The sequence below is a fragment of the Callospermophilus lateralis genome, assembly GCF_048772815.1.
Source record: "Callospermophilus lateralis isolate mCalLat2 chromosome 6 unlocalized genomic scaffold, mCalLat2.hap1 SUPER_6_unloc_1, whole genome shotgun sequence".
Classification (NCBI taxonomy): Eukaryota; Metazoa; Chordata; class Mammalia; order Rodentia; family Sciuridae; genus Callospermophilus; species Callospermophilus lateralis.
This window is the reverse complement of record NW_027510149.1, coordinates 20,604-261,053: the sequence shown is the minus strand read 5'-3', so window position 1 is coordinate 261,053 and position 240,450 is coordinate 20,604. Positions and strand designations below refer to the sequence as shown.

The following is a 240,450-nucleotide window of genomic DNA, read 5'->3' as shown; positions in this document are numbered from 1 at the left end:
GTTCTACACACCATGGAGTCACCAGGGCAGGCACAGCCTGAGGACTGCTGTTCCATTCACCATGGAGTCACCAGGGCAGGCACAGCCTGAGGACTGCTGTTCCATTCACCATGGAGTCACTTGGGGTAAGTCTTTCCTGGAACACAGAAGCGGGTGTGAGACTGGGAAATGAATGGTGGGGAGATCTCACGATGGCCACGTTTCTTAGAGCAAGACGTCAACATGGCCGGCGAGCAGCAACGCAGGTCACGGTACCCGTTCAGGGACGGGGGCTTGAGCGTTGGTTTTCTTGCTCCCCACATGTCAGCAGAAGTGGGCGCCACACATGAAACTGGGGGGGTGAGGGGGCCAGGTGTGTTGGAGGCTTGCCAGGAGGGTACTGTGCCACAATCCCAGCCCTGAACTTCCCCCTCACTCCCCAGCCCTGCCGGGCAGCTAGAGAGGGCCGCGGAACACGCCAGAATGGAGACGGGCCTGCACGTGTGTATGCCACACACACACACACGCACACACACACATACACACATACACACACAGACACACACACACACACACATACACACGCACACACACATACACACATACACACACGGACACACACATACACACACACGCACACACACACGCACGTGCACACACACATACACACATACACACACGGACACACACATACACACACACGCACACACATGCACACACACACGCACGCACACACATGCACACACACATACACACACGCACATACACACACGCACACACATACACACACACATACACACACACAGACATACACACACGCACACACATACACGCACACACACGCACACACACACATACACACACACGCGCACACACACACACACATACACACACACCCCTTGGTGTTCATTCGTTGCTGGTGGGTTTGCAGGATCACAGAGTCTAGGTAACAGACCCCTCGTGATGCTCAAAGAGAAATGATTCCCTCCCAGCTATCGAAAGAGGTTAGTCATGAGAAAGAACTTTCCAAAGCAAAATCCATAAAAGGTGCTGGAAGGACAGTCATTTAGAAAATTTTCAAAGATGAATTGACTCCTTGTCTCAGCAAATGATTTCACAGAATCTCACAGAATGTCAACTGCCCGGGGAACCGGAAGCTCGCAGATGCAGGCGTCTGTGCTTCCACTACCAGCAACGAGCAATTGCCGCATCCCAGCGAGTGCAGGCTCAGGGCAGCGCTGAGGTCCCAGGCGCCTGGCTGCCCACCCTGGATCACACCCTCCCTGGCCTGCGGTCCTGCCGAGCAGCCCTCCAGGCTCCCCAGACCTGCAGACGGAGTGGGTTTCAAGAGAAGAGCAGGGACCGCCTCTAACTCTCACAGAGCTGCCCTGGAGGCACTCGGATGTGAACTGATGTTACGGAACAGGCCTTTCCATGGGCCATGAAGAGTCTCAAGCTCCCCAGAGACTGTACAGCAGTCAATGACACACAGTAGGCTCTCGGTGAAGACCTGATGCGTCAACAAGTCCAGATGTCAGACCCACAAAATGAAAGTCAGCCTGAATGCAGGGGAAGGTTATTTGGAAACGACTTTAAAATGCCTTGCAGGATGGGGAGGGCCGCCTAAGGGGAGGAGTGCAGTGGGAAGGCTGGAGTGTCCACCTGCCCGCTGGGCCCTTGCTGCCCTTCTGTTTCACACAGCAGAGCTCAGTCTGCCCGGTCGAGGGGTCAGAAGCTCTTGGGCCTCAACACCATCTCAGCAACTGAACACAGTGGGCAGGAGGAACACGGGTCTGGGGATTGCACCCCAGCCACGCCCCCAGGCTGAGTGCTCGGTGCAGGTGGGCCCATGAGGTGCTGCCCAGCTCAGTGGGCGAGAACACCTGGGCCTGGCTACGCGGCTCTGGCCCTGTCTTGGCGAGCACAGCCTGGGCTGGCGTAACCCAGGACGAAGGCAAACACCACCCCCCTCACCTCCCGAGCACAGGACTCCCTTCCTCCTGGGAGTCACACTCCTGCCGGTTCTCAGGCACCGGTCAGCCTGATCTTCTCCACAGCTGACGGCCCCTTCCCTGGCCAGTGTGTGGGAAGGTCAGGTGTCGGGTTGCCTGTTCCTAAGAAGGGCAGCTGGTAGCAGCCTGGAAGCCCTGCAGGCTCAGGTTGAGGGCAGGGCCACAGCTTGCTCTTGTCACAGGCCACCAGTGTCTAGGGCACAGAGTTCCGGTCCTGTGCACCCCTGGTCTGCCCAGGTCTCTGCTGGGGCTTGTCCAGGGTCCCAGGACCTTCTTTCCAGCTTCTCAGAAACAGACCAGGTCAAACAGAGTTGCCCATCCAGAGGGGAAGCTGGCCTGAGCCCCAGTGAGTACTGACCAGTGTCGCGGCTGCAGAACCCCCTGCCCCAAAGGCACGGCTAACAAGGCCTGCGAGGGGGAGAGCGGGGTTGGGGGCCACCCACCCAGAGCACAGGCCAGTGCCCAAGCTGCAGGGCTGCTCTTCCCATTCCCATTTGCTGAGAAAGCCCAGGCAGAATCAGGGTAACCAGAAGTAAGTCGGTGTTTTTCTTTGAGTTTTAGAGTTCTACGTAAGAGAATTTCTTTATAAAAGTTTCTTCTCAATTTTTGTTTCTTCTTAAGATTAGATGTTCTTCTTAGACGTGTAGAAATCACATACAGGTGTAACAAATACAAAGTACACATGCCCCTTTCCTGTCGTCCCGAGGAGGGCCTGCTGTGAGTCCACTGAGAGTCATGTGTGTAGGTGTCCACCCATTGTGTGCTCACTCACGTCCTCCCATGCACACTGTCTACAATTAGTGCATCACGTGTGTGCACGTATCGAATTACAGCATATCCCTTTACATTATGCATATGATTCTTCATGAAAGTGGGCAGGTCCTACATTTTATTTAATAGAAGCCTTTCTAAAACTTCTGCCTAGGTTAGTTACATGAAGCCCTTTCCCAGACTACCTCTCTGCAACCTGCCCCAATCCCTCCCCAGGGAGAGTTCTGGGCTTCCAGTCCAAGGGCACCCCACAGAGCTGCACTCAACAAACAGGCCTGGCCGCTTGCTGACACAAGCAGGTCTCCGGCACAGTGTGGGAAGAGCCGGTCATTCCAGTAGTGCATCAGGCTCAAGCCTAGAAGACACCTCGCTGTCCTGCTCCAAGACTCAAGAGCTGAGCACCCCAAGAGTGACCCTGAGGAAGGAAGGCGGCAACTCAGCCAGGTAAGTAACACAGGGCACACCACCCCGTGTGCGGACAGAGCGCAAGGCCAATGGTATTTGGCTTTCCTCCTGCAAAGCACAAGATCATCTCTGGAGCTTTGACAACACCACTTAACCTCACTGCAGCTTGATGGGAAGCACCTGGAAGACTCCCTCCTGTGCCCTGTCCAGGCAGATCAGAAAGGTAGCAGCCCTTGGCTGAGCCTCAGCTCCAGCTTCTTGCTGGTGGACTGCACCTTATTCAAAACAGAGCCTCCCCTCCTGTTAGCAGCATGAGCTCTGCTGGTGCAGAACAGGCTTTCAGTTCCCGTTGGTGGAAAAGCAGTCCTCCTGCGTCCACCCTGGACAAGCTCTGCGTGGCAGAGTTGCTCTCCGTGGCTGGGTGGTGGTCTGCCCACTGTGTGGATGGAGAAGTGTCCATTGTGCCCACTGTGTGGATGGGGAGTGTCCATTGTGCCCACTGTGTGGATGGGCGTGTGCACCCTGGTGGTGTTGCCTGTTTTGTTCTTGGTCTAGCACTTGCCGTCTTCTCAGTTTGTGTGGCTTCTGTTGCTCATTTGTTTACAGCCTGTTCTCTCCCCTAGAATTCAGCCACGTGAGACGGGGGCCCTGGCCATCCTGTGGGTGGGTCCACTACCATAGGTGGGCAGCAGTACCCGGCCCAGGCAGGCCCTGTGAATACGGCGGGCACTGCAGGAGTCAGTTCCACATCTAAGGCAGTGGGGGGCTCATTGGAAAGGGGAAAGGAGCCATGCACTGGGAGAGCAGAGTGTGTGTGTGTGTATGAGTGTGTGCGTGTGTATGAGTCTGTGTGTATGAGTGTGTGTGTATGAGTATGTGTATGAGTGTGTGCGTGTTTGTGTGTGCGTGTGCATGTGTTTGTGTGTGCGTGCGCGCGCGCGTGTGTGTGTGTGTGAGTGTGTGTGTGGGTATGAGTGTGTGTGTGAATGAGTGTCCCAATCCAGGGCCCTCCGTCACCCCTGGAGTGAGAGTGAAGCAGTCACGGTTTCCTGAACTGTGGCTGCTGCGCTGGGGGAGAGGAGGCAGGGTTCAGACGCCCCCCACTCTGGAACCCAGAGGTGCCTCAGCAGGTGGGATGCTGTGCCGGGGGCTGGGCAGCCTGGCTGGTGGTTAGTGGGGACTCAAATGTCCCCAGAGGAGGTGTGTGCTAAGGACCCGTCAGAGAAAGGAAGCTCAAGAATCCCAGGACAAGAGAGCTCTGAGGCTGTGGGCCGGGAGCTGCCCCTAAGAGTGGAGAGGGTCAGCAGCTTCTGCTCTGTCCTGAGCGGTCCCTGCCCTCTGCGGGATGTGGAATTAGGGGCTTCAGAGAGCAACACAGCCTTCCTGTCCCAAACCCCTTCCCCAGTTGGAGGCTTTGCCTCACTGAGGACAAACGCTGGTCCCGTGAACCCTCCACCCACTCAGGAGGTATCTGTCCAGCCGGGTGCCAGCTGTCACGGCCACACATGCCCATGGGGGTCCAGTCTGGCACCGACCTGTCCTGGGATCATGGGTGCTTTGGAATAACAGCTAAGAGAAAACCCTTCTGCTCACCATGGCTGTGCTAGTACCAGTGGCTCTTCCCCAAGGTTGCCCAGGCCCTGAGTGCAGCCCTCTCCCAGTGCGACAGCTGCTCAGGACACAGCCATCGCCCCTCCCTGTGCTTGCAAGTGCCATCCTCTGCAGGTCAGAGTCAGATGAGGGCTAGGGGACTTCAGAGGTACATGTCAGGAACACTGAGGCTGATCGGCTTCTGCGCGCGCTCTCCTGGGCAGAGCTGGCCACTCAGGGCACTTCCCTGAAATTCAGAGCTCTCCCCAGCTTCTTGGCAGGAAGCCTGCTGAGTTAAGCAGAGATCTCTACCACTGGACTCCTGGGAGCAGCCGGCTACCAGTGGTGGCAAACAGTGGCACCTAGCCGTGAAGTTGGTACCAGTCTTGGAAACTGGGGTGGGTCCTCATTCCCCCCAGTGTTGAAGATAGACCCCCAAGAATCACAGGGGCGAGCATGGAAAGCCAGTTTTATTTAAGAAACAGACAAACCAGAGATAGAGAGCAGGAGAGAAGTGAGGGCCCAGCTGGCTGCCCCTGAGAGGAGTCTGACTTGCCCCTTTGTGGGTCCCAGATTTCCTGTCCACCCTCCTCCTCTTTCTGTCTGCCTGTGTGCCCAAGACAGGGGAAGAAGAGCCAGGGGGAATCATCAGCCACTCCTTGTGCTGGGAGGTGCGGCTGGATCTCCAGGGGGTCAGCAGCTGTTGGGGTGGGGGAGTGGATCCCCAGGTTAGTGGTTAGCAAACCATTTCCTCTCTTTGGGATGAGCTACCTGTCCTTTGATCTGTTATCCAACATTCAAGGCCTCGGAAGTCCTTTCTGTTCCATCCCAGGTACTGGAACTCCCCTGGATGCCAGTTTCCAGGAGTGGGGTGATTGTGGGTACCTTGGGTCATCTGTGTCAATCTCTTCGGTCTTGTGTAGGGTAGCCCTGGTGCAGGGTCCCAGCTCCTGGGCACACTCTGCCCATAATGCTGGAGTGGCATGGAAGCCAAGACAGCTTCTAGGTGCCCAGGTCTGCCATTCCCTTCCCTGTTCAAGCACATGTCTGTGGGGCTGCTGCTGCAGATGAGGGCCGTTGTCAGGGTCTGGGAAGACACGAGGAAGCGAGTGGGTGACCATGTCTAAACCTGCCTCAGGGATCTGGGGTGCTGGAGGCTTCTGTGGTAAGGAGCCTCCCAGAAGGTAAAGACACTGCGCACTCTTAAAATCCCCCCAAACCGAAAACACAGCCTCTTCAACAAATGGTGCTGGGATCAGTGGAAATCCATCTGCAACAAAACAAAATTAAACCCCTATCTCTCAGCATGCACAGAACTCAACTCAAAATGGATCAGGGACCTAGGAAAAAAACCAGAGACTCTTCGTCTATTAAAAGAAAAAGTAGTACTCATGTGGCATTAGGCCCCAACTTCCTTAATACGACTCCTTTGGCACAAGAATTAAAAATCAAGAGGCAATAAATGGGATGGACTCAAACTAAAAAGTTTCTTCTCAGCAAAAGAAACAATCTGTGAGGTGAATACAGAGCCTACATCTTGGGAGAAAAATCTTTACCCCTCACACATCAGATAGACCACTAAACTCTAGGGTATATAAAGAACTCAAAAAGCTAAACATCAAAAAAACAAATAACCCAATCAATAAATGGGCCAAGGACCTGAACAGACACTTCTTAGAAGACGATGTATAATCAAGCAATAAACATATGAAAAAATGTTTAACATCTCTAGCAATTAGAGAAATGCAAATCAAAACCACTCTAAGATACCATCTCCAGTCAGAATGGCAGCTATTATGAAGACAAACAACAATAAGTGTTGGCAAGGATGTGGGGAAAAGGCACACTCATACACTGCTGGTGGAACTGCAAATTGGTGCAGCCAATATGGACAGCAGTATGGAGGAGATTCCTTGGAAAACTGGGATTGGAACCACCATTTGACCCAGCTATCCCTCTCCTCAGTCTATACCCAAAGGACTTAAAAACAGCATACTACAGGGACACAGCCACATCAATGTTTATAGCAGCACAATTCACAATAGCTAAACTGTGGAACCAACCTAGATGCCCTTCAGTAGATGAATGGATAAAAAGTGACGTATATACACAATGGAATGTTACTCAGCAATAAAAGAGAATAAAATCATGGCATTTGCAGGTAAATGGATGGAGTTAGAGAAGATAATGCTAAATGGAGTTAGCCAATCCCCAAAAAACCAAACGCCGAATGCTTTCTCTGATATAAGGAGGCTGATGAATAGTGAGGTAGGAGAGGGAGCATGAGAGGAATAGACGAACTATAGATAGGGCAGAGGGTGGGAGGGGAAGGGCCGGAGCATAGAGTTAGAAATGATGGTGGAATGAGATGGACATTATTATCCAAAGTACATGTATAAAGACATGAATTGGTGTGAATATACGTTGTATACAACCTGAGATATGAAAAATTGTGCTCTATATGTGCAGTAAGAATTGCAATGCACTCTGCTGTTACATATGAATAAAAAATAATCTTAAAAGTCTCTCCAAACCTCCATGAAGCAGGGCCTGGGGTGAGGTGGTGAAGAGGCTCATGTGACCAAAGTAGTGATGTCGGAAGTGAGTTCCCAGCTAGGGGACAGGACAGGGAGGGGGAAGCTTGCAAAGACCGAAACAGGAGGCCAAGGGGATTCTGCATGGCGTAAAACGCGTCAGGAGTCCCAGGTCCTCTGTGGGGAGCTGGGAAGCAGCTGCTGAAGATGCTCCCAGGGCTGGTGGCCCATCCAGAAGATGGTCGGGGTCAACCTGAGCAGCCAGGCCAGAGAGCAGCAGTAGCAGAAGACAAGGTCAGAAGTCGTCCAGTACCAAGGACAAGTGCCCTGTGCATAAGATACACAGGCCAGAGTCGAAGCCACTGAGGTGGCTTGCAAAACTGAAAAGAAGGTCAAAGTTCATTAACTGATTACAAGGCTGAGGTGGAAAGTCCATGTGATGCTGAGTATTGTTACTTTTTCCAGAACTAGGGCCTGAACCAAAGGTGCCTTACCACTGAGCCACATCCCAGCTCTTTTTAATGTTTTTCTCTTTGAGACAAGTTCTCACTAATGGCTGAGGGCCTCGCTAAGTTGCTGAGTCTGGCTTGGACCTGGTGATCCTCCTGCCTCCGCTTCCCGAGCCGCTGGGATTGCAGGTGTGCCACGGCGCCCAGCTGCTGCGGGGACTTTCTGAATTTTTGCAGCCTCCCTTTCCAAGGGAGGTCGAGGTGCAGAGAGGATATGGCCACCTGAGAACACCCACCAGGGGGAACGGTTGAGCCTTTCCAGGGTCAGGCCCTGTGCACCATGCTGCTCTCAGTTCTGCACGAGCAGCGTCACCCACATGTGCTCCACATACTTATTATCTCATCAGACTTTCATTGTCATCAGACTAAGCTTCCAGCACCTCATCCCCTTGACTGAGGGTCATAGTTTTCAGATGGTGGCTTCCCTCAACAGTTGCCACCACATGTCCCTGACCAACGCTGGAAGGCTCACTTCATAGATCCACACTAGGTAGAGGTGACCAGGGTCACAGAGCTTTGGGAACAGTCCGCAAGCATCTAGCTTTACTAACAAATGAGTAGCAAAGGGATTTTTCCAGCTTCGGCTCTGAGGTTTGGGGCAGACTTGCCCTATCCAATTCAGTAACTGCTGTTTGAATTTTAATTAACTAAATAAAATGCAGCTCTGAGTTCCGTGTCACAGCTCCACCTGCTGCAGGTCAGGAGCTCAGCTGTTGCATGTGGCCAGTGACTGCTGACCCGACCAGCACTGCTCGAGAAGGGACATGTCCAACCCCTTGGCTGAAGCTGTGTCCTGTGTGTAACAGGTCTCAGATTTCTTAGATAGTTAGAAGAGTGCTGTGTGGATGAAATGGGCCCATTGGGGTGCTCTGCATGTTGTAAAGAGTCCTACTCATGGAATCTTCTTAAATGGCCTCAACAGTGTAAGATCATCGGGTCTTTGCAATGCCAAGGCTGGGCCTGGGGTGTCCTCATATTAGCACCTTTTCAGAAGTTGAACTCGGTGCCTTGGGGTTGACATTTATGCTTTGCTTTTTAGGACAGAAGAACCTTCCACATTCAGCACTGTTGACAACTTCTTTCCAGGTAGAAGGTAGGTAACATGCACATGTAGAATAGGAAGTGTATCACTTTGCCATGAGATCACACCTATCCAAAGTAATGTGAAGTGCCACCGTGTACCGGCAGAGAAGAGCCACCCGCACTGCCTCAGAGGAAGGGGTCGAGGTGAGATGCAGGAAGGTAAATGAGTAACACACCCTGGTGCTCCGGGGCCCAGTGTGACCAAGTTCATTAACTAGTAGCAGCCTTGACGGCTAGCACACTGTGACTCAGAGGGAGGACGGCACCCTGGCTCAGGTGGCTTCCCTGTGCCGACTTGCTTCTTGCAGGGAGCTCCACCTCTATGTGCCCACTGCCAGTGGACCCTGAGCTGGCACCATGGAGAGAAGCCTGAGGAACGTCCTAGTGGTCTCCTTTGGATTCCTCCTCCTCTTCACAGCCTACGGAGGTCTGCAGAACCTGCAGGTAGGTGTGGGCCTTGGAACATGACCTTGACCTCTAAGCTTGTCCTGCCTCCAGAACCACAGGCAACAGATAGTGCAAGGCCATTTCTTTTGTCAATGCACCCTAGACTCTCTTCGCCCCGTGCCTCTGAATTCTCCAGAACAGACTGTGTTTTAATACAAACCTGACAGCGTCAGTCCTACTTACATTTCCACGGGCTGTACACTGTGTGACCCTTGGACAAGCAGAGCCAGTGTCTCAAGAGAGTGCTTTAGAGGACGATTTGCCTTTGGTGGTCAGAAGGAGACACAAGAAAAATCCTGAATTCCATGGCTCCCTGCCCCCTGGCTTTGTGATCTGTGCAGAAATAACAATCTATCAAACCTTGCTAGACCTCATCGATCCCATGCTGCCTTTAAGCAAAAGTGTGAACCTGGGCAGAACAGTCTTCCTTCTGAACTACTGATGGACTGCTTCCTCCTGAGTCCGAGTCGTACAAAACCCCATGGTTTCCAGAAGGCTCTGGTGCTGGTGCCATGGACCTGGGTTGAGTCGACATGACTTCAAGTCTGATCTTTCACTGGCAGTTAGACCTTCAGAGAGTTCCATGGACTGGCAGGAGGCAGGCCATCGCTGTCCCTGAGAGCAGTTTGCTCAGTGTTGCACCTTGTGGCCAGGGCTGTCATACAATGACACCGTTTTGGAACTTCTGGTGATGACCACAGTCTCCCATGGTTTGTCAACCAGGTCAAGAAGTGGCCTCCTACTGCATGCCCAGTATTGAACCAGAGTTCAGTACTGCTCCAGCACTGCAGGAGGATCGGGAGAAGGGCCCTCTGCTTCCACGCAGAGGGAGGCCTTCCAGCAGCTTCTCTTGGTCCTCCTCCCAGGTGCTGAGGCCGGCGGGTGTCCCCACCTCCACACTTACAGGGAGCAGGGTGCCCGTCCCTGCTGTTGACAGGCTGCTGGCCTTACGCCACTTACCTGCAGTGTCCTTAGCACAAGAGGGCCTGTTGCTAGGTTGGGGACCTGAGGTGGCCTTGAGCCCACAGGTCCTCGCACCCACACCACTCCCCTGCCTATTCCTCCCCCTCCTTGACAGGCCGGTCTTGTTTCCACAGAGCAGCCTCTACAGCGAGGACGGCATGGGGGTGGCGACGCTCGGCACGCTCTACGGCGCTGTCCTACTGTCCTCCATGTTCCTTCCACCCATTCTCATCAAGAGATGTGGCTGCAAGTGGACCATTGTTGGCTCCATGTGCTGCTACGTGGCCTTCTCCCTGGGCAACTTCTACGCCAGCTGGTACCCACCCTCCCGCCCCCCCACCTCCTGGTTTGCAGGACTCTGGTGGCACCTGACTGCGCTCCTCTGTGCTGGTCCCTTCAGGTTCTGCGGGAGGCTGACTGGCAGCCCCCTCCCCACTTTCCCACCAGGACTTCCCTGCCTTCCCAATGGCTCCCTCTCTTCCTCCTGACCTCCAGTGCTGACCTCTTCCTGGGATCTGTCCACGGCCCTCAGCTTCCCTTGCACCCCATGGGCTCCATGGCCCCAGTAATGGCAGGAAGAACCTAATTCAGTTGAGGAGGGTGAGTCTGGGAGGCGTGGCCAGGATCAAGGGCAGGGATGCAGGGGCCACCCATTGCCCTTTCTGCAGGTTCACCTTGATCCCCACCTTCATCTTGCTGGGGCTGGGAGCGGCCCCCCTGTGGTCTGCTCAGTGCACCTACCTCAAGGTCCTGGGGAACACGCATGCACAGGAAGTGGGCGAGCTCGGCGAGGACGTGGTGAACCAGTACTTCGGCATCTTCTTACTCATCTTCCAGTCCTCTGGGGTGTGGGGCAACTTGATCTCCTCTCTGGTGTTTGGGCAGACTCCCACTCAAGTTAAGGGAAGAACAGGGTGTCCCTGGTGACCTCCAAGAGGGCGGACAGCACGTAGGCACTTGCCCTTGTTCCCAGAGGAGGCCCTCAGCTGGCCCCAGCTGCAGAGTCACATGCGGACCCTGCTCCTCCAAGGACAGTCAGGGTCTGAAGATCCATCTCCACACATTGCCCCCTCCCAGGGAGCAAGGGTCCATGGAGTCATGGCTTCCTTGGGGGCAAAGAACAGGTTTGCCTGACTATTTCCTATGGAATTAATCCATGGGCAGCTTTTTAAAGTTCTGTGGCCAGTCCTTCCTGTAACAAGAGGTGCACTCATGGCGGAGCCCTGCGTCACCTGCCTTAAGTGTCCCTTGCCCAGCTGTGATGTGGAACGTGACTTGCACACCACCGTGTGGAGGATCTCAGTCTGGCCAGAGGAGTTGGGCAGGAGCCGGCCCTGGGGGAAAGGCTCTGGCCTCTTGCTGCTGTCGGGTTGACCCTGTCCTGCAGCCTGGCCCAGCTCCTGCTCTCCCAGGTAGAGCCCAGCTTTGGGAAGCTGTAGCCAAACCTCCTGCTCTTTCCAGAGCACCATCATCACTGGCTACTGGCATCCCCACAGGGAAACCACAGGGGCTTGGTTCTTGCTGTCCCCCAGCAGGGAGGGCTACGTCTGGGCCCTGGCGAGTGCAGCAGCAGGCTCACTGGACATTCAGGCCTGGGAGCTGAGGGCAGGAACCCAGGGCACACATCCTCAGGGCCAGCGGGGTTTCCGCACCCACCGCCTGGTGCCCTCAGCTCTCACGGCCTTCCGTCCCTGTGCTGCACGTCTCGCCAGACAGTGCTGCGAGGTCACTGTCACGAGGCTGTGCCATGCAGACCCTGGACACCGACTGCGGTGCGTTAGGAGAGGGCACGAAGTAGCCAGGCCCACGCTGCGTGTGCTCTTCCCTGTCTCGGCAGAAAGCGGATTTGACCCTCTCCCTCCCTGATGAGGGGTCTTGAGATCAGGGTGTGCCTAAGGGTGAACGTGCCCTGGTCCTTGTCAAACAGCTGGGTCCTTCCACGTCCTGCCTCAGAGGCTCCACCACCCTGCGCCCTGTTCCCATTCCGACGCCCAGGACTCTCCATCACCAGGACTCTCATAGGCTGTTTGCTCCTTGCCGCAGTCCGGCTGCAGCAGAATAAGCGGGGGGGTGACGAATGACTTGTGTACGTTGATGCAGCAGGAATAGGAGCCGTTTATTGTAGGACAACCGAGGTATTTATACATTCTACACAGCTTATCTTAATTAGCATAAATTAGATACAGCAGTCAACCAATCAGGAATCTCCACACTTAATGGCTCGCTCTTGTTACTTCACAAAACACTCCCTCTGGCATTTGGCCAGGTGCCATCCAGACTTGTTACAGACTTTAACATTTCTCTGGCAAAATAACAGGTGCCAATCTGACTTGTTTACAGACCTTAACACTCCTGACCCCACAGAGGCCACCCCAGAGGAGCACCCCGAGTCTTGTGGGGCCAACGACTGCCTGATGGCCACAGCACCCACCAATAGCACCCACCGCCCCTCCCAGGAGCTGATCTACACACTGCTGGGCATCTACACCGGTACGTGTCCTGAGCCCAAGAGAGTCCCACGAAGGCCAAGCCCAGCCTCTTCCTGGGTTGAAGAGCACCTTCCCAGCTCCTAAGTGGTCCGTCTCCGTTCAGCACCCCTGCCCTGTGTGGTCTGGAGGTCTTCAGGGGCTTCTCTTTGGAAAGCAGGCCTGTGGGCCAGCGCTACCCTGCAGGGTGCCCGTGACATTTAAATCTCTTCTCATCCCCAGAGCCCCATGCATTGGCCATCAGCCACATTCCAACCAATTAAATCCCACAGTCTGTTTCTAAGGCTCCCTAGCCACACTTGGCCAGCTCACTGGCCACAGCTAGCTCACTAGGCGAGCAGCTACCACAGACCCCATCCAGGGGACCAAGGCATTGAGGACCAACTCCATCCATGTGACCCTGAAAGGCCAGGAAGGGTTGATGGAGGTGCGACTGGGGGGACACTGTGGGCTGTCTGAGACAGGTGGTCAGACTGGTCAAGGCTACTGTGAAAGACCCAAGGACAAGGGCAGATCTGTTTCCTGGGCAGATTTTCATATCCACCTGATGTGGGGATGCAGGAAAGCTGGGTGGTGACCAGCCAGCAGGGAGCCACAACCCAGAGGAGCAGCGAGGGGCACAGGCAGCATCTGGACAGTGAGGACAAGACCAGTGGGTGTGTGTGCAGACACAGGGAGAAGTGGCTGAGGCCAACCAGCCTGCAGGCATTTGGCTTGATGGGGCAGGTGACCCTTCAGAGTGTACAGGGGACCAGATACAGGAGAGGGTCTGGGGGCATCTAGGGGCCAAGTTTGAGATCTCAGGAGGAGATGAGTTTTTAGGGAGGAAGAAGCAGGAAGGGCTTCAGGGAGGACGGTCCATAGCCTGGGCGACTCAGTGCTCACAGGCTGGCCAGGGCATGGGAGCCCTGCAGAAGACGGAAGAGCAAACGGGGAGTCAGAGCACACAAGAGAGCAGAAGCAGCAGGGAGTGGGTGTGAGAGGGTCAGAGGGACCGAGAGCCTGGAGGTTCAGGAGCATGGCTGGACAGCAGAGACTGGTGACCCTCCAAGGTGTCTGAGGCCGGATGAGTGGCTGGGAAGGAGAGTGGAGGGTGTGGAGGGAGTCGGTGAGGAGCGGGCTGTGGCCTGTGCTTTCCCGTGGGTTCCCAGGTTCTGTGGGTCTGGTGCTGGGGACAGGGGTAGAGGTCAGCCAGGCCTGAGCTTTCCGCTTTCCCTGCATTTCCTTCCCTGTCCCCCACGGGAGCAGGTAGGCCCAGCTCACGGCAGTGTCCAGGCTGAGCTGAGATCACGTCCCTCCTCTGCACTCTCTAGTTGGACAACCAAGAGCAGAGACCATGGCTCCAGGACTCCAGACCTGGGGTGACCACCCTGAGAGATGGATCTGGGAGTGGACATTAGGCTCCTGGCATCCCCTGGTCTCAAGAAACTGCTCGTTCTGTCTTCACCCGGGGAAGGCCAGAGATGTGGGTCAGTCAACGGTAACGGCAGCAGGTGGTAGCAGGATGTGGCCACAGGCCGAGTGCTGACCCAGATCTAGAGGAGTGGCACAGACCACAGGAGAGCCCCTCAGCGCGTCCGTGGCTCGCGGGCCCTCCTTCCCTCCTGCCCTGCACGGGTGGCACCCTCAGGCCACCTTCAAGTCCTCCTTTGCCTTAGCCCCAGGTGCTGCTCATTAGATACTTGGCACCTGCAGAGCACGGTGACTTAGTGACCTCAGGCTCCCTGACCTTGTACTCATGAAGAAGTTTCTGGCAGCCAGTTTCTTTAGGGCGAGAGCGTTACCTGCACAACATCCCCAACCACCTTGAGGGAACTGGGTCACATGGTGTCTGCACACACCTGGCTCCTAGCAAAGGTGTGTGGCTTCTGCATGCTGACCTGCCTCTCCCAAGCTCCCGTCTCCGCAGAGGAGAGGAAACCATGATTTCCCCCTGATTCACACGCAGCCAGACTCCAGGCTTCCTCTGGAGGGGCCTGTTCAGCTGGGGATGCCAGGGAGCTCCTGTGCCCCACACCCAGCTGTCGGTTGGGCGAGTGGTGAAGGCCCTGACGTGGCTGGTGAGGGCTGGTCAGCTGCAGAGCTCGGTGAGCCTCCCCAGTGCCCCTTGGTCATGAAAGGGGAGGGGTGGCGAGGTCAGAGAGACGGAGACGAATCCTTCACACCAACTTCAAGGAGGGCAGGTCTGAGATACTCGCCCTGGGAAGGAGTCCTTGCAAAGTGTTCAGAGGGCCAGCGGTGCCAGGAGGAAGGGAAAGACCAGACTCCCTCCGTCTAGCCTGTGCCACCCACACGGGGTCATCCCTGTTGCCAGAAAGCCGAGAACCGGCTGGGAGTGAAAGGGACTCTGTGGAGAGACACCACCTGCAGCAGCTTGGCCCCACCCAGAGCAGGGCTGAGGCACAGGAGGGCGGGCCAGGGGCAGGCGGGGAGGAGGGGACTCACTGGCTCCTGAGGCCTGGCACCTGGGGGTCCAGGATGCTCCCTCGGAGCGGATCCCATCACTGTTAGAAACAGCAGTTTACACAGCAGCCCGCTGACGTGGTTCAGATAAAAGGCTGTGCAGCCCCTCAGCACTGTCCCTCCGCCCCAGTCTGCTTCTCTCCAGTCCTTCAGGGCACATAGGGACTAAATCCCCATGTCCCCCTTGCTGAGCACGGGTGGCGCATGGTCAGCACCTGGCTCAGCACTTGCTTTGTCTCTTCTTTACTGATCTTGGTGGCCTCTTCCACCTGGGTAATAGAGTTCTGTCCTTATCCCCTGCAGCGAACGTGACCCACTGTGATGGCATCCACTCCATTTAACCAGTTCCCACCAAAGTATTTTAGGCAAAAGATTCAAAATAAACACGAGAGTAGCACATGGTACACTGATGGGACTTGTTTTCCTAAAAAGTCTGCTGTCGGTAGACATTGCTGCAGGAATTCAGACAGACGGTGGCCTGGGGTCTCTCCAGCTGTTGTGTCTCCTGTGCCCGTGAAGACAGTGCGGGTCCATGGCAGGTTCCCCGTGGAAGCCTGGAGGCCCCACGTTGACCACGAGCAACATGTGTGTCTGTGTGGCTAGGCACGTGGGGTCCCAGGCTTGGCTGAGGTCTGGTGTGTCTGACGGCACCTGCGTCTGGACTGGGAGAACCTGTGGGAAGGGAAGAAGCGGCTGGGTGAGTCCTGTCCACACTGAAGCTCCCTGCCCCTCTGCCCCTTTCAGCAATTGGCGTCCTGGCCATCCTGCTGACAGCCGTGTTTCTGGAAGCCACAGAGGACAGTGAATCCCAGAACGAGGCCGAGACGAAGCCATCACGCCTTGGGTCCACCTTACTGTCAACCTTCAAGCTCTTCAGGGACAAGCGCCTGTGCCTCCTGACCCTGCTGCCGATGTACAGTGGACTGAAGCAGGGGTTCCTCTCTGGAGAGTACACCAGGGTAGGCCCTGCAGCAGCTCATGCAGTCACCGCCCGACTGGTGCCCCTGCCCCGTCTGCACCTGAAGGGACACAGGGTCCCAGGGCCACCTACCCAGGTCCAGGGTGGGAACAGCCCACAGAGGTCCTGGCCCTGGCAGGGCTGAGTGTGTGACTCAGCCCCAAGTACCTTCAGACCCACAGGCCCTCTCAGGTCCTGGGTGGGAGTTGACATCCCTGTCCCCACCACACTCTGGGCATTATGTAACCTTGAGAGGGCCACAATCAAGGCTGGACTGGCTAGTCTGGGTCACCTAGGCCTGCCCTCCAGGGCTTGGTCCTCCTGCCTCATTCCCACCACCCCGCCTCCCTGGCCGAGCTGCCTACCAGCACCATTGGGGCAGCTGCCCATTCAGACTGAATTTCAGATCAAGGACAAGCATCCTTGAGGGACGATTGTGCCCCAGAACTGTCTGGTGTGGTGAATTGCGTGTGTCAGTGCTATACGGAGGGCAGTCTCCAGTGTGGAGGGAGGGTCTCGAAGGTTCCAAAGAGGCAAACAGGACAACCCAAAGTCCACTTGGCCTTTGGACACCCCAAAGCCATCAGGGCTGTCCGTGCCCCAGCCCAGGTGAGCAGTCTCCATGTGGGCTGCCGTCAGCCCAGCCCTTCTCCTGGGTGTCTGCCTTGGTCCTGCCCAGGATGGCAGTGTGTGCTGAGGGTGCCCAGGGACTTCCTGTGACTGGCAGGGCAGCATCTCAGCTCCTGGCCTCTCCTGCTAGACCCCAATTTTCAAACCATCTTCTTCTGTCTTTAGGGCCAGTAGGAAGTGATGGGGTTGGTGGACGATTGTCCCTCCCAGTGCCGTGGGTCGATGCCTAGACGGTGACACCGGGCACAGAACGGGGAGGACTCCACGTAGAAGTCTGTCCACTCGCTCTCTTTTCAGCTGTGACCCTGGGGGGATGTCCCTACGGTCACGAGTGTCGTCCCCTGTGCTGGGCCTGCAGACAGGAGTGTGCCTGCTGTCCCAGGGCCAGTGGTTCTCAGCAGCACAGGGAGTTCGGGCTGGAGCCACAGAGGAGCGTGGGCCCTGCTGACGGCCCCCTGTGCTTCCTGCAGTCCTTCGTCACCTGCGTCCTGGGCATCCAGTTTGTGGGCTACGTGATGATCTGCTTCTCTGCGTCACTGCGCTCTGCTCTCTGTTGTTTGGGAGGCTCTCCCACTACACGGGCAGGAGAGCCATCTACGTGCTGGGTAGGTGGCCCCCTCCCAGTTCGGCAGTGGAAGGGGGGGACTGCTCAGACAGGGGGTGGGGACTGATGGCACAGGTGCCACCCAGTAGCTCGGAGGCCCAGGAGCTCCGTAGAAACATTTGACCAGGGCCCTAGGCTCACCCTCATGAGAAGCCCCTCTGCAGTCACTGAGTCTAAGTCCCCTCAGCTTAGGAGCCACCTGAGGTCCAGAGAAGACAGCCTATAACCCCCCAGGCTGAGGCAGCTAAAGTCCACGGGACAGGTTCTCTGAGGCAGGTTTGGAGCCCAGAGGTCCACCCGGATCAGGTGGCACAATGCCCCAGCTTGCTCAAGAGACCTGCGGTCCCCTCACACTGTGGTGACGGCTAAGCAGGGGGCAGAGGAGGAAATGTGGCTCCTCTGCTGGGGTCTAAGCACTGCGTGTCCTGGCCCCTCCCTCTGTCCCAGGTGCAGCCACCCACCTCTCCTGCATCGTGGCCCTCCTGCTGTGGCGTCCACGCTCCTCCCAGATGGCAGTGTTCTTCCTGCTCCCCGGCCTCTGGGGCATGGGGGACGTTGTCTGCCCGACGCAGAACAATGGTGAGTGAGCAGAGCCCAGCCCCTTGGCCCCCTTGCTCAGTCACTGGGCAGATGGCAGGGGAGTGGACAGCCGCTGGTGTGGCCGCCAGACCCCAGCCAGCCCAAGGCTCCGTCAGAGGCCAGGTGCTTGCGTGGGGGAAGGGAGAGGGAGCCCGGACTGTGAGGGCTTCTCACCGAGCTCTGGGTCTGCAGTATGTCTCTGAGTGTCTGTTCAGCTCCAGCTGTGCAGGGTGAGCCACCTGCATGGCCTGGTGGTCCCTGGGTGACCAGAAGCTGAGCAGAGGGGGAGGAGGAGAGAGGCCTGCAGGGTTCAGAGAGTGGGCCAGATACAGGCACCAGATCACAGGATGGGTGACCTTGACGCCAGGCCATGGGAAATGGTGAGGCAGACACTGGTGGTCCCGCCCCCCACCCCGGCACAGATGTGGGACAGGACCAGAATGCCAAGGAGAGGTGACAGGGTCCAGGTGCAGCCCCACAGAACTGTCCCCAGGGACCCCTGATGTACTTGGGGGACTGGTGACTGGGAGAAAGTAGAACACCCATGATGATGGCAGGAGTCACAGGCCTAAGTCCTCATCCAGTTCGGTGGCAGGACTGGGGTCGGGGGAAGCAGCGTGGAGAGTGGAAATTTAACTCGGTCCCCACCCCCATGGTTATGGAGAGAGCCCTGACCCAGACAGTGGTGTCCTGACCCAGACAGTGGAGCCCTGACCCAGACAGTGGTGTCCTGACCCAGACAGTGGAGCCCTGACCCAGACAGTGGTGTGCTGACCCAGACAGTGGAGCCCTGACCCAGACAGTGGAGCCCTGACCCAGACAGTGGTGTGCTGACCCAGACAGTGGAGCCCTGACCCAGACAGTGGTGTCCTGACCCAGACAGTGGTGTCCTGACCCAGACAGTGGAGCCCTGACCCAGACAGTGGAGCCCTGACCCAGACAGTGGTGTCCTGACCCAGACAGTGGTGTCCTGACCCAGACAGTGGTGTGCTGACCCAGACAGTGGTGTGCTGACCCAGGCAGTGGTGTCCTGACCCAGACAGTGGTGTGCTGACCCAGACAGTGGTGTGCTGACCCAGACAGTGGAGCCCTGACCCAGACAGTGGTGTCCTGACCCAGACAGTGGAGCCCTGACCCAGACAGTGGTGTCCTGACCCAGACAGTGGTGTGCTGACCCAGACAGTGGAGCCCTGACCCAGACAGTGGTGTGCTGACCCAGACAGTGGTGTGCTGACCCAGGCAGTGGTGTCCTGACCCAGACAGTGGTGTGCTGACCCAGACAGTGGTGTGCTGACCCAGACAGTGGAGCCCTGACCCAGACAGTGGTGTCCTGACCCAGACAGTGGAGCCCTGACCCAGACAGTGGTGTCCTGACCCAGACAGTGGTGTGCTGACCCAGACAGTGGAGCCCTGACCCAGACAGTGGTGTGCTGACCCAGACAGTGGTGCGCTGACCCAGACAGTGGAGCCCTGACCCAGACAGTGGTGTGCTGACCCAGACAGTGGAGCCCTGACCCAGACAGTGGAGCCCTGACCCAGACAGTGGTGTCCTGACCCAGACAGTGGAGCCCTGACCCAGACAGTGGTGTCCTGACCCAGACAGTGGTGTCCTGACCCAGACAGTGGTGTGCTGACCCAGACAGTGGTGTCCTGACCCAGGCAGTAGTGCTGGCGAGGCTCCCGGGAAGTGGCAGCTGAGGTCAGGGGTGTGGGCCTCTGTGCAGTTGGATGACTCTGCTTCCTGCAGAGAGAGTGAGCAGGTTTGCAGGGAGGGCACTCGGGAGAGCAGGAAGCAGATGTTCTTGGGCGATGGGGGTGGGAGCAGGGGTGTATGTCTGGCTGGTGGTTGAAAAGGGCAGGGAGCCCTCTGGCCTGCATTTCCACCTCAGGGAAGGAGGGTGCCCCAAGCAGACAGCACTGTGTCTGGCAGATCTTGCAGTGACGGGATCACAGGGCCCCTTGGAGGGACATGGCTCAGAAAAGCCCTGTCAAGGGAAGACCTTGAGACGGCACTGTTCCACCCTTACCCAGGAGACACTGGGGGATTAGAAATTCAATAAAGAAAATCTGCAAACCAGCTACACCCCAGTGTGCCAGGTAGGGGACGGCTTTCCCCTGACACTTGGTATAAAAGTACACAGTCCCCTCAGATCCTGGACTGGACCCCAGGACAGGTCCTTTCCCATGACCCGAATGTTCTTCCTGTTCACGGAGCAGCTTCAATGCCAGCCCTGGGCTTCGGAGCTGGTCTCCTGACCCTCCCTACGACCACAGTGGAGGCAGTGACTTTGGTGAAACCTGCACCACAGAGACAAATGTGATTTACTGAGTGACATAATCATGTCACATCTAAATTTTTAAATTTTTACTTTGAGACAGGGTCTCAGTAGGTTGCTCACAGCCTCTCTAAGTGGCCGAGGCTGCTGTGAACCTCCAATCCCCCTGTTTCAGCCTCCTGAGCCACTGGGATTACAGGCATGTGCCGCCACACCTGGCAGGAGCATCCTCTAAAATACTTCTGCACTCCAAGTCAAGAAGGAACTGGCTAAACAGCTCCACAGCTTCCATACTGTCACTCTCTAGATGTTTAACAGGATTGTAGTGAGAATGTTTGCATTTTTTCCTCCCTGAGGCACACAAACAATTGTGTTAATTCCTTTCTTTATATTGACATAGAACATACTCTCAGGCAAAAAAAAAAAAAAAAAAAAAGTCAAAATTGGGCAAAGTTACTAAGAGCCCAGGCATAACAAATGCTGACATCCAGTGAATGACTAGAACAAGGGACCCTTGGATAAGGGGTAGTTTCAGGTGGAATGACTTCTGTATTTTGTAGTAGGGTACATTGTTTTCTTTTCCAAACACGTAACTCCTAGGGGAGAACAGTTATTCTCATGTACTTGGTGATGTCTCCCGGAGTGTGTTTGCAGGTAGCCGTCGTGGCCAGGAGAGGCATTTTAACTCTGGGTCTCTGCTGCTGGCTCCCCTGAGCTCCCCTGAGCTCCCCAGACCTTGCCCTGCTCTAGAAGGCACAGCCCCCCATCCAAGGTGGTGCATAGCTATATTCCCAGCATCTCAGGAGGCTGAGGCAGGAGGATCACCAGCTCAAGGCAGCCTCAGCATCTCAGCAACACCCTGTCACAGGGCTTGGGAAGACCCAACTTCTCCATGCGGGTGGGGACTCCCCTCTGCGTGGGAATATCAGGAGAGGGGGAGGAGCAGGGGGAGGGGGAGGGCTGGCAGAGAGACTAGAATGTGTCTAGGCAGGAGGGGGAGGGAGGTGTCGAGGCTGTCAGGATGGCCTCGTGCATACTGGGAAGGCTCTGTGGCAGCTCAGGGGCTAAGGGTGGTCTTTGTGAAGAGGGTGGGAGAAGCAGCAGGCTGGGCGGAGCTGGACAGTGACCTGGAGACACTGGGGCAGGTCCTCATGTCATCTTATAAGCTGGCCTCCCAGAGGCACCTGCTCCTCTGTCCTGTCCAGAGATGGGATTCTAGCAGACCTCATGTAGGTGTGTCCAAAATCACACCCAGAGGGACAGGAAGCTGAGTGGCTGACTTTCATCTGCAAGCTTTTATCAGACTGCGTGAGTTTGCAGCAGCTGCCAGTCCCACCGTAGCCAGGGGACTTGATAGCACTCACGTTTGTGGGGGCCTGAGTTGGACAGCCAGTGTGGTCAGGGCTGCTGCCCGCTGAGGCCCATCTCTGAGCTTGCAGATGGCCTCCCTCCCCATGTCCTCAAAGTGATACTTCTGGGAGTCTGTGGCCTGATTTCCTCTGCTGGAAGGACACTGCCCATATCTGATTAGGGCCACCTAGGTGGTCTCATTGAACTTAGTAATCTCTGCCAAGACCCTGTCTCCAAATAGGAGCACACTCTGAGCTACTTGGGTTAGGACTTCAAAATAAGGATCCTGGGAGAGGTTAAGTGGTCCCAGCCCTGGGAAGACAACGTAGTCTCCATCCACCTAGTCAGGCCCTTCTGATCTATACCAGCCCCGTGGGGCCCTTAATCAGCACCGGTCCTGTGAGGCCACTTTAATGAGGCTTTCCTGGATTCGTATTGATCAATCTACCCCCATCCTACCAGGACACCGTGACCTATCCCCATCCAGGGAGCCACGTTACCCCATCCCGATCCTCGGCAGCCTTTCTCATCAGCACCGTCCTGTGAGGACCTCCTATCCACACGAGCTCCTTCACCAGGCCAGGGGCCTTCCACCCCGGATCTGTTGGTGGAATTCTTCTGCTCTAAGTCCTCAGGATAACCCCCAAACATGTCTACTTCTGTGTGACCATTAAGAATGAGATCATGCCAGGCGGGGTGGCGCACCTCTGTGATCCCAGTGGCTTGAGAGGCTGAGGCAGGAGGATCGCAAGTTCAAAGCCAGCCTCAGCAGAAGTGAGGTGTTTAGCAACTCAGTGAGACCCTGTCTCTAAATAAGATCAAAATAGGGCTGGGAAGTGGCTCAGGGGTTGAGTGTCCGAGAGTTCAATCCCTGGTTACCTCCCTCCAAAAAAATAAAATAAAACTTTCATAGAATAAATAAAAAAAACACTTAAGATGTTAAGAAAAAGAGTGACTTAAAGGGAAAAATCCTCCAAGGATTGGAATGAAAATCCCAGATGTAGGAGTCGCCTTACTGCTGCCCTCTGAAAACTCAGCGCTTCGGTCCTGGCTTGGCCAGCTCCTCAGCAGCTTCCCAGAAGGTCCCTGAGTGAAGCAGCCAGGCTGGGCCCGGCCTCGCTGGCTCCTGGCCGGGGAGGGTGCTGTCCCTGGCCAGGCCTGGCTGTGCAGCCCCCTCTGTCGGCTGGGGTTCCTGGTCTGTAGGGAGGGCTGGTCGGAAAGTCCAGTTCTGAGGGGACTGGGCAGCGGCAGAGCGCTCTGTCGCCGACGTCCTCCTGGCGCTGGGTCGGCGCAGGTTTTCACGCCGCCTCCCCTTGCAGCTCTCTTTGGCACCCTGTTCCAGAGGAACAAGGAAGCGGCTTTCGCCAGTTATCGCATTTGGGAGGCCCTGGGCTTCCTCGCCGCCTTCGGCTACAGCTCCTTTCTCTGTGTCAGTGTCAAGCTCTACATCCTGCTGGGCGTCCTGGCAGTGGCCATGGTCTCCTACGGGACTGTTGAGTACCTGGAATCCAGGAGCCCGGTCAAGACCCTCACGGCCACACAGACCAGCCAAGCAGTGGAGGAAGAGACGGGGACAGCGATGTGACAGCAGTGGGCCATGGTGAGGGACTTCCACCACCCGAGTTCCAAAGGGGTGCGGCGAGCCAGCTGAACGCAGGGAGGCAGCCTCCTGAGCCCACAGAGGGTCTCCACACTCACATGGCAGATTCAGCACTTGCTTCCTGTCCGATGCTTATCTCCCAGAGGCTCGCACACCATCAGGAACCGGGCCGCCCTGAACAGGGCCATGCACACACCTGGACCTCCTGGGTAAAGAGGTGCTGGACTGCATTGCACCTGCAGTGCAAGGGGTTTTGACCTCCGCCTGGATAGAAAGGTGCAGCTCTGGGGGTGGGCGTCACCCGATGGGGTTGAATCACACCCCCTGTGGGTTGTCAGCCTATCCTTTGCCCTTTTGTGGATAGAATGTTCCATGGGTTAGCCCCCCCATTAATAAAACCCGGGTTTGAGGCAGGCTCCCCCTCTGTCTTGCCTGTCTTGCCTCCTTGGTGGGAACTGGGTCAGAGAGGCCATCGCTGAACCCAAAGAAAGAGATTTCTCTGTCATTGCGTCGTGCCAGCCCAGTTCACCTGCAGGACCCTGAATGTTTAGTCGTGTGTTGTGACAATCGGGGAAGTGACTGGGCGTGCTGCAGACCAGCGGAATCATCCAGAATGCCTCCAACTGGGCAGGGACAGAGGACCTTGCCATGCCTGAGCTGGGCACACAGGTGTCTGTCACTCCTTCCTGGGTGCACTGTCCCTTACGTGTCTCCTCCTTGCCGCGGGCAATGCTGTCCACACTCTCTCCACACCGTCCTTCTTGGTCCCAGTGGTCCTGTGTCCTTTCACCTTTGCCCAGGCCCCACCCCCTGCCCCCTTGAATTTGTGCCCGGGCTCCAGGTGCCCTCTGTGCAGACGGCTCACCACGCCATCACACACGGTTGGCAGGAGCGTCTCCGGTGGAACTCGGCGTCCCAGCGTGTAGTGTGCCCTCCAGCAGCTGCCACGCCATGGCAAGTGGAGAGAAGGCCATCCCAAGAGCCCTGATGCGTTCCAGCCACGGGCTCCCTGCATCCATGGTCCCCTCCCCAGTGCTCCCTGAGCCCCGTGACAGACGGTGGCCTCTGTCTGCAGATGAAACAAGGGCAGATGCTGGGGTGGACCTTCCTTCTCCAGCCAGCACTGGCCAAGAGGGCACAGGCAAATAAATACATCCTGCACTGCCACACGGGGCGTTCATGGCCCCTGGAGTGTCACTTTGCCCCAAGCTGAGCTTGGCACCCCCCCTGCAGAATTCCCCGAGTCCCTCGTGTCCGGGAGGCAGAGCTCTTCCTGCTGTCTCCAGGCTCAGCCTGGCTGTGCCACCTGCCGTGAGCTGTGGTTCCCTATCCTCCGGCCCGTGGGGTGGCCTCGGGCTCCCTGCTCCCTGCAGGGCCCCTCTGCTCACTTCCTGCCCGCCTGCCCTCTCACTGGTCTTACACCTACCATTTTCCCTGCAACCTGGGCTACTAAACAAGAGGATCCTGCTACAGCCCAAGCCCACGGAGGGCTCTCCTGTCCACCGCTCACCGTCTGGACTCCTGCCCAGGAAGCACCAGGTCTGAGTGATCAGATGCCCCCTTAGGCCAAACCCGGCCAAACCTCATCCTCAGAATTTCTCTTAGACGTTTCTTCCTTCCCTCCCAGCACCTCTGCTCTCCCTTTTCAGCCATCCCTTGCAGGCCCCCCCACGCACCCTCATTTGTATGGTCCCTGACTGACCGTGGCTCCTACACGTGGAGCTTGGTCGGGAGGAGCCGAATCTGGCAGCCTGACTTGTCAATCCTCGCCTAAGGGACGCTCGGGGAGCCCACAGACACGTCTGATGCTCTGGGCGGCCTGTCGTGAGCTGAGTGAGCCTCATGGGTGGACGGACATGGCCTGGAGGATGAAGCCGAGAGGGGTCAGTCCTGCTGCTGGAGGCCACCCCCTACTCTCCCTGAGCCTAGGATGGTGCTGGACAGTGCTCCCTCCCACACACTTCACTCAATGACCCAGAGTGGATATTGGAAAATCAGGAGGAGATATGCAGAGAAGCCCAGTCTCCAACAGCAACTTAAAATTATAAATAACATAGCTAACATATATAAATTATATATTAATTATAATTAATATATAATTATATAATATATATAATTATATATTAATTATTTATTTACAATTATAAATAACATAGCTAACATATATAAAATTAACATCGTAGCTCCTCTTGCCTTAGCCTCCCACATTGCTGGGATTACAGGCAAGCACCACCATGCCCAGAGAGGTAAGCAGCTTTTCTTTGCCATGTGTACCCCACCATGAAGTGCAGCCTCAGCACAGGTACAAAAGCAATTGAGCCAATCTTTACTCTGTATAAAGTTATTACCTCAGGTATTTAAATAACGACTGAGAACTAACATTACTGGCAATCAAAGTATGCGCTAACAGGATGAATGGCAGGAATAAAACAAAAATAAACAGACTTAGAGGTCATTTCTAGGTTTCTTTCCTGGAAAGTCCAAAGGTATAGAAACAAACTATGAAGGGAGAGAAGAAGAAAAACCAAAAAGTGAAAAATGATAATACTGTCATTTTGAACTATTTGAATGCTTCAATTTTGCATATATCGTAATCTACGGTAAGAGCATTTGTATCTTCTTTTTTAAAAATATTCTTTATATGCTTCAATGGTTTTCTTAGTGATAGGTAACTATGAGGCACACAATATTTGGTGAATAAATGAGCAATGTCAATTTTTCACTGACTTATCATTTTATTATTTAAAAATGTCTATAAATCTTGACACTTATAATATAACCTAACTCAATTAGCAAAAGTTGAGAAGACTAACAATATCAAATATTGGAGAGGAGAAGGATCAACTGCAATGCATACATGACAGAAAGAGTAAATCAAAATGACCACTTTGGAAAAGAGTATGGTCAACTGCAATGATAAGTTTTTGATGTGCATTATGTGGTATATGTTTTATATCTTAAATATATGTTACACCTAGTCTTATGTAGCAATTATTATTTTTAGTGATTTATAAAGCAAAAATGTTCAAAAAAATTTGTAGGCTGATTCTTAAGTGTGTTACAGCATGGGATTCAGATTTTTGCTTTTTATCCTATTATACATCCTACAAATAACTTTTTAAGGGGAAAAAACACTGAGTTATACATAGACAAAATTTGTAGGTCCTACCCTAGAGAAATGGCAATGTTAATAACAACTAATAGCATCATATGACAGTGGGACATTCAAGATTATAACGACTTTGCTGGATTCATTTCTTGTTTTTACTTCATTAACTTTTTTTCCTCATCAAAGTACTCTGAACAATGACTTAGTTTGTCCAGCATATGGGAAGAATTAGACAAAAAATCTTTTATTTCACATTGTCATGCCCCAAACAATCTTTTTGTTTAGCCAGAATACTGGCTTTGTCCTCAAATTTACCAGGACAAGCAGAGGGGGTGGTTTGTGACAAATATCAATTCAAGTGTTTTTGTTTAGTTTTTCTATGTAATTTTGCAGCATTTTTTCTTTCTCTTTTTTTAGCAATTTCATTACAAAGAACTTTTCTAGAACTTTATGTGGTCTGCTTGTGACACAAAACATTTGCTCTTTGACTCAGTGTGATCAGCCGAAACTATTGACCTAGATATTGAGCCAATTATTTCTCATCTCCTTTTAAGAGGTTTTGTCACTAAGCTATAAGGTCCATCTAATTCACCTTCCTGGAGTGTCCTAGCCCATGAGCCATTATACCTGCCAAGCTTTCTTTGTATATCCATCTGTCTCCCTTAGGAAATCACTCAATGATAACATTTCACTATCATATCACATGAAAAGCAAAGCTGTTTTTAACAATGTAACACTTTTAGTGGCAATGATTGTCACATCCATGAACTTTAAATATCCATTTTTCTCTTATAAATGTAAGTTTTGTGTCCTCACATTCTTTGGGTGATATCTGAAGATTTTTATGTTCCTAAAATCAGTGAATAGCTGAGAAAAACATTTTCCAACAATACAAATCTGCCATAGTTACTTAGGAATTAAAAGAAATTCAGAGAAATTTCTACTTTATTAACATATCAAAAAAAATTTTTATTCACTGTAGGAAAGAAATCAATACAAGAATTGCAAAGAAATCTAGCAAGTAGAAGTTTACCTAGAAATGTAAATATTCTAAATGTCTTAGAGAGTCCTGTTTCTTATAATTTCTATGCCCTGCTCCCACCATCATCTCTCGCTTTGTCTCATTCAAATGACAGAAGTAAAGTGAAGATATTAATTCTACAAGTTAACAAATGAAAAGTCAATAAATGTTTCCTGAATAATATAGTAGGATAAAAAAAACCCAAAAATCTGAATCCCATGAAGGAACATGCTTAAGAATCATAATTTTCTTTAAGAAATCCTGCCATGAAGATTCCTATCTCTAGCATCTCTGTAACCAATGATCATTTAGCCTCCAAAAATAGAAAATGCATCACCACCAAGGGAGGCCTATTCCATCATTAGCCAGCTCTACTGGTTAGAAAATTATGTTAGAATTCAATTTACTACTTTGTAGCTTTCCTACATTTGCTCTGTGTCTATTAGAACAACAAGCCCATCCTTAGATTTACTTAAGGATTTTTAATGCCTGTTTAAAATATCCCCTTAGGGGATGGGGATACAGTTCAGTGGTAAAGCATTTGCTTAACATGTGCTAGGCCCTGAATACCATCTCCAGCACTGCAAAAAATTAAAATATCCCCTTTTACTTTTTTACTTCACTAAAACATTTCCCAGAAGATAATTTTCAGTTTTTTTTCTCCAAAGAGGTTTCCAAGTTTTCCTACAGCATAGCATTTTGTCAGTGTAACACTAAAAATATGGTACTCAGAAGCAGATGTAATATTTTGGATGTTAGCCATTTTATATACCATAGACTTTAAATTTCTATTACTGCAACCAAACACAATTCTAACGCTTGTATAATTCAAGGATTGTTCATTTAGCAAATATTTATCACTGGGCATGGTGGTGCATGCCGGTAATCTCAGAAACTCAGGAGGCTGAGGTAGGAGGATCACAAGTTTGAGGGCAACCTCATCAACTTAGTGAAGCCCAAAGCAACTTAACAAGACTCAATCTCAAAATTAAAAGGGCTGTGGTATAGCTCCATAGTTATAAAACCCCTGGGTTCAATGCACAGTATAAAAAAATGATTCACCAAGTACCTACTAAATGCTAAGCTTTAGCTAGGCCTTGGGAATTTAAAATCAAAGAAGGCTTCCTTCCTTCCCTCCTACAGCTGCATTGCCCTATTAACTCATGAGGGTTTATGATTAGTACTTCTGCATATGTATTTCTGCAAGCTGATCACTACCTCTATCCATTGCTATGCAGAGAAATTTACTCCCAAACTGTGAAGTTCACTGACTTTAATCACAATGTTCCTTTTTTAATGGGAAATTTTTATTCTCCTTTTCCAAACTATATAGTCTGCTTGTTTTCCCTTTCAACTTGTATGAGGATGAGAAAAAAAGTTCTATTTTTTTTTTCTTGAATGGCCTTTGCAAATAGGACATTTGGGACAGACACCTCTCTGCTCTCCTTAAGTCATGGTGGGCACAATGGTTATTACCAGATCAGAACACATCACTGCTGTCACTCACCCAACATAGTATCAGTTGCTTCACAAATCATATCAAGGGCTTCACCAAGCATACCAAGAGCTTTACTCAGGATACACTGTGAGCATATTTTTCTGATTTACCACGTTAAAGATTCCATTATGAATGAATATAAGATTTCTTACGTCTTGTTCTCAGTAAACTCATATTGTGATGTCAAGTTCTCCAAAGTTCTTCTAAATACTCACAAATGTTTTATTACTTCACTCTATAATTTTTCTAGGTATTGAGATTATGTTTTCAGGTCTATTGTTTCCAAGTTCCTTCTTTTTATCTTCTGGAAATTAAGCCATTGATTCACAGATTTCTGTCACTTTTCATCCCCCATCCTTCCCCTTTCTCCCAATTAGCAAGAAAATAATGATTCTTCCTATGGAACTAGGCACTTACTAATGCTAAAAATGAAGACAGGCTCACAGTGAGAACAGAAATGGCTGAAAGGAGATGCTTCTGCATGGTCACACCTGAGGTTTTCAGATTCCTTTCAGTTCCCTTATGATTCTTCAAATGAAAGACTACTTACTAGTACTTAATGGTAGTCCAATGACTGAAGAAGACAAGATTGAAGTGCCTCTGGTTGCATAAAAGGAATACATCACAGCATGGTGGTGAATGTCTGTAATCCCATACGTTTGGGAATCTGAGGCAGGGAGATCACAAGTTCAAAGTCAGCCTCTGCAACTTAATGAAGCCCTAAGCAACCTATCAAGACTTTGTCTCAAAATAAAAATAAAAAGGGCTAGGAATGTGACTCAGTGGGTAAATACACCTGGATTGAAAGAAAGAAAGAAAGAAAGAAAGAAAGAAGGAAGGAAGGAAAGAAGGAAGGAAGGAAGAGATTGATTTTCTACATACTTTTAATATGTGCATGAATCTCACCTGAGGATCCTGTTTAAACTGCAGATCCTAGATCAGTGGGTATGTGATAAGCCCAAGAATCTGCCTTTCTGATGATCTTGTAAGTTGATGCCCAGATTTTTACCCACAGACTACACAATGGAGTAGTTCTGGGATATGGACAGCCTCTCAAAGCTGGAAAACATGAGGACCGAGTATTTATTTATTTATTTATTTATTTTGATACTGGGGATTAAACCCAAAGGTGCTTAACCACTGAACCACATCCACAGCCCTTATTTATATTTTATTTAGAGACAGGGTCTAGCTAAATTGCTAAGCTGGCTTGGAACCTGCAATCTTCCTTCTTCATCCTCCTGAGCTGCTGGGACTACAAGCAGAACCCAGTTTTCTTCCACAGCCTACACAAAGGAATGCAGTCCTACTTATATCTTGATTTTAGCTCAATGAGACTCATTTCATACTTCTACTGAATTGTAAAATAACATATTTGAGTTGTTTTAATCCAATATATGTGGTAATTTGTTATAGAAGCAATAGAAAACTAATAGATTCTCCATATTACATGTTTTTACTGAATAAAGAGCTAACTCAAATTGTCTACATAATATCATGAGTTTCTCTTTTTAAAAATTAGATAAGATTTGAGTGAAACTTTTGTCCTCTGAATTGCTACTTTATTTTCAAGCTTCAAAACTATAAGGAAACTCATTTTATGTAAGAGTCAGTCGTGCATGTGTATGACAATATAATATACTTTATTGCACTAACTGAGCATCTGGAATTTGTTTAAAAAGTACTCAAAATTAGTGGTTTTCATTTTTATTTTAGAGTAAGATTTACTACTTAAACTAATTAAGTAGAGTCGACTTTTAAGTGTGAAATTTTGTTGGTTTTTTATGTGTTCAGAATGTGTCACCATTAGTGCTTTTAAAAAAAACTAATTGAAAACCTATAAAATGATTTTTTTTGTTAAAATTTTTCTCCTTGTGGTATTTAAAGAAAGTTCTGCCACATTTACCACCAAAATAAGTTTAAATGTCAGCATAATAACTTTTTAATAAACTCTAAATTAGTTATAATCTTGGTTGGAAGGAATCAGTACAAATATTGCAATGAAAAACATCAGGAATTGGGCCCCATACATGCACAATCTTTAAACTCTCAGAGAAGGGGGAAGGGATGTCAATAAAAGTATTCTGAAATTTTATGTTTCTAAATAATGGAAGTTTCATTATGCAACAAAGTGAAAATTACCTAAAAATAAGTGCACATAATTTAATGACAAAATCTCTGCATCTCAAGTATGAAGTTGCTAAAGAATATAAAAATATGTTGATATAAAGATAAAGACTTATAAATGAGCTTAATCTATTCAGATATAGTGGCCTCTTCTTTCTACAACATTCAACAACCTCTGTTCTAGAAAGTTGACTCCAGGAAGCAACAGGACTAATTTCCAATGTAAAATGTTCAACAATAAAGAATATCACACTGTTTTCATCTTCCAGTGGGAGAGGAGATCAGAAAAAAAATGTGAGATCAGAATGAGAAGAGCCTCTGTAGATACCTAAATGGAAAGAAAATCAGGGAAGGGTTCCAGTATCACAATAAAACAATAGTTAAAGCAGCATGGAACTTTCATCATCAGAAGGTTTGAAGTTGCAAACAACAGAAACCAACACCGACTTTGCGAAAATGGGTATTATTTGAGAACTTACAATGTTGTTCACAATTCTTTGCATTGGAGAGCAGGAGGAAATGAGGGCAACAAAGCAAGGCCAACTTCCAGAACCAGTCCATAAAAGTCACCACTGCTTCTGTCACTAAAGGTTGGAGACAGGTCTGCCATAGCTTTTGGCACTGAACATCGAAAGCCATAGTAATACTGCTATAGTAATATTGTAGTAAAACCATAGTAACACTGCTAGAAACAGTATTACTGCCACTTCTGCTGACACTATTCATCTCCAAAATGGATTTTCTCCAAATCTTACTCCTTTGAATCAGTAACTTTTTATTCAAAGTCAAAAGAGGTTATCATTCCAACCAGACTGGCAGTCATCAAAAACACAAATAATAATTAATGTTGACAAGGATAGGGGGGGAAATGAACTCTTAAACATAGTTGGTAGGAATACAAATTAGAACAAGTATGGAGGTTCCTCAAAAAACTAAAAATAAAATTACCAGGTGATCCAGTTATACCAATCCAGACATTTACACAAAAGAATCAAAGTTAGCATACTTTACAGATACATGCATACCTATGTTTATAGTGGTACAATTCAGAATAACCATGATATGAAATTAGTCTAGATATCTGTGAAGAAATGAATATATAAAGAAAATATGATGTATATATACATAATGGTGTTTAATTCAACTGTAAAGAAGAATTAAATCCTGCCATTTACAAGAAAATGGATGGATATGAAGACCATCGTGCTAAGCAAAATGTCAGATTCAAAAGTATTATATATTTTCTCCCATATGAGAAATTTAAAGGAAGAGGTGAAGGGGGACATCATGAATGTAAAAGGGAAACTAACTGTAGAGAAAGGGGAGGTATAAGAGAGAGTAAAAGGTGGTAGTAGGAAATTAATCTGAGCAAACTATGTTATAAGCATTATGAATATGCCACAATGAAATGCAATATTCTGAATAATTAATATGAAACATGAAAAAAGTTAGAAGAGGTTCTGTATTTGTCTAGGTTGTAGAATAAAGGTTATGTGCTCACATCATATATCTCTGGGGATACAAATATCAAGTATGAGAATATCTATTATACAAGACAGATTCTATCTGTCACCAACACTATAGTTATCCCCTTGTTATCCACAGAGTTGGCTTCCAGGACACCTCTATACACACAATCCCACCTTCATGCCCCCTGTGGAACCCAAAATTTGTAGATGCTCAAGGCCCTTATATAACATGGCATAATATTTGCATATAACCTATGCACATCCTCCTGGACATTTAAATCATCTTTAGATTATTCATAGTACTTAATGCAATGAAAATGCTATCAAAGTAGCTGTTATTCTGTGTTGTATGGGAAATAATAACAAGGAAGAATGTCATTATATATTTGGTATAGATACAATTTTCCTTTTTCCGAATATTTTCTATGTGTAGTTGATTGAATCCACAGATGTGAAAGGCCTACTGTAAGATATGGAGGGCCTACTGCAATTATGTGTGGAATCCCAGAAATATAAAGGGACTTAAAGTGTTGGTCAACCCTAGCCTCTCAAAAAAGGTATCATCCATTACAAGCAATCTGAATTAAATGAAAAGAAGCATGGGATTCAGTTAGTGTTGCTTTCCTTCAAATTAGCTACAAGTTTTTGGAGTAAGAGATGGTGAAAAGACTCCTTCTACTTTTCCACTGACTCATTCTTACACTCACTACCTGAAGTACAAGAACATCAGATTGTACCTATGTGTCAACCCCCGTGATGATTCTGAGTACAAGATTAATTATAATAACAATTACGGATTTACTGAATATTAGTAGATTTTTTTTATTTTTAAGAGCACAAATAAAAATTTTACTATCTATCTTTATGGTAAAAAATAACAAAAAAAGGGCTGGGGTTGTGGCTCAGTGGTAGAGCACTTGCCTAGCATGTGTGAGGCACTGGGTTCAATCCTCAGCACCACATAAAAATAAACAAATAAAATAAAGGCATTGTGTCCATCTACAACTCAAAAAAATTTTTTTCAAATAACAAAAAATTATAAATTAATTATGACAGTATCTTTAGCATACAATTTTGGTGCATTGTCTTCTCCATTTAATGGTTTATGAAAATATTGAAAAACACTGTTAGTTGCTTATAAAATTCTTTTATTCCATCTTCATAAACAACTTTATGAGGAAAATGGAACAGACTTGTTGCAGTTAGAGACTTGCTGAGGATTACACAAACATAGCAGAATTAAGGCCTCACCCAATTATATCTTAATTTCAAGTTCCAACTCCTAATTCCAACGTTCAGCACTGATTAAAACATGCTATAGGGAAGCCCAGCAAAGTTTATCTTTCCCATTTTGTTTGATTCATTATTCTCTCCTAAGTATTAAAATTAATTATATCAAAACTTTAGGGGGAAAAAAGTCTGAAATTGCAACTGGAAGTACTTACATAATTGTAAACCCCTGTGAGCTTTTTGAGACCTTGGAAAATATTTTTGTAGAATTCCTATCTAAATAATTTGACTTCAAATAAATTATAGAGGGCTGGGGATGTGGTTTAGTTGTCAAGCGCTCCTGGGCTCAGTCTTCAGCATCAAATTAATTAATTAATTAATTGCAGATCTAATAGGTCACTGTAAAATTAGCAAGGTATTGATGAAGATTATAATAATGGGTAGAAAAGAAGTATTTGTGTGTTTATTATCTAGTCATGTGAAGTCTCACATTGTCCAGATGTCACCTCTTACTGTTCAGAGCTATGAACCATCCTCTTATGTTCTTTGTTCTCAACTGTGCTAATTTCACTATCTCCTACTGTGAGACTGTTATTATCCAATGTCATGGCTCATCAGAACCTGTTTGTGTTGAAACAATGCACATCTTACCTATGCAGCTCCCTAATACCATTTGCTGAATGCTGGTTACATCATTACTGATGATTCCGAAATATCCCTCATACTGCCCATGGATATTTTCATCCAGCTGCTGATTTTTCTTCTCAAAGAATAATGATGATTAACAAATATTGTCTTATACAGAGGAGGAAGGAAATCTGGACAATACTTCATTTATGGGCCACATTAAATTAATCTTTCAGAATCTTACAAAATATATGCAGAACAGCACATCGTCTAGTAACGTTGACTGCATGGTGCCCTCCTCATACCACCTCACCAAGAAAGACAAGGAAGGGACCCATGGGTGAAATGAGAAGAATGTTCATATTTAAACAGGAATATGAATCCTATATCCCTCATGGCTTAAGACCAACCCAAGAGAGCATATTCTGGCAGCACTAACATTGCATAAAGATCTCAGGATCCCTGAAGATTGCACAATGCATAGTTATAAGCCTGAAAAGGAGTGGGGTTGGCCACCCTGGGTGCCATTGATGGGGATGGGGAAGTACGGGGAAGGAAGCCTGCAAACCCACCCTACTACTAGTTGTTTACTTTTGTACTTTTTTTGCCTTGTTGCTGCCTCATCTATGTCATTATACCTGACTTAAACTCTAAAGAGAATTTATATGTGTGAGGAGTCCTGAAAGTCACGAATTCTCTGTAAATCCATCTACTCTGGTCTTGGTAAATTTGAGGATATTATGTGACAATTTTTCCTAGTTCTTTTGACCCTCAGTTTAAATATCTGTTCCTCTGGTTGAATCACATCTAAAATTTAGCAACTGGTTAATATCTTGCAATGGTCAATGTTTTGACAAATGCCTGTATGATGCTGCCTCAAAAGCAAATTACTAGTTAAACAAAGTATTCGATAAAATACAAAAATAAAGAAACACAATCTACTAAGTATTTGCTGAGTAATCTTGCGGTAGCCGGGCCTGCCAGCCTAGCTGAGCGCCCCGCGGGGCTGGGTGGGGGGCGGGCCGAGAGCTACTGCGCCTGCGTGGTGGGCGGTCTCGGGAGCAACCGCCGCCTGCACCGCCTGCGCCGGGCACCGCCTCGGACCGGCACCGCCTCCGACCGGCACTGCCTCCGACCCGCACCGCCTCCGACCGGCACCGCCTCCGACCCGCACCGCCTGCGCCCGGCACCGCCTCCAACCGGCACCGCCTCCGACCGGCATCGCCTCCGACCGGCACCGCCTGCACCGGCACCGCCTCCAACCGCCACCGCCTGCACCGGTACCGCCTCCGACCGGCACCGCCTCCGACCCGCAACGCCTCCGACCCGCACCGCCTGCGCCCGGCACCGCCTCCAACCGGCACCGCCTCCGACCTGCACCGCCTGCGCCCGGCACCGCCTCCGACCGGCACCGCCTCCGACCGGCACCGCCTGCTCCGGCACCGCGCTGCGTTCTGCCTCCGGTTAACATGGAGGCAGAGCTGGAACGTGCGGCTTTCCTCAGCCAGCTGTGGAGGAAGCCCACAGCCAGGAGTTCATCACCTGGAGCCAGGTATGGTCGGGGCACCGCGGCCTCTGAACCGCCTCCCCCGCTCCCTCCCCCGGGGTTGTCTCTAGTGGCCTGCGGCGCTCGGCGGCTGTGAGGCACCGCGTGGCCTTGGCGCCACCTCTGGAGGAGCCTGGTGTCGCTCACGAGGGGCCTGGGCCCAGCCGCACTGTGCGCTCAGCGCGGGCCGCGGTGGGGGAGGGGCGGCCCGTAACGGTCCCGCCGGGTCGCGTTCGGAACCGGCCCCGCGCAGCCTAGGCAGAGGAGGTACCTAGGGCGCGGGGGCCACGTTATTGCCCACTCGTCCTCCATGGGCTCGGGGAGGGATGGGAACCGGAGATCCCGCCGGGCTCTGGGCGCGGGGTTGGCTGGGGCAATCTGAACCCTAGGACCTGACCCCGCACACACCCCGCGCTTTGCATCTGGGATCTTTATGAGGAGAGCTGTCAGGGGAGTAGGTAGATGGTCAAACGCAGGCTGTGGCTTATCAATGGCTTTTTCAAACATTAAATAGAAAATGGCAACGTGTTCTTTGGAATCGGGCCATTTGTGTAATGTAGATGGGTATCGAAGTGTGTTTCAGGTTTTTTATTTATTTATTTATTTATTTATTTATTTGCCATGAATAGCAGATAATACATTTAAGAAGGGATGATTCTGGAGTTGTGTTGATAGTTGTCATTCCTGTATTATTGAACCAGCTTTCTGGTCTCATAAAAATACTTATCATACTGAAAACAAACACAGTTAAGTTCTCTAGGTTTGTGTTTTTTAATTCTCTAGTATTCTTAATTAAAGATACTGGGGTTTGGTTTTCTGACTAAATCTTTTTTATTTATTTTATTTTTTTTTAAATTATAGTAGTGAGAATGAGTCCCTTTGGAAGGAGGTGTCTGAATTAAGAGCAAAGCATGCAAAGCAGCAACAAGTTATTTGAAAGGTAAGAAGCTCTTTTCCTTGTGACTATCATTTGCATTTGTTTAATGAGTAATGTGTGTAACACAAAAAAACCTCTGTTGAGTAGTTAGTAATTGATCTTAGTTTTTTATGTATTAAGTACACAAAAGTAAAATTTTGAAGACAACCAAATTAAGCCAAGTGTTATATATCCTTTTTAACAACAGCAGAAACATTTCTCATAGATAATGATGGTTGTTCTATACTCTCATATAATATCTCATTAGCTTTTACCTGGCATAACAATTTTGAGATACTTTATTCTTGGGAGCTTAATTAATACACTAGCCAATTTCTTAGCTCTTTTTATTATTATTATTATAATTATTATTATTATTATTATAAAACAGTCTTACTGTGTTTTGTGGGAGATTTCCCCTTACTTTTTACTATAATATTCATAGTTAATTTTTAAATAATTTGACCCAATTAAGAATTCAAAAGGATTTTTCAGTGGATGCCATTATTAGTTTCTGCATAAAATCGTAATATAATGATTACCATAATAAAATAAAATCATTAACATAATGCTGTAAAATGACTCTTAGATTTTATATTGAACCTAAAATGTGTTCTTCTGATTTAATGTTTGCATATCAACTTTCATTTGTTAATAAGAGATGAAATATAAAAATAATTAAGGCAGCTATTTTTTACTTATGAGTAAATGGACTCTAAGCTGCAGGTTTTTTAATGGGAAGATGGGGGAGAACTTCAGCTTGTTCCTACTTGGAAGGCCCTTGAACTAAAAATAGGTCTGTGACTGACAGGATCTGGGTCTAGTGGAGCAAACTTAGAGCAGAAATAAATAATAATTGCAGCCTTTGGTCTGTAGTCAAAATAGATTCTTCTTCTTTTTTTTTTTTAATCAGTGTGCAAATGAAGGTTGAATATAGGAGAATTCAAATCTAAGTGTTTAGTTTAAATATGTGTTTTAAACATTTTTATTGGGGTCTCTAATGCATACCCCTTTTAAGAATATCTGATATAAAAGAAGACATGTATTTTAATATGTACTTTAATATTTTTCAGAAAACACAATTTTGATTAAATGTTAACTTAAAATACACCTTCATCTGTAGGGTTTTTTTTTTTTTTAAACAAGAATTATTAGTATAATAGTTACATTGAATTTCAGTTTTTCATGAACACTAATATTTTTTCATCAAATTTATATTTAAATATATGTGTATTGGTGAGTGGATTTGCCTAATGACCTCCAGGCGATGAATTTCCCTCTTAAAACTGCTTTCATTGTGTCCCATAGATTCCGATAAGTTGTGTCTGTATTTTCATTTATCTCTAAGAATTTTTTGATTTCCTCCTTTATGTCTTCTGTAACCCCTTGATCATTCAGTAACATATTGTTCATTTTCCATGTGATATAGGATTTTCCCTTCCTTCTTTTATCGTTGATTTCCAGTTTCATTCCATTATGATCAGATAAAATGCATGGTATTATCTCCACCCCTTTATATTTACTGAGGGTTGCCCTATGGCATAATATATGGTCTCTTTTTGAGAAGGATCCATGTGCTGCTGAGAAAAAAGTATATCCACTTGATGATGGTTGATATATTCTATATATGTCAGTTAAGTTTAGGTTATTGATTGTGATATTGAGATCTATAGTTTCTTTATTCAACTTTTGTTTGGAGGATCTGTCCAATGGTGAGAGAGGTGTGTTGAAGTCACCCATAATTATTGTGTTGTGGTCTATTTGATTCTTGAACTTGAGGAGAATTTGTTTTATGAACCTCACAGCACCATTATTTGGTGCATAAATATTGATAATTGTTACATCTTGTTGGTGAATGGTTCCTTTTAACAGTATATAATGTCCTTCCTTATCCCTTTGGATTAACTTAGTCTTGAAGTCGATTTTATTCTATATGAGGATGGTCACCCCTGCTTGCTTGCGAGGACCCTGTGCGTGGTATATTTTTTTCCCAGCCTTTCACCTTCAGCCTGTGTATGTCTTTTCCAGTCAGATGTGTCTCCTGGAGGCAGCATATTGTTGGATTTGTTTTTTTACTCCATGTTACCAGCCTACGTCACTTTATTGGAGAGTTTAAACCATTAATGTTCAGAGTTTCTATTGATATATGGTTTGTACTTCCAGTCATGTTTGATTATTTATCTCTCTCTCTCTCTTTTTTTTTTTTTTAATTTAGTTTGTTTCTCCATGATTAGCTTTCCCCTCTCCGTCTGTCTTTACTGAGGTACTTCCCACTGTTGGCTTTGGTTATTGTTTTTCATTTCTTTCTCGTGTAGTGTTTTGCTCAAGATGCTTTGCAATGCTGGTTTTCTGGCTGCAAATTCTTTTAGCTTTTGTGTATCATGAAAGATTTTTCTTTCGTTGTCATACCTGAAGCTTAATTTTGCTGGATACAGAATACTTGGTTGGCAACCATTGTCTTTCAGTGTTTGAAATACGTTGTTCCAGGATCTTCTCGCTTTCAGCGTCTGTGATGAAGAATCCGTTCTTAACCTTATTGGTTTACCCCTGAATATAATCTGCCTCCTTTCTCTTGTAGCTTTTAATATTTTCTCTTTGTTCTGTATATTGGATATCTTCATAACAATGTGTCTTGGCGTTGGTCTACTGTGATTTTGTATGGTCGGTGTCCTGTATGCATCTACAATTTGTATATCTGTTTCCTTTTTTATTTCTGGAAAGTTTTCTGTAATTATTTCATGTAGCAGGTTACTCATTCCCTTGGTTTGAATTTCTATTCCTTCCTCTATCCCAATGACTCTTAAATTTGGTTTTTTTATGTTATCCCATATCTCTTGGATGTTTCTCTCGTGATTTTTAACCAGCCTATCTGAGTTGGCTAGACTCTTTTCAAGATGATATATTTTGTCTTCATTATCTGATGTTCTGGCTTCTACTTGCTTCACTCTATTAGTGATACTCTCATTTGAGTTTTTAATTTGGTTTATAATTTCCTTCATTTGTAAGATTATTGTTTGATTCTTTTTTATAATCTCTATCTTCTGATAAAGATGCTTAACTTCTTCTTTTATCTGTTTATGTAATTCATTCTCAATGTGTTCTTTCGCTGCTTGAATTTGCTGTCTCGTATCCTCGTTAAGGTTCCATTCCATCTGTCTAGGGTATTCCTTGAGTTCTTTATATGACCATTTTTTTCTGATGACTCTATATCCTCCTGAATATTTAGGCTGTCCTGCATTGTTTGTACTCCTTTTCTTCCTTGCTTTTTCATGCTGCTCATGTTGCTTCTTGTTCTGTTTGACTGCTGAGTTACTGTTTACTCCTATTAATTTATTTGATGTAATTCCCGGCAGGTCTCCTTTCAGCGAAATTTTGCCAGAAGTTTCTCAGCAGGTCACATGTAGGTGTATGAATGGGTTTCTCTGATCCCGTTACTGCGGAGGCATTGAAAGTGCTGCCTCCTTGCCGGCCGCCATGTTGGGTCCTCACATACCAATACTTATTTGTTTCATGTGATATTATGGACATTTTTATATTACTTATTCAATTCTTCTATGTGGACCAATCTCATTTTAATTGTGGTATAGAATTTCAAAATACAGGCAAACACTAATCTATGCTCTTCCTATTAATAGCTTTAAGTTTTTTTGCTACTGAAAATAATGCTACAATGAATGTTTTTATAAACAGAACTTTCTGTATAAATAGTATGGCTTCCTAGAGATATTATTGTTAGATCAAAGAGTCTATGCTTTCATACTTTTTATTAATTATGCCAAATTTTCCTCCAAAGAACTTGTATCAGTTTGTCATCCCACCATCAATTAGTAAGTGCTACTTTCCACATTTGCACTTTCAGTGAATATTATTAGTTTTCTATAAAGTGATACATGAAAACATCACATTCTTTATATATTTTTATAAGTACATTATAGTTATACATACTATTGTGGTTCATTTTTATAATTATACATGCATGGAATATAATTTGCTTCATTTAAGTCCCCAGTGCTTACCCCTCTTTTCTTTGTCCCACTATCCCCTTACTCTACTCCACTGATCTCCCTTCTATTTTTATTGTATTCTTCATATCCACTTTTTTCCCCTTATTTTAACTTCCCCATATGAGAGAAAACATTCAACCCTTGACTTTTTGAGTCTGGTTTATTTCACTTAGTGTGTTGTTCTCCAGTTTTATCTATTTACCAGAGAATGCTACAGTTTCATTATTTTTTATGGCTAAATAGGACTTCATTGTATATAGATGCCACATTTTCTTCATCCATTCATCTGCAGACAGGCACCTGGGCCGGTTTCATAACTTGACTACTGTGAACTGCACTGTTACAAATATTGAAGTTTGGCTTGAAACACTAGAGTATACTGATTTCAGTTCTTTAGAAATATTAAGGAGTAAGATAGCTGGGTCTTGTGGTGGTTCCATTGCTAGTTCTTTGAAAATCTCCATACTTCTTTCCGGAGTAGTTGTAGTTATTTGAAGTCCCACCAACAGTGCATAAGTGTACCTTTTCCCCACATTTTCACCAGCATTTATTATTATTTGTATTTATGATGGCATTCTGACTGGAGTGAGATGAAATCTCAATGAAGTTTTGATTTGTATTTTTCTGATTTCTAGAGATGTTGAACATCTTTTTCATATATTTGTTAGCCATTTGTATTTCTTATTTTGTAAAGTACCTGTTTAGTTCTTTTGCCCATTTGTTAATTGATTGTTTTTTGGTGTTTTTTTTTTTTTTTTTGAGTTCTTCATATATTCAGATTATTAATCCCCTATTAGAGGAGCAGCTGGCAGAGATTTCCCATTCAGCAGGCTCTCTCTTCATGCTCTTAATTGTTTCCTTTGATGTGCAGAAGCTTTAGTTTGTATCTATTTGATTAATAGTTAAGTTGAAGGAGCTATAAAGAATTAATTTAGGAACAGTAAGGGGAAGGGGGCATGGGGCAACAGCAACATTCAGTTTTCAAAGTATAGTAGTTAAGGTAATGTTTAGCTGGAAAAGTCGACCCCCAAATACAAAAGCTTAAATAGTTTGTAAGCTCTCTGTCTCAGCCCCTCCCCCCTCCCTCCTTCAACCCTTCTCCCTCCCCTCCCTTCTTCAACCCCTCTCCTTTTTTTCTCTCCTTCCCTCTGTCCCCCCTCCCCTACTCCCTGCCCCCCCCCACATCTCTATCTCTATTTCTATCTCTTCTTTCATGAAACCTTGACCAGTCTGGACTGGTAGGCCAGCTGTATTCCAGTGGCTATGTAGGGACTCACATAGCATTTGTAACCTCTTGTGTATTACCCTTATCTGCAGGGTGGAAGATGGGTTTCTGCATAGCTATACAAGTTTGTCTGTAGGATAGACCTACCTAAAAGAGAAAATGATAAGTATGATTTCCAGCTAGATGTCTATAAATAGATTTTAGTGATGGAGTTTAGGATACACTACCCCAAAATACAGCTTTTGGCATTTGAGAAAACAGCAGAACCAGGCAAGCCAGTCTGGCTTCCTTCCACCTTTCCTTCTGAAGCAGTTTATAAAAGAATTCTCTGCTCTTCCTCTAAAATAGATCATAAGAACCTCAATCTAGAGTGGTCTTTCCTATGCCTAAAAGAGAGGAAGGTCATAGAAAAAAATCTCAACAAAAGTGCAGGCCTTCGTAAGGTTTCCCCCAAGTTGTCTTACCATTAGATCATACCATTTTTGCTTTCAATCGTATTTCTGTACAATTGTCCATAAAAATCACTTTTCCTTTATCTTTGGGTCTTAATTTCTGAAGGGGCTCATGAAAAATAAAACTATATTAAATAAATATTTAAGTTTTTCTCTTGTTAATCTTTTTTTTTTCCCAGGGGTCTTGGCAAAAAATTTTGCAATGAAAAAGGAAACAAATCTTTTCTCCGTGCATTAACAACTTTCTATAGTGAAAACAATGCTCCAGAAATCTGCTTCTCAAATGGAGATGGTTTCTTGTCCCCAAATTCAATGGCTTCATATAGCATCTCCAGAGACTGAGAACAAAACATTTTGTCATGTTAATAGTTTCTATGCTAGGAAACTGAGGCTATGATAATTTTCACCAGTCAATATATTCCAATATATTTGGAATAGTTGCTACAATTATTGAAAGTTTTGGGTAATTCATAATAATTCTGTAAGATCCATATAAACTTATTACTAGGGGCTGACTTGTATAGTCCTTCTTCAGGAAATTCCTAGGTCTGCAAACTTGAGTGGGAGGCTACAAATTGTGAACTCTCCCTTTGGTGATTCCAGTTATATTTCTGTTAACCTGACATATATTTTTTTCCAATTACACAGACCAAGTAATAGTTGTCAGCTGCCCATCTACTCTTATTCTGTAGAATTGTCATTAAACAACCAGATGTCTGCAGGTCAAAACATTGACTGCCATCCACCTCTATGGCTAATTATGGTAATTGCAACCACCTTTGCTTTGAAGGTTAAGCATTACCACATGGCCTTTCCCACTCCAAAATTATTCCCATTAAAATGAGAGATCCTAATAAAAAGTTAGCATCCCACTTTTATTTTCAATTCACTGAAGAAAGCTAACATAGATAGAGCTTTTCTAGGATAGTGTCTCCTATATTACCCTGAGAGATTGTCTGTTTTCTGGCAATTCCTGATGGACATGTTGTCTATAATAAATCTACCTGGAGGTTCTCAATTCTCTAAGCTACTGGATACCTTCTTTCACATAAGAACAAGGAAGTTTTAGCATCTTCACATCATGAAATATTGGTTTTCTTTGAATCCAGGATTGAGTAACCAACAAAGGAAAACACTAGAGATGCTTAAAACTGTTTTGGATGGTACACTAAATTCAGAATACTGGGTAAGTATATCTCCATGGAAAATTTGGCTCAGTTCTTCAATATGTTTTATCTATTCCAGTTTAACTCTTTTAGAAAACATTCCTACACAATTCATCAGGTTCCTGATGATGCAATTTTGAAAGATTTTTTCAATCCTAATAGGCATACTTTGTTTCCTCTGGAAATAGGCTTAGTAATTTTCCAACTGATGGATGCTGGGATCTAGCTTTCTTGAGAGCTGATGGAGATGGGTCTTCAGAAGATCTGGTATTTCTTTGTGAGTCAGAATACCAAATGAGGTCATTGAAGCATCTTTATGTATATAAAGGTTATTTTTTTATTTTAATTTTTTTTAGTTGTAAATGGATCTTTTATTTTATTTTATTTTATTTTATTTATGTATTTATAATGAGGTGCTGAGGATGGAACCCAGGGCCTCACACCAGGCAAGAGTTGTGGCTCTACCACTGAACCACAACTCCAGCCTCTAAGATTATTTTTCTTATACAGGGAAGAGAGGCTACTTCTTCTGCAAAATGATGTGGGAAATTAAAGTTCACATTTTCAAATCAACCCAGATATCTTCATCACAAGTCTCACAGTGCAACCTCTCAACCAATGCTCTGACTTTATTAAAAGGGCCTTGTTAGTGTTGTGTGTTTACCAAATGTAGCAATTCTACCACTGGCACAATTATATTTTTGGCAAATTCTCAGTCATGTCTGTCCTGTAGTTATTAATATAAATGGATTCTTTTGAGGTCATTATAGGAGTTTTATAGTTTTCTACTAAAGCTTTGGTTTTTAAAGTAAGTTCTTCCACTTATCCTTTTTGTTTTTTACTTCCTCTTTTTTAGGTTAAGTTCTCCAGAATAGTCATAAACAGTCACGCCTACAGTCTTTTTTTTTTAAAGTCAAATTTTTTGTATATTGTTTAAAAGTCAATGGATATTTATTTTATTTATTTATATGTGGTGCTGAGAATTAAAACCAGTACCTCACACATGCTAGGCAAGCATTCTACCCCTGAGCCATAATCCCAACACTACTCCTACAGTCTTTTAAATTCTTATATTGCCATAGAAACCAAATGCAAAATGTATGATATCTGGCCTTCTGTGCCATGTGGACACTGGTAATATCTGAGTAATTCTTACATCATGGCATAGCATTTTCTTTGAAGAAGAGCATGCATTTATCAAATAATTTAACAAACACAGTCTCAGAATACCAAATTGAGGATCTACTTTGTGTGGTTATTTTTGGTATTAAGTCCTTTATCAGTCAGAATCCCTATGGGAAACAGAATTTTACTCAGATGGTTTAAATGAAGAAGCTTTAATAATGGATTACTTATGAATATGTGTATAGGGTGTCAGGATAGTAAGTCATCCATAGACAAAGGTCAGTAGGAATGCATACCACTTACCAAAGAGTGACCTTTTGATCCAGAAGAGCCCAATGAGAACTATAATTATAAAGAGGAGGCTGCCTTGTGGAAGGCTTGGTTTTGAAAGGTTGGAGCTATTACTAATACACCTGCCAAGGCATGTACTCAACAGGGAACAAATACCCTGACCTCTCTCCTCACATATCCCAATCTTTTGTGAGTGATTCCTCAACTAAGCTGAAGTGAATGTTAACCAATAAGGGAAAACAGGAGATGTGCTCCCTGGGGGTCAGCCTTCTGTTGACAGAAAGAGGCAAGAGAAGGGAAAGATGGAGGGACATGGGGTGGGGAGAACTACAGTAAAATAGCTATCAACAAAGGTAGCTATCTCACATGTCATCTCATTTTATCCTTGTATGACTGGTATCAGTTTCCCCACATTTTATACAGAAAATTCATTAGTCAACTTCTTTTACTATAACAAAATACCTGAAACAGCATACAGGATTTATTATGGCTCATGGTTCTGGAGGTTCATATCCAAAATTGATCAGTTCCTAATGTGAAAATTTTTAATTTCTGGAGAAAATGGCACATAATGATGTAAGCATATGCTGAAGTAAGTGTTAATATCTCAAGGTGAGAAGCAGAAGGAAAGATGACAGGTTGAGGTCAGAACAGTGACTCAAATGGCTCCCATGAAACATTACTTCTTGAAGATCCATATCCCCTCCCAACACTATCGCTCTGGAAACCAAGCTTTGACCCCTTGGGGACCTTCATCATCCAAACTATAGCAAAAAGTGAGGGTTAAACTGGCTAAGTTATTTAAGATCACATACCTAGTAAATGGTCAAGTCAAGAAGGAAACCAGATTTGTCTAGTACATAGTTATATATCTTTCTCTGCTTTACCATATCATGACTTCAATATTTGGTTTTGACCATGGCAATTAAGGATAATGGAAATTGATGAAGTTGGAGATAGAAAGGCAAAAACAAAACTTATACTTTTAACATTCTTGAAACAAATAATTTTAAATTTTTCTGTGTGTGTGGTGGTGCTGGGGATTGAACCCAGTACCTCAAGCATACTAGGTTAGCACTCTACTGCTGAGTTATATTCCCAGTCCAACACTTATTTTCTTAATAGAACTTATCACAACCTGAAATTGTTGACAAATTTATCATCTTTTTTCTTCACTAGAATGTAAGGTTCATGAAGGTTTTGTTTTTCTCCATTTTTGCTATAATAAAAAACGCTTGCTAAACTAAAAAGAAAATGAATAAGTAAATGAAAGGGTAAAAACATATGCATCTTTCTTTAGACACGTTAGAGCATAGAATTATATCCTAATATTTTAATTTGCAAATAAGCTTGAAAACCATCCAACTTTTCCTGAGTATTTCCTGGAAAAGAGATATCAAGTATATAGGTATCTATTCCCTTGTTAAACCATCAGTAATAATAGTTATACCTATACAAAAGACAGTTGATTCTGGTTTTGTTCCAACTTTTGGCCTCAATAATAGCAAAGATAATAACCGGACTGCAGTTATCTTTTAAAAACTTACTAAGAAACATCAAATAATCATTATCTCTATTATTTAAGATAGAAACCTTTTATTTTTTTTTTCAATTTTTCTTCATATAAACAAGTTTCCAATTAAGTCATCTTTTTGAATGTCTTTTTTCTGTGTATAGTTCAAATTTTTAATAGTTTTCTTAAATTGTTAAAAGTTGAGGACATAACCTTAATGTAGTACTTCACACTGACTTATCAAGAACAAATTAGGATAATTGTTTCCTTTATTTGAGGAAACAGCTTTCTATTAATAAATTAAAAATAATTATCTATTCATAGTCATATTCTGTTGTTGATTCAAATTGAAAAGAGAACTAAACAGGCCTGTAGGTCTTAAGAGGAATCATAGATTTGGGCTTGCTTTCATGAATTCTTCTAAGCCACCTTGAGAATGTGCTTTGTGTAGCTTCTGGATTTAGGAGTATGTGTATTCATACAGAGTCCACTTGAAACGATATAAGGCTGGGACCAAGCACAGCCCAACTTCAGCTTGCAGCAGTCACCCCAGACAAACCACAGACACAAGGAAGGAAAAGCAAATACTTTGGGCTACAATGCTTTAAACTTCCGTATAGTTTATTCTAGTCACTATAGCTGATTATGGAGTTACCTTGGATTTGGGGAACAAAATACATGCCAAAAGAAGAGATAAGAAAAAACAAAGTTTAGAGTGATGTCAGGATAGATGCACAGGAAAAAACCTCTCTTTTTAAAAGTTGAGGGAGGATGAAAGTCATTAATAGAAACCAGTGTTCCCTTTGCCTTCAGTTCCTGGAAATCTCTCAAACACTGGATTAAATTCATAGTTATCTACCCATACTAAAATTTTAGTGTTTAGGGTGTCCATTAATGTGACTAGGAAATAAAAGCTATCTAGAGGCAGAGGAATAGTTTATTTTTCCTAAAGAACATTTGAGAGATGAAGGGTGGGAATGCATGGGCTGTGATTCAGTCCGCATGAATCACTCCTTCTGGTGAAAGTTTGTGTGCCCCTCAATCAGGTTTCCATGTTAGAGATCCATTTACAGAGTATAGTGTATCTGGTTTTTATATTTCAATCACGTGCCATGGAAAAATAATATAAACTTGGAAAAGAAATAAAAGGAAAAGATCTTGTCTTGGGAAAAAAAAAAGTTTTCTGCACTGTACTGTGAGAAACCTTCACTGTGAGTTATCTATTTGTTCCCATCCTGACAGGAGAAGCTGAATGGAAGATCTAATCCACTATTTTTAAAACTGGGAAATTAGAAAGTTACTGGTCAATGCTTTCATGGATGTATAGCTAAGGAGAAATAAATTCAGTTATATTCTTTAACTCCTGCCTCCCCCCAAGAGTGATGGCTCTAATTTAGTGTGACCTGCTGTCAGCTCAGGAAATTTCCACCTTGAGATTTTCCTAGCAGAGTCAAAATCAGTCACAGTCAGAAAAAGAAAAAGATTGTTTTTATGAGAGTGCCTGAAACTGCATTTAAATTCTGTCTTAAAAAGTTGCAAAGTGCTTGGCTAATGATTTTCCATAGTGTCATTTTTAAACTATTTTGGCATGCTCTATGAATAGTACATACATTTACTGTTCAAAAACTAATAAAAAAGCATTATAATTCTTGGAATAGAGTGTCTTTGAGAAAGCAAAAATCTATCCCAGGATGCAGACATTATCCAGCTTATTAGGGTGACAGATAGGCCTGTATAGACCCTGGCAGGGCAATAGATTAGGAATAAAACAGGAAACAGGCTGGTCTCTCAGGCAAAATAATGATATGGGTTCCAGGTGGAAGGAACACTGGGTGGGTTTTAGAAATGTCTCCACACCTTTCCCCAGCTGAGTTAATAATACATTCTCCAAAGATGTTCTTTCTATACAATTCTGGGGCTAATATAAGAAGAGTCTCAGGATCCATCTATTCTCTTTTTATTTATTCCCCCTGGTTCTGGAAGACTGTCCAAGGAAGCCCTGTAAAGTAGCAAAGACAACCATTTTGGTGAAGGAGTTGTAAAGGAGATATGAATTCATTATTAATTACATGGTGGTATGATTTGGATCTGGCATGTCCCCCAAGGCTCACATGTTAAGGGCTTATTCCCCCACTGCAGCAATATTTGGGGTAGAGATTTGGGAAAGTGACTGGATCATAATGGTTTTGACCTCATCAGTGAATTAATCTAATGCAAGATTCACATTTGATGGCATTATTGGGAGGTGGTAGAAACTGTAGGAGGTAGGACCTAGTTGGAAGATGTAGGTCACTGAGGATATGCCCTGGAATGGTATATCTCTTTTCTGGCCCTTACTCTTTCTCTCTCTCTCAAAATTTTTTTTTAATATATAAAGACAAGAGCTAATGGTCTTTGGTGGTAATGTGTGTGTTTGTGTGTGTGTGTGTGTGTGTGTGTGTGTGTGTGTGTGTGTGTGTGCGCGCATGAGGATCAAGAGTAGTGGTGGTGGAGAGATGTGGAATGTGCATTCAGTAGGTTACTTACTTTTTGAGTCATTATACATAATTAAACTGGCAGTTTATGCAATTTATGCAGCTATATGCAACCTGAAACTCTCTCAATGTTGGGCATGGGCATTAAGATACAGCTCCCAGCTACTTGTATCATCACAAGGGCAAACAACCAATACTCTGTAGTGTATTGTGTTGCTAAGCTTGACTGTTGGTAGATGCATTGTATTAAATACTTTGTCTTATGATGAGAAGATTTTAAACTTATGATGGATTTCTCAGGAAGCGATTTCATTGTAAATCAGGGGGCCTTTGTACATGGAAAATTATATGAGGAATTGGGAAGTGTAAGGGAAGGTACCAAAATGATATATCCTGATGGTACTCTACAGTGTAAAGATTTCAGGAAGGAGCAACTGAAGGAAGGAGATCAACAAGGAATCTGATAAAGAAATTCAGTAAGAAAAAAAATGAGGATTTGAACCAAGTCAGTAGAAATGAACATTAAGATGTTGCCAATGAGATGAGATGACAATGAGATAGGAAGGACTCTTGGGCTTCTTGTTGGAATATCAAGGGAAACACAGAACACAGGAGGAAGAACAGACTGTGAGAATGAGGGTATTGGAGGAGCTCAAGAGATATCTTTGTACAGTGTAGTTTCATGTGTCTATGGCATAGCCAACTGGAATTATTTATAGGAAATGAAATGTATGACATTGGAATTTAGGGAAGTGATAGGATATGGCCCAAAAGAAATGCATGCCTCTTTGAATTGATCATCAGGTAATTAAGAAGGAAATGGCTTGTTAAGGATATTTACCTTCTTAGGAAATATAAAATAACTAATATTAGGGCCCAAGCATCATATATGGAATGAGCTAGTAAAGAGGAGACTGGGGAAAATGTCAGGGAAGGAGAATTTTAAGGTGAAGCCAATTTCAGAGAAGATGGGAAGACATCTGTTTTATATCAGGAAACAGGAGGTTATCCAAAAGATCTGCTAAGAACAATACAATTTTGTTTTTCTTTGATGAGCAAGGAGATCAAGTGTCGGTGTAAGATCTATGTCATGCTTTTATTCACTGAACTTCCCAGACTAGTAGTTATAATTCCAAACTTCCCATTTCAAATCTGTTCATTCCAAGAACATAAAATAAGAAGTGTGTCAAAAAAGAATGTAAGAGACTAGGGAAGCTTGGTGGCGCACACCTGTAATCCCAGCAGCTCAGGAGGCTAAGGCAGGAGGATGGTGAGTTCAAAGCCAGACTCAGCAAAAGTAAAGTGCTAAGCAATTCAGTAAGACCCTCTCTCTAAATAAAATACAAAATAGGGCTGGGAATGTGACTCAGTGTTTGGGGGGGGTATTATTGCCTTAAGATTAAATAAACAGCATTAAAGAGATTCCGTGTGTGTGTGTGTGTGTGTGTGTGTGTGTGTGTGTGTGAAGACAAAGAAAACATTTTATATTAGACAAAGATTATTCACAAATATCCTAAAGAAATTTACTAGCAGCTTGGAAAAAAAATTTTAACTCTTAACCTTATATATTATGTCCACATTAATTTAGATGATTAGAAACCTTAAATTTCTTTTAAAGTATAGAAATTAGAAAAAAGTATAAAGGTAAATAAATGATTGGCAAATTTTAGAATTTATAAGTATATCCAAAGGTCAAAATCAGTGAAAGAAGCCAAATGAAAAAAAATACTTTTAAACAAATAACTTCATGAAATGTATATCAAAAGAGTTAGTTAACATTTTCAAACAAATTTTGAAAAAATAACATATTAGAAAAAAATCTAAGAAATAGTACAAATGGAGTTAAAACGTCATCAATAGAAGAGGATTTGTAGAAGATGGTGGAATAAGACATCTGAATTATATCACCCTCTAAATTCATACACCGAAGCCCTAAGCCTCAGTGTGATACATTGGAGTTATATTTGGATATATAGTTTAGAAGAGATCATTATGAGATTAGTATTCTTATTTACAAAAAAAAAAAAAATAGACACTAGAGAGCTTGCTCTTTTCCTTCATCACATGAGAGAATAATCTGTAAGCCAGAAGGAGTCCTCAAGAGTGCTTGACTGTACTGGCACCCTTATCTCAAACTTCCAGTCTCCCGACTACATGAAAATTTGTTTATTAAGCCACACAGTTTAGGCATTTTAGTATAGCAGACCAAGCAGCTAATACAGAAGAAATTTAAAACAGCCCTCTGTGCTGTATTAGTGAAATCATGAATTTGTTTGTTACTGTGCAACATACGAATACATTTTAAAACAATTTATTGAACACTTTATTTTATATTTTCTTCAAAAAGCAAAGCAGAGTATGTCACCAGGGTATTCTGGAGACCATCCACTCTAAGGAGATTATTTCCATGTTATATTTATAAAGGCTTTAAAAACCACAAATTGTCATTTTGAAAGATTTTCACTCCTCAACTTTCTAAATTGTACCTGATGTGAAGATAAACAATCACTCCCAGGATTGCTTCAAAAAGAAAAATATTGGAAAGTAGTGAAACCAGTCACTATATTGGGGTTTTCTATTTCTTGATCATTTTAGCATGGTATATGTTAAAATAAAAATATTTCATTTATCTATAGAGCATGTTCAGTAGAAGGCCAAACTATTGTAATCTGAGATTCTGTGGTGATAGTCTGACTTGTAGTGTGTCACAAAGAATTACTTTTAAAAATTCTAATAACTATATTACTTACTTATTTTTAGACATGACAAAATAGATACTTCAAAAGAGACTTCATTTGTATGAAAATGTAAAATACATAAGATATTTACCATTAAATAAAGTCAAGCATATTGTGAGGAGGGAAATGAACATTCTTTTTTTTTTTTTTTTAAGTTTGCAAAGTTGATTCAGAAGAAATTTTTGTCCTTCTAAGAGATGTTTTTGGTAAGAAAACTGGGTTATCACCAAACATTGAAATAATATTATGAAAAGGGTTGACAGCTCTGATAATTCAGAAAAAGATAAATTCCTCAAAAATATTCAGCAGTCTGTTGAGATGCTGGTTCTTGTGGATGAGAATCCTAGGTTACTCAAGTGTGGCACCCTAGCCTATCAGTGCTAATTCATCTTTTCAATCAGTATGTATTTTTTGAATGATTAACAGGTGTTTTGGTACTACTAAGACAGAAGAAGTAGGCTGGGAAAAGTAAAAAAGCCCCAGATAGCTTAAAAGAAGGCGTTTAAATTGACAGAGGAGACTAGAATTTTATTCCCTATCCTGGTAGAAAACTATTATCTATTTGGGGACTGTGTGGTTTGAATGATCATTGTGTAATTGAATTCAAGTGTATTAACTGATTTCTTATTTCGAATACTGAAATCAAATAACTGTTTAAGAGATAAATATATGCAAAGTACACTGAAAATGCCATTTGCTGATTTTATTTTTTATTGACATTGTTACCTAAATATTCTGCACTTGGTCTGCTTTATAAAATTTCTCCTCAAAAATTAAGGTAATCTCAGATTTACCTCTGAGTCACCCTACCTTTTACATAAAATTTATCCTAAATTTTGGTAGAAGAGGTCTTGAATTATGCATCCTACCCATAGAAAAAGGATCTCAAAGTCCTCTTTTACTTTTGTATTCTCCCAGATTCTTTTAGTCCAAGCTGGTGTGGTTCTTTTAGAAAACTTCAAAAGTTTTGTATGTCAGTTTGTAATAGAATCCTTTATTTAATTCACCCAGAAAACTCTTTAAAATAAATCCTTGTTTCTTGCAATCTTTGTAAGCCTGCAGAAGGAACATCACCTCTAAGATTCTCAGATATCCTACTGTGTAGTCACAGAGGTAGGATAGACATGACCTTAAGATCCTTACAGGGGCTTTTGCCTCTGAAAGGATCTGTGAGATGTCCTTTTTAGTTTTTTGGGAGTCTTCATATGAACTTCATCTTTTTTTTCTGTTTAATTATTTATTTATTCTAATTTGTTATACATGATAGCAGAATGCAATTCATTTCATATTACACATACAGAGCACAATTTTTCAAGTCATTGATTGTACACAAAGTATTTTCACACCATTCGTGTCTTCATACATGTGCTTCAGGTAATGATGTCTAACTCATTCCACCATCATTCCTACTACCTTCTCCCCTCCATTTCCCTTCCTCCCCTTTGCCTTATGTAAAGTTCCTCCATTTCTCCCATGCTCCCCCCACATCGTCATTATGAGTTTCATATCAAAGAAATCATTAGGTCTTTGGTTTGGGGGATTGGCTTGCTTCACTTTGCATTATATTTTCCAACTTCATCCATTTATTGGCAAATGCCATTATTTTATATTCAATGTTGAGTAATGTTTATTGTGTGTATATAAACCAATGTTTCCTTATCCATTAATCTCCTGAAGGGCATCTAGGTTGATTCCAGAGCTATTGTGACTTGTGCTGCTATAAATATTGATGTGGCTGTGTCCCTGTAGTATTTTGTTTTTAAGTCCTTTGGGTATAAAGCAAGGAGTGAGATAGCTGGGTTGAATGGTGCACATAAACTTAATCTTTAAACTATGTTTTCCTTCACTATCTGAATTTGATCTTTGTCCAAAGCCATTTCTTAATTTTAGAATCATTTGCTCTCAGAGAAAAAAACCTGAAAAAATTAAAAGTTATTAATTTATTTTAAAACTTACAAGACTTGGCATCTTTAGATTAAATGGTTTATTCCTTATCTTCTTTTTTTCTACAACATAATTATTGTAGACAGCAAGAAGTCAGATGATATTTTCGATACTCCTCCTGTTACTATGATATTCTCATTTATAATGTTAAATTGCATAAGCATGATTCATTTTTTATATTGATCTTTTTGAAAGCACAAAATTTTGATGTTGTTGAACAAGCCTACTTTGTTTTGATTTAATAACATTAATAACCATTTTACTTTTAATTTATCTTGAACTATATCTTATTGTCTTTTTTTCTGAGTTATCTCCCTCAGAGCATTTAGTTAAAAAATTTCAGTGGGAAACCATTTTGTCACACTACTTATTTATTTTAATAGTTTATAAATATAATTCTCCAATTTTGAGATTACCAAAAGAAATTTGTAACTTTTAATTTTTATTGCACTGTTGAGAATGTGATATTTATCAAATGTTTCTTACAAAGAAAACTTCTAGGTACATAAAATACATTTAATAAATTGAAAAACTTGCAGATAAATTACACTGTATTATATTCTAGTCCATATCTTTTTTTAAAGCATTCAAATTTGACAGCTCAGCCAATAATGTTTAATTCTCATTTGAACTTTTTAAAATTGATTTTTAATTAATATATAACAGCAGAATGAATTAGAATTTATATTATACATATAGAGCATAAATTTTTCATATCTATGGTTCTATGCAAAGTTTATTCACTCCAATTCATATTTTCATACATGTACTTTGAATAATAATTACCATCACCTTAATTTCCGTAAAAAAATTACTTGTAAAACTTGTAAAAATATTAATAGTATTTCTTAGGTCAACAAATGTTGCATACAATACAGGATAGTAGTGCAAAGAAAAGGGAGGTCTTAGAAACAAACCGTCTAGTTTTGAATCTTAACTAAGTTATTATTCATAACTTGATCTTGGATAGATTTCTTGATTTTCCTAATCTGAAGTTAATTCATCTGTAGAGCTCAGTGTCATTGTAAAAATTAACTATAGTGAATATAAAATGCCTGGCACTTTATAGCTTGTAGCTCTTATGCTTTTTCTAAGTTCTCACAATAGGTACAGCACTTTAAAATCATGTGTTATATTTACCTGGAATTTAAGCCTCTGGTTCTTTTGCTCTCGTAATGTAGACATAGAATGTGCAACTATATAGGGCCAATATTATTACCTTACTCCAAAAGTATACTTTTAACACTGACAACGTTCTTGGTACTATCTTAGCAAAGGACATCGTGAGGAACAAACAGACATAAGTTCTGTCCAATTAGAAAACTAATTTAGAAGAAAGAAAAATAAGTGAATAACTAGATGAATAAGTACATATTATAAAATACACTCTACTCAAAATGTACAATTACTGCAAGGAAGCAGAACTGAAATGCCTGTGTTGCAATAGATTGTCCAAGAAGAGTCTGAGTCAATGAAATATAATCTGTTTCTTGAAGCATAAGTATGCTTAACACGTACATTAGAAATTATATTAGAATTAGAAATTATATTCTATGTCTGTCTTACTGTAAATCAAGTTCAAAGCAAGAAGTGTCACTTTGATATCCGTAAAACAAATTACTTGTAAAACTTGTAAAAATATTAATAGTATTTCTTAGATCAACAGATGTTGCATACAATACAGGATAGTAGTGCAAAGAAAAGGGAGGTCTTAGAAATAAAACGTCTAGTTTTGAATCTTGACTAAGTTATTATTCATAACTTGATCTTGGGTAGATTTCTTGACTTCCCTAATCTGGAGTTAATTCATCTGTAGAGCTCAGTGTCATTGTAAAAATAACTATAGTAAATATAAAATGCCTGGCACTTTATAGCTTGTAGCTCTTATGCTTTTTCTAAGTTCTCACAATAGGTACAGTGCTTTAAAATCATGTGTTATATTTATCTGGAAAATAAGCCTCATAGTGTTCCTTTGCTCTTATAAAGTATACATAGAATGTGCAACTATATAGGGCATCTGCTCTCTTATCTATTATGTAAATGCTTAGTATAGTGACATAAATGTTATCTGTTGTTGTTTAAACAGTATAAAGGATACATAAATTTTGGCTTCTATCTCAGAGCTGAGAGTGTTAATCTGTAATCCAAATAGAAAGGTGGACAAAAGACAGGTGAAGGGTACTTGCAGTTGGTGGCCCAGGTGGCTCCACAGAAAGGTGAATTGGATCATGAGGTCTAACCTCATCAGTGGATCAATCCACTGATGGGTTTATAATTTGACAGGATTATTGGGAGTTGGTAAAAACTGTAGGCAGTAGGGCATACATTTGTTACCAACTCCCAATGGGAGGGTAGGTCATTGGATTTGATTCCCTAGAAGGGGATATCTCATTCCTCAGATCTTTCTTTCCCTCACTTTTTTTTTTTTTTTTTTTTTTTTTTTTTTTATCTCTATGAGGTAAGCAGCTCTGTTTTGAAGCCAGGCTCCCTGGCTTGTTGATGTTCATTTTCTCCTGGTGTCTTTAAATATTCTTTCCCTTATACACATCTATATTCAAATTTCACCTTATAAGATTTCCAATCCTAGCAAATTAGAAGTCATCCTAATAATCTCGTGTTAATTTAATCCTCTCTTTAAAATGTTCTCTCCAAATACAGATACCTTCAGAGGCACTGGGGATTAGAACCCCAACATATTAATTTGGGGCAGGGACACTCTTCAGCTTATCCCAGAAGAATTTTTCTGTTTATCAAATCTCAAATGGGAAATGAAAAAAAAAAAGTACTCTAAAGGTAACTGATAAAACCATTATGTGCAATGTGTGGGGCTGGTTAGTTATTAAGTAACAAAGACATGCAAATACATACATAGAGTACACAATAGATACAACCATTTTCATTAGCCAAAAGCACATCGCCTTATTTAGAGAAAATGATAGAGCAAATGAACAAAATGTCCTGAGTAACTTTTATGTATAGACCATTGCTTTCAACTACTATCTCTCCGTCTTTCTCTTGCTTTCTCTTTTCTAGTCATGAATTTGAATTATCAAGAAAATATTTAAAATAGTTCAGAGAGTTAACCCTTCTGAACCACAGAGATCATTTCTTTTTTTTAAAATTTTTAAGGAAACATTAAGCATTTTACAATTTTGTCTCTGTCTACTCTATTTTAAGTCTCTTAAGAGCATCAAATATATTTTATGTGTCATGGACTCCAAGAGTCTTACACAGTGCTAGCTTAGTAAAGACACATGAGTGCTAGTAAATATTGGTTGGATAAAATGATGAATAATTTCAGATAAGTTAAGTCAGTCATTCAGGAGAATTATCAGGAGATTTCAAAACACAATTTTGATTGCTTTCAGGTGAGCATTTGATTCCCCTACACTGTTTACTTACATTGAATTTTTGAGTCAGTAGTTTTCTTTGTGTTATGAACTAAAAGTGAAAAGGAGAATAAAGAGAAGTCACTTGAACAATTAATCCTATATAAAGACATGTGCTTAGTCATCTTTTCTTACTTTCCAACTATAATTATTATGATATTATTATTATTATTATTATTATTATTATTATTATTATTATTATTATTATTACTGGTGCTGGGCATTGAACCCAGGGCCTTGTGCATGATAGGCAAGCACTGTACCAGCTGAGCTATATCCCCAGCCACTTTCTGATTATTATAACCATATTCATTACATGATATTATTCTATACAGATTTACCCAGAAAAAAAAATTATAATCCTTTCCATTGTATTCTACTACAACTATAATCTTACCTATTATTTTAAAATTTGAAAAATGTTATGTAATTGTCTGTTTCACTTTGTTTGAGAAATTTATATTATTTGTATCTTTGGCAATTTGAAAGTGATTCTTAAATTTTACTCATAATCATTAACTATAGAATGGTATATATGCATTGTAATTTTATTCTATACACTTCCTAGGGTATCTTGCTAAAGGCTCCTCTGTAGGAAAACTAACATTTAATTTAAAAATGCTCTTACTACTTGAAGAAATCACTTGGTGCTTGGCAATAGCACTCGGTACCTATGAATATAGTTAAAATAAGAAGACATATAGTTTTTTTGAAGACGATATAAAGATGACTATAACGATCTGAAAAGATGTTGGAAATCATTAGCATTAGGGAGATGCAATCTGAGACCATCTTGAGGCATCATCACACTTCACAGGTTAAACAAAGAAAACCAAAGTGGTAATACCAGATACAGATGATACAGGACGCAGAGAAACTGGATCTCTCATACCTTGCTGGTGAATACTGAGAATGGTACAGCCACTCTGAAAACAGGTCACTAGTTTCTTAAACAAGTAAACCTACCCTTATCACAGGGCCCAGCTCTGACTCTGGTGGATGTTTATTCCAATAAAAAGGAATGAAATGTTCACCCATGCAGCAACTCAGGTGAATCCCAAGGATATCATGCTGCATGGAAAAAGGCCAATCTCAAAAAGTCATATAGTGCATGATTCCATTCATAAAACATTCTTGAGATGACAAAATTATGGAGAGGGAGAAAAAGTTAGTGGATAGTGATGGGGGTGGTGTTGGCAGTGATGTTGTAAAAGGGTAGCAAGAGGGAGGAGAACTGGAGGACATTATATTAAGCAAAACAAGTCAGGCACAGAAAGACAAATACTGCCTGTTCACACTTACATGTGGAAACTAAAGGTGATCTCAAAGAAGTACAAGAAAGAATAGTGGTAACAGAGCCTGGGAGAGGTGTGTGTGGGTGTGTAGGCAGAGGATGATTAACAGGTGCAGGGGTGCAGATGGATGGAATGACTCCTTATTTTGTGTAACATGTAGGATAACTACGGCTCGCAATAAGTAATATTTCAAAACAGCTAATAATGAGAATTTTGAATGTTCCCCACACAAAGAATTGGCATGTCCTCTGTGAGAGATATGCCCATGACATGATTATTATACATTGTATTTATATATTGAAATGCCACTGTATACATATATTACATGCTATGATTACCATATGTAAACTCTACACATACACACAGACATACACACAACAGAAAATAGAAAGTGGAAAGAGAAATTTTAGTGGTAATGGAATAGTTCTCTATCTGGTTTGTATTGGTCACTACACAGATGATACAATGTCATAGAACTACAACACATTGTTCTAACATTGGTTGGTCTTCCTAGTTTTGATATTGCACTACAGTTGTATAAGAAGAAACCATTGGGGAAACCGAGTGGAAGGTACATACTACTGTTCTATACTTCCTTGAACACTTTCTGTGACTCTATAATTTTTCAAAACAACAAAAATCCCTTCACTTATTTCTTCCCATCTTGAATTGAGTTCTAAAAGAGGCAATACACTATTTTCTCTTTCTTTCCTCAATGCAATTTTCCATTACTTTATGTTACCATTGTTACGTTCTGGTGGGTTTCAAAACTCACTAGATTGAGCTTTCTCAGCAATGTTTTCTGCTTTTGTAACAGTAAATACGATTTTATGAAGAAAAAGTTTTGCAATCTCTGTACTCAAGCATAAGGCTAATTAATACACAGAACATAGTATGTTCATTCAGGAAACAGATATGCTTACATAGAAGGAAAATTTATTTTTAAGATAAACATTCAAAATATTGTATCAAATAGCTGAAGTAGTGATAGCTATCTATTTTTAGAAATATATAAATCCTCGCTTTTGACAAGTTGGTTATACTCAAGACATTACCAAATTGTAACTTGCTTTCATATTCTATATCACATATTTAATGTGAACAGAAAAATAAACAGGAATAAATTTTCAATTTATTCCCCAATCAAATGAAACACTATACAATGAAATGCTTTGCATTTTCATTTGTTGCACAGATGTGTCTGGAAGAAACTTGACTTGAAATCTGGGATATCTAGCCATCAATTATTCTCAGTGTGATACAGAGGATATACTTTTTAACTACTATTTTCACTGCTAAAGGATCCTTGAAAGCACTATTCAGGGATGATTGGGAAAATTTTTGAAATAAACAGTGAGATATTTATCCACTAGAGATACTTGGCTTAGGTCACAAGTTTAGAGAATAAACTATCAACTGTATACCAAGAAATCTAATTAATTTATGATTTTTCCTTATAAAGACTAAGGGATCACCTTATTTGTCAAAATTCTTTCAGTCTCTCACAAAAACTAAAAAATCAACATCCCAAGGAGAATTCTGATAGAACACTTAAATTGTTAAACATTTCTGCATATGAACATATGCTCTAAAAATATTTTTATACTTCTCTCTCTGTATAGATTTGTTAAATGTCTTTATGAGATAAAATATAAAAAGTGTTCCTGCAAGAAACTTTTTAAAACTTATTAAGCCCCCTTTCTATATAATACAGCAACGTTTATATTATTACTTTTATCATCTTCAATTCTTGGCTATTCTTATGTGCAGAAGTATATATTTTAGCAAAACTATTTCAACAAATACTTTTCCTTTTAGCTTCAAGTGTATTATATACTTTACATGGAGCTTAAAGTGCTGTATTGTTCTTGGAGCTGTTTTTCAGTCTTTCTTTTCATGATATTATATGCCCCTTAATAAATTCCATGAGAACAAAGCTCCAGAGTCCATAATCCTGAGGATGAAGTGGCCTGTATGGGGGATATTCAAGATGAAGTTGCTATTAATTCTGTACCCAAACCATCAAATTCCTTTAGAGGCATTAATCCTGAATATGAAAGGAGAAGAAATGTGTTGCCATGTGACAATACTATTCTTGTAGCCAAGGTGAGCTAAGGTCCTAGGCCAAAGACTACTGTGGTTTAGCCTTCCTTAGTGTGGCTCAGCCTTGCTCACTCTAAGTGCCACCTCCAGCTTCATATGCTCCCTGTGCTCAGCACTGGCCTACTCTTGTATAAAAAAATAAAAGCTGCATTTTGCCCTAAGCCTTACATAAAATAGAAAATGTATTTCTTAACTTAGTGACCCAGATTTCCTTTCAATGGGAAGAAGAATATCATCCCTTTCTTACTGGTTAATGGAAATTGCCAGGTAAAGTATGTATAATCACTCAAAAATCCTGAAGTAATTAAACTACTGAATGGACATTCCACATCTCTCCACCACCACTACTCTTAATCCTCATGCACACACACACATTACCGCCAAAGACCATTAGCTCATGTCTTTATGTAACCAGCCCTAGCTAAGAGCTGAGATTGGCACTGTGAAATAGATAGAAATATTGGTTTGAAGTCCTGTTGCTTTGGCATTTTCCAGAACATCTTAAAATGTCAGTGGTGAATATATGTTCAAATATTGTTGTCTGGCAAGTTGCCCAGAGCTCCAAAAATAAGATAGAATAAGTCCACATTTCATTAGTTACTGTGAAAGTTCCATCAAGCTTATCAGTTGGTTCTTAAGTCCCATTAGTTAAAGTCACCTGACTAGTTTTTCAGTTGTCAACTCTATCATTGTCCTTGCCTGAAGACCACAAGGTGTGTGTCAACACAGATGGACCCAAGGATTCAATGAAGCACTCCCTCTGCTTGTCAATGAGAGGAACTCTCTGTGGCTCCCACACACATCCTCAGGTGGATGGGCACTCCAGGATTCCATACCCTCATTTGCTTATTCATCTTGATCTGATTTTGTTCTGTATACAAATAAATGACTTGGAAACTCTCAGCGTGGCTGCTAGAGAAGTAAATCAAAGGGCTTCCTAAGCCTGAATCCAACTTAGGTCTTTAGAAGCAACAATTGAACCTCTTTCTCTTGCTCTACCAGGATAGGAAGGATACAGCACTATTTCCAACCAGTTCCCTAATTAAAATACCTTCAGAGTTGTCATTGTTTTTTAAAGTAGTTACTAAGCTGACTAAATAAGATTACATAGACTCAGCATCTCTAGGAAACCATAACAGGTAGAATATGGAGTTAGAAATGTTATTTTTAGCCCATATATTACAGCAAGAGATTAGCACTTGTGAAATTAGATTGTTGAAAAACTGCCTCATGAGGTTACTGAATTTCTTTATAGACCTGAAGATACATGAATCTCTGCACATACACAGATGAAAGTCCACACATTTTTTGTCAGGACAGTCATTTTGCATAAGATTCATTGGTATCTAAAACTCAAATTCAAATTCATTATGTGTTTGTGCCACTGGTGATTTGAATGACTTTGTGATCAATCTCAATTGCATAGGTTTAAAAAAGATTGTTTACATGATTTTTGTTTGTTTGTTTAGGTATGGGATTAAACCCAGGGATGCTTAACCACTGAGCCACATTCCCAGTTGTATTTATTTTATTTTGTTACAAAGTGTCTGTAAATTGCTGAGGCTGGCTTGGAACCCTTGGAATTAAAGGAATCTGTCACCACACCCTGCTAAGTTTACAAGATTTTTTTTTTTTTTTAATCCATGTCCTCATAAGACTAAGCCTTGATAAACAGGTAAAAAGTCCGATAGATAGGCACAAACTATTTTTAAAATAATTTTCCTAAAGATCAGATTATTTTGAAGTTATAGAAATCATATTATTTTTTTTGTTTCTTTTAGTAACATCATTGTTTGGTGCATTACAATTGTTCAAAATAACGGCCTTTGTTATTACACATTGGTACGTTCACATAACCTAATTTGGGTTATTAGATTTCCCAGTACCTTCTCTTACTCCTCCCTCTCCTCATGTCTGGAAATCACTTATTATCATCCCTGAGAGGGACATGAAAAAAGGAAATAAATTGCTGGATGACAGTTCTTCAGTGCCAAGGATCATTCAAAGTATCACCTACAGTGCATTGCTCCAAAATTGGGGGCAGAGACGAGGAAGCTACTCTGGTTAACTGTTGCAGAGTTTGATCAGTTCAATGGATTTTGGTCTTTGTTATATTTTGCCTGTCCCAAATAAAAGTTTTTCAAATGGACAAGCTAACCAGAAAAGCTGCTCCAGTCCCTTCTGTCCAGTCTAGTCTTTCTTACTCTAAGCAAATCATCCTAATGTTCCTCCCCAGCAACTGAGGAAACAAAGACTTATGATAGACATGAAAGAAAACTCCATTTTTTTATATCATTTGATACTCACTCCATGTCCATAAACTACTAAAGTGTTAGGGTCTGTAAACAAGTCAGGATGGCGCCTGGCATTTTGCCAGAGGGAGTGGTTTGTGAAGGAATGCCAGGGAGCCTTTAAGTGTGGAGATTCCTTATTGGTTGACTGCTGTATCTAGTTTATGTTAATTAAGATAAGCTGTGTTGAATGTATATATACCCCTCCTGTCCTACAATAAACAGCTCCCACTCCTGCTGTATCAATGTACACAAGTTGCTCCTCACACCCCGGTTATTTTGCTGCAGCCGGACTGTGGCACTAAAGGTTTGCAATAAATCATCTCAAATACTATTTCATCTGTGCTCATAAAAAGTAGACACATTTTAATTGTTGGAACCTTTTACCTCTCTTGGGACCGAGGCCATTATTGGTTGGTGGCTGAGGTGGCCTCATGGGTTCTTCCAGAGCATTTCCGTATACATGACCTGGCTGGATTGGTGTTCGCAGGCTTTTAGCCTCTGCATGGGCTTTTGACCTTAGTGCTGCCTAATGGTTAAATCTGAAATCTTCCTAGGCCCCTTAGTGATAGTGACGTACCTGCCCCTTCTTCGTTCTTCCTACTGTCTCTTCCTACTCCCTCCTTCTATCACTATATAAACTTGTCCCTGACAAAATAAAGTTGAGACTGTTGCACCTTCTTGGTTGACTCCTCTCCCGACTCAGTGTGATTGTGGGCCAGGTTGGGTGGCAGGCCAGGTTGAGATACTTACCCTCTAGCTCAGCCCAGGAGAAGCTAGTGTGCTTCACTACCTCTGTCAGAGGGTGGTTCCCACGGCTGGTGCCTTGGAGAGGACAGGCTGATCCTGCCTGCCTCCCGTGTACCCTTTGTCACAGGGAGCGACATTAATGTGAGACCAAATCAAATCCAGGGATAGACATTAATAGAATATCTCAAATAAGTATTTAATAAAAAGGCTAGCAAATTCAGGGTCTTTAATGAAACTTTAATAAAATTTATGAGACAAGGAAACTGAAAGCACAATATTTTCTTAGGAACTTTTCTGTTTGGTGTTATCTTCTTTACAACATAGAAGCTTTTCCTAAGAATGCAGGGAGTATGAAATTTCTAAGGCTCTCTTGCTGTTTTCTCCATTAAACCCCTGTCTTAAAAATCTTGAATCTATATTAATCTTTGTAATTTTCTGGCTACCTATATAACATATTTTGCTCAAGCATGCAGTGAGGTCGCTGTTTCCAAGAGCTCTTCAATTCTGAAATATAAGAAGTGTGTTTCCAGGCATTGAAACCCAAAGGCTCACCTAGACACAATGGAGTGAGCAGAATACATAAAAATCTCTCCTGACAAATCTGAACTCTGCTTTTCCCAACCATGTGAAGTCTATTGGAAGAAGATTCCAAGTAATTTGGCACGTCGAAGCAAAATATATACTTTGATATTCTTCTCAGGAGTAAGCCATGTTATGTTGCAGGAAGGCAGATTTTAGTGCTGAATTTCTGATTGTATCCCCCCAGAAGTTGTTCCAGGCATATCATGCAAGAATGTAACCTCCAGAAAATAAATTATAAAGGGAGAAAATTGGACTTCAGAAGGCTGGATAATATTTGCATGTTCATGCATTTTACCACACATCAGACCTTCTTCCTTCTTCCTTGCTCTGATGTGAAGCATGTGCTTCCATTTTTCATTTTGGCCTAACATGTTATCACTTAATAATAATTCAGTAAATTTACTTAGAACAAGAAAGTCACCTAATGACTCATGTCTGAGGGATGGTTTCAAAAAAAATTAATTGTGCATTTTGTACCATAGAGTATTCCCAGTGTTTCCTAGAATTGTTGCAACTGATGCTGGAAGCTTCGAAATAGAGCAGAAGGCATAAGGTCTGTGGCTTGTGACCCTTCCCAAAGTATGTAAGATCGGTAGACATTGAATGCAAACAAAAAACTATGCATCATTGAATTTTTTCCTGTCACTAAAATGCTAGCAGAGCTCAAGGAATTGTGAGTCCCTTTTTCTATAGTACAGGAAAAATAAGAAATTTCAAGACTTGAGTTACCTACAATTTCTGAGAACGTACCTTGGTACTTAGAAGGTTCTCAACTTAAAAACACAAAAAAAGAAATGTCATCATTTTCCATAGCATTTGGAAACTTTCCATAGGTTGGAAACTTTACTCTCAGAGGTCATCAGTTCTCAGATATTTATATGTTTTGAATACTTAGCCAATCTGACTTTGGGATGCATCTTCCAGTTGTTGTCTCAGTGATTTTGTTCATGCCTAACAACTGATGGCATCTTAATTTTGGTAAAATAATGTAAATGTTAAGGTGAAATTTAGAAATAAGAAAGGAAAAGCTGATATGGGTAGCTACTGGGTGTTTTGTCTCCCTTTTTTTTTATTTTTGTAAAGTGAAACAAAAGATAAACCAAAAGTTTCTATCTTAAGTTAGGTAAAATCAAAGAGGAGAAAAAAGAAGATAATATAGCTAATACTTCACTGCCACCTGTAATTTCTAAAACAACTAAGAGCATTTTTATTAAAATTAACTTTGTTGACATGTATATTAAATTATAGAGTAAATATTAAATAATTCAATCTATATTATATTATTTAAATTTACTTTGTTAAATTGTATTAATTTAAATGAAATTTAATGAATTTTTAAATATAAATCATACTATAATTCAAGTTAATCAACAATATCAGTTAATAAAATAAATGTAAATCAAACAATAGTATTAATAAAAGAAATTTAAACAATACTAATTAATAAAGTAAATTTAAATTCGATTAATTTATATTAAATGATAATATAATTTATATTTTAAAATATATTAAATTTCATTTAAATTAATTTTAATAAAAATGTTCTGAGTGGTTTTAGAGACGACAGGTGTCAGAGAAGTATGTGCTATGCAATCTGCTTTTTCTCTTCTCTGATTTCACCTACTTAAGATAGAAACTTTTGATTCATCTTTTACCTTAATTTATCAAAAGTTTGTAACTACTACTATTTTAAGCTTTTCATCTTTCAAAAACTGTTGTTAGCTTCTTTCTCTCCCCAACTTGTTTTGATCTACTGTTGTATAAAATGTGTTTATAAGAATTATTGTAGAGCCCCCAATAGTATGTAGATAAACAGTCCAGATATTTAATGATGCATTCTTACTAATTAACTTTTGCATTGGCAATGGATCATGTGATCCCACTTTGGGGTTGACTCATAAAAATACTCTTCCTTCTGGACATATTTAACATCTGGAAAACTGGATTAATGTGAAGTGACTTTTCTGTAGAAGTGGAAATAAGCAAAATGGATAGGGGTCATAGAATTGGGATTCAAAGCATCTTAGAATTTATCCACTAAGCTTCATGTTTAGGTCCTCCCCGTTGGAATTTTCCCTTGGCAGTTGTACAATGTTATCTTGGATAAAATAAATATTCTCAACTTTTTGCAACATTATATTTGGTTTTCATGTACTCTAAATCTGAGACCTCCTTCTTATGGGTTGGATTGTTCTTGTTTCCTGTAATTACATGTATCATTTTTATCTTAATGCCATTAAATTTAAGAAATATTATTCTTTTTTTAAAAAAAGAGGTTGGAACTAATGGTTCAAGAATGCTGCTCTGTACAGTTGCTCACAAAATTACATCAGAATTGATGACTGGTGATGATTAACTGCTACATTGGAACAAAATTCTATAAACAAAAAGTGCTACAAAAAACAAAACAAATTTTTAAAAAAGTACTATGGCAAAAAATCACAACAACAAGAACTCAAAAAATAAAATAAAATGCCTAGTACCTATACACTTACATACACCCGCTTTTTTGCTTTCTCTTACTGACACCACCATGATCTTTATGCAACAACTGCTCCATTTTGTCCTTTGGAATGTCCAGAATGCTCCCCATCAACTGCAATACTTCAAGACGTTTGCCTTTTGGTGCCTTGAAATGACCGATCAAAAGGTTTCTCATGAGGACCTTGTCTAGTTTTCCTTCTGTGCTGTTGACCAAAGTGGACAATTTCTGTTGTGCATGGTCCAACATTTCTTTTCGGAGCTCGTTTTGTTTTTTCAGTTCTTCCATCTCTTCTTCCTTGAGATCTAAGTCTTCTCTCAGTTTGGAAGCAGAATCCAACATAGCATTTGCTTCATGCAAACGTTCCTGCAATGATGATAATTCTCCTTCTAGCTTTTCGGCCTTGTTCTTCCATTCAGCTACCAACTGTTTTTCTTTGGCTAGTTCAGCAGAATGCATAGCTTTCTCTTCTTCTTGGGAGTGCTCTAGGTTACTTGATGACAGGGCACACTGCCTTACTCGTTCCTGGCAGAGCGAAAGCTGCAGTGCATTCTCATCCCTCTGTTGAGAGACCAGACTCAACTGTTCCTGCAGGGACTCTATCTGCACCCTGGCTTGATGACTTGCCTTAGAAGATGTAGCTAGCTTCTCCTCCAAGAGTGTGACTTTCTGTCTCAGTTGAATCTCTTTGTCTTCCGCAGCCAATATTTCCTGGGCGTAAGACTCTTCTGATTCCAAGAGCTGGCTGCGTAGCCTTTCTAGCTCCCGGTTTAGGCGTAATTCTTGGTCCTGTAAGTGTTGAACCTCTTTTGTTCTTAGGATTTTTACTTTGGTCTCTTGAAAAATATCAGAATTCAATGTTTGAGCATCTCCTCTTTCTCCAGGCAACTGGGCTTTTATTTTTTCAATAGTTGTCTGCAAGTTCTTAATCTCCTCCTCTTTGTCTAAAAGTAACTGGCTATGCGCAGCATTCATCTGCTCATATTGGTACTTCAATTCATCCATTTCCTCCTTCTGCTCCTGTAAAGACTGAAGTAGTTGCATTTTACGCTGGTTTTGATTTTCAGTTATATTCAGATGGTCTTCAATTTCATCTTCCAGATGATTTTTGACTATATTCAGTTGAGATACCTCCAATTCTAGTTCTGTGATAGCATCAAGAGCTTTAGGCTCAGCCACTGGTACAGCTTGATTTTGCTGTTCCCTAAGTGTTTCCAGTTCGAATTGCAGATAGTTGTTTTCTGCTTTCATGTAGGTAAGATTTCTGTCCTTTCTTTCAATGACTTGCCTTAAAGTTTCATTTTCTCTTAAGGCCTGAGAACACTTATCTAAATCCTTTTGTAGTTCTGAATTTTTTTCTTCGAGTTTTTCAATAAAAACTTCTTTCTCATTTAGGACTTGTTTCAATTGCTCCTCGTCTTCTATATAAGATGCCAAAATTTCCTCCATTTCTTTTTCATCAGCAGTCATTTGCTCAATATTCTTTTTGAGTCCTGCTATTTCAAAGTCCTTCTCTTGATTGAGTTGCACTACACACTCGTGTTTCAGCTGTAAGGCAGAGGTATTCAAATGATGTGCATTGGAGAGTTCCTGAATAGTCTGCCTGTGATTATTTGCTTCTTCCAACAGTCTTTTTTCTGCCTGGTGAAGTTTGGCTTCTATCTCTTCTTTGTCTCTTTTTAGAGTCTCCATGATAGTGTCTTTTTCTTGAGAGATTTGATTGTTAGCAGCAATAGATTCTTCCAACTTACGCCTTACATCTTCACGTGCTAAAATCAACATTTCATTTTCTGTTTTGAGATCAATAGCAACTTTCTTTAAATTTTCATTGAGCTGTTCTACTTCAGAAAGATTTTGCCTTAAGTTGCCAATTTCTGCTTCCCGTTCTTTAAGCATGTCATCCTTACAATGACTGTTAGAGTCTTCATTCAGAGAACTTCGGTACTTACTCTTCAATCCAGACAGCTCATCTTCAATTTGTCTAATGGGATCCTTAAGCCCAAGGTTTTCCTGCTGGATGTTTAAACTATTTTTTTGTGACTGATTTAGCTGATCTACTAAATCTTCTACTTTACCTTCAAGCTTCTGCTTGGTTAAATGCAAATCACTGAGGCTCTGTGCATTCCCAGTCAACTTCTCCTTCTGCACATGCAACTCTTGGGATATGTTCATTTGATCATCCTCAAGTTGATGAACTCTCTTTTTTTCATCATCTAGTTCTTGTTCCAACTTCTTGATGACAAGGTCTCCTTCATTTTGTTGTTTGGATAGCTCATCTTTTATCAAAATCATGTGCTTTGTAGCTTCCTGATTCGGATGATCCAGTTCTTCTAACTCAGCTATCAGCATTTTCTTTTCATTGATAGTCTCATTCAGTTCTTCCTCCTTTGCCTTCAAGTGAACTTGTAAGTCTAGTAATCGTACATTCAAATTCATGTCTGTTGAAGCTCTGTTTTTCATGACTTGATGGTCACAGCTCAATTTTGACAGTGACATCTGAAGTTCCTCTTTTTCTTGACTCAATGATGACTTCTCTTTTTCTAAAGCTTCAACATGCATTTTAAGTTTCAGATTGTCTTCAGCAAGACGGTTATCCTGGTTTAAGCCATTTAGTCTCATGATTTCCTTCTCAGCATCAGCCAGGGCTTGTTTTAGCCTGAACACTTCTTCCACTGCTGAACTCGGAGGAAGGATTTTTCCCTTTTCTGCCACAGTAGAACTCTGCTCCAAAACTGACATTTCATGCTGATGATCATCTATGTCTGGACTTTGGTTTGGTTGAAGAGTCTTGATAGCATTTTGTACTTTGCAGATTTCACTTGTGTCAGAATGATATTTTCCCTGAGCCTCAGCAATCTGCCTCGAGTGACCAACTTCAGGTTCATATCTTGCAACTTTAATTGACAATCTGCTTGTTTCTTGTCGTGATAAAATTATGTCACTAAAATCCATGTCATCATCACGGAAGGCGGAAAAATGACTACTGATCCCGGAACCGAGTGGAGCCAGAGCAGTTGTTGTTGGTACGCCACCAGCTCCTGAAGGTACCCATTGAGCAGCTGCCTGTAGTTGAAACACTTGATTTTGCAGTACAATCTGTCTTGCTTTAAGATGGCGGCTGATCTCTACCTCTTTCTGTTGCAGTTGATATTGGTAACTTACAGACTGATGGTTTATTTGCAGCTCTGATGCTTCATGCTTTTCTTCCAGATCAGTACAATACTTTTTCAGTCTTTCATTCTCACATCTTAGTGTGGAATCAGTAGTTTTCATTTCCTCTTCCCAGCAATGATGTAATGCTGCTTCTGGGTCTCCTAAGTCATCCAGAAGTATTTCCCTGGTGAAGCTGGAGATATGGCCAGTGAGGGAAGCCAAGCTGCTCCCCACCTGACCCAAGAAGTGGCCCAAGCCTGAGACCAGGCCTCCAAACCAGGATGACATCGCCGCCACTTCAGTGATCCATCGGACCAGCTCCAAACACCGCGTCCATCACCGTCCACTTCTCTGCCCCGAACGTCCTCCAGCGTTGCTAGGGTCAATTATGACCCAAGCGCTCAGAATTCCTCACAGCGCGAGGTTCCTGGGGCTCCACCAATACCAACCATCCCTCCCTGCCTCTAAACTCAGAAGCCAGTCCTGGGCTTTGACCGGGGGCTGGCAGCCAGTAGCACACTCACCCCCTGCAGGGCCTCTGCTTCTTCCCTGCACTTGCCTGTCAGCTATTGGCTCACAGGATTGGGCAGGGTTGGCTGGGAGGAGCTAGAGATACAGGAAAGTGTCCTAGTTTGAGTCCAAAGGCACTCCCACGAAGAATCAATGTTGTAGTTGAAATCCAAAGGTACTTCACTGGACAGTTCCCTCTTGTCTGGGAGAGGTGGATTTTTTGTTGCTTTCAGTTGCATTCAGTTGACAAGGTGAGGTCTCGCTCCATTACAGAACGCAATCTATTTAATTAAAAGTCCCCGATTCAAAAGTAAATCTCACCCCAAAACACCAGAGTAATTACCAGAGTAATATTTGGCCAAATATGTGAGCATCATAGCTCAGATGGTTAATTTTATTTAACATATAAAATTAACCATCACAAAGTCTTAATCATTCTCAGAATTCAGATTATAATATGGATTAAATGTCACTAAAGAACCATCTTTACCCTTTCCAAAAATAATTTTTTGCTCTTAATCTATGAATGTTTGAGTTCATTTTAACATTATATGGTCCTTGTAAGTTCTGATTGAAGTTCATTTAAGTGCTCAAAAATTCCACTTCAATTGCACTTAAGAAACTTTGTTTTTGAGCCAAAAAGTTGATGTTCACTTAACCTATTGTTGTTTATCAATGCCAAATATAATCCAGGTTTGAACAGTGCAGAGTGAAATAAAAAGTTGAGAAATTTTCTACTATGGAGGAACAATCCTAAATTTAAATCCCATACCTAAAGTTAAGGATCAGAAGGAGTTAAGATAAGGCCCTGCTTTCCAAGGTGTTTAAATTCCAACAAGTTAATGAAGAGGCAGTTTTGTAGAGTTGGGGACAAAGCAAAGAGATGAAGCACATGGGATGTAACAGGCATACCAATTGGGACCAAAGCAATTTTGGAGCTAAACTGACAGAATGCATTTATAAAACCTCTCTCACTTGCAAGAGTTGAAGAGTAAATGAGAACATAGTGTGTAGTTCTCACCTGATGGCTGGTGCAGAGAAAGTGGCCAACAAATAGAACCTGCTGCCATTTTGTTCATATTTGCTTTTTGTTTTGTTTAGGATCATTTTCCTTATTACCCTTTAGAAGGGGTTTGGGTTTGCTCCCATTACTCACTTCCCAGAGCCCATATTCAGGAGACTCTTTTCCTTGAGCTCTTCTTTCTATATGTGTATTCAGGGAGCAAATACTCAAGGTGGCAGAAATAAAATTTTAAGAAGGAAGAATTTTAGGAAAATTAATGGTTAAATAGATTCTAAGGATTATATTAATCACCTCATAATGTCTCTTGCCTTCAAGATAGAGCAAGTAGACATAATTCCTCAGATTGCTATCAGAAACTAGTGACTGCATTTGTGTCTTGTGCTAGAAAAGGAAATCTTCTTTGTCTTTCTTATTCATCTCCAAATCTGAGAGAGAAATCAGGCCTGTATTAGTCAATCTTTCTTCATAAAAGACTAATATGAAAATTTAAGCCCCTTTCAGCATCTGCTGAAGTTGAGAATCCACGCTATATCCCAGCTGTGTCTACTGTTGAAGAAGCCATCAACAATACCAAGTATCCTTTTCTCCCTTTTGACCATTCCTCCTGTGTGTGCGTGTGTGTGTGGGGGGTTGTGTTTGGGTGTCGGTGTGTGTGTGTGCGTTTTAGAAGGCACTACATAAAAAAAAATAAAGATGTTGTGTCCAATAAAGGCTAAATAATAAATATTTTTTTTAAAAAGAATTTAAAATGTCCATAAGTGTTATACAAACTGTGAAATTAGATGCTTTCGCATCTAGGGACTTTTATAACTAGGACAAAGAATTAAATGTAGTTCTGCTGTGTGTAAAATGATCAAAATAAATCACCAATATCATAAAGAAAGTTAAGTCTTGCCTATGTGGAAGCGATTGTTAAAGTCATGAGGATGGAGGATTTCACTGAGAAAAGAAGGCACATGGAGGAAAAGGAAGCTTCAGTTTTTCAATTGCTTATTATGTTTCAGCATTGGTTTGTTCTTTCCTAGACAGTATTTTATTTATTTAGTATAAAAATTTGGGGGGAATATCTAGTAGAAGAACTGGAAGAAAAAAAAAAGAGGAGAAGGATTTGAAGAAGAAAGAACATGAGAGGAGAAATGGATAAAGAAAAATCATGATATTGTTTGTGATTAAGGCAAAAGGAAAGAGGATGGGGGCAAAGGTTGGTGTACGTGGTCAGATGCTGCATGAGGGGCACATTGAGGATGAAACCTGAGGAAGTTGGTTATTGATGATCTTTGTGGTTCATGGGGAGTGAAAGTGGGATTTCAAGGTAGTCAGGATGAGCTGCTCCAAGGTTCAAGTCAGCATTCAACAAAGATAGTGCCTTTTCCTTCATATCCCCTTCACTCTACAGAACAAGACCTACTTCCCCTCATACTTTATCTCTTGTAACTTTCTCCTTGTGGTCTTCTGTCTCATTTCCTTCCATGTTTCTCTCTCTGAAAAAGAGGACCCTTGGATCCTGGATCCTCATTAAGCACATATTTATAAAATCCATTCATATACTGAATGCTGAAAAGGGAACAATGAAGTATTTTCCTTTCTAGTAGTTCTGAATATTTTCTTTATGTCAGAGACTCTTCCCTTTTATATATGTATAAATTGGTGATTTTGAAAAAAAAATATGTCATTTATATTGAATCTGTGAAAAATCACTAGTTCAAGACAAGTGTTAATTCTTACCTTGAGAGTTTTTGTTGATGTACATTAAGGTAGTCAGTAATTGATATATGGTTGGGTTATCTCCTGTTTTGCATTGATTTCATGGGTTTATCATGGAACTTTTTCTTAGGCAGATATACTTTATACTGATGCATTACATTTTCTTTGATTTTTCATTCCTAATATTTATAATCTAGTGGGTGCTAGGTTTTTATATCATTTCTTTCTTGCTTCTATTGCCAAACTGCTTATTAAAATACAGGCTAAAAAAATAATGTTATAATAAGAGTGGAATGAGTCTATTGTTTTTCTGAAAATCTTTCTAAGTTGTTCTCTTGGTTTCTGTTTCAATTTACAGCTACAGAAACTAAACAAACAACACCCCTCTAGGGAAGACCCGGATGTAACACACACAATGCTTATGGCCCTGTGAGACACATTTAAATTATTAGACAGGTGAAGAAAGGTCTTAAAGGGAAAGGTTGATTTTTTCCCATTTCTGTCTTGCACAGTAAGACAATGACAGCTCTTTGTGTGATTTTATAGTGTACAAATGTTCCAGTAGACTAGTCACCGATTTAATCAATCATCCAGATGTTTAATCAAACATTCAGATATTTTTGTCAACTCTATGTGAAATAATTTAATGCCCCAAAGTGACTTGTTATTATATTGTATAGAAGAATTGAACTATGGAAAGTATTGAATAGAACCCTTCCATACAACCTTAACAAAGAAATAGAAACTAACACACACCCATCAATTCTTATGGTCATGCTTATTTACAGTGATAATTTGAACTCAACAAAATTTGTTTTGTTCACAGAATCTAAGGCTTTAGTATAAGGTGATATTTTGAATATTTCTTCAGTTGTATAAATTGGAAAAATAATGTGAATTAGTAATTATATTTTATGTCTGTCTAACTGTAAATCAAGTTCAAAGCATGAAATGTCACTTTAATTTTTATAAAACAAATTACTTGTAAAACTTGTAAAAATATTAATAGTATTTCTTAGGTCAACAGATGTTGCATACAATACAGGATAGTAGTGCAAAGAATATGGAGGTCTTAGAAACAAACCATCTAGTTTTGAATCTCAACTAAGTTATTATACATAACTTGATCTTGGGTAGATTTCTTGACTTTCCTAATCTGAAGTTAATTCATCTGTAGAGCTCAGTGTCATTGTAAAAATTAACTATAGTGAATATAAAATGCCTGGCACTTTATAGCTTGTAGCTCTTATGCTTTTTCTAAGTTCTCACAATAGGTACAGTGCTTTAAAATCATGTGTTCTATTTATCTGGAAAATAAGCCTCATAGTGTTCCTTTGCTCTCCTAAAGTATACATAGAATGTGCAACTCTATAGGGCCAATATTATTACCTTACTCCAAAAGTATACTTTTAACACCGACAAGGTTCTTGGTACTATCTCAGCAAAGGAATTCGTGAGGAACAAACAGACATAATTTCTGTCCAATTAGAAAACTAATTTAGAAGAAAGAATAAATATGTGAATAACTAGATGAATAAGTACATATTATAAAATACACTCTACTCAAAATGTACAATTACTGCAAGGAAGCAGAACTGAAATGCCTGCTTTGCAATAGATAGTCCAAGAAGAGTCTGAGTCAATGAAATATCATCTGTTTCTTGAAGCATAAGTATGCTTAACACGTACATTAGAAATTATATTATAATTAGAAATTATATTTTATGTCTGTCTTACTGTAAATCAAGTTCAAAGCAAGAAATGTCACTTTAATATCCGTAAAACAAATTACTTGTAAAACTTGTAAAAATATTAATAGTATTTCTTAGATCAACAGATGTTGCATACAATACAGATAGTAGTGCAAAGAAAAGGGAGGTCTTAGAAATAAAACGTCTAGTTTTGAATCTTGACTAAGTTATTATTCATAACTTGATCTTGGGTAGATTTCTTGACTTCCCTAATCTGGAGTTAATTCATCTGTAGAGCTCAGTGTCATTGTAAAAATTAACTATAGTGAATATAAAATGCCTGGCACTTTATAGCTTGTAGCTCTTATGCTTTTTCTAAGTTCTCACAATAGGAACAGTGCTTTAAAATCATGTGTTCTATTTATCTGGAAAATAAGCCTCATAGTGTTCCTTTGCTCTCCTAAAGTGTACATAGAATGTGCAACTATATACGGCCAATATTATTACCTCACTCCAAAAGTATACTTTTAACAGTGACAAGGTTCTTGGTACTATCTCAGCAAAGGAATTCATGAGGAACAAACAGACATAAGTTCTGTCCAATTAGAAAACTAATTTAGAAGAAAGAATAAATAAGTGAATAACTAGATGAATAAGTACATATTTTAAAATATACTCTACTCAAAATGTACAATTATTACAAGAAAGCAGAACTGAAATGCTTGCTTTGCAATAGATTATCCAAAAAGAGTCTGAGTAAATGAAATATCATCTGTTTCTTGCAGCATTAAGTATGCTTAGCAGGTAAATTATGAAGAAATTTACAGTTCTAGGCAAAGAAAACTGATGTGTGAACTGTATCAGGAAAGAGTTTTTTTCTGCATTGACAAACTGAAACAAGACGGGTGGATTGGAACATCAGAATAAGGGGAGGCAGATCTGAGATCCCAGTGGAGGCTGGGGGAGTGGAAAAGACAAGGCATCAAAGGCATTTAGAGTAGCTTAGGTTTAATGTTTTTTTTTTTTTTTCTGGTATATAGGATTGAACCTAGGGCCATTAAACACTGAGTCACATTCGCAACCCTTTTTTAACTTTTTCTTTTGAGACAGGGTCTTTCTAACTTGTATAAAGACTCACAAAATCGCTGGGGCTTTCTTTGAACTCCTGATGATCCTGTCTCTAAATAAAATACCAAACAGTGAGATCCTGTCTCTAAATAAAATACCAAACAGGGCTGGGGATGTGGGTCCAGAGTCCCTGATTCAATCCCTAATAGCCACTCCCCCCCCCAAAAAAAAAGACATCTGCTCTCTTATCTATTATGTAAATGCTTAGTATAGTGACATAAATGTTATCTGTTGTTGTTTAAACAGTATAAAGGATACATAAATTTTGGCTTCTATCTCAGAGCTGAGAGTGTTAATCTGTAATCCAAATAGAAAGGTGGACAAAAGACAGGTGAAGGGTAACTTGCAGTTGGTGGCCCAGGTGGCTCCACAGAAAGGTGAATTGGATCATGAGGTCAAACCTCATCGGTGGATCAATCCACTGATGGGTTTATAATTTGACAGGATTATTGGGAGTTGGTAAAAACTGTAGGCAGTAGGGCATACATTTGTTACCAACTCCCAATGGGAGGGTAGGTCATTGGAGTTGATTCCCTAGAAGGGGACATCTCATTCCTCAGATCTTTCTTTCCCTCACTGGTGTTTTTTTTTTTTTTTTTTTTTTTTTTTTTTTTTTTTATCTCTATGAGATAAGCAGCTCTGTTTTGAAGCCAGGCTCCCTGGCTTGTTGATGTTCATTTTCTCCTGGTGTCTTTAAATATTCTTTCCCTTATACACATCTATATACAAATTTCACCTTATAAGATTTCCAATCCTAGCAAATTAGAAGTCATCCTAATAATCTCGTGTTAATTTAATCCTCTCTTTAAAATGTTCTCTCCAAATACAGATACCTTCAGAGGCACTGGGGATTAGAACCCCAACATATTAATTTGGGGCAGGGACACTCTTCAGCATATCCCAGAAGAATTTTTCTGATTATCAAATCTCAAATGGGAAAGAAAAAAAAAAAGTACTCTAAAGGTAACTGATAAAACCGTTATGTGCAATCTGTGGGGCTGGTTAGTTATTAAGTAACAAAGACATGCAAATACATACATAGAGTACACAATAGATACAACCATTTTCATTAGCCAAAAGCACATCGCCTTATTTAGAGAAAGTGATAGAGCAAATGAACAAAATGTCCTGAGTAACTTTTATGTATAGACCATTGCTTTCAACTACTATCTCTCCGTCTTTCTCTTGCTTTCTCTTTTCTAGTCATGAATTTGAATTATCAAGAAAATATTTAAAATAGTTCAGAGAGTTAACCCTTCTGAACCACAGAGATCATTTCTTTTTTTTTTAAATTTTTAAGGAAACATTAAGCATTTTACAATTTTGTCTCTGTCTACTTTATTTTAAGTCTCTTAAGAGCATCAAATATATTTTATGTGTCATGGACTCCAAGAGTCTTACACAGTGCTAGCTTAGTAAAGACACATGAGTGCTAGTAAATATTGGTTGGATAAAATGATGAATAATTTCAGATAAGTTAAGTGAGTCATTCAGGAGAATTATCAGGAGATTTCAAAACACAATTTTGATTGCTTTCAGGTGAGCATTTGATTCCGCTACACTGTTTACTTACATTGAATTTTTGAGTCAGTAGTTTTCTTTGTGTTATGAACTAAAAGTGAAAAGGAGAATAAAGAGAAGTCACTTGAACAATTAATCCTATATAAAGACAAGTGCTTAGTCATCTTTTCTTACTTTCCGACTCTAATTCTTATGATATTATTATTATTATTATTATTATTATTATTATTATTATTACTGGTGCTGGGCATTGAACCCAGGGCCTTGTGCATGATAGGCAAGCACTGTACCAGCTGAGCTATATCCCCAGCCACTTTCTGATTATTATAACCATATTCATTACATGATATTCTTCTATACAGATTTACCCAGAAAAAAAAAATTATAATCCTTTCCATTGTATTCTACTACAACTATAATCTTACCTATTATTTTAAAATTTGAAAAATGTTATGTAATTGTCTGTTTCACTTTGTTTGAGAAATTTATATTATTTGTATCTTTGGCAATTTGAAAGTGATTCTTAAATTTTACTCATAATCATTAACTATAGAATGGTATATATGCATTGTAATTTTATTCTATACACTTCCTAGGGTATCTTGCTAAAGGGTCCTCTGTAGGAAAACTAACATTTAATTTAAAAATGCTCTTACTACTTGAAGAAATCACTTGGTGCTTGGCAATAGCACTCGGTACCTATGAATATAGTTAAAATAAGAAGACATATAGTTTTTTTGAAGACGATATAAAGATGACTATAACGATCTGAAAAGATGTTGGAAATCATTAGCATTAGGGAGATGCAATCTGAGACCATCTTGAGGCATCATCACACTTCACAGGTTAAACAAAGAAAACCAAAGTGGTAATACCAGATACAGATGATACAGGACGCAGAGAAACTGGATCTCTCATACCTTGCTGGTGAATACTGAGAATGGTACAGCCACTCTGAAAACAGGTCACTAGTTTCTTAAACAAGTAAACCTACCCTTATCACAGGGCCCAGCTCTGACTCTGGTGGATGTTTATTCCAATAAAAAGGAATGAAATGTTCACCCATGCAGCAACTCAAGTGAATCCCAAGGATATCATGCTGCATGGAAAAAGGCCAATCTCAAAAAGTCATATAGTGCATGATTCCATTCATAAAACATTCTTGAGATGACAAAATTATGGAGAGGGAGAAAAAGTTAGTGGATAGTGATGGGGGTGGTGTTGGCAGTGATGTTGTAAAAGGGTAGCAAGAGGGAGGAGAACTGGAGGACATTATATTAAGCAAAACAAGTCAGGCACAGAAAGACAAATACTGCCTGTTCACACTTACATGTGGAAACTAAAGGTGATCTCAAAGAAGTACAAGAAAGAATAGTGGTAACAGAGCCTGGGAGAGGCATGTATGGGTGTGTAGGCAGAGAATGATTAATAGGTGCAGGGGTGCAGATGGATGGAATGACTCCTTATTTTGTGTAACATGTAGGATAACTACGGCTCACAATAAGTAATATTTCAGAACAGCTAATAATGAGAATTTTGAATGTTCCCCACACAAAGAATTGGCATGTCCTCTGTGAGAGATATGCCCATGACATGATTATTATACATTGTATTTATATATTGAAATGCCACTGTATACATATATTACATGCTATGATTACCATATGTAAACTCTACACATACACACAGACATACACACATCAGAAAATAGAAAGTGGAAAGAGAAATTTTTGTGGTAATGGAATAGTTCTCTATCTGGTTTGTATTGGTCACTACACAGATGATACAGTGTCGTAGAACTACAACACATTGTTCTAACATTGGTTGGTCTTCCTAGTTTTGATATTGCACTACAGTTGTATAAGAAGAAACCATTGGGGAAACCGAGTGGAAGGTACATACTACTGTTCTATACTTCCTTGAACACTTTCTGTGACTCTATAATTTTTCAAAACAACAAAATCCCTTCACTTATTTCTTTCCATCTTGAATTGAGTTCTAAAAGAGGCAATACACTATTTTCTCTGTCTTTCCTCAATGCAATTTTCCATTATTTTATGTTACCATTGTTACGTTCTGGTGGGTTTCAAAACTCACTAGATTGAGCTTTCTCAGCAATGTTTTCTGCTTTTGTAACAGTAAATACGATTTTATGAAGAAAAAGTTTTGCAATCTCTGTACTCAAGCATAAAGCTAATTAATACACAGAACATAGTATGTTCATTCAGGAAACAGATATGCTTACATAGAAGGAAAATTTATTTTTAAGATAAACATTCAAAATAATGTATCAAATAGCTGAAGTAGTGATAGCTATCTATTTTTAGAAATATATAAATCCTCGCTTTTGACAAGTTGGTTATACTCAAGACATTACCAAATTGTAACTTGCTTTCATATTCTATATCACATATTTAATGTGAACAGAAAAATAAACAGGAATAAATTTTCAATTTATTCCCCAATCAAATGAAACACTATACAATGTAATGCTTTGCATTTTCATTTGTTGCACAGATGTGTCTGGAAGAAACTTGACTTGAAATCTGGGATATCTAGCCATCAATTATTCTCAGTGTGATACAGAGGATATACTTTTTAACTACTATTTTTACTGCTAAAGAATCCTTGAAAGCACTATTCAGGGATGATTGGGAAAATTTTTGAAATAAACAGTGAGATATTTATCCACTGGAGATACTTGGCTTAGGTCACAAGTTTAGAGAATAAACTATCAACTGTATACCAAGAAATCTAATTAATTTATGATTTTTCCTTATAAAGCCTAAGGGATCACCTTATTTGTCAAAATTCTTTCAGTCTCTCACAAAAACTAAAAAATCAACATCCCAAGGAGAATTCTGATAGAACACTTACATTGTTATACATTTCTGCATATGAACATTTGCTCTAAAAATATTTTTATACTTCTCTCTCTGTATATATTTGTTGAATGTCTTTATGAGATAAAATATAAAAAGTGTTCCTGTAAGAAACTTTTTAAAACTTATTAAGGCCCCTTTCTATATAATAAAGCAACGTTTATATTATTACTTTTATCATCTTCAATTCTTGGCTATTCTTATGTGCAGAAGTATATATTTTAGGAAAACTATTTCAACAAATACTTTTCCTTTTAGCTTCAAGTCTATTATATACTTTACATGGAGCTTAAAGTGCTGTATTGTTCTAGGAGCTGTTTTTCAGTCTTTCTTTTCATGATATGATATGCCCCTTAATAAATTCCATGAGAACAAAGCTCCAGAGTCCATAATCCTGAGGATGAAGTGGCCTGTATGGGGGATATTCAAGATGAAGTTGCTATTACTTCTGTACCCAAACCATCAAATTCCTTTAGAAGCATTAATCCTGAATATGAAAGGAGAAGAAATGTGTTGCCATATGACAATACTGTTCTTGTAGCCAAGGTGAGCTAAGGTCCTAGGCCAAAGACTACTGTGGTTTAGCCTTCCTTAGTGTGGCTCAGCCTTGCTCACTGTAAGTGCCACCTCCAGCTTCATATGCTCCCTGTGCTCAGCACTGGCCTACTCTTGTATAAAAAAATAAAAGCTGCATTTAGCCCTAAGCCTTACATAAAATAGAAAATGTATTTCTTAACTTAGTGACCCAGATTTCCTTTCAATGGGAAGGAGAATATCATCCCTTTCTTACTGGTTAATGGAAATTGCCAGGTAAAGTATGTATAATCACTCAAAACTCCTAAAGTAATTAAACTACTGAATGGACATTCCACATCTCTCCACCACCACTACTCTTAGTCCTCATGCACACACACACATTACCGCCAAAGACCATTAGCTCATGTCTTTATGTAACCAGCCCTAGCTAAGAGCTGAGATTGGCACTGTGAAATAGATAGAAATATTGGTTTGAAGTCCTGTTGCTTTGGCATTTTCCAGAACATCTTAAAATGTCAGTGGTGAATATATGTTCAAATATTGTTGTCTGGCAAGTTGCCCAGAGCTCCAAAAATAAGATAGAATAAGTCCACATTTCATTAGTTACTGTGAAAGTTCCATCAAGCTTATCAGTTGGTTCTTAAGTCCCATTAGTTAAAGTCACCTGACTAGTTTTTCAGTTGTCAACTCTATCATTGTCCTTGCCTGAAGACCACAAGGTGTGTGTCAACACAGATGGACCCAAGGATTCAATGAAGCACTCCCTCTGCTTGTCAATGAGAGGAACTCTCTGTGGCTCCCACACACATCCTCAGGTGCATGGGCACTCCAGGATTCCATACCCTCATTTGCTTATTCATCTTGATCTGATTTTGTTCTGTATACACATAAATGACTTGGAAACTCTCAGCGTGGCTGCTGGAGAAGTAAATCAAAGGGCTTCCTAAGCCTGAATCCAACTTAGGTCTTTAGAAGCAACAATTGAACCTCTTTCTCTTGCTCTACCAGGATAGGAAGGATACAGCACTATTTCCAACCAGTTCCCTAATTAAAATACCTTCAGAGTTGTCATTGTTTTTTAAAGTAGTTACTAAGCTGACTAAATAAGATTACATAGGCTCAGCATCTCTAGGAAACCATAACAGGTAGAATATGGAGTTAGAAATGTTATTTTTAGCCCATATATTACAGCAAGAGATTAGCACTTGTGAAATTAGATTGTTGAAAAACTGCCTCATGAGGTTACTGAATTTCTTTATAGACCTGAAGATACATGAATCTCTGCACATACACAGATGAAAGTCCACACATTTTTTGTCAGGACAGTCATTTTGCATAAGATTCATTGGTATCTAAAACTCAAATTCAAATTCATTATGTGTTTGTGCCACTGGTGATTTGAATGACTTTGTGATCAATCTCAATTGCATAGGTTTAAAAAAAGATTGTTTATATGATTTTTGTTTGTTTGTTTAGGTATGGGATTAAACCCAGGGATGCTTAACCACTGAGCCACATTCCCAGTTGTATTTATTTTATTTTGTTACAGAGTGTCTGTAAATTGCTGAGGCTGGCTTGGAACCCCTGGAATTAAAGGAATCTGTCACCACACCCTGCTAAGTTTACAAGATTTTTTTTTTTTTTAATCCATGTCCTCATAAGACTAAGCCTTGATAAACAGGTAAAAAGTCCGATAGATAAGCACAAACTATTTTTAAAATAGTTTTCCTAAAGATCAGATTATTTTGAAGTTATAGAAATCATATTATTCTTTTTGTTTCTTTTAGTAACATCATTGTTTGGTGCATTACAATTGTTCAAAATAACGGCCTTTGTTATTACACATTGGTACCTTCACATGACCTAATTTGGGTTATTAGATTTCCCAGTACCTTCTCTTTCTCCTCCCTCTCCTCATGTCTGGAAATCACTTATTATCATCCCTGAGAAGGACATGAAAAAAGGAAATAAATTGCTGGATGACAGTTCTTCAGTGCCAAGGATCATTCAAAGTATCACCTACAGTGCATTGCTCCAAAATTGGGGCCAGAGACGAGGAAGCTACTCTGGTTAACTGTTGCAGGGTTTGATCAGTTCAATGGATTTTGGTCTTTGTTATATTTTGCCTGTCCCAGATAAAAGTTTTTCAAATGGACAAGCTAACCAGAAAAGCTGCTCCAGTCCCTTCTGTCCAGTCTAGTCTTTCTTACTCTAAGCAAATCATCCTAATGTTCCTCCCCAGCAACTGAGGAAACAAAGACTTATGATAGACATGAAAGAAAACTCCATTTTTTTATATCATTTGATACTCACTCCATGTCCATAAACTACTAAAGTGTTAGGGTCTGTAAACAAGTCAGGATGGCGCCTGGCATTTTGCCAGAGGGAGTGGTTTGTGAAGGAACGCCAGGGAGCCTTTAAGTGTGGAGATTCCTTATTGGTTGACTGCTGTATCTAGTTTATGTTGATTAAGATAAGCTGTGTGGAATGTATATATACCCCTCCTGTCCTACAATAAACAGCTCCCACTCCTGCTGTATCAATGTACACAAGTTGCTCCTCACACCCCGGTTATTTTGCTGCAGCCGGACTGTGGCACTAAAGGTTTGCAATAAATCATCTCAAATACTATTTCATCTGTGCTCATAAAAAGTAGACACATTTTAATTGTTGGAACCTTTTACCTCTCTTGGGACCGAGGCTATTATTGGTTGGTGGCTGAGGTGGCCTCATGGGTTCTTCCAGAGCATTTCCGTATACATGACCTGGCTGGATTGGTGTTCGCAGGCTTTTAGCCTCTGCATGGGCTTTTGACCTTCGTGCTGCCTAATGGTTGAATCTGAAATCTTCCTAGGCCCCTTAGTGATAGTGACGTACCTGCCCCTTCTTCGTTCTTCCTACTGTCTCTTCCTACTCCCTCCTTCTATCACTATATAAACTTGTCCCTGACAAAATAAAGTTGAGACTGTTGCACCTTCTTGGTTGTCTCCTCTCCCGACTCAGTGTGATTGTGGGCCAGGTTGGGTGGCAGGCCAGGTTGAGATACTTACCCTCTAGCTCAGCCCAGGAGAAGCTAGTGTGCTTCACTACCTCTGTCAGAGGGTGGTTCCCACAGCTGGTGCCTTGGAGAGGACAGGCTGATCCTGCCTGCCTCCCGTGTACCCTTTGTCACAGGGAGCGACATTAATGTGAGACCAAATCAAATCCAGGGATAGACATTAATAGAATATCTCAAATAAGTATTTAATAAAAAGGCTAGCAAATTCAGGGTCTTTAATGAAACTTTAATAAAATTTATGAGACAAGGAAACTGAAAGCACAATATTTTCTTAGGAACTTTTCTGTTTGGTGTTATCTTCTTTACAACATAGAAGCTTTTCCTAAGAATGCAGGGAGTATGAAATTTCTAAGGCTCTCTTGCTGTTTTCTCCATTAAACCCCTGTCTTAAAAATCTTGAATCTATATTAATCTTTGTAATTTTCCGGCTACCTATATAACATGTTTTTCTCAAGCATGCAGTGAGGTCGCTGTTTCCAAGAGCTCTTCAATTCTGAAATATAAGAAGTGTGTTTCCAGGCATTGAAACCCAAAGGCTCACCTAGACACAATGGAGTGAGCAGAATACATAAAAATCTCTCCTGACAAATCTGAACTCTGCTTTTCCCAACCATGTGAAGTCTACTGGAAGAAGATTCCAAGTAATTTGGCACGTCGAAGCAAAATATATACTTTGATATTCTTCTCAGGAGTTAGCCATGTTATGTTGCAGGAAGGCAGATTTTAGTGCTGAATTTCTGATTGTATTCCCCCAAAAGTTGTTCCAGGCATATCATGCAAGAATGTAACCTCCAAAAAATAAATTATAAAGGGAGAAAATTAGACTTCAGAAGGCTGGATAATATTTGCATGTTCATGCATTTTACCACACATCAGACCTTCTTCCTTCTTCCTTGCTCTGATGTGAAGCATGTGCTTTCATTTTTCATTTTGGCTTAACATGTTATCATTTAATAATAATTCAGTAAATATACTTAGAACAAGAAAGTCACCTAATGACTCATGTCTTAGGGATGGTTTCAAAAAAAATTAATTGTGCATTTTGTACCATAGAGTATTCCCAGTGTTTCCTAGAATTGTTGCAACTGATGCTGGAAGCTTCGAAATAGAGCAGAAGGCATAAGGTCTGTGGCTTGTGACCCTTCCCAAAGTATGTAAGATCGGTAGACATTGAATGCAAACAAAAAACTATGCATCATTGAAGTTTTTCCTGTCACTAAAATGCTAGCAGAGCTCAAGGAATTGTGAGTCCCTTTTTCTATAGTACAGGAAAAATAAGAAATTTCAAGACTTGAGTTACCTACAATTTCTGAGAACGTACCTTGGTACTTAGAAAGTTCTCAACTTAAAAAGAAATGTCATCATTTTCCATAGCATTTGGAAACTTTCCATAGGTTGGAAACTTTACTCTCAGAGGTCATCAGTTCTCAGATATTTATATGTTTTGAATACTTAGCCAATCTGACTTTGGGATGCATCTTCCAGTTGTTGTCTCAGTGATTTTGTTCATGCCTAACAACTGATGGCATCTTAATTTTGGTAAAATAATGTAAATGTTAAGGTGAAATTTAGAAATAAGAAAGGAAAAGCTGATATGGGTAGCTACTGGGTGTTTTGTCTTCCTTTTTTTTATTTTTGTAAAGTGAAACAAAAGATAAACCAAAAGTTTCTATCTTAAGTTAGGTAAAATCAAAGAGGAGAAAAAAGAAGATAATATAGCTAATACTTCACTGCCACCTGTAATTTCTAAAACAACTAAGAGCATTTTTATTAAAATTAACTTTGTTGACATGTATATTAAATTATAGAGTAAATATTAAATAATTCAATCTATATTATATTATTTAAATTTACTTTGTTAAATTGTATTAATTTAAATGAAATTTAATGAATTTTTAAATATAAATCATACTATAATTCAAGTTAATCAACAATATCAGTTAATAAAATAAATGTAAATCAAACAATAGTATTAATAAAAGAAATTTAAACAATACTAATTAATAAAGTAAATTTAAATTCGATTAATTTATATTAAATGATAATATAATTTATATTTTAAAATATATTAAATTTAATTTAAATTAATTTTAATAAAAATGTTCTGAGTGGTTTTAGAGACGACAGGTGTCAGAGAAGTATGTGCTATGCAATCTGCTTTTTCTCTTCTCTGATTTCACCTACTTAAGATAGAAACTTTTGATTGATCTTTTACCTTAATTTATCAAAAGTTTGTAACTACTACTATTTTAAGCTTTTCATCTTTCAAAAACTGTTGTTAGCTTATTTCTCTCCCCAACTTGTTTTGATCTACTGTTGTATAAAATGTGTTTATAAGAATTATTGTAGAGCCCCCAATAGTATGTAGATAAACAGTCCAGATATTTAATGATGCATTCTTACTAATTAACTTTTGCATTGGCAATGGATCATGTGATCCCACTTTGGGGTTGACTCATAAAAATACTCTTCCTTCTGGACATATTTAACATCTGGAAAACTGGATTAATGTGAAGTGACTTTTCTGTAGAAGTGGAAATAAGCAAAATGGATAGGGGTCATAGAATTGGGATTCAAAGCATCTTAGAATTTATCCACTAAGCTTCATGTTTAGGTCCTCCCCGTTGGAATTTTCCCTTGGCAGTTGTACAATGTTATCTTGGATAAAATAAATATTCTCAACTTTTTGCAACATTATATTTGGTTTTCATGTACTCTAAATCTGAGACCTCCTTCTTATGGGTTGGATTGTTCTTGTTTCCTGTAATTACATGTATCATTTTTATCTTAATGCCATTAAATTTAAGAAATATTATTCTTTTTTTAAAAAAAGAGGTTGGAACTAATGGTTCAAGAATGCTGCTCTGTACAGTTGCTCACAAAATTACATCAGAATTGATGACTGGTGATGATTAACTGCTACATTGGAACAAAATTCTATAAACAAAAAGTGCTACAAAAAACAAAACAAATTTTTAAAAAAGTACTATGGCAAAAAATCACAACAACAAGAACTCAAAAAATAAAATAAAATGCCTAGTACCTATACACTTACATACACCCGCTTTTTTGCTTTCTCTTACTGACACCACCATGATCTTTATGCAACAACTGCTCCATTTTGTCCTTTGGAATGTCCAGAATGCTCCCCATCAACTGCAATACTTCAAGACGTTTGCCTTTTGGTGCCTTGAAATGACCGATCAAAAGGTTTCTCATGAGGACCTTGTCTAGTTTTCCTTCTGTGCTGTTGACCAAAGTGGACAATTTCTGTTGTGCATGGTCCAACATTTCTTTTCGGAGCTCGTTTTGTTTTTTCAGTTCTTCCATCTCTTCTTCCTTGAGATCTAAGTCTTCTCTCAGTTTGGAAGCAGAATCCAACATAGCATTTGCTTCATGCAAACGTTCCTGCAATGATGATACTTCTCCTTCTAGCTTTTCGGCCTTGTTCTTCCATTCAGCTACCAACTGTTTTTCTTTGGCTAGTTCAGCAGAATGCATAGCTTTCTCTTCTTCTTGGGAGTGCTCTAGGTTACTTGATGACAGGGCACACTGCCTTACTCGTTCCTGGCAGAGCGAAAGCTGCAGTGCATTCTCATCCCTCTGTTGAGAGACCAGACTCAACTGTTCCTGCAGGGACTCTATCTGCACCCTGGCTTGATGACTTGCCTTAGAAGATGTAGCTAGCTTCTCCTCCAAGAGTGTGACTTTCTGTCTCAGTTGAATCTCTTTGTCTTCCGCAGCCAATATTTCCTGGGCGTAAGACTCTTCTGATTCCAAGAGCTGGCTGCGTAGCCTTTCTAGCTCCCGGTTTAGGCGTAATTCTTGGTCCTGTAAGTGTTGAACCTCTTTTGTTCTTAGGATTTTTACTTTGGTCTCTTGAAAAATATCAGAATTCAATGTTTGAGCATCTCCTCTTTCTCCAGGCAACTGGGCTTTTATTTTTTCAATAGTTGTCTGCAAGTTCTTAATCTCCTCCTCTTTGTCTAAAAGTAACTGGCTATGCGCAGCATTCATCTGCTCATATTGGTACTTCAATTCATCCATTTCCTCCTTCTGCTCCTGTAAAGACTGAAGTAGTTGCATTTTACGCTGGTTTTGATTTTCAATTATATTCAGATGGTCTTCAATTTCATCTTCCAGATGATTTTTGACTATATTCAGTTGAGATACCTCCAATTCTAGTTCTGTGATAGCATCAAGAGCTTTAGGCTCAGCCACTGGTACAGCTTGATTTTGCTGTTCCCTAAGTGTTTCCAGTTCGAATTGCAGATAGTTGTTTTCTGCTTTCATGTAGGTAAGATTTCTGTCCTTTCTTTCAATGACTTGCCTTAAAGTTTCATTTTCTCTTAAGGCCTGAGAACACTTATCTAAATCCTTTTGTAGTTCTGAATTTTTTTCTTCGAGTTTTTCAATAAAAACTTCTTTCTCATTTAGGACTTGTTTCAATTGCTCCTCGTCTTCTATATAAGATGCCAAAATTTCCTCCATTTCTTTTTCATCAGCAGTCATTTGCTCAATATTCTTTTTGAGTCCTGCTATTTCAAAGTCCTTCTCTTGATTGAGTTGCACTACACACTCGTGTTTCAGCTGTAAGGCAGAGGTATTCAAATGATGTGCATTGGAGAGTTCCTGAATAGTCTGCCTGTGATTATTTGCTTCTTCCAACAGTCTTTTTTCTGCCTGGTGAAGTTTGGCTTCTATCTCTTCTTTGTCTCTTTTTAGAGTCTCCATGATAGTGTCTTTTTCTTGAGAGATTTGATTGTTAGCAGCAATAGATTCTTCCAACTTACGCCTTACATCTTCACGTGCTAAAATCAACATTTCATTTTCTGTTTTGAGATCAATAGCAACTTTCTTTAAATTTTCATTGAGCTGTTCTACTTCAGAAAGATTTTGCCTTAAGTTGCCAATTTCTGCTTCCCGTTCTTTAAGCATGTCATCCTTACAATGACTGTTAGAGTCTTCATTCAGAGAACTTCGGTACTTACTCTTCAATCCAGACAGCTCATCTTCAATTTGTCTAATGGGATCCTTAAGCCCAAGGTTTTCCTGCTGGATGTTTAAACTATTTTTTTGTGACTGATTTAGCTGATCTACTAAATCTTCTACTTTACCTTCAAGCTTCTGCTTGGTTAAATGCAAATCACTGAGGCTCTGTGCATTCCCAGTCAACTTCTCCTTCTGCACATGCAACTCTTGGGATATGTTCATTTGATCATCCTCAAGTTGATGAACTCTCGTTTTTTCATCATCTAGTTCTTGTTCCAACTTCTTGATGACAAGGTCTCCTTCATTTTGTTGTTTGGATAGCTCATCTTTTATCAAAATCATGTGCTTTGTAGCTTCCTGATTCGGATGATCCAGTTCTTCTAACTCAGCTATCAGCATTTTCTCTTCATTGATAGTCTCATTCAGTTCTTCCTCCTTTGCCTTCAAGTGAACTTGTAAGTCTAGTAATCGTACATTCAAATTCATGTCTGTTGAAGCTCTGTTTTTCATGACTTGATGGTCACAGCTCAATTTTGACAGTGACATCTGAAGTTCCTCTTTTTCTTGACTCAATGATGACTTCTCTTTTTCTAAAGCTTCAACATGCATTTTAAGTTTCAGATTGTCTTCAGCAAGACGGTTATCCTGGTTTAAGCCATTTAGTCTCTTGATTTCCTTCTCAGCATCAGCCAGGGCTTGTTTTAGCCTGAACACTTCTTCCACTGCTGAACTCTGAGGAAGGATTTTTCCCTTTTCTGCCACAGTAGAACTCTGCTCCAAAACTGACATTTCATGCTGATGATCATCTATGTCTGGACTTTGGTTTGGTTGAAGAGTCTTGATAGCATTTTGTACTTTGCAGATTTCACTTGTGTCAGAATGATATTTTCCCTGAGCCTCAGCAATCTGCCTCGAGTGACCAACTTCAGGTTCATATCTTGCAACTTTAATTGACAATCTGCTTGTTTCTTGTCGTGATAAAATTATGTCACTAAAATCCATGTCATCATCACGGAAGGCGGAAAAATGACTACTGATCCCGGAACCGAATGGAGCCAGAGCAGTTGTTGTTGGTACGCCACCAGCTCCTGAAGGTACCCATTGAGCAGCTGCCTGTAGTTGAAACACTTGATTTTGCAGTACAATCTGTCTTGCTTTAAGATGGCGGCTGATCTCTACCTCTTTCTGTTGCAGTTGATATTGGTAACTTACAGACTGATGGTTTATTTGCAGCTCTGATGCTTCATGCTTTTCTTCCAGATCAGTACAATCCTTTTTCAGTCTTTCATTCTCACATCTTAGTGTGGAATCAGTAGTTTCCATTTCCTCTTCCCAGCAATGATGTAATGCTGCTTCTGGGTCTCCTAAGTCATCCAGAAGTATTTCCCTGGTGAAGCTGGAGATATGGCCAGTGAGGGAAGCCAAGCTGCTCCCCACCTGACCCAAGAAGTGGCCCAAGCCTGAGACCAGGCCTCCAAACCAGGACGACATCGCCGCCACTTCAGTGATCCATCGGACCAGCTCCAAACACCGCGTCCATCACCGTCCACTTCTCTGCCCCGAACGTCCTCCAGCGTTGCTAGGGTCAATTATGACCCAAGCGCTCAGAATTCCTCACAGCGCGAGGTTCCTGGGGCTCCACCAATACCAACCATCCCTCCCTGCCTCTAAACTCAGAAGCCGGTCCTGGGCTTTGACCGGGGGCTGGCAGCCAGTAGCACACTCACCCCCTGCAGGGCCTCTGCTTCTTCCCTGCACTTGCCTGTCAGCTATTGGCTCACAGGATTGGGCAGGGTTGGCTGGGAGGAGCTAGAGATACAGGAAAGTGTCCTAGTTTGAGTCCAAAGGAACTCCCAGGAAGAATCAATGTTGTAGTTGAAATCCAAAGGTAGTTCACTGGACCAGTTCCCTCTTGTCTGGGAGAGGTGGATTTTTTGTTGCTTTCAGTTGCATTCAGTTGACAAGGTGAGGTCTCGCTCCATTACAGAACGCAATCTATTAAATTAAAAGTCCCCGATTCAAAAGTAAATCTCACCCCAAAACACCAGAGTAATTACCAGAGTAATATTTGGCCAAATATGTGAGCATCATAGCTCAGATGGTTAATTTTATTTAACATATAAAATTAACCATCACAAAGTCTTAATCATTCTCAGAATTCAGATTATAATATGGATTAAATGTCACTAAAGAACCATCTTTACCCTTTCCAAAAATAATTTTTTGCTCTTAATCTATAAATGTTTGAGTTCATTTTAACATTATATGGTCCTTGTAAGTTCTGATTGAAGTTCATTTAAGTGCTCAAAAATTCCACTTCAATTGCACTTAAGAAACTTTGTTTTTGAGCCAAAAGGTTGATGTTCACTTAACCTATTGTTGTTTATCAATGCCAAATATAATCCAGGTTTGAACAGTGCAGAGTGAAATAAAAAGTTGAGAAATTTTCTACTATGCAGGAACAATCCTAAATTTTAATCCCATACCTAAAGTTAAGGATCAGAAGGAGTTAAGATAAGGCCCTGCTTTCCAAGGTGTTTAAATTCCAACAAGTTAATGAAGAGGCAGTTTTGTAGAGTTGGGGACAAAGCAAAGAGATGAAGCACATGGGATGTAACAGGCATACCAATTGGGACCAAAGCAATTTTGGAGCTAAACTGACAGAATGCATTTATAAAACCTCTCTCACTTGCAAGAGTTGAAGAGTAAATGAGAACATAGTGTGTAGTTCTCACCTGATGGCTGGTGCAGAGAAAGTGGCCAACAAATAGAGCCTGCTGCCATTTTGTTCATATTTGCTTTTTGTTTTGTTTAGGATCATTTTCCTTATTACCCTTTAGAAGGGGTTTGGGTTTGCTCCCATTACTCACTTCCCAGAGCCCATATTCAGGAGACTCTTTTCCTTGAGCTCTTCTTTCTATATGTGTATTCAGGGAGCAAATACTCAAGGTGGCAGAAATAAAATTTTAAGAAGGAAGAATTTTAGGAAAATTAATGGTTAAATAGATTCTAAGGATTATATTAATCACCTCATAATGTCTCTTGCCTTCAAGATAGAGCAAGTAGACATAATTCCTCAGATTGCTATCAGAAACTAGTGACTGCATTTGTGTCTTGTGCTAGAAAAGGAAATCTTCTTTGTCTTTCTTATTCATCTCCAAATCTGAGAGAGAAATCAGGCCTGTATTAGTCAATCTTTCTTCATAAAAGACTAATATAAAAATTTAAGCCCCTTTCAGCATCTGCTGAAGTTGAGAATCCATGCTATATCCAAGCTGTGTCTACTGTTGAAGAAGCCATCAACAATACCAAGTATCCTTTTCTCCCTTTTGACCATTCCTCCTGTGTGTGTGTGTGTGTGGTGGGGGGGGTTGTGTTTGGATGTCGGTGTGAGTGTGTGCGTTTTAGAAGGCACTACATAAAAAAAAAAATAAAGATGTTGTGTCCAATAAAGGCTAAATAATAAATATTTTTTTAAAAAAGAATTTAAAATGTCCATAAATGTTATACAAACTGTGAAATTAGATGCTTTCACATCTAGTGACTTTTATAACTAGGACAAAGAATTAAATGTAGTTCTGCTGTGTATAAAATGATCAAAATAAATCACCAATATCATAAAGAAAGTTAAGTCTTGCCTATGTGGAAGCGATTGTTAAAGTCATGAGGATGGAGGATTTCACTGAGAAAAGAAGGCACATGGAGGAAAAGGAAGCTTCAGTTTTTCAATTGCTTATTATGTTTCAGCATTGGTTTGTTCTTTCCTAGACAGTATTTTATTTATTTAGTATAAAAATTTGGGTTGGAATATCTAGTAGAAGAACTGGAAGAAAAAAAAAAGAGGAGAAGGATTTGAAGAAGAAAGAACATGAGAGGAGAAATGGATAAAGAAAAATCATGATATTGTTTGTGATTAAGGCAAAAGGAAAGATGGTGGGGGCAAAGGTTGGTGTACATGGTCAGATGCTGCATGAGGGGCACATTGAGGATGAAACCTGAGGAAGTTGGTTATTGATGATCTTTGTGGTTCATGGGGAGTGAAAGTGGGATTTCAAGGTAGTCAGGATGAGCTGCTCAAAGGTTCAAGTCAGCATTCAACAAAGATAGTGCCTTTTCCTTCATATCCCCTTCACGCTACAGAACAAGTCCTACTTCCCCTCATACTTTATCTCTTGTAACTTTCTCCTGTGGTCTTCTGTCTCATTTCCTTCCATGTTTCTCTCTCTGAAAAAGAGGACCCTTGGACCCTGATCCTCATTAAGCACATATTTATAAAATCCATTCATATACTGAATGCTGAAAAGGGAACAATGAAGTATTTTCCTTTCTAGTAGTTCTGAATATTTTCTTTATGTCAGAGACTCTTCCCTTTTATATATGTATAAATTGGTGATTTTGAAAAAAAAATGTCATTTAAATTTAATCTGTGAAAAATCACTAGTTCAAGACAAGTGTTAATTCTTACCTTGAGAGTTTTTGTTGATGTACATTAAGGTAGTCAGTAATTGATATATGGTTGGGTTATCTCCTGTTTTGCATTGATTTCATGGGTTTATCATGGAACTTTTTCTTAGGCAGATATACTTTATACTGATGCATTACATTTTCTTTGATTTTTCTTTCCTAATATTTATAATCTAGTGGGTGCTAGGTTTTTATATCATTTCTTTCTTGCTTCTATTGCCAAACTGCTTAATACAGGCTAAATGAAAATAATGTTATAATAAGAGTGGAATGAGTCTATTGTTTTTCTGAAAATCTTTCTAAGTTATTCTCTTGGTTTCTGTTTCAATTTACAGCCACAGAAACTAAACAAACAACACCCCTCTAGGGAAGACAGGAATGTAACACACACAATGCTTATGGCCCTGTGAGACACATTTAGATTATTAGGCAGGTGAAGAAAGGTCTTAAAGGGAAAGGTTGATTTTTTTCCCATTTCTGTCTTGCACAGTAAGACAATGACAGCTCTTTGTGTGATTTTATAGTGTACAAATGTTCCAGTAGAGTAGTCACCGATTTAATCAATCATCCAGATGTTTAATCAAACATTTAGATATTTTTGTCAACTCTATGTGAAATAATTTAATGCCCCAAAGTGACTTGTTATTATAATGTATAGAAGAATTGAACTATGGAAAGTATTGAATAGAACCCTTCCATACAACCTTAACAAAGAAATAGAAACTAACACACACCCATCAATTCTTATGGTCATGCTTATTTACAGTGATAATTTGAACTCAACAAAATTTGTTTTGTTCACAGAATCTAAGGCTTTAGTATAAGGTGATATTTTGAATATTTCTTCAGTTGTATAAATTGGAAAAATAATGTGAATTAGTAATTATATTTTATGTCTGTCTTACTGTAAATCAAGTTCAAAGCATGAAATGTCACTTTAATTTTTATAAAACAAATTACTTGTAAAACTTGTAAAAATATTAATAGTATTTCTTAGGTCAACAGATGTTGCATACAATACAGGATAGTAGTGCAAAGAATATGGAGGTCTTAGAAACAAACCATCTAGTTTTGAATCTCAACTAAGTTATTATTCATAACTTGATCTTGGGTAGATTTCTTGACTTTCCTAATCTGAAGTTAATTCATCTGTAGAGCTCAGTGTCATTGTAAAAATTAACTATAGTGAATATAAAATGCCTGGCACTTTATAGCTTATAGCTCTTATGCTTTTTCTAAGTTCTCACAATAGGTACAGTGCTTTAAAATCATGAGTTCTATTTATCTGGAAAATAAGCCTCATAGTGTTCCTTTGCTCTCCTAAAGTATACATAGAATGTGCAACTCTGTAGGGCCAATATTATTACCTTACTCCAAAAGTATACTTTTAACACCGACAAGGTTCTTGGTACTATCTCAGCAAAGGAATTCGTGAGGAACAAACAGACATAAGTTCTGTCCAATTAGAAAACTAATTTAGAAGAAAGAATAAATAAGTGAATAACTAGATGAATAAGTACATATTATAAAATACACTCTACTCAAAATGTACAATTACTGCAAGGAAGCAGAACTGAAATGCCTGCTTTGCAATAGATAGTCCAAGAAGAGTCTGAGTCAATGAAATATCATCTGTTTCTTGAAGCATAAGTATGCTTAACACGTACATTAGAAATTATATTATAATTAGAAATTATATTTTATGTCTGTCTTACTGTAAATCAAGTTCAAAGCAAGAAATGTCACTTTAATATCCGTAAAACAAATTACTTGTAAAACTTGTAAAAATATTAATAGTATTTCTTAGATCAACAGATGTTGCATACAATACAGGATAGTAGTGCAAAGAAAAGGGAGGTCTTAGAAATAAAACGTCTAGTTTTGAATCTTGACTAAGTTATTATTCATAACTTGATCTTGGGTAGATTTCTTGACTTCCCTAATCTGGAGTTAATTCATCTGTAGAGCTCAGTGTCATTGTAAAAATTAACTATAGTGAATATAAAATGCCTGGCACTTTATAGCTTGTAGCTCTTATGCTTTTTCTAAGTTCTCACAATAGGTACAGTGCTTTAAAATCATGTGTTCTATTTATCTGGAAAATAAGCCTCATAGTGTTCCTTTGCTCTCCTAAAGTATACATAGAATGTGCAACTCTATAGGGCCAATATTATTACCTCACTCCAAAAGTATACTTTTAACACTGACAAGGTTCTTGGTACTATCTCAGCAAAGGAATTCATGAGGAACAAACAGACATAAGTTCTGTCCAATTAGAAAACTAATTTAGAAGAAAGAATAAATAAGTGAATAACTAGATGAATAAGTACATATTTTAAAATATACTCTACTCAAAATGTACAATTATTACAAGAAAGCAGAACTGAAATGCTTGCTTTGCAATAGATTATCCAAAAAGAGTCTGAGTAAATGAAATATCTGTTTCTTGCAGCATTAAGTATGCTTAGCAGGTAAATTATGAAGAAATTTACAGTTCTAGGCAAAGAAAACTGATGTGTGAACTGTATCAGGAAAGAGTTTTTTTCTGCATTGACAAACTGATACAAGACGGGTGGATTGGAACGTCAGAATAAGGGGAGGCAGATCTGAGATCCCAGTGGAGGCTGTTGGAGTGGAAAAGACAAGGCATCAAAGGCATTTAGAGTAGCTTAGGTTTAATGTTTTTTTTTTTTTTTTTTTTTTTTTTCTGGTATATAGGATTGAACCTAGGGCCATTAAACACTGAGTCACATTCGCAACCCTTTTTTAACTTTTTCTTTTGAGACAGGGTCTTTCTAACTTGTATAAAGACTCACAAAATCGCTGGGGCTTTCTTTGAACTCCTGATGATCCTGTCTCTAAATAAAATACCAAACAGTGAGATCCTGTCTCTAAATAAAATACCAAACAGGGCTGGGGATGTGGGTCCAGAGTCCCTGATTCAATCCCTAATAGCCACTCCCCCCCAAAAAAAAAAGACATCTGCTCTCTTATCTATTATGTAAATGCTTAGTATAGTGACATAAATGTTATCTGTTGTTGTTTAAGCAGTATAAAGGATACATAAATTTTGGCTTCTATCTCAGAGGTGAGAGTGTTAATCTGTAATCCAAATAGAAAGGTGGACAAAAGACAGGTGAAGGGTAACTTGCAGTTGGTGGCCCAGGTGGCTCCACAGAAAGGTGAATTGGATCATGAGGTCAAATGTCATCAGTGGATCAATCCACTGATGGGTTTATAATTTGACAGGATTATTGGGAGTTGGTAAAAACTGTAGGCAGTAGGGCATACATTTGTTACCAACTCCCAATGGGAGGGTAGGTCATTGGAGTTGATTCCCTAGAAGGGGACATCTCATTCCTCAGATCTTTCTTTCCCTCACTGGTTTTTTGTTGTTGTTGTTGTTGTTGTTTTTATCTCTATGAGATATGCAGCTCTGTTTTGAAGCCAGGCTCACTGCCTTGTTGATGTTCATTTTCTCCTGGTGTCTTTAGATATACTTTCCCTTATACACATCTATATTCAAATTTCACCTTATAAGATTTCCAATCCTAGCAAATTAGAAGTCATCCTAATAATCTCGTGTTAATTTAATCCTCTCTTTAAAATGTTCTCTCCAAATACAGATACCTTCAGAGGCACTGGGGATTAGAACCCCAACATATTAATTTGGGGCAGGGACACTCTTCAGCTTATTCCAGAAGAATTTTTCTGATTATCAAATCTCAAATGGGAAAGAAAAAAAAAAAAAGTACTCTAAAGGTAACTGATAAAACCATTATGTGCAATGTGTGGGGCTGGTTAGTTATTAAGTAACAAAGACATGCAAATACATACATAGAGTACACAATAGATACAACCATTTTCATTAGCCAAAAGCACATCGCCTTATTTAGAGAAAATGATAGAGCAAATGAACAAAATGTCCTGAGTAACTTTTATGTATAGACCATTGCTTTCAACTACTATCTCTCCGTCTTTCTCTTGCTTTCTCTTTTCTAGTCATGAATTTGAATTATCAAGAAAATATTTAAAATAGTTCAGAGAGTTAACCCTTCTGAACCACAGAGATCATTTCTTTTTTAAAAAATTTTTAAGGAAACATTAAGCATTTTACAAGTTTGTCTCTGTCTACTCTATTTTAAGTCTCTTAAGAGCATCAAATATATTTTATGTGTCATGGACTCCAAGAGTCTTACACAGTGCTAGCTTAGTAAAGACACATGAGTGCTAGTAAATATTGGTTGGATAAAATGATGAATAATTTCAGATAAGTTAAGTGAGTCATTCAGGAGAATTATCAGGAGATTTCAAAACACAATTTTGATTGCTTTCAGGTGAGCATTTGATTCCCCTACACTGTTTACTTACATTGAATTTTTGAGTCAGTAGTTTTCTTTGTGTTATGAACTAAAAGTGAAAAGGAGAATAAAGAGAAGTCACTTGAACAATTAATCCTATATAAAGACATGTGCTTAGTCATCTTTTCTTACTTTCCAACTATAATTATTATGATATTATTATTATTATTATTATTATTACTGGTGCTGGGCATTGAACCCAGGGCCTTGTGCATGATAGGCAAGCACTGTACCAGCTGAGCTATATCCCCAGCCACTTTCTGATTATTATAACCATATTCATTACATGATATTATTCTATACAGATTTACCCAGAAAAAAAATTATAATCCTTTCCATTGTATTCTACTACAACTATAATCTTACCTAATATTTTAAAATTTGAAAAATGTTATGTAATTGTCTGTTTCACTTTGTTTGAGAAATTTATATTATTTGTATCTTTGGCAATTTGAAAGTGATTCTTAAATTTTACTCATAATCATTAACTATAGAATGGTATATATGCATTGTAATTTTATTCTATACACTTCCTAGGGTATCTTGCTAAAGGGTCCTCTGTAGGAAAACTAACATTTAATATAAAAATGCTCTTACTACTTGAAGAAATCACTTGGTGCTTGGCAATAGCCTCGGTACCTATGAATATAGTTAAAATAAGAAGACATATAGTTTTTTTGAAGACGATATAAAGATGACTATAACGATCTGAAAAGATGTTGGAAATCATTAGCATTAGGGAGATGCAATCTGAGACCATCTTGAGGCATCATCACACTTCACAGGTTAAACAAAACCAAAGTGGTAATACCAGATACAGATGATACAGGACGCAGAGAAACTGGATCTCTCATACCTTGCTGGTGAATACTGAGAATGGTACAGCCACTCTGAAAACAGGTCACTAGATTCTTAAACAAGTAAACCTACCCTTATCACAGGGCCCAGCTCTGACTCTGGTGGATGTTTATTCCAATAAAAAGGAATGAAATGTTCACCCATGCAGCAACTCAGGTGAATCCCAAGGATATCATGCTGCATGGAAAAAGGCCAATCTCAAAAAGTCATATAGTGCATGATTCCATTCATAAAACATTCTTGAGATGACAAAATTATGGAGAGGGAGAAAAAGTTAGTGGATAGTGATGGGGGTGGTGTTGGCAGTGATGTTGTAAAAAGGTAGCAAGAGGGAGGAGAACTGGAGGACATTATATTAAGCAAAACAAGTCAGGCACAGAAAGACAAATACTGCCTGTTCACACTTACATGTGGAAACTAAAGGTGATCTCAAAGAAGTACAAGAAAGAATAGTGGTAACAGAGCCTGGGAGAGGTGTGTGTGGGTGTGTAGGCAGAGAATGATTAATAGGTGCAGGGGTGCAGATGGATGGAATGACTCCTTATTTTGTGTAACATGTAGGATAACTACGGCTCACAATAAGTAATATTTCAGAACAGCTAATAATGAGAATTTTGAATGTTCCCCACACAAAGAATTGGCATGTCCTCTGTGAGAGATATGCCCATGACATGATTATTATACATTGTATTTATATATTGAAATGCCACTGTATACATATATTACATGCTATGATTACCATATGTAAACTCTACACATACACACAGACATACACACAACAGAAAATAGAAAGTGGAAAGAGAAATTTTAGTGGTAATGGAATAGTTCTCTATCTGGTTTGTATTGGTCACTACACAGATGATACAGTGTCGTAGAACTACAACACATTGTTCTAACATTGGTTGGTCTTCCTAGTTTTGATATTGCACTACAGTTGTATAAGAAGAAACCATTGGGGAAACCGAGTGGAAGGTACATACTACTGTTCTATACTTCCTTGAACACTTTCTGTGACTCTATAATTTTTCAAAACAACAAAATCCCTTCACTTATTTCTTTCCATCTTGAATTGAGTTCTAAAAGAGGCAATACACTATTTTCTCTGTCTTTCCTCAATGCAATTTTCCATTATTTTATGTTACCATTGTTACGTTCTGGTGGGTTTCAAAACTCACTAGATTGAGCTTTCTCAGCAATGTTTTCTGCTTTTGTAACAGTAAATACAATTTTATGAAGAAAAAGTTTTGCAATCTCTGTACTCAAGCATAAAGCTAATTAATACACAGAACATAGTATGTTCATTCAGGAAACAGATATGCTTACATAGAAGGAAAATTTATTTTTAAGATAAACATTCAAAATATTGTATCAAATAGCTGAAGTAGTGATAGCTATCTATTTTTAGAAATATATAAATCTTCGCTTTTGACAAGTTGGTTATACTCAAGACATTACAAAATTGTAACTTGCTTTCATATTCTATATCACATATTTAATGTGAACAGAAAAGTAAACAGGAATAAATTTTCAATTTATTCCCCAATCAAATGAAACACTATACAATGAAATGCTTTGCATTTTCATTTGTTGCACAGATGTGTCTGGAAGAAACTTGACTTGAAATCTGAGATATCTAGCCATCAATTATTCTCAGTGTGATACAGAGGATATACTTTTTAACTACTATTTTTAGTGCTAAAGTATCCTAGAAAGCACTATTCAGGGATGATTGGGAAAATTTTTGAAATAAACAGTGAGATATTTATCCACTAGAGATACTTGGCTTAGGTCACAAGTTTAGAGAATAAACTGTCAATTGTATACCAAGAAATCTAATTAATTTATGATTTTTCCTTATAAAGCCTAAGGGATCACCTTATTTGTCAAAATTCTTTCAGTCTCTCACAAAAACTAAAAAATCAACATCCCAAGGAGAATTCTGATAGAACACTTAAATTGTTATACATTTCTGCATATGAACATTTGCTCTAAAAAGATTTTTATACTTCTCTCTCTGTATAGATTTGTTAAATGTCTTTATGAGATAAAATATAAAAAGTGTTCCTGCAAGAAACTTTTTAAAACTTATTAAGGCCCCTTTCTATATAATACAGCAACGTTTATATTATTACTTTTATCATCTTCAATTCTTGGCTATTCTTATGTGCAGAAGTATATATTTTAGCAAAACTATTTCAACAAATACTTTTCCTTTTAGCTTCAAGTGTATTATGTACTTTACATGGAGCTTAAAGTGCTGTATTGTTCTTGGAGCTGTTTTTCAGTCTTTCTTTTCATGATATGATATGCCCCTTAATAAATTCCATGAGAACAAAGCTCCAGAGTCCATATTCCTGAGGATGAAGTGGCCTGTATGGGGGATATTCAAGATGAAGTTGCTATTAATTCTGTACCCAAACCATCAAATTCCTTTAGAAGCATTAATCCTGAATATGAAAGGAGAAGAAATGTGTTGCCATGTGACAATACTATTCTTGTAGCCAAGGTGAGCTAAGGTCCTAGGCCAAAGACTACTGTGGTTTAGCCTTCCTTAGTGTGGCTCAGCCTTGCTCACTGTAAGTGCCACCTCCAGCTTCATATGCTCCCTGTGCTCAGCACTGGCCTACTCTTGTATAAAAAAATAAAAGCTGCATTTAGCCCTAAGCCTTACATAAAATAGAAAATGTATTTCTTAACTTAGTGACCCAGATTTCCTTTCAATGGGAAGGAGAATATCATCCCTTTCTTACTGGTTAATGGAAATTGCCAGGTAAAGTATGTATAATCACTCAAAAATCCTGAAGTAATTAAACTACTGAATGGACATTCCACATCTCTCCACCACCACTACTCTTAATCCTCATGCACACACACACATTACCGCCAAAGACCATTAGCTCATGTCTTTATGTAACCAGCCCTAGCTAAGAGCTGAGATTGGCACTGTGAAATAGATAGAAATATTGGTTTGAAGTCCTATTGCTTTGGCATTTTCCAGAACATCTTAAAATGTCAGTGGTGAATATATGTTCAAATATTGTTGTCTGGCAAGTTGCCCAGAGCTCCAAAAATAAGATAGAATAAGTCCACATTTCATTAGTTACTGTGAAAGTTCCATCAAGCTTATCAGTTGGTTCTTAAGTCCCATTAGTTAAAGTCACCTGACTAGTTTTTCAGTTGTCAACTCTATCATTGTCCTTGCCTGAAGACCACAAGGTGTGTGTCAACACAGATGGACCCAAGGATTCAATGAAGCACTCCCTCTGCTTGTCAATGAGAGGAACTCTCTGTGGCTCCCACACACATCCTCAGGTGGATGGGCACTCCAGGATTCCATACCCTCATTTGCTTATTCATCTTGATCTGATTTTGTTCTGTATACACATAAATGACTTGGAAACTCTCAGCGTGGCTGCTAGAGAAGTAAATCAAAGGGCTTCCTAAGCCTGAATCCAACTTAGGTCTTTAGAAGCAACAATTGAACCTCTTTCTCTTGCTCTACCAGGATAGGAAGGATACAGCAGTATTTCCAACCAGTTCCCTAATTAAAATACCTTCAGAGTTGTCATTGTTTTTTAAAGTAGTTACTAAGCTGACTAAATAAGATTACATAGACTCAGCATCTCTAGGAAACCATAACAGGTAGAATATGGAGTTAGAAATGTTATTTTTAGCCCATATATTACAGCAAGAGATTAGCACTTGTGAAATTAGATTGTTGAAAAACTGCCTCATGAGGTTACTGAATTTCTTTATAGACCCGAAGATACATGAATCTCTGCACATACACAGATGAAAGTCCACACATTTTTTGTTAGGACAGTCATTTTGCATAAGATTCATTGGTATCTAAAACTCAAATTCAAATTCATTATGTGTTTGTGCCACTGGTGATTTGAATGACTTTGTGATCAATCTCAATTGCATAGGTTTAAAAAAAGATTGTTTATATGATTTTTGTTTGTTTGTTTAGGTATGGGATTAAACCCAGGGATGCTTAACCACTGAGCCACATTCCCAGTTGTATTTATTTTATTTTGTTACAGAGTGTCTGTAAATTGCTGAGGCTGGCTTGGAACCCCTGGAATTAAAGGAATCTGTCACCACACCCTGCTAAGTTTACAAGATTTTTTTTTTTTTTAATCCATGTCCTCATAAGACTAAGCCTTGATAAACAGGTAAAAAGTCCGATAGATAAGCACAAACTATTTTTAAAATAGTTTTCCTAAAGATCAGATTATTTTGAAGTTATAGAAATCATATTATTCTTTTTGTTTCTTTTAGTAACATCATTGTTTGGTGCATTACAATTGTTCAAAATAACGGCCTTTGTTATTACACATTGGTACCTTCACATGACCTAATTTGGGTTATTAGATTTCCCAGTACCTTCTCTTTCTCCTCCCTCTCCTCATGTCTGGAAATCACTTATTATCATCCCTGAGAAGGACATGAAAAAAGGAAATAAATTGCTGGATGACAGTTCTTCAGTGCCAAGGATCATTCAAAGTATCACCTACAGTGCATTGCTCCAAAATTGGGGCCAGAGACGAGGAAGCTACTCTGGTTAACTGTTGCAGGGTTTGATCAGTTCAATGGATTTTGGTCTTTGTTATATTTTGCCTGTCCCAGATAAAAGTTTTTCAAATGGACAAGCTAACCAGAAAAGCTGCTCCAGTCCCTTCTGTCCAGTCTAGTCTTTCTTACTCTAAGCAAATCATCCTAATGTTCCTCCCCAGCAACTGAGGAAACAAAGACTGATGATAGACATGAAAGAAAACTCCATTTTTTTATATCATTTGATACTCACTCCATGTCCATAAACTACTAAAGTGTTAGGGTCTGTAAACAAGTCAGGATGGCGCCTGGCATTTTGCCAGAGGGAGTGGTTTGTGAAGGAACGCCAGGGAGCCTTTAAGTGTGGAGATTCCTTATTGGTTGACTGCTGTATCTAGTTTATGTTGATTAAGATAAGCTGTGTGGAATGTATATATACCCCTCCTGTCCTACAATAAACAGCTCCCACTCCTGCTGTATCAATGTACACAAGTTGCTCCTCACACCCCGGTTATTTTGCTGCAGCCGGACTGTGGCACTAAAGGTTTGCAATAAATCATCTCAAATACTATTTCATCTGTGCTCATAAAAAGTAGACACATTTTAATTGTTGGAACCTTTTACCTCTCTTGGGACCGAGGCCATTATTGTTTGGTGGCTGAGGTGGCCTCATGGGTTCTTCCAGAGCATTTCCGTATACATGACCTGGCTGGATTGGTGTTCGCAGGCTTTTAGCCTCTGCATGGGCTTTTGACCTTCGTGCTGCCTAATGGTTGAATCTGAAATCTTCCTAGGCCCCTTAGTGATAGTGAAGGTACCTGCCCCTTCTTCGTTCTTCCTACTGTCTCTTCCTACTCCCTCCTTCTATCACTATATAAACTTGTCCCTGACAAAATAAAGTTGAGACTGTTGCACCTTCTTGGTTGACTCCTCTCCCGACTCAGTGTGATTGTGGGCCAGGTTGGGTGGCAGGCCAGGTTGAGATACTTACCCTCTAGCTCAGCCCAGGAGAAGCTAGTGTGCTTCACTACCTCTGTCAGAGGGTGGTTCCCAGGGCTGGTGCCTTGGAGAGGACAGGCTGATCCTGCCTGCCTCCCGTGTACCCTTTGTCACAGGGAGCGACATTAATGTGAGACCAAATCAAATCCAGGGATAGACATTAATAGAATATCTCAAATAAGTATTTAATAAAAAGGCTAGCAAATTCAGGGTCTTTAATGAAACTTTAATAAAATTTATGAGACAAGGAAACTGAAAGCACAATATTTTCTTAGGAACTTTTCTGTTTGGTGTTATCTTCTTTACAACATAGAAGCTTTTCCTAAGAATGCAGGGAGTATGAAATTTCTAAGGCTCTCTTGCTGTTTTCTCCATTAAACCCCTGTCTTAAGAATCTTGAATCTATATTAATCTTTGTAATTTTCTGGCTACCTATATAACATGTTTTTCTCAAGCATGCAGTGAGGTCGCTGTTTCCAAGAGCTCTTCAATTCTGAAATATAAGAAGTGTGTTTCCAGGCATTGAAACCCAAAGGCTCACCTAGACACAATGGAGTGAGCAGAATACATAAAAATCTCTCCTGACAAATCTGAACTCTGCTTTTCCCAACCATGTGAAGTCTATTGGAAGAAGATTCCAAGTAATTTGGCACGTCGAAGCAAAATATATACTTTGATATTCTTCTCAGGAGTTAGCCATGTTATGTTGCAGGAAGGCAGATTTTAGTGCTGAATTTCTGATTTTATCCCCCCAAAAGTTGTTCCAGGCATATCATGCAAGAATGTAACCTCCAAAAAATAAATTATAAAGGGAGAAAATTAGACTTCAGAAGGCTGGATAATATTTGCATGTTCATGCATTTTACCACACATCAGACCTTCTTCCTTCTTCCTTGCTCTGATGTGAAGCATGTGCTTTCATTTTTCATTTTGGCTTAACATGTTATCATTTAATAATAATTCAGTAAATATACTTAGAACAAGAAAGTCACCTAATGACTCATGTCTTAGGGATGGTTTCAAAAAAAATTAATTGTGCATTTTGTACCATAGAGTATTCCCAGTGTTTCCTAGAATTGTTGCAACTGATGCTGGAAGCTTCGAAATAGAGCAGAAGGCATAAGGTCTGTGGCTTGTGACCCTTCCCAAAGTATGTAAGATCGGTAGACATTGAATGCAAACAAAAAACTATGCATCATTGAAGTTTTTCCTGTCACTAAAATGCTAGCAGAGCTCAAGGAATTGTGAGTCCCTTTTTCTATAGTACAGGAAAAATAAGAAATTTCAAGACTTGAGTTACCTACAATTTCTGAGAACGTACCTTGGTACTTAGAAGGTTCTCAACTTAAAAAGAAATGTCATCATTTTCCATAGCATTTGGAAACTTTCCATAGGTTGGAAACTTTACTCTCAGAGGTCATCAGTTCTCAGATATTTATATGTTTTGAATACTTAGCCAATCTGACTTTGGGATGCATCTTCCAGTTGTTGTGTCAGTGATTTTGTTCATGCCTAACAACTGATGGCATCTTAATTTTGGTAAAATAATGTAAATGTTAAGGTGAAATTTAGAAATAAGAAAGGAAAAGCTGATATGGGTAGCTACTGGGTGTTTTGTCTTCCTTTTTTTTATTTTTGTAAAGTGAAACAAAAGATAAACCAAAAGTTTCTATCTTAAGTTAGGTAAAATCAAAGAGGAGAAAAAAGAAGATAATATAGCTAATACTTCACTGCCACCTGTAATTTCTAAAACAACTAAGAGCATTTTTATTAAAATTAACTTTGTTGACATGTATATTAAATTATAGAGTAAATATTAAATAATTCAATCTATATTATATTATTTAAATTTACTTTGTTAAATTGTATTAATTTAAATGAAATTTAATGAATTTTTAAATATAAATCATACTATAATTCAAGTTAATCAACAATATCAGTTAATAAAATAAATGTAAATCAAACAATAGTATTAATAAAAGAAATTTAAACAATACTAATTAATAAAGTAAATTTAAATTCGATTAATTTATATTAAATGATAATATAATTTATATTTTAAAATATATTAAATTTAATTTAAATTAATTTTAATAAAAATGTTCTGAGTGGTTTTAGAGACGACAGGTGTCAGAGAAGTATGTGCTATGCAATCTGCTTTTTCTCTTCTCTGATTTCACCTACTTAAGATAGAAACTTTTGATTCATCTTTTACCTTAATTTATCAAAAGTTTGTAACTACTACTATTTTAAGCTTTTCATCTTTCAAAAACTGTTGTTAGCTTCTTTCTCTCCCCAACTTGTTTTGATCTACTGTTGTATAAAATGTGTTTATAAGAATTATTGTAGAGCCCCCAATAGTATGTAGATAAACAGTCCAGATATTTAATGATGCATTCTTACTAATTAACTTTTGCATTGGCAATGGATCATGTGATCCCACTTTGGGGTTGACTCATAAAAATACTCTTCCTTCTGGACATATTTAACATCTGGAAAACTGGATTAATGTGAAGTGACTTTTCTGTAGAAGTGGAAATAAGCAAAATGGATAGGGGTCATAGAATTGGGATTCAAAGCATCTTAGAATTTATCCACTAAGCTTCATGTTTAGGTCCTCCCCGTTGGAATTTTCCCTTGGCAGTTGTACAATGTTATCTTGGATAAAATAAATATTCTCAACTTTTTGCAACATTATATTTGGTTTTCATGTACTCTAAATCTGAGACCTCCTTCTTATGGGTTGGATTGTTCTTGTTTCCTGTAATTACATGTATCATTTTTATCTTAATGCCATTAAATTTAAGAAATATTATTCTTTTTTTAAAAAAAGAGGTTGGAACTAATGGTTCAAGAATGCTGCTCTGTACAGTTGCTCACAAAATTACATCAGAATTGATGACTGGTGATGATTAACTGCTACATTGGAACAAAATTCTATAAACAAAAAGTGCTACAAAAAACAAAACAAATTTTTAAAAAAGTACTATGGCAAAAAATCACAACAACAAGAACTCAAAAAATAAAATAAAATGCCTAGTACCTATACACTTACATACACCCGCTTTTTTGCTTTCTCTTACTGACACCACCATGATCTTTATGCAACAACTGCTCCATTTTGTCCTTTGGAATGTCCAGAATGCTCCCCATCAACTGCAATACTTCAAGACGTTTGCCTTTTGGTGCCTTGAAATGACCGATCAAAAGGTTTCTCATGAGGACCTTGTCTAGTTTTCCTTCTGTGCTGTTGACCAAAGTGGACAATTTCTGTTGTGCATGGTCCAACATTTCTTTTCGGAGCTCGTTTTGTTTTTTCAGTTCTTCCATCTCTTCTTCCTTGAGATCTAAGTCTTCTCTCAGTTTGGAAGCAGAATCCAACATAGCATTTGCTTCATGCAAACGTTCCTGCAATGATGATACTTCTCCTTCTAGCTTTTTGGCCTTGTTCTTCCATTCAGCTACCAACTGTTTTTCTTTGGCTAGTTCAGCAGAATGCATAGCTTTCTCTTCTTCTTGGGAGTGCTCTAGGTTACTTGATGACAGGGCACACTGCCTTACTCGTTCCTGGCAGAGCGAAAGCTGCAGTGCATTCTCATCCCTCTGTTGAGAGACCAGACTCAACTGTTCCTGCAGGGACTCTATCTGCACCCTGGCTTGATGACTTGCCTTAGAAGATGTAGCTAGCTTCTCCTCCAAGAGTGTGACTTTCTGTCTCAGTTGAATCTCTTTGTCTTCCGCAGCCAATATTTCCTGGGCGTAAGACTCTTCTGATTCCAAGAGCTGGCTGCGTAGCCTTTCTAGCTCCCGGTTTAGGCGTAATTCTTGGTCCTGTAAGTGTTGAACCTCTTTTGTTCTTAGGATTTTTACTTTGGTCTCTTGAAAAATATCAGAATTCAATGTTTGAGCATCTCCTCTTTCTCCAGGCAACTGGGCTTTTATTTTTTCAATAGTTGTCTGCAAGTTCTTAATCTCCTCCTCTTTGTCTAAAAGTAACTGGCTATGCGCAGCATTCATCTGCTCATATTGGTACTTCAATTCATCCATTTCCTCCTTCTGCTCCTGTAAAGACTGAAGTAGTTGCATTTTACGCTGGTTTTGATTTTCAATTATATTCAGATGGTCTTCAATTTCATCTTCCAGATGATTTTTGACTATATTCAGTTGAGATACCTCCAATTCTAGTTCTGTGATAGCATCAAGAGCTTTAGGCTCAGCCACTGGTACAGCTTGATTTTGCTGTTCCCTAAGTGTTTCCAGTTCGAATTGCAGATAGTTGTTTTCTGCTTTCATGTAGGTAAGATTTCTGTCCTTTCTTTCAATGACTTGCCTTAAAGTTTCATTTTCTCTTAAGGCCTGAGAACACTTATCTAAATCCTTTTGTAGTTCTGAATTTTTTTCTTCGAGTTTTTCAATAAAAACTTCTTTCTCATTTAGGACTTGTTTCAATTGCTCCTCGTCTTCTATATAAGATGCCAAAATTTCCTCCATTTCTTTTTCATCAGCAGTCATTTGCTCAATATTCTTTTTGAGTCCTGCTATTTCAAAGTCCTTCTCTTGATTGAGTTGCACTACACACTCGTGTTTCAGCTGTAAGGCAGAGGTATTCAAATGATGTGCATTGGAGAGTTCCTGAATAGTCTGCCTGTGATTATTTGCTTCTTCCAACAGTCTTTTTTCTGCCTGGTGAAGTTTGGCTTCTATCTCTTCTTTGTCTCTTTTTAGAGTCTCCATGATAGTGTCTTTTTCTTGAGAGATTTGATTGTTAGCAGCAATAGATTCTTCCAACTTACGCCTTACATCTTCACGTGCTAAAATCAACATTTCATTTTCTGTTTTGAGATCAATAGCAACTTTCTTTAAATTTTCATTGAGCTGTTCTACTTCAGAAAGATTTTGCCTTAAGTTGCCAATTTCTGCTTCCCGTTCTTTAAGCATGTCATCCTTACAATGACTGTTAGAGTCTTCATTCAGAGAACTTCGGTACTTACTCTTCAATCCAGACAGCTCATCTTCAATTTGTCTAATGGGATCCTTAAGCCCAAGGTTTTCCTGCTGGATGTTTAAACTATTTTTTTGTGACTGATTTAGCTGATCTACTAAATCTTCTACTTTACCTTCAAGCTTCTGCTTGGTTAAATGCAAATCACTGAGGCTCTGTGCATTCCCAGTCAACTTCTCCTTCTGCACATGCAACTCTTGGGATATGTTCATTTGATCATCCTCAAGTTGATGAACTCTCTTTTTTTCATCATCTAGTTCTTGTTCCAACTTCTTGATGACAAGGTCTCCTTCATTTTGTTGTTTGGATAGCTCATCTTTTATCAAAATCATGTGCTTTGTAGCTTCCTGATTCGGATGATCCAGTTCTTCTAACTCAGCTATCAGCATTTTCTTTTCATTGATAGTCTCATTCAGTTCTTCCTCCTTTGCCTTCAAGTGAACTTGTAAGTCTAGTAATCGTACATTCAAATTCATGTCTGTTGAAGCTCTGTTTTTCATGACTTGATGGTCACAGCTCAATTTTGACAGTGACATCTGAAGTTCCTCTTTTTCTTGACTCAATGATGACTTCTCTTTTTCTAAAGCTTCAACATGCATTTTAAGTTTCAGATTGTCTTCAGCAAGACGGTTATCCTGGTTTAAGCCATTTAGTCTCATGATTTCCTTCTCAGCATCAGCCAGGGCTTGTTTTAGCCTGAACACTTCTTCCACTGCTGAACTCGGAGGAAGGATTTTTCCCTTTTCTGCCACAGTAGAACTCTGCTCCAAAACTGACATTTCATGCTGATGATCATCTATGTCTGGACTTTGGTTTGGTTGAAGAGTCTTGATAGCATTTTGTACTTTGCAGATTTCACTTGTGTCAGAATGATATTTTCCCTGAGCCTCAGCAATCTGCCTCGAGTGACCAACTTCAGGTTCATATCTTGCAACTTTAATTGACAATCTGCTTGTTTCTTGTCGTGATAAAATTATGTCACTAAAATCCATGTCATCATCACGGAAGGCGGAAAAATGACTACTGATCCCGGAACCGAGTGGAGCCAGAGCAGTTGTTGTTGGTACGCCACCAGCTCCTGAAGGTACCCATTGAGCAGCTGCCTGTAGTTGAAACACTTGATTTTGCAGTACAATCTGTCTTGCTTTAAGATGGCGGCTGATCTCTACCTCTTTCTGTTGCAGTTGATATTGGTAACTTACAGACTGATGGTTTATTTGCAGCTCTGATGCTTCATGCTTTTCTTCCAGATCAGTACAATACTTTTTCAGTCTTTCATTCTCACATCTTAGTGTGGAATCAGTAGTTTTCATTTCCTCTTCCCAGCAATGATGTAATGCTGCTTCTGGGTCTCCTAAGTCATCCAGAAGTATTTCCCTGGTGAAGCTGGAGATATGGCCAGTGAGGGAAGCCAAGCTGCTCCCCACCTGACCCAAGAAGTGGCCCAAGCCTGAGACCAGGCCTCCAAACCAGGATGACATCGCCGCCACTTCAGTGATCCATCGGACCAGCTCCAAACACCGCGTCCATCACCGTCCACTTCTCTGCCCCGAACGTCCTCCAGCGTTGCTAGGGTCAATTATGACCCAAGCGCTCAGAATTCCTCACAGCGCGAGGTTCCTGGGGCTCCACCAATACCAACCATCCCTCCCTGCCTCTAAACTCAGAAGCCAGTCCTGGGCTTTGACCGGGGGCTGGCAGCCAGTAGCACACTCACCCCCTGCAGGGCCTCTGCTTCTTCCCTGCACTTGCCTGTCAGCTATTGGCTCACAGGATTGGGCAGGGTTGGCTGGGAGGAGCTAGAGATACAGGAAAGTGTCCTAGTTTGAGTCCAAAGGCACTCCCACGAAGAATCAATGTTGTAGTTGAAATCCAAAGGTACTTCACTGGACAGTTCCCTCTTGTCTGGGAGAGGTGGATTTTTTGTTGCTTTCAGTTGCATTCAGTTGACAAGGTGAGGTCTCGCTCCATTACAGAACGCAATCTATTTAATTAAAAGTCCCCGATTCAAAAGTAAATCTCACCCCAAAACACCAGAGTAATTACCAGAGTAATATTTGGCCAAATATGTGAGCATCATAGCTCAGATGGTTAATTTTATTTAACATATAAAATTAACCATCACAAAGTCTTAATCATTCTCAGAATTCAGATTATAATATGGATTAAATGTCACTAAAGAACCATCTTTACCCTTTCCAAAAATAATTTTTTGCTCTTAATCTATGAATGTTTGAGTTCATTTTAACATTATATGGTCCTTGTAAGTTCTGATTGAAGTTCATTTAAGTGCTCAAAAATTCCACTTCAATTGCACTTAAGAAACTTTGTTTTTGAGCCAAAAAGTTGATGTTCACTTAACCTATTGTTGTTTATCAATGCCAAATATAATCCAGGTTTGAACAGTGCAGAGTGAAATAAAAAGTTGAGAAATTTTCTACTATGGAGGAACAATCCTAAATTTAAATCCCATACCTAAAGTTAAGGATCAGAAGGAGTTAAGATAAGGCCCTGCTTTCCAAGGTGTTTAAATTCCAACAAGTTAATGAAGAGGCAGTTTTGTAGAGTTGGGGACAAAGCAAAGAGATGAAGCACATGGGATGTAACAGGCATACCAATTGGGACCAAAGCAATTTTGGAGCTAAACTGACAGAATGCATTTATAAAACCTCTCTCACTTGCAAGAGTTGAAGAGTAAATGAGAACATAGTGTGTAGTTCTCACCTGATGGCTGGTGCAGAGAAAGTGGCCAACAAATAGAGCCTGCTGCCATTTTGTTCATATTTGCTTTTTGTTTTGTTTAGGATCATTTTCCTTATTACCCTTTAGAAGGGGTTTGGGTTTGCTCCCATTACTCACTTCCCAGAGCCCATATTCAGGAGACTCTTTTCCTTGAGCTCTTCTTTCTATATGTGTATTCAGGGAGCAAATACTCAAGGTGGCAGAAATAAAATTTTAAGAAGGAAGAATTTTAGGAAAATTAATGGTTAAATAGATTCTAAGGATTATATTAATCACCTCATAATGTCTCTTGCCTTCAAGATAGAGCAAGTAGACATAATTCCTCAGATTGCTATCAGAAACTAGTGACTGCATTTGTGTCTTGTGCTAGAAAAGGAAATCTTCTTTGTCTTTCTTATTCATCTCCAAATCTGAGAGAGAAATCAGGCCTGTATTAGTCAATCTTTCTTCATAAAAGACTAATATGAAAATTTAAGCCCCTTTCAGCATCTGCTGAAGTTGAGAATCCACGCTATATCCCAGCTGTGTCTACTGTTGAAGAAGCCATCAACAATACCAAGTATCCTTTTCTCCCTTTTGACCATTCCTCCTGTGTGTGCGTGTGTGTGTGGGGGGTTGTGTTTGGGTGTCGGTGTGTGTGTGTGCGTTTTAGAAGGCACTACATAAAAAAAAATAAAGATGTTGTGTCCAATAAAGGCTAAATAATAAATATTTTTTTTAAAAAGAATTTAAAATGTCCATAAGTGTTATACAAACTGTGAAATTAGATGCTTTCGCATCTAGGGACTTTTATAACTAGGACAAAGAATTAAATGTAGTTCTGCTGTGTGTAAAATGATCAAAATAAATCACCAATATCATAAAGAAAGTTAAGTCTTGCCTATGTGGAAGCGATTGTTAAAGTCATGAGGATGGAGGATTTCACTGAGAAAAGAAGGCACATGGAGGAAAAGGAAGCTTCAGTTTTTCAATTGCTTATTATGTTTCAGCATTGGTTTGTTCTTTCCTAGACAGTATTTTATTTATTTAGTATAAAAATTTGGGGGGAATATCTAGTAGAAGAACTGGAAGAAAAAAAAAAGAGGAGAAGGATTTGAAGAAGAAAGAACATGAGAGGAGAAATGGATAAAGAAAAATCATGATATTGTTTGTGATTAAGGCAAAAGGAAAGAGGATGGGGGCAAAGGTTGGTGTACGTGGTCAGATGCTGCATGAGGGGCACATTGAGGATGAAACCTGAGGAAGTTGGTTATTGATGATCTTTGTGGTTCATGGGGAGTGAAAGTGGGATTTCAAGGTAGTCAGGATGAGCTGCTCCAAGGTTCAAGTCAGCATTCAACAAAGATAGTGCCTTTTCCTTCATATCCCCTTCACTCTACAGAACAAGACCTACTTCCCCTCATACTTTATCTCTTGTAACTTTCTCCTTGTGGTCTTCTGTCTCATTTCCTTCCATGTTTCTCTCTCTGAAAAAGAGGACCCTTGGATCCTGGATCCTCATTAAGCACATATTTATAAAATCCATTCATATACTGAATGCTGAAAAGGGAACAATGAAGTATTTTCCTTTCTAGTAGTTCTGAATATTTTCTTTATGTCAGAGACTCTTCCCTTTTATATATGTATAAATTGGTGATTTTGAAAAAAAAATATGTCATTTATATTGAATCTGTGAAAAATCACTAGTTCAAGACAAGTGTTAATTCTTACCTTGAGAGTTTTTGTTGATGTACATTAAGGTAGTCAGTAATTGATATATGGTTGGGTTATCTCCTGTTTTGCATTGATTTCATGGGTTTATCATGGAACTTTTTCTTAGGCAGATATACTTTATACTGATGCATTACATTTTCTTTGATTTTTCATTCCTAATATTTATAATCTAGTGGGTGCTAGGTTTTTATATCATTTCTTTCTTGCTTCTATTGCCAAACTGCTTATTAAAATACAGGCTAAAAAAATAATGTTATAATAAGAGTGGAATGAGTCTATTGTTTTTCTGAAAATCTTTCTAAGTTGTTCTCTTGGTTTCTGTTTCAATTTACAGCTACAGAAACTAAACAAACAACACCCCTCTAGGGAAGACAGGGATGTAACACACACAATGCTTATGGCCCTGTGAGACACATTTAAATTATTAGACAGGTGAAGAAAGGTCTTAAAGGGAAAGGTTGATTTTTTCCCATTTCTGTCTTGCACAGTAAGACAATGACAGCTCTTTGTGTGATTTTATAGTGTACAAATGTTCCAGTAGACTAGTCACCGATTTAATCAATCATCCAGATGTTTAATCAAACATTCAGATATTTTTGTCAACTCTATGTGAAATAATTTAATGCCCCAAAGTGACTTGTTATTATATTGTATAGAAGAATTGAACTATGGAAAGTATTGAATAGAACCCTTCCATACAACCTTAACAAAGAAATAGAAACTAACACACACCCATCAATTCTTATGGTCATGCTTATTTACAGTGATAATTTGAACTCAACAAAATTTGTTTTGTTCACAGAATCTAAGGCTTTAGTATAAGGTGATATTTTGAATATTTCTTCAGTTGTATAAATTGGAAAAATAATGTGAATTAGTAATTATATTTTATGTCTGTCTAACTGTAAATCAAGTTCAAAGCATGAAATGTCACTTTAATTTTTATAAAACAAATTACTTGTAAAACTTGTAAAAATATTAATAGTATTTCTTAGGTCAACAGATGTTGCATACAATACAGGATAGTAGTGCAAAGAATATGGAGGTCTTAGAAACAAACCATCTAGTTTTGAATCTCAACTAAGTTATTATACATAACTTGATCTTGGGTAGATTTCTTGACTTTCCTAATCTGAAGTTAATTCATCTGTAGAGCTCAGTGTCATTGTAAAAATTAACTATAGTGAATATAAAATGCCTGGCACTTTATAGCTTGTAGCTCTTATGCTTTTTCTAAGTTCTCACAATAGGTACAGTGCTTTAAAATCATGTGTTCTATTTATCTGGAAAATAAGCCTCATAGTGTTCCTTTGCTCTCCTAAAGTATACATAGAATGTGCAACTCTATAGGGCCAATATTATTACCTTACTCCAAAAGTATACTTTTAACACCGACAAGGTTCTTGGTACTATCTCAGCAAAGGAATTCGTGAGGAACAAACAGACATAATTTCTGTCCAATTAGAAAACTAATTTAGAAGAAAGAATAAATATGTGAATAACTAGATGAATAAGTACATATTATAAAATACACTCTACTCAAAATGTACAATTACTGCAAGGAAGCAGAACTGAAATGCCTGCTTTGCAATAGATAGTCCAAGAAGAGTCTGAGTCAATGAAATATCATCTGTTTCTTGAAGCATAAGTATGCTTAACACGTACATTAGAAATTATATTATAATTAGAAATTATATTTTATGTCTGTCTTACTGTAAATCAAGTTCAAAGCAAGAAATGTCACTTTAATATCCGTAAAACAAATTACTTGTAAAACTTGTAAAAATATTAATAGTATTTCTTAGATCAACAGATGTTGCATACAATACAGATAGTAGTGCAAAGAAAAGGGAGGTCTTAGAAATAAAACGTCTAGTTTTGAATCTTGACTAAGTTATTATTCATAACTTGATCTTGGGTAGATTTCTTGACTTCCCTAATCTGGAGTTAATTCATCTGTAGAGCTCAGTGTCATTGTAAAAATTAACTATAGTGAATATAAAATGCCTGGCACTTTATAGCTTGTAGCTCTTATGCTTTTTCTAAGTTCTCACAATAGGAACAGTGCTTTAAAATCATGTGTTCTATTTATCTGGAAAATAAGCCTCATAGTGTTCCTTTGCTCTCCTAAAGTGTACATAGAATGTGCAACTATATACGGCCAATATTATTACCTCACTCCAAAAGTATACTTTTAACAGTGACAAGGTTCTTGGTACTATCTCAGCAAAGGAATTCATGAGGAACAAACAGACATAAGTTCTGTCCAATTAGAAAACTAATTTAGAAGAAAGAATAAATAAGTGAATAACTAGATGAATAAGTACATATTTTAAAATATACTCTACTCAAAATGTACAATTATTACAAGAAAGCAGAACTGAAATGCTTGCTTTGCAATAGATTATCCAAAAAGAGTCTGAGTAAATGAAATATCATCTGTTTCTTGCAGCATTAAGTATGCTTAGCAGGTAAATTATGAAGAAATTTACAGTTCTAGGCAAAGAAAACTGATGTGTGAACTGTATCAGGAAAGAGTTTTTTTCTGCATTGACAAACTGAAACAAGACGGGTGGATTGGAACATCAGAATAAGGGGAGGCAGATCTGAGATCCCAGTGGAGGCTGGGGGAGTGGAAAAGACAAGGCATCAAAGGCATTTAGAGTAGCTTAGGTTTAATGTTTTTTTTTTTTTTTCTGGTATATAGGATTGAACCTAGGGCCATTAAACACTGAGTCACATTCGCAACCCTTTTTTAACTTTTTCTTTTGAGACAGGGTCTTTCTAACTTGTATAAAGACTCACAAAATCGCTGGGGCTTTCTTTGAACTCCTGATGATCCTGTCTCTAAATAAAATACCAAACAGTGAGATCCTGTCTCTAAATAAAATACCAAACAGGGCTGGGGATGTGGGTCCAGAGTCCCTGATTCAATCCCTAATAGCCACTCCCCCCCCCAAAAAAAAAGACATCTGCTCTCTTATCTATTATGTAAATGCTTAGTATAGTGACATAAATGTTATCTGTTGTTGTTTAAACAGTATAAAGGATACATAAATTTTGGCTTCTATCTCAGAGCTGAGAGTGTTAATCTGTAATCCAAATAGAAAGGTGGACAAAAGACAGGTGAAGGGTAACTTGCAGTTGGTGGCCCAGGTGGCTCCACAGAAAGGTGAATTGGATCATGAGGTCAAACCTCATCGGTGGATCAATCCACTGATGGGTTTATAATTTGACAGGATTATTGGGAGTTGGTAAAAACTGTAGGCAGTAGGGCATACATTTGTTACCAACTCCCAATGGGAGGGTAGGTCATTGGAGTTGATTCCCTAGAAGGGGACATCTCATTCCTCAGATCTTTCTTTCCCTCACTGGTGTTTTTTTTTTTTTTTTTTTTTTTTTTTTTTTTTTTATCTCTATGAGATAAGCAGCTCTGTTTTGAAGCCAGGCTCCCTGGCTTGTTGATGTTCATTTTCTCCTGGTGTCTTTAAATATTCTTTCCCTTATACACATCTATATACAAATTTCACCTTATAAGATTTCCAATCCTAGCAAATTAGAAGTCATCCTAATAATCTCGTGTTAATTTAATCCTCTCTTTAAAATGTTCTCTCCAAATACAGATACCTTCAGAGGCACTGGGGATTAGAACCCCAACATATTAATTTGGGGCAGGGACACTCTTCAGCATATCCCAGAAGAATTTTTCTGATTATCAAATCTCAAATGGGAAAGAAAAAAAAAAAGTACTCTAAAGGTAACTGATAAAACCGTTATGTGCAATCTGTGGGGCTGGTTAGTTATTAAGTAACAAAGACATGCAAATACATACATAGAGTACACAATAGATACAACCATTTTCATTAGCCAAAAGCACATCGCCTTATTTAGAGAAAGTGATAGAGCAAATGAACAAAATGTCCTGAGTAACTTTTATGTATAGACCATTGCTTTCAACTACTATCTCTCCGTCTTTCTCTTGCTTTCTCTTTTCTAGTCATGAATTTGAATTATCAAGAAAATATTTAAAATAGTTCAGAGAGTTAACCCTTCTGAACCACAGAGATCATTTCTTTTTTTTTTAAATTTTTAAGGAAACATTAAGCATTTTACAATTTTGTCTCTGTCTACTTTATTTTAAGTCTCTTAAGAGCATCAAATATATTTTATGTGTCATGGACTCCAAGAGTCTTACACAGTGCTAGCTTAGTAAAGACACATGAGTGCTAGTAAATATTGGTTGGATAAAATGATGAATAATTTCAGATAAGTTAAGTGAGTCATTCAGGAGAATTATCAGGAGATTTCAAAACACAATTTTGATTGCTTTCAGGTGAGCATTTGATTCCGCTACACTGTTTACTTACATTGAATTTTTGAGTCAGTAGTTTTCTTTGTGTTATGAACTAAAAGTGAAAAGGAGAATAAAGAGAAGTCACTTGAACAATTAATCCTATATAAAGACAAGTGCTTAGTCATCTTTTCTTACTTTCCGACTCTAATTCTTATGATATTATTATTATTATTATTATTATTATTATTATTATTATTATTACTGGTGCTGGGCATTGAACCCAGGGCCTTGTGCATGATAGGCAAGCACTGTACCAGCTGAGCTATATCCCCAGCCACTTTCTGATTATTATAACCATATTCATTACATGATATTCTTCTATACAGATTTACCCAGAAAAAAAAAATTATAATCCTTTCCATTGTATTCTACTACAACTATAATCTTACCTATTATTTTAAAATTTGAAAAATGTTATGTAATTGTCTGTTTCACTTTGTTTGAGAAATTTATATTATTTGTATCTTTGGCAATTTGAAAGTGATTCTTAAATTTTACTCATAATCATTAACTATAGAATGGTATATATGCATTGTAATTTTATTCTATACACTTCCTAGGGTATCTTGCTAAAGGGTCCTCTGTAGGAAAACTAACATTTAATTTAAAAATGCTCTTACTACTTGAAGAAATCACTTGGTGCTTGGCAATAGCACTCGGTACCTATGAATATAGTTAAAATAAGAAGACATATAGTTTTTTTGAAGACGATATAAAGATGACTATAACGATCTGAAAAGATGTTGGAAATCATTAGCATTAGGGAGATGCAATCTGAGACCATCTTGAGGCATCATCACACTTCACAGGTTAAACAAAGAAAACCAAAGTGGTAATACCAGATACAGATGATACAGGACGCAGAGAAACTGGATCTCTCATACCTTGCTGGTGAATACTGAGAATGGTACAGCCACTCTGAAAACAGGTCACTAGTTTCTTAAACAAGTAAACCTACCCTTATCACAGGGCCCAGCTCTGACTCTGGTGGATGTTTATTCCAATAAAAAGGAATGAAATGTTCACCCATGCAGCAACTCAAGTGAATCCCAAGGATATCATGCTGCATGGAAAAAGGCCAATCTCAAAAAGTCATATAGTGCATGATTCCATTCATAAAACATTCTTGAGATGACAAAATTATGGAGAGGGAGAAAAAGTTAGTGGATAGTGATGGGGGTGGTGTTGGCAGTGATGTTGTAAAAGGGTAGCAAGAGGGAGGAGAACTGGAGGACATTATATTAAGCAAAACAAGTCAGGCACAGAAAGACAAATACTGCCTGTTCACACTTACATGTGGAAACTAAAGGTGATCTCAAAGAAGTACAAGAAAGAATAGTGGTAACAGAGCCTGGGAGAGGCATGTATGGGTGTGTAGGCAGAGAATGATTAATAGGTGCAGGGGTGCAGATGGATGGAATGACTCCTTATTTTGTGTAACATGTAGGATAACTACGGCTCACAATAAGTAATATTTCAGAACAGCTAATAATGAGAATTTTGAATGTTCCCCACACAAAGAATTGGCATGTCCTCTGTGAGAGATATGCCCATGACATGATTATTATACATTGTATTTATATATTGAAATGCCACTGTATACATATATTACATGCTATGATTACCATATGTAAACTCTACACATACACACAGACATACACACATCAGAAAATAGAAAGTGGAAAGAGAAATTTTTGTGGTAATGGAATAGTTCTCTATCTGGTTTGTATTGGTCACTACACAGATGATACAGTGTCGTAGAACTACAACACATTGTTCTAACATTGGTTGGTCTTCCTAGTTTTGATATTGCACTACAGTTGTATAAGAAGAAACCATTGGGGAAACCGAGTGGAAGGTACATACTACTGTTCTATACTTCCTTGAACACTTTCTGTGACTCTATAATTTTTCAAAACAACAAAATCCCTTCACTTATTTCTTTCCATCTTGAATTGAGTTCTAAAAGAGGCAATACACTATTTTCTCTGTCTTTCCTCAATGCAATTTTCCATTATTTTATGTTACCATTGTTACGTTCTGGTGGGTTTCAAAACTCACTAGATTGAGCTTTCTCAGCAATGTTTTCTGCTTTTGTAACAGTAAATACGATTTTATGAAGAAAAAGTTTTGCAATCTCTGTACTCAAGCATAAAGCTAATTAATACACAGAACATAGTATGTTCATTCAGGAAACAGATATGCTTACATAGAAGGAAAATTTATTTTTAAGATAAACATTCAAAATAATGTATCAAATAGCTGAAGTAGTGATAGCTATCTATTTTTAGAAATATATAAATCCTCGCTTTTGACAAGTTGGTTATACTCAAGACATTACCAAATTGTAACTTGCTTTCATATTCTATATCACATATTTAATGTGAACAGAAAAATAAACAGGAATAAATTTTCAATTTATTCCCCAATCAAATGAAACACTATACAATGTAATGCTTTGCATTTTCATTTGTTGCACAGATGTGTCTGGAAGAAACTTGACTTGAAATCTGGGATATCTAGCCATCAATTATTCTCAGTGTGATACAGAGGATATACTTTTTAACTACTATTTTTACTGCTAAAGAATCCTTGAAAGCACTATTCAGGGATGATTGGGAAAATTTTTGAAATAAACAGTGAGATATTTATCCACTGGAGATACTTGGCTTAGGTCACAAGTTTAGAGAATAAACTATCAACTGTATACCAAGAAATCTAATTAATTTATGATTTTTCCTTATAAAGCCTAAGGGATCACCTTATTTGTCAAAATTCTTTCAGTCTCTCACAAAAACTAAAAAATCAACATCCCAAGGAGAATTCTGATAGAACACTTACATTGTTATACATTTCTGCATATGAACATTTGCTCTAAAAATATTTTTATACTTCTCTCTCTGTATATATTTGTTGAATGTCTTTATGAGATAAAATATAAAAAGTGTTCCTGTAAGAAACTTTTTAAAACTTATTAAGGCCCCTTTCTATATAATAAAGCAACGTTTATATTATTACTTTTATCATCTTCAATTCTTGGCTATTCTTATGTGCAGAAGTATATATTTTAGGAAAACTATTTCAACAAATACTTTTCCTTTTAGCTTCAAGTCTATTATATACTTTACATGGAGCTTAAAGTGCTGTATTGTTCTAGGAGCTGTTTTTCAGTCTTTCTTTTCATGATATGATATGCCCCTTAATAAATTCCATGAGAACAAAGCTCCAGAGTCCATAATCCTGAGGATGAAGTGGCCTGTATGGGGGATATTCAAGATGAAGTTGCTATTACTTCTGTACCCAAACCATCAAATTCCTTTAGAAGCATTAATCCTGAATATGAAAGGAGAAGAAATGTGTTGCCATATGACAATACTGTTCTTGTAGCCAAGGTGAGCTAAGGTCCTAGGCCAAAGACTACTGTGGTTTAGCCTTCCTTAGTGTGGCTCAGCCTTGCTCACTGTAAGTGCCACCTCCAGCTTCATATGCTCCCTGTGCTCACCACTGGCCTACTCTTGTATAAAAAAATAAAAGCTGCATTTAGCCCTAAGCCTTACATAAAATAGAAAATGTATTTCTTAACTTAGTGACCCAGATTTCCTTTCAATGGGAAGGAGAATATCATCCCTTTCTTACTGGTTAATGGAAATTGCCAGGTAAAGTATGTATAATCACTCAAAACTCCTAAAGTAATTAAACTACTGAATGGACATTCCACATCTCTCCACCACCACTACTCTTAGTCCTCATGCACACACACACATTACCGCCAAAGACCATTAGCTCATGTCTTTATGTAACCAGCCCTAGCTAAGAGCTGAGATTGGCACTGTGAAATAGATAGAAATATTGGTTTGAAGTCCTGTTGCTTTGGCATTTTCCAGAACATCTTAAAATGTCAGTGGTGAATATATGTTCAAATATTGTTGTCTGGCAAGTTGCCCAGAGCTCCAAAAATAAGATAGAATAAGTCCACATTTCATTAGTTACTGTGAAAGTTCCATCAAGCTTATCAGTTGGTTCTTAAGTCCCATTAGTTAAAGTCACCTGACTAGTTTTTCAGTTGTCAACTCTATCATTGTCCTTGCCTGAAGACCACAAGGTGTGTGTCAACACAGATGGACCCAAGGATTCAATGAAGCACTCCCTCTGCTTGTCAATGAGAGGAACTCTCTGTGGCTCCCACACACATCCTCAGGTGCATGGGCACTCCAGGATTCCATACCCTCATTTGCTTATTCATCTTGATCTGATTTTGTTCTGTATACACATAAATGACTTGGAAACTCTCAGCGTGGCTGCTGGAGAAGTAAATCAAAGGGCTTCCTAAGCCTGAATCCAACTTAGGTCTTTAGAAGCAACAATTGAACCTCTTTCTCTTGCTCTACCAGGATAGGAAGGATACAGCACTATTTCCAACCAGTTCCCTAATTAAAATACCTTCAGAGTTGTCATTGTTTTTTAAAGTAGTTACTAAGCTGACTAAATAAGATTACATAGGCTCAGCATCTCTAGGAAACCATAACAGGTAGAATATGGAGTTAGAAATGTTATTTTTAGCCCATATATTACAGCAAGAGATTAGCACTTGTGAAATTAGATTGTTGAAAAACTGCCTCATGAGGTTACTGAATTTCTTTATAGACCTGAAGATACATGAATCTCTGCACATACACAGATGAAAGTCCACACATTTTTTGTCAGGACAGTCATTTTGCATAAGATTCATTGGTATCTAAAACTCAAATTCAAATTCATTATGTGTTTGTGCCACTGGTGATTTGAATGACTTTGTGATCAATCTCAATTGCATAGGTTTAAAAAAAGATTGTTTATATGATTTTTGTTTGTTTGTTTAGGTATGGGATTAAACCCAGGGATGCTTAACCACTGAGCCACATTCCCAGTTGTATTTATTTTATTTTGTTACAGAGTGTCTGTAAATTGCTGAGGCTGGCTTGGAACCCCTGGAATTAAAGGAATCTGTCACCACACCCTGCTAAGTTTACAAGATTTTTTTTTTTTTAATCCATGTCCTCATAAGACTAAGCCTTGATAAACAGGTAAAAAGTCCGATAGATAAGCACAAACTATTTTTAAAATAGTTTTCCTAAAGATCAGATTATTTTGAAGTTATAGAAATCATATTATTCTTTTTGTTTCTTTTAGTAACATCATTGTTTGGTGCATTACAATTGTTCAAAATAACGGCCTTTGTTATTACACATTGGTACCTTCACATGACCTAATTTGGGTTATTAGATTTCCCAGTACCTTCTCTTTCTCCTCCCTCTCCTCATGTCTGGAAATCACTTATTATCATCCCTGAGAAGGACATGAAAAAAGGAAATAAATTGCTGGATGACAGTTCTTCAGTGCCAAGGATCATTCAAAGTATCACCTACAGTGCATTGCTCCAAAATTGGGGCCAGAGACGAGGAAGCTACTCTGGTTAACTGTTGCAGGGTTTGATCAGTTCAATGGATTTTGGTCTTTGTTATATTTTGCCTGTCCCAGATAAAAGTTTTTCAAATGGACAAGCTAACCAGAAAAGCTGCTCCAGTCCCTTCTGTCCAGTCTAGTCTTTCTTACTCTAAGCAAATCATCCTAATGTTCCTCCCCAGCAACTGAGGAAACAAAGACTTATGATAGACATGAAAGAAAACTCCATTTTTTTATATCATTTGATACTCACTCCATGTCCATAAACTACTAAAGTGTTAGGGTCTGTAAACAAGTCAGGATGGCGCCTGGCATTTTGCCAGAGGGAGTGGTTTGTGAAGGAACGCCAGGGAGCCTTTAAGTGTGGAGATTCCTTATTGGTTGACTGCTGTATCTAGTTTATGTTGATTAAGATAAGCTGTGTGGAATGTATATATACCCCTCCTGTCCTACAATAAACAGCTCCCACTCCTGCTGTATCAATGTACACAAGTTGCTCCTCACACCCCGGTTATTTTGCTGCAGCCGGACTGTGGCACTAAAGGTTTGCAATAAATCATCTCAAATACTATTTCATCTGTGCTCATAAAAAGTAGACACATTTTAATTGTTGGAACCTTTTACCTCTCTTGGGACCGAGGCTATTATTGGTTGGTGGCTGAGGTGGCCTCATGGGTTCTTCCAGAGCATTTCCGTATACATGACCTGGCTGGATTGGTGTTCGCAGGCTTTTAGCCTCTGCATGGGCTTTTGACCTTCGTGCTGCCTAATGGTTGAATCTGAAATCTTCCTAGGCCCCTTAGTGATAGTGACGTACCTGCCCCTTCTTCGTTCTTCCTACTGTCTCTTCCTACTCCCTCCTTCTATCACTATATAAACTTGTCCCTGACAAAATAAAGTTGAGACTGTTGCACCTTCTTGGTTGTCTCCTCTCCCGACTCAGTGTGATTGTGGGCCAGGTTGGGTGGCAGGCCAGGTTGAGATACTTACCCTCTAGCTCAGCCCAGGAGAAGCTAGTGTGCTTCACTACCTCTGTCAGAGGGTGGTTCCCACAGCTGGTGCCTTGGAGAGGACAGGCTGATCCTGCCTGCCTCCCGTGTACCCTTTGTCACAGGGAGCGACATTAATGTGAGACCAAATCAAATCCAGGGATAGACATTAATAGAATATCTCAAATAAGTATTTAATAAAAAGGCTAGCAAATTCAGGGTCTTTAATGAAACTTTAATAAAATTTATGAGACAAGGAAACTGAAAGCACAATATTTTCTTAGGAACTTTTCTGTTTGGTGTTATCTTCTTTACAACATAGAAGCTTTTCCTAAGAATGCAGGGAGTATGAAATTTCTAAGGCTCTCTTGCTGTTTTCTCCATTAAACCCCTGTCTTAAAAATCTTGAATCTATATTAATCTTTGTAATTTTCCGGCTACCTATATAACATGTTTTTCTCAAGCATGCAGTGAGGTCGCTGTTTCCAAGAGCTCTTCAATTCTGAAATATAAGAAGTGTGTTTCCAGGCATTGAAACCCAAAGGCTCACCTAGACACAATGGAGTGAGCAGAATACATAAAAATCTCTCCTGACAAATCTGAACTCTGCTTTTCCCAACCATGTGAAGTCTACTGGAAGAAGATTCCAAGTAATTTGGCACGTCGAAGCAAAATATATACTTTGATATTCTTCTCAGGAGTTAGCCATGTTATGTTGCAGGAAGGCAGATTTTAGTGCTGAATTTCTGATTGTATTCCCCCAAAAGTTGTTCCAGGCATATCATGCAAGAATGTAACCTCCAAAAAATAAATTATAAAGGGAGAAAATTAGACTTCAGAAGGCTGGATAATATTTGCATGTTCATGCATTTTACCACACATCAGACCTTCTTCCTTCTTCCTTGCTCTGATGTGAAGCATGTGCTTTCATTTTTCATTTTGGCTTAACATGTTATCATTTAATAATAATTCAGTAAATATACTTAGAACAAGAAAGTCACCTAATGACTCATGTCTTAGGGATGGTTTCAAAAAAAATTAATTGTGCATTTTGTACCATAGAGTATTCCCAGTGTTTCCTAGAATTGTTGCAACTGATGCTGGAAGCTTCGAAATAGAGCAGAAGGCATAAGGTCTGTGGCTTGTGACCCTTCCCAAAGTATGTAAGATCGGTAGACATTGAATGCAAACAAAAAACTATGCATCATTGAAGTTTTTCCTGTCACTAAAATGCTAGCAGAGCTCAAGGAATTGTGAGTCCCTTTTTCTATAGTACAGGAAAAATAAGAAATTTCAAGACTTGAGTTACCTACAATTTCTGAGAACGTACCTTGGTACTTAGAAAGTTCTCAACTTAAAAAGAAATGTCATCATTTTCCATAGCATTTGGAAACTTTCCATAGGTTGGAAACTTTACTCTCAGAGGTCATCAGTTCTCAGATATTTATATGTTTTGAATACTTAGCCAATCTGACTTTGGGATGCATCTTCCAGTTGTTGTCTCAGTGATTTTGTTCATGCCTAACAACTGATGGCATCTTAATTTTGGTAAAATAATGTAAATGTTAAGGTGAAATTTAGAAATAAGAAAGGAAAAGCTGATATGGGTAGCTACTGGGTGTTTTGTCTTCCTTTTTTTTATTTTTGTAAAGTGAAACAAAAGATAAACCAAAAGTTTCTATCTTAAGTTAGGTAAAATCAAAGAGGAGAAAAAAGAAGATAATATAGCTAATACTTCACTGCCACCTGTAATTTCTAAAACAACTAAGAGCATTTTTATTAAAATTAACTTTGTTGACATGTATATTAAATTATAGAGTAAATATTAAATAATTCAATCTATATTATATTATTTAAATTTACTTTGTTAAATTGTATTAATTTAAATGAAATTTAATGAATTTTTAAATATAAATCATACTATAATTCAAGTTAATCAACAATATCAGTTAATAAAATAAATGTAAATCAAACAATAGTATTAATAAAAGAAATTTAAACAATACTAATTAATAAAGTAAATTTAAATTCGATTAATTTATATTAAATGATAATATAATTTATATTTTAAAATATATTAAATTTAATTTAAATTAATTTTAATAAAAATGTTCTGAGTGGTTTTAGAGACGACAGGTGTCAGAGAAGTATGTGCTATGCAATCTGCTTTTTCTCTTCTCTGATTTCACCTACTTAAGATAGAAACTTTTGATTGATCTTTTACCTTAATTTATCAAAAGTTTGTAACTACTACTATTTTAAGCTTTTCATCTTTCAAAAACTGTTGTTAGCTTATTTCTCTCCCCAACTTGTTTTGATCTACTGTTGTATAAAATGTGTTTATAAGAATTATTGTAGAGCCCCCAATAGTATGTAGATAAACAGTCCAGATATTTAATGATGCATTCTTACTAATTAACTTTTGCATTGGCAATGGATCATGTGATCCCACTTTGGGGTTGACTCATAAAAATACTCTTCCTTCTGGACATATTTAACATCTGGAAAACTGGATTAATGTGAAGTGACTTTTCTGTAGAAGTGGAAATAAGCAAAATGGATAGGGGTCATAGAATTGGGATTCAAAGCATCTTAGAATTTATCCACTAAGCTTCATGTTTAGGTCCTCCCCGTTGGAATTTTCCCTTGGCAGTTGTACAATGTTATCTTGGATAAAATAAATATTCTCAACTTTTTGCAACATTATATTTGGTTTTCATGTACTCTAAATCTGAGACCTCCTTCTTATGGGTTGGATTGTTCTTGTTTCCTGTAATTACATGTATCATTTTTATCTTAATGCCATTAAATTTAAGAAATATTATTCTTTTTTTAAAAAAAGAGGTTGGAACTAATGGTTCAAGAATGCTGCTCTGTACAGTTGCTCACAAAATTACATCAGAATTGATGACTGGTGATGATTAACTGCTACATTGGAACAAAATTCTATAAACAAAAAGTGCTACAAAAAACAAAACAAATTTTTAAAAAAGTACTATGGCAAAAAATCACAACAACAAGAACTCAAAAAATAAAATAAAATGCCTAGTACCTATACACTTACATACACCCGCTTTTTTGCTTTCTCTTACTGACACCACCATGATCTTTATGCAACAACTGCTCCATTTTGTCCTTTGGAATGTCCAGAATGCTCCCCATCAACTGCAATACTTCAAGACGTTTGCCTTTTGGTGCCTTGAAATGACCGATCAAAAGGTTTCTCATGAGGACCTTGTCTAGTTTTCCTTCTGTGCTGTTGACCAAAGTGGACAATTTCTGTTGTGCATGGTCCAACATTTCTTTTCGGAGCTCGTTTTGTTTTTTCAGTTCTTCCATCTCTTCTTCCTTGAGATCTAAGTCTTCTCTCAGTTTGGAAGCAGAATCCAACATAGCATTTGCTTCATGCAAACGTTCCTGCAATGATGATACTTCTCCTTCTAGCTTTTCGGCCTTGTTCTTCCATTCAGCTACCAACTGTTTTTCTTTGGCTAGTTCAGCAGAATGCATAGCTTTCTCTTCTTCTTGGGAGTGCTCTAGGTTACTTGATGACAGGGCACACTGCCTTACTCGTTCCTGGCAGAGCGAAAGCTGCAGTGCATTCTCATCCCTCTGTTGAGAGACCAGACTCAACTGTTCCTGCAGGGACTCTATCTGCACCCTGGCTTGATGACTTGCCTTAGAAGATGTAGCTAGCTTCTCCTCCAAGAGTGTGACTTTCTGTCTCAGTTGAATCTCTTTGTCTTCCGCAGCCAATATTTCCTGGGCGTAAGACTCTTCTGATTCCAAGAGCTGGCTGCGTAGCCTTTCTAGCTCCCGGTTTAGGCGTAATTCTTGGTCCTGTAAGTGTTGAACCTCTTTTGTTCTTAGGATTTTTACTTTGGTCTCTTGAAAAATATCAGAATTCAATGTTTGAGCATCTCCTCTTTCTCCAGGCAACTGGGCTTTTATTTTTTCAATAGTTGTCTGCAAGTTCTTAATCTCCTCCTCTTTGTCTAAAAGTAACTGGCTATGCGCAGCATTCATCTGCTCATATTGGTACTTCAATTCATCCATTTCCTCCTTCTGCTCCTGTAAAGACTGAAGTAGTTGCATTTTACGCTGGTTTTGATTTTCAATTATATTCAGATGGTCTTCAATTTCATCTTCCAGATGATTTTTGACTATATTCAGTTGAGATACCTCCAATTCTAGTTCTGTGATAGCATCAAGAGCTTTAGGCTCAGCCACTGGTACAGCTTGATTTTGCTGTTCCCTAAGTGTTTCCAGTTCGAATTGCAGATAGTTGTTTTCTGCTTTCATGTAGGTAAGATTTCTGTCCTTTCTTTCAATGACTTGCCTTAAAGTTTCATTTTCTCTTAAGGCCTGAGAACACTTATCTAAATCCTTTTGTAGTTCTGAATTTTTTTCTTCGAGTTTTTCAATAAAAACTTCTTTCTCATTTAGGACTTGTTTCAATTGCTCCTCGTCTTCTATATAAGATGCCAAAATTTCCTCCATTTCTTTTTCATCAGCAGTCATTTGCTCAATATTCTTTTTGAGTCCTGCTATTTCAAAGTCCTTCTCTTGATTGAGTTGCACTACACACTCGTGTTTCAGCTGTAAGGCAGAGGTATTCAAATGATGTGCATTGGAGAGTTCCTGAATAGTCTGCCTGTGATTATTTGCTTCTTCCAACAGTCTTTTTTCTGCCTGGTGAAGTTTGGCTTCTATCTCTTCTTTGTCTCTTTTTAGAGTCTCCATGATAGTGTCTTTTTCTTGAGAGATTTGATTGTTAGCAGCAATAGATTCTTCCAACTTACGCCTTACATCTTCACGTGCTAAAATCAACATTTCATTTTCTGTTTTGAGATCAATAGCAACTTTCTTTAAATTTTCATTGAGCTGTTCTACTTCAGAAAGATTTTGCCTTAAGTTGCCAATTTCTGCTTCCCGTTCTTTAAGCATGTCATCCTTACAATGACTGTTAGAGTCTTCATTCAGAGAACTTCGGTACTTACTCTTCAATCCAGACAGCTCATCTTCAATTTGTCTAATGGGATCCTTAAGCCCAAGGTTTTCCTGCTGGATGTTTAAACTATTTTTTTGTGACTGATTTAGCTGATCTACTAAATCTTCTACTTTACCTTCAAGCTTCTGCTTGGTTAAATGCAAATCACTGAGGCTCTGTGCATTCCCAGTCAACTTCTCCTTCTGCACATGCAACTCTTGGGATATGTTCATTTGATCATCCTCAAGTTGATGAACTCTCGTTTTTTCATCATCTAGTTCTTGTTCCAACTTCTTGATGACAAGGTCTCCTTCATTTTGTTGTTTGGATAGCTCATCTTTTATCAAAATCATGTGCTTTGTAGCTTCCTGATTCGGATGATCCAGTTCTTCTAACTCAGCTATCAGCATTTTCTCTTCATTGATAGTCTCATTCAGTTCTTCCTCCTTTGCCTTCAAGTGAACTTGTAAGTCTAGTAATCGTACATTCAAATTCATGTCTGTTGAAGCTCTGTTTTTCATGACTTGATGGTCACAGCTCAATTTTGACAGTGACATCTGAAGTTCCTCTTTTTCTTGACTCAATGATGACTTCTCTTTTTCTAAAGCTTCAACATGCATTTTAAGTTTCAGATTGTCTTCAGCAAGACGGTTATCCTGGTTTAAGCCATTTAGTCTCTTGATTTCCTTCTCAGCATCAGCCAGGGCTTGTTTTAGCCTGAACACTTCTTCCACTGCTGAACTCTGAGGAAGGATTTTTCCCTTTTCTGCCACAGTAGAACTCTGCTCCAAAACTGACATTTCATGCTGATGATCATCTATGTCTGGACTTTGGTTTGGTTGAAGAGTCTTGATAGCATTTTGTACTTTGCAGATTTCACTTGTGTCAGAATGATATTTTCCCTGAGCCTCAGCAATCTGCCTCGAGTGACCAACTTCAGGTTCATATCTTGCAACTTTAATTGACAATCTGCTTGTTTCTTGTCGTGATAAAATTATGTCACTAAAATCCATGTCATCATCACGGAAGGCGGAAAAATGACTACTGATCCCGGAACCGAATGGAGCCAGAGCAGTTGTTGTTGGTACGCCACCAGCTCCTGAAGGTACCCATTGAGCAGCTGCCTGTAGTTGAAACACTTGATTTTGCAGTACAATCTGTCTTGCTTTAAGATGGCGGCTGATCTCTACCTCTTTCTGTTGCAGTTGATATTGGTAACTTACAGACTGATGGTTTATTTGCAGCTCTGATGCTTCATGCTTTTCTTCCAGATCAGTACAATCCTTTTTCAGTCTTTCATTCTCACATCTTAGTGTGGAATCAGTAGTTTCCATTTCCTCTTCCCAGCAATGATGTAATGCTGCTTCTGGGTCTCCTAAGTCATCCAGAAGTATTTCCCTGGTGAAGCTGGAGATATGGCCAGTGAGGGAAGCCAAGCTGCTCCCCACCTGACCCAAGAAGTGGCCCAAGCCTGAGACCAGGCCTCCAAACCAGGACGACATCGCCGCCACTTCAGTGATCCATCGGACCAGCTCCAAACACCGCGTCCATCACCGTCCACTTCTCTGCCCCGAACGTCCTCCAGCGTTGCTAGGGTCAATTATGACCCAAGCGCTCAGAATTCCTCACAGCGCGAGGTTCCTGGGGCTCCACCAATACCAACCATCCCTCCCTGCCTCTAAACTCAGAAGCCGGTCCTGGGCTTTGACCGGGGGCTGGCAGCCAGTAGCACACTCACCCCCTGCAGGGCCTCTGCTTCTTCCCTGCACTTGCCTGTCAGCTATTGGCTCACAGGATTGGGCAGGGTTGGCTGGGAGGAGCTAGAGATACAGGAAAGTGTCCTAGTTTGAGTCCAAAGGAACTCCCAGGAAGAATCAATGTTGTAGTTGAAATCCAAAGGTAGTTCACTGGACCAGTTCCCTCTTGTCTGGGAGAGGTGGATTTTTTGTTGCTTTCAGTTGCATTCAGTTGACAAGGTGAGGTCTCGCTCCATTACAGAACGCAATCTATTAAATTAAAAGTCCCCGATTCAAAAGTAAATCTCACCCCAAAACACCAGAGTAATTACCAGAGTAATATTTGGCCAAATATGTGAGCATCATAGCTCAGATGGTTAATTTTATTTAACATATAAAATTAACCATCACAAAGTCTTAATCATTCTCAGAATTCAGATTATAATATGGATTAAATGTCACTAAAGAACCATCTTTACCCTTTCCAAAAATAATTTTTTGCTCTTAATCTATAAATGTTTGAGTTCATTTTAACATTATATGGTCCTTGTAAGTTCTGATTGAAGTTCATTTAAGTGCTCAAAAATTCCACTTCAATTGCACTTAAGAAACTTTGTTTTTGAGCCAAAAGGTTGATGTTCACTTAACCTATTGTTGTTTATCAATGCCAAATATAATCCAGGTTTGAACAGTGCAGAGTGAAATAAAAAGTTGAGAAATTTTCTACTATGCAGGAACAATCCTAAATTTTAATCCCATACCTAAAGTTAAGGATCAGAAGGAGTTAAGATAAGGCCCTGCTTTCCAAGGTGTTTAAATTCCAACAAGTTAATGAAGAGGCAGTTTTGTAGAGTTGGGGACAAAGCAAAGAGATGAAGCACATGGGATGTAACAGGCATACCAATTGGGACCAAAGCAATTTTGGAGCTAAACTGACAGAATGCATTTATAAAACCTCTCTCACTTGCAAGAGTTGAAGAGTAAATGAGAACATAGTGTGTAGTTCTCACCTGATGGCTGGTGCAGAGAAAGTGGCCAACAAATAGAGCCTGCTGCCATTTTGTTCATATTTGCTTTTTGTTTTGTTTAGGATCATTTTCCTTATTACCCTTTAGAAGGGGTTTGGGTTTGCTCCCATTACTCACTTCCCAGAGCCCATATTCAGGAGACTCTTTTCCTTGAGCTCTTCTTTCTATATGTGTATTCAGGGAGCAAATACTCAAGGTGGCAGAAATAAAATTTTAAGAAGGAAGAATTTTAGGAAAATTAATGGTTAAATAGATTCTAAGGATTATATTAATCACCTCATAATGTCTCTTGCCTTCAAGATAGAGCAAGTAGACATAATTCCTCAGATTGCTATCAGAAACTAGTGACTGCATTTGTGTCTTGTGCTAGAAAAGGAAATCTTCTTTGTCTTTCTTATTCATCTCCAAATCTGAGAGAGAAATCAGGCCTGTATTAGTCAATCTTTCTTCATAAAAGACTAATATAAAAATTTAAGCCCCTTTCAGCATCTGCTGAAGTTGAGAATCCATGCTATATCCAAGCTGTGTCTACTGTTGAAGAAGCCATCAACAATACCAAGTATCCTTTTCTCCCTTTTGACCATTCCTCCTGTGTGTGTGTGTGTGTGGTGGGGGGGGTTGTGTTTGGATGTCGGTGTGAGTGTGTGCGTTTTAGAAGGCACTACATAAAAAAAAAAATAAAGATGTTGTGTCCAATAAAGGCTAAATAATAAATATTTTTTTAAAAAAGAATTTAAAATGTCCATAAATGTTATACAAACTGTGAAATTAGATGCTTTCACATCTAGTGACTTTTATAACTAGGACAAAGAATTAAATGTAGTTCTGCTGTGTATAAAATGATCAAAATAAATCACCAATATCATAAAGAAAGTTAAGTCTTGCCTATGTGGAAGCGATTGTTAAAGTCATGAGGATGGAGGATTTCACTGAGAAAAGAAGGCACATGGAGGAAAAGGAAGCTTCAGTTTTTCAATTGCTTATTATGTTTCAGCATTGGTTTGTTCTTTCCTAGACAGTATTTTATTTATTTAGTATAAAAATTTGGGTTGGAATATCTAGTAGAAGAACTGGAAGAAAAAAAAAAGAGGAGAAGGATTTGAAGAAGAAAGAACATGAGAGGAGAAATGGATAAAGAAAAATCATGATATTGTTTGTGATTAAGGCAAAAGGAAAGATGGTGGGGGCAAAGGTTGGTGTACATGGTCAGATGCTGCATGAGGGGCACATTGAGGATGAAACCTGAGGAAGTTGGTTATTGATGATCTTTGTGGTTCATGGGGAGTGAAAGTGGGATTTCAAGGTAGTCAGGATGAGCTGCTCAAAGGTTCAAGTCAGCATTCAACAAAGATAGTGCCTTTTCCTTCATATCCCCTTCACGCTACAGAACAAGTCCTACTTCCCCTCATACTTTATCTCTTGTAACTTTCTCCTGTGGTCTTCTGTCTCATTTCCTTCCATGTTTCTCTCTCTGAAAAAGAGGACCCTTGGACCCTGATCCTCATTAAGCACATATTTATAAAATCCATTCATATACTGAATGCTGAAAAGGGAACAATGAAGTATTTTCCTTTCTAGTAGTTCTGAATATTTTCTTTATGTCAGAGACTCTTCCCTTTTATATATGTATAAATTGGTGATTTTGAAAAAAAAATGTCATTTAAATTTAATCTGTGAAAAATCACTAGTTCAAGACAAGTGTTAATTCTTACCTTGAGAGTTTTTGTTGATGTACATTAAGGTAGTCAGTAATTGATATATGGTTGGGTTATCTCCTGTTTTGCATTGATTTCATGGGTTTATCATGGAACTTTTTCTTAGGCAGATATACTTTATACTGATGCATTACATTTTCTTTGATTTTTCTTTCCTAATATTTATAATCTAGTGGGTGCTAGGTTTTTATATCATTTCTTTCTTGCTTCTATTGCCAAACTGCTTAATACAGGCTAAATGAAAATAATGTTATAATAAGAGTGGAATGAGTCTATTGTTTTTCTGAAAATCTTTCTAAGTTATTCTCTTGGTTTCTGTTTCAATTTACAGCCACAGAAACTAAACAAACAACACCCCTCTAGGGAAGACAGGAATGTAACACACACAATGCTTATGGCCCTGTGAGACACATTTAGATTATTAGGCAGGTGAAGAAAGGTCTTAAAGGGAAAGGTTGATTTTTTTCCCATTTCTGTCTTGCACAGTAAGACAATGACAGCTCTTTGTGTGATTTTATAGTGTACAAATGTTCCAGTAGAGTAGTCACCGATTTAATCAATCATCCAGATGTTTAATCAAACATTTAGATATTTTTGTCAACTCTATGTGAAATAATTTAATGCCCCAAAGTGACTTGTTATTATAATGTATAGAAGAATTGAACTATGGAAAGTATTGAATAGAACCCTTCCATACAACCTTAACAAAGAAATAGAAACTAACACACACCCATCAATTCTTATGGTCATGCTTATTTACAGTGATAATTTGAACTCAACAAAATTTGTTTTGTTCACAGAATCTAAGGCTTTAGTATAAGGTGATATTTTGAATATTTCTTCAGTTGTATAAATTGGAAAAATAATGTGAATTAGTAATTATATTTTATGTCTGTCTTACTGTAAATCAAGTTCAAAGCATGAAATGTCACTTTAATTTTTATAAAACAAATTACTTGTAAAACTTGTAAAAATATTAATAGTATTTCTTAGGTCAACAGATGTTGCATACAATACAGGATAGTAGTGCAAAGAATATGGAGGTCTTAGAAACAAACCATCTAGTTTTGAATCTCAACTAAGTTATTATTCATAACTTGATCTTGGGTAGATTTCTTGACTTTCCTAATCTGAAGTTAATTCATCTGTAGAGCTCAGTGTCATTGTAAAAATTAACTATAGTGAATATAAAATGCCTGGCACTTTATAGCTTATAGCTCTTATGCTTTTTCTAAGTTCTCACAATAGGTACAGTGCTTTAAAATCATGAGTTCTATTTATCTGGAAAATAAGCCTCATAGTGTTCCTTTGCTCTCCTAAAGTATACATAGAATGTGCAACTCTGTAGGGCCAATATTATTACCTTACTCCAAAAGTATACTTTTAACACCGACAAGGTTCTTGGTACTATCTCAGCAAAGGAATTCGTGAGGAACAAACAGACATAAGTTCTGTCCAATTAGAAAACTAATTTAGAAGAAAGAATAAATAAGTGAATAACTAGATGAATAAGTACATATTATAAAATACACTCTACTCAAAATGTACAATTACTGCAAGGAAGCAGAACTGAAATGCCTGCTTTGCAATAGATAGTCCAAGAAGAGTCTGAGTCAATGAAATATCATCTGTTTCTTGAAGCATAAGTATGCTTAACACGTACATTAGAAATTATATTATAATTAGAAATTATATTTTATGTCTGTCTTACTGTAAATCAAGTTCAAAGCAAGAAATGTCACTTTAATATCCGTAAAACAAATTACTTGTAAAACTTGTAAAAATATTAATAGTATTTCTTAGATCAACAGATGTTGCATACAATACAGGATAGTAGTGCAAAGAAAAGGGAGGTCTTAGAAATAAAACGTCTAGTTTTGAATCTTGACTAAGTTATTATTCATAACTTGATCTTGGGTAGATTTCTTGACTTCCCTAATCTGGAGTTAATTCATCTGTAGAGCTCAGTGTCATTGTAAAAATTAACTATAGTGAATATAAAATGCCTGGCACTTTATAGCTTGTAGCTCTTATGCTTTTTCTAAGTTCTCACAATAGGTACAGTGCTTTAAAATCATGTGTTCTATTTATCTGGAAAATAAGCCTCATAGTGTTCCTTTGCTCTCCTAAAGTATACATAGAATGTGCAACTCTATAGGGCCAATATTATTACCTCACTCCAAAAGTATACTTTTAACACTGACAAGGTTCTTGGTACTATCTCAGCAAAGGAATTCATGAGGAACAAACAGACATAAGTTCTGTCCAATTAGAAAACTAATTTAGAAGAAAGAATAAATAAGTGAATAACTAGATGAATAAGTACATATTTTAAAATATACTCTACTCAAAATGTACAATTATTACAAGAAAGCAGAACTGAAATGCTTGCTTTGCAATAGATTATCCAAAAAGAGTCTGAGTAAATGAAATATCTGTTTCTTGCAGCATTAAGTATGCTTAGCAGGTAAATTATGAAGAAATTTACAGTTCTAGGCAAAGAAAACTGATGTGTGAACTGTATCAGGAAAGAGTTTTTTTCTGCATTGACAAACTGATACAAGACGGGTGGATTGGAACGTCAGAATAAGGGGAGGCAGATCTGAGATCCCAGTGGAGGCTGTTGGAGTGGAAAAGACAAGGCATCAAAGGCATTTAGAGTAGCTTAGGTTTAATGTTTTTTTTTTTTTTTTTTCTGGTATATAGGATTGAACCTAGGGCCATTAAACACTGAGTCACATTCGCAACCCTTTTTTAACTTTTTCTTTTGAGACAGGGTCTTTCTAACTTGTATAAAGACTCACAAAATCGCTGGGGCTTTCTTTGAACTCCTGATGATCCTGTCTCTAAATAAAATACCAAACAGTGAGATCCTGTCTCTAAATAAAATACCAAACAGGGCTGGGGATGTGGGTCCAGAGTCCCTGATTCAATCCCTAATAGCCACTCCCCCCCAAAAAAAAAAGACATCTGCTCTCTTATCTATTATGTAAATGCTTAGTATAGTGACATAAATGTTATCTGTTGTTGTTTAAGCAGTATAAAGGATACATAAATTTTGGCTTCTATCTCAGAGGTGAGAGTGTTAATCTGTAATCCAAATAGAAAGGTGGACAAAAGACAGGTGAAGGGTAACTTGCAGTTGGTGGCCCAGGTGGCTCCACAGAAAGGTGAATTGGATCATGAGGTCAAATGTCATCAGTGGATCAATCCACTGATGGGTTTATAATTTGACAGGATTATTGGGAGTTGGTAAAAACTGTAGGCAGTAGGGCATACATTTGTTACCAACTCCCAATGGGAGGGTAGGTCATTGGAGTTGATTCCCTAGAAGGGGACATCTCATTCCTCAGATCTTTCTTTCCCTCACTGGTTTTTTGTTGTTGTTGTTGTTGTTGTTTTTATCTCTATGAGATATGCAGCTCTGTTTTGAAGCCAGGCTCACTGCCTTGTTGATGTTCATTTTCTCCTGGTGTCTTTAGATATACTTTCCCTTATACACATCTATATTCAAATTTCACCTTATAAGATTTCCAATCCTAGCAAATTAGAAGTCATCCTAATAATCTCGTGTTAATTTAATCCTCTCTTTAAAATGTTCTCTCCAAATACAGATACCTTCAGAGGCACTGGGGATTAGAACCCCAACATATTAATTTGGGGCAGGGACACTCTTCAGCTTATTCCAGAAGAATTTTTCTGATTATCAAATCTCAAATGGGAAAGAAAAAAAAAAAAAGTACTCTAAAGGTAACTGATAAAACCATTATGTGCAATGTGTGGGGCTGGTTAGTTATTAAGTAACAAAGACATGCAAATACATACATAGAGTACACAATAGATACAACCATTTTCATTAGCCAAAAGCACATCGCCTTATTTAGAGAAAATGATAGAGCAAATGAACAAAATGTCCTGAGTAACTTTTATGTATAGACCATTGCTTTCAACTACTATCTCTCCGTCTTTCTCTTGCTTTCTCTTTTCTAGTCATGAATTTGAATTATCAAGAAAATATTTAAAATAGTTCAGAGAGTTAACCCTTCTGAACCACAGAGATCATTTCTTTTTTAAAAAATTTTTAAGGAAACATTAAGCATTTTACAAGTTTGTCTCTGTCTACTCTATTTTAAGTCTCTTAAGAGCATCAAATATATTTTATGTGTCATGGACTCCAAGAGTCTTACACAGTGCTAGCTTAGTAAAGACACATGAGTGCTAGTAAATATTGGTTGGATAAAATGATGAATAATTTCAGATAAGTTAAGTGAGTCATTCAGGAGAATTATCAGGAGATTTCAAAACACAATTTTGATTGCTTTCAGGTGAGCATTTGATTCCCCTACACTGTTTACTTACATTGAATTTTTGAGTCAGTAGTTTTCTTTGTGTTATGAACTAAAAGTGAAAAGGAGAATAAAGAGAAGTCACTTGAACAATTAATCCTATATAAAGACATGTGCTTAGTCATCTTTTCTTACTTTCCAACTATAATTATTATGATATTATTATTATTATTATTATTATTACTGGTGCTGGGCATTGAACCCAGGGCCTTGTGCATGATAGGCAAGCAATGTACCAGCTGAGCTATATCCCCAGCCACTTTCTGATTATTATAACCATATTCATTACATGATATTATTCTATACAGATTTACCCAGAAAAAAAATTATAATCCTTTCCATTGTATTCTACTACAACTATAATCTTACCTAATATTTTAAAATTTGAAAAATGTTATGTAATTGTCTGTTTCACTTTGTTTGAGAAATTTATATTATTTGTATCTTTGGCAATTTGAAAGTGATTCTTAAATTTTACTCATAATCATTAACTATAGAATGGTATATATGCATTGTAATTTTATTCTATACACTTCCTAGGGTATCTTGCTAAAGGGTCCTCTGTAGGAAAACTAACATTTAATATAAAAATGCTCTTACTACTTGAAGAAATCACTTGGTGCTTGGCAATAGCCTCGGTACCTATGAATATAGTTAAAATAAGAAGACATATAGTTTTTTTGAAGACGATATAAAGATGACTATAACGATCTGAAAAGATGTTGGAAATCATTAGCATTAGGGAGATGCAATCTGAGACCATCTTGAGGCATCATCACACTTCACAGGTTAAACAAAACCAAAGTGGTAATACCAGATACAGATGATACAGGACGCAGAGAAACTGGATCTCTCATACCTTGCTGGTGAATACTGAGAATGGTACAGCCACTCTGAAAACAGGTCACTAGATTCTTAAACAAGTAAACCTACCCTTATCACAGGGCCCAGCTCTGACTCTGGTGGATGTTTATTCCAATAAAAAGGAATGAAATGTTCACCCATGCAGCAACTCAGGTGAATCCCAAGGATATCATGCTGCATGGAAAAAGGCCAATCTCAAAAAGTCATATAGTGCATGATTCCATTCATAAAACATTCTTGAGATGACAAAATTATGGAGAGGGAGAAAAAGTTAGTGGATAGTGATGGGGGTGGTGTTGGCAGTGATGTTGTAAAAAGGTAGCAAGAGGGAGGAGAACTGGAGGACATTATATTAAGCAAAACAAGTCAGGCACAGAAAGACAAATACTGCCTGTTCACACTTACATGTGGAAACTAAAGGTGATCTCAAAGAAGTACAAGAAAGAATAGTGGTAACAGAGCCTGGGAGAGGTGTGTGTGGGTGTGTAGGCAGAGAATGATTAATAGGTGCAGGGGTGCAGATGGATGGAATGACTCCTTATTTTGTGTAACATGTAGGATAACTACGGCTCACAATAAGTAATATTTCAGAACAGCTAATAATGAGAATTTTGAATGTTCCCCACACAAAGAATTGGCATGTCCTCTGTGAGAGATATGCCCATGACATGATTATTATACATTGTATTTATATATTGAAATGCCACTGTATACATATATTACATGCTATGATTACCATATGTAAACTCTACACATACACACAGACATACACACAACAGAAAATAGAAAGTGGAAAGAGAAATTTTAGTGGTAATGGAATAGTTCTCTATCTGGTTTGTATTGGTCACTACACAGATGATACAGTGTCGTAGAACTACAACACATTGTTCTAACATTGGTTGGTCTTCCTAGTTTTGATATTGCACTACAGTTGTATAAGAAGAAACCATTGGGGAAACCGAGTGGAAGGTACATACTACTGTTCTATACTTCCTTGAACACTTTCTGTGACTCTATAATTTTTCAAAACAACAAAATCCCTTCACTTATTTCTTTCCATCTTGAATTGAGTTCTAAAAGAGGCAATACACTATTTTCTCTGTCTTTCCTCAATGCAATTTTCCATTATTTTATGTTACCATTGTTACGTTCTGGTGGGTTTCAAAACTCACTAGATTGAGCTTTCTCAGCAATGTTTTCTGCTTTTGTAACAGTAAATACGATTTTATGAAGAAAAAGTTTTGCAATCTCTGTACTCAAGCATAAAGCTAATTAATACACAGAACATAGTATGTTCATTCAGGAAACAGATATGCTTACATAGAAGGAAAATTTATTTTTAAGATAAACATTCAAAATATTGTATCAAATAGCTGAAGTAGTGATAGCTATCTATTTTTAGAAATATATAAATCTTCGCTTTTGACAAGTTGGTTATACTCAAGACATTACAAAATTGTAACTTGCTTTCATATTCTATATCACATATTTAATGTGAACAGAAAAGTAAACAGGAATAAATTTTCAATTTATTCCCCAATCAAATGAAACACTATACAATGAAATGCTTTGCATTTTCATTTGTTGCACAGATGTGTCTGGAAGAAACTTGACTTGAAATCTGAGATATCTAGCCATCAATTATTCTCAGTGTGATACAGAGGATATACTTTTTAACTACTATTTTTAGTGCTAAAGGATCCTAGAAAGCACTATTCAGGGATGATTGGGAAAATTTTTGAAATAAACAGTGAGATATTTATCCACTAGAGATACTTGGCTTAGGTCACAAGTTTAGAGAATAAACTGTCAATTGTATACCAAGAAATCTAATTAATTTATGATTTTTCCTTATAAAGCCTAAGGGATCACCTTATTTGTCAAAATTCTTTCAGTCTCTCACAAAAACTAAAAAATCAACATCCCAAGGAGAATTCTGATAGAACACTTAAATTGTTATACATTTCTGCATATGAACATTTGCTCTAAAAAGATTTTTATACTTCTCTCTCTGTATAGATTTGTTAAATGTCTTTATGAGATAAAATATAAAAAGTGTTCCTGCAAGAAACTTTTTAAAACTTATTAAGGCCCCTTTCTATATAATACAGCAACGTTTATATTATTACTTTTATCATCTTCAATTCTTGGCTATTCTTATGTGCAGAAGTATATATTTTAGCAAAACTATTTCAACAAATACTTTTCCTTTTAGCTTCAAGTGTATTATGTACTTTACATGGAGCTTAAAGTGCTGTATTGTTCTTGGAGCTGTTTTTCAGTCTTTCTTTTCATGATATGATATGCCCCTTAATAAATTCCATGAGAACAAAGCTCCAGAGTCCATATTCCTGAGGATGAAGTGGCCTGTATGGGGGATATTCAAGATGAAGTTGCTATTAATTCTGTACCCAAACCATCAAATTCCTTTAGAAGCATTAATCCTGAATATGAAAGGAGAAGAAATGTGTTGCCATGTGACAATACTATTCTTGTAGCCAAGGTGAGCTAAGGTCCTAGGCCAAAGACTACTGTGGTTTAGCCTTCCTTAGTGTGGCTCAGCCTTGCTCACTGTAAGTGCCACCTCCAGCTTCATATGCTCCCTGTGCTCAGCACTGGCCTACTCTTGTATAAAAAAATAAAAGCTGCATTTAGCCCTAAGCCTTACATAAAATAGAAAATGTATTTCTTAACTTAGTGACCCAGATTTCCTTTCAATGGGAAGGAGAATATCATCCCTTTCTTACTGGTTAATGGAAATTGCCAGGTAAAGTATGTATAATCACTCAAAAATCCTGAAGTAATTAAACTACTGAATGGACATTCCACATCTCTCCACCACCACTACTCTTAATCCTCATGCACACACACACATTACCGCCAAAGACCATTAGCTCATGTCTTTATGTAACCAGCCCTAGCTAAGAGCTGAGATTGGCACTGTGAAATAGATAGAAATATTGGTTTGAAGTCCTATTGCTTTGGCATTTTCCAGAACATCTTAAAATGTCAGTGGTGAATATATGTTCAAATATTGTTGTCTGGCAAGTTGCCCAGAGCTCCAAAAATAAGATAGAATAAGTCCACATTTCATTAGTTACTGTGAAAGTTCCATCAAGCTTATCAGTTGGTTCTTAAGTCCCATTAGTTAAAGTCACCTGACTAGTTTTTCAGTTGTCAACTCTATCATTGTCCTTGCCTGAAGACCACAAGGTGTGTGTCAACACAGATGGACCCAAGGATTCAATGAAGCACTCCCTCTGCTTGTCAATGAGAGGAACTCTCTGTGGCTCCCACACACATCCTCAGGTGGATGGGCACTCCAGGATTCCATACCCTCATTTGCTTATTCATCTTGATCTGATTTTGTTCTGTATACACATAAATGACTTGGAAACTCTCAGCGTGGCTGCTAGAGAAGTAAATCAAAGGGCTTCCTAAGCCTGAATCCAACTTAGGTCTTTAGAAGCAACAATTGAACCTCTTTCTCTTGCTCTACCAGGATAGGAAGGATACAGCAGTATTTCCAACCAGTTCCCTAATTAAAATACCTTCAGAGTTGTCATTGTTTTTTAAAGTAGTTACTAAGCTGACTAAATAAGATTACATAGACTCAGCATCTCTAGGAAACCATAACAGGTAGAATATGGAGTTAGAAATGTTATTTTTAGCCCATATATTACAGCAAGAGATTAGCACTTGTGAAATTAGATTGTTGAAAAACTGCCTCATGAGGTTACTGAATTTCTTTATAGACCCGAAGATACATGAATCTCTGCACATACACAGATGAAAGTCCACACATTTTTTGTTAGGACAGTCATTTTGCATAAGATTCATTGGTATCTAAAACTCAAATTCAAATTCATTATGTGTTTGTGCCACTGGTGATTTGAATGACTTTGTGATCAATCTCAATTGCATAGGTTTAAAAAAAGATTGTTTATATGATTTTTGTTTGTTTGTTTAGGTATGGGATTAAACCCAGGGATGCTTAACCACTGAGCCACATTCCCAGTTGTATTTATTTTATTTTGTTACAGAGTGTCTGTAAATTGCTGAGGCTGGCTTGGAACCCCTGGAATTAAAGGAATCTGTCACCACACCCTGCTAAGTTTACAAGATTTTTTTTTTTTTTAATCCATGTCCTCATAAGACTAAGCCTTGATAAACAGGTAAAAAGTCCGATAGATAAGCACAAACTATTTTTAAAATAGTTTTCCTAAAGATCAGATTATTTTGAAGTTATAGAAATCATATTATTCTTTTTGTTTCTTTTAGTAACATCATTGTTTGGTGCATTACAATTGTTCAAAATAACGGCCTTTGTTATTACACATTGGTACCTTCACATGACCTAATTTGGGTTATTAGATTTCCCAGTACCTTCTCTTTCTCCTCCCTCTCCTCATGTCTGGAAATCACTTATTATCATCCCTGAGAAGGACATGAAAAAAGGAAATAAATTGCTGGATGACAGTTCTTCAGTGCCAAGGATCATTCAAAGTATCACCTACAGTGCATTGCTCCAAAATTGGGGCCAGAGACGAGGAAGCTACTCTGGTTAACTGTTGCAGGGTTTGATCAGTTCAATGGATTTTGGTCTTTGTTATATTTTGCCTGTCCCAGATAAAAGTTTTTCAAATGGACAAGCTAACCAGAAAAGCTGCTCCAGTCCCTTCTGTCCAGTCTAGTCTTTCTTACTCTAAGCAAATCATCCTAATGTTCCTCCCCAGCAACTGAGGAAACAAAGACTGATGATAGACATGAAAGAAAACTCCATTTTTTTATATCATTTGATACTCACTCCATGTCCATAAACTACTAAAGTGTTAGGGTCTGTAAACAAGTCAGGATGGCGCCTGGCATTTTGCCAGAGGGAGTGGTTTGTGAAGGAACGCCAGGGAGCCTTTAAGTGTGGAGATTCCTTATTGGTTGACTGCTGTATCTAGTTTATGTTGATTAAGATAAGCTGTGTGGAATGTATATATACCCCTCCTGTCCTACAATAAACAGCTCCCACTCCTGCTGTATCAATGTACACAAGTTGCTCCTCACACCCCGGTTATTTTGCTGCAGCCGGACTGTGGCACTAAAGGTTTGCAATAAATCATCTCAAATACTATTTCATCTGTGCTCATAAAAAGTAGACACATTTTAATTGTTGGAACCTTTTACCTCTCTTGGGACCGAGGCCATTATTGTTTGGTGGCTGAGGTGGCCTCATGGGTTCTTCCAGAGCATTTCCGTATACATGACCTGGCTGGATTGGTGTTCGCAGGCTTTTAGCCTCTGCATGGGCTTTTGACCTTCGTGCTGCCTAATGGTTGAATCTGAAATCTTCCTAGGCCCCTTAGTGATAGTGACGTACCTGCCCCTTCTTCGTTCTTCCTACTGTCTCTTCCTACTCCCTCCTTCTATCACTATATAAACTTGTCCCTGACAAAATAAAGTTGAGACTGTTGCACCTTCTTGGTTGACTCCTCTCCCGACTCAGTGTGATTGTGGGCCAGGTTGGGTGGCAGGCCAGGTTGAGATACTTACCCTCTAGCTCAGCCCAGGAGAAGCTAGTGTGCTTCACTACCTCTGTCAGAGGGTGGTTCCCAGGGCTGGTGCCTTGGAGAGGACAGGCTGATCCTGCCTGCCTCCCGTGTACCCTTTGTCACAGGGAGCGACATTAATGTGAGACCAAATCAAATCCAGGGATAGACATTAATAGAATATCTCAAATAAGTATTTAATAAAAAGGCTAGCAAATTCAGGGTCTTTAATGAAACTTTAATAAAATTTATGAGACAAGGAAACTGAAAGCACAATATTTTCTTAGGAACTTTTCTGTTTGGTGTTATCTTCTTTACAACATAGAAGCTTTTCCTAAGAATGCAGGGAGTATGAAATTTCTAAGGCTCTCTTGCTGTTTTCTCCATTAAACCCCTGTCTTAAGAATCTTGAATCTATATTAATCTTTGTAATTTTCTGGCTACCTATATAACATGTTTTTCTCAAGCATGCAGTGAGGTCGCTGTTTCCAAGAGCTCTTCAATTCTGAAATATAAGAAGTGTGTTTCCAGGCATTGAAACCCAAAGGCTCACCTAGACACAATGGAGTGAGCAGAATACATAAAAATCTCTCCTGACAAATCTGAACTCTGCTTTTCCCAACCATGTGAAGTCTATTGGAAGAAGATTCCAAGTAATTTGGCACGTCGAAGCAAAATATATACTTTGATATTCTTCTCAGGAGTTAGCCATGTTATGTTGCAGGAAGGCAGATTTTAGTGCTGAATTTCTGATTGTATCCCCCCAAAAGTTGTTCCAGGCATATCATGCAAGAATGTAACCTCCAAAAAATAAATTATAAAGGGAGAAAATTAGACTTCAGAAGGCTGGATAATATTTGCATGTTCATGCATTTTACCACACATCAGACCTTCTTCCTTCTTCCTTGCTCTGATGTGAAGCATGTGCTTTCATTTTTCATTTTGGCTTAACATGTTATCATTTAATAATAATTCAGTAAATATACTTAGAACAAGAAAGTCACCTAATGACTCATGTCTTAGGGATGGTTTCAAAAAAAATTAATTGTGCATTTTGTACCATAGAGTATTCCCAGTGTTTCCTAGAATTGTTGCAACTGATGCTGGAAGCTTCGAAATAGAGCAGAAGGCATAAGGTCTGTGGCTTGTGACCCTTCCCAAAGTATGTAAGATCGGTAGACATTGAATGCAAACAAAAAACTATGCATCATTGAAGTTTTTCCTGTCACTAAAATGCTAGCAGAGCTCAAGGAATTGTGAGTCCCTTTTTCTATAGTACAGGAAAAATAAGAAATTTCAAGACTTGAGTTACCTACAATTTCTGAGAACGTACCTTGGTACTTAGAAGGTTCTCAACTTAAAAAGAAATGTCATCATTTTCCATAGCATTTGGAAACTTTCCATAGGTTGGAAACTTTACTCTCAGAGGTCATCAGTTCTCAGATATTTATATGTTTTGAATACTTAGCCAATCTGACTTTGGGATGCATCTTCCAGTTGTTGTGTCAGTGATTTTGTTCATGCCTAACAACTGATGGCATCTTAATTTTGGTAAAATAATGTAAATGTTAAGGTGAAATTTAGAAATAAGAAAGGAAAAGCTGATATGGGTAGCTACTGGGTGTTTTGTCTTCCTTTTTTTTATTTTTGTAAAGTGAAACAAAAGATAAACCAAAAGTTTCTATCTTAAGTTAGGTAAAATCAAAGAGGAGAAAAAAGAAGATAATATAGCTAATACTTCACTGCCACCTGTAATTTCTAAAACAACTAAGAGCATTTTTATTAAAATTAACTTTGTTGACATGTATATTAAATTATAGAGTAAATATTAAATAATTCAATCTATATTATATTATTTAAATTTACTTTGTTAAATTGTATTAATTTAAATGAAATTTAATGAATTTTTAAATATAAATCATACTATAATTCAAGTTAATCAACAATATCAGTTAATAAAATAAATGTAAATCAAACAATAGTATTAATAAAAGAAATTTAAACAATACTAATTAATAAAGTAAATTTAAATTCGATTAATTTATATTAAATGATAATATAATTTATATTTTAAAATATATTAAATTTAATTTAAATTAATTTTAATAAAAATGTTCTGAGTGGTTTTAGAGACGACAGGTGTCAGAGAAGTATGTGCTATGCAATCTGCTTTTTCTCTTCTCTGATTTCACCTACTTAAGATAGAAACTTTTGATTCATCTTTTACCTTAATTTATCAAAAGTTTGTAACTACTACTATTTTAAGCTTTTCATCTTTCAAAAACTGTTGTTAGCTTCTTTCTCTCCCCAACTTGTTTTGATCTACTGTTGTATAAAATGTGTTTATAAGAATTATTGTAGAGCCCCCAATAGTATGTAGATAAACAGTCCAGATATTTAATGATGCATTCTTACTAATTAACTTTTGCATTGGCAATGGATCATGTGATCCCACTTTGGGGTTGACTCATAAAAATACTCTTCCTTCTGGACATATTTAACATCTGGAAAACTGGATTAATGTGAAGTGACTTTTCTGTAGAAGTGGAAATAAGCAAAATGGATAGGGGTCATAGAATTGGGATTCAAAGCATCTTAGAATTTATCCACTAAGCTTCATGTTTAGGTCCTCCCCGTTGGAATTTTCCCTTGGCAGTTGTACAATGTTATCTTGGATAAAATAAATATTCTCAACTTTTTGCAACATTATATTTGGTTTTCATGTACTCTAAATCTGAGACCTCCTTCTTATGGGTTGGATTGTTCTTGTTTCCTGTAATTACATGTATCATTTTTATCTTAATGCCATTAAATTTAAGAAATATTATTCTTTTTTTAAAAAAAGAGGTTGGAACTAATGGTTCAAGAATGCTGCTCTGTACAGTTGCTCACAAAATTACATCAGAATTGATGACTGGTGATGATTAACTGCTACATTGGAACAAAATTCTATAAACAAAAAGTGCTACAAAAAACAAAACAAATTTTTAAAAAAGTACTATGGCAAAAAATCACAACAACAAGAACTCAAAAAATAAAATAAAATGCCTAGTACCTATACACTTACATACACCCGCTTTTTTGCTTTCTCTTACTGACACCACCATGATCTTTATGCAACAACTGCTCCATTTTGTCCTTTGGAATGTCCAGAATGCTCCCCATCAACTGCAATACTTCAAGACGTTTGCCTTTTGGTGCCTTGAAATGACCGATCAAAAGGTTTCTCATGAGGACCTTGTCTAGTTTTCCTTCTGTGCTGTTGACCAAAGTGGACAATTTCTGTTGTGCATGGTCCAACATTTCTTTTCGGAGCTCGTTTTGTTTTTTCAGTTCTTCCATCTCTTCTTCCTTGAGATCTAAGTCTTCTCTCAGTTTGGAAGCAGAATCCAACATAGCATTTGCTTCATGCAAACGTTCCTGCAATGATGATACTTCTCCTTCTAGCTTTTCGGCCTTGTTCTTCCATTCAGCTACCAACTGTTTTTCTTTGGCTAGTTCAGCAGAATGCATAGCTTTCTCTTCTTCTTGGGAGTGCTCTAGGTTACTTGATGACAGGGCACACTGCCTTACTCGTTCCTGGCAGAGCGAAAGCTGCAGTGCATTCTCATCCCTCTGTTGAGAGACCAGACTCAACTGTTCCTGCAGGGACTCTATCTGCACACTGGCTTGATGACTTGCCTTAGAAGATGTAGCTAGCTTCTCCTCCAAGAGTGTGACTTTCTGTCTCAGTTGAATCTCTTTGTCTTCCGCAGCCAATATTTCCTGGGCGTAAGACTCTTCTGATTCCAAGAGCTGGCTGCGTAGCCTTTCTAGCTCCCGGTTTAGGCGTAATTCTTGGTCCTGTAAGTGTTGAACCTCTTTTGTTCTTAGGATTTTTACTTTGGTCTCTTGAAAAATATCAGAATTCAATGTTTGAGCATCTCCTCTTTCTCCAGGCAACTGGGCTTTTATTTTTTCAATAGTTGTCTGCAAGTTCTTAATCTCCTCCTCTTTGTCTAAAAGTAACTGGCTATGCGCAGCATTCATCTGCTCATATTGGTACTTCAATTCATCCATTTCCTCCTTCTGCTCCTGTAAAGACTGAAGTAGTTGCATTTTACGCTGGTTTTGATTTTCAATTATATTCAGATGGTCTTCAATTTCATCTTCCAGATGATTTTTGACTATATTCAGTTGAGATACCTCCAATTCTAGTTCTGTGATAGCATCAAGAGCTTTAGGCTCAGCCACTGGTACAGCTTGATTTTGCTGTTCCCTAAGTGTTTCCAGTTCGAATTGCAGATAGTTGTTTTCTGCTTTCATGTAGGTAAGATTTCTGTCCTTTCTTTCAATGACTTGCCTTAAAGTTTCATTTTCTCTTAAGGCCTGAGAACACTTATCTAAATCCTTTTGTAGTTCTGAATTTTTTTCTTCGAGTTTTTCAATAAAAACTTCTTTCTCATTTAGGACTTGTTTCAATTGCTCCTCGTCTTCTATATAAGATGCCAAAATTTCCTCCATTTCTTTTTCATCAGCAGTCATTTGCTCAATATTCTTTTTGAGTCCTGCTATTTCAAAGTCCTTCTCTTGATTGAGTTGCACTACACACTCGTGTTTCAGCTGTAAGGCAGAGGTATTCAAATGATGTGCATTGGAGAGTTCCTGAATAGTCTGCCTGTGATTATTTGCTTCTTCCAACAGTCTTTTTTCTGCCTGGTGAAGTTTGGCTTCTATCTCTTCTTTGTCTCTTTTTAGAGTCTCCATGATAGTGTCTTTTTCTTGAGAGATTTGATTGTTAGCAGCAATAGATTCTTCCAACTTACGCCTTACATCTTCACGTGCTAAAATCAACATTTCATTTTCTGTTTTGAGATCAATAGCAACTTTCTTTAAATTTTCATTGAGCTGTTCTACTTCAGAAAGATTTTGCCTTAAGTTGCCAATTTCTGCTTCCCGTTCTTTAAGCATGTCATCCTTACAATGACTGTTAGAGTCTTCATTCAGAGAACTTCGGTACTTACTCTTCAATCCAGACAGCTCATCTTCAATTTGTCTAATGGGATCCTTAAGCCCAAGGTTTTCCTGCTGGATGTTTAAACTATTTTTTGGTGACTGATTTAGCTGATCTACTAAATCTTCTACTTTACCTTCAAGCTTCTGCTTGGTTAAATGCAAATCACTGAGGCTCTGTGCATTCCCAGTCAACTTCTCCTTCTGCACATGCAACTCTTGGGATATGTTCATTTGATCATCCTCAAGTTGATGAACTCTCTTTTTTTCATCATCTAGTTCTTGTTCCAACTTCTTGATGACAAGGTCTCCTTCATTTTGTTGTTTGGATAGCTCATCTTTTATCAAAATCATGTGCTTTGTAGCTTCCTGATTCGGATGATCCAGTTCTTCTAACTCAGCTATCAGCATTTTCTCTTCATTGATAGTCTCATTCAGTTCTTCCTCCTTTGCCTTCAAGTGAACTTGTAAGTCTAGTAATCGTACATTCAAATTCATGTCTGTTGAAGCTCTGTTTTTCATGACTTGATGGTCACAGCTCAATTTTGACAGTGACATCTGAAGTTCCTCTTTTTCTTGACTCAATGATGACTTTTCTTTTTCTAAAGCTTCAACATGCATTTTAAGTTTCAGATTGTCTTCAGCAAGACGGTTATCCTGGTTTAAGCCATTTAGTCTCATGATTTCCTTCTCAGCATCAGCCAGGGCTTGTTTTAGCCTGAACACTTCTTCCACTGCTGAACTCTGAGGAAGGATTTTTCCCTTTTCTGCCACAGTAGAACTCTGCTCCAAAACTGACATTTCATGCTGATGATCATCTATGTCTGGACTTTGGTTTGGTTGAAGAGTCTTGATAGCATTTTGTACTTTGCAGATTTCACTTGTGTCAGAATGATATTTTCCCTGAGCCTCAGCAATCTGCCTCGAGTGACCAACTTCAGGTTCATATCTTGCAACTTTAATTGACAATCTGCTTGTTTCTTGTCGTGATAAAATTATGTCACTAAAATCCATGTCATCATCACGGAAGGCGGAAAAATGACTACTGATCCCGGAACCGAATGGAGCCAGAGCAGTTGTTGTTGGTACGCCACCAGCTCCTGAAGGTACCCATTGAGCAGCTGCCTGTAGTTGAAACACTTGATTTTGCAGTACAATCTGTCTTGCTTTAAGATGGCGGCTGATCTCTACCTCTTTCTGTTGCAGTTGATATTGGTAACTTACAGACTGATGGTTTATTTGCAGCTCTGATGCTTCATGCTTTTCTTCCAGATCAGTACAATCCTTTTTCAGTCTTTCATTCTCACATCTTAGTGTGGAATCAGTAGTTTCCATTTCCTCTTCCCAGCAATGATGTAATGCTGCTTCTGGGTCTCCTAAGTCATCCAGAAGTATTTCCCTGGTGAAGCTGGAGATATGGCCAGTGAGGGAAGCCAAGCTGCTCCCCACCTGACCCAAGAAGTGGCCCAAGCCTGAGACCAGGCCTCCAAACCAGGACGACATCGCCGCCACTTCAGTGATCCATGGGACCAGCTCCAAACACCGCGTCCATCACCGTCCACTTCTCTGCCCCGAACGTCCTCCAGCGTTGCTAGGGTCAATTATGACCCAAGCGCTCAGAATTCCTCACAGCGCGAGGTTCCTGGGGCTCCACCAATACCAACCATCCCTCCCTGCCTCTAAACTCAGAAGCCGGTCCTGGGCTTTGACCGGGGGCTGGCAGCCAGTAGCACACTCACCCCCTGCAGGGCCTCTGCTTCTTCCCTGCACTTGCCTGTCAGCTATTGGCTCACAGGATTGGGCAGGGTTGGCTGGGAGGAGCTAGAGATACAGGAAAGTGTCCTAGTTTGAGTCCAAAGGCACTCCCACGAAGAATCAATGTTGTAGTTGAAATCCAAAGGTAGTTCACTGGACAGTTCCCTCTTGTCTGGGAGAGGTGGATTTTTTGTTGCTTTCAGTTGCATTCAGTTGACAAGGTGAGGTCTCGCTCCATTACAGAACGCAATCTATTTAATTAAAAGTCCCCGATTCAAAAGTAAATCTCACCCCAAAACACCAGAGTAATTACCAGAGTAATATTTGGCCAAATATGTGAGCATCATAGCTCAGATGGTTAATTTTATTTAACATATAAAATTAACCATCACAAAGTCTTAATCATTCTCAGAATTCAGATTATAATATGGATTAAATATCACTAAAGAACCATCTTTACCCTTTCCAAAAATAATTTTTTGCTCTTAATCTATAAATGTTTGAGTTCATTTTAACATTATATGGTCCTTGTAAGTTCTGATTGAAGTTCATTTAAGTGCTCAAAAATTCCACTTCAATTGCACTTAAGAAACTTTGCTTTTGAGCCAAAAGGTTGATGTTCACTTAACCTATTGTTGTTTATCAATGCCAAATATAATCCAGTTTTGAACAGTGCCGAGTGACATAAAAAGTTGAGAAATTTTCTACTATGGAGGAACAATCCTAAATTTAAATCCCATACCTAAAGTTAAGGATCAGAAGGAGTTAAGATAAGGCCCTGCTTTCCAAGGTGTTTAAATTCCAACAAGTTAATGAAGAGGCAGTTTTGTAGAGTTGGGGACAAAGCAAAGAGATGAAGCACATGGGATGTAACAGGCATACCAATTGGGACCAAAGCAATTTTGGAGCTAAACTGACAGAATGCATTTATAAAACCTCTCTCACTTGCAAGAGTTGAAGAGTAAATGAGAACATAGTGTGTAGTTCTCACCTGATGGCTGGTGCAGAGAAAGTGGCCAACAAATAGAGCCTGCTGCCATTTTGTTCATATTTGCTTTTTGTTTTGTTTAGGATCATTTTCCTTATTACCCTTTAGAAGGGGTTTGGGTTTGCTCCCATTACTCTCTTCCCAGAGCCCATATTCAGGAGACTCTTTTCCTTGAGCTCTTCTTTCTATATGTGTATTCAGGGAGCAAATACTCAAGGTGGCAGGAATAAAATTTTAAGAAGGAAGAATTTTAGGAAAATTAATGGTTAAATAGATTCTAAGGATTATATTAATCACCTCATAATGTCTCTTGCCTTCAAGATAGAGCCAGTAGACATAATTCCTCAGATTGCTATCAGAAACTAGTGACTGCATTTGTGTCTTGTGCTAGAAAAGGAAATCTTCTTTGTCTTTCTTATTCATCTCCAAATCTGAGAGAGAAATCAGGCCTGTATTAGTCAATCTTTCTTCATAAAAGACTAATATAAAAATTTAAGCCCCTTTCAGCATCTGCTGAAGTTGAGAATCCACGCTATATCCCAGCTGTGTCTACTGTTGAAGAAGCCATCAACAATACCAAGTATCCTTTTCTCCCTTTTGACCATTCCTCCTGTGTGTATGTGTGTGTGGTGGGGGGAGTTGTGTTTGGGTGTCGGTGTGTGTGTGTGCGTTTTAGAAGGCACTACATAAAAAAAAATAAAGATGTTGTGTCCAATAAAGGCTAAATAATAAATATTTTTTTAAAAAAGAATTTAAAATGTCCATAAATGTTATACAAACTGTGAAATTAGATGCTTTCACATCTAGTGACTTTTATAACTGGGACAAAGAATTAAATGTAGTTCTGCTGTGTATAAAATGATCAAAATAAATCACCAATATCATAAAGAAAGTTAAGTCTTGCCTATGTGGAAGCGATTGTCATGAGGATGGAGGATTTCACTGAGAAAAGAAGGCACATGGAGGAAAAGGAAGCTTCAGTTTTTCAATTGCTTATTATGTTTCAGCATTGGTTTGTTCTTTCCTAGACAGTATTTTATTTATTTAGTATAAAAATTTGGGGGGAATATCTAGTAGAAGAACTGGAAGAAAAAAAAAGAGGAGAAGGATTTTAAGAAGAAAGAACATGAGAGGAGAAATGGATAAAGAAAAATCATGATATTGTTTGTGATTAAGGCAAAAGGAAAGAGGATGGGGGCAAAGGTTGGTGTACGTGGTCAGATGCTGCATGAGGGGCACATTGAGGATGAAACCTGAGGAAGTTGGTTATTGATGATCTTTGTGGTTCATGGGGAGTGAAAGTGGGATTTCAAGGTAGTCAGGATGAGCTGCTCAAAAGTTCAAGTCAGCATTCAACAAAGATAGTGCCTTTTCCTTCATATCCCCTTCACGCTACAGAACAAGACCTACTTCCCCTCATACTTTATCTCTTGTAACTTTCTCCTTGTGGTCTTCTGTCTCATTTCCTTCCATGTTTCTCTCTCTGAAAAAGAGGACCCTTGGATCCTGGATCCTCATTAAGCACATATTTATAAAATCCCTTCATATACTGAATGCTGAAAAGGGAACAATGAAGTATTTTCCTTTCTAGTAGTTCTGAATATTTTCTTTATGTCAGAGACTCTTCCCTTTTATATATGTATAAATTGGTGATTTTGAAAAAAAAATATGTCATTTAAATTTAATCTGTGAAAAATCACTAGTTCAAGACAAGTGTTAATTCTTACCTTGAGAGTTTTTTTTGATGTACATTAAGGTAGTCAGTAATTGATATATGGTTGGGTTATCTCCTGTTTTGCATTGATTTCATGGGTTTATCATGGAACTTTTTCTTAGGCAGATATACTTTATACTGATGCATTACATTTTCTTTGATTTTTCTTTCCTAATATTTATAATCTAGTGGGTGCTAGGTTTTTATATCATTTCTTTCTTGCTTCTATTGCCAAACTGCTTATTAAAATACAGGCTAAAAAAATAATGTTATATTAAGAGTGGAATGAGTCTATTGTTTTTCTGAAAATCTTTCTAAGTTATTCTCTTGGTTTCTGTTTCAATTTACAGCCACAGAAACTAAACAAACAACACCCCTCTAGGGAAGACAGGAATGTAACACACACAATGCTTATGGCCCTGTGAGACACATTTAGATTATTAGGCAGGTGAAGAAAGGTCTTAAAGGGAAAGGTTGATTTTTTTCCCATTTCTGTCTTGCACAGTAAGACAATGACAGCTCTTTGTGTGATTTTATAGTGTACAAATGTTCCAGTAGAGTAGTCACCGATTTAATCAATCATCCAGATGTTTAATCAAACATTTAGATATTTTTGTCAACTCTATGTGAAATAATTTAATGCCCCAAAGTGACTTGTTATTATAATGTATAGAAGAATTGAACTATGGAAAGTATTGAATAGAACCCTTCCATACAACCTTAACAAAGAAATAGAAACTAACACAAACCCATCAATTCTTATGGTCATGCTTATTTACAGTGATAATTTGAACTCAACAAAATTTGTTTTGTTCACAGAATCTAAGGCTTTAGTATAAGGTGATATTTTGAATATTTCTTCAGTTGTATAAATTGGAAAAATAATGTGAATTAGTAATTATATTTTATGTCTGTCTTACTGTAAATCAAGTTCAAAGCATGAAATGTCACTTTAATTTTTATAAAACAAATTACTTGTAAAACTTGTAAAAATATTAATAGTATTTCTTAGGTCAACAGATGTTGCATACAATACAGGATAGTAGTGCAAAGAATATGGAGGTCTTAGAAACAAACCATCTAGTTTTGAATCTCAACTAAGTTATTATTCATAACTTGATCTTGGGTAGATTTCTTGACTTTCCTAATCTGAAGTTAATTCATCTGTAGAGCTCAGTGTCATTGTAAAAATTAACTATAGTGAATATAAAATGCCTGGCACTTTATAGCTTATAGCTCTTATGCTTTTTCTAAGTTCTCACAATAGGTACAGTGCTTTAAAATCATGAGTTCTATTTATCTGGAAAATAAGCCTCATAGTGTTCCTTTGCTCTCCTAAAGTATACATAGAATGTGCAACTCTGTAGGGCCAATATTATTACCTTACTCCAAAAGTATACTTTTAACACCGACAAGGTTCTTGGTACTATCTCAGCAAAGGAATTCGTGAGGAACAAACAGACATAAGTTCTGTCCAATTAGAAAACTAATTTAGAAGAAAGAATAAATAAGTGAATAACTAGATGAATAAGTACATATTATAAAATACACTCTACTCAAAATGTACAATTACTGCAAGGAAGCAGAACTGAAATGCCTGCTTTGCAATAGATAGTCCAAGAAGAGTCTGAGTCAATGAAATATCATCTGTTTCTTGAAGCATAAGTATGCTTAACACGTACATTAGAAATTATATTATAATTAGAAATTATATTTTATGTCTGTCTTACTGTAAATCAAGTTCAAAGCAAGAAATGTCACTTTAATATCCGTAAAACAAATTACTTGTAAAACTTGTAAAAATATTAATAGTATTTCTTAGATCAACAGATGTTGCATACAATACAGGATAGTAGTGCAAAGAAAAGGGAGGTCTTAGAAATAAAACGTCTAGTTTTGAATCTTGACTAAGTTATTATTCATAACTTGATCTTGGGTAGATTTCTTGACTTCCCTAATCTGGAGTTAATTCATCTGTAGAGCTCAGTGTCATTGTAAAAATTAACTATAGTGAATATAAAATGCCTGGCACTTTATAGCTTGTAGCTCTTATGCTTTTTCTAAGTTCTCACAATAGGTACAGTGCTTTAAAATCATGTGTTCTATTTATCTGGAAAATAAGCCTCATAGTGTTCCTTTGCTCTCCTAAAGTATACATAGAATGTGCAACTCTATAGGGCCAATATTATTACCTCACTCCAAAAGTATACTTTTAACACTGACAAGGTTCTTGGTACTATCTCAGCAAAGGAATTCATGAGGAACAAACAGACATAAGTTCTGTCCAATTAGAAAACTAATTTAGAAGAAAGAATAAATAAGTGAATAACTAGATGAATAAGTACATATTTTAAAATATACTCTACTCAAAATGTACAATTATTGCAAGAAAGCAGAACTGAAATGCTTGCTTTGCAATAGATTATCCAAAAAGAGTCTGAGTAAATGAAATATCATCTGTTTCTTGCAGCATTAAGTATGCTTAGCAGGTAAATTATGAAGAAATTTACAGTTCTAGGCAAAGAAAACTGATGTGTGAACTGTATCAGGAAAGAGTTTTTTTCTGCATTGACAAACTGATACAAGACGGGTGGATTGGAACGTCAGAATAAGGGGAGGCAGATCTGAGATCCCAGTGGAGGCTGTTGGAGTGGAAAAGACAAGGCATCAAAGGCATTTAGAGTAGCTTAGGTTTAATGTTTTTTTTTTTTTTTTTTTTTTTTCTGGTATATAGGATTGAACCTAGGGCCATTAAACACTGAGTCACATTCGCAACCCTTTTTTAACTTTTTCTTTTGAGACAGGGTCTTTCTAACTTGTATAAAGACTCACAAAATCGCTGGGGCTTTCTTTGAACTCCTGATGATCCTGTCTCTAAATAAATAACCAAACAGTGAGATCCTGTCTCTAAATAAAATACCAAACAGGGCTGGGGATGTGGGTCCAGAGTCCCTGATTCAATCCCTAATAGCCACTCCCCCCCCCAAAAAAAAGACATCTGCTCTCTTATCTATTATGTAAATGCTTAGTATAGTGACATAAATGTTATCTGTTGTTGTTTAAACAGTATAAAGGATACATAAATTTTGGCTTCTATCTCAGAGCTGAGAGTGTTAATCTGTAATCCAAATAGAAAGGTGGACAAAAGACAGGTGAAGGGTAACTTGCAGTTGGTGGCCCAGGTGGCTCCACAGAAAGGTGAATTGGATCATGAGGTCAAATGTCATCAGTGGATCAATCTACTGATGGGTTTATAATTTGACAGGATTATTGGGAGTTGGTAAAAACTGTAGGCAGTAGGGCATACATTTGTTACCAACTCCCAATGGGAGGGTAGGTCATTGGAGTTGATTCCCTAGAAGGGGACATCTCATTCCTCAGATCTTTCTTTCCCTCACTGGTTTTTTGTTGTTGTTGTTGTTGTTTTTTTTATCTCTATGAGATATGCAGCTCTGTTTTGAAGCCAGGCTCACTGCCTTGTTGATGTTCATTTTCTCCTGGTGTCTTTAGATATACTTTCCCTTATACACATCTATATTCAAATTTCACCTTATAAGATTTCCAATCCTAGCAAATTAGAAGTCATCCTAATAATCTCGTGTTAATTTAATCCTCTCTTTAAAATGTTCTCTCCAAATACAGATACCTTCAGAGGCACTGGGGATTAGAACCCCAACATATTAATTTGGGGCAGGGACACTCTTCAGCTTATTCCAGAAGAATTTTTCTGATTATCAAATCTCAAATGGGAAAGAAAAAAAAAAAAAGTACTCTAAAGGTAACTGATAAAACCATTATGTGCAATGTGTGGGGCTGGTTAGTTATTAAGTAACAAAGACATGCAAATACATACATAGAGTACACAATAGATACAACCATTTTCATTAGCCAAAAGCACATCGCCTTATTTAGAGAAAATGATAGAGCAAATGAACAAAATGTCCTGAGTAACTTTTATGTATAGACCATTGCTTTCAACTACTATCTCTCCGTCTTTCTCTTGCTTTCTCTTTTCTAGTCATGAATTTGAATTATCAAGAAAATATTTAAAATAGTTCAGAGAGTTAACCCTTCTGAACCACAGAGATCATTTCTTTTTTAAAAAATTTTTAAGGAAACATTAAGCATTTTACAAGTTTGTCTCTGTCTACTCTATTTTAAGTCTCTTAAGAGCATCAAATATATTTTATGTGTCATGGACTCCAAGAGTCTTACACAGTGCTAGCTTAGTAAAGACACATGAGTGCTAGTAAATATTGGTTGGATAAAATGATGAATAATTTCAGATAAGTTAAGTGAGTCATTCAGGAGAATTATCAGGAGATTTCAAAACACAATTTTGATTGCTTTCAGGTGAGCATTTGATTCCCCTACACTGTTTACTTACATTGAATTTTTGAGTCAGTAGTTTTCTTTGTGTTATGAACTAAAAGTGAAAAGGAGAATAAAGAGAAGTCACTTGAACAATTAATCCTATATAAAGACATGTGCTTAGTCATCTTTTCTTACTTTCCAACTATAATTATTATGATATTATTATTATTATTATTATTATTATTATTATTATTATTATTATTATTATTACTGGTGCTGGGCATTGAACCCAGGGCCTTGTGCATGATAGGCAAGCACTGTACCAGTTGAGCTATATCCCCAGCCACTTTCTGATTATTATAACCATATTCATTACATGATATTATTCTATACAGATTTACCCAGAAAAAAAATTATAATCCTTTCCATTGTATTCTACTACAACTATAATCTTACCTAATATTTTAAAATTTGAAAAATGTTATGTAATTGTCTGTTTCACTTTGTTTGAGAAATTTATATTATTTGTATCTTTGGCAATTTGAAAGTGATTCTTAAATTTTACTCATAATCATTAACTATAGAATGGTATATATGCATTGTAATTTTATTCTATACACTTCCTAGGGTATCTTGCTAAAGGGTCCTCTGTAGGAAAACTAACATTTAATTTAAAAATGCTCTTACTACTTGAAGAAATCACTTGGTGCTTGGCAATAGCACTCGGTACCTATGAATATAGTTAAAATAAGAAGACATATAGTTTTTTTGAAGACGATATAAAGATGACTATAACGATCTGAAAAGATGTTGGAAATCATTAGCATTAGGGAGATGCAATCTGAGACCATCTTGAGGCATCATCACACTTCACAGGTTAAACAAAGAAAACCAAAGTGGTAATACCAGATACAGATGATACAGGACGCAGAGAAACTGGATCTCTCATACCTTGCTGGTGAATACTGAGAATGGTACAGCCACTCTGAAAACAGGTCACTAGATTCTTAAACAAGTAAACCTACCCTTATCACAGGGCCCAGCTCTGACTCTGGTGGATGTTTATTCCAATAAAAAGGAATGAAATGTTCACCCATGCAGCAACTCAGGTGAATCCCAAGGATATCATGCTGCATGGAAAAAGGCCAATCTCAAAAAGTCATATAGTGCATGATTCCATTCATAAAACATTCTTGAGATGACAAAATTATGGAGAGGGAGAAAAAGTTAGTGGATAGTGATGGGGGTGGTGTTGGCAGTGATGTTGTAAAAGGGTAGCAAGAGGGAGGAGAACTGGAGGACATTATATTAAGCAAAACAAGTCAGGCACAGAAAGACAAATACTGCCTGTTCACACTTACATGTGGAAACTAAAGGTGATCTCAAAGAAGTACAAGAAAGAATAGTGGTAACAGAGCCTGGGAGAGGTGTGTGTGGGTGTGTAGGCAGAGAATGATTAATAGGTGCAGGGGTGCAGATGGATGGAATGACTCCTTATTTTGTGTAACATGTAGGATAACTACGGCTCACAATAAGTAATATTTCAGAACAGCTAATAATGAGAATTTTGAATGTTCCCCACACAAAGAATTGGCATGTCCTCTGTGAGAGATATGCCCATGACATGATTATTATACATTGTATTTATATATTGAAATGCCACTGTATACATATATTACATGCTATGATTACCATATGTAAACTCTACACATACACACAGACATACACACATCAGAAAATAGAAAGTGGAAAGAGAAATTTTTGTGGTAATGGAATAGTTCTCTATCTGGTTTGTATTGGTCACTACACAGATGATACAGTGTCGTAGAACTACAACACATTGTTCTAACATTGGTTGGTCTTCCTAGTTTTGATATTGCACTACAGTTGTATAAGAAGAAACCATTGGGGAAACCGAGTGGAAGGTACATACTACTGTTCTATACTTCCTTGAACACTTTCTGTGACTCTATAATTTTTCAAAACAACAAAATCCCTTCACTTATTTCTTTCCATCTTGAATTGAGTTCTAAAAGAGGCAATACACTATTTTCTCTGTCTTTCCTCAATGCAATTTTCCATTATTTTATGTTACCATTGTTACGTTCTGGTGGGTTTCAAAACTCACTAGATTGAGCTTTCTCAGCAATGTTTTCTGCTTTTGTAACAGTAAATACGATTTTATGAAGAAAAAGTTTTGCAATCTCTGTACTCAAGCATAAAGCTAATTAATACACAGAACATAGTATGTTCATTCAGGAAACAGATATGCTTACATAGAAGGAAAATTTATTTTTAAGATAAACATTCAAAATATTGTATCAAATAGCTGAAGTAGTGATAGCTATCTATTTTTAGAAATATATAAATCTTCGCTTTTGACAAGTTGGTTATACTCAAGACATTACAAAATTGTAACTTGCTTTCATATTCTATATCACATATTTAATGTGAACAGAAAAGTAAACAGGAATAAATTTTCAATTTATTCCCCAATCAAATGAAACACTATACAATGAAATGCTTTGCATTTTCATTTGTTGCACAGATGTGTCTGGAAGAAACTTGACTTGAAATCTGAGATATCTAGCCATCAATTATTCTCAGTGTGATACAGAGGATATACTTTTTAACTACTATTTTTACTGCTAAAGGATCCTAGAAAGCACTATTCAGGGATGATTGGGAAAATTTTTGAAATAAACAGTGAGATATTTATCCACTAGAGATACTTGGCTTAGGTCACAAGTTTAGAGAATAAACTGTCAACTGTATACCAAGAAATCTAATTAATTTATGATTTTTCCTTATAAAGCCTAAGGGATCACCTTATTTGTCAAAATTCTTTCAGTCTCTCACAAAAACTAAAAAATCAACATCCCAAGGAGAATTCTGATAGAACACTTAAATTGTTATACATTTCTGCATATGAACATTTGCTCTAAAAAGATTTTTATACTTCTCTCTCTGTATATATTTGTTAAATGTCTTTATGAGATAAAATATAAAAAGTGTTCCTGTAAGAAACTTTTTAAAACTTATTAAGGCCCCTTTGTATATAATAAAGCAACGTTTATATTATTACTTTTATCATCTTCAATTCTTGGCTATTCTTATGTGCAGAAGTATATATTTTAGCAAAACTATTTCAACAAATACTTTTCCTTTTAGCTTCAAGTGTATTATGTACTTTACATGGAGCTTAAAGTGCTGTATTGTTCTTGGAGCTGTTTTTCAGTCTTTCTTTTCATGATATGATATGCCCCTTAATAAATTCCATGAGAACAAAGCTCCAGAGTCCATAATCCTGAGGATGAAGTGGCCTGTATGGGGGATATTCAAGATGAAGTTGCTATTAATTCTGTACCCAAACCATCAAATTCCTTTAGAAGCATTAATCCTGAATATGAAAGGAGAAGAAATGTGTTGCCATGTGACAATACTATTCTTGTAGCCAAGGTGAGCTAAGGTCCTAGGCCAAAGACTACTGTGGTTTAGCCTTCCTTAGTGTGGCTCAGCCTTGCTCACTGTAAGTGCCACCTCCAGCTTCATATGCTCCCTGTGCTCAGCACTGGCCTACTCTTGTATAAAAAAATAAAAGCTGCATTTAGCCCTAAGCCTTACATAAAATAGAAAATGTATTTCTTAACTTAGTGACCCAGATTTCCTTTCAATGGGAAGGAGAATATCATCCCTTTCTTACTGGTTAATGGAAATTGCCAGGTAAAGTATGTATAATCACTCAAAAATCCTGAAGTAATTAAACTACTGAATGGACATTCCACATCTCTCCACCACCACTACTCTTAATCCTCATGCACACACACACATTACCGCCAAAGACCATTAGCTCAGGTCTTTATGTAACCAGCCATAGCTAAGAGCTGAGATTGGCACTGTGAAATAGATAGAAATATTGGTTTGAAGTCCTGTTGCTTTGGCATTTTCCAGAACATCTTAAAATGTCAGTGGTGAATATATGTTCAAATATTGTTGTCTGGCAAGTTGCCCAGAGCTCCAAAAATAAGATAGAATAAGTCCACATTTCATTAGTTACTGTGAAAGTTCCATCAAGCTTATCAGTTGGTTCTTAAGTCCCATTAGTTAAAGTCACCTGACTAGTTTTTCAGTTGTCAACTCTATCATTGTCCTTGCCTGAAGACCACAAGGTGTGTGTCAACACAGATGGACCCAAGGATTCAATGAAGCACTCCCTCTGGTTGTCAATGAGAGGAACTCTCTGTGGCTCCCACACACATCCTCAGGTGGATGGGCACTCCAGGATTCCATACCCTCATTTGCTTATTCATCTTGATCTGATTTTGTTCTGTATACACATAAATGACTTGGAAACTCTCAGCGTGGCTGCTAGAGAAGTAAGTCAAAGGGCTTCCTAAGCCTGAATCCAACTTAGGTCTTTAGAAGCAACAATTGAACCTCTTTCTCTTGCTCTACCAGGATAGGAAGGATACAGCACTATTTCCAACCAGTTCCCTAATTAAAATACCTTCAGAGTTGTCATTGTTTTTTAAAGTAGTTACTCAGCTGACTAAATAAGATTACATAGACTCAGCATCTCTAGGAAACCATAACAGGTAGAATATGGAGTTAGAAATGTTATTTTTAGCCCATATATTACAGCAAGAGATTAGCACTTGTGAAATTAGATTGTTGAAAAACTGCCTCATGAGGTTACTGAATTTCTTTATAGACCCGAAGATACATGAATCTCTGCACATACACAGATGAAAGTCCACACATTTTTTGTCAGGACAGTCATTTTGCATAAGATTCATTGGTATCTAAAACTCAAATTCAAATTCATTATGTGTTTGTGCCACTGGTGATTTGAATGACTTTGTGATCAATCTCAATTGCATAGGTTTAAAAAAAGATTGTTTATATGATTTTTGTTTGTTTGTTTAGGTATGGGATTAAACCCAGGGATGCTTAACCACTGAGCCACATTCCCAGTTGTATTTATTTTATTTTGTTACAGAGTCTGTAAATTGCTGAGGCTGGCTTGGAACCCCTGGAATTAAAGGAATCTGTCACCACACCCTGCTAAGTTTACAAGATTTTTTTTTTTTTTAATCCATGTCCTCATAAGACTAAGCCTTGATAAACAGGTAAAAAGTCCGATAGATAGGCACAAACTATTTTTAAAATAGTTTTCCTAAAGATCAGATTATTTTGAAGTTATAGAAATCATATTATTCTTTTTGTTTCTTTTAGTAACATCATTGTTTGGTGCATTACAATTGTTCAAAATAACGGCCTTTGTTATTACACATTGGTACCTTCACATAACCTAATTTGGGTTATTAGATTTCCCAGTACCTTCTCTTACTCCTCCCTCTCCTCATGTCTGGAAATCACTTATTATCATCCCTGAGAAGGACATGAAAAAAGGAAATAAATTGCTGGATGACAGTTCTTCAGTGCCAAGGATCATTCAAAGTATCACCTACAGTGCATTGCTCCAAAATTGGGGCCAGAGACGAGGAAGCTACTCTGGTTAACTGTTGCAGGGTTTGATCAGTTCAATGGATTTTGGTCTTTGTTATATTTTGCCTGTCCCAGATAAAAGTTTTTCAAATGGACAAGCTAACCAGAAAAGCTGCTCCAGTCCCTTCTGTCCAGTCTAGTCTTTCTTACTCTAAGCAAATCATCCTAATGTTCCTCCCCAGCAACTGAGGAAACAAAGACTTATGATAGACATGAAAGAAAACTCCATTTTTTTATATCATTTGATACTCACTCCATGTCCATAAACTACTAAAGTGTTAGGGTCTGTAAACAAGTCAGGATGGCGCCTGGCATTTTGCCAGAGGGAGTGGTTTGTGAAGGAACGCCAGGGAGCCTTTAAGTGTGGAGATTCCTTATTGGTTGACTGCTGTATCTAGTTTATGTTGATTAAGATAAGCTGTGTGGAATGTATATATACCCCTCCTGTCCTACAATAAACAGCTCCCACTCCTGCTGTATCCATGTACACAAGTTGCTCCTCACACCCCGGTTATTTTGCTGCAGCCGGACTGTGGCACTAAAGGTTTGCAATAAATCATCTCAAATACTATTTCATCTGTGCTCATAAAAAGTAGACACATTTTAATTGTTGGAACCTTTTACCTCTCTTGGGACCGAGGCCATTATTGTTTGGTGGCTGAGGTGGCCTCATGGGTTCTTCCAGAGCATTTCCGTATACATGACCTGGCTGGATTGGTGTTCGCAGGCTTTTAGCCTCTGCATGGGCTTTTGACCTTCGTGCTGCCTAATGGTTGAATCTGAAATCTTCCTAGGCCCCTTAGTGATAGTGACGTACCTGCCCCTTCTTCGTTCTTCCTACTGTCTCTTCCTACTCCCTCCTTCTATCACTATATAAACTTGTCCCTGACAAAATAAAGTTGAGACTGTTGCACCTTCTTGGTTGTCTCCTCTCCCGACTCAGTGTGATTGTGGGCCAGGTTGGGTGGCAGGCCAGGTTGAGATACTTACCCTCTAGCTCAGCCCAGGAGAAGCTAGTGTGCTTCACTACCTCTGTCAGAGGGTGGTTCCCACAGCTGGTGCCTTGGAGAGGACAGGCTGATCCTGCCTGCCTCCCGTGTACCCTTTGTCACAGGGAGCGACATTAATGTGAGACCAAATCAAATCCAGGGATAGACATTAATAGAATATCTCAAATAAGTATTTAATAAAAAGGCTAGCAAATTCAGGGTCTTTAATGAAACTTTAATAAAATTTATGAGACAAGGAAACTGAAAGCACAATATTTTCTTAGGAACTTTTCTGTTTGGTGTTATCTTCTTTACAACATAGAAGCTTTTCCTAAGAATGCAGGGAGTATGAAATTTCTAAGGCTCTCTTGCTGTTTTCTCCATTAAACCCCTGTCTTAAGAATCTTGAATCTATATTAATCTTTGTAATTTTCTGGCTACCTATATAACATGTTTTTCTCAAGCATGCAGTGAGGTCGCTGTTTCCAAGAGCTCTTCAATTCTGAAATATAAGAAGTGTGTTTCCAGGCATTGAAACCCAAAGTCTCACCTAGACACAATGGAGTGAGCAGAATACATAAAAATCTCTCCTGACAAATCTGAACTCTGCTTTTCCCAACCATGTGAAGTCTATTGGAAGAAGATTCCAAGTAATTTGGCACGTCGAAGCAAAATATATACTTTGATATTCTTCTCAGGAGTTAGCCATGTTATGTTGCAGGAAGGCAGATTTTAGTGCTGAATTTCTGATTGTATCCCCCCAAAAGTTGTTCCAGGCATATCATGCAAGAATGTAACCTCCAAAAAATAAATTATAAAGGGAGAAAATTAGACTTCAGAAGGCTGGATAATATTTGCATGTTCATGCATTTTACCACACATCAGACCTTCTTCCTTCTTCCTTGCTCTGATGTGAAGCATGTGCTTTCATTTTTCATTTTGGCTTAACATGTTATCATTTAATAATAATTCAGTAAATATACTTAGAACAAGAAAGTCACCTAATGACTCATGTCTTAGGGATGGTTTCAAAAAAAATTAATTGTGCATTTTGTACCATAGAGTATTCCCAGTGTTTCCTAGAATTGTTGCAACTGATGCTGGAAGCTTCGAAATAGAGCAGAAGGCATAAGGTCTGTGGCTTGTGACCCTTCCCAAAGTATGTAAGATCGGTAGACATTGAATGCAAACAAAAAACTATGCATCATTGAAGTTTTTCCTGTCACTAAAATGCTAGCAGAGCTCAAGGAATTGTGAGTCCCTTTTTCTATAGTACAGGAAAAATAAGAAATTTCAAGACTTGAGTTACCTACAATTTCTGAGAATGTACCTTGGTACTTAGAAGGTTCTCAACTTAAAAAGAAATGTCATCATTTTCCATAGCATTTGGAAACTTTCCATAGGTTGGAAACTTTACTCTCAGAGGTCATCAGTTCTCAGATATTTATATGTTTTGAATACTTAGCCAATCTGACTTTGGGATGCATCTTCCAGTTGTTGTCTCAGTGATTTTGTTCATGCCTAACAACTGATGGCATCTTAATTTTGGTAAAATAATGTAAATGTTAAGGTGAAATTTAGAAATAAGAAAGGAAAAGCTGATATGGGTAGCTACTGGGTGTTTTGTCTTCCTTTTTTTTATTTTTGTAAAGTGAAACAAAAGATAAACCAAAAGTTTCTATCTTAAGTTAGGTAAAATCAAAGAGGAGAAAAAAGAAGATAATATAGCTAATACTTCACTGCCACCTGTAATTTCTAAAACAACTAAGAGCATTTTTATTAAAATTAACTTTGTTGACATGTATATTAAATTATAGAGTAAATATTAAATAATTCAATCTATATTATATTATTTAAATTTACTTTGTTAAATTGTATTAATTTAAATGAAATTTAATGAATTTTTAAATATAAATCATACTATAATTCAAGTTAATCAACAATATCAGTTAATAAAATAAATGTAAATCAAACAATAGTATTAATAAAAGAAATTTAAACAATACTAATTAATAAAGTAAATTTAAATTCGATTAATTTATATTAAATGATAATATAATTTATATTTTAAAATATATTAAATTTCATTTAAATTAATTTTAATAAAAATGTTCTGAGTGGTTTTAGAGACGACAGGTGTCAGAGAAGTATGTGCTATGCAATCTGCTTTTTCTCTTCTCTGATTTCACCTACTTAAGATAGAAACTTTTGATTCATCTTTTACCTTAATTTATCAAAAGTTTGTAACTACTACTATTTTAAGCTTTTCATCTTTCAAAAACTGTTGTTAGCTTATTTCTCTCCCCAACTTGTTTTGATCTACTGTTGTATAAAATGTGTTTATAAGAATTATTGTAGAGCCCCCAATAGTATGTAGATAAACAGTCCAGATATTTAATGATGCATTCTTACTAATTAACTTTTGCATTGGCAATGGATCATGTGATCCCACTTTGGGGTTGACTCATAAAAATACTCTTCCTTCTGGACATATTTAACATCTGGAAAACTGGATTAATGTGAAGTGACTTTTCTGTAGAAGTGGAAATAAGCAAAATGGATAGGGGTCATAGAATTGGGATTCAAAGCATCTTAGAATTTATCCACTAAGCTTCATGTTTAGGTCCTCCCCGTTGGAATTTTCCCTTGGCAGTTGTACAATGTTATCTTGGATAAAATAAATATTCTCAACTTTTTGCAACATTATATTTGGTTTTCATGTACTCTAAATCTGAGACCTCCTTCTTATGGGTTGGATTGTTCTTGTTTCCTGTAATTACATGTATCATTTTTATCTTAATGCCATTAAATTTAAGAAATATTATTCTTTTTTTAAAAAAAGAGGTTGGAACTAATGGTTCAAGAATGCTGCTCTGTACAGTTGCTCACAAAATTACATCAGAATTGATGACTGGTGATGATTAACTGCTACATTGGAACAAAATTCTATAAACAAAAAGTGCTACAAAAAACAAAACAAATTTTTAAAAAAGTACTATGGCAAAAAAATCACAACAACAAGAACTCAAAAAATAAAATAAAATGCCTAGTACCTATACACTTACATACACCCGCTTTTTTGCTTTCTCTTACTGACACCACCATGATCTTTATGCAACAACTGCTCCATTTTGTCCTTTGGAATGTCCAGAATGCTCCCCATCAACTGCAATACTTCAAGACGTTTGCCTTTTGGTGCCTTGAAATGACCGATCAAAAGGTTTCTCATGAGGACCTTGTCTAGTTTTCCTTCTGTGCTGTTGACCAAAGTGGACAATTTCTGTTGTGCATGGTCCAACATTTCTTTTCGGAGCTCGTTTTGTTTTTTCAGTTCTTCCATCTCTTCTTCCTTGAGATCTAAGTCTTCTCTCAGTTTGGAAGCAGAATCCAACATAGCATTTGCTTCATGCAAACGTTCCTGCAATGATGATACTTCTCCTTCTAGCTTTTCGGCCTTGTTCTTCCATTCAGCTACCAACTGTTTTTCTTTGGCTAGTTCAGCAGAATGCATAGCTTTCTCTTCTTCTTGGGAGTGCTCTAGGTTACTTGATGACAGGGCACACTGCCTTACTCGTTCCTGGCAGAGCGAAAGCTGCAGTGCATTCTCATCCCTCTGTTGAGAGACCAGACTCAACTGTTCCTGCAGGGACTCTATCTGCACACTGGCTTGATGACTTGCCTTAGAAGATGTAGCTAGCTTCTCCTCCAAGAGTGTGACTTTCTGTCTCAGTTGAATCTCTTTGTCTTCCGCAGCCAATATTTCCTGGGCGTAAGACTCTTCTGATTCCAAGAGCTGGCTGCGTAGCCTTTCTAGCTCCCGGTTTAGGCGTAATTCTTGGTCCTGTAAGTGTTGAACCTCTTTTGTTCTTAGGATTTTTACTTTGGTCTCTTGAAAAATATCAGAATTCAATGTTTGAGCATCTCCTCTTTCTCCAGGCAACTGGGCTTTTATTTTTTCAATAGTTGTCTGCAAGTTCTTAATCTCCTCCTCTTTGTCTAAAAGTAACTGGCTATGCGCAGCATTCGTCTGCTCATATTGGTACTTCAATTCATCCATTTCCTCCTTCTGCTCCTGTAAAGACTGAAGTAGTTGCATTTTACGCTGGTTTTGATTTTCAATTATATTCAGATGGTCTTCAATTTCATCTTCCAGATGATTTTTGACTATATTCAGTTGAGATACCTCCAATTCTAGTTCTGTGATAGCATCAAGAGCTTTAGGCTCAGCCACTGGTACAGCTTGATTTTGCTGTTCCCTAAGTGTTTCCAGTTCGAATTGCAGAGAGTTGTTTTCTGCTTTCATGTAGGTAAGATTTCTGTCCTTTCTTTCAATGACTTGCCTTAAAGTTTCATTTTCTCTTAAGGCCTGAGAACACTTATCTAAATCCTTTTGTAGTTCTGAATTTTTTTCTTCGAGTTTTTCAATAAAAACTTCTTTCTCATTTAGGACTTGTTTCAATTGCTCCTCGTCTTCTATATAAGATGCCAAAATTTCCTCCATTTCTTTGTCATCAGCAGTCATTTGCTCAATATTCTTTTTGAGTCCTGCTATTTCAAAGTCCTTCTCTTGATTGAGTTGCACTACACACTCGTGTTTCAGCTGTAAGGCAGAGGTATTCAAATGATGTGCATTGGAGAGTTCCTGAATAGTCTGCCTGTGATTATTTGCTTCTTCCAACAGTCTTTTTTCTGCCTGGTGAAGTTTGGCTTCTATCTCTTCTTTGTCTCTTTTTAGAGTCTCCATGATAGTGTCTTTTTCTTGAGAGATTTGATTGTTAGCAGCAATAGATTCTTCCAACTTACGCCTTACATCTTCACGTGCTAAAATCAACATTTCATTTTCTGTTTTGAGATCAATAGCAACTTTCTTTAAATTTTCATTGAGCTGTTCTACTTCAGAAAGATTTTGCCTTAAGTTGCCAATTTCTGCTTCCCGTTCTTTAAGCATGTCATCCTTACAATGACTGTTAGAGTCTTCATTCAGAGAACTTCGGTACTTACTCTTCAATCCAGACAGCTCATCTTCAATTTGTCTAATGGGATCCTTAAGCCCAAGGTTTTCCTGCTGGATGTTTAAACTATTTTTTGGTGACTGATTTAGCTGATCTACTAAATCTTCTACTTTACCTTCAAGCTTCTGCTTGGTTAAATGCAAATCACTGAGGCTCTGTGCATTCCCAGTCAACTTCTCCTTCTGCACATGCAACTCTTGGGATATGTTCATTTGATCATCCTCAAGTTGATGAACTCTCTTTTTTTCATCATCTAGTTCTTGTTCCAACTTCTTGATGACAAGGTCTCCTTCATTTTGTTGTTTGGATAGCTCATCTTTTATCAAAATCATGTGCTTTGTAGCTTCCTGATTCGGATGATCCAGTTCTTCTAACTCAGCTATCAGCATTTTCTCTTCATTGATAGTCTCATTCAGTTCTTCCTCCTTTGCCTTCAAGTGAACTTGTAAGTCTAGTAATCGTACATTCAAATTCATGTCTGTTGAAGCTCTGTTTTTCATGACTTGATGGTCACAGCTCAATTTTGACAGTGACATCTGAAGTTCCTCTTTTTCTTGACTCAATGATGACTTTTCTTTTTCTAAAGCTTCAACATGCATTTTAAGTTTCAGATTGTCTTCAGCAAGACGGTTATCCTGGTTTAAGCCATTTAGTCTCATGATTTCCTTCTCAGCATCAGCCAGGGCTTGTTTTAGCCTGAACACTTCTTCCACTGCTGAACTCTGAGGAAGGATTTTTCCCTTTTCTGCCACAGTAGAACTCTGCTCCAAAACTGACATTTCATGCTGATGATCATCTATGTCTGGACTTTGGTTTGGTTGAAGAGTCTTGATAGCATTTTGTACTTTGCAGATTTCACTTGTGTCAGAATGATATTTTCCCTGAGCCTCAGCAATCTGCCTCGAGTGACCAACTTCAGGTTCATATCTTGCAACTTTAATTGACAATCTGCTTGTTTCTTGTCGTGATAAAATTATGTCACTAAAATCCATGTCATCATCACGGAAGGCGGAAAAATGACTACTGATCCCGGAACCGAATGGAGCCAGAGCAGTTGTTGTTGGTACGCCACCAGCTCCTGAAGGTACCCATTGAGCAGCTGCCTGTAGTTGAAACACTTGATTTTGCAGTACAATCTGTCTTGCTTTAAGATGGCGGCTGATCTCTACCTCTTTCTGTTGCAGTTGATATTGGTAACTTACAGACTGATGGTTTATTTGCAGCTCTGATGCTTCATGCTTTTCTTCCAGATCAGTACAATACTTTTTCAGTCTTTCATTCTCACATCTTAGTGTGGAATCAGTAGTTTCCATTTCCTCTTCCCAGCAATGATGTAATGCTGCTTCTGGGTCTCCTAAGTCATCCAGAAGTATTTCCCTGGTGAAGCTGGAGATATGGCCAGTGAGGGAAGCCAAGCTGCTCCCCACCTGACCCAAGAAGTGGCCCAAGCCTGAGACCAGGCCTCCAAACCAGGACGACATCGCCGCCACTTCAGTGATCCATCGGACCAGCTCCAAACACCGCGTCCATCACCGTCCACTTCTCTGCCCCGAACGTCCTCCAGCGTTGCTAGGGTCAATTATGACCCAAGCGCTCAGAATTCCTCACAGCGCGAGGTTCCTGGGGCTCCACCAATACCAACCATCCCTCCCTGCCTCTAAACTCAGAAGCCGGTCCTGGGCTTTGACCTGGGGGCTGGCAGCCAGTAGCACACTCACCCCCTGCAGGGCCTCTGCTTCTTCCCTGCACTTGCCTGTCAGCTATTGGCTCACAGGATTGGGCAGGGTTGGCTGGGAGGAGCTAGAGATACAGGAAAGTGTCCTAGTTTGAGTCCAAAGGCACTCCCACGAAGAATCAATGTTGTAGTTGAAATCCAAAGGTAGTTCACTGGACAGTTCCCTCTTGTCTGGGAGAGGTGGATTTTTTGTTGCTTTCAGTTGCATTCAGTTGACAAGGTGAGGTCTCGCTCCATTACAGAACGCAATCTATTTAATTAAAAGTCCCCGATTCAAAAGTAAATCTCACCCCAAAACACCAGAGTAATTACCAGAGTAATATTTGGCCAAATATGTGAGCATCATAGCTCAGATGGTTAATTTTATTTAACATATAAAATTAACCATCACAAAGTCTTAATCATTCTCAGAATTCAGATTATAATATGGATTAAATGTCACTAAAGAACCATCTTTACCCTTTCCAAAAATAATTTTTTGCTCTTAATCTATAAATGTTTGAGGTCATTTTAACATTATATGGTCCTTGTAAGTTCTGATTGAAGTTCATTTAAGTGCTCAAAAATTCCACTTCAATTGCACTTAAGAAACTTTGTTTTTGAGCCAAAAGGTTGATGTTCACTTAACCTATTGTTGTTTATCAATGCCAAATATAATCCAGGTTTGAACAGTGCAGAGTGAAATAAAAAGTTGAGAAATTTTCTACTATGCAGGAACAATCCTAAATTTAAATCCCATACCTAAAGTTAAGGATCAGAAGGAGTTAAGAAAAGGCCCTGCTTTCCAAGGTGTTTAAATTCCAACAAGTTAATGAAGAGGCAGTTTTGTAGAGTTGGGGACAAAGCAAAGAGATGAAGCACATGGGATGTAACAGGCATACCAATTGGGACCAAAGCAATTTTGGAGCTAAACTGACAGAATGCATTTATAAAACCTCTCTCACTTGCAAGAGTTGAAGAGTAAATGAGAACATAGTGTGTAGTTCTCACCTGATGGCTGGTGCAGAGAAAGTGGCCAACAAATAGAGCCTGCTGCCATTTTGTTCATATTTGCTTTTTGTTTTGTTTAGGATCATTTTCCTTATTACCCTTTAGAAGGGGTTTGGGTTTGCTCCCATTACTCACTTCCCAGAGCCCATATTCAGGAGACTCTTTTCCTTGAGCTCTTCTTTCTATATGTTTATTCAGGGAGCAAATACTCAAGGTGGCAGAAATAAAATTTTAAGAAGGAAGAATTTTAGGAAAATTAATGGTTAAATAGATTCTAAGGATTATATTAATCACCTCATAATGTCTCTTGCCTTCAAGATAGAGCAAGTAGACATAATTCCTCAGATTGCTATCAGAAACTAGTGACTGCATTTGTGTCTTGTGCTAGAAAAGGAAATCTTCTTTGTCTTTCTTATTCATCTCCAAATCTGAGAGAGAAATCAGGCCTGTATTAGTCAATCTTTCTTCATAAAAGACTAATATGAAAATTTAAGCCCCTTTCAGCATCTGCTGAAGTTGAGAATCCACGCTATATCCCAGCTGTGTCTACTGTTGAAGAAGCCATCAACAATACCAAGTATCCTTTTCTCCCTTTTGACCATTCCTCCTGTGTGTGTGTGTGTGGTGGGGGGGGTTGTGTTTGGGTGTCGGTGTGTGTGTGTGCGTTTTAGAAGGCACTACATAAAAAAAAATAAAGATGTTGTGTTCAATAAAGGCTAAATAATAAATATTTTTTTTAAAAAGAATTTAAAATGTCCATAAATGTTATACAAACTGTGAAATTAGATGCTTTCGCATCTAGTGACTTTTATAACTAGGACAAAGAATTAAATGTAGTTCTGCTGTGTATAAAATGATCAAAATAAATCACCAATATCATAAAGAAAGTTAAGTCTTGCCTATGTGGAAGCGATTGTTAAAGTCATGAGGATGGAGGATTTCACTGAGAAAAGAAAACACAGGGAGGAAAAGGAAGCTTCAGTTTTTCAATTGCTTATTATGTTTCAGCATTGGTTTGTTCTTTCCTAGACAGTATTTTATTTATATAGTATAAAAATTTGGAGGGAATATCTAGTAGAAGAACTGAAAGAAAAAAAAAGAGGAGAAGGATTTGAAGAAGAAAGAACATGAGAGGAGAAATGGATAAAGAAAAATCATGATATTGTTTGTGATTAAGGCAAAAGGAAAGAGGGTGGGGGCAAAGGTTGGTGTACATGCTCAGATGCTGCATGAGGGGCACATTGAGGATGAAACCTGAGGAAGTTGGTTATGGATGATCTTTGTGGTTCATGGGGAGTGAAAGTGGGATTTCAATGTAGTCAGGATGAGCTGCTCAAATGTTCAAGTCAGCATTCAACAAAGATAGTGCCTTTTCCTTCATATCCCCTTCACGCTACAGAACAAGACATACTTCCCCTCATACTTTATCTCTTGTAACTTTCTCCTCGTGGTCTTCTGTCTCATTTCCTTCCATGTTTCTCTCTCTGAAAAAGAGGACCCTTGGATCCTGGATCCTCATTAAGCACATATTTATAAAATCCATTCATATACTGAATGCTGAAAAGGGAACAATGAAGTATTTTCCTTTCTAGTAGTTCTGAATATTTTCTTTATGTCAGAGACTCTTCCCTTTATATATGTATAAATTGGTGATTTTGAAAAAAAAATGTCATTTAAATTTAATCTGTGAAAAATCACTAGTTCAAGACAAGTGTTAATTCTTACCTTGAGAGTTTTTGTTGATGTACATTAAGGTAGTCAGTAATTGATATATGGTTGGGTTATCTCCTGTTTTGCATTGATTTCATGGGTTTATCATGGAACTTTTTCTTAGGCAGATATACTTTATACTGATGCATTACATTTTCTTTGATTTTTCTTTCCTAATATTTATAATCTAGTGGGTGCTAGGTTTTTATATCATTTCTTTCTTGCTTCTATTGCCAAACTGCTTATTAAAATACAGGCTAAAAAAAATAATGTTATAATAAGAGTGGAATGAGTCTATTGTTTTTCTGAAAATCTTTCTAAGTTGTTCTCTTGGTTTCTGTTTCAATTTACAGCCACAGAAACTAAACAAACAACACCTCTCTAGGGAAGACAGGGATGTAACACACACAATGCTTATGGCCCTGTGAGACACATTTAGATTATTAGACAGGTGAAGAAAGGTCTTAAAGGGAAAGGTTGATTTTTTTCCCATTTCTGTCTTGCACAGTAAGACAATGACAGCTCTTTGTGTGATTTTATAGTGTACAAATGTTCCAGTAGACGAGTCACCGATTTAATCAAGCATCCAGATGTTTAATCAAACATTCAGATATTTTTGTCAACTCTATGTGAAATAATTTAATGCCCCAAAGTGACTTGTTAATATAATGTATAGAAGAATTGAACTATGGAAAGTATTGAATAGAACCCTTCCATACAACCTTAACAAAGAAATAGAAACTAACACTCACACACCCATCAATTCTTATGGTCATGCTTATTTACAGTGATAATTTGAACTCAACAAAATTTGTTTTGTTCACAGAATCTAAGGCTTTAGTATAAGGTGATATTTTGAATATTTCTTCAGTTGTATAAATTGGAAAAATAATGTGAATTAGTAATTATATTTTATGTCTGTCTTACTGTAAATCAAGTTCAAAGCATGAAATGTCACTTTAATTTCCGTAAAACAAATTACTTGTAAAACTTGTAAAAATATTAATAGTATTTCTTAGGTCAACAAATGTTGCATACAATACAGGATAGTAGTGCAAAGAAAAGGGAGGTCTTAGAAATAAAACGTCTAGTTTTGAATCTTGACTAAGTTATTATTCATAACTTGATTTGGGTAGATTTCTTGACTTCCCTAATCTGGAGTTAATTCATCTGTAGAGCTCAGTGTCATTGTAAAAATTAACTATAGTGAATATAAAATGGCTAGCACTTTATAGCTTGTAGCTCTTATGCTTTTTCTAAGTTCTCACAATAGGTACAGTGCTTTAAAATCATGTGTTATATTTATCTGGAAAATAAGCCTCATAGTGTTCCTTTGCTCTCCTAAAGTATACATAGAATGTGCAACTCTATAGGGCCAAAATTATTACCTCACTCCAAAAGTATACTTTTAACACTGACAAGGTTCTTGGTACTATCTCAGCAAAGGAATTCATGAGGAACAAACAGACATAAGTTCTGTCCAATTAGAAAACTAATTTAGAAGAAAGAATAAATAAGTGAATAACTAGATGAATAAGTACATATTTTAAAATATACTCTACTCAAAATGTACAATTATTGCAAGAAAGCAGAACTGAAATGCTTGCTTTGCAATAGACTGTCCAAAAAGAGTCTGAGTAAATGAAATATCATCTGTTTCTTGCAGCATTAAGTATGCTTAGCAGGTAAATTATGAAGAAATTTGCAGTTCTAGGCAAAGAAAACTGATGTGTGAACTGTATCAGGAAAGAGTTTTTTTCTGCATTGACAAACTGAAACAAGACGGGTGGATTGGAACATCAGAATAAGGGGAGGCAGATCTGAGATCCCAGTGGAGGCTGGGGGAGTGGAAAAGACAAGGCATCAAAGGCATTTAGAGTAGCTCAGGTTGAATTTTTTTTTTTTCTGGTATATAGGATTGAACCTAGGGGCATTAAACACTGAGTCACATTCCCAACCCTTTTTTAACTTTTTCTTTTGAGACAGGGTCTTTCTAACTTGTATAAAGACTCACAAAATCGCTGAGGCTTTCTTTGAACTCCTGATGATCCTGTCTCTAAATAAAATACCAAACAGTGAGATCCTGTCTCTAAATAAAATACCAAACAGGGCTGGGGATGTGGGTCCAGAGTCCCTGATTCAATCCCTAATAGCCACTCCCCCCCAAAAAAAAGACATCTGCTCTCTTATCTATTATGTAAATGCTTAGTATATTATAGTGACATAAATATTATCTGTTGTTGTTTAAACAGTATAACGGATACATAAATTTTGGCTTCTATCTCAGAGGTGAGAGTGTTAATCTGTAATCCAAATAGAAAGGTGGACAAAAGACAGGTGAAGTGTAACTTGCAGTTGGTGGCCCAGGTGGCTCCACAGAAAGATGAATTGGATCATGAGGTCTAACCTCATCAGTGGATCAATCCACTGATGGGTTTATAATTTGACAGGATTATTGGGAGTTGGTTAAAAACTGTAGGCAGTAGGGCATACATTTGTTACCAACTCCCAATGGGAGGGTAGGTCATTGGAGTTGATTCCCTAGAAGGGGACATCTCATTCCTCAGATCTTTCTTTCCCTCACTGGTTTTTTGTTGTTGTTGTTGTTGTTTTTTTTTATCTCTATGAGATATGCAGCTCTGTTTTGAAGCCAGGCTCACTGCCTTGTTGATGTTCATTTTCTCCTGGTGTCTTTAAATATTCTTTCCCTTATACACATCTATATTCAAATTTCACCTTATAAGATTTCCAATCCTAGCAAATTAGAAGTCATCCTAATAATCTCGTGTTAATTTAATCCTCTCTTTAAAATGTTCTCTCCAAATACAGATACCTTCAGAGGCACTGGGGATTAGAACCCCAACATATTAATTTGGGGCAGGGACACTCTTCAGCTTATCCCAGAAGAATTTTTCTGATTATCATATCTCAAATGGGAAATGAAAAAAAGAAAAGTACTATAAAGTTAACTGATAAAACCATTATGTGCAATGTGTGGGGCTGGTTAGTTATTAAATAACAAAGACATGCAAATACATACATACAGTACACAATAGATACAACCATTTTCATTAGCCAAAAGCACATCGCCTTATTTAGAGAAAATGATAGAGCAAATGAACAAAATGTCCTGAGTAACTTTTATGTATAGACCATTGCTTTCAACTACTATCTCTCCGTCTTTCTCTTGCTTTCTCTTTTCTAGTCATGAATTTGAATTATCAAGAAAATATTTAAAATAGTTCAGAGAGTTAACCCTTCTGAACCACAGAGATCATTTCTTTTTTTTAAAAATTTTTAAGGAAACATTAAGCATTTTACAATTTTGTCTCTGTCTACTCTATTTTAAGTCTCTTAAGAGCATCAAATATATTTTATGTGTCATGGACTCCAAGAGTCTTACACAGTGCTAGCTTAGTAAAGACACATGAGTGCTAGTAAATATTGGTTGGATAAAATGATGAATAATTTCAGATAAGTTAAGTGAATCATTCAGGAGAATTATCAGGAGATTTCAAAACACAATTTTGATTGCTTTCAGGTGAGCATTTGATTCCCCTACACTGTTTACTTACATTGAATTTTTGAGTCATTAGTTTTCTTTGTGTTATGAACTAAAAGTGAAAAGGAGAATAAAGAGAAGTCACTTGAACAATTAATCCTATATAAAGACATGTGCTTAGTCATCTTTTGTTACTTTCCGACTCTAATTATTATGATATTATTATTATTATTATTATTATTATTATTATTATTATTATTATTACTGGTGCTGGGCATTGAACCCAGGGCCTTGTGCATGATAGGCAAGCACTGTACCAGCTGAGCTATATCCCCAGCCACTTTCTGATTATTATAATTATAATTACCTCCACCCCACTGATCCCCGCACCCCCACAAAGACCCCCGCTTCACCATACTTGAGAGAGACGCTACATGCTTGTAAAGCAAGAGACTAGTGAGTGGCATCTTAACTTCTTTTATAGCATTCGGTGTCAGAAGTGACTTGCCCAGCGTAGACCGTCTGTGGAATACGTGCATTGGTAGAATCAACATTATCATGATGGCATTATTATTAAAAAGTAGTACGATTATTAAATAACATGAGCAATAAAATGTTAATGAGTCCCAAACAAAGCCACTAGGCTCTTAATTGTAATGCTGTTCTTTTGCCCTTGAAGCAACAGCGACACCTTCTGGAAACATCAGGGAACTACTACATAGCCAAGAGCTATAGGTTGTAGGAAGGGAGAGGTAAGGGCAGGCCCAGGAATCCTAGCATGGGCCTGAGGAAGTGTTGGAAGTATCTGTTCCTGACCTTAAAAGCTAGTGCCTAGAAGGGGAGAAGGGTCACATTCAAGCGACGATGCTGGCATCTTGGAGAGAGCAAGGGCATATTGAGGCTGGTAATGGGAAATAGGGAACTGAAGTGGCGGAGGGAACATGTCAAAATTAGTTTGGAACCCCAGGTCAAGGTGTAACATGTTCCCCTCCAGGTACTGGAAGTGCTACTGCCACTCAGCCCAGCTGCCACCCCTACTGGGTCTTGCCTAACTGAAGACCTGGGGGATTTGTCCACATCATGTCCCCTTCCTGGGGCAGCCTGAAGCCAGCTATAGGTCACCAAAGAGATGAAAAGGCCCAGACCTGAGCCCAGATCTGGACAGCTCCGCAGGGTCACCCAACTTCAGATCTCCCTGTAAGGGGGCTGGAGCATCTTCTGCCCAGTTCTGCTTTCCCTTCCCTTCACTTGCTGACCCCAGCAGCTCAACCTGGTCAAGGTCTGTGCCCTAGGACAGTCCTCCTCCCGTGGAGCTGACACCTTAGTGAAGAGCCAGAGGGAAACAAGGCAGTCAGCATGGTCATCCCTCGATTTCCATGGGTTCCGCATCCCGGGGCCAGCCAACAATGGACTGAAAACATTCAGGGAATAAACCTACCCGTACTGAATTGGTACAGACCTTATTATTTTCATTATCCACTAAACAATATTGCAGAACCATTAAGGCTTAGCCTTTGTATTGTATTAGGTATTGTAAATAATCTAGAGATGATTGAAGTATATGGGAGGATGCGCCCAGGCTCTGTGTAAATTCCACACCATTCTACACGGGGGGCTCGACGGCCCTCAAATCCAAGCATCTGGGAGGGGGATCCTGGAACCAATCCTTCAGGGATGCTGAGGGACAACTTATACTAGGAGGAACATAAACTAAGGTAAATTATTGAGCTCTAACAAGAATTGGATCAAGTGGTCAGGAAGGCCTCTCTGAGAAGACCTTGGGACTAATCACTGAGTGACAGGAGGCTGCCCACTGCAGGAGAGAAAGCCAAGCTGAGTGTGGCATAAGGTGAAGTTAGACGGGGGCCTGTTAGGTTCTGGATGTGAGGTGTCCCCCAAAAGCTCATGTTAGGCAGTGCAGGGATGTTCAGAGGGTGAAATGATTAGATTTTGAGAGCTGTAACTTAATCAGTAGATTAATTCATCCTCTCTCTCTCTCTCTCTCTCTCTCTCTCTCTCTCTCTCTCTCTCTCTCTCTCTCTCTCCTTCTATGAGCTGAGCAGATACACCCTTCCACTAGGTTATTCTTACCTCGGGCCCCAGAGTGAAGTTGGCCAACCATGAACTGAGACCTCAGACACTGTGAGCCAAAATAAACTTCTCCTCTAAATTGTTATTTTCAAATATTTTGGTCACAGGAACAAAAACGGGACTAACAGTATCTTTCCATGAATGAGCTTTCAGGCCATGGTCAAGAGTTTGAGCTTTACTCTAAGTGGGCTGGAAGGCTTTAAGTGCTGAGAGACCTGATCTAATTTAGGTTGTGAAGATCGCCCTTGCCATTGAGCAGAAAGTGACTGGAGAGAAGTTAAGAGGAGATGTAAGATCTCTGCCTTAATCCCCAACACTGCTTCTCTGAGTGTAAGCTGCAGCCTCTTATAGGCAGTAAATCAAATTTTATTTTTTATCATTTGTAAGTTGTAAGTCCGGCTGCAGCAAAATAACCCGGGGGTGACGAGCAACTTGTGTACTTTGATACAGCAGGAGTGGGAGCCGTTTATTGTAGGACAGGAGGGGTATATATACTTTCCACACAGCTTATCTTAATTAACATAAACTAGATACAGCAGTCAACCAGTAAGCAATCTCCACACTTAATGGCTCACTGGCGTTACTTCACAAACCACTCCCTCTGGCAAAATGCCAGGCACCATCTTGACTTATTTACAGACCCTAACATTTCCCCCTTTTGTTTAATTTAAATAACGACCATAATGGTTTTTACACAAACAATCTGCTACAAGCAGAAGGGGAGGATATAAAATGCCACAATACCAAGCCAATTGATGGCTCCATGCAAGAAGCCCTTGGAAAAGTTATACCAGCAATGACACCGTTAGCAAAGATACCGAGTTACAATTTGTTGTGGATTACAGTTTGTTGTCTCAGTCCAGGTAAATCACAGTCCAGGTAAGTTCTGCAGGCAGCTAGCTTAAATCACAGTCCAGGTAAGTTCTGTAGGCAGCTAGCTTGATCCGAAGTCTCGTCCGGTTCTCAGCAACACTGGAAATTCTTCCACCCTCATCCTCATGGGCACTGGGACAAAGACAGGAACTCCGGCAATGCTGGCTAAAGAAAATCCTGTAGCATTCCACTAAGAAAACAACCTTCTGAACAATTTAGTACATTATCTCAAGGTTTTTTTACATTTGAAATAAGCCTTAATGGTGCTCATTATTCATCAGCCTCCAGGTGTGGGAGAACCATTGTAGCTTAGTTATTGGCATTGAAAATGACCAAACATCAGGGACACCGGTAGCGTCTTCTGCCAGCTGTAGTAAGTGAAATAGCCAGATGAGAATAGAATAAAATAGAAAAAAAAATTTTGTACCTGGCACTCTGTAAGAATAAATACTGTTTCATGCCACTTAATGTAGCTTAAACTATTTTTGTATATATTCCAGATTAAAAGCAGACTTCTTCCTATAATTTTTTCTCACCAAAGTTTGAAAGCCACTGGTCTTGTGGTGATTGGTTAGGTGTCAGGACCAGAAAAAGGTGTCTCAAGAAGGAGCTAAGAGCAGCACAGAACAGAGGGAGTGTAATGCCCCAGAGTGTTCAGTGGGTCAGAGACACCCCTAGTTGCAGGACAGAACAGGCTAGACTTTGAGAGACCAGTATGGAGGTTGGAGCATGCTCAGAAGGACAGAGAGCAACTAGAGTCAAGAGCTACCTCAGATAGTTTGGGCTTTGATGCAACATCAACCTCAGCAGAGGTAACATGCTCTGTTTTGCTTTAAAACAACAAACAAAAAGAAAAATCCAGACCCTACCACAAGATGGCAGACTCACATCTAGAGAGGATCCCAGGAGTTGGCAAGCTCAGCAGGAGCATTTCCATGCTTGGCAAGTGCCATGGTTCCCCAGGAAGTTGAAATGCACCATAATAATGTCAGAGCCTTGGAGACCTGGAGGCAGCGTTGGTGCTAACATTCTGGGGAAATCTGAGCCTGCATGGCAGCGGCCATGCAGTCCACGGGGCAGGAGTGCCGCCGCATTCTTTTAAAAAATCTTTTCTTAGTTGTAGATGGACACAACACCTTCATTTTAGTTGTTTATTTGTTTGTTTGTTTGTTTAATGTGATGCCATGGATGGAACCCAGTGCCTCTTGCATGCTAGGCAAGCCCTCTACCACTGAGCCACAACCCTGAGCCCTGCATTTTCTTTGAACTGAAAGTTCTCTGGACACCAGGTGGGGTGACACAGGCCTCTAATCCCAGATTGGGAGGCTGAGGCACAGGAATTACAAATTCAAAGCCAGACTCAGCATCTTAGCAAAGCTCTAAGCAACTCAGTGAGGCCCTGTCTCCAAATAAAATATAAAAAAGGGCTGGGGATATGGCTCAGTGGTTAAGCACCCCTGAATTCAAAAAAAAAAAAAAAGAAAGAAAGAAAGAAGGAAAGAAAAAGAAAGTTCTCTGGACATACTGGACATATAAGTCCAGGAAACTTTGGATTCTGTAATCTCTTTTATTATGATTTAAACTCTGTTCCTTAAAAAGGTATGCTGAAGTCCGAGCCCCCAATACCTCAGAATATGCCTTTATGTTGAAACAGGGCCATTGAAGATGTAATTAGATTAAGATTACGCTGTAATCTTAACCAGCAGTGGTGGTTCCAACCCATCGGGCTCTCCCACCTGTCCCAATATGCCAATCAAAGTGAGGAGCCGTGGGAAAGTGCAGGAGAGGAGATGGAGTCAGCCTGGCCACGTTGGAAACAATGGACAAATGGGTCCAGTGACCTGCCTGAAAGGGGCTGAGAGAAACTTTGAAGTTTTATGAAAAGAGGGGCATGCCCGGACAAGACCTGGGGGCTTGCATACCTGGGGATTTGCATGGTTGGAAGAGCAAGTCATTGTTATCTCAGGTGGCTCTGGACAAGTCCTTGTCATGTGAGGGACAATCTGGTTCCCAGGAGACCACTGCTCCTGCTTAGGGGGGCAGCTCAGTTCCTGCCGTGGGGTCGGTGCTTCCCTTTAGTGGAGTGAGCGCATCATGGGGTAATCTGTCTGCTCCTGAAATCCAAAATGAAGACAGATGCCAAGCTCTAGCCTGCTTTCAGTTACCCACTGGGCATGTGCACGCCTCAATGATGAGTCAGCGCCTTAGCAAAAGCAGTTTCTAGTTCTCTGTCCTAGGGTCATGTGAGGGCAGAGGCAGAGATTACGGTGGTACAGATAGAAGCCAAGGACCATCCAAAGATTGCCAGTTGTCACCAAAACTGGACAAGGCAAGGTTCTCCTTTACAAGTTTTAGAGGGAACATGGCCCTGTCGATGTCTCGATTTTAGACTTCCAGCTTCCAGAAATGTGAGACAATAATTTTTTTTTCATTTTAAGCCACCCAACTTGTGCTACTTTGTTATAGTAGCCCCAAGAAATAAATATACATCTCAAGAGTCACTCTGAAAGTCAGAGGTCAGAGTCAAATGTTTCCTCTTCTATGCAGAAGCTAGAGAGAAATGAGGAATTTAAAAAAAAAAAAAAAGATATGTGTAATATGAATTGTAGTGCATTCTGCTGTCACATATAACAAATTAAAATTTTTAAAAAAAGAAAAAAAATGGGCCTGGAGGAATCTCATGACCACAGAAGGGAGATCAAATGGAGTAGAGGAAGAAGCAGGTGGCGGAGGGAGAGAGATGACAAAGGGAAGAGGAGCAGAGTAAGATTCACCAAGCTGTATCATGTGCATGTCTGAACATATCACAAGGGATTCCACTTTTATGTATAAATATAATACACCAATTAAAAATCATATCATAAAAAATTAATATCCTGTTTGCAAAATGTTATCAATTGTGGGAAGTGGGTAAAGGGTAGATGGGATTTCTCTCTATTATTTCAAATAACTGTATATGAATCTATAATTATCTCAAAATTAATACAACTTTTTTTTTAAAGGCTAAAATTAAGATTTCAAAGGCTAAAAGAAAAAAAAAAAATAAAAGAATAACAATTTCCCTAAAGTGTCCCAAAGGCCTAAGAAATCAATGGTTGGAGACTCACTGACCTAGAATATTACTTAGAAGAAGTGATCCTAACAAAAATATGTGCTGGTCCCTTTTCTACCCTATTCTTTTGTGTCTACTTATTCCAGTCTACATTCAGGTATCCCTGAAGAAAGGAAGAAGTTGAACACTCAGATCATATTTCAGAGAAAAACCTCTCTAGGGCTCAGACGAAATTAAAATTCCCAAATTGTTTGTTTGTTTGTTTGTTCGTTTGCTTCTCTTTTCCTAATTGCCTGTTTTTCTAGATCCCAATTCCTCCTGCTGAGAATAGAAACTAAGAAACTGCATGGGCAGGCACCAGCCGGGGTAGAAAACCAGAATTCGTGCGTGATTCTCTATCCCAGCCTGGCTGGATCTCCATAGGCATGTTTCCTGCCTTTTGTCCCTCTGTGCCCTCTTTCCTCTCACAAAAGTTGTTCACACCCCAAAGAGCCCCTGAAGTAGAGATTTGGGGCATAAGTCTCCTGTCTTCCTCGGCTGGCTTGAGTACACCTGTTTTCTTCCACCAACTTCCCTCTCCTGAGTGTTGGTTGGAGGGTGAGCAGTGGAACCTTTGATTCTGGCTGGGTACCATCTAAGGTTTAGTTGTCTGTGACGACTTCTTCCTCTCTCTCTCGTCACCTGCCAGTCAGTCAGGCTGACCACCCATTTGTCTGGCAACAGAGAACTCCTCAGACCCTCACCTCACCACCTAATCTGCGTGGAACAAAGGGCCCGAGGGCAGTCTTCTCTCTTTTCTGGAGAGTGTACCCTTGTGAATGGCAGCAGAGAATCCAGAGCTGTCATCCCTTGGATTCCAGCAGAATGAAATTAAGTGGGAGGGCAGCAGCGGGTTCCAACACACCTGACAGAACTGAACTGTCTTTCAACTAAAATGCCTCTGGCTCATCCTTCTGTCAGCTGAATAGGGCATTAACACCAATTGCCACCAGTAAAACTAGGAAGAACAGCGGATGCTAAAAGCATGGTAGTCCCAGGAGAAGAGGAGGGTGTTGCTGAGGACAGGTGGCCCTCAGGACTCCAGGGAATGGAGGATGGTGGCTGCCTCACCCAAACAAATCCATTTCTTCACCCAGGTTTGATAAACAGCTTAGATGCTGAGAGTGTATTTCTTTCTTTCTTTGTCCCTTCTTGGTGGATGGGTGGGTTACCATGAAAATTCAGTAATTCAGGAAGCTGAATCTCATTACTGATGGGGAACAGGTCCATTTGTAGGATCAGAAATTTTGCCAGGAAGGTTACCAAAAGAAATGTGGAGGTGGCTTCAGGTGGTGACGTGAAGTCCAAAGTATCTACAACACCCAGTGTTCAGCCTTTGGAACACCAGCTCTTTGCCCACACTCTGAAATGAATCGCAGGTAAAGCTCGCAGTTCCGTAAGACATAAGGAGATCCCCATCGTCTTGTAATTAGGAACCTTGCCAACAGCCCAGAACAAAGCCAGAGCTTAATTTTGGATTTAAGCAGCACAAATTGCTTAAGGAGGTTTGGGAATACTGAGGGACTTTGATAATTCCCTTATATTGTACTTATGTCTGTAGTTACAGGAAAGAAATGAAAGCTCACTGGAAATTACTAACCTGTAGTCCTAATTCCCATACCTTGAGACATTGGGAGGTGGTGATGGACAGACACACATCCCACCATCAGAGAGCAGCACAGAACTTCAGGGACCTCTCAGGGAAGCCAACTTCCTACTTCCAGTTGACAAGTGGACTTCACCAGCTGCCCAGGCAGATCTAAAACACTGACCATGTCTCTGGACCCCAAGTCAGTGTTCTTCAACTAAATTTCTGTTAGCCACCTTCAGGCTGCATGACCTTGGGCAAATCACGGAACCTCTCCAATCTTTGTTTTCTTATTCAAAAATGAAGATGAGGACAGAAGCTCAGCGTGAGATCCCTCTCCGTAGACAGGACTTCCTTTCTGTGAGTGGGACCCCCTCTGCAGAGAATAAAGACATGACGTAGGCCCCAGCATTCCTGAGTTCCTGATAGAAAGACAGTAGCCAAAATACACAAACTTTGGGTCTTTTTTTAAAAGACCTTACCTTGCCGAGTGTGACATGGTTAGGAATGCCAGGCTGCTGGGCAGCAGATACATCAGAATTGATTCCATCAGTTTTGCTATCAAACTTCCTGAGAAGAAACTTGGCACCACTTCCCTTTCCCCACCTCCAGGAAGCTCCACCCGCCACTAGCACCTGCCTAAAGGCAAAAGAGAAAGCATGGCGGACACAAGGCACCCCCCCCACCACTGTTCCCATTGCTCATCTTCTAGGCAGACTTGCACCTTAACCTAAAATGTAGGAGCAAGGAGAGTTACTTGCTCCTCCTCAGTTCATTTCCCTCTGTAAAATAATCCCAATAGTAGCTTCCATTTAAAACACTTAACAATAAAGAAGCATTATTGCTGGGTCATCTTTTATCCCAAAGCCAGACTGAGAGTGGATTCCCCTTAAACAGAGGAGCTGGGAGTCCCCTGGCGTAGTGCCTGCCACAATAGGCATCAGCAAGTGTTTATCGACAGAATAAATGAATGAATAGGGAGCATTCATGATTCAAATTATTTAGCAATGTAATCATTTATTTAAAAAAATCTTACTTGAAGCCCAAATGAATTACATAGCCAATCTGGTATCTCTCATTTTACTAGAGATTCTTGAGGTCCCTCTTTGGAGCCTAAGAACAGATAGAAAAACCACAGATATAGAACTATATAGAAGTATGAATTAAATCCAGGGGCACTTTACCGCTGAGTTACATCCCCAATCATTTTCTTTTCTTTTCTCTCTTTTTTTTTTTTTTTTTTTTGAGACAGGGTCTTACCAAATTGCCAAAGATGACCTCCAACTTGCAATCCTCCTGCCTCAGCCTCCAGAGTGCTGTGAGTACATGAATGTGCCACTGTACTGGCAATATTTTTATTCTTATATTTTGCCTTCTATTCTATATGAAAACATCTATTTTTTTTTTAGGCAGGGAAAAAAGGTCAATTGAGTTTGCTCAAAGAATATTATCTTGTTTATACCTCATACATTTACATCAAATTGGAATGTCATTTCCAGAAATTACCATGCAATCACACACATTTGTATATTTTATCATTCCTTGAAGCTATTCCACCTACTTGCTTGTTAGTGGAAGTAGTTGCAAAAACAAGCCTGAAGGCAAAAGGATCCTATAATGGATCCTGACTGTACCAAGATGGTATAATACTGTATCGATCTAAACCGGGAACAACCTTATGGATCCCATAGATTCCAGGTGCAGCCAGGACTCTCAAGTAGTTTCTTAGTTGGATAAAAATAATTATGTATTTTTGTGTGTATGAGTAGGAAGGTAAAAATATATTCTTGTGCTACTTACTGCATTAGGAAAGGGGTTTCTACAACCAATGAATTTTAGTGTTGGAAGGTGTATGAGTCTGTCAGAGCTGCTATAACAAAATACCACTGCCTGGATATTGCAGAAATTTATTTCACAGTCCTAGAAGCTAGAAATCCAAGACTGAGGTACCAGCAGGGTTTGTTCTGAGGTTTCTCTCCTTGGCTCTTAGAAGGTCATCTTCTCATCATCTCCTCACAGGGTCCTCCCTCTGGGTATGCACATGTCTGCCCAAAATTCCCCTTCCTACAAGGACACGGGGTGTATTGGTCACCCTAATGGCCCTGCTTCAACTTAGTGACATCTTTAAAGGCCCTATCTCTAAATAGTCACATTTTGGAGTGCTGAGGGTTAGAGCTTGACTATATGAATTTGGAGGGACACAATTCAGAAATTAAAGATACTTAGTACTAAGAGAAGGGAACTTAGAGACCCTCAACTGTGTCTCATTCAATGGCACAACAGGAGATCCCTGATGTTTATGTATTTCTAAGTAACAAATTCAGTTTACAGACTATGATTTCCTTTGTAAAATGTGGTAAATTTTTATTTTATTTATTTATTGATTTTGCAGTGCTGGGGATCAAACCCAGGGCCCCATGCATGTGAGGCAAGTTGTCTACCACTGAGCTATACCCCCAGCCCTAGAATGGTAAGTTTAATAAAAAAAAGTGATCTTGTTGGATCCTTATGAATGGTTCTTTCAAGTGAGACAACGGAGGAGATCTGGGCTGGGGATATAGCTCAGTTGGGATAGTGAAGTCCAGTTGCTCCTGCACACCAGTGTCAAAGCAGACTCAGTGTGGCCACAGCCCAGTCTATATGTTGATCTGTAGCCTAATTTTTGATGTCACTTGCAAATAACTTAAATCTCTGGAGGTTATATCTGAGATGAAGGTCCATATATTTTAAATCACTTAGAATCCCACCCAAGGAGAGTCAGTCCAACCATCTCTTTATAAGACACCTTCCATCAGTCAGTGAGTAACTGAGCCACTGCAACCTCACTGTTGCTACCCCCAGAGCAAGTGACATGTTCCTCCCAGAATGATGTTCCAAGGTTCCATGCCTCTTTAAAGGGCAGTGGAGCAAAACTCTGTTCCTGATGCCATGAATGTTTCTCAGCATTTTCCATTACCACGGTGCCTGTCAGTATTCTATTTTAACTGGAGAATTTGAATATGGTATAATTAAATAATTATCAAAAATAAAACATATACCATATACCATCATTACAGTAGAACTGAGAAATGAGAAAGAGCGAGAATCCCCTACTTCTTTAGAAAGATATGGAGCAGACTTTGATTCGGATAAGAATACATTTATATTTCTGGTGATGATAGAGAATGTTTTAGAAAGTTTAAATAAGATTTTATTTATTTAGTTTTTTTTCCAGTCTCTACAAAAGAATTTAAAATAGCTTACCAACAATTTAGGTACAAAGAAATAGTAAAGTCTTAAATACAGGAGGTTGCCCTGTGGTCCCCCAAATAAGGCAGCTTGGTGGCCCTTGGTGAAAACACCAGGTTCTAAGTTATTTTCTGCCAAAACAAATAAAATACCTTACCCAAAGTGTATGAATCCATCTCTACTAGTGCTAGACTTTTTTACAGTTTGCACATTTTTGAAAACAAGTAAGAGATACATGTGACTAAAATTCAAAGGACCAAGAGCCAAGAAATGTATCTACCTTGTCACATGTCCCCTCCCCAAAGGCAAGAATAGCCAACCTCCTGCCTACCCTCTGGAGCTACTCCATGGTCTATGCTCAAATAGCACAGAGGAGGAAGCTGCCTCTCCACCTCCTTTCCTGCATATTATTTTGGTTGCATTTGTAGGAACCAAATTCCAGTTAGTTTGGAGATTTCAAGCATACACACCCTGTCTCCCCTGGGCCTGAGCCTAGAGTCCACAAACACAGAGACTGTCTGGCTTGGCCATCACTCTTGCCTTGCAGAGGACTTGGCATTCACATAAATGCTGAACAGAATGACTGAACGGATGAATGTGCTACGCTCTCTTTTCTCCTCAGTTCTCTGCTCTGCTCTGTCTGTGAGCCCATCTGATTTAGCTTTCACATCTGTCATCTATCAATGAGATAATATTTTCTGCTGCATAATAAAATAACCTTCTCCTTTACCCGTCTTTAAGTTTCCCATCTTAGTTCTTGTAGGTGGCTGCACTCGGGGGTGCTATTTGCTACATTTTGATAGACCCTACAGTCAACCCACCCCTTTCAGATGATTTCCTTCCTTCTTTCTACTAAGGCTTTGTTTTACGTATGAATTATGCATTCCCACCTAGAATCTTGGCTGCTTTTTGACCTCACTTTGGGCTGAAGTCTTAGGGTCATGGGAATTGGAAATCTGAACTGCATGGAATTTCCAGCTGAAGGAAACCAACCTTAGTGTGGAGTCTTGCAGACCACGTGGCTCGACTCCATGAATGGGCTGCTTTGTTTAGTGACTGGCAGGTCTGTGAGGCCCACTAGTGTAATTAACCAGCTCACTCACCCCGTTGATGAGCACCTTGTCAAAGTGGCCGCCACCTGCCAGAGGGTTCTTCAGTCCTCCTACTAGATACCATCAGCCCTCTTCAGGGACCAAACTCACATCACAGAGCTAGCACTGGGGAGACCTTGGGCTAGCTTCTGGAAGAGGTGTAAGGCCAAGCCTAAGTGTCCATAGCCTCAGAATGTCTATTGAAGAGAATTGGATGCAGCTATTTGGTTGGAAGACAGGACCTGAGGCTGAATTTGGGGAGAAAATATCAAATGTCGACATCCTAGAATGGAGACAGGCTGACACTCTGCAGGGCAAGCGAGGTCTCCCCGTGCCCCAGCTCCTGGCCTCCACTGCTGACGCCTCCACGTAACCACCTCAAACAAACCACTGAGTTTTTTGGTTTCACCCCCTCCTGGAATAGTGGTAACTCTTAATGATGACATTGTTATTTTAAGCTTTCAGAATCAACACAATCTTCATAATTCACTTTATTTTAAATAAAGTACATAATAAACATATTTTTATCAGGTGAATACATAGTATTCTAAAGTAGTTAAAAAGTGGGATCTCTATATACATTCCTTCCCTATATATTGGGATGATATATTTTACTTTTTGTGCTGTTTCAGATTTAGCACTTTCAGAAATATTTCTGAGGGTTTTTTTGGTGTTGTTTTTTACTGCTTGTGTTTTATTAGGTTTAATTCCCCCCATCTCTCCCCTTTCCTCCTCGACCCTCTCTGGTTAGTTTGGTCCACCAAAACATGGTTGGAAAACATGAAGGAAACCCTGCTCCTTAGACATCAGTTCACTGAAATCTAAGTCCGAATGTATTCATTTTCACAATTTCAACCAAGATCGGCAGAATGCCAGGGATAGGTTGTCTGTGTTCCAAAGTGAGGAAGATGTCCCATTCAACAGTGAGTAGATAGTCCTCTAGGGCATTTGCTAACCTATCAAAATACATTAAGATTTGCAGACTCTTTTAGGAGGGCCTCTGCTGGAGAACTGATTCTGCAGTTCAAACAAATGGCCACCAGGTGGGGCAAGTGGTACAATCAGGACCAAATCAGGCTGTAACAAAGTTTCTGTGCAACCCTGAAATGTACATTTTATTTTTCCACTGTAGGATTCCCTGTTAGACAATTGACCCTAAATGGTCTTAGTACAGGCTCTCTAAGTAACCTCATTTACCAAAGCTTTGAATAAGGGAAAATAAACGTGAACTTGGAAGTGTGATTATTTGTGCACCTATCTTCAACATCACATAGGACACCCCTGGAACATCCTTGTGTTCTGAATGGATTGGTGGCACTTAGGAGAGTGCTCACCCTGAAAGGAGCTCAACAAGTACTTGTTGGATTGAGATTTTTGAAACCAAGAATAACCATCTTGCGGCAATCAGATCCTGACTTGATGACACCCTCCCTGATTGAACTCTTTTCTGGGTCCTTCCTTTTGGGGTGTGTCTTCCTGGTCTGGCAGGAGCTGGCATGCCTCCAGGCCTTGTGCTCTGAGAACCTGCCAGCCCAGAGGAGTGGAAAGAATGTGGAGCTGGCAGGGAGAAGTCCTGCTCTGTGGGCCTAGAGCTAGCCATGTGGGCACTAGTCAAAGACAGAGGTTACACTGTGCCCCTTTGGCTTTCAGCATGAAGCCCACCTGTCCAACCAGTGCACAGAAAAAAAAAAAGAAAAGAAATCAATAATAAATAGCAGGCCCAACTGACTGACGTTGGAGGGGTTTGGATGAATTACAAGCAAGTTGAACTCCCAGCTGGGTGAAGGGGCCACAGTTTCAGTGAGGGCCTTGATTAAGAAGGAAGAGGACATTTCCAGTTGGGATGGGAATGTATGGGAAGACCCTGATGACGCTGGGGATCTCAAGCCCCTAAATTCTGATGAGTCTTTGCTGGTGGAATTATTTGCCCCACTTCCAGCAGAAGCAGCTTCCCCAACCCCTGGGACAGGACCTTCCCACCCCAAGTGGGTCAACCTTGCCAGTTCCTCTGAGAGAGCATGGTAATGACCTCTTCAGGTGCCCACCTGTAAGACCCTAGGGATTCTCCTCAGGACCACTGCCATCTCTCTTGGCTTCTAGGCTTGTAACTAGTTCTGGTTCCTCAAGTCCCCAGAGAAAGGTACCAAGTGTGATCCATGATGAGGTGTGCTATTCTGCAAAAGAATGACTTCCTTTTTTTTCAGAGATGGAAACCAGGGAATGAATGTGGGAATGGGCATACTTAGGGGAGGAACGTGAACTTGGATTGGCCAAGTTTACTCCTGTGGGCCCCCAAGAAGGGATTCTGGATTTAGCATCACGGCTTAGAGAGTGGGCAGAGTGCTGACAGTGTGCTTGGTTGGTTGGCTGGAACACGAATCAAAAAGGCCCACTGTGAACTGAAAACACTCATCTCCTTGGGTTTCCTGTAGATGAAGGGATTTCAATGCTTTGGAAGATGGGAAGGTGTGATACCACGGAATGTATATTTAGTCTTTCTCTTGTTTCCTGGCCTGAAACTCTGAACATACTTAGACTCTCCAAAGTGATAGACTCTTTCCAAGTTAACGAGTCAATGAATGGCGGGAAGTCCCTTGGCAACTTCAGGATCATGAATGGCCAAGGATTCAATCAATCGCGCATACGAAATGAGTTCTCCATAGACGCGCAGAGAGCTTTGGATACCTGAAGTCCCTGGAGAGTGGTGAGCCAGAGTGGGTGTGGAAGCTCGGCCCCTCTTCTCCACACCTTGCCCTGTGCGGCTCTCCATCTACATCCTTTATAATAAACTGGTAAACGTGCTTTGCTGCGTTCTGTGAGTCATTCGGGCAAATTAACTGAAATTGAGGTGAGGTTGTGGGAACTTGATTGGCAGCTGTGGGTCAGAAACACATCAAAAGCAACCTGGAGCCTGGGAGCAGCAAATGAAGTGTGTATTGTGGGTGGGTGTGGGGGGGACACAGCCCTCAGCCTGTGGGATCTGATTCTATCACCAGGTAGAAGGTGTCAGAACGGGTGTCCACTGCTGCAGAACGGCTGGCTGGCTGGCGGGTGGGAGAAGGCGCCACACCAGTCAAGGTCACAGAAGTCTCCTGTGGTGATTGAGCTGGGAGAGCTGAGGAAACACGGCATGGGAGTGGATTTGTCATGTGAGACCTACTCGCCCACACTGGGAGGGTCCAGAAGGTGTACCTTTGAGAAATGAGTTGTGAGGGGAGCCCCGGCATGCTGGGAGAGCTCTGTAATAACTCTTTTCTGGAGACCAGACCTTCCAGGGGTAGCCACAACCACTCAACTGACAGTTCTAAATGTAATGGAAGTAGTAGATCCGGGTGGCAGGGACAGCACTCAGTAGCCAACAGTGAGGTGGACCTCGATGGACAGCACTCTGGAGAGTCTGACGCACCCACACTCGTGGCACTCGCTAGATGGTGGTGGTGCTGCCAGAGACGAGGTAGATCGGAAGCCTACTAAATCCTTCCTTGATCTCTACAAGCAGAAAGGTTTCAGGTCAAGGGAACCAAAACACAAATGGCACATGTGCAGTTACGACCCATTTAAATGTGTATTTATGTTTAGCAGACATCTGTGTTTTCCTTCCTTTCTTACTTCCTCATCATACAACATAGGATAAAATGACTTTATATCAAAATTTCAGTACTGTTACTTTCACATAAATGACTTGGAAACTCTCAGCGTGGCTGCTAGAGAAGTAAATCAAAGGGCTGCCTAAGCCTGAATCCAACTTAGGTCTTTAGAAGCAACAATTGAACCTCTTTCTCTTGCTCTACCAGGATAGGAAGGATACAGCACTATTTAAAACCAGTTCCCTAATTAAAATACCTTCAGAGTTGTCATTGTTTTTTAAAGTAGTTACTCAGCTGACTAAATAAGATTACATAGACTCAGCATCTCTAGGAAACCATAACAGGTAGAATATGGAGTTAGAAATGTTATTTTTAGCCCATATATTACAGCAAGAGATTAGCACTTGTGAAATTAGATTGTTGAAAAACTGCCTCATGAGGTTACTGAATTTCTTTATAGACCCGAAGATACATGAATCTCTGCACATACACAGATGAAAGTCCACACATTTTTTGTCAGGACAGTCATTTTGCATAAGATTCATTGGTATCTAAAACTCAAATTCAAATTCATTATGTGTTTGTGCCACTGGTGATTTGAATGACTTTGTGATCAATCTCAATTGCATAGGTTTAAAAAAAGATTGTTTATATGATTTTTGTTTGTTTGTTTAGGTATGGGATTAAACCCAGGGATGCTTAACCACTGAGCCACATTCCCAGTTGTATTTATTTTATTTTGTTACAGAGTGTCTGTAAATTGCTGAGGCTGGCTTGGAACCCCTGGAATTAAAGGAATCTGTCACCACACCCTGCTAAGTTTACAAGATTTTTTTTTTTTTTTTAATCCATGTCCTCATAAGACTAAGCCTTGATAAACAGGTAAAAAGTCCGATAGATAGGCACAAACTATTTTTAAAATAGTTTTCCTAAAGATCAGATTATTTTGAAGTTATAGAAATCATATTATTCTTTTTGTTTCTTTTAGTAACATCATTGTTTGGTGCATTACAATTGTTCAAAATAACGGCCTTTGTTATTACACATTGGTACCTTCACATAACCTAATTTGGGTTATTAGATTTCCCAGTACCTTCTCTTACTCCTCCCTCTCCTCATGTCTGGAAATCACTTATTATCATCCCTGAGAAGGACATGAAAAAAGGAAATAAATTGCTGGATGACAGTTCTTCAGTGCCAAGGATCATTCAAAGTATCACCTACAGTGCATTGCTCCAAAATTGGGGCCAGAGACGAGGAAGCTACTCTGGTTAACTGTTGCAGGGTTTGATCAGTTCAATGGATTTTGGTCTTTGTTATATTTTGCCTGTCCCAGATAAAAGTTTTTCAAATGGACAAGCTAACCAGAAAAGCTGCTCCAGTCCCTTCTGTCCAGTCTAGTCTTTCTTACTCTAAGCAAATCATCCTAATGTTCCTCCCCAGCAACTGAGGAAACAAAGACTTATGATAGACATGAAAGAAAACTCCATTTTTTTATATCATTTGATACTCACTCCATGTCCATAAACTACTAAAGTGTTAGGGTCTGTAAACAAGTCAGGATGGCGCCTGGCATTTTGCCAGAGGGAGTGGTTTGTGAAAGAACGCCAGGGAGCCTTTAAGTGTGGAGATTCCTTATTGGTTGACTGCTGTATCTAGTTTATGTTGATTAAGATAAGCTGTGTGGAATGTATATATACCCCTCCTGTCCTACAATAAACAGCTCCCACTCCTGCTGTATCAATGTACACAAGTTGCTCCTCACACCCCGGTTATTTTGCTGCAGCCGGACTGTGGCACTAAAGGTTTGCAATAAATCATCTCAAATACTATTTCATCTGTGCTCATAAAAAGTAGACACATTTTAATTGTTGGAACCTTTTACCTCTCTTGGGACCGAGGCCATTATTGGTTGGTGGCTGAGGTGGCCTCATGGGTTCTTCCAGAGCATTTCCGTATACATGACCTGGCTGGATTGGTGTTCACAGGCTTTTAGCCTCTGCATGGGCTTTTGACCTTCGTGCTGCCTAATGGTTGAATCTGAAATCTTCCTAGGCCCCTTAGTGATAGTGACGTACCTGCCCCTTCTTCGTTCTTCCTACTGTCTCTTCCTACTCCCTCCTTCTATCACTATATAAACTTGTCCCTGACAAAATAAAGTTGAGACTGTTGCACCTTCTTGGTTGTCTCCTCTCCCGACTCAGTGTGATTGTGGGCCAGGTTGGGTGGCAGGCCAGGTTGAGATACTTACCCTCTAGCTCAGCCCAGGAGAAGCTAGTGTGCTTCACTACCTCTGTCAGAGGGTGGTTCCCACAGCTGGTGCCTTGGAGAGGACAGGCTGATCCTGCCTGCCTCCCGTGTACCCTTTGTCACAGGGAGCGACATTAATGTGAGACCAAATCAAATCCAGGGATAGACATTAATAGAATATCTCAAATAAGTATTTAATAAAAAGGCTAGCAAATTCAGGGTCTTTAATGAAACTTTAATAAAATTTATGAGACAAGGAAACTGAAAGCACAATATTTTCTTAGGAACTTTTCTGTTTGGTGTTATCTTCTTTACAACATAGAAGCTTTTCCTAAGAATGCAGGGAGTATGAAATTTCTAAGGCTCTCTTGCTGTTTTCTCCATTAAACCCCTGTCTTAAGAATCTTGAATCTATATTAATCTTTGTAATTTTCTGGCTACCTATATAACATGTTTTTCTCAAGCATGCAGTGAGGTCGCTGTTTCCAAGAGCTCTTCAATTCTGAAATATAAGAAGTGTGTTTCCAGGCATTGAAACCCAAAGGCTCACCTAGACACAATGGAGTGAGCAGAATACATAAAAATCTCTCCTGACAAATCTGAACTCTGCTTTTCCCAACCATGTGAAGTCTATTGGAAGAAGATTCCAAGTAATTTGGCACGTCGAAGCAAAATATATACTTTGATATTCTTCTCAGGAGTTAGCCATGTTATGTTGCAGGAAGGCAGATTTTAGTGCTGAATTTCTGATTGTATCCCCCCAAAAGTTGTTCCAGGCATATCATGCAAGAATGTAACCTCCAAAAAATAAATTATAAAGGGAGAAAATTAGACTTCAGAAGGCTGGATAATATTTGCATGTTCATGCATTTTACCACACATCAGACCTTCTTCCTTCTTCCTTGCTCTGATGTGAAGCATGTGCTTTCATTTTTCATTTTGGCTTAACATGTTATCATTTAATAATAATTCAGTAAATATACTTAGAACAAGAAAGTCACCTAATGACTCATGTCTTAGGGATGGTTTCAAAAAAAATTAATTGTGCATTTTGTACCATAGAGTATTCCCAGTGTTTCCTAGAATTGTTGCAACTGATGCTGGAAGCTTCGAAATAGAGCAGAAGGCATAAGGTCTGTGGCTTGTGACCCTTCCCAAAGTATGTAAGATCGGTAGACATTGAATGCAAACAAAAAACTATGCATCATTGAAGTTTTTCCTGTCACTAAAATGCTAGCAGAGCTCAAGGAATTGTGAGTCCCTTTTTCTATAGTACAGGAAAAATAAGAAATTTCAAGACTTGAGTTACCTACAATTTCTGAGAACGTACCTTGGTACTTAGAAGGTTCTCAACTTAAAAAGAAATGTCATCATTTTCCATAGCATTTGGAAACTTTCCATAGGTTGGAAACTTTACTCTCAGAGGTCATCAGTTCTCAGATATTTATATGTTTTGAATACTTAGCCAATCTGACTTTGGGATGCATCTTCCAGTTGTTGTCTCAGTGATTTTGTTCATGCCTAACAACTGATGGCATCTTAATTTTGGTAAAATAATGTAAATGTTAAGGTGAAATTTAGAAATAAGAAAGGAAAAGCTGATATGGGTAGCTACTGGGTGTTTTGTCTTCCTTTTTTTTATTTTTGTAAAGTGAAACAAAAGATAAACCAAAAGTTTCTATCTTAAGTTAGGTAAAATCAAAGAGGAGAAAAAAGAAGATAATATAGCTAATACTTCACTGCCACCTGTAATTTCTAAAACAACTAAGAGCATTTTTATTAAAATTAACTTTGTTGACATGTATATTAAATTATAGAGTAAATATTAAATAATTCAATCTATATTATATTATTTAAATTTACTTTGTTAAATTGTATTAATTTAAATGAAATTTAATGAATTTTTAAATATAAATCATACTATAATTCAAGTTAATAAACAATATCAGTTAATAAAATAAATGTAAATCAAACAATAGTATTAATAAAAGAAATTTAAACAATACTAATTAATAAAGTAAATTTAAATTCGATTAATTTATATTAAATGATAATATAATTTATATTTAAAAATATATTAAATTTCATTTAAATTAATTTTAATAAAAATGTTCTGAGTGGTTTTAGAGACGACAGGTGTCAGAGAAGTATGTGCTATGCAATCTGCTTTTTCTCTTCTCTGATTTCACCTACTTAAGATAGAAACTTTTGATTCATCTTTTACCTTAATTTATCAAAAGTTTGTAACTACTACTATTTTAAGCTTTTCATCTTTCAAAAACTGTTGTTAGCTTCTTTCTCTCCCCAACTTGTTTTGATCTACTGTTGTATAAAATGTGTTTATAAGAATTATTGTAGAGCCCCCAATAGTATGTAGATAAACAGTCCAGATATTTAATGATGCATTCTTACTAATTAACTTTTGCATTGGCAATGGATCATGTGATCCCACTTTGGGGTTGACTCATAAAAATACTCTTCCTTCTGGACATATTTAACATCTGGAAAACTGGATTAATGTGAAGTGACTTTTCTGTAGAAGTGGAAATAAGCAAAATGGATAGGGGTCATAGAATTGGGATTCAAAGCATCTTAGAATTTATCCACTAAGCTTCATGTTTAGGTCCTCCCCGTTGGAATTTTCCCTTGGCAGTTGTACAATGTTATCTTGGATAAAATAAATATTCTCAACTTTTTGCAACATTATATTTGGTTTTCATGTACTCTAAATCTGAGACCTCCTTCTTATGGGTTGGATTGTTCTTGTTTCCTGTAATTACATGTATCATTTTTATCTTAATGCCATTAAATTTAAGAAATATTATTCTTTTTTTAAAAAAAGAGGTTGGAACTAATGGTTCAAGAATGCTGCTCTGTACAGTTGCTCACAAAATTACATCAGAATTGATGACTGGTGATGATTAACTGCTACATTGGAACAAAATTCTATAAACAAAAAGTGCTACAAAAAACAAAACAAATTTTTAAAAAAGTACTATGGCAAAAAATCACAACAACAAGAACTCAAAAAATAAAATAAAATGCCTAGTACCTATACACTTACATACACCCGCTTTTTTGCTTTCTCTTACTGACACCACCATGATCTTTATGCAACAACTGCTCCATTTTGTCCTTTGGAATGTCCAGAATGCTCCCCATCAACTGCAATACTTCAAGACGTTTGCCTTTTGGTGCCTTGAAATGACCGATCAAAAGGTTTCTCATGAGGACCTTGTCTAGTTTTCCTTCTGTGCTGTTGACCAAAGTGGACAATTTCTGTTGTGCATGGTCCAACATTTCTTTTCGGAGCTCGTTTTGTTTTTTCAGTTCTTCCATCTCTTCTTCCTTGAGATCTAAGTCTTCTCTCAGTTTGGAAGCAGAATCCAACATAGCATTTGCTTCATGCAAACGTTCCTGCAATGATGATACTTCTCCTTCTAGCTTTTCGGCCTTGTTCTTCCATTCAGCTACCAACTGTTTTTCTTTGGCTAGTTCAGCAGAATGCATAGCTTTCTCTTCTTCTTGGGAGTGCTCTAGGTTACTTGATGACAGGGCACACTGCCTTACTCGTTCCTGGCAGAGCGAAAGCTGCAGTGCATTCTCATCCCTCTGTTGAGAGACCAGACTCAACTGTTCCTGCAGGGACTCTATCTGCACACTGGCTTGATGACTTGCCTTAGAAGATGTAGCTAGCTTCTCCTCCAAGAGTGTGACTTTCTGTCTCAGTTGAATCTCTTTGTCTTCCGCAGCCAATATTTCCTGGGCGTAAGACTCTTCTGATTCCAAGAGCTGGCTGCGTAGCCTTTCTAGCTCCCGGTTTAGGCGTAATTCTTGGTCCTGTAAGTGTTGAACCTCTTTTGTTCTTAGGATTTTTACTTTGGTCTCTTGAAAAATATCAGAATTCAATGTTTGAGCATCTCCTCTTTCTCCAGGCAACTGGGCTTTTATTTTTTCAATAGTTGTCTGCAAGTTCTTAATCTCCTCCTCTTTGTCTAAAAGTAACTGGCTATGCGCAGCATTCATCTGCTCATATTGGTACTTCAATTCATCCATTTCCTCCTTCTGCTCCTGTAAAGACTGAAGTAGTTGCATTTTACGCTGGTTTTGATTTTCAATTATATTCAGATGGTCTTCAATTTCATCTTCCAGATGATTTTTGACTATATTCAGTTGAGATACCTCCAATTCTAGTTCTGTGATAGCATCAAGAGCTTTAGGCTCAGCCACTGGTACAGCTTGATTTTGCTGTTCCCTAAGTGTTTCCAGTTCGAATTGCAGATAGTTGTTTTCTGCTTTCATGTAGGTAAGATTTCTGTCCTTTCTTTCAATGACTTGCCTTAAAGTTTCATTTTCTCTTAAGGCCTGAGAACACTTATCTAAATCCTTTTGTAGTTCTGAATTTTTTTCTTCGAGTTTTTCAATAAAAACTTCTTTCTCATTTAGGACTTGTTTCAATTGCTCCTCGTCTTCTATATAAGATGCCAAAATTTCCTCCATTTCTTTTTCATCAGCAGTCATTTGCTCAATATTCTTTTTGAGTCCTGCTATTTCAAAGTCCTTCTCTTGATTGAGTTGCACTACACACTCGTGTTTCAGCTGTAAGGCAGAGGTATTCAAATGATGTGCATTGGAGAGTTCCTGAATAGTCTGCCTGTGATTATTTGCTTCTTCCAACAGTCTTTTTTCTGCCTGGTGAAGTTTGGCTTCTATCTCTTCTTTGTCTCTTTTTAGAGTCTCCATGATAGTGTCTTTTTCTTGAGAGATTTGATTGTTAGCAGCAATAGATTCTTCCAACTTACGCCTTACATCTTCACGTGCTAAAATCAACATTTCATTTTCTGTTTTGAGATCAATAGCAACTTTCTTTAAATTTTCATTGAGCTGTTCTACTTCAGAAAGATTTTGCCTTAAGTTGCCAATTTCTGCTTCCCATTCTTTAAGCATGTCATCCTTACAATGACTGTTAGAGTCTTCATTCAGAGAACTTCGGTACTTACTCTTCAATCCAGACAGCTCATCTTCAATTTGTCTAATGGGATCCTTAAGCCCAAGGTTTTCCTGCTGGATGTTTAAACTATTTTTTGGTGACTGATTTAGCTGATCTACTAAATCTTCTACTTTACCTTCAAGCTTCTGCTTGGTTAAATGCAAATCACTGAGGCTCTGTGCATTCCCAGTCAACTTCTCCTTCTGCACATGCAACTCTTGGGATATGTTCATTTGATCATCCTCAAGTTGATGAACTCTCTTTTTTTCATCATCTAGTTCTTGTTCCAACTTCTTGATGACAAGGTCTCCTTCATTTTGTTGTTTGGATAGCTCATCTTTTATCAAAATCATGTGCTTTGTAGCTTCCTGATTCGGATGATCCAGTTCTTCTAACTCAGCTATCAGCATTTTCTCTTCATTGATAGTCTCATTCAGTTCTTCCTCCTTTGCCTTCAAGTGAACTTGTAAGTCTAGTAATCGTACATTCAAATTCATGTCTGTTGAAGCTCTGTTTTTCATGACTTGATGGTCACAGCTCAATTTTGACAGTGACATCTGAAGTTCCTCTTTTTCTTGACTCAATGATGACTTTTCTTTTTCTAAAGCTTCAACATGCATTTTAAGTTTCAGATTGTCTTCAGCAAGACGGTTATCCTGGTTTAAGCCATTTAGTCTCATGATTTCCTTCTCAGCATCAGCCAGGGCTTGTTTTAGCCTGAACACTTCTTCCACTGCTGAACTCGGAGGAAGGATTTTTCCCTTTTCTGCCACAGTAGAACTCTGCTCCAAAACTGACATTTCATGCTGATGATCATCTATGTCTGGACTTTGGTTTGGTTGAAGAGTCTTGATAGCATTTTGTACTTTGCAGATTTCACTTGTGTCAGAATGATATTTTCCCTGAGCCTCAGCAATCTGCCTCGAGTGACCAACTTCAGGTTCATATCTTGCAACTTTAATTGACAATCTGCTTGTTTCTTGTCGTGATAAAATTATGTCACTAAAATCCATGTCATCATCACGGAAGGCGGAAAAATGACTACTGATCCCGGAACCGAATGGAGCCAGAGCAGTTGTTGTTGGTACGCCACCAGCTCCTGAAGGTACCCATTGAGCAGCTGCCTGTAGTTGAAACACTTGATTTTGCAGTACAATCTGTCTTGCTTTAAGATGGCGGCTGATCTCTACCTCTTTCTGTTGCAGTTGATATTGGTAACTTACAGACTGATGGTTTATTTGCAGCTCTGATGCTTCATGCTTTTCTTCCAGATCAGTACAATACTTTTTCAGTCTTTCATTCTCACATCTTAGTGTGGAATCAGTAGTTTCCATTTCCTCTTCCCAGCAATGATGTAATGCTGCTTCTGGGTCTCCTAAGTCATCCAGAAGTATTTCCCTGGTGAAGCTGGAGATATGGCCAGTGAGGGAAGCCAAGCTGCTCCCCACCTGACCCAAGAAGTGGCCCAAGCCTGAGACCAGGCCTCCAAACCAGGACGACATCGCCGCCACTTCAGTGATCCATGGGACCAGCTCCAAACACCGCGTCCATCACTGTCCACTTCTCTGCCCCGAACGTCCTCCAGCGTTGCTAGGGTCAATTATGACCCAAGCGCTCAGAATTCCTCACAGCGCGAGGTTCCTGGGGCTCCACCAATACCAACCATCCCTCCCTGCCTCTAAACTCAGAAGCCGGTCCTGGGCTTTGACCTGGGGGCTGGCAGCCAGTAGCACACTCACCCCCTGCAGGGCCTCTGCTTCTTCCCTGCACTTGCCTGTCAGCTATTGGCTCACAGGATTGGGCAGGGTTGGCTGGGAGGAGCTAGAGATACAGGAAAGTGTCCTAGTTTGAGTCCAAAGGCACTCCCACGAAGAATCAATGTTGTAGTTGAAATCCAAAGGTAGTTCACTGGACAGTTCCCTCTTGTCTGGGAGAGGTGGATTTTTTGTTGCTTTCAGTTGCATTCAGTTGACAAGGTGAGGTCTCGCTCCATTACAGAACACAATCTATTTAATTAAAAGTCCCCGATTCAAAAGTAAATCTCACCCCAAAACACCAGAGTAATTACCAGAGTAATATTTGGCCAAATATGTGAGCATCATAGCTCAGATGGTTAATTTTATTTAACATATAAAATTAACCATCACAAAGTCTTAATCATTCTCAGAATTCAGATTATAATATGGATTAAATGTCACTAAAGAACCATCTTTACCCTTTCCAAAAATAATTTTTTGCTCTTAATCTATAAATGTTTGAGTTCATTTTAACATTATATGGTCCTTGTAAGTTCTGATTGAAGTTCATTTAAGTGCTCAAAAATTCCACTTCAATTGCACTTAAGAAACTTTGTTTTTGAGCCAAAAGGTTGATGTTCACTTAACCTATTGTTGTTTATCAATGCCAAATATAATCCAGGTTTGAACAGTGCAGAGTGAAATAAAAAGTTGAGAAATTTTCTACTATGCAGGAACAATCCTAAATTTAAATCCCATACCTAAAGTTAAGGATCAGAAGGAGTTAAGAAAAGGCCCTGCTTTCCAAGGTGTTTAAATTCCAACAAGTTAATGAAGAGGCAGTTTTGTAGAGTTGGGGACAAAGCAAAGAGATGAAGCACATGGGATGTAACAGGCATACCAATTGGGACCAAAGCAATTTTGGAGCTAAACTGACAGAATGCATTTATAAAACCTCTCTCACTTGCAAGAGTTGAAGAGTAAATGAGAACATAGTGTGTAGTTCTCACCTGATGGCTGGTGCAGAGAAAGTGGCCAACAAATAGAGCCTGCTGCCATTTTGTTCATATTTGCTTTTTGTTTTGTTTAGGATCATTTTCCTTATTACCCTTTAGAAGGGGTTTGGGTTTGCTCCCATTACTCACTTCCCAGAGCCCATATTCAGGAGACTCTTTTCCTTGAGCTCTTCTTTCTATATGTGTATTCAGGGAGCAAATACTCAAGGTGGCAGAAATAAAATTTTAAGAAGGAAGAATTTTAGGAAAATTAATGGTTAAATAGATTCTAAGGATTATATTAATCACCTCATAATGTCTCTTGCCTTCAAGATAGAGCAAGTAGACATAATTCCTCAGATTGCTATCAGAAACTAGTGACTGCATTTGTGTCTTGTGCTAGAAAAGGAAATCTTCTTTGTCTTTCTTATTCATCTCCAAATCTGAGAGAGAAATCAGGCCTGTATTAGTCAATCTTTCTTCATAAAAGACTAATATAAAAATTTAAGCCCCTTTCAGCATCTGCTGAAGTTGAGAATCCATGCTATATCCAAGCTGTGTCTACTGTTGAAGAAGCCATCAACAATACCAAGTATACTTTTCTCCCTTTTGACCATTCCTCCTGTGTGTGTGTGTGTGTGGTGGGGGGGGTTGTGTTTGGGTGTCGGTGTGTGTGTGTGCGTTTTAGAAGGCACTACATAAAAAAAAAAAATAAAGATGTTGTGTCCAATAAAGGCTAAATAATAAATATTTTTTTAAAAAAGAATTTAAAATGTCCATAAATGTTATACAAACTGTGAAATTAGATGCTTTCACATCTAGTGACTTTTATAACTAGGACAAAGAATTAAATGTAGTTCTGCTGTGTATAAAATGATCAAAATAAATCACCAATATCATAAAGAAAGTTAAGTCTTGCCTATGTGGAAGCGATTGTTAAAGTCATGAGGATGGAGGATTTCACTGAGAAAAGAAGGCACATGGAGGAAAAGGAAGCTTCAGTTTTTCAATTGCTTATTATGTTTCAGCATTGGTTTGTTCTTTCCTAGACAGTATTTTATTTATTTAGTATAAAAATTTGGGTTGGAATATCTAGTAGAAGAACTGGAAGAAAAAAAAAAAGAGGAGAAGGATTTGAAGAAGAAAGAACATGAGAGGAGAAATGGATAAAGAAAAATCATGATATTGTTTGTGATTAAGGCAAAAGGAAAGATGGTGGGGGCAAAGGTTGGTGTACATGGTCAGATGCTGCATGAGGGGCACATTGAGGATGAAACCTGAGGAAGTTGGTTATTGATGATCTTTGTGGTTCATGGGGAGTGAAAGTGGGATTTCAAGGTAGTCAGGATGAGCTGCTCAAGATTCAAGTCAGCATTCAACAAAGATAGTGCCTTTTCCTTCATATCCCCTTCATGCTACAGAACAAGTCCTACTTCCCCTCATACTTTATCTCTTGTAACTTTCTCCTGTGGTCTTCTGTCTCATTTCCTTCCATGTTTCTCTCTCTGAAAAAGAGGACCCTTGGACCCTGATCCTCATTAAGCACATATTTATAAAATCCATTCATATACTGAATGCTGAAAAGGGAACAATGAAGTATTTTCCTTTCTAGTAGTTCTGAATATTTTCTTTATGTCAGAGACTCTTCCCTTTTATATATGTATAAATTGGTGATTTTGAAAAAAAAATGTCATTTAAATTTAATCTGTGAAAAATCACTAGTTCAAGACAAGTGTTAATTCTTGAGAGTTTTTGTTGATGTACATTAAGGTAGTCAGTAATTGATATATGGTTGGGTTATCTCCTGTTTTGCATTGATTTCATGGGTTTATCATGGAACTTTTTCTTAGGCAGATATACTTTATACTGATGCATTACATTTTCTTTGATTTTTCTTTCCTAATATTTATAATCTAGTGGGTGCTAGGTTTTTATATCATTTCTTTCTTGCTTCTATTGCCAAACTGCTTAATACAGGCTAAATGAAAATAATGTTATAATAAGAGTGGAATGAGTCTATTGTTTTTCTGAAAATCTTTCTAAGTTATTCTCTTGGTTTCTGTTTCAATTTACAGCCACAGAAACTAAACAAACAACACCCCTCTAGGGAAGACAGGAATGTAACACACACAATGCTTATGGCCCTGTGAGACACATTTAGATTATTAGGCAGGTGAAGAAAGGTCTTAAAGGGAAAGGTTGATTTTTTTCCCATTTCTGTCTTGCACAGTAAGACAATGACAGCTCTTTGTGTGATTTTATAGTGTACAAATGTTCCAGTAGAGTAGTCACCGATTTAATCAATCATCCAGATGTTTAATCAAACATTTAGATATTTTTGTCAACTCTATGTGAAATAATTTAATGCCCCAAAGTGACTTGTTATTATAATGTATAGAAGAATTGAACTATGGAAAGTATTGAATAGAACCCTTCCATACAACCTTAACAAAGAAATAGAAACTAAAACACACCCATCAATTCTTATGGTCATGCTTATTTACAGTGATAATTTGAACTCAACAAAATTTGTTTTGTTCACAGAATCTAAGGCTTTAGTATAAGGTGATATTTTGAATATTTCTTCAGTTGTATAAATTGGAAAAATAATGTGAATTAGTAATTATATTTTATGTCTGTCTTACTGTAAATCAAGTTCAAAGCATGAAATGTCACTTTAATTTTTATAAAACAAATTACTTGTAAAACTTGTAAAAATATTAATAGTATTTCTTAGGTCAACAGATGTTGCATACAATACAGGATAGTAGTGCAAAGAATATGGAGGTCTTAGAAACAAACCATCTAGTTTTGAATCTCAACTAATTTATTATTCATAACTTGATCTTGGGTAGATTTCTTGACTTTCCTAATCTGAAGTTAATTCATCTGTAGAGCTCAGTGTCATTGTAAAAATTAACTATAGTGAATATAAAATGCCTGGCACTTTATAGCTTATAGCTCTTATGCTTTTTCTAAGTTCTCACAATAGGTACAGTGCTTTAAAATCATGAGTTCTATTTATCTGGAAAATAAGCCTCATAGTGTTCCTTTGCTCTCCTAAAGTATACATAGAATGTGCAACTCTGTAGGGCCAATATTATTACCTTACTCCAAAAGTATACTTTTAACACCGACAAGGTTCTTGGTACTATCTCAGCAAAGGAATTCGTGAGGAACAAACAGACATAAGTTCTGTCCAATTAGAAAACTAATTTAGAAGAAAGAATAAATAAGTGAATAACTAGATGAATAAGTACATATTATAAAATACACTCTACTCAAAATGTACAATTACTGCAAGGAAGCAGAACTGAAATGCCTGCTTTGCAATAGATAGTCCAAGAAGAGTCTGAGTCAATGAAATATCATCTGTTTCTTGAAGCATAAGTATGCTTAACACGTACATTAGAAATTATATTATAATTAGAAATTATATTTTATGTCTGTCTTACTGTAAATCAAGTTCAAAGCAAGAAATGTCACTTTAATATCCGTAAAACAAATTACTTGTAAAACTTGTAAAAATATTAATAGTATTTCTTAGATCAACAGATGTTGCATACAATACAGGATAGTAGTGCAAAGAAAAGGGAGGTCTTAGAAATAAAACGTCTAGTTTTGAATCTTGACTAAGTTATTATTCATAACTTGATTTGGGTAGATTTCTTGACTTCCCTAATCTGGAGTTAATTCATCTGTAGAGCTCAGTGTCATTGTAAAAATTAACTATAGTGAATATAAAATGCCTGGCACTTTATAGCTTGTAGCTCTTATGCTTTTTCTAAGTTCTCACAATAGGTACAGTGCTTTAAAATCATGTGTTCTATTTATCTGGAAAATAAGCCTCATAGTGTTCCTTTGCTCTCCTAAAGTATACATAGAATGTGCAACTATATACGGCCAATATTATTACCTCACTCCAAAAGTATACTTTTAACAGTGACAAGGTTCTTGGTACTATCTCAGCAAAGGAATTCATGAGGAACAAACAGACATAAGTTCTGTCCAATTAGAAAACTAATTTAGAAGAAAGAATAAATAAGTGAATAACTAGATGAATAAGTACATATTTTAAAATATACTCTACTCAAAATGTACAATTATTGCAAGAAAGCAGAACTGAAATGCTTGCTTTGCAATAGATTATCCAAAAAGAGTCTGAGTAAATGAAATATCATCTGTTTCTTGCAGCATTAAGTATGCTTAGCAGGTAAATTATGAAGAAATTTACAGTTCTAGGCAAAGAAAACTGATGTGTGAACTGTATCAGGAAAGAGTTTTTTTCTGCATTGACAAACTGAAACAAGACGGGTGGATTGGAACATCAGAATAAGGGGAGGCAGATCTGAGATCCCAGTGGAGGCTGGGGGAGTGGAAAAGACAAGGCATCAAAGGCATTTAGAGTAGCTTAGGTTTAATGTTTTTTTTTTTTTTCTGGTATATAGGATTGAACCTAGGGCCATTAAACACTGAGTCACATTCGCAACCCTTTTTTAACTTTTTCTTTTGAGACAGGGTCTTTCTAACTTGTATAAAGACTCACAAAATTGCTGAGGCTTTCTTTGAACTCCTGATGATCCTGTCTCTAAATAAAATACCAAACAGTGAGATCCTGTCTCTAAATAAAATACCAAACAGGGCTGGGGATGTGGGTCCAGAGTCCCTGATTCAATCCCTAATAGCCTTCCTTAGTGTGGCTCAGCCTTGCTCACTGTAAGTGCCACCTCCAGCTTCATATGCTCCCTGTGCTCACCACTGGCCTACTCTTGTATAAAAAAATAAAAGCTGCATTTAGCCCTAAGCCTTACATAAAATAGAAAATGTATTTCTTAACTTAGTGACCCAGATTTCCTTTCAATGGGACGGAGAATATCATCCCTTTCTTACTGGTTAATGGAAATTGCCAGGTAAAGTATGTATAATCACTCAAAACTCCTAAAGTAATTAAACTACTGAATGGACATTCCACATCTCTCCACCACCACTACTCTTAGTCCTCATGCACACACACACATTACCGCCAAAGACCATTAGCTCATGTCTTTATGTAACCAGCCCTAGCTAAGAGCTGAGATTGGCACTGTGAAATAGATAGAAATATTGGTTTGAAGTCCTGTTGCTTTGGCATTTTCCAGAACATCTTAAAATGTCAGTGGTGAATATATGTTCAAATATTGTTGTCTGGCAAGTTGCCCAGAGCTCCAAAAATAAGATAGAATAAGTCCACATTTCATTAGTTACTGTGAAAGTTCCATCAAGCTTATCAGTTGGTTCTTAAGTCCCATTAGTTAAAGTCACCTGACTAGTTTTTCAGTTGTCAACTCTATCATTGTCCTTGCCTGAAGACCACAAGGTGTGTGTCAACACAGATGGACCCAAGGATTCAATGAAGCACTCCCTCTGCTTGTCAATGAGAGGAACTCTCTGTGGCTCCCACACACATCCTCAGGTGGATGGGCACTCCAGGATTCCATACCCTCATTTGCTTATTCATCTTGATCTGATTTTGTTCTGTATACACATAAATGACTTGGAAACTCTCAGCGTGGCTGCTAGAGAAGTAAATCAAAGGGCTTCCTAAGCCTGAATCCAACTTAGGTCTTTAGAAGCAACAATTGAACCTCTTTCTCTTGCTCTACCAGGATAGGAAGGATACAGCACTATTTCCAACCAGTTCCCTAATTAAAATACCTTCAGAGTTGTCATTGTTTTTTAAAGTAGTTACTCAGCTGACTAAATAAGATTACATAGACTCAGCATCTCTAGGAAACCATAACAGGTAGAATATGGAGTTAGAAATGTTATTTTTAGCCCATATATTACAGCAAGAGATTAGCACTTGTGAAATTAGATTGTTGAAAAACTGCCTCATGAGGTTACTGAATTTCTTTATAGACCCGAAGATACATGAATCTCTGCACATACACAGATGAAAGTCCACACATTTTTTGTCAGGACAGTCATTTTGCATAAGATTCATTGGTATCTAAAACTCAAATTCAAATTCATTATGTGTTTGTGCCACTGGTGATTTGAATGACTTTGTGATCAATCTCAATTGCATAGGTTTAAAAAAAGATTGTTTATATGATTTTTGTTTGTTTGTTTAGGTATGGGATTAAACCCAGGGATGCTTAACCACTGAGCCACATTCCCAGTTGTATTTATTTTATTTTGTTACAGAGTGTCTGTAAATTGCTGAGGCTGGCTTGGAACCCCTGGAATTAAAGGAATCTGTCACCACACCCTGCTAAGTTTACAAGATTTTTTTTTTTTTTTAATCCATGTCCTCATAAGACTAAGCCTTGATAAACAGGTAAAAAGTCCGATAGATAAGCACAAACTATTTTTAAAATAGTTTTCCTAAAGATCAGATTATTTTGAAGTTATAGAAATCATATTATTCTTTTTGTTTCTTTTAGTAACATCATTGTTTGGTGCATTACAATTGTTCAAAATAACGGCCTTTGTTATTACACATTGGTACCTTCACATGACCTAATTTGGGTTATTAGATTTCCCAGTACCTTCTCTTTCTCCTCCCTCTCCTCATGTCTGGAAATCACTTATTATCATCCCTGAGAAGGACATGAAAAAAGGAAATAAATTGCTGGATGACAGTTCTTCAGTGCCAAGGATCATTCAAAGTATCACCTACAGTGCATTGCTCCAAAATTGGGGCCAGAGACGAGGAAGCTACTCTGGTTAACTGTTGCAGGGTTTGATCAGTTCAATGGATTTTGGTCTTTGTTATATTTTGCCTGTCCCAGATAAAAGTTTTTCAAATGGACAAGCTAACCAGAAAAGCTGCTCCAGTCCCTTCTGTCCAGTCTAGTCTTTCTTACTCTAAGCAAATCATCCTAATGTTCCTCCCCAGCAACTGAGGAAACAAAGACTGATGATAGACATGAAAGAAAACTCCATTTTTTTATATCATTTGATACTCACTCCATGTCCATAAAGTACTAAAGTGTTAGGGTCTGTAAACAAGTCAGGATGGCGCCTGGCATTTTGCCAGAGGGAGTGGTTTGTGAAGGAACGCCAGGGAGCCTTTAAGTGTGGAGATTCCTTATTGGTTGACTGCTGTATCTAGTTTATGTTGATTAAGATAAGCTGTGTGGAATGTATATATACCCCTCCTGTCCTACAATAAACAGCTCCCACTCCTGCTGTATCAATGTACACAAGTTGCTCCTCACACCCCGGTTATTTTGCTGCAGCCGGACTGTGGCACTAAAGGTTTGTAATAAATCATCTCAAATACTATTTCATCTGTGCTCATAAAAAGTAGACACATTTTAATTGTTGGAACCTTTTACCTCTCTTGGGACCGAGGCCATTATTGGTTGGTGGCTGAGGTGGCCTCATGGGTTCTTCCAGAGCATTTCCGTATACATGACCTGGCTGGATTGGTGTTCGCAGGCTTTTAGCCTCTGCATGGGCTTTTGACCTTCGTGCTGCCTAATGGTTGAATCTGAAATCTTCCTAGGCCCCTTAGTGATAGTGACGTACCTGCCCCTTCTTCGTTCTTCCTACTGTCTCTTCCTACTCCCTCCTTCTATCACTATATAAACTTGTCCCTGACAAAATAAAGTTGAGACTGTTGCACCTTCTTGGTTGTCTCCTCTCCCGACTCAGTGTGATTGTGGGCCAGGTTGGGTGGCAGGCCAGGTTGAGATACTTACCCTCTAGCTCAGCCCAGGAGAAGCTAGTGTGCTTCACTACCTCTGTCAGAGGGTGGTTCCCACAGCTGGTGCCTTGGAGAGGACAGGCTGATCCTGCCTGCCTCCCGTGTACCCTTTGTCACAGGGAGCGACATTAATGTGAGACCAAATCAAATCCAGGGATAGACATTAATAGAATATCTCAAATAAGTATTTAATAAAAAGGCTAGCAAATTCAGGGTCTTTAATGAAACTTTAATAAAATTTATGAGACAAGGAAACTGAAAGCACAATATTTTCTTAGGAACTTTTCTGTTTGGTGTTATCTTCTTTACAACATAGAAGCTTTTCCTAAGAATGCAGGGAGTATGAAATTTCTAAGGCTCTCTTGCTGTTTTCTCCATTAAACCCCTGTCTTAAAAATCTTGAATCTATATTAATCTTTGTAATTTTCTGGCTACCTATATAACATGTTTTTCTCAAGCATGCAGTGAGGTCGCTGTTTCCAAGAGCTCTTCAATTCTGAAATATAAGAAGTGTGTTTCCAGGCATTGAAACCCAAAGGCTCACCTAGACACAATGGAGTGAGCAGAATACATAAAAATCTCTCCTGACAAATCTGAACTCTGCTTTTCCCAACCATGTGAAGTCTACTGGAAGAAGATTCCAAGTAATTTGGCACGTCGAAGCAAAATATATACTTTGATATTCTTCTCAGGAGTTAGCCATGTTATGTTGCAGGAAGGCAGATTTTAGTGCTGAATTTCTGATTGTATCCCCCCAAAAGTTGTTCCAGGCATAACATGCAAGAATGTAACCTCCAAAAAATAAATTATAAAGGGAGAAAATTAGACTTCAGAAGGCTGGATAATATTTGCATGTTCATGCATTTTACCACACATCAGACCTTCTTCCTTCTTCCTTGCTCTGATGTGAAGCATGTGCTTTCATTTTTCATTTTGGCTTAACATGTTATCATTTAATAATAATTCAGTAAATATACTTAGAACAAGAAAGTCACCTAATGACTCATGTCTTAGGGATGGTTTCAAAAAAAATTAATTGTGCATTTTGTACCATAGAGTATTCCCAGTGTTTCCTAGAATTGTTGCAACTGATGCTGGAAGCTTCGAAATAGAGCAGAAGGCATAAGGTCTGTGGCTTGTGACCCTTCCCAAAGTATGTAAGATCGGTAGACATTGAATGCAAACAAAAAACTATGCATCATTGAAGTTTTTCCTGTCACTAAAATGCTAGCAGAGCTCAAGGAATTGTGAGTCCCTTTTTCTATAGTACAGGAAAAATAAGAAATTTCAAGACTTGAGTTACCTACAATTTCTGAGAACGTACCTTGGTACTTAGAAGGTTCTCAACTTAAAAACACAAAAAAAAGAAATGTCATCATTTTCCATAGCATTTGGAAACTTTCCATAGGTTGGAAACTTTACTCTCAGAGGTCATCAGTTCTCAGATATTTATATGTTTTGAATACTTAGCCAATCTGACTTTGGGATGCATCTTCCAGTTGTTGTCTCAGTGATTTTGTTCATGCCTAACAACTGATGGCATCTTAATTTTGGTAAAATAATGTAAATGTTAAGGTGAAATTTAGAAATAAGAAAGGAAAAGCTGATATGGGTAGCTACTGGGTGTTTTGTCTCCCTTTTTTTTTTATTTTTGTAAAGTGAAACAAAAGATAAACCAAAAGTTTCTATCTTAAGTTAGGTAAAATCAAAGAGGAGAAAAAAGAAGATAATATAGCTAATACTTCACTGCCACCTGTAATTTCTAAAACAACTAAGAGCATTTTTATTAAAATTAACTTTGTTGACATGTATATTAAATTATAGAGTAAATATTAAATAATTCAATCTATATTATATTATTTAAATTTACTTTGTTAAATTGTATTAATTTAAATGAAATTTAATGAATTTTTAAATATAAATCATACTATAATTCAAGTTAATAAACAATATCAGTTAATAAAATAAATGTAAATCAAACAATAGTATTAATAAAAGAAATTTAAACAATACTAATTAATAAAGTAAATTTAAATTCGATTAATTTATATTAAATGATAATATAATTTATATTTAAAAATATATTAAATTTCATTTAAATTAATTTTAATAAAAATGTTCTGAGTGGTTTTAGAGACGACAGGTGTCAGAGAAGTATGTGCTATGCAATCTGCTTTTTCTCTTCTCTGATTTCACCTACTTAAGATAGAAACTTTTGATTCATCTTTTACCTTAATTTATCAAAAGTTTGTAACTACTACTATTTTAAGCTTTTCATCTTTCAAAAACTGTTGTTAGCTTATTTCTCTCCCCAACTTGTTTTGATCTACTGTTGTATAAAATGTGTTTATAAGAATTATTGTAGAGCCCCCAATAGTATGTAGATAAACAGTCCAGATATTTAATGATGCATTCTTACTAATTAACGTTTGCATTGGCAATGGATCATGTGATCCCACTTTGGGGTTGACTCATAAAAATACTCTTCCTTCTGGACATATTTAACATCTGGAAAACTGGATTAATGTGAAGTGACTTTTCTGTAGAAGTGGAAATAAGCAAAATGGATAGGGGTCATAGAATTGGGATTCAAAGCATCTTAGAATTTATCCACTAAGCTTCATGTTTAGGTCCTCCCCGTTGGAATTTTCCCTTGGCAGTTGTACAATGTTATCTTGGATAAAATAAATATTCTCAACTTTTTGCAACATTATATTTGGTTTTCATGTACTCTAAATCTGAGACCTCCTTCTTATGGGTTGGATTGTTCTTGTTTCCTGTAATTACATGTATCATTTTTATCTTAATGCCATTAAATTTAAGAAATATTATTCTTTTTTTAAAAAAAGAGGTTGGAACTAATGGTTCAAGAATGCTGCTCTGTACAGTTGCTCACAAAATTACATCAGAATTGATGACTGGTGATGATTAACTGCTACATTGGAACAAAATTCTATAAACAAAAAGTGCTACAAAAAACAAAACAAATTTTTAAAAAAGTACTATGGCAAAAAATCACAACAACAAGAACTCAAAAAATAAAATAAAATGCCTAGTACCTATACACTTACATACACCCGCTTTTTTGCTTTCTCTTACTGACACCACCATGATCTTTATGCAACAACTGCTCCATTTTGTCCTTTGGAATGTCCAGAATGCTCCCCATCAACTGCAATACTTCAAGACGTTTGCCTTTTGGTGCCTTGAAATGACCGATCAAAAGGTTTCTCATGAGGACCTTGTCTAGTTTTCCTTCTGTGCTGTTGACCAAAGTGGACAATTTCTGTTGTGCATGGTCCAACATTTCTTTTCGGAGCTCGTTTTGTTTTTTCAGTTCTTCCATCTCTTCTTCCTTGAGATCTAAGTCTTCTCTCAGTTTGGAAGCAGAATCCAACATAGCATTTGCTTCATGCAAACGTTCCTGCAATGATGATACTTCTCCTTCTAGCTTTTCGGCCTTGTTCTTCCATTCAGCTACCAACTGTTTTTCTTTGGCTAGTTCAGCAGAATGCATAGCTTTCTCTTCTTCTTGGGAGTGCTCTAGGTTACTTGATGACAGGGCACACTGCCTTACTCGTTCCTGGCAGAGCGAAAGCTGCAGTGCATTCTCATCCCTCTGTTGAGAGACCAGACTCAACTGTTCCTGCAGGGACTCTATCTGCACACTGGCTTGATGACTTGCCTTAGAAGATGTAGCTAGCTTCTCCTCCAAGAGTGTGACTTTCTGTCTCAGTTGAATCTCTTTGTCTTCCGCAGCCAATATTTCCTGGGCGTAAGACTCTTCTGATTCCAAGAGCTGGCTGCGTAGCCTTTCTAGCTCCCGGTTTAGGCGTAATTCTTGGTCCTGTAAGTGTTGAACCTCTTTTGTTCTTAGGATTTTTACTTTGGTCTCTTGAAAAATATCAGAATTCAATGTTTGAGCATCTCCTCTTTCTCCAGGCAACTGGGCTTTTATTTTTTCAATAGTTGTCTGCAAGTTCTTAATCTCCTCCTCTTTGTCTAAAAGTAACTGGCTATGCGCAGCATTCGTCTGCTCATATTGGTACTTCAATTCATCCATTTCCTCCTTCTGCTCCTGTAAAGACTGAAGTAGTTGCATTTTACGCTGGTTTTGATTTTCAATTATATTCAGATGGTCTTCAATTTCATCTTCCAGATGATTTTTGACTATATTCAGTTGAGATACCTCCAATTCTAGTTCTGTGATAGCATCAAGAGCTTTAGGCTCAGCCACTGGTACAGCTTGATTTTGCTGTTCCCTAAGTGTTTCCAGTTCGAATTGCAGAGAGTTGTTTTCTGCTTTCATGTAGGTAAGATTTCTGTCCTTTCTTTCAATGACTTGCCTTAAAGTTTCATTTTCTCTTAAGGCCTGAGAACACTTATCTAAATCCTTTTGTAGTTCTGAATTTTTTTCTTCGAGTTTTTCAATAAAAACTTCTTTCTCATTTAGGACTTGTTTCAATTGCTCCTCGTCTTCTATATAAGATGCCAAAATTTCCTCCATTTCTTTTTCATCAGCAGTCATTTGCTCAATATTCTTTTTGAGTCCTGCTATTTCAAAGTCCTTCTCTTGATTGAGTTGCACTACACACTCGTGTTTCAGCTGTAAGGCAGAGGTATTCAAATGATGTGCATTGGAGAGTTCCTGAATAGTCTGCCTGTGATTATTTGCTTCTTCCAACAGTCTTTTTTCTGCCTGGTGAAGTTTGGCTTCTATCTCTTCTTTGTCTCTTTTTAGAGTCTCCATGATAGTGTCTTTTTCTTGAGAGATTTGATTGTTAGCAGCAATAGATTCTTCCAACTTACGCCTTACATCTTCACGTGCTAAAATCAACATTTCATTTTCTGTTTTGAGATCAATAGCAACTTTCTTTAAATTTTCATTGAGCTGTTCTACTTCAGAAAGATTTTGCCTTAAGTTGCCAATTTCTGCTTCCCGTTCTTTAAGCATGTCATCCTTACAATGACTGTTAGAGTCTTCATTCAGAGAACTTCGGTACTTACTCTTCAATCCAGACAGCTCATCTTCAATTTGTCTAATGGGATCCTTAAGCCCAAGGTTTTCCTGCTGGATGTTTAAACTATTTTTTGGTGACTGATTTAGCTGATCTACTAAATCTTCTACTTTACCTTCAAGCTTCTGCTTGGTTAAATGCAAATCACTGAGGCTCTGTGCATTCCCAGTCAACTTCTCCTTCTGCACATGCAACTCTTGGGATATGTTCATTTGATCATCCTCAAGTTGATGAACTCTCTTTTTTTCATCATCTAGTTCTTGTTCCAACTTCTTGATGACAAGGTCTCCTTCATTTTGTTGTTTGGATAGCTCATCTTTTATCAAAATCATGTGCTTTGTAGCTTCCTGATTCGGATGATCCAGTTCTTCTAACTCAGCTATCAGCATTTTCTCTTCATTGATAGTCTCATTCAGTTCTTCCTCCTTTGCCTTCAAGTGAACTTGTAAGTCTAGTAATCGTACATTCAAATTCATGTCTGTTGAAGCTCTGTTTTTCATGACTTGATGGTCACAGCTCAATTTTGACAGTGACATCTGAAGTTCCTCTTTTTCTTGACTCAATGATGACTTTTCTTTTTCTAAAGCTTCAACATGCATTTTAAGTTTCAGATTGTCTTCAGCAAGACGGTTATCCTGGTTTAAGCCATTTAGTCTCATGATTTCCTTCTCAGCATCAGCCAGGGCTTGTTTTAGCCTGAACACTTCTTCCACTGCTGAACTCGGAGGAAGGATTTTTCCCTTTTCTGCCACAGTAGAACTCTGCTCCAAAACTGACATTTCATGCTGATGATCATCTATGTCTGGACTTTGGTTTGGTTGAAGAGTCTTGATAGCATTTTGTACTTTGCAGATTTCACTTGTGTCAGAATGATATTTTCCCTGAGCCTCAGCAATCTGCCTCGAGTGACCAACTTCAGGTTCATATCTTGCAACTTTAATTGACAATCTGCTTGTTTCTTGTCGTGATAAAATTATGTCACTAAAATCCATGTCATCATCACGGAAGGCGGAAAAATGACTACTGATCCCGGAACCGAATGGAGCCAGAGCAGTTGTTGTTGGTACGCCACCAGCTCCTGAAGGTACCCATTGAGCAGCTGCCTGTAGTTGAAACACTTGATTTTGCAGTACAATCTGTCTTGCTTTAAGATGGCGGCTGATCTCTACCTCTTTCTGTTGCAGTTGATATTGGTAACTTACAGACTGATGGTTTATTTGCAGCTCTGATGCTTCATGCTTTTCTTCCAGATCAGTACAATACTTTTTCAGTCTTTCATTCTCACATCTTAGTGTGGAATCAGTAGTTTCCATTTCCTCTTCCCAGCAATGATGTAATGCTGCTTCTGGGTCTCCTAAGTCATCCAGAAGTATTTCCCTGGTGAAGCTGGAGATATGGCCAGTGAGGGAAGCCAAGCTGCTCCCCACCTGACCCAAGAAGTGGCCCAAGCCTGAGACCAGGCCTCCAAACCAGGACGACATCGCCGCCACTTCAGTGATCCATGGGACCAGCTCCAAACACCGCGTCCATCACTGTCCACTTCTCTGCCCCGAACGTCCTCCAGCGTTGCTAGGGTCAATTATGACCCAAGCGCTCAGAATTCCTCACAGCGCGAGGTTCCTGGGGCTCCACCAATACCAACCATCCCTCCCTGCCTCTAAACTCAGAAGCCGGTCCTGGGCTTTGACCTGGGGGCTGGCAGCCAGTAGCACACTCACCCCCTGCAGGGCCTCTGCTTCTTCCCTGCACTTGCCTGTCAGCTATTGGCTCACAGGATTGGGCAGGGTTGGCTGGGAGGAGCTAGAGATACAGGAAAGTGTCCTAGTTTGAGTCCAAAGGCACTCCCACGAAGAATCAATGTTGTAGTTGAAATCCAAAGGTAGTTCACTGGACAGTTCCCTCTTGTCTGGGAGAGGTGGATTTTTTGTTGCTTTCAGTTGCATTCAGTTGACAAGGTGAGGTCTCGCTCCATTACAGAACGCAATCTATTTAATTAAAAGTCCCCGATTCAAAAGTAAATCTCACCCCAAAACACCAGAGTAATTACCAGAGTAATATTTGGCCAAATATGTGAGCATCATAGCTCAGATGGTTAATTTTATTTAACATATAAAATTAACCATCACAAAGTCTTAATCATTCTCAGAATTCAGATTATAATATGGATTAAATGTCACTAAAGAACCATCTTTACCCTTTCCAAAAATAATTTTTTGCTCTTAATCTATAAATGTTTGAGTTCATTTTAACATTATATGGTCCTTGTAAGTTCTGATTGAAGTTCATTTAAGTGCTCAAAAATTCCACTTCAATTGCACTTAAGAAACTTTGTTTTTGAGCCAAAAGGTTGATGTTCACTTAACCTATTGTTGTTTATCAATGCCAAATATAATCCAGGTTTGAACAGTGCAGAGTGAAATAAAAAGTTGAGAAATTTTCTACTATGCAGGAACAATCCTAAATTTAAATCCCATACCTAAAGTTAAGGATCAGAAGGAGTTAAGAAAAGGCCCTGCTTTCCAAGGTGTTTAAATTCCAACAAGTTAATGAAGAGGCAGTTTTGTAGAGTTGGGGACAAAGCAAAGAGATGAAGCACATGGGATGTAACAGGCATACCAATTGGGACCAAAGCAATTTTGGAGCTAAACTGACAGAATGCATTTATAAAACCTCTCTCACTTGCAAGAGTTGAAGAGTAAATGAGAACATAGTGTGTAGTTCTCACCTGATGGCTGGTGCAGAGAAAGTGGCCAACAAATAGAGCCTGCTGCCATTTTGTTCATATTTGCTTTTTGTTTTGTTTAGGATCATTTTCCTTATTACCCTTTAGAAGGGGTTTGGGTTTGCTCCCATTACTCCCTTCCCAGAGCCCATATTCAGGAGACTCTTTTCCTTGAGCTCTTCTTTCTATATGTGTATTCAGGGAGCAAATACTCAAGGTGGCAGAAATAAAATTTTAAGAAGGAAGAATTTTAGGAAAATTAATGGTTAAATAGATTCTAAGGATTATATTAATCACCTCATAATGTCTCTTGCCTTCAAGATAGAGCAAGTAGACATAATTCCTCAGATTGCTATCAGAAACTAGTGACTGCATTTGTGTCTTGTGCTAGAAAAGGAAATCTTCTTTGTCTTTCTTATTCATCTCCAAATCTGAGAGAGAAATCAGGCCTGTATTAGTCAATCTTTCTTCATAAAAGACTAATATAAAAATTTAAGCCCCTTTCAGCATCTGCTGAAGTTGAGAATCCATGCTATATCCAAGCTGTGTCTACTGTTGAAGAAGCCATCAACAATACCAAGTATACTTTTCTCCCTTTTGACCATTCCTCCTGTGTGTGTGTGTGTGTGGTGGGGGGGGTTGTGTTTGGGTGTCGGTGTGTGTGTGTGCGTTTTAGAAGGCACTACATAAAAAAAAAAAATAAAGATGTTGTGTCCAATAAAGGCTAAATAATAAATATTTTTTTAAAAAAGAATTTAAAATGTCCATAAATGTTATACAAACTGTGAAATTAGATGCTTTCACATCTAGTGACTTTTATAACTAGGACAAAGAATTAAATGTAGTTCTGCTGTGTATAAAATGATCAAAATAAATCACCAATATCATAAAGAAAGTTAAGTCTTGCCTATGTGGAAGCGATTGTTAAAGTCATGAGGATGGAGGATTTCACTGAGAAAAGAAGGCACATGGAGGAAAAGGAAGCTTCAGTTTTTCAATTGCTTATTATGTTTCAGCATTGGTTTGTTCTTTCCTAGACAGTATTTTATTTATTTAGTATAAAAATTTGGGAGGAATATCTAGTAGAAGAACTGGAAGAAGAAAAAAGAGGAGAAGGATTTGAAGAAGAAAGAACATGAGAGGAGAAATGGATAAAGAAAAATCATGATATTGTTTGTGATTAAGGCAAAAGGAAAGAGGATGGGGGCAAAGGTTGGTGTACATGGTCAGATGCTGCATGAGGGGCACATTGAGGATGAAACCTGAGGAAGTTGGTTATTGATGATCTTTGTGGTTCATGGGGAGTGAAAGTGGGATTTCAAGGTAGTCAGGATGAGCTGCTCAAAGGTTCAAGTCAGCATTCAACAAAGATAGTGCCTTTTCCTTCATATCCCCTTCACGCTACAGAACAAGACCTACTTCCCCTCATACTTTATCTCTTGTAACTTTCTCCTTGTGGTCTTCTGTCTCATTTCCTTCCATGTTTCTCTCTCTGAAAAAGAGGACCCTTGGATCCTGGATCCTCATTAAGCACATATTTATAAAATCCATTCATATACTGAATGCTGAAAAGGGAACAATGAAGTATTTTCCTTTCTAGTAGTTCTGAATAATTTCTTTATGTCAGAGACTCTTCCCTTTTATATATGTATAAATTGGTGATTTTGAAAAAAAATATGTCATTTAAATTTAATCTGTGAAAAATCACTAGTTCAAGACCAGTGTTAATTCTTACCTTGAGAGTTTTTGTTGATGTACATTAAGGTAGTCAGTAATTGATATATGGTTGGGTTATCTCCTGTTTTGCATTGATTTCATGGGTTTATCATGGAACTTTTTCTTAGGCAGATATACTTTATACTGATGCATTACATTTTCTTTGATTTTTCTTTCCTAATATTTATAATCTAGTGGGTGCTAGGTTTTTATATCATTTCTTTCTTGCTTCTATTGCCAAACTGCTTATTAAAATACAGGCTAAATGAAAATAATGTTATAATAAGAGTGGAATGAGTCTATTGTTTTTCTGAAAATCTTTCTAAGTTGTTCTCTTGGTTTCTGTTTCAATTTACAGCCACAGAAACTAAACAAACAACACCCCTCTAGGGAAGACAGGAATGTAACACACACAATGCTTATGGCCCTGTGAGACACATTTAGATTATTAGGCAGGTGAAGAAAGGTCTTAAAGGGAAAGGTTGATTTTTTCCCATTTCTGTCTTGCACAGTAAGACAATGACAGCTCTTTGTGTGATTTTATAGTGTATAAATGTTCCAGTAGAGTAGTCACTGATTTAATCATTAATCATCCAGATGTTTAATCAAACATTCAGATATTTTTGTCAACTCTATGTGAAATAATTTAATGCCCCAAAGTGACTTGTTATTATAATGTATAGAAGAATTGAACTATGGAAAGTATTGAATAGAACCCTTCCATACAACCTTAACAAAGAAATAGAAACTAACACACACCCATCAATTCTTATGGTCATGCTTATTTACAGTGATAATTTGAACTCAACAAAATTTGTTTTGTTCACAGAATCTAAGGCTTTAGTATAAGGTGATATTTTGAATATTTCTTCAGTTGTATAAATTGGAAAAATAATGTGAATTAGTAATTATATTTTATGTCTGTCTTACTGTAAATCAAGTTCAAAGCATGAAATGTCACTTTAATTTTTATGAAACAAATTACTTGTAAAACTTGTAAAAATATTAATAGTATTTCTTAGGTCAACAAATGTTGCATACAATACAGGATAGTAGTGCAAAGAATATGGAGGTCTTAGAAACAAACCATCTAGTTTTGAATCTCAACTAAGTTATTATTCATAACTTGATCTTGGGTAGATTTCTTGACTTTCCTAATCTGAAGTTAATTCATCTGTAGAGCTCAGTGTCATTGTAAAAATTAACTATAGTGAATATAAAATGCCTGGCACTTTATAGCTTGTAGCTCTTATGCTTTTTCTAAGTTCTCACAATAGGTACAGTGCTTTAAAATCATGTGTTCTATTTATCTGGAAAATAAGCCTCATAGTGTTCCTTTGCTCTCCTAAAGTATACATAGAATGTGCAACTCTATAGGGCCAATATTATTACCTTAATCCAAAAGTATACTTTTAACACCGACAAGGTTCTTGGTACTATCTCAGCAAAGGAATTCGTGAGGAACAAACAGACATAAGTTCTGTCCAATTAGAAAACTAATTTAGAAGAAAGAATAAATAAGTGAATAACTAGATGAATAAGTACATATTTTAAAATATACTCTACTCAAAATGTACAATTATTGCAAGAAAGCAGAACTGAAATGCTTGCTTTGCAATAGATTATCCAAAAAGAGTCTGAGTAAATGAAATATCATCTGTTTCTTGCAGCATTAAGTATGCTTAGCAGGTAAATTATGAAGAAATTTACAGTTCTAGGCAAAGAAAACTGATGTGTGAACTGTATCAGGAAAGAGTTTTTTTCTGCATTGACAAACTGATACAAGACGGGTGGATTGGAACGTCAGAATAAGGGGAGGCAGATCTGAGATCCCAGTGGAGGCTGTTGGAGTGGAAAAGACAAGGCATCAAAGGCATTTAGAGTAGCTTAGGTTTAATGTTTTTTTTTTTTTTTCTGGTATATAGGATTGAACCTAGGGCCATTAAACACTGAGTCACATTCGCAACCCTTTTTTAACTTTTTCTTTTGAGACAGGGTCTTTCTAACTTGTATAAAGACTCACAAAATCGCTGGGGCTTTCTTTGAACTCCTGATGATCCTGTCTCTAAATAAAATACCAAACAGTGAGATCCTGTCTCTAAATAAAATACCAAACAGGGCTGGGGATGTGGGTCCAGAGTCCCTGATTCAATCCCTAATAGCCACTCCCCCCCCCAAAAAAAAAGACATCTGCTCTCTTATCTATTATGTAAATGCTTAGTATAGTGACATAAATGTTATCTGTTGTTGTTTAAACAGTATAAAGGATACATAAATTTTGGCTTCTATCTCAGAGCTGAGAGTGTTAATCTGTAATCCAAATAGAAAGGTGGACAAAAGACAGGTGAAGGGTAACTTGCAGTTGGTGGCCCAGGTGGCTCCACAGAAAGGTGAATTGGATCATGAGGTCAAATGTCATCAGTGGATCAATCCACTGATGGGTTTATAATTTGACAGGATTATTGGGAGTTGGTAAAAACTGTAGGCAGTAGGGCATACATTTGTTACCAACTCCCAATGGGAGGGTAGGTCATTGGAGTTGATTCCCTAGAAGGGGACATCTCATTCCTCAGATCTTTCTTTCCCTCACTGGTTTTTTGTTGTTGTTGTTGTTGTTGTTTTTATCTCTATGAGATATGCAGCTCTGTTTTGAAGCCAGGCTCACTGCCTTGTTGATGTTCATTTTCTCCTGGTGTCTTTAAATATTCTTTCCCTTATACACATCTATATTCAAATTTCACCTTATAAGATTTCCAATCCTAGCAAATTAGAAGTCATCCTAATAATCTCGTGTTAATTTAATCCTCTTTTTAAAATGTTCTCTCCAAATACAGATACCTTCAGAGGCACTGGGGATTAGAACCCCAACATATTAATTTGGGGCAGGGACACTCTTCAGCTTATTCCAGAAGAATTTTTCTGATTATCAAATCTCAAATGGGAAAGAAAAAAAAAAAAAAGTACTCTAAAGGTAACTGATAAAACCATTATGTGCAATGTGTGGGGCTGGTTAGTTATTAAGTAACAAAGACATGCAAATACATACATAGAGTACACAATAGATACAACCATTTTCATTAGCCAAAAGCACATCGCCTTATTTAGAGAAAATGATAGAGCAAATGAACAAAATGTCCTGAGTAACTTTTATGTATAGACCATTGCTTTCAACTACTATCTCTCCGTCTTTCTCTTGCTTTCTCTTTTCTAGTCATGAATTTGAATTATCAAGAAAATATTTAAAATAGTTCAGAGAGTTAACCCTTCTGAACCACAGAGATCATTTCTTTTTTAAAAAATTTTTAAGGAAACATTAAGCATTTTACAAGTTTGTCTCTGTCTACTCTATTTTAAGTCTCTTAAGAGCATCAAATATATTTTATGTGTCATGGACTCCAAGAGTCTTACACAGTGCTAGCTTAGTAAAGACACATGAGTGCTAGTAAATATTGGTTGGATAAAATGATGAATAATTTCAGATAAGTTAAGTGAGTCATTCAGGAGAATTATCAGGAGATTTCAAAACACAATTTTGATTGCTTTCAGGTGAGCATTTGATTCCCCTACACTGTTTACTTACATTGAATTTTTGAGTCAGTAGTTTTCTTTGTGTTATGAACTAAAAGTGAAAAGGAGAATAAAGAGAAGTCACTTGAACAATTAATCCTATATAAAGACATGTGCTTAGTCATCTTTTCTTACTTTCCAACTATAATTATTATGATATTATTATTATTATTATTATTATTATTATTATTATTATTATTATTATTATTATTACTGGTGCTGGGCATTGAACCCAGGGCCTTGTGCATGATAGGCAAGCACTGTACCAGCTGAGCTATATCCCCAGCCACTTTCTGATTATTATAACCATATTCATTACATGATATTATTCTATACAGATTTACCCAGAAAAAAATTATAATCCTTTCCATTGTATTCTACTACAACTATAATCTTACCTAATATTTTAAAATTTGAAAAATGTTATGTAATTGTCTGTTTCACTTTGTTTGAGAAATTTATATTATTTGTATCTTTGGCAATTTGAAAGTGATTCTTAAATTTTACTCATAATCATTAACTATAGAATGGTATATATGCATTGTAATTTTATTCTATACACTTCCTAGGGTATCTTGCTAAAGGGTCCTCTGTAGGAAAACTAACATTTAATTTAAAAATGCTCTTACTACTTGAAGAAATCACTTGGTGCTTGGCAATAGCCTCGGTACCTATGAATATAGTTAAAATAAGAAGACATATAGTTTTTTTGAAGACGATATAAAGATGACTATAACGATCTGAAAAGATGTTGGAAATCATTAGCATTAGGGAGATGCAATCTGAGACCATCTTGAGGCATCATCACACTTCACAGGTTAAACAAAGAAAACCAAAGTGGTAATTCCAGATACAGATGATACAGGACGCAGAGAAACTGGATCTCTCATACCTTGCTGGTGAATACTGAGAATGGTACAGCCACTCTGAAAACAGGTCACTAGATTCTTAAACAAGTAAACCTACCCTTATCACAGGGCCCAGCTCTGACTCTGGTGGATGTTTATTCCAATAAAAAGGAATGAAATGTTCACCCATGCAGCAACTCAGGTGAATCCCAAGGATATCATGCTGCATGGAAAAAGGCCAATCTCAAAAAGTCATATAGTGCATGATTCCATTCATAAAACATTCTTGAGATGACAAAATTATGGAGAGGGAGAAAAAGTTAGTGGATAGTGATGGGGGTGGTGTTGGCAGTGATGTTGTAAAAAGGTAGCAAGAGGGAGGAGAACTGGAGGACATTATATTAAGCAAAACAAGTGAGGCACAGAAAGACAAATACTGCCTGTTCACACTTACATGTGGAAACTAAAGGTGATCTCAAAGAAGTACAAGAAAGAATAGTGGTAACAGAGCCTGGGAGAGGTGTGTGTGGGTGTGTAGGCAGAGAATGATTAATAGGTGCAGGGGTGCAGATGGATGGAATGACTCCTTATTTTGTGTAACATGTAGGATAACTACGGCTCACAATAAGTAATATTTCAGAACAGCTAATAATGAGAATTTTGAATGTTCCCCACACAAAGAATTGGCATGTCCTCTGTGAGAGATATGCCCATGACATGATTATTATACATTGTATTTATATATTGAAATGCCACTGTATACATATATTACATGCTATGATTACCATATGTAAACTCTACACATACACACAGACATACACACAACAGAAAATAGAAAGTGGAAAGAGAAATTTTAGTGGTAATGGAATAGTTCTCTATCTGGTTTGTATTGGTCACTACACAGATGATACAGTGTCGTAGAACTACAACACATTGTTCTAACATTGGTTGGTCTTCCTAGTTTTGATATTGCACTACAGTTGTATAAGAAGAAACCATTGGGGAAACCGAGTGGAAGGTACATACTACTGTTCTATACTTCCTTGAACACTTTCTGTGACTCTATAATTTTTCAAAACAACAAAATCCCTTCACTTATTTCTTTCCATCTTGAATTGAGTTCTAAAAGAGGCAATACACTATTTTCTCTGTCTTTCCTCAATGCAATTTTCCATTATTTTATGTTACCATTGTTACGTTCTGGTGGGTTTCAAAACTCACTAGATTGAGCTTTCTCAGCAATGTTTTCTGCTTTTGTAACAGTAAATACGATTTTATGAAGAAAAAGTTTTGCAATCTCTGTACTCAAGCATAAAGCTAATTAATACACAGAACATAGTATGTTCATTCAGGAAACAGATATGCTTACATAGAAGGAAAATTTATTTTTAAGATAAACATTCAAAATATTGTATCAAATAGCTGAAGTAGTGATAGCTATCTATTTTTAGAAATATATAAATCTTCGCTTTTGACAAGTTGGTTATACTCAAGACATTACAAAATTGTAACTTGCTTTCATATTCTATATCACATATTTAATGTGAACAGAAAAGTAAACAGGAATAAATTTTCAATTTATTCCCCAATCAAATGAAACACTATACAATGAAATGCTTTGCATTTTCATTTGTTGCACAGATGTGTCTGGAAGAAACTTGACTTGAAATCTGAGATATCTAGCCATCAATTATTCTCAGTGTGATACAGAGGATATACTTTTTAACTACTATTTTTAGTGCTAAAGTATCCTAGAAAGCACTATTCAGGGATGATTGGGAAAATTTTTGAAATAAACAGTGAGATATTTATCCACTAGAGATACTTGGCTTAGGTCACAAGTTTAGAGAATAAACTGTCAACTGTATACCAAGAAATCTAATTAATTTATGATTTTTCCTTATAAAGCCTAAGGGATCACCTTATTTGTCAAAATTCTTTCAGTCTCTCACAAAAACTAAAAAATCAACATCCCAAGGAGAATTCTGATAGAACACTTAAATTGTTATACATTTCTGCATATGAACATTTGCTCTAAAAAGATTTTTATACTTCTCTCTCTGTATATATTTGTTAAATGTCTTTATGAGATAAAATATAAAAAGTGTTCCTGTAAGAAACTTTTTAAAACTTATTAAGGCCCCTTTGTATATAATAAAGCAACGTTTATATTATTACTTTTATCATCTTCAATTCTTGGCTATTCTTATGTGCAGAAGTATATATTTTAGCAAAACTATTTCAACAAATACTTTTCCTTTTAGCTTCAAGTGTATTATGTACTTTACATGGAGCTTAAAGTGCTGTATTGTTCTTGGAGCTGTTTTTCAGTCTTTCTTTTCATGATATGATATGCCCCTTAATAAATTCCATGAGAACAAAGCTCCAGAGTCCATAATCCTGAGGATGAAGTGGCCTGTATGGGGGATATTCAAGATGAAGTTGCTATTAATTCTGTACCCAAACCATCAAATTCCTTTAGAAGCATTAATCCTGAATATGAAAGGAGAAGAAATGTGTTGCCATGTGACAATACTATTCTTGTAGCCAAGGTGAGCTAAGGTCCTAGGCCAAAGACTACTGTGGTTTAGCCTTCCTTAGTGTGGCTCAGCCTTGCTCACTGTAAGTGCCACCTCCAGCTTCATATGCTCCCTGTGCTCAGCACTGGCCTACTCTTGTATAAAAAAATAAAAGCTGCATTTTGCCCTAAGCCTTACATAAAATAGAAAATGTATTTCTTAACTTAGTGACCCAGATTTCCTTTCAATGGGAAGGAGAATATCATCCCTTTCTTACTGGTTAATGGAAATTGCCAGGTAAAGTATGTATAATCACTCAAAAATCCTGAAGTAATTAAACTACTGAATGGACATTCCACATCTCTCCACCACCACTACTCTTAATCCTCATGCACACACACACATTACCGCCAAAGACCATTAGCTCATGTCTTTATGTAACCAGCCCTAGCTAAGAGCTGAGATTGGCACTGTGAAATAGATAGAAATATTGGTTTGAAGTCCTGTTGCTTTGGCATTTTCCAGAACATCTTAAAATGTCAGTGGTGAATATATGTTCAAATATTGTTGTCTGGCAAGTTGCCCAGAGCTCCAAAAATAAGATAGAATAAGTCCACATTTCATTAGTTACTGTGAAAGTTCCATCAAGCTTATCAGTTGGTTCTTAAGTCCCATTAGTTAAAGTCACCTGACTAGTTTTTCAGTTGTCAACTCTATCATTGTCCTTGCCTGAAGACCAGAAGGTGTGTGTCAACACAGATGGACCCAAGGATTCAATGAAGCACTCCCTCTGCTTGTCAATGAGAGGAACTCTCTGTGGCTCCCACACACATCCTCAGGTGGATGGGCACTCCAGGATTCCATACCCTCATTTGCTTATTCATCTTGATCTGATTTTGTTCTGTATACACATAAATGACTTGGAAACTCTCAGCGTGGCTGCTAGAGAAGTAAATCAAAGGGCTGCCTAAGCCTGAATCCAACTTAGGTCTTTAGAAGCAACAATTGAACCTCTTTCTCTTGCTCTACCAGGATAGGAAGGATACAGCACTATTTCCAACCAGTTCCCTAATTAAAATACCTTCAGAGTTGTCATTGTTTTTTAAAGTAGTTACTAAGCTGACTAAATAAGATTACATAGACTCAGCATCTCTAGGAAACCATAACAGGTAGAATATGGAGTTAGAAATGTTATTTTTAGCCCATATATTACAGCAAGAGATTAGCACTTGTGAAATTAGATTGTTGAAAAACTGCCTCATGAGGTTACTGAATTTCTTTATAGACCCGAAGATACATGAATCTCTGCACATACACAGATGAAAGTCCACACATTTTTTGTTAGGACAGTCATTTTGCATAAGATTCATTGGTATCTAAAACTCAAATTCAAATTCATTATGTGTTTGTGCCACTGGTGATTTGAATGACTTTGTGATCAATCTCAATTGCATAGGTTTAAAAAAAGATTGTTTATATAATTTTTGTTTGTTTGTTTAGGTATGGGATTAAACCCAGGGATGCTTAACCACTGAGCCACATTCCCAGTTGTATTTATTTTATTTTGTTACAGAGTGTCTGTAAATTGCTGAGGCTGGCTTGGAACCCCTGGAATTAAAGGAATCTGTCACCACACCCTGCTAAGTTTACAAGATTTTTTTTTTTTTTTAATCCATGTCCTCATAAGACTAAGCCTTGATAAACAGGTAAAAAGTCCGATAGATAGGCACAAACTATTTTTAAAATAGTTTTCCTAAAGATCAGATTATTTTGAAGTTATAGAAATCATATTATTCTTTTTGTTTCTTTTAGTAACATCATTGTTTGGTGCATTACAATTGTTCAAAATAACGGCCTTTGTTATTACACATTGGTACCTTCACATAACCTAATTTGGGTTATTAGATTTCCCAGTACCTTCTCTTACTCCTCCCTCTCCTCATGTCTGGAAATCACTTATTATCATCCCTGAGAAGGACATGAAAAAAGGAAATAAATTGCTGGATGACAGTTCTTCAGTGCCAAGGATCATTCAAAGTATCACCTACAGTGCATTGCTCCAAAATTGGGGCCAGAGACGAGGAAGCTACTCTGGTTAACTGTTGCAGGGTTTGATCAGTTCAATGGATTTTGGTCTTTGTTATATTTTGCCTGTCCCAGATAAAAGTTTTTCAAATGGACAAGCTAACCAGAAAAGCTGCTCCAGTCCCTTCTGTCCAGTCTAGTCTTTCTTACTCTAAGCAAATCATCCTAATGTTCCTCCCCAGCAACTGAGGAAACAAAGACTGATGATAGACATGAAAGAAAACTCCATTTTTTTATATCATTTGATACTCACTCCATGTCCATAAAGTACTAAAGTGTTAGGGTCTGTAAACAAGTCAGGATGGCGCCTGGCATTTTGCCAGAGGGAGTGGTTTGTGAAGGAACGCCAGGGAGCCTTTAAGTGTGGAGATTCCTTATTGGTTGACTGCTGTATCTAGTTTATGTTGATTAAGATAAGCTGTGTGGAATGTATATATACCCCTCCTGTCCTACAATAAACAGCTCCCACTCCTGCTGTATCAATGTACACAAGTTGCTCCTCACACCCCGGTTATTTTGCTGCAGCCGGACTGTGGCACTAAAGGTTTGCAATAAATCATCTCAAATACTATTTCATCTGTGCTCATAAAAAGTAGACACATTTTAATTGTTGGAACCTTTTACCTCTCTTGGGACCGAGGCCATTATTGGTTGGTGGCTGAGGTGGCCTCATGGGTTCTTCCAGAGCATTTCCGTATACATGACCTGGCTGGATTGGTGTTCGCAGGCTTTTAGCCTCTGCATGGGCTTTTGACCTTCGTGCTGCCTAATGGTTGAATCTGAAATCTTCCTAGGCCCCTTAGTGATAGTGACGTACCTGCCCCTTCTTCGTTCTTCCTACTGTCTCTTCCTACTCCCTCCTTCTATCACTATATAAACTTGTCCCTGACAAAATAAAGTTGAGACTGTTGCACCTTCTTGGTTGTCTCCTCTCCCGACTCAGTGTGATTGTGGGCCAGGTTGGGTGGCAGGCCAGGTTGAGATACTTACCCTCTAGCTCAGCCCAGGAGAAGCTAGTGTGCTTCACTACCTCTGTCAGAGGGTGGTTCCCACAGCTGGTGCCTTGGAGAGGACAGGCTGATCCTGCCTGCCTCCCGTGTACCCTTTGTCACAGGGAGCGACATTAATGTGAGACCAAATCAAATCCAGGGATAGACATTAATAGAATATCTCAAATAAGTATTTAATAAAAAGGCTAGCAAATTCAGGGTCTTTAATGAAACTTTAATAAAATTTATGAGACAAGGAAACTGAAAGCACAATATTTTCTTAGGAACTTTTCTGTTTGGTGTTATCTTCTTTACAACATAGAAGCTTTTCCTAAGAATGCAGGGAGTATGAAATTTCTAAGGCTCTCTTGCTGTTTTCTCCATTAAACCCCTGTCTTAAGAATCTTGAATCTATATTAATCTTTGTAATTTTCTGGCTACCTATATAACATGTTTTTCTCAAGCATGCAGTGAGGTCGCTGTTTCCAAGAGCTCTTCAATTCTGAAATATAAGAAGTGTGTTTCCAGGCATTGAAACCCAAAGTCTCACCTAGACACAATGGAGTGAGCAGAATACATAAAAATCTCTCCTGACAAATCTGAACTCTGCTTTTCCCAACCATGTGAAGTCTATTGGAAGAAGATTCCAAGTAATTTGGCACGTCGAAGCAAAATATATACTTTGATATTCTTCTCAGGAGTTAGCCATGTTATGTTGCAGGAAGGCAGATTTTAGTGCTGAATTTCTGATTGTATCCCCCCAAAAGTTGTTCCAGGCATATCATGCAAGAATGTAACCTCCAAAAAATAAATTATAAAGGGAGAAAATTAGACTTCAGAAGGCTGGATAATATTTGCATGTTCATGCATTTTACCACACATCAGACCTTCTTCCTTCTTCCTTGCTCTGATGTGAAGCATGTGCTTTCATTTTTCATTTTGGCTTAACATGTTATCATTTAATAATAATTCAGTAAATATACTTAGAACAAGAAAGTCACCTAATGACTCATGTCTTAGGGATGGTTTCAAAAAAAATTAATTGTGCATTTTGTACCATAGAGTATTCCCAGTGTTTCCTAGAATTGTTGCAACTGATGCTGGAAGCTTCGAAATAGAGCAGAAGGCATAAGGTCTGTGGCTTGTGACCCTTCCCAAAGTATGTAAGATCGGTAGACATTGAATGCAAACAAAAAACTATGCATCATTGAAGTTTTTCCTGTCACTAAAATGCTAGCAGAGCTCAAGGAATTGTGAGTCCCTTTTTCTATAGTACAGGAAAAATAAGAAATTTCAAGACTTGAGTTACCTACAATTTCTGAGAATGTACCTTGGTACTTAGAAGGTTCTCAACTTAAAAAGAAATGTCATCATTTTCCATAGCATTTGGAAACTTTCCATAGGTTGGAAACTTTACTCTCAGAGGTCATCAGTTCTCAGATATTTATATGTTTTGAATACTTAGCCAATCTGACTTTGGGATGCATCTTCCAGTTGTTGTCTCAGTGATTTTGTTCATGCCTAATAACTGATGGCATCTTAATTTTGGTAAAATAATGTAAATGTTAAGGTGAAATTTAGAAATAAGAAAGGAAAAGCTGATATGGGTAGCTACTGGGTGTTTTGTCTTCCTTTTTTTTATTTTTGTAAAGTGAAACAAAAGATAAACCAAAAGTTTCTATCTTAAGTTAGGTAAAATCAAAGAGGAGAAAAAAGAAGATAATATAGCTAATACTTCACTGCCACCTGTAATTTCTAAAACAACTAAGAGCATTTTTATTAAAATTAACTTTGTTGACATGTATATTAAATTATAGAGTAAATATTAAATAATTCAATCTATATTATATTATTTAAATTTACTTTGTTAAATTGTATTAATTTAAATGAAATTTAATGAATTTTTAAATATAAATCATACTATAATTCAAGTTAATAAACAATATCAGTTAATAAAATAAATGTAAATCAAACAATAGTATTAATAAAAGAAATTTAAACAATACTAATTAATAAAGTAAATTTAAATTCGATTAATTTATATTAAATGATAATATAATTTATATTTTAAAATATATTAAATTTAATTTAAATTAATTTTAATAAAAATGTTCTGAGTGGTTTTAGAGACGACAGGTGTCAGAGAAGTATGTGCTATGCAATCTGCTTTTTCTCTTCTCTGATTTCACCTACTTAAGATAGAAACTTTTGATTCATCTTTTACCTTAATTTATCAAAAGTTTGTAACTACTTCTATTTTAAGCTTTTCATCTTTCAAAAACTGTTGTTAGCTTATTTCTCTCCCCAACTTGTTTTGATCTACTGTTGTATAAAATGTGTTTATAAGAATTATTGTAGAGCCCCCAATAGTATGTAGATAAACAGTCCAGATATTTAATGATGCATTCTTACTAATTAACTTTTGCATTGGCAATGGATCATGTGATCCCACTTTGGGGTTGACTCATAAAAATACTCTTCCTTCTGGACATATTTAACATCTGGAAAACTGGATTAATGTGAAGTGACTTTTCTGTAGAAGTGGAAATAAGCAAAATGGATAGGGGTCATAGAATTGGGATTCAAAGCATCTTAGAATTTATCCACTAAGCTTCATGTTTAGGTCCTCCCCGTTGGAATTTTCCCTTGGCAGTTGTACAATGTTATCTTGGATAAAATAAATATTCTCAACTTTTTGCAACATTATATTTGGTTTTCATGTACTCTAAATCTGAGACCTCCTTCTTATGGGTTGGATTGTTCTTGTTTCCTGTAATTACATGTATCATTTTTATCTTAATGCCATTAAATTTAAGAAATATTATTCTTTTTTTAAAAAAAGAGGTTGGAACTAATGGTTCAAGAATGCTGCTCTGTACAGTTGCTCACAAAATTACATCAGAATTGATGACTGGTGATGATTAACTGCTACATTGGAACAAAATTCTATAAACAAAAAGTGCTACAAAAAACAAAACAAATTTTTAAAAAAGTACTATGGCAAAAAATCACAACAACAAGAACTCAAAAAATAAAATAAAATGCCTAGTACCTATACACTTACATACACCCGCTTTTTTGCTTTCTCTTACTGACACCACCATGATCTTTATGCAACAACTGCTCCATTTTGTCCTTTGGAATGTCCAGAATGCTCCCCATCAACTGCAATACTTCAAGACGTTTGCCTTTTGGTGCCTTGAAATGACCGATCAAAAGGTTTCTCATGAGGACCTTGTCTAGTTTTCCTTCTGTGCTGTTGACCAAAGTGGACAATTTCTGTTGTGCATGGTCCAACATTTCTTTTCGGAGCTCGTTTTGTTTTTTCAGTTCTTCCATCTCTTCTTCCTTGAGATCTAAGTCTTCTCTCAGTTTGGAAGCAGAATCCAACATAGCATTTGCTTCATGCAAACGTTCCTGCAATGATGATACTTCTCCTTCTAGCTTTTCGGCCTTGTTCTTCCATTCAGCTACCAACTGTTTTCCTTTGGCTAGTTCAGCAGAATGCATAGCTTTCTCTTCTTCTTGGGAGTGCTCTAGGTTACTTGATGACAGGGCACACTGCCTTACTCGTTCCTGGCAGAGCGAAAGCTGCAGTGCATTCTCATCCCTCTGTTGAGAGACCAGACTCAACTGTTCCTGCAGGGACTCTATCTGCACCCTGGCTTGATGACTTGCCTTAGAAGATGTAGCTAGCTTCTCCTCCAAGAGTGTGACTTTCTGTCTCAGTTGAATCTCTTTGTCTTCCGCAGCCAATATTTCCTGGGCGTAAGACTCTTCTGATTCCAAGAGCTGGCTGCGTAGCCTTTCTAGCTCCCGGTTTAGGCGTAATTCTTGGTCCTGTAAGTGTTGAACCTCTTTTGTTCTTAGGATTTTTACTTTGGTCTCTTGAAAAATATCAGAATTCAATGTTTGAGCATCTCCTCTTTCTCCAGGCAACTGGGCTTTTATTTTTTCAATAGTTGTCTGCAAGTTCTTAATCTCCTCCTCTTTGTCTAAAAGTAACTGGCTATGCGCAGCATTCATCTGCTCATATTGGTACTTCAATTCATCCATTTCCTCCTTCTGCTCCTGTAAAGACTGAAGTAGTTGCATTTTACGCTGGTTTTGATTTTCAATTATATTCAGATGGTCTTCAATTTCATCTTCCAGATGATTTTTGACTATATTCAGTTGAGATACCTCCAATTCTAGTTCTGTGATAGCATCAAGAGCTTTAGGCTCAGCCACTGGTACAGCTTGATTTTGCTGTTCCCTAAGTGTTTCCAGTTCGAATTGCAGATAGTTGTTTTCTGCTTTCATGTAGGTAAGATTTCTGTCCTTTCTTTCAATGACTTGCCTTAAAGTTTCATTTTCTCTTAAGGCCTGAGAACACTTATCTAAATCCTTTTGTAGTTCTGAATTTTTTTCTTCGAGTTTTTCAATAAAAACTTCTTTCTCATTTAGGACTTGTTTCAATTGCTCCTCGTCTTCTATATAAGATGCCAAAATTTCCTCCATTTCTTTTTCATCAGCAGTCATTTGCTCAATATTCTTTTTGAGTCCTGCTATTTCAAAGTCCTTCTCTTGATTGAGTTGCACTACACACTCGTGTTTCAGCTGTAAGGCAGAGGTATTCAAATGATGTGCATTGGAGAGTTCCTGAATAGTCTGCCTGTGATTATTTGCTTCTTCCAACAGTCTTTTTTCTGCCTGGTGAAGTTTGGCTTCTATCTCTTCTTTGTCTCTTTTTAGAGTCTCCATGATAGTGTCTTTTTCTTGAGAGATTTGATTGTTAGCAGCAATAGATTCTTCCAACTTACGCCTTACATCTTCACGTGCTAAAATCAACATTTCATTTTCTGTTTTGAGATCAATAGCAACTTTCTTTAAATTTTCATTGAGCTGTTCTACTTCAGAAAGATTTTGCCTTAAGTTGCCAATTTCTGCTTCCCGTTCTTTAAGCATGTCATCCTTACAATGACTGTTAGAGTCTTCATTCAGAGAACTTCGGTACTTACTCTTCAATCCAGACAGCTCATCTTCAATTTGTCTAATGGGATCCTTAAGCCCAAGGTTTTCCTGCTGGATGTTTAAACTATTTTTTGGTGACTGATTTAGCTGATCTACTAAATCTTCTACTTTACCTTCAAGCTTCTGCTTGGTTAAATGCAAATCACTGAGGCTCTGTGCATTCCCAGTCAACTTCTCCTTCTGCACATGCAACTCTTGGGATATGTTCATTTGATCATCCTCAAGTTGATGAACTCTCTTTTTTTCATCATCTAGTTCTTGTTCCAACTTCTTGATGACAAGGTCTCCTTCATTTTGTTGTTTGGATAGCTCATCTTTTATCAAAATCATGTGCTTTGTAGCTTCCTGATTCGGATGATCCAGTTCTTCTAACTCAGCTATCAGCATTTTCTCTTCATTGATAGTCTCATTCAGTTCTTCCTCCTTTGCCTTCAAGTGAACTTGTAAGTCTAGTAATCGTACATTCAAATTCATGTCTGTTGAAGCTCTGTTTTTCATGACTTGATGGTCACAGCTCAATTTTGACAGTGACATCTGAAGTTCCTCTTTTTCTTGACTCAATGATGACTTTTCTTTTTCTAAAGCTTCAACATGCATTTTAAGTTTCAGATTGTCTTCAGCAAGACGGTTATCCTGGTTTAAGCCATTTAGTCTCATGATTTCCTTCTCAGCATCAGCCAGGGCTTGTTTTAGCCTGAACACTTCTTCCACTGCTGAACTCGGAGGAAGGATTTTTCCCTTTTCTGCCACAGTAGAACTCTGCTCCAAAACTGACATTTCATGCTGATGATCATCTATGTCTGGACTTTGGTTTGGTTGAAGAGTCTTGATAGCATTTTGTACTTTGCAGATTTCACTTGTGTCAGAATGATATTTTCCCTGAGCCTCAGCAATCTGCCTCGAGTGACCAACTTCAGGTTCATATCTTGCAACTTTAATTGACAATCTGCTTGTTTCTTGTCGTGATAAAATTATGTCACTAAAATCCATGTCATCATCACGGAAGGCGGAAAAATGACTACTGATCCCGGAACCGAATGGAGCCAGAGCAGTTGTTGTTGGTACGCCACCAGCTCCTGAAGGTACCCATTGAGCAGCTGCCTGTAGTTGAAACACTTGATTTTGCAGTACAATCTGTCTTGCTTTAAGATGGCGGCTGATCTCTACCTCTTTCTGTTGCAGTTGATATTGGTAACTTACAGACTGATGGTTTATTTGCAGCTCTGATGCTTCATGCTTTTCTTCCAGATCAGTACAATACTTTTTCAGTCTTTCATTCTCACATCTTAGTGTGGAATCAGTAGTTTCCATTTCCTCTTCCCAGCAATGATGTAATGCTGCTTCTGGGTCTCCTAAGTCATCCAGAAGTATTTCCCTGGTGAAGCTGGAGATATGGCCAGTGAGGGAAGCCAAGCTGCTCCCCACCTGACCCAAGAAGTGGCCCAAGCCTGAGACCAGGCCTCCAAACCAGGACGACATCGCCGCCACTTCAGTGATCCATGGGACCAGCTCCAAACACCGCGTCCATCACTGTCCACTTCTCTGCCCCGAACGTCCTCCAGCGTTGCTAGGGTCAATTATGACCCAAGCGCTCAGAATTCCTCACAGCGCGAGGTTCCTGGGGCTCCACCAATACCAACCATCCCTCCCTGCCTCTAAACTCAGAAGCCGGTCCTGGGCTTTGACCTGGGGGCTGGCAGCCAGTAGCACACTCACCCCCTGCAGGGCCTCTGCTTCTTCCCTGCACTTGCCTGTCAGCTATTGGCTCACAGGATTGGGCAGGGTTGGCTGGGAGGAGCTAGAGATACAGGAAAGTGTCCTAGTTTGAGTCCAAAGGCACTCCCACGAAGAATCAATGTTGTAGTTGAAATCCAAAGGTAGTTCACTGGACAGTTCCCTCTTGTCTGGGAGAGGTGGATTTTTTGTTGCTTTCAGTTGCATTCAGTTGACAAGGTGAGGTCTCGCTCCATTACAGAACGCAATCTATTTAATTAAAAGTCCCCGATTCAAAAGTAAATCTCACCCCAAAACACCAGAGTAATTACCAGAGTAATATTTGGCCAATATGTGAGCCTCATAGCTAACATATACAATTAATTTTAAAATCGGAGATGGCAGAGGCATCCCACACGTTCTATAGTCTCATGTCCAACTCAGGAACAAGAGATTCCTTTCTTCCACATCATTTTCCAGGCCTGAATCGAAATGACTCTCATCGTGGGGACTGACTCCAGCCACTCCAGAACATTCTCTCTTAGAGCCCTGAGCAGCTTTTCCCAGGCCTGGTGCAGACCACGCAGAACTCCTGAATCGGGGGCTGGGGGCGGCACTGAAAAACCAGCCTCTATCTCAGAGCCAAGCCTGTCCAAGGAAGGAACATGGCCTTTGTCCTTGGAAAAACCCACAGAGCACTCCTAAGCACATCCCCACCCTGCTAAGTTGTTTATCTACAAATAACAGGAGATATCTGCTGCCCCAGGTGTCCCTGACTCAGTCAGGCTAGGAGGGACCCATAGCAACCCCCTAGCAGCCACCAATCAGCGTGAGACAGGGAAATACCTGGGATGCCAGATGACCCTCCCAGTAGTTTATGGTGGTTGATAACATGTTGGGAATCCATGTAGTTCAGCACGTACACCCCTCATGGCTTAAACCAATCAGTTCAAATGAATACCCCTTTTGTACTGACCAATCACCCGACCCAACTTGTTCCCGCCAGTGAATGTGCTAATCATGTTTTAGAGTTGTTATTTGATTTTCCCGCGGTGTGTGATGATTTGCTATGATGTATGTGAAGTCCCTGTCCTCTCCAAAGAATGTATAAAACTACTGCAAACCTGGGCTCGGGGCCTCTCAGCGTCACCAGTTGCTGTGTGTGCGCGCAGAGGACCGAGCTAGCTCGCAATAAACACCTCTTTGCTGCTTACATCGATCTTGGGTCTCTGGTGGTCTTTGGGGGTCCCGAATTTGAGCATAACAGCACCTCTCCTGTTGGACTTCCTTCCCCTGGTTTAGACCCTGAGAGGGGCAGGGAATCCAGAAAGCTGCATGTCTGCTGGAAGGTGAGCCTGAAAGGAGGCCAGTCCTGAGGCCCGGGAGGACTCCACCCTGTCAGGTCCTGAGAGCCCAGACTCATTATGGTGCCCCCTGGTGGGCAGGGAGTGAACCACGGTTAACAGAAGTCTCTCAGAGAACCAGGACCTGCTGGCCCCACCCGGTGGGTTAGTTTAGTCTTGTGTGGGGGTGTTTGAGAACTGGGATAGAACCCCGGTGCACTGAACCACTGAGCTCCGTCCCAGCCCTTTTTACTTATTTATAGTTTAAATCATGAGACGGGGTCTCACCAAGTTGCCTTGGGCCTTGCTAAGTTGCCTATGCAGTCGCACAATGGCCTAGGACCAGAATGAGGGCTGAAATGCACTGTTTGCTCTGAGGTCCTGAGGTCACGTTGGCAGAGTTGGTGACCCACCTCTGAGTCCCATCCCATTTTTTATACTTTGACTAGAGCTTTAGAGAATCCCAAGGGCCTGCTTGGATCTGTTCTTCCCAAAGCATCCACCCAGTTGCCCACTGGCTGAGCCCTTGAAGTCTCCCTGCTCTCATGTGTGCGCCCTCCCCAGCAGCTGGATGGTGACATCTGAGGGACCCTGAGCAGTCTTCCACGTGCCAGCAGAGGTGGCTTGGCTGACGTCAGGTGCTCAGAGGGCCTGCCTCCCAGCGGTAGGCCAGGGCGGTAGGGAGCACATCTGAGACACCCTGGGCCTCTCCTCCAAGCCCACTGCCCCACGGAGTCACTGCAAAGCCCAGAGACACCTGATCTGGGAACCTCTGTCTGTCCTCCAACATCCCTTTGTCACTGCTGTCCTCTCTGGGGTCGGGGGACCAGGTGGCACAGACAGTGCCTCATCTTCCCAGTGTTCCTGAAGCTCCTGCCCAGGCCAACCTACTTCAAAAGCCCTCTAATCTGACGCTTTTCAGACGGACCCTCCTCTCCACCTCCAGGCAGAGGGAGCGCGTCCTGCCCCAGCCTTCCAGCCCCTCTGATCTGACATGGGTAGGGCGTCACGGAGTCCTTAGAGCGTCATCACAGCGAGCAGAAGCTGCTCGAGACTGGAGCCCCTTGGCGACGGGCCAGACGCAGGTCTTCCATGGCCACATGGATGTGGGAAAGTGCATGCAGTTGTGAGGGACTTCACGTGTGGTGGCAGGGCTGTGTGTGACTTCACGTGTGGGGTGGCAGGGCTGAGGGACTTCACGTGTGGGGGCAGGGCTGAGGGACTTCACGTGTGGGGTGGCAGGGCTGAGGGACTTCACGTATGTGGCAGGGCTGAGGGACTTCACGTGTGGTGGCAGGGCTGTGTGTGACTTCACGTGTGGTGGCAGGGCTGAGGGACTTCACGTGTGGGGGCAGGGCTGAGGGACTTCACGTGTGGTGGCAGGGCTGCTTGTGACTTTACATGTGGTGGCAGGGCTGAGGGACTTCACGTGTGGGGGCAGGGCTGTGTGTGACTTTACATGTGGTGGCAGGGCTGAGGGACTTCACGTGTGGGGGCAGGGCTGAGGGACTTCACGTGTGGTGGCAGGGCTGTGTGTGACTTCACGTGTGGTGGCAGGGCTGAGGGACTTCATGTGTGGGGGCAGGGCTGTGTGTGACTTCACTGTGGTGGCAGGGCTGTGTGTGACTTCACGTGTGGTGGCAGGGCTGAGGGACTTCACGTGTGGGGTGGCAGGGCTGAGGGACTTCACGTGTGGGGTGGCAGGGCTGAAGGACTTCACGTGTGGTGGCAGGGCTGAGGGACTTCACATATGTGGCAGGGCTGAAGGACTTCACGTGTGGTGGCAGGGCTGTGTGTGACTTTACATGTGGTGGCAGGGCTGAGGGACTTCACGTGTGGGGGCAGGGCTGAGGGACTTCACGTGTGGGGCAGGGCTGTGTGTGACTCTTGCACAGGGACATTTGCCATTTGGACCCTTTCCCCATGACAGCACTGGACACTGTACTTCATGACTGTGTAGAGGACAGTGAGTCCAGGCTGGACCACGTT

At 38.9% G+C, this 240,450-nt stretch overlaps 1 protein-coding gene, 1 long non-coding RNA gene and 1 pseudogene across 4 annotated transcripts; 2 read left to right on the top strand and 1 right to left on the bottom strand.

Moving 5' to 3' along the window:
• Positions 1-9,240: 9,240 nt before the first annotated feature.
• LOC143401764 (protein unc-93 homolog A-like) lies at positions 9,241-23,224 on the top strand (annotated as a pseudogene).
• Positions 23,225-35,779: 12,555 nt separating this feature from the next.
• LOC143401046 (uncharacterized) lies at positions 35,780-192,479 on the top strand. Of its 3 annotated transcripts, none has more exons than XR_013154803.1 (5): positions 35,780-35,872; positions 36,731-36,806; positions 186,611-186,676; positions 187,751-187,828; positions 190,952-192,479. It is a non-coding gene; the product is annotated as an uncharacterized LOC143401046 (long non-coding RNA). The 3 variants fall into 3 exon arrangements; XR_013154802.1 differs by having other exon boundaries at positions 36,728-36,806; XR_013154804.1 differs by lacking the exon at positions 35,780-35,872 and adding an exon at positions 36,046-36,133 and having other exon boundaries at positions 36,728-36,806.
• Positions 192,480-193,025: 546 nt separating this feature from the next.
• On the bottom strand, positions 193,026-236,884 carry LOC143639857 (thyroid receptor-interacting protein 11-like). The gene is made up of 6 exons (XM_077107892.1): positions 236,174-236,884; positions 216,792-217,373; positions 214,815-216,674; positions 201,371-201,952; positions 198,611-199,366; positions 193,026-193,166 (listed from the first exon to the last, which is right to left on the bottom strand). Exons 1-6 carry the CDS (start codon positions 236,882-236,884, stop codon positions 193,026-193,028), a joined length of 4,632 nt encoding a protein of 1,543 aa, XP_076964007.1.
• Positions 236,885-240,450: the final 3,566 nt, after the last annotated feature.

What these genes read in the sequence shown, in the direction of transcription:
- LOC143639857 (XM_077107892.1), bottom strand. Translation starts at nt 236,884, where the DNA reads ATGTCGTCCTGGTTTGGAGGCCTGGTCTCAGGCTTGGGCCACTTCTTG. An exon ending in ATCAGCATGAAATGTCAGTT is followed by an intron (nt 217,374 to 236,173) that starts TTGGAGCAGAGT and finishes TTCTTGGGTCAG; the next exon opens with GTGGGGAGCAGCTTGGCTTC. An exon ending in ATATTTTTCAAGAGACCAAA is followed by an intron (nt 201,953 to 214,814) that starts GTAAAAATCCTA and finishes TTCTTGGGTCAG; the next exon opens with GTGGGGAGCAGCTTGGCTTC.